A 283,978-nucleotide genomic window follows, 5' to 3' on the forward strand; every position below is an offset into this window, starting at 1 on the left:
GCTCCGTGACTCAGTTTCCCACTGCCCCAAGGACTTGATCATCTTGGGATCTTTGGGAGTTGGTTTGGAGTTTGTCAAGGCAACCATGTCCATTCCTCTTGTAATTATGTCACTGAAGGAGGCTGTGACAGGGTCTGGAACCGCTCCCTTAAATCCATTTAGAGCACAGCTCTGCCATGGGCAGCACTGGTGGTGCAGCAAAGCTTTGCTTAATTTTTTTTTTTTTTTTTTAGAGTTATATAAGTTTTCCTTTTTAATTTTTTTCCCCCAGGATTTTAGCGCTGTGAAGGTTAAAAAGAGGGAAGCAGCTGTTCCCACGCCTCAAACACCTCGAGCCTTCAGCCGCTCCTGGGAGGAATCAGTGGGACAGCAGCGAGGGAGCGCTTGGGCTGCTGCCAAAATTTCTGCACGGAGCCTCTTATCTGGGGAATCTCGGAGCCCTTCCGCAAGGCATGTGTCACAGACAGGTACCCTGGGACACGGAAAGGGGAAAAGCATTTGCCTGGGCAGGAAAGCGGCTGCGTCACCGCCAGGAATAGCACCCCGGCATCCCGTGACCCGGCTGTGCTGCTCCAAAAAATGAGATAACGCCGGCTGAGCAGCGCGGGGACAGCGCGACAGCCGCGCACGGAGCCCGCGGGCGATGCGGGCACACGGGCAAAGCTCTGCGCTCTGCCTCCATGCCCAAAACACCTCCTGGACATGGTGAATGGAATAATCCCGGAGCTCCAGGGGGGTTTGCCATCCATCCATCCATCCTGGGCTGTCCCCGTGCTGGCATCTGCCGCCCCACGCTCTTCTCTAAGTGCGTCTCGCACTTTTCCCCGCAGCGTTCTCGGCTTCTGGGGTGTAAGACTCGGAGCCTTGGACAACAGCAAAACCAGTCGATTGTGTTCTCACCCTGTGTGTCTCGAAAGCCCCGGAGTGTGCCTGGTGCGAGCACAGCCAGGGGAGCGCAGGAGCTCATGATAAATTCCAAACAAAAGCACCATTATCCATATGGGACCTCGTGAGTGCTTCACATACCCCAGCAATTCCGAGCACTCCGCGGATGGTTCTTACTCGGTTTTAACTCGATTTCTTTGAGATGCAAATCAGAGGGATTATATTCAGAGGCTGCATCAGAAAGTCTTTAATCCAAATGGGCTATAAGATTTATTTAGAAGAGCCAAATGTCTTGTCTGGGACAGAAGCAACTGAGCTGAACTGAAACAGATGGACATAAAGGAAATTAAGCAACTCTAATGGTCTTATCCAGAGTTTGAAAGTATTTGGTTTTCCTAAAGCTCGAGCTCCTGGAAGCACGTGATGAGACAGGAAGCTCAGGTTTCACTTAAAAACAGGCTTTGCAGTTCACTGAGAAAAACAATAACCATGTTTTTATTCCTCCAGTGGACAGAACGAGGGCTGCCTTCCAAATCCTGACTCCTTGGGCTCGTGTTGTCAGGGGAAAATATATTGGATGGGAGTTTTGGAGTCCTCACTTGTACAGCAGCGTCATCATTTCAGCAGCCTGGATTCGGGATTTTGGGAAAGCTGATGCTGGCAATAGGGATCCCAGGGAGTTTATTAACTTATAGAGGGAAAATCCATCTCTTGAGTCTGCTGAGGGTTTGTCCCTTGAAATGTTCTGCTGCTTCTGGTGGTGATTTTTAGGTGTCACCTAAGGCACAGGTGACACCAGCACAGCCAAGGTGACCTCCAGCAGTGCTGGAGGCAGCAAACCCAGAGTGCACATTTTGGATAAACCACTGGGCTGGAAACCTGGACAGCTCAGGCTGTCCCCCAGGATCGTGTGTGTCTCCACCTCTGCTGAGCTCAGGAGATTTTCAGCTGGCAGAAAAGCCTTCCCTGGAATGTTTGGATATATTTGGCTCTGGATAGACTGCACAGACAGCAGAGCAGATATGAGGACACGCTCCCTGCCACCCCACCAGGGCATTTCTGGTGGTAAAGATGATTTCTCTTGGGGAAAAAAGTTGAGATTTGAGTTGGTTCTACCACCTGCAGCTTTTAGGTGCTAAATAATGACAAGACAATTCTTTATACTTCTTGACCACTGGCCAGGAGATCCCACGGACAGTCTCAACCAGAGAAATGCTTTTGCAGCTGAAACTTCTGATAAAAACTGGGAGAAGTCTTTCTGTTCTCAACCCAAAGCCATCCCCTACTTGGCTTTCCCAGGAAGCATGCAAAGCAGGGACACTTCTTGTGTTTGTGCATTTTCTATCCTTCACCCCACTGCATTTGCTAGTGGGTTAAATAAAAGGTGAGAGAACTGGGGACAAGGAGAGGGAGAGAGTGTGAGAAGGAGCTCATCCATTACTATGCCGTGCACAATGCAGGAGGTCTTGGCCTCCTGGTTTGAGTGCTTATTCCCCATAAAATACATCTGAGAGAAATCAATACAAGAAGCATGCCAGAACTTAAATCAAAGCACAAGGAAGCAGCGCTTGGCGGATGGAATGACCTTGCAGAGAGCTGTCAAAACTGAGGCCTCAGCCCTGTTGAGCACAGAACATGCCAGGAAAAAACCCTGGAGTGAGGGCTTGAGGCTGGCATGTGCTGCCTTGGCATGGCTTTCACTGTGATCTCTGCACATGGGTGAGAGAGGCTGGTTGTGAGCTGGATAAAGGCACAAGGGCAAAGTGCCAGGAGGCTCCTGGGGCAGCCTGCAGAGCTGCTGAGCTCTGTGCCACCCCTTTGGGCTCCTCAGGTACCTCAGAGATAGCGAGGCAGGGATGGAAGCCAGATTGGAGGTACAGAAAATGCTCCCCACAACCTTGGCTGTGCATGACCTTGCCCCTGGGGTCCCTGAGCAGGCGTCCAGCTCCACCAGCTCCACGTCCTGCCGAGCTCAGCAGAGGATGGAGAGCTGTGCCCAGCATCCAGGTCCCCTCCTGCCTCCCAGTGGGATCAGGCAGGTGCCTGACCTTGGTGGCAGGTCACAGCGCCGTGCCACAGACATCATAAATCTACAGAGGTTTGCTGCAGCCAGGCTCCACCTCTGCAGACCGCGGGGCACATGTTCCCATGCTGGGAAATCTGACCCCTCGGTAGCCTGAGAGACAGGAGAAGCCTGGGTTTGGTGTTTTGAATAAGTGGCTTTTTATCTGAAATCCCTTTGGGAGCATGAGCTCAGTAACCAATGAAATTATATCTGTTGTTTCAAGCAGTGAAGAAAACTTGGCTTGATGTTTATTGAGATTTATGGCTTCCCTTGAGCTTAATTGTCTTTGGGAGCCCTGGATCTTTTTAACGGTTCAGCTAAGTGGTACTAAGAAGGATGGTAATGGTTTGAGCAGTCTGCCCCCTTAGCATATCTCTTTCTCTCACACGATTTGCTGATATTTGGGAAATATAGCTGATACCCTCCCTTCCTGAGGTCACAGCTCTTCGCTGGTGTGAAACTCCAAGAGGCTGAACCAGGTGTGAAAAGCTCCCAGTGAGTGTTGGCTCGGCGAGGTGCTGACTTCCATCAGCAGGGCTGTGCTCTGGGGAGCAGGGCAGGAGGAGGAGGATGGGTCTGTGCCCCACTGGGGAGGGTCACCTGCTCCCCCTGCTTTGTCACCCCTCCTGGATGCTGGGATTTATCTTCCTGGTCTCCATCAGCCTGGGGGTTTGGTGTAGATGCTTCTCTGCTCCTCAGCCATGGTGGCTTTTGCATTCTCTCTGCTGGGGGCTCTGGGCTGAATGCAGCTTAGGCTGCTCCTGCCTAAGCCCAGCATCAATTGCTGAGCCTCCAAGAGCTCCTCCAGTGGGGTTGGGTGTTGGGATCAACCTATGGAATTGCCACAGGGAGAACACCCCTCCTTTTTGTTCCTTGAACTGGTTAGTGCCCATCTGGGCTGCAGGGAAGGATTCTCCAGCCCGGTGCTCATCCCACAGAGACACAACTCGGTGCTGCCTGGCTGGGGCTGGTCCCTCAGTGGAGCATCCTCAGCTCTGCAGGGCCCTGATGAGGAGCTGGAAAACATCACCCTTCACACGTAATTATTCCTCACCTCTGGAGCGTTTTCATCCCTTATTGGAGCAACCCCAGGATTTGTCACCTCTCCCCAGGCACCCACCAGAGCCTGTCAGGGTGGGGAGTGACCTTCACCCGTTTCCTCAGCTCCCCAGGGTGCTGTGGTCACTCAGCTGGGCGCTGGTGGCCGTGCTGTCCAGCCAAGGTAATTACAACAGCTCGTTATGGTTCAGCAGGCACCTTCATTAATAACCCTCAGGTTTCAGAGGTGCCTAACTGAGCCATTGGAAACCACGTCTGGCTGAGCTCTGCAGCGTGTCTAAGCTTTCAGCTCATCTCCCCTGCCTGAGCGGTTTAGGATGGGCAGTAAACAAAGTCTGTTTTGTTGGGTTTCGTGTGCTTTAAGGCAAAGAAAGCAAACACAGGCTGATCTCTGTGCAGAGCTGGGGCTGACAGCCCCTTCCCAGCTCATGCCAGTGGGTTTTTATCTCTGCTGTGGTTCCAGAAGCAGTGTGGGGATGTTCTCCCTCCTGTGTGTGCAATGCTGGCTCCTGGCACTGTCAGGGTGTTGTTACTCTCCTGTGGCACCTCTAAATTCAATGGAGTTTAGATGATCATGCTGGATGTGGGGATATCTTGGACTGTGTTCCCTCTCCTAATAACTTTTGGAGCCGTTTAGGACAAAGCCCCTAAAAAGTTCCACTCTCAGGGAGAAGAGCCTCACCCTGGTGACATTATCAGTGTGGCCCTTGCAGAGCTGCAGGATTCTGCTCTGCCCACACATCTTTGAAGCTGGGATGGGCTCCCCGGGCTGGCTGTGGGCTTGGAGCTCCTTCCATGCACCTGGGTGACCAAACCAACCCAAAACCCACCACACCTTCAGGGTCTGATCCTTTTTCCACAGCCCAGCCTGGTGTGTGGGAGGATGAAGTGCCACAGTGGAGGGAAGGATGGGGCTGAACTCCATGGGGGTGTGAAGGGATGAGTTGGGGGATCAAAGGGAGCAGGGAGACAAATCTCCAAGCAGCCACACCCATCCATAAAACATCCCCTCCGCCAAGCCACGTCCTGCCACAGCTGGAGACAGCAGGGCATGGGGTGAGCAGGGACCACCTGAGCATTGCCCAGGTGCTGAGGGTTCTTCCCACCCTGAGGAGTTGAGGAGGAGGTGGCAGCTCTGGCTGGGGGCTGCTGGTGGAGTTTGTGAGAGCCCTGAACAAAGACCACACACGGGAGGCTCGGGAGAGCGAGGTGTCTCAGACCTTGAGGGTATGAGGCAAAAATGCCTCTGTGCCTGACTCACCTGCTGTGTGCTAACACTGACTCATAATTACTGATTTCGATTCAGACAAAAGATTTATCTGCACTGAAACATATGGAAAATGCGAGTGGAAGCTGGTAGTGGAAAGAGGAGGCTGGGCTGCTGCCTGGCCCCGTGTAAGGCTTGGGCAGTGCCCAATGGACTGGACCAGCTCCCCCACCCCAATTTACGTGTCCCCAAAGCTGGAGGGAGTCTGATCACCTTCATCCCTGCCCACTCTGGAGGGAACTCTGCTTGCAGAAGGTGACTTTAGCAGCAAGGACCTTTTTTCTGCAGGCTGGGTGGATCCCAGCTCAGTTTTCCTCAGCACTGGGGGTACCCTGCTGCCCCAGGAACTGAGCCTGACCCTTTTTCCTGCAGGAAGGCAGCTGTGGGGATGAAGATGTCTCTCAGGCAGCAGCACATTGGCCCTGGCAGTGTTTGCACAGAACCTGCACCCCAGCACAATGTGTGCAGCACAGCGAGCCCGTCACGGCCAGCACGCTCCAAAAACCTCCCACAGACAGGCACGAGCAGCAACAGCCCCCAAGAGAGGGGTGGATTAAACCAGAGCAGAGCTTTGTCCTACAAACCCCTCAGCTCCTGCCTGGTGCTGTCCCAGCAGGGCTGTGCCACCTCCTGCCCTGCCTGTGCCACCTTTCCCTCCCTGCTGCTCAGCGCTGCTGGATGCTAAGTGGAAATTTCCCCCTGTGCCAAGTGTTAAATACTTATCAAGCTAATGCAGCGTCTTTGGAGGTGTGTACAAGAGACAACATGTTCCCCTAATTAACGAGCAGCTGGGCTTGGCACCGGGCTCTGCTGCAGCTGCTCCCGGCGCCTTTCCCAGGCTCTGCCTCCTCCACACCACGGCAGGGGCACAACCTGGACCTGCAGGGTCCTCCCAAACCTTGGAGAGCAGGGCTGTAGTTACCAGCCCAAGAGCTGGGGACTGTTTCTGGGCTAGATTAGGTGACTGGGATCAGTGAGAAGTTTTGGGGTGCACTGACTGGGACAACTTTAGGGAAATGTGCTGCTGGAGGAAGATGAGCAGCCAGGAGTCCGTGGTTTGAGTGCTGGATTGTCCCTCTCTGTTGGTGTGGCAGCAGCAGCTCCCTTGGTTGGCTTTGCTGCAGGAATTGTGCTTGGGCAGAGGTGGCCAAGTGTCACTGGGGTTGGTGTGACAGCTCCAGGGAATGGGACACTTCTGGGGGTGTCAGTTCTGGAAGGAGAGAGGGGCTGGGATGGGTTTGCAAGGCCAGCCTTGGGCACAAGGCTGCAGAGCAGGATTGGGTGGTGGGAACCATGTGCAGAGTTTCTCATCTGGTTCACTGCACCTTCCCAGGGCCCAGCCCCTTTTATCTGGACCACTATGGATCAGATCAGCTCACTCCTCCATGTGCCCACTCAGCCCCAAGCACAGCTGCTGCACAAATCCTTTCACATCGCCTTGAGCTCCCTAACTCCAACCCCAGAGAAGTCATCTCAGCAGTAGATGTTTGTATCATGACCTACATTGCTATTGGGTTTTAAATATAATCTTTTTTCCCTGTGCCATATACCAGCTTCCCACATGCAAATTGCTCTGAGTGAACCATTTATCTAGAAAATAAAGGTTATGTTCTCAAAAGGCATTTAGTTCCCTTTCTGAATGATTGAGCGAGTTTTCTGCTGAGAAAACAAAGGTCTTTAGCACAGTCCAAGCCAATGACAGGGAAAAAGGTTCAGGTAAAACCCCTCCATTTATTTAACAGCTCCCCCTTCCTCATTCATATTTACAAGATAAAAGGGGCTCCATCAACCCATTAAAGTTAAAATATGTGTCCTGTCTTCAAGGAAAGCAAATCCCATCTGGCATCCCTGGAGGAATATAACCTTAACTTCAGCTTAATGCCACATTAGGGTATCTTACAGATTCTGCCTGAGATTTACCTGCCTTAAAGGGAGATTTATTTCTGGAGCAAACAGGCTCATGTGACAAATCTTCCCCCAGCAACTTTGAAAAGAAGGTGAATTTTAGACTCTCTGGTTCCCTGCTGTCTGCCCAGTGGTGAAGGGGTCGGTGACACTCAGGGATCTCTGGTTCTTGACAGGGGATCCACTGCCAGGCTCCATCCCCTGTCCTGGGAGCTGTGGGGTGGATCCCTGGGGGCTCCAGGTGCTTGCCCTTACCTGGGAAATCAATTTTCTGCACCCCCATGCCAATGCTGAACCTCATGCTGGATATACCCAGGTGACTTCCTCACAGATATTAACTAAAAATGGCTTGGGATGGAAATCTCAGCCTCCCCTGGTCTTTCAAAGGGTTTTCAAGGCTGTGGGGTCATGGGGATCAGAGAGCTGTGCTGCTTATCCGAGTGGAAATTATTCAGAGTTACCTGGAGGCACACTTTGGTAGCCATCAGTTCATTATTATTGCTAGTTTTACTGATATTCATAAAAATTATGAAGGCTTTTCTAAAGGCCAAATGGATCAGAAAGCCTTTTAAGTGTATAATATTCTTTTCAAAAGTCATGGGTCTAAAATAAGAGGAGTCTGTGCGGGGTTTCCCCTTTACCTACACCTTGGATTGCAGCTGCAACCCTTCCTCCAGACTTTGCTCCTCAACAAGCACAAAAATCCGAGGGGTACCCTGATAAAAGGGTGGATTTTGAACAGATGCTGCTCCTGGCTGGGGGTTTGGAGCAGAGAATGTCCCCTGTCCCCAGCCTCAGATCCTGGGGTGTTGATGTGCACCCTGCTCAGCCTGAGAACGTGAGGACAAGTCAGCTGCAGGTGGGTGAAACCTATCTCCTCTCTACTCAACTGGCCTGCCTGACTGGTTCCTTTATGATTATTTTTTATTCTGTCTCCAGTTAGGCAATACAGTTGCCTGTTAGAAATATCGCCCTGGGCTGCCAGCTCAGCTGAGGAGAAAATGGGGTGTGTGTTACTGAGGGAGGATGGGGATCACCCCCTCTGCCTCCCCGGGGTGGGCACCTCTCCCCTTCCCCTCTACCACTCACCAGGAGCATCTTCAGCAGGGAATTTTCTCAAGGGTCCCCTCCTGACCCCTCCCACAGCTCTCTGGAGGTTGTTTGACAGAGTGGGTGAATTTGAGCCCAGCCTGTAGTTTGGGATCATTAACCATCAAGGTGCCCCTGGGAAGAAGCAAAAAAGTATTTGGGAAAATTTGTTAACAGACTCTAATGACTTAATAATGCCTGTTGGAGGGAGCCTGGCAGGTTATGTGAATGTCAGGTTTCCCTGCTCTGCCCAGAGCTGGCTCCTGGTTATGTAATGGGGGGTGTGACCTCCAAAAAGGGGGAAAAGGGAAGACAAAGGATGGGATGAACACAGGGATAGGTATTAGCCCCGAGCCTCATCAGCCTGGGCACAGCTGGGCTTGGAGGGGCCAGGGCAGCTCCCACACTCAGCTCCTGGCATGGCCAGGGGTGGATCAGGGTCCTCCAGCATTCCCTGGATGTGCCAGCACAAGCACCCGAGACCCCAAATGACACGAGGGGGTGATGCTGGAGCTGTGCTGCAGAGGAACAGAGGGCACAGGGCAGACACAGCCCTGAGCAGGCTCTGGCACAGCACCAGGCTGATCCCTCTGTCAGATGAAGGCTCTGGTTGTCACCCCAGCTCTCCAGGTCAGTGTCCCTGCTGTGGTTCCTGATCTGGGGACACAGGACACACAGCTGCTCAGGGCTCTGCTCCGTGCCCCTCAGAGGTGGTGACTTGAGGTAGCTCTGAGCATCCACCTGAGCTCACAGCAAGAACTGGACAGGGGATGTGGTTCCTAGAAGCTTTGACTCCTCTGGCTGGCCAGAATGGGAGTGCTGTCCCGTTTTGGGCTGTTGGAAATGTCTCCATTTGCCTGGCTCAGCGTGCCCGGGTCTGAGCCAGGCTCATGCTTTGCTGGGTCTTGAAGAAGGGGAAAATCCAGAACTGTAGAGCTGTGCCACGGTTTCAAGCACGCTTTGCATCACCTGTGGCACCGGGATGGCCTGTCCTGGAGGTGACATCCTGCAAGCTGAAGCAAACCAGGAGGGTGCTGCGCTCCGCATCCCGCAGGGGCATCACCGCCTCCTTCCCCATGGCAGCCAACACTCCCGGGGCTCCCGCTGCTCAGGCTCGGGCTTGCCTGCCATCAATAGCGCTCCGACAAGCCCAGTCGCAGACGTAGCTCGGGGCCAAGTCTCGGGGCAGGCGGGAGGATCGGCCCGGCCCGGCTCGGCTCGGCTCGGCTCCAGCCGGGCTGCGGGAGCTGCGGGCACCGCTCCGTGCCAGCCCCGCTCTGTGCCAGCCCGGCTCTGCCAGCCCGGGGCTTTTCTTCCGCACCCGCGGCCACTTTGAACCCGGCCCTAGCCCAGAGATGCCGGAGATGCTGGAGAAAACGTGGGGGAGCCGTGCTGCCGCTGCCCAGCCCGTGTTTTTATTTTTGCGCATCCCACGGGAGATGCGCCTCCCGGCAGTGCGGGCATCCTGGGATCTTAACACAGCTGCACTTCCAAGCGGGATGTTCTACTCCCTTCTGCTTTTTTTTGGTCGAATTCCCCACAAGAAAAGTGGGGAGGATGCAGAGAGGGGTGGCCCTGGGTGCTCCCTGCAGAATTTTCCTGAGAGGGAGAATGGGGAATGCAGGCGGCTCCAGGAGAGCGTGAAACACACTCCTTCGGAAAAAAAAAAAAAAAAAAAAAAAAAAAAAAAGAATGGCGGCCACAAAAAAAAAAAAAAAAAGAAAAAAAAGCAAAAATGAAAAGGCTTCTGAAGCTTAAGGCTGGATATTTATACACTTGACATAAAGGATATTTCTGCATTGAAGTAATAAGCGTGACTCAGTAAACCAATGGGGAAAGGGTGTTCCCTTTGCAGCAAAACCTCAAAAGATCAAAGAACTCCATGAACAGTTTAACATTTCGAATGTTAAAGGAATTGGGTTCCCCTCCCTCTCCCCTTCACCCCTCCTTCAAGTTTTGAAAAATAAATGGTTTGATCTTAGGAAGGGAATGTCTCAGCAGCTCGGGGGGTGTGTGGTGCTGGCTGGGCTGGAGCACCAAGGTCATGGCACGTGTGTCCAGACCTGGCTCCCTGCTCAGGACGGGGACAGGCCTTGGGGTTTCCCATTCCACAGCTGAGCTCATGCTGGATGGAAACTGCCTTTTCCCAGATTTCACTGTGCTCTTCCCTCGGGCGAAGCAAATGCTGGTATTTTGTGGGTATGTCCAGCAGTGGGGAGATGTTATGGGCTGGTTCCAGCAGCCAGCAGCAGGAACTGCTGCTCCAGTGGTAATTCCACAGTGGAGGGATCCAGCCTTGGACACACGTGCTTCCCTGGGATCGATAGGCTGGAGTAATATATTGCACTGAGATAACAAATCACTTAGCTTATTGGGTCTTAATTAAGCCTCCTTTATCTCCATGACAGCCACACACACCTGGGCTGTGGCCCCAGCAAGCCGTGGCCGTGGGGACCCCGTGCTGGAGCCGGGGGATTGATGAGGCTCTGCTGGGTGGAATTACCTCATTGTGCTGGTGGCACTTGGGGCCATCCATCTCCTCCTGGCTCCCCCTGTCCCCATCCCACACCCAGAGCACCGAGCACTGCCCTGCTCCCCGGAGCCCCAGGGCTGGGACACGGCCAGGGGACACCCCCAGGGTGTGAGGAGCTGGGGGAATTGCCCTGTTTAGCCCTGTGGGTAATGGATACAGTTGTTGGAGTCCCTGACAGCCCCAAATGCAGACCTACATCACCATAATGCATTGTCAGGCTGCGAGCTCGGCGCGGCCCCCGAGATGAATGAATGCAATATCTGCGTGTGCGAGGGCAAGGAAGGAGGCAGGGAAGGGAAGGGGGCTCTGCTGCTGCCTCTGGGCTCCAGGCAGAGCTGCTCTGTGAGGCTGGGGAAGAAAAGGCATTTTTTATTCGTGAGGCAGAGGCTGAGGGTGTCTGGTCCCCGCCTGTGACACACGGAATGCTCCTGTGATGAGTTCATCTGGCACTGGAGCAATCTTGCCCCCACGTTGCTGCCAGCTGAGGCAACAGGGCAATTTACTGTGCTGGGGCCAGACACATCAACCCCAATTTCAGCTCATGTAACCCCAGGATGGAGGGGAACCATCCAGACCTGAGAGGCAGTGTGTGCTCACAGCAGGAACGAGGCACGGGCTGCATTCAGTCATTGGAAAGTAGGACAGCTCTTACTCTGAAGTCTGACTGCTGCTGCACTGACTTGGAGTGAAATAATGAGGGCTGGGAGTTGCAGGAGGATCACAGCTGAGCAGCAGGACCCTCTCTTTCTGCAGCATCACCCTTAGCTGGGTTCTTAAATCCTCTTCTGAACTGGGCTCGTCCTTCCTGGCAGGCACAGCACAGCTGGAAGCATCTCTGCTTTGCACCCTGGCACTGGGGCATGCTGGTAAAGGCATTTCCACACCAAAACCAGCTGGAAATGACACAGATATTCCCAATATTCAGGCCACACTGTGGTCACAGGTTGATTTTGTGACTATGGGAAAAATTGCTTCGGATTTCTCCCTTTCCCAGCTTAGGATGTGTCACTGGAATAGGAAACTGGTCACAGCACCCAGATGATGCTCTTGGTTGTGTGGATCAGTCCTGGAGCTGGACTTGATGATCCTCGGGGATCCCTTCCAGCCTGAGGTGCTCTGTGAAACAGCAGTGGCCATATCCACCCTCTCCCAATAATTTCTGACACTTCCAAGAGCAGTTGCAAGGTGCAGAGTGGGGACTGCTCTCTGACAAGGCAGACACCACGTTTGCAAATAGTCACTTAAGGCAAGAAAAGAATGTTCTGAGCTGAAGGACGAGGAGCCAATAATTCATTTGAGTGCTAAACAAAGTCCAAAGTACTCACATTACACCAAATCCAACCGAAGGACAACACCCTTCTCCTGTTCCTGAGTTTTCATGGCTATTTATTTACAGGTTTTTGGATGAAAGTTGATATAGGAATGGCCAAATCCTGTGAGCTGTGGGTAAAACCTTCCCTTGCAGACTGGTTCAGTGATGTTATTAAAGCCTTACCCATGATAGAAGGTTGTTCCTGATCTCTGGCATCAGGAAGGACAGAATTCCCCTCCATGCAGTGGGATGTTGGAGTCTGGGCTCTGCTCATGGATTTATCCAGAGACCAAAGAGCAGCTTTGGGGTGTGATGGGCAGGGCTCAGGAGGGATCAGCTCAAACAACAGGATTAGCACTGATGCCCAAAGTGATGCCATTTGGCCCAGCAAAAACCCCTCACACCGAGGCACAGGTGTCTCTTATCTCTGCACACATTTCCCAGCACCATGAATAACTGAGCAACACCTTCAGCTGTCACACCAGGCACGTGGCCACTGCGTCATTTTTGGCTCTCCCTCTCCTCCCCACCAAACTCCCCAGCTCTCCCTGAGCACAGGGTGCTGCCAGAGAGCTCCAGCTCTGCTTTTTCTCTTGGCTGGGGTTGTTGTTCTGAGTGTTTTCCCTCCAGCTCAGGCCAGAGCCCGTCTCCATGGCTGATATACGATGCCCTTGTAATCTCCAGTGACATAAATTTCACTCCTGTTTGTGTCCCCGTGTCACATCCTTCTTGTGCCGTGTCTGTTATTGTGTCAGGCCTTGCTCTGGTGTTTCAGCATTTTCCCTTGTTTGTCTTCTTCACCTGAGGAACTCCATTATGGGATGTAACAGCTTTAATAGCTTGTAAATGGGAGACTGGAGATTTTATGCTTCAGGGAGTACCAGTCATGGCAGTCACTGTTCAGGAGCAGCCTTTGCCAGTTTTTAGTACCTAAACTGGCATTTTCATCCAACTTTAATTTAAAAAAAGGGGGAAAATAGCTTTTTTAAAGTTGTCAGTCCTTACTAGAGGTGAGGTTTGTCCCTGCTGGGATTTGGAGACGGAAGCTGGGACAGACTGGCGTGACTGGGAGCGAATGGTGCCTCCTCTCCACGCCCAGCCCCAGTGCTGGGTTTGTCCCTGTCACCTGCACTGATCAGCCCTGAACCAGAGCTCCAGCTTTACCACTCTCTCCCCAAACCCTGCCCTGTGCTGGTGGAGCTGGAGCCCAGGCTTGGCCTCTGGCAGTGGCTGTTTGACTTTCCCTCATCAGCACCGAGCAGCGCGCGCTGCAACCAGGATCTAATTAAGCTGGCTAATCTGAAGGAGGTACTACATCTCCATGGAAAACTGCTTCAGTTTGGCTTCTCTGAATAATAAACAAAGCACTTGGGCAGATGATAGGGTATTTAAGTGTTTACTCTTCAGAGCATTAAGTGCTAAATTTGTTTTTAGCTCCCCTATGAAAAGCCCTGGCAGAGTGAAAGCACACAAGGGTCTCAGCCATCCCTCGCAGTTTTCCTGCACTCCTGCTGTGGCCAGGGGAGAGCTTGGCTTTCAGCAGCACCAACCTTGAGGATCACAGGTTTAATGTGCTGGCAAGGAGCAGGGATAAGGCAGAACCAAGCCCCAGCTCCATCCATGGGGATGCTGTGTGCAGAGCCAGCCCAGGCAGGGGGCTGTCTTCAGTTACTCCAAACTGCCACGGCCATCCTCTTCTTTATTTAATCCATTCCATCCATCACTTAGTGTAATAAATTCCCTAAATGGAAAAGATAGAGACAAAAACCTCACAGTGAGCCAGAGCACAGAGCTCATTTCTCCTGCTTCCTTCTCCTTACTGTGACAAGGCTCTTTTGGCAGCTGGGGCTTGGGATGAAGGACCTGGAGAAGGAAAGGGAAGGAAAAAGGGCACTGGGATGGCTCTGGGCAACCTCAGGAGAGGTTGTTCCAGCCCACGTGGGGCTGAGATGGGATGTGCTGGTCACATCTGGCCACTGCTGCCCAAAGACCACGGCAGGGAGGCCTTGGGGGCTGAACTCGCTATAGAAAGGGAGCACAAAACCAACAAAACAACTTTCCATTTCTAAAGCTTGAAGGGGTTTGCACCCTGCCATGCCAGGACAAAGGGAGAATTAGCAGCCAGCAAAGAGAAAAACAGCACAAAGCCACATCAGAGTGTCAAGAAGCCAAAAAGCCTTTTCCCTTTTTTCCTCCTCAATGCCCAGGTCCAGCTTTGAGGGCTCTCGTTGTGGATGCGGAGCCGATGCGGTTCAGCTCTGCAGCACTTTGCATTCATCTGCCTGTGCCTGGGCTCAGCTCTCCCCACTGCTGCTTCAGCTGTGAATTTTTAAACCAATTTTGACACATCAAAACCGATGCAGGATGACTCAGAATTTTTCAGACAGAACTTTCTCCTTGCAGCAGGGGAAGGAGGGGGCGCGTGCATATTTAGCAGCAGCCGCCTCCTTTTAAATCGACCTTTTTTCTGCTTTTTTTATTTTTTTTTTCCAGAAGAATATTATGGTTCAGGCAAATTTGGGATGTGTCTGAACATGCTTCCCGTCCACATCATGGATTCAATTACGGCGCAACACTTTGCAGATTTCTGTTAAATTTTAACTCGTTTCACATGGGTTGGGTGAACTTTGCCTGACATTTGGAAGCAGGCAACTTGTGTCATCAGGTTACACTCACACTTATCTCTGCAAACATATCCTTGTACCCAGCCCAACACCAGCACAGCCCTGGATGGCATTAATTGGAGCTGAAATGTGCTTTCCTGCGGGGTTTGGCTGCTGCCAGCTCAGGTGTCACCCTGTCCCCTCACTGCTGGCCGTGTGTGGACACAAATTGTGGGGATGTTGTCTTGCTGGGAGGTTTTGGTGAAGGGCAGAGGTGGAGCTATGAGAAGAGGAAGGTTTTGAGATAATCCTGCTCCTTGCCAGCCTCCAATTTGTGGGCAAAGACAAAGGGGTGCAGCTGGTGACCCCAAAACTTGGACAGTCCCATGGGTCCATGGCAGAGCAGTGCAGAAGAGATTCTCTCCTGTCCCCAAAACCAGGCAGGGCCAGTGTGCCTGGGTCAAGATCAACCTGTGATCAACAGTGGAGAAAAGCTTCCCTCCTGTCCCCAAAGCTTCTCTCCTGTCCCCAAAGCCTCTCTCCTGTCCCCAAAGCCAGGCAGGGCCAGCGTGCCTGGGTCAAGATCAACCTGGCCATTCCCTGCTCTCCTCCACTGCACCATGGAAACCCAGTGCTGACATCTCCTTTGAAAACCCAGGTCTGATCAAAGCCTGGCTGCTCTCCTGGTGCCAGGCATCCGCAGGGGGAAGAGGGAAATATTAAAACCCCAAGATCAGTCGGTGGCTGGTTCTTACTCCAGCTCCAAGTGACCGGCAGGGCTGATCAAAGGCCTCACCACTGTTGTTTTAAAGGTGACATTAACATTTAAGGAGCTTTTGAAAGCCCTGGCTTGCAATAAAAGGCCAGACACTCAGTCACAGAGCAACTCAAACGCAAGTTTAATGATAATGAAACAGCCTTTTGTTCTTAAGCTCAAAGAAGAACCACAAACCTATTTATAGTGTTTATAATAAGGGCTGTGAAGCCTTTTACACACAATCCAGCAAACCAATACCTGCAAGTTACCCAAGGATCCTGAGAGTGTGCAGAGAGATTTTGTGCATCCCCTTGGCTTCCAGGCACAACTGCCACTCTTCCTTCCAGGCAGTGCTGCCAGGCTTTGGCACTGGGTGTGATGCCAGCCTGGGATCCATGAGTGTCCCAGCCAGGGTGGCATGGCATGGCACTGTGCAGTGGGCACAGCATGGCTCGGCATGGCACATTTTGGCACAGCCCTGCTGCTCATCCCATTCAGGGCATGTTCCCACAGCTGCATTTTGGTCCCCTTTGGCACATCAGGCACCAAATCTGGGTTTTACACCAGCTGAAATCACCCCTCTCCCCTGTCTGCACCCACCCAATCTCCCCGTGGATGCTCCTGGTGCAGAGCAGACCCAGTGGCTGGGGCTGCAGATCCCCTCTGCTCTTGGAGCTGCATCTCCAGGCACATTTGGCAGCGTGGTGCAGGCAGCCACGGGGTGCTGGGGGCTCAGTGCTCACAGCCACCAGCCTTCTGCCACCACCTGGGTTATAAATAGCCTGGAAATGGGATCCGAGCAGATAGGAGCCACGGCTGGGTAAGAAAATCCTCCTCTCCCTGCACTGGTTCTGGCTGTTTTGTCTCTCACTCTGAAGCTCTTTGCTTTATGGCTCCCAGCCCTGTGCCAGCTCCTGTGCTTCACCTCGGAGCTCCAGCCTGGGCAGTGCTGGTCCTTCCTTGTCCCATGCCATTGGAAATATCCAGCAATTCCCTCATCCTGCAAAGTCCTGGAGAGCCTCTGCTCCACTGTACAGACATGTTTTTATGACAGTGTGTTACATCAAAGATCTTTTTTTACGCCTCCTCACCCTCCTAGATGTGGTAAATAGTGCTGGGTCCTGATCACATGCATTCCCTGAGCAGGGAAAGAGCTGGAGAGCCAAGCAGGAGAGAAAGGTTTGTTCCTTTAGTTCAGGGAAAGAGCTGGAGAGCCAAGCAGGAGCAGGAGAGAAAGGTTTGTTCCTTTGGTTCAGGGAAAGAGCTGGAGAGCCAAGCAGGAGCAGGAGAGAAAGGTTTGTTCATTTGGTTCCTCAAGGGCTCAGGCCTGGCAGGTCAGAGGTTTCAGAAAAAGGAAAAGTGGAGGATCAATATCCTGCCATGCTGCCCCAAACCCTTCCTGCCCACAGCATTGTCCGAGGTGAAATTCCCTCTCCTGCCTCTTGCAGTGGTGGCCCAGGATTATTATTTCTGTTTTCCAGAGGGAGGAGGAGGCATTGCAGACCATCCAAGACCTTGCTCTGTACTCTGTGTCCTGCACCTGGATGAAAGCTCCCTGAGCTGGGATGCTCTCAGGTCTGGGATGCTCTCAGGTCTGGGATGCTCTCAGGTCTGGGATACTCTTAGATCTGGGATGCTCTCAGGTCTGGGATACTCTCATTTCTGGGATGCTCTCAGGTCTGGGATATTTTCAGGTCTGGGATATTCTCAGGTCTGGGATACTCTCAGAGCTGGGATACTCTCAAATCTGGGATGCTCTCAGGTCTGGGATGCTCTCAGGTCTGGGATATTTTCAGGTCTGAGATACTCTCATTTCTGGGATGCTCTCAGCATGCTGGTCATTGTCTCAGAGCCCAAGCTGAGACCCAGGATCTCTCCTTTGATTTCTGAGGGCATGGATATCCAAATAAATTAGCAATGGGAATGTGAGGGGGTGGGGGAGGCAGGCAAGGCTGGAGAGCTGGAAGTGACCCGGACCCAGGGAACAGATGCAACTCATAACGTTAATGAGGGGTTTTCCCCTCCCCAAAGGCACTGCACTCTTGAGAACGGGGTTTTTTCTATCCCATGGCAACACCAAGCAGGGAAAAAATGGGCCTGGCTTTTATTTCATTTTTTTGTCCTTTACAGGAATCGCAGGCAAACAAAAGCCCTGAACAGATTTATCATTTTTCTTTCTCCCCCACCCCCTCCTTTTCTTTCCTTTTATATTTTTTTAAAATAGGGTTAGAACAAGATGGATGGTTCCCCAGGCCCAGGGAATGAGCAGATCGAGGCAACCCTGTCGTCTCTGGCATCCCATTAAGCCAGGCTCTGCGAGGAGGCCGCCCTAGGACTTATTAAATTTGCCCCAGCCCAGACCCCAAACCCCATCCCCAGCATGGGGCTGCCCCAGCTCAGCCACCTGAGTCCCACCTCACCTCCCACCTCCAGCACCTCTCCTGCATCCCCCCAGAGCATCCCCAGCCCTGCTCTCACCCCCCAGCAGCTCAGGAAACAGCTCCATCCATTCTTGTCAGCCGAGGCCGATTCGTCACCGCCGGGGTGACAAGTGCTTGTATGGCTCTGTCAGCCTGGCCTGGGCCCCCTGCAGCAAAGCCAAGGGTCCCCCCAGGGAGGGGGCTGGGGGCAGTGGAGGGGGGCACGGCCAGCCCCGACCTACCCCTGACCCAGGGGCTGCTGTGGCTGGAGAAACACAGCCATGGAGGGGCAGCACAAAGGGGAAAAAAGGGAAAATAAGGGGGTAGGGAGACAATCTGAGCCCTCCCAGGACTGCATGGGGCAGGCTGAGCCAGTGGGCAGGCAGGGAAGATTCTCTTCATCCCCATCCCCATCCCATCCTAATATTCATCCTCCTTCCATTCTCATCTTCATCCTCATCCCCATCCCATCCTAATACTCATCCTCCTCCCATTCTCATCTTCATCCCCATCCCCATCCCATCCTAATACTCATCCTCCTCCCATTCTCATCTTCATCCCCATCCCATCCTAATACTCATCCTCCTCCCATTCTCATCTTCGTCTTCATCCCACTCCCTTCCTCATCCCCATCCCCATCCCCATCCCCATCCCCATCCCCATCCCCATTCCCATCCCATTCCCATCCCATCCCATCCCATCCCATCCCATCCCATCCCACCCCACCCCATCCCATCCCCTTTAATACTTACCAAGGTTTTAAAACCCTTCCGCAGCCGGAGTTTGCTCTCGGTGATAAATTTGAATAGCTGATAAATTATGGACAGCCCAGGGTGTGTGTGTGTGTCTGGGAGCAAGGGCTGGCCCCACATTGCTGCTCGGTGCTGTAAAGCTGTGCTGGCATTCCTGGGAGCTGGATCTGGCATCAGCTCACATCCCAAAGCTGCCTCACACCTCCCAGAAATCAGGAATCACAGGGTGGAGTTACAGGGGAGCAGAGCAGTGCCCAGCACCTCTGTGCTCATGTATATGGCCAGAGATATATGGGTATATGGATATATATAGTCAGGGATATAAGGATATAGGGATATATGGATATATGTATATATGGGTATGTGGATATATGGATATATATAAACAGGGATATATAGATATATGGATTTAAATAAACAGGGATATATGGATATATGGATATATATATAAACAGGGATATATGGCTATGTGGATACATGGATACATGGATACATGGATATATGGACATATGGATATTTATAGCCAGGGATATATGGATATGTGGATACATGGATATATGGGTATATGGATATGTGGATATGTGGATATATGGATATATGGATATATATAGCCTGGGATATATGGGTATATGGATATATGGATATGTGGATATATGGATATATATAACCAGGGATATATGGATATATGGGTATGTGTATATATGGATATATATATAACCAGGGATATATGGATACATGGATATCTATAACTAGGGATATATGGATATATGGATATATATAAACAGGGATATATGGATATATGGATATCTATAACTAGGGATATATGGATATATGGATATATATAAACAGGGATATATAGATATATGGATTTAAATAAACAGGGATATATGGATATATGGATATATATAAACAGGGATATATGGCTATGTGGATACATGGATACATGGATATATGGATATATGGATATTTATAGCCAGGGATATATGGATATGTGGATACATGGATATATGGATATGTGGATATATGGATATATGGGTATATGGATATGTGGATATGTGGATATATGGATATATATAGCCTGGGATATATGGATATGTGGATATATAGCTATAAGGATATATGGATATGTGGATATATGGATACATGGATATATGGATATGTTGATATATGGATATGTGGATATGTGGATACATGGATATATGGATATATATAGCCAGGGATATATGGATATGTGGATATGTGGATATATGGATATATATAGCCAGGGATATATGGATACATGGATATATGGATATATGGGTATATGGATATATGGACATGTGGATATGGATATATGGATATATATAGCCAGGGATATGTGGATATATGGATATATGGATATATATAGCCAGGGATATATGGATATGTGGATATATGGATATGTGGATATATGGATATATATAACCAGGGATCTATGGATACATGGATACATGGATATATGGATATATGGACATGTGGATATGGATATATGGATATATATAGCCAGGGATATATGGATATATGGGTATATGGATATATGGACATGTGGATATGGATATATGGATATATATAGCCGCCAGCACACGCACAGGGTGCAGGGGTCAGGTTGCCCAGCTCCTTTTGGCAGCCATCCCCCAAATGCTCCAAACCAAACATGGCCTTGCCACAAGAGCCACAAACTCCAGCTGCAATCCCTGCAAACTGGAGGGCTTGGATCCCACAGAAACCCCTCAGCTCTGGGGCTGGAGGGGATCCACCAAAAAATCCTGGCTGGGAGAGGTGATTTCATTCCTACCAGCCCTGAAAGCCAGAGGGGGCTGGGCAATGGGCCTTTCCTTTTTCCCTGGCACAGTAATTGGGTTACAGCCTGGCTCCAGCTGTATTCCAAAGCTCTGATGCCCAATAAATGTGTACAGTGTTCATACATGTGCCTGCAGTATATAAAGGCTGGAGGAAAAGGGCCAGTTTTCACTACATTAATTCATAAAGCAGGTCAGGCTGGTCTGGCCCTTTACCTCACTTGTTATTTCTATTTATTAGTAATATTGATGTTTCAACCAGGGAGCAGGACCCCATCGAGCCAGCTTTAATATCAGAAAAGATTTAGCAGGAGAGCACTCTGGAATGAAGCAACAACCCCAACACTGAGCCCCTGCATTGTGCAGCTCACAAACACTGGTATTATTATTTGTGATCATGTTTTGTTTTGCATTTTGTTTCCGTGGCAGAGCCAGAATCTCTGATTACCCTGCTTTGGACGTGTCAAAATCTGGCTGCACCTTCCTCAGGTTATTAAAAATCCTTGTCAGGACTGAAAAGAAAAGGGGTTTAAATGTTGTGGAGCCATGGTGATAACAGGGCAGGTACCCACTGGTGTAATGAGGTGATCTGGGGACAGGGACAGGGACAGAGACAGGGACAGGGACATGACAGCCCCTTGTCCTCACAGACCTGAACACTTTTTTCCCTTTTTTCTCCTCAGTCTTTGCTGGTTTCTGCCACGTCCCTGCCGATGGAGAATCCTGACCACCAACAAAACCCTGGATAAAACTGAGCTGGGGTTGTTTGGGAGCAGCCTGGAGCAGCAGGGCTGTGCTTGCCTGGCATCAAAGGCAGCACAGGGATGGATCCACACAACACTCTGGGATGGCACCCACGGCACTGGCACCCTCCTGAGCCCTGCTTTCCACACAGGGAAGGTGTTCAGGCTGAACTAGGGAATGATCACACACTCAGAAGGCCAAAATGAAGTTTTTAAGTTTTCAAGAGGGATGCAAAGGGCAGAACCACATCTAACCCAGCTTCCAACTCAGTGCCTGCTGAGATGCTGAGTGAGAGCCAGTCCTCAGCCTTGAGTGAGCCTTTTAAAGCCAAGATACACTCACTTAACCAGGGTTCATCTGGCAAAAAACCCTGCAATCATTGATCCTTGAGAAAAAGCAGACATGGGAAATAAAACTGTCCTGGTTCTTGCCTTCCATGTTCCCCATCATTGCTGAAAAACTTTCAGTGGCAGAAGTGAGGACAGGCCAGTCATTCCTGCCTCGAGCACATCTCCTGTGGCTGATGCTGAATTGGGGTCTGGAAGTGGAGGATTCCTGTTCTGCCAGGCAGCAGGATCCTCTATGCACCTCTGGAATGTATTTTTGCAACTTTTTCAGGATGATAATATTTCCTAGAGCATGGTGGACCACAAACTGCGTTTCAGTGATGCACCCAACAGCAGGATTGAAAACTGCTTGGAGCTGCAGCAAACCCAGATGTCCCCAAAGAGCCACAGGAGCTGTTACCTGCCTTGCCCATCCGTGGCCAGGACGTTTCATTGTCAGGCTGTGCCAAATACTCTGAGGCTGACCTTGGATTTATTGTGTTTGTGGAGCAAAGTTGTGCCAGGGGTAAAAACCCCTGGGAGCTGAGGTCAGTGCTGGGTGCTGGGGGAGGAAACCAAGAGATGTCAAGAAATTTCAGGAAAAAAAACTCTTGGAATTCCAACCTTGCTCACTAAGCAAAACCTCAGGGGTCAACCCCAGCTCTCGGTGACGCTGCCACAAAATCTGAGTAAAACTGGGAGAACCAGCCAAGGTCACTCCAGGCTGGGAAGTGACGTCCGGCTTCCCATGGTGGAAATGGCAGCAGAATCTTCCCCCCCCACAAAGCTGCTCTCCATCCCTCCCTCCTAAAATCTCTTTCGAAATATTTATGTTGGATTGGGCTGTGGTTTACACTGGAAATCCCTGCGCTGCGTCTCCGTCCCCGAAACGTGCGGTGTCAGCAGCTGGCAGCCAGGATTCCAGGATGCATCCTGGAAATCACAGTGCTGGGACAGGGACAGCAGAGCTGCAGGGGGGAACCATCCACGCACTGCTTCTCCACTTTTGGAGGTGGGACAGGAGAATGGAGCAGGGATTGTGCCCCCAGATTCGCTCACAGCCCCCCAGGACTGCTCCTCTGGGTGTGTGACACAGCCAAGAGGGAATTTTTTTTCGGGTGGACTTTCGTTTTCGCAGGGAAATTCCAAAGGGCTGAAACAACAGAGCAGAGAAACCCTCCTGGGCTCTGGAGGAGGAGGAAATGGGGGATTGGGCAGTGCAGGGGTCAGGGCTTGGGGCAGTGGGACAGAGCCAAGTTCAAGACCTCCTACCATGGGGACCATCCTGGTTTGAGGGTGATTCTGGGCTTTCCCACATTTTCATGGCAAATCCTGGGGATTTTTTTACCAACTAAGAAGAGGAAAATAACCAGCATTTCCCCCAGCCTCTCCCTGCAGCTGGCCTGGGGGGTGGCTGTGCTGCAGTGCTGCCCCTGAGCTCAGACCAGCAGGGCTCCTCACCAGCATCAAGGGCAGAATTACCGTGGCAGTGCTGGTGATTTTCCTGGGATAACGAAGGAATATTTTGCAGAGGCAGCTCCTTTTTCACTTGTGGGAATACCCAAGCACACCTTGCCTGACTCAGCAGGAGTGAAGCAGGGATGGAGCAGAACATCCCTCAGTGGAGCCAGTGCCACACCAGCATATGGGACAGCAGGGAGGAGCTCTGGGGTGTCCCCAGGGCCATCCCCAGGTGCCCACACCGAGCCTGGCAGGAGCACAGAGCCCTTTTCCCCCTGCCCTGTGCTGTTTGCTGCTTGCTCTGCATCCTGGCCGCAGGGCACGGAGACTGCGAGGCCGTACGAGAGCGTGGCGATGAACATCTCAGCCTGACCTACTTACAGGGCCCTGGGACTTTCTGGAATTCATCCTCTCGGAAACACAACGTGGAATTTTAGGGCAGCAGGAATCCGCGCTGGATGGGGATGTGGGCGCCGTGTCCGTGACGCTGGGATTGCCTCAGAGCAGATATCAATGCACAGGCTCCATTAGCAGCTCTGATTGCCACTGATATGCTTCTCATTAGATCTCAGGCCTCACACATCATCATTTCATTTACAAGATGGTTTTTGGGTTTTTTTGTTTTTCCTACTCTTAATTCTTGTCTCCCTTCCCCACCAAAAAAAAAAAAAAAATCTCATTAAAACGTCTCAATTGAGAGCAAATTGTGCCTTAATCCAACCTGCCAGGGAAGCCAATCACCCTGGAAAAAATCTCCTTGAAGTCTCCATGCAGGGGCAGGCAGAGGGGGAGAATAATAAAAAGACATCGAATTAGGAGGTGCCGAGGCTTGTTTGAGCGGAGAGGAAGGGACTGTGGCTGCTGACAGGATAGAAATGTAAATCCCTTTTGGAGCACCCAGAGAATCAACCTAAATGGATTAATGTGAGGACAGAGAAGAAATTACTTTAGTTGTTTCCCTAATTCGATTCAATTTATTTTTATACGGCATTTCCATAGCGAGCATCTCGCAGCTGCGTCACCCAGAAGAGGAAGAATTCAGAAAGGCTCTTCTGGCAGAAGTGCTCACCAGAACAGGCAGCACAGTGGAGGAAGGAATATGAGTGCTGGCCTTGAGGATTTGATTTGCCAAATCATCAGGAAATCACATGCTTTTTTTTTTTTCTGTTTGTTCCCAATTTTACTAATTTCCCCAGGCTTTCCTCAAACCGTCTCCATAAATACCGAGGCTGATCCGAACCTCACACTGCTTTTATAGCACTGTAACTCTGAGCTCACACTGCTTTTACACTGGTGCAGCTCCACTTATTTCAACTGAGTAAATTCCTGATTTATGTTGGTGGAAACGACAGCAGAAATGGGCCCGAGGTTTTCCCTGGAGCGATGCCTGGCTCACACCGGGGTGGGGAAGAGGAAGATCAGGTCCCTTGCAATGTAAATGATGGAGAAAAATGACATTAAACTACAGCTGGGCTCTCACTTTCAAACACACTTTTGCTTTCTTTTATGAAATGTTCTGTATTGTCAAAGTTTAAAAGGCATGGGAAAAGATCTGGGAGGAAGGGCTGGACATGTGGTTGATGGAGGGTGGGTTGCTGTTCCCCTCTGTTTTTCGGGGGGAAATCATCACTCCTTCCTGCCCCAGTTTCACCTATTTGTGCACAAACTCTGCCTTGGTCCCAGCTCTGTCCAACAAGAGTGCTTTGGATTAAATTGAAATGTGTGCATGCTGTTAGATTGAGAATATTTCAGTGTAATTGTGGGGAATAAATCCCTTTGGAGGGGGTGGGAGAGGTCAGCCTGCAGCCCTGCACCCCTCGTTAGTGCCGAGCACACGGGGGTCTCTCTGCACAGCCCCACTAACACAGCTCTAATTAATTTATTTTTTAAGGCTACACACGAGGGAGCTGATCAATGCTTCGCCCTGAGGTCTGCTCTGTTTGGAGCACATATCCCTGCCTTGATTTATTTATTCCCTGTGATGTGGAAGGATGGAGCCAGCATCCCAAAACCTGCCCCTGGACAGGTGCAGCATCCTGAGTTAACTCCTTTCAGCAGCACCTTATCCCTGGTAGAGGTTCTCTTTAAAAGCAGCTCCCTGGGTGGACACCAGACATCATTTCTGGGTGTGATCTGGGCCCCTGCATCCCCCCCAAACCCTGCTGGGTCACACCAGGCTGTGGCATCCAAGGGACCCTGAGCTGGGCTGCCCACCCTGGCAAGTCTCACCCTCCCTTGGTTCTGCTCATGGGGAAAATGCAGGGGCTGGTGTAATTCATGGTGTAATTCATGCCTGTGGCAGCCACTGGTTTATCATGGATTTAAGGAGTTTTCCCTTCTATTTTTGCTCTAGGGACAGAGATGGGGAGTCAAGGCAGGCTGGCAACCAGCAGGGAAGTGACCTTTGCTGCTTTGGAAGCCATGGAAGGACATCTTCCCTCAGATGTGGGGCTGGTTTTGTGGCCAGGGGTCCCTCAGCTCCCACCAGCCCCTGTGCTGTGCCCTGAAGAGCATTTTGAGGAGGTGTGTGGTGGCCAAAGAGCAAATCCCCTGGGGTTGGAGGTGTCACCCCCAGTCCTCCCAGCTTTCCTGAGCTCCAGCCAGGTGAACCCTGGGGTACATGGAAGGTTCAAGGTGCCTTTACCCCCCTCCTGCTGCTGTTCCAGTCCTCCAGCAGACCCCTGGCTGGGCAGGCTTTGACTGTGAAAGGCCAGGAAAGGAAAGGAAGAGGATTCAGATGCCCCACTCCCTTTTCTGAGTGCCAGAACCTCCCTTGGGAAGCCCAGTGAGCATAAATCAGTGTGGCTGCACGGTTTTTGCAGGGCTGTGCTGATTTATTCTGGCTGAGGACCCTTTGCCACGGTCCAGACTTCACACCCAGAGTGGCACCACTCCCCTGAGCCCCTCTCCTGCTGCTTTTTGCCCTCCTCCTGCTCCTTCTCTCGGAGCAAGCACCAACACACACAGCCCTGACACAGCCCAGGGCTCTGCAGGGACCCTTTGCCCTCCCCAGACAGCCCCAGGGGGATGAGATGCCACAACCTGACATCAGCAGAGAAAAATATGGCCCTGGCAGTAATCTGAGAGAATGTGATGGTAATTTGGGGTGGGGGGAGGAGAGGAGGAGGCACTGAAAAAAGGAGGCATTGAAAGTACACTTCCTTTCAGTGCATTGCTGGGAAGACCATTAGGAAAACCACTAGATTATTTTTCACATTCTTCAGTGCAAAACTACTGCATTTTATGACCACTATCAATAACAGCTATCATATTACTAATGCTACAGTTGCCACATATATAATATTTAAATCACATTTGTGGCTGACAGAGACCTATGGATATTCTCAATCCCAACAGGCTATTACAGTTCATATCATGTCTGTCATATAAATATTATGAATCATTTCCCACTATCTTTATGGGGGCTACATTGACATCATCAAAAAGGCTCTGGGTACTGCCGGATACTGCATATTTATACACACCTTATGTATATGTATGTGAATGGAGGGAGATTTATACGACAATCACGGGTAATAAATGCCCATGATAAAGCATATTATCTTCACACTTCATTTGCAAAGTGTTTTGTATGCAGGGACCAGGGGAAGGCCAGCAGAGGAGCTGTCTGGGAGTGACTGAGTCACATCCTCACGCCCTGCTGTAAATCAGGTGCTGTCTGTGAGCAGTGTGGGGTGAGCTCCAGCTGCTGCCCAGGCACTGCCCTGAGCTCTTCCTGAGCTGCTGCTGGCTCCCAGCAGGTGAGGGTTTGGCTCCTGTCCCCCTGGCAGCACAGGGGATGCTCTGGGTGCTTTCACTGAGTGCTGTAAATCTCACAGCTCATGTGCTGCGTTTCATCTTCCATCCCTTAAAGCTTTCTTTGCTGCCTTCTCTGGCAGCCAGGCCCTGGTCTGGGTGATGAGCTGGAATAAAGAGGTCTCCAGGTGTTAAAACAGGCAGGAGTAGACTCTCAATTTGTAAATTTTGCAAAGTAGTTCATTAAAGCACTGTCCCTGCAAGCCAGGTGAGACATGCCAAACCCAATCCACCAGAAAAGCACGAGGAGAGGATGAAACCTCCCTTAGGATTATTCAAGCTGGATCCAGACCAGAGCCCAGGTACCCTGAGATCTTTTCCCCAAACCTGTTCTAAGAGCCTGAACACTCTATTAACACTTGTTCTGTATGCAGAGACAGACAAGAACAAATGCAGCTTCATGCCTTGGAGTTTGGAGGTCTCTAACAAGCGTTTAATGTCCAGTCCTGGAGCAGCTGAGAGTGCAGCTCTGCCTGTGCAAGAGAGGATTTGATGTGAGCAGTCCCCAAAAGGGGAGAATGCAGCATCTCTGCCTGTCCTTGGCGTGGGAATGCAGCTCTCCAGCACATCAAATAAATCATGTGCATCTCACTTCATAAACAAACATCAGCAGCCTGTTAAATGCTGCTGGGAAACAAAACAAGGCAGTTGGAATCTGCAGCAGGGACAGAAGTGGCTCGTCCTGGAGCTTTGCTGGGCTGTGCGTGCCGTGTCTCCCCGAGGAGCAGCAGCCCCCCCCAGCAGCTGGAGGGGTTTGGATGTGGCTCAGGGATGCTGAGAGTCTTGGCAAGGCTCTGCTCAGGGGTTAACTCCACTTCCAGGCTCTAGGATCTCTGACCTGTCCCCCAAAATCTTGTTGTGTCTCTCTTTCCTTCCTAGTGGGAAGACAAACAAGTTGTGAGCTCCTCTTACCCCTGAGAGCATGAGGTCCTGAAGACTTCAGAACCAGGCAGGGAGCTGCACAGTGCAGGGACTTTTCTCCTGAAATTCTGCTGGGAGTCACAGGGAATGCAGATCCTGCTCCTGGAACCTGCAGTGGCTTTGGGACAGCAGGTGACTGGAGGTGAGGACAAGCCTGGGGAAATCCCACAAACTGCACGAGTGGAAAGTGTCTCTCCTTGGATCGCTGGAGTCCCACACTGCCTGCTCAGGGAGGGACTGTGTGGCCACAAGCCCCAGGCCAGTGGCCACAGCCACCCTTGCTCCCACATCATGCCACCTCTGTCACAGGCTCCGTGTGCAGGTGGAGAAGGAACCCAGACACAACTTCTGCTCTCCTTTCTCACTCAGATTTTGCATTTATTCTTTCTTTAATTTGTAACAAAATGCAGCCAGGCAGGAAAATAGGTTTAATTTTTTTTTTCCTAACTGTGCAGATGGGCATAAAACAGTAGGGGAAGCACAGCAGGTTTTGCTTTTGTGTCCCGTCAGATAATTCAGGGTTATGGACAAGAAAAGCTGGAACCACTGAGAAAAAAATCAGAGGCTGTGATTTCCAAGCCAGTTCTGAATGTGGTCCCAGCTCCCAAAACATCTCAGTGCCTGTCTCCTGCTGAGGCCCACGTGCACCTGGATCCCTCTGCCCCAAAGGGATGGCAGCGGGTGGGAGTGTGGATGAAGGAGAAGCCTTTGCCTGACTGACTTTTTATCTGATGAGCACAGCATCTCTCTCTGCCAAATTCAGCCAGAATTGAGTGCTGGGACTGAGAGCTGCCCAGCAACCCCAAAATGATCCCATTTTATCAGCCAGCCTTCCTGAGCAGCCCAGGCTAAAGGGTGCAAGAGGAAAAGAGCTTGAGTTTCCCAAGCCAGCTCTCCCAGCCAGCACAGGACCTTTGAGCATCCCTGCACCAAGCAGATGTGCAAAGCAACAAGCTGCCAAAATTATCTGAATGTGCCCCCCATGACGGCTGAAACCCTTCCTGGGAAGTGTGAGGCTGAAGGGGAGCACAGCATTAGGCAGCTTATTAAATTAATAGTGCATTAAAGAACTCAGGGGAGGTGGAAGGGAGGGGAAAGGGAAAGAGAAGGTTTGTAACATCACAGAAATATCCTGGCTTACCTTCTGGCATCTTCAAGAGACTGGAAATGTGGGACTGCATCCAGCTGCCTTCTCTGGGGCAAAATTCCTTTGGCTTCTGTGGGAGGTTTTACTCAAATAAGGATTGCAGGATCAGACCTGTTATTGTCACTGCAATTAACATTTAGATCCACATCTAACATGAACTGTTACAGCCTGGTTAGGGAGAAATTTAATTTGCTCTAAACAGCTTGATGGGAGAGGAGCGTGAAATGTCCTGGTTATGGTAATTTCATGTGTTGGGAGTCTGCAAAGGTGGATTTGCAGCCCTGGCTCTCATAACCCTGGGGTCTGCTGCAGCCAGGGAGCTGAGCCTGCTTTGGGAGGGGGGTTTGGGGCCAGATCCCCACCCCAGGAGCTGGTGATGGACACACTCAAACTCTGAAGGCTTTGGGAACCAGCAGGGTGAGAGCCCAGCTCTGCCCCGAGCTGTGTTTGTCCTTATCAGACAGATTGAGCTTTAGTTTGTCTATCAGGAAACTGATTTCCACCTTTGAGCTGCCAGTCTGCACACACATATCTATGAAATCTGTGATTTGTGCACTCTTAGTGACTTTGAACCTGCTTTTTCTGACAACCCCCAACTTCCCTTTATATCCTCATGTATTTCCTTTTTTTCCCTTTTTCTCCCAGAAGTTGATGTAACTCACTCTTAAAAACTGACTTGGAGATGAAACTTGGCATTTAAGGTCCCAGCCCGGGAGCAAATGAAGTTACCAGTTATAAACACACACCAAAATCTGTTTGGACATGCTGAAATTACAGGAGCAGAGGATTAAAAGGATCCAAGACGCTTTATTTTGTTTTAACTTCTGCAGCTCCACCTGAGTGTCAGTTTGCAGCCGCTTGCCTGACACAAGATGGGTCCTTTTCGGTGTTTTTATTCTTCAGGTGGATTGCAGTGGATTTGGATTTTTCATTCTAAAGCAGATGGACTGTGATGTGGTGAAGAGGTCCCAAAGTGGGATTTTGGGGTGTTGCCAGCTGTGTACCCCTCATCCAACCATGCCCTGCAGGAAGGGCAGGGTCTGGTGTTCTACAACAGAAGAGCTGTAGGAGAAATCCAGGTGTTGGTGCCTTTCCAGAGCCTCTCGTGTGTGGTTTGAGATCCCAGAGTGACAGGCACGAGATGGGGCGATAAGGGCACGCAGGGATCCGGGATGGCAGATAAGAGGCCTCACTTCTGCAGGAGGAGCTGCTAATATTTATGGCACGAGACACTTTGCCAATTAAAGAATAAATCAGGGCAAGATAAGGCTGGGGAGTGTTCCACGCATCTGCCACACAGGGAGGCGATGGCACAGAGTCTGGGACAACCCTGATTATCCCAGCTCCTCTGATTTCTCCCACTGCAGGAAAGCTGGGAGCTACCTGTGCCAGCAGAACCCCCCAGCAGCTGTCCCTGGTGTCAGCCCAGCCTCGCTCCGTGTGTGTGAGCAGCTGCAGCGTGGCCCCAGCCTGTTTGTTATGCATGTTACAGCCGGGCAAAGCGAGGGTCGATACCGTGTTTAATATGCTTCATGCATAGTGGAGTCGCTCTGGTCCATCAAGCCACTAATACACATTCTTACAGGGCTGAGTATCATTTATTAAACCTGGAGGCCTGCCTGGGGAGGGGGAGCGGGGCTCTGGGTGCTGCTCAGCGGATGGGAGTGTGTGGAGGAGCTGCAAACACACGCAAACATATACATATACACATACATACACACACAGACACACACACAGACATATACATACATACAAACACACACATATACACATACACATAGATATACGCACAGACACATACACACATACATACACACACAGACACACACACAGACATATACATACATACAAACACACACATATACACATACACACAGATATACGCACACATACACACATACATACACACAGACACACACAGACACACACATACATACACACAGACACACACATACACACACATAGATACACATACACACACGTACACAGATATACACACAGACACATACACACATACATACATACACAGACACACACATATACACATACACACGGATACACACACACACACAGACAGACACACACAGATATATACACACATACATGCATACACAAATACACAGATGCACACACACATAGACACACACATACAGACATACACATACACACAGACACAGACACACAGATACACATACACAGATACACGCACACAGACGTATACACACATACATACATACACACACATAAACACACAGACACAGACATATACACACATACATACATACATACACACACATACACACACACACATACACAGCACACACACAGACGCATAGACAAACACAACTGACACACACACACACGGACACACACACCAACACACTCACACACATACAAACACACACAGATACACACACAGATACACACACAGACACACACACATACACACTCACACACAGACACACAGACACACATACACTCACACACTCACACTCACACACACACATACAAACACACACAGACACACAGACACACACACACACATACAAACACACACAGACGCACAGACACACACACACACATACAAACACACACACTCACACACACACACGCACACAGAGTTATTTGCCGTGCCTCACGGCTGGGCAGTGAATGCCCGGCGCTGTGAGCGCTGCCCGCCGTGTGCCACAGCCCGGGCCAGCCAGCGGGGCTCGGGGCACAGCTGCCATCGCTCAGCAGCACTGCGGAGCCCCTCCAAGGCTGCCCTGCAGCCACACGCACCTCTTCTTTATTTTTCCCTTTTTCTCTTTTCTTTTTCCTCATTTTTTCCCTCTCCTTTTCCTCCTGTTTTCCCTGGTCTCTTTCCCTTCTATTTCCACTCTTTTTCCCCTCTCTTTCCCTTCTCTCTCTCATCTCCCCCTTTCCTCCCCATCTCTAATTTCCCCTCCTCGCCCCCTTTCCCTCCTCCCTTTCGTTTTTTTTTTTTTTTTTTTGTTTTTTGTGTTTTTATTCCCCCCTCTCTCCCCACTCCACATCCCTCCCTTTCCCTCATCACTTTAAGAAAAAAAAAAAAATAAAAACACACAAAACCCAAAAAAACCCCCCCCAAACAAACACCACCCAACCACCAGCGCCGCGCTCTCCGCGGGCCGGCGGGGCGGGCGCGGGGCGGCGCTGCTCGGCTCGGCTCGGCTCGGCTCGGCACGGCTCGGATCGGCTCGGCACGGCTCGGCTGGGCTCGGGGCGGGCTCGGCGCTGCCGCTCCCCCTGCGCGGGCCCCGGCGCGGAGCCGGGCGCACCCGGCGGAGTTACATTGTTGGAGTTTGCCACAACTCCGCGGCGTCGGCTGCAGCCGCTGCGGGGCCGCTGCGGGGCTGCGGCTTCCCCGCTGCCTCCTCCTCCTCCTCCTCCTCCCTCCCTTCCTCCCTCCTCCTCCTCCTCCTCCTCCCCGTGGGTGTTTTTTTTTTTTTCCCTCCCCTCCTCCCCTCTCCCCCCGCGCTGATTTCCCTCCCCTCCGCCCGCCCTGCCTGTGTGTTTTCGCCGCCGCTCTCGCCGAGCCCCTTGGCATGAGTTAAGCACCAGCCATGGACACCAAACACTTCCTGCCGCTGGGTGAGTTCTGTTCCGAGAGATTCTCCGTTCCTGCCGCGGGGGGTGGGGGGTGCTTGGGGACGATAAAATCAGCGCCTGTCCTGCCGCCTTCCCCCCCGGCCGCGGCTCCGCTGCCCGTTCCCGGCAGCGCGCTCCGGGGGCGGCGGGCGGGGGATGCGCTCGCCCCTTCCCCGGGGAGCAGCGCGGCCCGGCCCGGCCCCTGCCCCCGGCCCCTGCCTCGGAGTTGGCTGGTTTTGTTTTGGTTTGTTTGATTTCGGTCGTGGCGCAGCGCTGGGATCGGCGGGCCCGCTGTTGGAGGAGCGGAGCCGGGCTGGGCCGGACCGAGCCGTGCCGGGCCGGTCGGGCAGCGAGCGGCGCTTTGGAACGGGGCAGCGGCAGCGGGCTGAGCCCCCTCCGCGCCCGGGCCCGCCAGCCTCTGCTTCCTTCCCCCTCCTGCCTTCCCCTTCGCTTTATTTATTTTTTTCTTTAATTTTTGACTTTTCTCCTTTTTTTAAATTTTTTTTTTCCTTCTTTCCCCGCGGCATCCGGGGCGCGCAGCCGGGCAGGGGGAGCAGCGCATCGCCGGCTCCCGGACCCGCCGCGCTTGGGACTCTCCTGCTTTTTGTTCTTATTTTTTTTTTTTCCACCACCCCCCCCTCCCTCTCCTCCTTTTAGCTACGTTTTAAACCCTATTTCCAGCCGGAGTTTGCCATCGTTTGGTGACTGAGTCAAGTCCTGGCTTGTAAGGGCGAATGCCTCCTGCGTCTCGCTTCCAGGAGAAGTGATATTGCAGAGCTCAGGGCTCGGGCTGGGGGGAAGAAAAGTTTGAGTGAAGTCGCCTGGCGCCAAGTCCTGGCGAGGGGGAAGAGGGGCGAGTGCTGCCATCCCTGTCCCTGCTCAGCCCGGGGCTCCAGCGAGCGAGCCATGGCCAGGAGACCATCCCAGACCATCCCTCTGCCTTCCCTGGGCTTTAAATCTGTGCCTCTCCAGCCTGTGCTGCTCTGTTTGGTTCATTTCTTTCCCTTATTTTTTATTTAATGCGTTTTTGTTGTGGTGTTGGTTTCTTTTTTTTTTTTTTTTGCTTGTTTTGTTTGTAAATTGCGATTTCGGTCGTTCCTTTCAAAGAGCAGAATAAATACAAAGGAGCAGCACAAGCCCAGCTCGCTGAGAGGGTTTCCAGGGCTGTGCTGGTCTGGGGGGTTTGGCAGGGAGACTCTGGGCTGGCACAGATGGAGGTGACATCTCCGTGCCCCCCAAAATCCCAGTGCCCCCCCATTGACTGGGCTGGGAGGTGGGAGATGCTGCTGGGACCAAAAACATCTCAGCTGCAGCGTGTCCTGGAGCAGGTCCTGGTCCCAAAATCAAACCCAAAATCAAAGCAGCTCCTTGTGTTGGGGTCCAGTGCAGCTGTGGGGGCTCATCCCAGCAGAAGGTGCCTCTCTTTCCTCGCTGGAGTGGTTTAAATTAGGGTGGCTGTTTGGGGGATTCACATTTCCATGGATGCTCTTGTGGAAGACAATCCAAATCTCTGTTGATCCGGGCAGGCTGAGGCCTCTGTACGTTAGCTGTGTTTTCTGTCAGTCCTGAACTCTGCTCTTGTGCTCTAAATGCTCAAAAATACGTTGTGTTATTAGTCAGGCTGGTTTGAGGGAGTAGGAGGGGGAGAGTCTGTGACTGCTGGCTCGGGGAAGGGTTTTCACACTGGTGCAAGTGGAAAACAACTGATTTATCTGCTCCTTTAGAGCTGTGTGCCACACACCAGGAGCATCCCCAGGGAAAACAGGGCAGCCCCCCAGGACAGCTTTACTGGGGGAGTTAAAACTTCCCATCCTCATCTCAAATCCATCTGTCTGTGGGAGCTGTTTGGGGTGTGTGGTCTGGGATTGTGCTGCAGCAGAGACTCCCAAACTTTGTGTGCTGGTCTTTGGTCACTGATCACTGACAGAAATCTCTGTGGCTGCTGCAAGTTTTGGAGGGGGAAATCTCAGTCCTGCTCTGGGCAGGGCAGGCAGGTTGTGTCTAAAAGCTTGTAGGATTGAGGGGAATGTGAGCTGAGAGCTCCCCAGTGAAACCAGAGCAGAGCTGGACGAGCCATGGGGCCTCTTTAGAGGTGGGATGGTCCTAACCCCACCAGCTCCCAGCTCTGCACAGTGCCAGGGTGTTTCACCAACCCTATCTCATGTCATTTTTGGCAGCTGCTGTTGGAAAAACCAAGGGGAGAAAAACAGCCCAGCTTTGTGGGGTTTGTTGCCCTGCACTCCAGTCCAGGCCTGAGCTGGGGAGCAGCAGCAAGGTGGCCACAATCCCACTCTGACCCTGCGTCCCCATCAAAATCCCAGCCCAAAATCCCAACAAGGCCAACCTGGTGGTGGTTCCTGGCCAAGTCCTGCCCGTGGTTACACTCAGATAACCCTGCTGATGTCATGGCTGGAAGTGTGGCCAGCACTGGGCACTTTTAATAGTAGTATCTCATTTTGCTGCTTCTCTGGAGAGCTCCCTGTGAGGACAGCACGTCCCTGGGCATCTCCCAGGCTGGCTGCTGTCACCACTGCCAGGACAACCTGCAGCCTGGCACGGGGGCTGTGGGCACAGGTGAGGCTTAAAACACCTCAGGGTCCAGCAGATGCTGCCTCAGAGCCATCTGGAGTTCCAGTCCTGCCTTTACTAGGCTTAGCTTGCTCAGGGCTGTCCAGCTTTTGTTCCTCTGCGTTGTGCTGGGTCTCCAGGAGGAGAAAATGTAGAAAAATCTGGGGTGCAAGTGTTTTTGGGGCTGTGGGCATCACCTCTGGTGGGGTGCATGGGTTGGGGTGAGCATCTGATGTGCAAGACAAGCACTTGGTTCTTCAGGTGCCTGCTTGTTCTCTGACTTTACAATGCTCTTAATGCTTTGTTTTCCCTTTGCCCATTCCCTGGGTATCTCTGGGGAGGAAAAGAGGGGTGGTGAGCTCGGGGAACTCTCCCTTAAGGCTCAGCTTTGTGGGGGAAGAAACAGTTAATGGGTGTCCGAGGCTGGTGCTTCCCTCCAGAGGTCACTCCAGCAGGTTGTCACCTCTGTGTGTCCCTCTTCCCAGCCCTGCAGCCGTGCCAGGGCTGCCTGCAGCTGCTCAGGATGTGGGGTGAGGACTGGCTGTGCTGTACTCAGTCCTGCTGGGGCTGGAGGAAAACAGCAAAACAACCCCCAGGTCCAGCTGGGACAGCCCAGGGCTGGGGGCTGCTCTGTGTGGGAGGGTGAGCATCCATCAGGCACCTTCATCCTGCATCTCCTGGGCTGGGATTCATCCTACATCTCCTGGGATCTGTGTGTGCCTGGGATCCATCCTGCATCCCCTGGGCTGGGATCCATCCTGCATCCCCTGGGATCTGTGTGTGCCTGGGATCCATCCTGCATCCCCTGGGCTGGGATCCATCCTGCATCCCCTGGGATCTGTGTGTGCCTGGGATCCATCCTGCATCCCCTGGGATTTGTGTGTGCCTGGATCCATCCTGCATCCCTTGGGCTGGGATCCATCCTGCATCCCTTGGGCTGGGATCCATCCTGCATCCCCTGGGATTTGTGTGTGCCTGGATCCATCCTGCATCCCCTGGGCTGGGATCCATCCTGCATCCCTTGGGCTGGGATCCATCCTGCATCCCCTGGGATCTGTGTGTGCCTGGGATCCATCCTGCATCCCCTGGGATTTGTGTGTGTGCCTGGATCCATCCTGCATCCCCTGGGCTGGGATCCATCCTGCATCCCCTGGGATTTGTGTGTGCCTGGATCCATCCTGCATCCCCTGGGCTGGGATCCATCCTGCATCCCTTGGGCTGGGATCCATCCTGCATCCCCTGGGATTTGTGTGTGTGCCTGGATCCATCCTGCATCCCCTGGGCTGAGCCTGGATGCTGCACAGAACATCCCTGGGTTTCCACCTCACCACAGTGCTCAGTCCTGCCCTTCATACCCTCAAAAACTGGCAGCTGCTGTGACAATCTGCAGGGAGCAGAACTTCTGGGAGGTGTGGGAAGTGTCTGAGCATCCCAGTGAGGAAGGAGGAATCTGCCCCACGTGTGTTTGGGGCTGTGGGAGCAGGAGGTGAAGTCTGGTTGTGTCCTGCTCCTTCTTGCCCTCCTCTCCTCCTTGATATGCAAAACAAGGCAGGAAGGAATTTTTGCTTTTTCCAGAATCTGGGCAGTGACAGTGAAATAAATCCTCAGCGTCCCTGAGTTTGTTCCACATCGTCCTGCAGTGTTGGAGGGAGCATTTGTGTTTCTCAAATTTAGGGCATTTTATTTATTTAAAAGAGAGTGGGGGAGAAAGCCACAGAATTTGAGTTATTCATTGCAAATATTATTATTGGCATTTTGCTCCTGTTGAGGGGAAAAAAAAAACCAACAAGGGGGGAATCAAAACATTTCACTGGAAAATACACCCTGGCTTTGTCCCACCCACATCTTCAAGGCGAAAATAAATATTTATTAAGAAATGGGTTAAAAACCTTCTTGTTTAGTATTGTTTTCTGGGAGCAGGAGTGGGTTGCCGTATGCCACAGCCCTGCCACTGGGCTGAAATTTGGATTTTTTAGGTTTTTTTTTTCAGGATGGTTAAGGAAAGAAGCAAACAGAGGAGCTGTGGGTGCTGCAGGACTTTGGGGTGTGCTTTGGTCCTGCCTTGTCCATGGCCTGTGTGCCTTTTCCTGGGGATTGTGTGTGCTCAGAGTATTCCCCAAGGCTCCCAGCTGCCTGAAATCCCCGAATCATTCCTGCTATAAATATCCCAGCAGTGAGACAGCAGGAGCTGGTGGCCCTTGGCAAGGGCTGTGGTGATGGTGTGGGGACACTGAGGGGTCCCTGTGCCTCCTCCTCTGAGCCAGAGCCTGGCATCCCTCAAACCCCTGCTGGCCAAGAGCTGCAGGGACCTTCCCTGCGAGCTGGGCAACTTAATTGGGCTCTAATTAATCCAGTGGCTCTGATTCCCCTGTCGGAGCCATCCTCCCTTTCCATGGCAGGGAAGGAGCTGGGGCTCTCCTCGCTGTGCCCTGGGGTGTGGAGGGACCTGGGGGGTGTGGAAGGATCTGGAGGGATGCTCAGAAGTGTGGGGGGATGCTCAGAGCTCTAAGGGATGCTCAGAGCTCTCAGGGATGCCCAGCTCTGTGTCCGGGATGCTCAGAGCTCTCAGGGATGCTCAGAGCTCTGTGTCAGGGATGCTCAGAGCTCTGTGTCAGGGATGCTCAGAACTCTCAGGGATGCTCAGAGCTCTGTGTCAGGGATGCTCAGAGCTCTGTGTCAGGGATGCTCAGAACTCTCAGGGATGCTCAGCACTGTGCCAGGATACTCAGAGCTCTCAGGGATGCTCAGAAGTGTGGAGGGATGCACAGAGCTCTCAGGGGTGCTCAGAGCTCTCAGGGATGCTCAGAGCTCTCAGGGATGCTCAGAGCTCTGTGTCAGGGATGCTCAGAGCTCTCAGGGATGGTCAGAACTCTCAGGGATGCCCAGCCCTGTACCAGGATGCTCAGAGCTCTGTGTCAGGGAGGCACAGAGCTCTCAGGGATGCTCAGAGCTCTCAGGGATGCTCAGAAGTGTGGAGGGATGCTCAGAGCTCTCAGGGAATCTCAGAGCTCTCAGGGATGCCCAGCCCTGTGCCAGGATGCTCAGAGCTCTGTGTCAGGGATACTCAGAGCTCTCAGGGAAGCTCAGAGCTCTCAGGGATGCTCAGAACTCTCAAGGATGCCCAGCCCTCTGCCAGGATGCTCAGAACTCTCAGGGATGCCCAGCTCTGTGTCAGGGATGCTCAGAGCTGTCAGGGATGCTCAGAGCTCTCAGGGATGCTCAGAACTCTCAGGGATGCCCAGCCCTGTGCCAGGATGCTCAGAGCTCTGTGTCAGGGATGCTCAGAGCTCTCAGGGATGCCCAGCACTGTGCCAGGATGCTCAGAGCTCTCAGGGAAGCTCAGAGCTCTGTGTCAGGGATGCTCAGAGCTCTCAGGGATGCTCAGAACTCTCAGGGATGCCCAACCCTGTGCTAGGATGCTCAGCACCAGAGGGATGCTCAGAGCAACTCGGGATCCATCCCAACTCTTCCCTAATTGCTTCCTAAAAGGCCCAGGTGGGCTCTCCCAAGTCAGTCGAGCTCCAAAGCAATAGGGGAGGCAGCCTGGGTGGTTTTATTTTAATTGATTTTGTCAGGAGTTGCTGTATTTTATTACATTTAAAGACTAGACTCTGGAATAACTTTGAACGTTTGACACGCACACAAAAAGCAGCTTTCTGACATTTTCCTCTTTGCTTGTCTTTTATTTTATTTCTTCCCCTCTCCTCCTCCTCAAAGGGAAGCGTGTGCCTGGAGGGAGGACAGAGGAGGAGGAGGGAGGAGCAGTTGTGTCTCTCCAAAGGCTCCTCAAACATCAAGGCAGCGCGGAGCAGATGAAATAATATTGCAAATAAGGATTTAAAAAACCCTACAGAAGGATCCCCACACATGCCAGCCAGCTCAAACTGCCAGAAGATTTTCAGACAGAAGCAATTTAGCCTGGGAAAATGCTCTATTGTTGAGATGGAAACTGGCTGTGAGACCTTGCCTTTTCTGACAAGGTTTGGCTTACAAAAAGCAAAGCAAAGTCAAGGAAACAACCTGAGTTTTTATTTAGAGGGGAGGGAGCTTTTCAAAATGGAGGGTGTTTTCTGAGATAAACAGGGAACAATTCCCTTGTGAGAAAGGGAAGAAAAGGCTCAAATTAAGCCCAAAAGCAGCTCCTCTCCTTTGAAATTTTGTTTAACGTGGAGTTAAAAAATAATCCTGTTCAAACAGACCATTTCTAAGCACAAAAAGCTCAGGCTTTTTTTTTTTTTTTCCCCTTTTTTCTTACTGTGATCCACAATAAAAGTTCCAAGGTTGCACCTTGGGGCTGTAATTCTGCTCAGAGCCATTCCTGTGCCAGCTCCTGCCTCTGCACCTCAGGAGGGGATGGATCTCACCCTCAGCTCCAGATGGGACTGATCCAGGTGGGAAACTGAGGCAGGCAGGAGAGCCTGAGCTGGGAACGGGTGTGGGGTGCTTGTGAAACCTCAGCAGCTCCACAGAGCTCCCCTGGCCTTTGCAGGGTCCAAAAAAACCCCCTCCCCAAACTGCTTTTTGGCCCAGGAGCAAAGAAAAGCTCCCAGGTGGGGTTTGTGGGCGAGCCAGGTGTTCCCTGGGAGAAACACCCCAAAGATTTTGGGTAATTAAGCAGCAGGATGGGGGCTGGCATCCCCTTCTCTAGCAGGAGATAATCCCTCACTCTGTGGTCATTGCTCCTTCTTCCAAACCCTGGGGGATTTTATTTTATTTTATTTTTTTATTTTTTTTTTGTTAAAGACTTGTTTATTTGGCTGGCCCAAGTGGAGGTTGGTGTTGTGTTTGGGTTGGGGTCTTGTCTGAGCCTTTCCCTGGATCCCATCAGCTGCAGAGCCCAGAGATAAAAGGGGCAATAGCAGTATTGGGGACCAATAAAATGGTAATGGCATTCCCAGCTGCTTGTTGCTTTTCATGGGCTCCTCTTTTGTGGAGTTTTGGCTTTCTTCAGCTTTACAGACTTGGGGAAAAAAAGAGGAAAAAAAAATGCAGGGAGGGGGAGCAGAGGGAGCCTCCTGAGATTTACAGCCCCGAGCTCTGGGGCAGATCCTTTGTGCTGCCCTGTGTCATTTCAGCTGGCAAGGCAGAAACATTTGATTATTGTTTTTCCATTTCTGGCTGACAAGTGAGTGCTGGAGGAGAGTTGTTTTCTTTCTTTCTTTCTTTTATTTTTTTTTTCCTTTGCTGTGAACTCTGTGGGCTGCTGCGAGACAATTTTGTTGTGGGCAGCGCGTCTCCTACGTGCCCGTCCTGCAGCACAGTGAGGCAACAGCAGGGCTGAGGCAAGAGGGGAAGGAGGATGGTGAGGGGATGAACTTCCAGCCAAAATCCAGCCTGAGGCATGGAGATGGTGGGAGAGGGGGGGATCTTCCAGCCAGAATCATCCCTGAGATGTGGAGGTGGCTCAGCCTGGGGATGGTGAGTGGTGGCAGGGAAGGATTGGATCAGAGGCAGGAGCAGAGCCTGGGGCTCACATGGAGCTGGGGGAGCTGTTTCTGGAGATGTGAGGGGTGGGTGAGAATGGTGTTTTTGGAGATGTGAGGGATGGGTGAGAATGGTGTTTCTGGAGATGTGAGGGATGGTGAGAATGGTTTGCAGTGCTGCAGCTTCCCAAAGACAGCGTGCAGGTGGGGGCTCTTGGAAAAGGGAAATCAATGAATGAGAAACACCCTTTGTGCACTGTTCATCCACACTAAACTGGGCTCCCCTTCTGCCTCCAACCCTTTTTTCAGCCCCATTAGTGTGAGCTGAGGGATTTTATCAGGCCTGGGGAGCCCTGGTCTCAGTGCAGGGCAGGCTCTGGGGATGCTCCAGCACATTGTGGTGAAGAAATCCCTGACCCCACACTGCATCCCATCAGTGTTGGGGCTGCTTCACACCCCACAGCAGCCCTGGGGGGGGATGTTGAGTGGGGTGAGCAGGAAATAGAGGCACCAAGGAGGGACCCTTGAGCGAGTTGAAAGGCGCTGTCTCGGAGCTCTGCACCTGCGTGACCAGCCCTCCCTGCTGACCTGCACTTGTTCAAGTGTGACTTTCAATTGATCATAAAAATCCAGCGTGATTCACAGCGTTCCTGCCCTGCAGCCTGCAGCCTCCCTGCGCTCACCTAGCGTGAGAGAGCAGATTGCCCTCCAGTTCATCCTGCTCAGCCTTAATGGGGAGCTGCTGCTTACTGGGGCTGCTCCCCCCCTGCACTCCTGGAATATATTAATACATACACTGCCTTAGCATTTCAATTTAATTTTTTTCCCCTCAAATTTATGAAGAAAACTCCTCTCCAGGCGAGCTCCCAAAGGTGGGGATGTGGGGAGAAGGGAGGGAGGCGCAGCTCCATCCCGGCGCAGCCCCCGCGTGCGTGCGTGTGGCTCACAGACAGTGAAATTGCACCCTAGAGTTATAAAGCAATTGTCTAGCTCAGCAGCAGAATGAGCATGAAATGGTGCAGAAAGCAACTAAATAAAATTGGGTAAGGCAGATGCATGAAAATAATGACATCTCTATCCTGTAGTCAGGCGCGCTCGCTCTTCCTCGCTGATAAACTTTTATAACAGACTTTGCATTTATTTTCCTGGGAAACTCTGCTGCTGGGGAGATGTGTGTTGGTGTGGGGTGCACCCCCTCTCCTGTTTTTTGGGGTGCCCCTCTCCTCCCTTGCTGTTCTGCCTGTCTCCCTCTTCCTTGGTTTTGTTTTCAGAGCGGGATTTTTCTGCTCAGCCGAACACCAAAGCGATAACCTTTGTGACTTCATTTCCTTTCTGGTGGCCGTGCCAGGCTGAGGGAGCCCTGGGAGCTGGTGGCTCTCAGGGTGGCCTCCCACATCCCATGCAAATGCTTTCCTGGGCTGCTCTCATTTGGAATTTTCTCCTTTTCCCTGCAGGGCTGGGGTTGGGCGGGCTGTTGAGTGGGGTTTAGGACACCAGCTTGGTGCTCTGTCATCCCTTCTCCCTGGTGATGGCTGGTGACACCAGGGCCACCTGCTCCCTGCTATTTATCCAGCTGGATGGATTAAAACGCTCCCAGTTTGGGGCTGGAGAATTGATTCCTCCCCAGCCTTTCCCCTGGGCTCTGTGCTTGGAGCTGTTGGCCTCAGCCTCCCCATCCACTCCCAGGAAACTTCCAATGTTTTGCTCGCTTTGTGCCAGGATCCCCGTGGAGACTGGGAACAAGCAGCTCCTCTTCCCACCCAAGAGGCCCTGTAGGTGACATTAGGTCTGTGTCCCCGCTGTCCTCATGTCCCTTTGCCTCTGATGGCCTCGCTGGGCACTGCTCCACGTGCTTGTGGTGCCAGGGATGCCCTTGGTGGACACGGTGCTGCCTGCCTGGATGCTCTGGACCGAGCTGCTCGAGGATTCTTTTCCTTGTCTGCAAGGAAAGATCAGCCCTGGGCTGTGCTGGAGCCTGGGGCTCACCACCCAGCAGCATTTCCATCCCTGATTTTGCTTTGCTGGGATGTGTCCCCGGGGTCCCAGATTAGCTGCTCCAGTGCCTGCCCGTCACACGCAGCCCAGCGTGGATCTGCTCAGCCCCGGAGCACAGCAGGACAGGACACGGCATTTCCCCCTCCTCCTGCACAATCCCAGCTCCTCTGGAGTGAGGCAGAGCAGGAGCTTTCCCTGCAGGGATTTTTCTGGCTCTGGGCAGCCGGATGCCAAAGCCCTGCCAGCTTTTTTTGCTGGTGTAGCACCGGAGCGGCGAGGAGGAGGAGGAGGGAAATGCACGCGTGCAAAAATCAGTGTGAAAGCATAAATCAGGCCAAGAGTGAAAGGTTAAAGAAATCCAGAGGAAGCAGAGTGATGTGCGTGATAGAAAGGGGTTTCCTGTACCTACAGAGGCCACCCAGGCTCCCTTCCTGCCGGGGCAAACCAAAACTTTCTGCACCCCTAAGCGAATTGTGGTTGGTGCTTGGGCACGCTGTGAGCCAAGCCTGGGTGTTAATGCCTTGTGCTTTACAGGCTGCTCTCCCAGCCCCTGCTGTGGGATTTATTTATAGGATGCCCAGCAGATCCAGTGCTGGAAGGGCAGGATGCAGTGACCTGTGCTGCCCTGAATCCACGTCCTCTCCGCTGCTGTCCTTGCTGGTTTTTTACACTGTGCTCCTCATCACGGCCCGGATATCAGAGGGGCTCCAGGAAGAGTTAAGGCTCCTGGGACAATTACCTGCAGGCCCTTATTTAAGCACTTAGGAAGGCTTAGCTGATCCCAGCTGGAGATAGGCTGGCCCCAGGCCAGCAGGTACCTGTTGTGTGCAAATGTGGGAGACTTTAAACAGCTCCAGAGCCAGGACTTGCTGGGAACAGGACCCCCAGAGGGCAATTTGGGGTGGCTGATGCTGGCACCCTGAATTACACCCTGCCAGCACATTTCTGCTGCTTCTAAGGTTGGGATTTTGTTGGCTGGGGGGTTTTGGCAGTGTTTTGGTAGCGGTGCTGTTCTGCTTTACTTTGGGGTGTCACCCTCCTCTCCAAGCAGTTCCCTTCTGGCAGGTTGCTCCCTCTTCATGCCTCACCTGTGGGGCAGGTTTGTTCTGTGGAAATCAGAGGCCATCAGGCTTTGTTGAGCTCAGGCTCTGGCTTTTCCCACCAGGTTTTTTTGGGATGGCTGAGTGGTGCTGGGTGCTGCTCCAGTTGTCCCAGTGTTGAGCCATGGGAGCTGAGGCTGGGCAGGCCAGGAGAACCCACGTCTGGCGAGGCTCCACGGCCTCTAGGTGTGTGCAGGAAATGTTGCAGGGCAGGGATTTCTTGCAGCAGGCCCTGGGAGGCAGGTCACAAACAGCAAGGTGCCCATCTGGAACCCCAACCCACGCACACAAGGGGAGGCTCCTCCTCTGCCAGCGCCTCCCCAAAACCCTGGGGACACTCAGGGGATGTGGGGCTGGTCCAGGAATCCTCCAGGGCTCTTTCTTGGAGCAGTTGGATTTGCCTTTGGATGCTGGGAGGTGCAGCACCACGCCCTGGGGGCACAGCTTGGTGGAGCACCCCAGGAATGGTTTTGGGAGAGCCCCAAAACTCTTAGACAAACCTTGGGATACAGCCTGGGAAGCAGTGCCATGAAAGGTAAAACTCATCCCTGAGAGCAGAGAGATGCTCCAGCCAGTCCTGCCCAAAATCTGGAGCCCCCAGACCAGCCCTTAGGAGGGAGGAGAGCTTTGGGATGGAAGAGTGCTGGGTAGGAAGGGGTGAGCCTGGAGCTGGGTGTAGGGATGTGCCTGCAGGGTGGGAGCAGCCGGTCCTGCCAGTTCTCCCAGCCTCTGGGAAATCCCTCGTGCTGCAGTCGAGGCCAGGATGAGGTCCCAGGTCCTGCTCTGCCACCACCTCCAAGCTGCTCAGTTTTAAGTCTTTGAGAGCCCAGGCTCTGGGAAAACACCCAGAGAGTAAAAGGCAGCTTTGCGTGGGAAGGCAGAGCCAGTGCACTCCTAATTCAAAGCACCTTTACAAATGAATAAGGTAGAAATGACTCTACCAAAAAAAAAAAAAAAAAAAAAAAAAGAAAAGAAGAATCCAACCCCATTGAGCTGCCTGTAATTGTCAGTGTGGAAATCACAGGCACATGAGGACTTGCAGTGAGGGATTAAATCCACAGCCTGGATTTTCCAAAGCTCCCAGTGCTGATTCTAAGGGTCCTGTGGACCTTTGGGCAGAGGAGCTTTTGTCAGGGTGGATTTTTGTGGCCCCCATGGCAGGATCTGGAGCTCAGCATTGATTTCATTGAGTGATTTCAAGATTGCATCGGCTTAACCAAGGGCTGGGATTGACCTGCAGTGATTTGCTGACTTTATTATTAAGACAATGATGGGGCTGAGCTGCAGGAGAGGGATTTCAGTGTTCTCTGCCTGGTGGGATGACTTGGAACTGCACTGGCAGCACTTCCCCAGTTTTTCAGCCCTTTTTGCTTTGAGGATGTAAAATCCTGAATGTACCTTGAGAGTTCATTGAGGAGAAGGATTTTCCATCCCAGCTCTTGGCCCTGTCAGTATGTGCAGAAGAAGAACATTATAAGGAGCTATTCATCATTGCAATTATTTTATTAAGAGAACACTGTGTGCTGGGGAGCTGGAAGAGATGGAGCTTTGGGATGTTTTCAGCATTATAAATACGGGTTGGTTACATCACCCAGCTTTTAAAAAATGGTGTGTGTCCTGTGAGAGAGGATTTGCAGACAACCTTGGAGAGGAGAGCCAGGTGGCTGCTCCCAGCAGGGACAGCAGTGCCACTTGTCTCTGCCTCTCCCTCAGGAATGAGGAGAGAAATCTCTGGGCTCTGCCAGGCAGGAATTTGAGCCTGGACATGCTGGGATGGGCTCCCTGGGGACACGCACATCATTCCCACACGAGGTGGCTCCTGCACAGCCAAACCCCAAAATGCTGCTCTGGGGGTTGGTTTGCAGATTTCTGTCCTGTGCAGGTTTTTCAGGGGTCACCCACCTCGGTGCCACCTCGCCCTGCTGTGCCAGGGCTGGTGGCTTGGCTGGTCCCTCTGGGGCTGGCACCTCCAGGTGCGTTATCACAGGGTAAAGTCCACCATGGGAAAATGCCTGGTGGACTTTTAACTGGAGTCCTCTGGAGAGCCCAGCTTGGAAAGCTTTAACTGTTTCCTGGCAGCCTCTGCTGGAAGGTGAAGAGAGAATGGGCTGGGGTCAGCTCCCTGCAGTGGCCATGGGGATGTGCCAGCTGTCCTGGGGTCACCACTGTGTGTCCCCACCCCTCCACTGGTTTTGTTGTCATAACCCCAGCTCCTGACCCAGCTGTGCTGTCCCAAAATGCTGCTTTGGGCATGTAGGGGCTGTTATGCTCCTCAGGACACAGCCAGTGTCCCTGCCCTGCTGTCCCTGCTGTCCCTGCTGCTGTGTGACCTCAAAGGATGACCCGTGGGTGGGGAGGGATGGGCATCACTCTGCACCATCCTCACCTGTGGGAAGGTGCATCTGCAGCTGAAAGGGGCTTTGGCACTGCCATTTTTGCTGTCCCACACTCCTGCTTTAGGCACCTCAGTGCCTGGTGGGATTTATTTCATCCTTCTTCCATTTGCCCTTTCCCTTTCTTTTGTTTTTCAGCTTTTTCCCCCCTCCGGGGTGTGAGTTTTGTTTGCTCTGGGTGGGTCTGTGAGCCCTGAGCAGGTCCCCACACCTCTCTGTCGTGGGGTGACCGACCCATTCTCAGTGGGGACAGGCCAGGATGTGCTCCCAAAGGGGAGATTGATGCAGGGTGGGATTTTGGGGATGGCATGGCTGGCTGTTCCTGCAGGGACAGGGGGGAGCTCCCCATGTGCCACCAGCTGTGCCCTCAGTGGAAGTGATTCCTGGGTGAGAGATTCCCACTGTGGAAGCCTTTATTACCGGGCAGAACTAGGTTTGTTTTGTTTATCATCCATTTACTTGGCTTTGGAGGCATGCCCAGAGTTCTCCAATTTTGTGTGTGTGTGGATGTGTGATTTATTAAGATTCAGGGCTGGGGTTTTTTTTTTTTTTTTTTTTTTTTTTTTTTCTGGTTGAATTTCACTTCCTCAAAGTGACAGGCCGTTTGAACAAACTTCTTTTGGATAATTTCCTCTATAGTTTTAGACAACCTCCTAAAAATAAAAGAGAAAACATCACAACGTGGTCGATAATTAAAAACCGCCCCATCTGTGACTGGCCTGAGCCTTGATTTCTGTAACGAGGAGAGCTCAGAGGGGAGGAAAAATTCACTTTTTGGGTGCTTGGAGCTTTTGACAGCCCTTCAGGGATGGCTGGCTTTGCTTGTTTGGCTGTGGGGCTGTGATCCCACATGTTCTCCTGTCCTCATGCGAGCGCTCCATTAAAAGCTCCGTGCGTGTCTCAACCCCTGCCAGCTCCAGCTTTGGTTTCCTCTCCTTGGCTCGGGCTCTTCCACAGCAGTCAGGAAGAGGGAGGGAGTTAAAAAAAAAAAAAATCCATTAAGAAAGGCTGGAAAATGTAATAGGAGCCTGCAGAGAGCAGGTAGGCAGACACCTGTAGCTGGGCTTGCTGGCGGGTTCTGCCCGGGGTTTTTATGAGGATTTCGTAAGTGTGGGTTTCGAAATGGCTCAGGGAGGGATTTTGCTGGGTGTTCTCCGGGGCTGTGGCGCCAGGAGATGCTGGAGAGCCCCAGCAGGGTCAGGGCAGGGCTGGGGGAGCGCAGGGTCCCGGGGGGCTGCGCTGTGCTGTCAGCACAGAGATTGAGATGAAGGAAAACTTCCTTTCCCACTGTCCCAGCTATAAAAGCATGAGAGAAAGAGAGAGAGAAAGATTTCCCCCAGGGATCAGCAGTGATAAAAAGGCTCTCTTTTGAAAAGCAGTGAGAGGAAAGAAGTGTGTCTAATCCTGACAGAGAAGAAAGGGAGAACATCCCTGTGCTGTGAGCTGGAGGGACCCTGGTGTGGAGGCAGCAGCCCAGCGCTCCTGCCTGCTGCAGGGGGTTCCTCTGGGCAGGACACACAGAGATTTTATTTCCTGGCACCCATTTGGGTGGGCTTGGGGAGCTCCTGGGAGCTGGCTGAGGGCTGGGGAGATGCTGCTGCCTCATCCCCACATTGCTCAATCCCTGCAGAGGAGCCCTGCGTGGGAGAGGCTTGCACAGATTTCCTCTCCCCTTTCCCCCTTGGCCCAGGGGCTGGAGGAGGATGGAAAGGGGAGCTGCAGCCCCGAGGCAGGAGGGATGTGTGTCCCCAGGGCAGGTGTCCCAGGGACTGCTGCATTCCTGGATCCCTTTTTCCTGTGATACGGGGCTGTGCAGCTGGCCTGACTGGCTCTAGCTGCCTTTTCCTCTTTCCTTTTTTCCCTTTCCCTTTTTCTTTCCCTTTTTCTTTCCCTTTTTCTTTCCCTTCCCTTTCCCTTCCCTTTCCCTTCCCTTTCCCTTCCCTTTCCTTTTTCCCCTTTCCTTTTTCCCCTTTCCTTTTTCCCCTTTCCTTTTTCCCCTTTCCTTTTTCCCCTTTCCTTTTTCCCCTTTCCTTTTTCCCCTTTCCTTTTTCCCCTTTCCTTTTTCCCCTTTCCTTTTTTCCCCTTTCCTTTTTCCTTTTTTTCCTTTTTTTTCCTTTTTTTCCTTTTTTTTCCTTTTTTTCCTTTTTTTTTCCCTTTTTTTCCTTTTTTTCCTTTTTTTCCTTTTTTTTCCTTTTTTTTCCTTTTTTTCCTTTTTTTTCCTTTTTTTCCTTTTTTTTCCTTTTTTTCCTTTTTTTCCTTTTTTTTCCTTTTTTTTCCTTTTTTTTCCTTTTTTTTCCTTTTTTTTCCTTTTTTTCCTTTTTTTCCTTTTTTCCTTTTTTTCCTTTTTTTCCTTTTTTTTCCTTTTTTTCCTTTTTTTTCCTTTTTTTCCTTTTTTTCCTTTTTTCCCTTTTCCCCTTTTTCCCTTTTTTCCTTTTTCCTTTCCTTTTTCACCATTTTTTCAGTGACAGCCTCAGTGTCCAGGCTCACTGCAGGAGCTGCTCTGTGCCCCCTCAGTGATGGGGCAGTGGAGCCCTGGCTGCTGCTCCTGAGCTCAGGGTGCTTTTATTGCTGTTGTGGTTGATGATTTATTTCCAGCAGCATCCGCCCCGTCTTGTGACTTGATTAAAAATTAAAGCAAACACAGTGGTGTGGGGTGGTGTGGCTGCTGTGAGCCCAGGGTCCCTTCCCTGAGCTGTGTGGGGTTCCCAGCCCGTGGAGTGGGACTGGAAATCTGGGAATGGGAGGGACAAGGTGGATGGCAGTGGGATGAGCTGTGTGGCCAGGAGGGGATGGAGAGGTGGGATCAGCAGGATCAGGATCCTTCCATGGACTGACAGCTTGTGAATGTTTATTTGTGTCTCCTTGAGCTGAAGAACAGTAATCCCCAGCCAATAAAGTCCTCATTAGGCTGAAATTAATGAGTTTATGTTTCAAAATACACCACCAACAACACTCAAACCCACAGCCCTGCAAAGGGAGCTCTGTCAGGAAGGGATGGGTGGATGGGGCAGTGGTGGAATGGAGCAGCTGGGCAGGAAAACCAGGCTGGCACTGGGGTGTAGCTGCTCCTGCAGAGCCTGGTGGGCAGTGGCACAGTCACAGCATGCTGCAGCCCCGGGATGTGCTGTTGGGAAGGGATTTTGGAGACACCCATCAGCATTTTGCTGGCTGGTGGGCGAGCACGGAGCATCCTTGTGTGCAGAGAGCTGAGCCTCATGGCTTTAGGGACAGCACCTCTCCTGTCTCAGTGTCACTGCTGCCCTGAGACTCTCCTTGGTGGCAGCAGGAGACCAGGGCTGGAATTCTGGAGATCATCCTGGGATGTCACAGCTGCCAGCTCCAGTGCTGGGAGTTTGTGCTGCAGCCCTTGCAGGGGGTTTGGGCAGAGCCCACCGCCCTCTGCTCGTGCAGGGAGGGACCCAGTGACTCAGGAACCCCTCACAGGGAAAGGGGAGCAGGAGGTTTGCTCACAGCTCTTGTGAAAGAACACACAAGCTGGCTTGAGACCTATAATTAAAGCGGGTGTCAAGGAATGAGGTGCAAATTCCTCAGGGGGCATCGCCTGACAGTGGCGGCTCCTCCCTGGTCAGGGGCTGGGGAGAGGCTGGTGCTGAGCCCCCCAAGGAACAAATGTGAGCCCCCAACTCCTCTCCTTGCCAGCAGTGAGGAATTGATGTGGGTGTGTGTGTCCTGTCCCCATCCTGCAGCTCCAGTCAGCACCAAGGGAACCATCCCTGTGAGCACAGGAGTGTTTCTGGTGCTCAGTGGGTCTGCCCTGGGCAAAAATTCCTCCTGGGAAACATGAGGGACCTTAGCAGGGACAGAGCTGGGCACAGAGGGGGTTTGGGGTGCAGTTTGGGAATTGCAGGGGAACAGGGGCTGAAGCAGGATGGGGGACTGGGGGCAGACCAGAGTCCTTGTTGGGGTTGGAGGGACCCTTGGGGACACGTCCTACTGGGTGCTGGCAGTGCTGGCAGTGCCACCTCGATGGTTTCATTCCCCTGCAGTGCCTGTGTTGCCCCCCAGCACGTCTGTGAGGGCAGGGAAACTGAGGCACAGGGATGATTTTGTGTGTTTGCTCTTGCACTGGTCCCTTCTGCAGCCACCCCTGCCTGCAGTCCCTGGTGCCAGCAGCAGCATCCCAGGGGTCCCTCCATCCCCCAGCTCCATCCCTGTGGCTGTGATGCCTTCCCAGCAAATGCCAAATCTGCTGAGCAGACGGAAAAACAGAAAAGAGGAAAAAAAAAACCCAAACCAACACCCTACCCAATAATATGAGGAAGAAATGCTGGTGTGTCCTGGGTGGATTAGTCGAGACTCCTTGCTGGATTCCTCCAAAGGGAGGTGCTCGTGCTGGAAGCTGGCCACCAGCTGGGCCTGCTGCATTTTTCCTGGGTTCTCTTACCATTTGGGGACTGAACTTTAGTCTGAAAAGATGTATTTTTAACTCAGCTGTGTCTGGAGCTTTGTCTCAGCTTCGGGCTGCTTGGTTTTCTCCTGGCTGTGCAGGGAGAGGGATGTGGTGGGAGGTGAGGGCTGGACCCTCCATCCCAGGCTGGACCAGGAGGAGGAAACAGAGAAGGAGAGGTTTGTTCTGACTCAAGTAAAACCATTACAGAAGGTGCTGCTGCTTGGCCAGGCAATGGGAATGGTGTGCCAGGACAATGGCAGCAGTGATGGAGCCATGGTGTTGAGAAAATTGTGGAAAACAAGGAAGGCACGAGTACCTTGGAAAGGCCTGAAGCCCCAACATGCAGGACTGATGGACCCAGCCATCATTACCTTGGAAACAGCCACTGGAGTGTGCAGAATTCCTGTCTCTGGGGGCTCCTTCCCCTCCCTCCCAGCTGTGGAGCTGTCACAGGGCTCTGGCACCGCTGTCCCCTGCGTGCCACCTGAGCTGAGCTCAGCCTGGCAGGGCGATAGGCTGAGCCCAGAGCTCTGCAGAGCCGTACTGGGCCCGTTGTTTATTGTAGCTTGCTGGCCACAGTGGCTCTGCAGGGTGTCACTCCTTCCCCTGCTGGGGTCAGAGCCTGCCCAAGCCAGCAGGACAATCCGGGCTGTGTTTTCATAATTAAAACAAATAAAACAAACCCGTGCGCGGCGTTATTTACAGTACGGGCTCGGGAAGAGTCGAGCTCAATATTGTTTCCTCGCAGAGTTTTTCCCTTTGTGGCTCACACACGAGTTTGTTGTTGTTGGCTGCTCCCGAGGCTGCGGTCTCGCGTGCCGGGGCTGCTGCCGGCCCGCAGCGGGCGGCCGGAGAGCTGGCATGGGGTGTCAGGGCTGGGCTGTGTCCATCGTGGGCATCCCTGAGAGCTGGCATGGGGTGGTCAGGCTGGGAGAGCTGGTGTGGGGTGGTCAGGCTGGGATGTGTCCATCATGGGCATCCCTGAGAGCTGGCATGGGGTGGTCAGGCTGGGATGTGTCCATCATGGGCATCCCTGAGAGCTGGCATGGGGTGGTCAGGGCTGGGAGAGCTGGCATGGGGTGGTCAGGCTGGGAGAGCTGGTGTGGGGTGGTCAGGCTGGGAGAGCTGGCATGGGGTGGTCAGGCTGGGAGAGATGGCATGGGGTGGTCAGGCTGGGAGAGCTGGCATGGGGTGGTCAGGCTGGGACAGCTGGCATGGGGTGGTCAGGGCTGGGAGAGCTGGTGTGGGGTGGTCAGGCTGGGCTCTGACCATCGTGGGCATCCCTGGGAGCTGCTGTGGGGTGGTCAAGGCTGGGCTCTATCCACTCTGGGTGTCTCAGGGAGTTGGTGTGGTGTGGCCAAGGCTGGGCTCTGACCATTGTGGGCATCCCTGGGAGCTGGGGTGGGGTGGCCAAAGCTGGGCTCTGTCCACTCTGGGTGTCTTGGGGAGCTGGTTTGGTGTGGCCAGGGCTGGGCTGTGTCCCCTGTGGGCACCCCTGGGAGCTGGGGTGGGGTGGTCAGGGCTGTACTCTGCCCATTGTGGGCATCCCTGGGAGCTGGGGTGGGGTGGCCAGGGCTGGACTCTACCCACTCTGAGTATCTCAGGGAGTTGGTGTGGAGTGGCCAAGAATGGGATCTGTCCACTCTGGGTGTCTTGGGGAGCTGATTTGGTGTGGCCAGGGCTGGGCTTTGTCCATCATGGGCATCCTTGGGACCTGCTGTGGGGTGGCCAAGACTGGGCTGTGTCCATCGTGGGCATCCCTGGGAGTTGGTGTGGGGTTGCCAAGGCTGTGCTCTGTCCACTCTGGGTGTCTCAGGGAGGTGGCATGGTGTGGCCAGGGCTGGGCTGTGTCCGTCATGGCCATCCCTGGGAACTGGTGTAAGGTGGTCAAGGCTGGGCTTTGCCCACTCTGGGTGTCTTGGGGAGCTGGTTTGGGGTGGCCAAGGCTGGACTCTACCCACTCTGGCTGTCTCAGGCATGTTGTGGCCAGGGCTGGGCTCTGCCCATCGTGGCCATCCCTGGGAGCTGCTGTGGGCTTTGCCCACCTTGCTGCTGTGGCTCTTGCTCCATGGCCCACCTGGGGTTATCCATGCAAAGCCAGCTGTGCACAGCAGTGATTGTGGTGCTTTTGTGAAGGAACGGGTTTGTTTTTGCTGCTTGTGGGATTTCCTGGTGGCACTGCAGGGATCTCTTTGGGGTGAAATCTTTGGGGTTTGCTGCAGAGGGGTGGCAGGTGATTTTCCAGCAGGGACCAGCACCGTGTGCTGTTGCTGCATCCCTGAGAGAGCTGCAGGGTGTGAGCCCTGGCAGTGCCCCAGGCAGGATGGACAGGGCTTGTGGGCTCTGGGGGGAGCAGCTCTGGCTCCAGACCCCCCCAGGGTTGTGCTGAGGGCGGAGAAGGGGACAGGGAAGGGATGCAGCTGCAGCCCTGGGGTGTTGCACACCCAGCAGTGTTGGTGCCCCCTCGGGTGATGCTGCAAGGCACACTTCTTACCAGGAAGGGGACATTGATATAAAACTGTCCCATTTTCCCCCTGCTGCTTTCAGGGAGGGCTGGGGTGCAGAGGAAGGTGAGCACCCCCTGTGCTGAGCTGCAGATGCATTCCCGTGGGAAGCATATGGCACTAATCCAGTCCAGATGGGAATTTGCTGCTGTTGCTCCAGCCCTGCACGCAGGGCCAGGCAGGGCTCAGCCTGGTGGCCACATCCCCCAGGGATGTCCCCAAAGCCACCCCTGGGAGGGTCAGCAGGGTGGCACAGCTGGATGGGCACAGAATCTGCACTCCCAGAGCTGGCTGAGCTCACCAGCACCTGCCTAGCAGGGCAGGGCTTAAAGCTGAGCTTAGGGGGCCAAAATCTGGCTAATGAGCTAATGGCAATTAATTAACTGCAGAGCACTGTGCAGATATTAACTGATGGTTTGCTGTGAGCGTGGTTACCCGCCTGGCAGGCTGAGGTGTGGAGCAGCACTGAGGTGTGCTAACAGCAGCACTAACTCCAGCCAGGGCTAATCCTGCTCCTGCTGATGTGCTGAGCGCTCCCAGGGGCTGCAGGCTCACATCCCACCTCTCTATTTTTCCATGCAAGCTCTCTGCACCCACAGACTTCAGAACCTGAGCATCTCCCCATCCCTGTGAGCGATTCAGGGGGAGGCAGTGAAGCCAGGATGGATGTTCCTGGTAACCACCACCCACACAGGCTCTGTGTCTGCTGCCTCTCCTGCTCTCCCAGGAGCTGCAGCAGTGTCTGTGGTGCCCACAGCACAGTGCAGGGTTTGCAGAGGGAGAGGAGCCAGCTCCTGGCTGGATGCAGGACATGCTTTGCTGCAGGTGCAGCTATTTTTAAATCCCTCTGGACAGAGTGGTTTGGCCCCCGTGCACTTTGTGTTTGTTTGTTTATTTACTTCTTTTGGCCGCTGAGGAGTTTGTAGAAATGACTCAAACATTAACTTATTTTGACAGCTTTTGGGGAAGGGATTAAATCTCAGAGCCCCATTGTGCAAGCAGATCTAATTTTAGGCCTGTGATCTTAAAATAGAAGAAAGGAGAGGCAAGAAAAAGCAATAATTAGGTGTTTTTCCCCGGGCCAAGGAAAAACAGGCTATGAGGTGGCCCCAAGGAAGAGATGTGGCTGCCCACAGCCAAAGTCAACACTTTGGGAGGTGGCTGGAGCTGCTCCTGGGAAATGGCACAGCAGAGAGATGTGGGCACAAAGTGAGGATTTACCCCCTGATCTGATGGCACCTGAAAGGGCACAGCACAGAGGTATGGGGACAGATTAACCCCCTGGTCTGATGGTACAGGGGTATTTGGTGCTTGGCCAGGCTGGGGACCCACAGCATGGTGAGCATGGTTGCTCATCCCACCCCGATGGCTCAGGGCTGCTCCTGGTGGAGTTGCTGGCCCCAAGGTGGGTCAGGACAGCCCCCATGGCTCTGTCACCCTGTGCAGGTGGCCCTGGCTGCTCTCAGCACCCTTCCCCATCAGCATGACAAAGGCAGAGAAGGGAATTGTCCCTTTGAGGGGGGACACAGAGTCCAGGTCCCATTTTGTAGCGGGGCTCATCATCCTGTGAGCAAATATTCTGGTGATATTAAAATGCTTGGGATTTTCTAGTGAATCAAAGCTCTCCCTAGCAGTGCCAAGAACAATTCAGCAGCCTCCAGAACCAGCTTTCCCTGAGGATTACCTGTCCCTCGTGCCAGAATGATTGATGAGGATGGGTAGGTTCAGGTGACTCAGTCCAGTGTGACCTGATGGGCTCATCCTGGGGGCTGTGCCATGGGATCCCTGCTCTCCATCATGGCCTGGCAGCTCGTGGGGCACCTCAAAAACATCCCATCAGCTTGTCAGCACTTTGCAATCTCCTTTCTCCCTCCTCCCCAGGGAATGTCCTGCAGAGGTGTTGACAAAGTCAGAGGATGCAGGAGCAGCTCGTGCTCAGCTCCGTCTCCCTGAGCACCCACCAAGCTCTGTCAGAGCCTCACCTCTGGCTTGGAGGGGATGGAAAGGATGGAAACCTGCTCCTAATGACAGAGCAGGAATAATTCTGGCTGTTCCTTGCTAACAAAACCAGCGAACGCCACCAGCTGCCTTTAAACTGCCAGCAGGAGCAAAAATGCAAGGCATGTGTTTAGGGAAAGCTTCATTCTCCTGCGTTTTTGGGAGGAAAAAAACATACACAAGACTGTTTGCTTTTGCTTGAAAGCTCTTTTGTGATGCCCCTGTCTTGGGTGGCTCTGTGGCTTGTGACAGCTCACGCTGTAGGTGGATGTTTGTGCTTGGAGATGTTTTTCCATATGCTCCTCATAGCTCCGCTCGTGGATTCTGCACATGGGCTGCAGGAGGGAGGTAGGCTGCTCTAATATCATATGATAATGTGAAATTAGCTCCACTTTACATAAATCCAGACATCTAGGCAGTTCTAGGCTGGGCTGAGGGTTCCTGGCCCCCTTCCTCCTTCCCCTGGATCTGCACACCCGGCTCTGCTCTCCCGTAATCCACTGCCAGCTCAGGGTGAATTCCACCCTGCCGTGGAAATTTAGGTCAAAGGTGCTTTTAGTTCAGAGGAATATGATCAAATTAGGGCCTTTTGTGTTTGCCTCTGTTGGTTTGCTGTTTTTTGTTGTTTTTTGTGGGTTTTTTTTGGAGGACTTGTGTAGGCAGGGCTGCAGGAAGAGCTTGGCACAAAGCTGGGCAGACCCTGAGCTCCCCTAAACCAGGACAGCGCTGCCTGTGCCTGTGGCAGGGCTGGAATTTCAGCTGGAAAGGTCACAATTGGTCCAGAGTTGGTTTTCAGCCAGGGATGTGTTTCTGGCACAGCTGGCAGAGCCCCTGAGCCTGGGGTGTTTCCCCAAGCCCACCCCCAGGGAGGGTTGACTCAGGGACTTCCCTGAGGCCTGGGAGGTGGAGGGATTAAAATTTTATCCCTTGGGGAAAGCAACGTCACTGTGCTGCTTGTGAGCTGGGAGATTTCCTCCAAAGGCTCTGCAGTCCTGGGGAATGGGGAAACTTTGTCATTGCCACCCCATTGCCCCAGCCCTGCTGGGATGTCACCCAGTGCCACCCAACTCCAGGTGACATCCCATGGGAGCTTCCTTTGGTCCTGCTTGTGCTGTGAGTGCCCTGCTCTGTGCTCCTCTGTGCCTGCCTCAGCAGGGCTCATTTCGTGTCACCCCCTCGTTTTTCCACTGATCCAATGAAGCAGCCATTGGTGTCATTTCCAGCTGTCCCCTGGGCAGATGTCACTGGAGGAGCATTGCTCTGGGCTGGCAGGAGCAGCCAGGAGAGCAGGCACAGGGAAATCCAGCCTTGCACTGGCAGCAGGGAGGAGGGCAGCAGTTAGGTTTGTCTTTGCCCAGAGGAGATTGCTGTGTTTGTGCCAGAAATCTGCTGTTGTGGGCTTGGGGTGTTAATCTGCAGAAAAAAGGGGTAGCCCCACAGCTGTGAGCCTTCCTGCATCCCACAGGGATCCTGCATCCCACAGGGATCCTGCACCTCGCTGCCATTCTTCATCTCTTTCCTCTCTTTATTCCCATTTCCCTTCTGGTTCCCATTTCCCTCCTTCATCCCATTTCCCTGCTTTATTCCCATTTCTCTGCTGGTTCCCATTTCACTGCTGTATCCCGTTTCCCTCCTGGTTCCCGTTTCCCTCCTTTATTCCCATTTCCCTGCCTGTATCCCATTTCCCTCCTCCATTCCCATTTCCCTCCTGGTTCCCATTTCCCTTCTTCATTCCCATTTCCCTGCTGTATCCCATTTCCCTCCCTTATTCCCATTTCCCTGCTGTATCCCATTTCCCTCCCTTATTCCCATTTTCCTCCTTTATTCCCATTTCCCTGCTGGTTCCCATTTCCCTCTTTCATTCCCATTTCCCTGCTGGTTCCCATTCCCTCCTGGTTCCCATTTCCCTGCTTTATTCCCATTTCCCTCCTGGTTCCCATTTCCCTGCTTTATTCCCATTTCCCTCTTTCATTCCCACTTCCCTGCCAGTATCCCATTTCCCTGCCTGTATCCCATTTCCCTTCTTCATTCCCATTTCCCTCCTGGTTCCCATTTCCCTCTTTCATTCCCATTTCCCTCCTTCATTCCCATTTCCCTCTTTCATTCCCATTTCCCTCCTTCATTCCCACTTCCCTGCTGTATCCCATTTCCCTCCTGGTTCCCATTTCCCTCCTTCATTCCTGTTTCCCTCCCTTATTCCCATTTCCCTGCTGGTTCCCATTTCCCTGCTGGTTCCCATTTCCCTGCCCTCCTGGTTGAGCAGTGCAGTTCTCACTTGTGGTCAGAGCAGGGGAAGAAGAGGCAGCTCCGTGGTGAGCTCTCACTGTAAACACCCTGAACCCCCAGTTTTTGTGGTTGGTTTTTTATGCTCGGTTCTTTTCTCAAGAAATCCATGAGCTGGCATTGCTGAGGCACCGCAGCCTCCTAAAACCTGTTTGTTTTCATTCTGACATTAACACAAGGTCTAAAATAAGCCCTGCAATTTCCAGGCCCGTTTGTGATTAGCGATAGGCAGGAGTGAACCATTCAGCCTCAAATTAATTCTGCTGGGGTGCGTTGTTTTTTTTATTTTTTTGTAGATTTTTTTTTCCTTCTTTTTTTTTTTTTCTTTATTATTGATGCATAATGTATGATGAGAAAAAGTGAAAAAATAATTAAAGTCTGAAGAGCGCTGCATGGATTCATTCATTATGAAATCTGGGTCAGCAGCCGGAGAAGGAAAACAAGGAAGGGGGGGGCTGCTGGAGTGGAAAAACAGGACTTCAGAAGCGCTGCAGGCACGGCAGGAATGCGAGAAAGGCTCTTTGCAGGCAGCCTGGGAAATCCGGATTGCATCGTGGCTGCCCCCCGAGGAGGAGCGGGGTGGGAGGGGGATGTGGAGAGGGGATTCCCCCTCCTGCCTCCCTCTGCTCCATCAGCGCTGGGGAGGGGGCAGAGCTGCTGTGCTGAGCCAGCAAATCCTGCCCAGGTGGTGGGGGAGAGGGGAAAGGGATTGGGGATTGCAGCAGTGGGATCTCAAAGGGCTGGAAATTGGGGATTGGGGATTGGGGTTTGCAGCAGTGTGATCCCAAAGGGCTGGGGATTGCAGCAGTGGGATCCCAAAGGGCTGGGGATTGATGTTTGGAGTTTGGGGATTGGGGATTGGGGTTTGCAGCAGTGGGATCCCAAAGGGCTGGGGATTTGCAGCAGTGGGATCCCAAAGGTCTGGAGATTGGGGATTTGGGGTTTTCAGCAGTGTGATCCCAAAGCACTGGGGATTGATGTTTGGGGTTTGGGGATTGGGTATTGGGATTTGCAGCAGTGGGATCCCAAAGGGCTGGAAATTGGGGATTGGGGATTGGGGTTTGCAGCAGTGGGATCCCAAAGGATTGAGGATTGGGGTTTGGGGATTGGGGTTTGCAGCAGTGGGATCCCAAAGGATTGAGGATTGGGGTTTGGGGATTGGGGTTTGGGGATTGGGGATTGCAGCAGTGTGATCCCAAAGGGCTGGGGGTTGGGTTTACAGCAGTGGGATCCCAAAGGATTAGGGATTGGGGTTACAGCAGTGGGATCCCAAAGGGCTGGGGATTGGGGATTTGGGTTGGCATCAGTGGGATCCCAAAGGATTGGGGATTGGGGTTTGCAGCAGTGTGGTCCCAGAGGGCTGGGCTGACTCAGCATCCCTGTGCCGTGAGATCTGTGTGCCATGACATCCCTGTGCCATGACATCCCTGTGCTGTGACATTTCTGTGCCATGACATCCCTGTGCCATCCTACCCCTGTGCCACGAGTGTCCCTGAGCCCATCTCTTGGATTTTGGGATTTCAGCCCTTGCCTGGGACTCAGCTCATTGAATTGCAAAGAGTGTGGTTGAAACTTGGAGCCTTCCCCGCTGGCAGGAAGCGCAGAGATTTCAAACCGTGCTTTTGTGCTGGTTTGGGAGAAAAAGACAGCATTTTTGGAATTTAATTGCAAGATGTGAATTCCCCTCCTTCCTCTTGCTCCTTCCACAGGAAATATGGCCCAAATTGATCAGGCTTTGCAAACAACCAGCGTTCATCCTTGGGAAATATTCCATCCTAGGAGCATTCATCCTTGGGAAATAATTTTCTGACCCAGTCACATTAAGTGCTCTTCTGAGCAAGCACTCTCCATCCCAGTCCCCAGCAGGACGGAGTCCTGATCCCAGTGGGAGCTTTTGGGCTTTCCCTTCAAGCAAATATTAATTCAGGCAGTGTCAGGAGACCCTTCCTCTTGTTTCAGCCCACTGAGCAGCCACAGGATTCATGTGCTGCTGTGGGGGAAGCCCTTTGGTGTGGCTTGTGCACACTCTGGGTTTTATCCCTTCCCTGCTCTCCTGCAGATCTGCTTGCATCATGTGGGAACCATAAATAAATGAATTCAGCTGCCTGTGATGCAGCAGGGAGGATGGTAAAATCCTGAGTGCAGCAGGATGGGATGGGATGGGATGGGATGGGATGGGATGGGATGGGATGGGATGGGATGGGATGGGATGGGATGGGATGGGATGGGATGGGATGGGATGGGATGATGGGATGGGATAATGGGATGGGATGGGTGTAAGGATGGACAGAAACATGCACTGATCCCCAGCTGCTGTGGTGCACATGGATCTGCCTTTCACTCCCTGAGCCAGACCCAGCTCTGTGCAGGGGCTGTGCTGGTGACACAAGTGGCACAAACAGAGCTGGTTGAACCCAGAGGGTCTCTCCAGGGTCTGGATCACTGAATGCACCAGGAATGCACCCAAATCCTCCTTCCCTGGGCAGCAGCATCTCTCCTCCTTCCCTCTGGTTTCCCTCCCATAAAGCCCATGCTGATTTAGTCCCAGGCTATGCAAAAAGGGCTGTTTTGGGATGAGGAGAGCCAGGAAGAAATGGTTAAACCGGAGATACCGGGGTGTTTTCCCACATGGTGAATGGTGGGGGAACACAGAACTGGTGTTGAATCGCACAGAAGTAATAACGCTCCTGATTTTCCTGTGTGATTTAATAAAAATGCAAATTGACTTCGGGTGGATGACTCACTCTGGAGGGTGGTGTCGATCAGGAGTCATTGGTGGCTCTGTGGGACCAGTTGGGCTTTGTTCCCTCTCCTCAAAGGGAGCTGGAGTGGTTCCATGGTGCTGCTGTGGTGGTGGTCTGGCCCCTCATCCTGTTTGGCCCCAGCATTTTGGGACAGGGAGCGATGGGCAGAGCCATGGTGGCTTTGTGCAGCGTTGGTGGATGTATCCCACTGGGAGCCCAAGCCCTGCAGAGTGTGCTGGTGCCAGCAGGGAGGCAGATCTCTGCCCAGGACTCATTGTGGGGCAGGATTTGGCCCCGTAGCAGCAGGGTCTTCCATCCTCCTGGGTGAAAGCGTGCCAGGACACTGCACTCTGACCCCAGTCCAGCTCTGGACACTAATGGATTACAAATAACAATAATAAATGACAGGAGATGGGATAATCTACCTACTGTAATGTTGTATTACCGTGGCTGTTAGTTATAGATTAATGTATAATTATATTACATTGGCTACATATGCATAAAGCTCGTGCTGCAGGGCTTGGCCAGCCTTTAACTCTCTGTGGTTCGCAAAGAAACTTCAGGGCTTTGCTCCCACACATCCCAGGAGCCCTCTGCCCTGGAATCTCCTGTGGTTTTGCCACCAGGAGCATCCCTGCTGCTGCTGGAGCTCCATCCCCACCTCCCCGGGATGCAGAGATGCAGGGAGTGCTGGCCACAAGGGATTTGCACATTTTGCAGCAGCAGGTGAGGGGATGGTGGGAGATGAAGCCCCCTGCATCCCCCAGCTCCTTTCCCTTCAGCCTCACACCTGAGCAGCACGAGGCAGGGCTCTGAGGGCTCCCCACAAGATCCTTGGCGTGACCAAGACCCAGTTCTGTCGAGAGGAATGAAGTGCCAGCCCTTCCCCTCAGTTATTTTTAATGTGGTTCTGCTCAGGCTTGGCTAAATCCAAAGGAGCTGCCTCTTGTTTGCAGAGGCTCCCCTGTGCTGCCAGATTGCTCAGGGTAAATCACTCGCTGCTGTGGGGCTGCAGGGACCTGCTCTGTTTGGGTTTGGGATTGTCTGGCTCTGATCAGCATGGGTCAAGATGATTTTCCTGATGTTGTCACCAGAGTTAAAGGTCTGGGGATGCTGGGGCAGGCAGGGAGAAGGGGGTTTCACACTTCCAGGAGGGTTTTGGAGCTGAGGGCTCACCCTGCCCTGGCTTTTAGCAGCTCCAGCCCCACTTTGCTCTGCTTTTCCAGGAGCAATGTGGGATGGGCAGTGTGGTTTTGGGAGGAATGGGAGTTGGGAATTCCATCCCTGCTCCCCTTCCCATCCCAGTCCTGCCTTGAATTTTTGCTCCCTCTCTCCCATCTCCTCCGGAGAGCGCGAGGAGCAGAGGCAGGAAACGTGGGCTGCTGCCAGATGGCTCGAAACGCAGCATCTGTAATACTTTATCAGAAGAAATTACGGCCGAATCACTCTCCCTGATTAAACAGCCTGGCCAGATCCTCCACGAGCCAGCTGGACAGCCTCAGCCTGGCCACTGCAGGGGAAGCCACGGGAGCTGGGGACACAGGGATGGGGATGGGGATGGACTGAACCCTGGGCTCATCCTGCACGGTGCCAGCTCCTGCTCTGTGCTTTCCGTGGGGTGTGGAGCTGAGCAGAGCTCCCTCAAAGGGAGAGGGAGAAGGAGGCACCAAGTTGATGTTTCCCCTCTTGTTGGTTTTCCAAATCTTGGAAAAACAGCACAGCCATGCCAAGGCAGCCTGTGGGCTGCTGATGTTTTGTTTTTGGGAGTTGTTGTGAGCAGGCAGAGGGTGAGGGATGCTCCAAACATCCCCCCAGTCCCTGCACCCCTCAGGGGATGCTGTAAACGCACCTGGAAAAAGGGAGCGGGCAAGGAGGGAAACTGAGGCAGGGCAGAGGGTGCCTCTGGGATGTGGAAGGTCATCTGGAATGCTAGTGAGAGTCAGATCCAGAGTTTAAGCCTGTGAGCAACCTGTCCTCTGGCTCACCCTGCCCTCGTGCTCGCTCCGAGCGCGGTGGCCAAGGCGCGGTGCTGCCGCTCTCAATGGGCCTGGCGTGCCATGAGCTCACCCTGGCTGGCTGGCCAAACGCAGGCGTGGACTAATGCCACTAATTTCCACTAATGCTGCTGGAAAAATCTGCTGCTGGCGTGAGCAGGGGCTGCTTTCCCAGCCTGCTGCGTGCGGGCTGCCTCGCGGAGGAATTCACGTCCAGCCGTTTCCTTCTCTGATTTGCTTGAAGTGGTGACCAGATTTTTTTTTTTTTTGCTCCTAAAAGGAAAACAGGAGGAATCTGTGCTCTTAAATGCATGGAATTAGCTGTTGGCTGTAGGGAGTTTGTGTATGAAAGACATTAAAAAAGGGGAGGAAGGTGTTGATGTGGGAGCTGTCCTGAATCCCCATCCCACATCCCAGCAAACCCACAGGGACCCAACCGGTTCTGGAACCCACCTCAGACCCAGATGTGCTCATCCCACTCATCCCTCTGCCCTTGGTGGGGTAAAAATGGCAAAAAAAAAATCACATTTTCCACTCAACTCCAGTGGGATTTAACTGCAGGGATGCAGGTGGAGCAGGGCTGGGGCTCTCCCAATCTCCTGGGGTTAGGGAAGGGATGCAGCCGTGGATGCAGAGTGAGGAGGATGAAGGAGCAGCTTTCCTGGATGCTGGAGCCTTCCTCCCTCTCCAGCCTCCCAGGGGCCTGGGCCAGAGGAGGGGAACTGTACACCTGGAGAAACATTATCCCTTCCCTTGCCCGTAAATATTTTACGAGCAGATTAAAAATTGAAGCCAAAATGAGCTCTGCCATCAGAGGAAACCGGCTCGGTTTCAAGTTCTGTTTAAGTATTTTTCTTTATAATGTAGCTGTGTCAATTAGAAAATGACATTGCTATTTAAAATGCTGTTCCGTAGCCCTCTTTAATTAAGGCAGCGATATAATACCAATCTGCTCTCATTAATGAATTTTTAACAATCAAAATGAGAGCTGAATGACGCACAGTTGGATTTGCAGCGCGGGTGTTTTCTCCCAGAGCCTGTGACAGTTAAAGGAGCAGCGGCTGGAGAGGGGGAGAGGCTGCTGGAGAAGCAGCTCAGCTGGGTTTGGAAGGGTTTCATCCCTCTGTTGGCCTGGAAGGATTGTCCTGGAGGGAGAAAAATCCTTCTGAGGCACCAAAATCCTGAGTGGAGACACAGCTGACAGCAGGGATGGGAGCCCAGGGGCCACCTCAGGGTCACTCCTGCTTGCTCAGAGTCGATGGGCATCCTTGGATCCCTTCCCCAGTTATCCCCAAAGATCCCAAAATGTCTTTGGCTGTGGCACCAGATTTACTGGGCATCCTTGGATCCCATCCCCAGTTATCCCCAAAGATCCAAAATGGCTTTGGCTGTGGCACCAGACTCGCTGGGCATCCTTGGATCCCATCCCCAGTTATCCCCAGAGATCCCAAATGTCTTTGGCTGTGGCACCACAGTGTGTGGTGCAGTGCTGGGCTGTGTGGCCTTCCCACCCTGAATAAATCCCCAATTTCAGCCCTGTTCCCCACAAAGTGTTTCTATTTTTGTTTTGCCAGGGCAGGGTGGGTTAAAGATGCTCCTGCACCTCAGCTCGTGCTAATTATCTGCCATTGCAGGGAGCTTTTTTTTCCCAGTGGTTATTTTCTGGGGTTGCTGGAGGAGCACTCTCCCCTCTGCTTCTTCCTTCAAGGAGGCAAAACAAAACCAGGAATTTGTTTGAATAATAAAAAAATTAACCAGGCGTGAAAAGCTTAAGCGTAATCATTTCCGTGGCCTGCTCTGATTTGAGCTGATATGATTTGTTTGCTCTCTCATCCTTCCTCCCTGTTTCCTCTTCAGCACCCACTCCTTGCTCTGGCCTGTCCCTGAGAAACAATTTGGGTATTTTAGGAGCAGTTTGTGCATGGAGCAGCATCCCTGGGATGCTGTTGGAGCTGGATCCACCCAGTGCTCCAGCATCTGACAGAATCTGGGCTGGGGTGGATGTGCAAATCCCATCCTTCTCCTGGTGTCCCCCTGCTTGCCTGGGGTTTGGTGACATTCCTGTAGTAAGATTGCTTTGTAACTGTCACCAAAACTTTGCTTTTTAATAGTTTTGTGTGGAGCTGGAGTGACCAACCCAGAGGTGCTGGAGCTTCCCCCACCTCCCTCCCCTGCCAGAGAGTTGAGAGAGTGGCTTGAGGTTTCCTGGCTGGGTTTTTGTTGCCATAGGGAAGAGAATTGAAGCCTGGAAACCGTCCTGTGGGTGCAGGGAGGAAGTGTCAATGTCTAGGAAAACAAGGAGAAAATAGCAGCAGCAGCACCACGCCGTCGCCCGAGCCCAGCAGGAGTCGGGACAAACCCTCCTGGCAGATGGGAAAGGCCAACAGGGTCGTGTCTGGGCTCCTGTTTGTCCTTCCTGGCACTGCTGGCACGAGGGATGGCAGCCAGCAAAGCCATGGCCTGGGAGTGGGACAGCCACCCCTCCACTCCCTTGCTGCAGGGCTGGCAGAAAACGTAAACCAAGGGAATATGGAATTATATTCTCTGCTCTGATTTCAGGAGGAGGAGAGAGATGCAAGGGCGGCTTTGAGCTCTTGCCCAGGAATAGCCAGGGATCTGCTTGGAGGCTTGCATCCCACTGCTGATAATTTTGGAGCTGAATCATCTGCATTTCTGCTGCTCCCCAGACAGCGTCAGGAATACGCATCCCCAGGGTGTCAGAGGCACATTTTTGTGGGTTGACAATGGATCTGATTAAGAAAAAACAGCCCAAATGACATCTAAAGCCGCCAGCCTTGAAGTCTGGACTCCTGTTGCTCCTTTCCCATTCAGACACTGGCAGGGACGAGCGTGGCCGTGGTTGTAGAGCAGAGCTGAGCCAGGCTTGGGGGATAAAACCCATCTGCAAACGCTGAGGAGAGGAGGTGCAGGGGTGGGAGGTGGCACTTTGGGGTGGTTTGGCTTCAGCCTGTGCCTGGGGGTGGCACTGATGGCACTGGAGCCATGGGGAGGTCAGGAGAGGCTCCAGTGGGTGCAGGGCAGGGAGCAGGTGGAGGGTCACAGCCAGAGCCCCTGGCCACCAGCTCAGCTCTGGGGTCACTGTCACTGCAGAGTCCCTGGCCACCAGCTCAGCTCTGGGGTCACTGTCACTGTCACTGCCAGGGCCCCTGGCCACCAGCTCAGCTCTGGGGTCACTGTGACACTGCCAGGGCCCCTGGCCACCAGCTCAGCTCTGGGGTCACTGTCACTGTCACTGCAGAGCCCCTGGCCACCAGCTCAGCTCTGGGGTCACTGTCACTGTCACTGCCAGGGCCCCTGGCCACCAGCTCAGCTCTGGGGTCACTGTGACACTGCCAGGGCCCCTGGCCACCAGCTCAGCTCTGGGGTCACTGTCACTGTCACTGCCAGGGCCCCTGGCCACCAGCTCAGCTCTGGGGTCATTGTCACTGCCAGGGCCCCTGGCCACCAGCTCAGCTCTGGGGTCACTGTCACTGTCACTGCCAGAGCCCCTGGCCACCAGCTCAGCTCTGGGGTCACTGTCACTGTCACAGCCAGAGCCCCTGGCCACCAGCTCAGCTCTGGGGTCACTGTCATTGTCACAGCCAGAGCCCCTGGCCACCAGCTCAGCTCTGGGGTCACTGTCACTGCCAGGGCCCTTGGCCACCAGCTCAGCTCTGGGGTCACTGTCACTGTCACTGCAGAGCCCCTGGCCACCAGCTCAGCTCTGGGGTCACTGTCATTGTCACTGCCAGGGCCCTTGGCCACCAGCTCAGCTCTGGGGTCACTGTCACTGTCACTGCCAGGGCCCCTGGCCACCAGCTCAGCTCTGGGGTCACTGTCACTGTCACTGCCAGGGCCCCTGGCCACCAGCTCAGCTCTGGGGTCACTGTCACAGTCAGAGCCCCTGGCCACCAGCTCAGCTCTGGGGTCACTGTCACAGTCAGAGCCCCTGGCCACCAGCTCAGCTCTGGGGTCACTGTCACTGTCATTGCCAGAGCCCCTGGCCACCAGCTCAGAGGGGTCAGCTGGCGGTCACAGGGTTTGTCCCCCTGTGGTCCCCCAGTGTCACAGCGAGGGCAGGTGTGCCCAGGCGTGGCATTCCCTGCTGTGGCTGTCCTGATCATCCTTCAGAGCTGTCCCAGCATCCATCAGAGCTGTTCCCATGAGCTGTGCACTGTGTGAGGGCACTGACCTGCCCCTGGCTCCTGTGGTCCCTGTGGCCAGGGCAGTGCAGGGACAGCTTAACCCATCCCTCCCCAGCAGCAGGAGGAGAGCAGAGGGTGGATGGAGCTGCTGCTGCACGCCTGGCTGGCCCTGCAGGAAGCAGAGAGCTCTCCAAGCAGAGAAATGTCTTTTGTCACCCAGCCTGGTGTCAGGCGTTGGCCACGGGGCGTCCTCTGTCACATCTGCCCGAGTGGCTCTGCTGTGTCACATCGCTCCTGACCTGCAGGGCTGGCAGCCTCTGAGCTCCTGGAGGGGGGAATGGGAGGGAGGATTAAACCAGAGGACCTGTGAGAGTGCAAATTGATTTTTAAGGGAGCCCTGGAGGGAAGCTGCAGGCTCTGCAGCACTCCCTGTCTGCTGGTGTCCCCAAAACGCCACTGCCAGCCCTCCTGGGTGGGCAGAGCTGGCTGTTTGTCACCTGTTGGTGAGCCAGGTGATTTCCTGTGCCCAGGACATGCCAGCTCATCGCTGGGATTGCCACCAAGTTTCACTGGGGCGTGGGAACTTCCTAGTACCAGGCTCTGGGTGGCTGTGGGATGGAGCTGGCACACTGGTGTGCCCCACACCGACCTGTTTGTCCTTTTGTCACTTTGAGAATCCCTTCATTCCTTGTCCCACTGCTCTGCTGTCCCTGCAGCTCCTGTGGCAGAGGCACTGGGGAGCTGGGACAGACCTGGACACTGCAGCTCCCCCTCCATCCTCTCACACCTGCTCTCTCCCATCCCAGCCAGCCAGTTTCATTAACGTACTAATTAGGGTTAAAGCACTAATTAGAGTGTCTGTGCCGTGTCCTTGGGAAGGCAGCTTGGCTGCTGGGTGCTAATGGAGCTGCTGTCACAACAAACACCAGGCACACGTGCTGCTGCTCACCCTGCCCTGCCAGGATCCCGGGGTTCTGCTGCCCACACCATGGCAGCATTCTCTGTCCCTGTGTCCCTTCTTGGGGACACAACAGGTCCTGCATGCTCCCTGCACTGGGACAGACACCACACTCCTGCCTTCACCCCTCAGCCATGGCTAAGGCTGAGTTTAAGGGGTGGTTTTGAGTCTATTTTCTATTATTTAATATATTTGAGTAGTAAATTTCCTGCTAAGTGGTGCTTTGGAGGTTCAGACATGGTTTGTGAAGTCTGGCTCGATTCAGTGAAGTTTGATCTCCCCACAGAGGGCTGCAGTATTTTTAATACCTCTTCTTCTCAACCTTCCCCTTCAAAATTCCATTTTCCCCTGTAAAAACAGACCTGCATGGCCAAACAGCCCCCAGACAACACTCAGAAGAAGCCTTGCAGCTGGACAACAAAAACTGCTTCTTTTTGAACTCTTGAGAAACCTGGAGAGGTCTGGGGCTTTGTTTTAACCCCATCCTTTCCAGGGGGCATCTCCAGGCAGGATTGCTGTTTGCATGGCACTTTCTGTGTCTGAGCAGCGTGTTCCTGTGTTGTCATGAAACAGAAGAACAGGATAATTAAATTGCCCTTTTCCCAGTAAAATGTTACTGTGGCTGTGGCTCTCTGCCAGCCTCACATGCCTGGCTGCTGATGGGAGGTGTGAAAAGCACCGGGGAAGGGATGGGGTGGTGATTTCTGGGGGGGTTTGTGGGGATTTGTCACCCCCTGACAGCAGAGGGGATGCCCAGGAGGGGTCCTGGGTGCCCCCACCGGTAATTCCCAGCCTTTAAGCTGGGGCTGCAGGCAGGGATAATCGAGATATTCTTGTCTTTAAGCCTCTCAAGGGTTGCAGGTCTTAAAAAAGGCTCCTGCTGTCGAGTGGGCTGGGAGCAGAGGGGCAGCCAGGGCTCAGCAGGTGATGCCTGTGCTTGGGGCTGGATCAGTGCAGCTTTGGGGGATGCTCCCAGCATTGGGAGCAGCCAGGCCTGGCCATCCCATCCTGCTCCCTCTCTGAGGTGCTGATGCTCCATCCCTGAGCTGTAACAAGGCAGAGTTTTGTGGTTTTGCTGTTTAGCCACCCTTCCTCACCTGCTTTCTTCTCTCCTCCTCCTCCTTCTGCCAGCCCGGGATCCATCAGTGTTACTGCTTTGCCTTCAGCTATGACCCTCTGAGAGCTGGCTGTCCCCTGCCCTTGTCACCCCTTGGTGCCCCTCCCCTGGAATATTAACGCCACAAATCACAAGTGACAACAGCCTGGGCTGGAGGAGGTGTGGGAGCAGGGATGGACTCGTGGTGGCTTTGTCCTTCTCCTCAGGGCTGTGTTCTGCTTCCAGAGGGATGGGAGCAGCTGAGCCCACCTTTAAAAGTGGGGAGATGGAAGGGTGGAGCAGGAATTTTCATCCCAGGATGAAATGCACCTCTGTGCCCATGGATATGTGGCTTTTCTGTCACCCAGCCCTGTCCAGCTTGGCCATTGTGGTTTCTCCTTGGGAATCCTGGAGCTGGGCTGGGAATTGTGTGCACAATTCCACCCACCCCGTGGGATTGTGTGCACCCCACATTTGCTGTGTGAGGCACTGAGGAGTTCCTGTGCTTGGTGGATGTGGGGAAGAGCAGATGTAAGGGGGATTACGGGTGGGATTTTTTTGCACGCGTGTGTGCACACGTGCAGCCAGGCAGGCAGGGATGGGGCACCCTGAGCCTGGCACCCTCTCTGCACTGACAGGAACACAGGGGACAGCCCTGGAGATGCTTGGGCACAGCCCTGGATGGCCACAGTGGCTGGGGACAGCACTGGGGACAGGGCTTTGCTCACTGGTGCAGCCACGCAGGGGTGGGTGATGGAACCCAGGTCACTGCAAATTTTAAACTCTTTATTTTTAAAAATAAACCTCAACAGGTGGGATTGCTGTGAGGGGAACAGGCAGTGTGGGTTGTTGTCCCTGTTGTCCCCTCTGTGCCTCAGTTTCTCCCAGTGGGGGAAATGTGGAATGGGCTGGCTGAGAGGTCACTGTCCCTGCTGGAAGCATCAGATCGTTCTGGATCACACCCTGCTGTGGCACACAGCACCCTGGATCACCCCACTGCTCCAAGAGCTTGCCAGAGACTCCAGCATTCCCTGGAGAGCAGTGGGAAGCAGCTGCCAGCCAGCCTGCTTGGCTTTGGCAGTGCTGGTGACAGCAGGACACCGAGTGAGCACAGCCCTGCCCTTGCTGTCCTCTCCCATTCCCCCACCCTGCATTTCCAAGGTTTTTATTGGAGCTGTGCCCTGCAGCCCCCCGGGATGGGTTTGGGAAGGGCTGGGGCAGCGTGGGCAGGGCAGGGAGGGGGCACTGCTGCCCCTGGGGCTGCCAGAGCTGACCTTCCCTCTCTGCTGACCTTCATGGCCATCAGCATCAGCTCTGCTGCCTGTCCACACGCAGGGATGCTGCCTGGGAGGCTGGGCAGCCCTTCCCAAGGGGCTCAGCAGGGCTGCAGGGAGCTGGGGGTGTGCTGGGCTGGATAATTCAAGGACTTTGGCTCTCTAGCAGAGGTTAAACCATGGGATCTGTTTGGAGTAGAATTGATGGGAACCTCTGCTGTGTGCTGCTCCTTGGCCTGCTGTCCTGGAGGAAATAAAAATGGAACTGGTGTGGAAAATCCATGTGGAATTGGCATCCCCAGGGAAGCTGGGGAGGTCTGAGTGCTGCTCAGCCTTGGGCTGCTGTGGGTGTCAGTGTAAAGATCCCTGGGAAGGCCAGGGGATGGTCCCTGTGCCCAGGATGCTCCTCAGGGTCTCCCCTCTCTCCAGAGGGCTCCTGGGTGGGTTCTGGTGTTGCTGAGTGAAGCCCCTTGCTGGTCACCAAGGAACTGTTTTTTGGGGGAATTACCTTTGTTAACCTATTCTGTCATGACTTTCTGCCACACTGGGGGACAGGCTGGGGGCAGCACTCAGAAATGTCTTCTTGGAGTCACAGGAGCCTCCTCAGCTGTCACCCAGGGTCACTGGAGGAGTTTTGGACCTGAGCTTTACCTGCTGCCTGTGTGGAGGATCCCAGAGCATCCCTTGAGCCTCTGCATAGTCCTGAGCCATCCCATTCCCACTGATGCCCAGGGAATGCTGTCAGGAAAATGGGTGACAAAACCACCATGCCAAGGTCTCCCCAGTGCTGCACCCACAGTTTTCTCAAGCAACATCCCCTTTTTTTGGAAACAAATCAACCAAGCTGGATTACAAATGAGAAGAACCATCACCCTGCTTGGGGTACCCTGATTTCCATGGGCTGCCAGTGTTGGGCTCATGGTTGGATTCACCAGTGCTTTGCTGCTGTGGTCCCTGCCCTGTGTCACCTGTGCCAGCCCTGTTCTGGGCTCTCCTGCCACTCAGAACCCCAGTGATGCTCCAAGAGACCCTCCTGCTCCCTGTGGTTGTTCTCCTCTTGAGCCTGCTCCAAACCCATCCATGTTCCTGGAAACCACTCTGAGATCACTCCCTCTGAGAAAAGACTGCTTTGAAAAAAGTGTTGAAATTCCACAGGAAATACTGTTTGCACCTCAGTCAGAAATGGCAAAACCTCTGATTTTGGATGGAAGTTGACTTGTCCTGGGCTTCAGCTCATCGAAGTTTCCTTCAGCCTGGATCTGGGCAGAGTTTGGGGATGAAATGGGTGCTCCTAAGGAGCTGCATAGTGTGGCTGTGCCAACACCCTGGCATGGAGTGCCTCCTGTGTACAGCAGTGGATGGGTGCCCATCTCTGCCCGGTGTGTGACAGGGACTGGTCCCTGTGGGTGTCTGGTGGCAGGGTTTGCTCACAGAATGGTGTCACCTTCATCACAAGGCGAGCCCAGCAGCACCCACTGCTCTCCTGCCTGGTGCTGGGCTGGCTACCTGGCCAGGGGGCTGAATCCTCCCGCTTGGAGAAGAGGAAAAAATAATAATCTGCAAGCCAAGAAGCTTGGGAGCTGCTTGGGAGCGTATTTATCACGGGGAAGAAAAAGGCTCTGTTCCCTCTCTGCGCAGCGGCTGTTTATCACACTCACAAGGGGATGCAGAAAATGTTCCATTTGTTGGGTACAGCCGGCAACCCACACAGCGTATAAATTAAGGGCTTTTACATGCAGAGTTCCCGAAATAAAACACACACACACACACAAAAGAGAGAGGAGTTTTGTGTCAGCCCCGGCACTCTGCCTCTCCCCGCCCGTCCCTGCGCCCCAGCCCCGGCCCGGCGCTGGCTCCTGTTCAGGAATTCCACATTATCTCTGAGCGTTTCCAGCTTCCTCAGCAGGGAACAGCTCTGCTTCTGTCTTCCTGCAGCCACATCTGGAAAGTGTTAGGCCGGGGTGTCAGCCCTGGGCTGGCTGGCTGGCATGTGCTCCCCCCGGTGTGCTGGCTCCAACACCCTGCCCGCCCTGTGCCTTCCTGCCTGCCTGTGCCCTGCCCTGGCACTGCACTCAGCCTTCAAACTGCTGTGGGCATGAGCTTCCTCTGCCTCCCCTGCTTAGAGGGTTTTGAGGGAGTTTTTGTAGCTGTTGCAGGGAGAGAGGGCTCCAGTAAACTCCAAGGATTAACCTCTGCGGGGATGGTGTCCTGTGGCAGGGATGCTCTGCTCTGGTCAGGGATGCTCTGCTCTGGTCAGGAATGCTGTCCTGTGGTCAGGGATGCTCTGCTCTGGTCAGGGATGCTGTCCTGTGGTCAGGGATGCTCTGCTCTGGTCAGGGATGCTCTGCTCTGGTCAGGAATGCTGTCCTGTGGTCAGGGATGCTCTACTCTGATCAAGGATGCTCTGCTGTGGTCAGGGATGCTGTCCTGTGGTCAGGGATGCTCTGCTCTGGTCAGGAATGCTGTCCTGTGATCCCCAGCTCTGTTCTGATCCTCCTGTGCTCCCTGTGCACATCCTCCTCTTGGCATCCTTTTGGAAAACTCGCTGCCTGCTCAGGGGAGTTTTTCATCTCCTGGATGTGTTTCTGGGCTGGCATCCCCGAGCTGTAGCTCAGCAGGGATGTGGTGCTGCATCTCTGGATGCTGCAGGGTGGAGTTTGTGGGAGGTGAAGCCTCTGTGATTCCCCAGTGCTCTGGGAGGTGTCTGGGGAGGTTCTCACTGCACTCTGCTTGCTTGTAATGCCTGTGGGCTCAACCCACTGGGATTTCTTCCTTTGTTAGGAAGTACCTGGGGCATAAAAACATTTGGCTGCCAGCACCTCAGACCCCCAGGAGAAATCCCCACGTGGTGTGAGCACGTGGAAGTGCCCTGCTGGATGATCTTCAGGTCCTTTCCCACCTCAGTGTCTGATTGCAGCAGGGCAGTTGAAAATGGAAGAGCTGCCTGCGACATCCTGGTGTTTCAGGGTTCCCTCTGTGGGGCACTTTGGTTCCTTGCTGCAGGTGTGGGTGACACTGGGGAGGGAAGGAGATTTGGAGGTTTGGGTGACACTGCAGAGGGAAAGGGCTTTGCAGGTGTGATGGGTGACACTGCAGAAGGAAAGGGCTTTGCAGGTTTGGGTGACACTGCAGAGGGAAAGGGCTTTGCAGATGTGATAGGTGACACTGCAGAGGGAAAGGGCTTTGCAGTGTGATGGGTGACACTACAGAAGGAAAGGGTTTTGCAGTTTGGGTGACACTGCAGAGGGAAAGGGCTTTGCAGGTGTGATGGGTGACACTGCAGAGGGAAAGGGCTTTGCAATTTGGGTGACACTGCAGAAGGAAAGGGCTTTGCAGGTTTGGGTGACAATGCAGAGAGGAGATTTGCAGGTTTGGGTGACACTGCAGGAGGAAAGGGCTTTGCAGGTGTGGTGGGTGACACTGCAGAAGGAAAGGGCTTTGCAGGTGTGGTGGGTGACACTGCAGAGAGGAGATTTGCAGGTGTGATGGGTGACACTGCAGAGGGAAAGGGCTTTGCAGGTGTGGGTGACACTGCAGAGGGAAAGGGCTTTGTAGGTGTGGTGGGTGACACTGCAGAGAGGAGATTTGCAGGTGTGATAGGTGACACTGCAGAGGGAAAGGGCTTTGCAGGTGTGGGTGACAATGCAGAGGGAAAGGGCTTTGCAGGTGTGGTGGGTGACACTGCAGAGGGAAAGGGCTTTGCAGAACGCAGGTGCTTCAGGGACTGATGTGCCCTGCAGAGCAGAGCACATGCAGAGCTGATGGCCTGTTTTCCAAATGGGATAATGACAGTGACCTGGAAGCAGTGCCTTAATGACCTAATGACCAGCGTGTGCAGACCACAGGAGGGTCTTTGGCAGGGAGGGATGTGGAAGTGCTTAGATGTGCCCTAACCCAGAGGGCTCCCTGATTTTTTTCCTTTTATTTTTTACTCCCTTTCTTTTAACCTGGCAGCCATACAATGATGAGATTTTAAAATTAAAGCTAAAAAAAAACCCAACAAAAAACAGCCAGAAAAAGAAAGCAGGCCTTGGTTTTATAGACCCTACAGATGCATCCGGCACCAAACTGATCCCAGATGCAGCTCCACTGTCAATAGTGTTACACCAGGGATCAATCCCCTTCATTGTTTTATGTGGCCTCTACAGCATCATCAGCTAATTAAAGCTAATGGGTCCCAGAGCAGCACTGACAGCATCTGATCCTATCAGCCTGCACTGCCTTTCTCCTGACGGGCCACTCCAGAGCCAGATCCTGCACTCCAGACCCTGGCAGGAGCCTGTATTGACTCGGAGGATCAGGCTGCAGATCAATGGGAACTGTTGTTAAACAAACATCGCCGGATTAATGTCAGCTCCGCAGGGGGAGGAGGTCGATGGCTGCTAATTCGAGAGGGGTGGGAGGGAGGGAGCGAGGGGACAGCGGTGACAGCGGTGACAGGGGCTGCAGGGGGAGAGGCCAGACTGGGAAAACGCTCCCCGTGTCTGTGGCAGCGTCTGAGCGTTTCCCAATCTCGGATTTATCATCGCCCAGAGCGCGAGGCTGTGCTGGACAGCAGCCCGGCGGTGTCCCCAAGGGCACTGGAGGTGCCCAAATCCCCTTGCTGTGTGCGTCAAGGGTGGCCTGCTGGCCTTGGACTGTCCCCAGAGGGGACAGGGACCCCTGTGTCCCTGCTGCACGCTGTCCTTGGCATCAGCGTCTCCCCCGTTGTGGTGGACCACAAAATCTCGGGTTCCTGCTTTCCCTTCTCGTGTGGCTGCCGCTGTCCCTTGGCTGGGGATCAGGGATGCCCAGGGATGTGGCTTGGGAAGGTTTCCATCCCCACAGCTGGGCCACCCTGTGCTGCAGGCAGTTTCCTTGGGACTCTCTCCTCTTTTTCCCTCGTTTTTCTCCCGTTCCTCTGTTGCTCAGAGAGTCTTTATCCCACATTTGCAGCAGCAGAGCTGGAGGAGGATTTTGGTGTTCCTTCACTCTGACCGTGATTCTGCCAGGAGGAAAAACCCAAAAAGCTCCTTCCCACCACCACCTTTTCATCCACCATCCCCTGGTGCTGCCACTCTGCTATCCAAAGCGTTCCTGCTGGGCTTGGTGGGAGGATTGGAGCAGCTCTCTGGCTGCTGGGCTCAGAGCAGGCAGCAGGAGCTGCTCCCAGCTGACATCTGGGAGCTCGGCACGGCTCCGGTGTCGGCGCAGCTGAGAGCAGAGGAGGTGGGAAGCCCCAGACACCTGCAGCTCGGTTAATAAATATTTATTTGGAGGTGACAAACGCTCTCCTGGATGAAGCCAAGTGAGCAGAAGGAGGATTGCGGGGGAGTGACGGGGTGTGCTTTTTTTGGGGGTTTACTGTGGGGATGTCGAAAGGAGCAGCTGATCAACCAAAGGATGTTGAAATCCTCACTCATTTCCCTGACGTCAGGGCAGGCAGGAAACGTCCCCCTTGGCAAGAGAGGGCTGGGCACAAGGAGCCCTGATCCTGTGGGGACCTTGGGAGCGTGCCTGGGGGCTGGTGAGATGTGACAGCAAGGATCAGGAGCCAGGAGGATGCCAGGTCAGGGTGTAAATAATGAAAGGGGTGAAGTTTAATTGTTCTTTTAAAAAGAGGAAATGAAGGGAAGGGAGGCACAGTGATGGGTGCTGTGCTTGGGGCTCTGGTGGGTGATTTCATGGTGCTGGGAGCTGGGACTGGGTGGATGCCTCGGGCACTAACGCTGGGGAAATGGGAAAAGCCGCTTCTGTTTCTGTCCTGGTCCATCTGTGTGTGGTCAGGGGAAGGCAAACTTCCTGTGCTGGGACTTTGGGGCATTCTCTCCGTATCAGACCAATGTTCTGCAATCCAGTTGAGCTCTCTGGGCATCAGGGCTGCCCTGTGCTGTCACCTGCAGGGACAAGCCCATCTCCCATGGCTGTGCCATCCATCCCTGCCCTGAGCCATCCCTGGGCACAGCTGAGAGGGGCCAGAGGAGCTGTGCAGCCCGTGCTGGTGACTCACCCTGCTCTGGCGGCGCAGGAAGCGGCTGTGCCACGCTGGTGTGCGTGGGCAGCAGGGCAGTGCCCTGCCACATCCTGCAGCAGCTCAGCTCCATGCCAGCCTGGAGAGGAGCTGGGATAGGGCAGGGTGTGGGTGTCAAACCCTTGGTGCCATGCAAGGCACGTGCTCGTGGCTCGTGATCCGCTCTGTGCCACTTTGGGACGCTGCTGTTTGTGCCAGGAGGTTTTCTTTGTGCAACTCCACACTTAGCAGGTGTGCAGGCACCAGCTGAAGGTTTGAGGAGAGCTCTGCTGGATGCTCTCGTGCATCCTTGCACACTGTGCTGACAGGGAGTGGGGAACCTCATCTCACCATGTGGAAATGGGTCCAACAAAGCCAAACCTCAGGAACCTCCAAGCCCTGGCACTGGAGGAGGCTGACCTCTCCCAGGAGCCAGAGTGTGAAGCTGCCAGGCCATGTGTGAGCAGAGAGGCTGCTGAGTGCTCCCCTGTCCTGTGGGGACGTGGTGTGGCAGAGCTGGCAGCAGAGGAGCAGCAGGGACCTGGAGATTAATAATGGAAGCGCTGGCATCCGTTTTAGATTAGCGAGAGAAAGCTCAGTGCCCATCTCGCCCAGCATGTAACTTTAATGCCCAGATAATGAGCAATGATATTTATTTGTAAGAGATCTGCAGATATCGCTGCCCAGGGAGCAGCCAGGAGCTGTCAGAGCCCTCTCCAGCCCTGCTGGCTGCTCCCAGCTGTAACTCAAGCGTTCCCCTCTGCCCAGCTCACTTTTCACACTCCAGCTCCATTCACCGAGCGGGACACGTGGGCTCATGGGGAGATCTGGCTAAGATTTGCTGAAGCTGCTCGTGATTTGGGCTCTTGTGGTGAGGAGATGTTGGTCTAGGAGCAGCTTCTGGCAGGTCAAGCTGCCAGGACAGGGTTAAACCCATGTCAATCTTCCTCATCAGAATGTGCCCAAGGGAGATGTGGGATGATGTCTCATCCCCCGGGCTGGAAGGGGGAGGGTGGTGTGGAGAACCTGTGAGCAGGTGCTTTCCTCCTGATTTTGGGGCTGTTTTGGGGAGTTTGGGAGCAGAGAGCCACTTGTCCCCTCCTGGCTGGGTGCACGGGGTGGTGATGTTGTGCTCTGGGGAAGCAGTTGTGTCTTGTGGGGTATTGGGGCTCCCTCAGACATCCCCCAGGTTGGGAACAGGGCTGTTCCTGCTTCCCTGTCCCAGCGTGGGCTGGTCTGCAAGGGCTGGAGGATGCCCAGCGTGCTGTTGTGTAACTGGCCAGCAGACAGGCTTAGGCTGCCTCTGGCAGGTGGGTGTCCCTTCCTTATTAAGCCATCCCCGGGGTAATTAGTGGGTTAAAGCCTGATGAGATAATGCTCCATTATTTTTGTGCTATTGGGGGATTAGGAGCAGCGGGATTTCTCAGCGGCTTTGTCTCCGCTGGGGCTCTGCTCTGTGCTGCACGTTTGCAGGTGGGTAAGAGCTCACCTGGGCATTCCCTGCACTGCTATCCCCATTCCTGGGGCTGCAGGGAGGGATCTGATCTCCTGCCAGTGCCAGGACAGCCCCATCCATCCATCACGGCACTCCCAGCCAGCGGAGCGAGGAGGTGACACTTCCAAATAAACAGGGAGAGGTGGGTGGTGCGCGCCGGGGCGGGGGCCCAGGGCATCCCAGGAGGCTTCTCCTGTGATTTATGGCTGGGACAACACGGAGCTGAGCCTCTGGAAGCTGTTTGCTGTCACACTGGCGTGGGGGCTGCGAGGACAAACATCCCCCAGCGCGGTGACACGAGCCCTTGCCGGGAGCCCGGCCAGGGACAGCCTCAGGATGCTGATGGAGCTGGCGTCCAGCCCTCCCACACACCCAGGGATGCTCTGGGTGGCTGAAAGCAGGAATGGAGTGAAATGTGCTGAATGAGACAGGGCCTGGCTCAGCAGGGCTCCCCTCCTTCTGGCACCCCGGCACAGGCAGTGCTGGAGCCGCAGGGATGGAGCTGGCACTGGAGCAGGGAAGCAGGCAGGCTGGACGCGGGCCAGGCTGCACACTTGATCCAAACACAGCTGGAGCTGATCTGATGAAGTGAGAGGTTAAGAAGAGAGCATCTGTTATCTAAAGGGGACACACAGAGGGAGACTGTAAGCTCTTTATTCCCCCCACCCTGCCCCCTCTGTTCAGTGCATCATCTCTGACTTTATTTCTTTGATTTATGAAGGAAGCCTGCGCTTCCGGGGCTGTAATTAAGTGCCACTGTGTGAGCTTTTGATAGTGCGTGAATGATATAATGGCTCGCACGGCTGCCGTCTGCTCAAGTGCTTTAGGAGCGAGATAACCGAGCAGGGATCCCTGTGCCCATCAGAGAGCAGGGCTGAGTCACTGGGAGGTGGAGAGGCAGCAGGGAAGGATGCTGGAACCACTTAGCACCGTGATGGGAACAGGGTTCAGGAGGGCATCCCTGCCCCATCCCCTTGTGAAAATCCATCAGAGCATCTTTATAGCTGCTGGAGTGTTGTCCCTTCCCCATGTCCTTGTGCTGGACCCTGAGGCAGCTCCTGGCTGCTCCTTGGTGCCATCCCAGGGCTGTTTTTAGGGCAGCACATCCCTAGGCTCCAGGAGAGGTTGGTGTCAGCATCCTCAGCACCCTGCAGGTTCCCTCTGCTGCCAGAGGAGTTTGCTGGCAGGGCCTTGGTGTAGAGCCAGGGGCTGGGCAGTTCTGGCTGGGAACAGCTCTGCCAGCCTCTGGAAAAGGGCCAGAGCTCACAGAGGAGGTGCCACGAGGGATTCACCAGGCTGTGTCACCCTGTCACCCTCTCCTCCCTGCCAGGTGTCCCCCTGCACGAGGTGAGGCTCCCAGACCCTGCCAGGGTGGCATTGCTGTAATGCCAAGGGAAGGCTCTGCTCACACTCCTGCCTGGCACAGTGGGCTCTGATCACAGTGTCCCTGTCCCTGTCGGTGTCCCAGGCCACGCTGGCACCTGCCAGTCCCTGCTGATGTCTCTGGTTTTCCCCAGGGCTCAGTTCTATTCCTCCCTCTGTGCCCAGCAGCACTGCCCTGGCACCCCTCTCATTCAGGCCTGGGATATAAATTTCTTTTTCCTGTAAGGAACATTTTTGATACATAAGCAGGATTATTCCCGTGGCTTGGCCAGCGGCCACAGGAGGAGCGAGAAGATTTCGGCTCCTGGCTGAGGAGGGGGAGGAAGAGGAGGAGGAGGAAAGGATAAAAAAGCCCAACCCTACGTGTAAATAAACTCAAAACTAAAAAAGTGGCAGAGATTATTTGCTGCTTAATGAACTGAAATGTCCAACCTCCCACCGAGCAGCGACATTGTTTATAAACTACAGAAAGGGCTTTGTTTTAATGGGCAGTAAATCCCATTCATCCCCAGCCCTGGCAGTGCGGAGCGTGCGGGATGAATAGGCTGGAGCTGGACGCAGCCTGGCTTCTCCAAAGGAGGTGTTTTATCCCCCTTTTCCCATATTTGCTGTTTTCCTCTCTCCTGATCCCCATCACCATGCTGATAGCGGGGTTATCTGGCCAGGAAGAGAGGAGGAATCAGTCCCTGTGCCTCGGCATGTCACATCCGCTGGCGTTTGTTTATTCATTTGAAAAACGCTCCCCCCCTCCCCGTTCTGTCCCTGGGTGGCAGCTGGAGAGTGGCCCGAGATAATCACAGCCTTATTTTTTATTTATTCCTCTTAAATAAAGCCTCCTGTAGCCTGCAGGCAGATTTTGTCCGGTTGCCCCCATCCTGTGCTCCTTACTCTGCAAAAAGGGAGTGATGCTCCTCGGAGCAGAACGCTGGTCCTGCAGCTGATCCCACTGAGGATCCCTCTTGCAAAGGGTGCAAATCGTGGTTTTGGTGTGGGGACAGCCCCACTGAGTGTGGCAGTGGGGCAGGAAGGACCTCAGGCAGCAGGCAGGAAATGCAGATCAATATTCTGTCCTGGGCAGAGGATTGTGGAAAATAAATACATGGTCAAAGCATCCATGGAAATGAGAACATCTGAGATGTGGGGAGAGTTTGGGTTAAAAAATGGTGGCAGTTATTTCTGCAGGTTTGGAGCTGGTCAGGCCTTGCAGGACACGGTGGGAAGCAGGTTTGTAAATGTGGACTGGAGGATCTTGAGCCACTGGGAAAGGTTGGGAGCTGGTACCCACTGTGGGAGAGTGAGCATGGTCAGGTCAGGTGGGAATTCAGACATGCCTGACTTCCCCAGCACCTCAGAAAACTGGCCATAACTCACAGGGTGATGTACTCCTAAGGCAAGAAAGAAAATAAGTTATCTATTCCTGCTTGAGTTTAATATGCATAATCTGTCATTAATCAAAGCAGGGCTGTAAGATCCTTACTGAGACCTAATCAGTGCATAATGGATTATCTACAGGAACTAATAAAAGGTAATTATCTATGCTTTGCAAGTTCCAATTACTGTACTTATATGATCAATTAATTCTTGTAACAGTTTCCCAGGTGCAATTTGTGTGACAACATTAGGCTGGCTGCAGGCAGAGGCTCAGTGCCTGCCTGGCTGCAGGGATGCCAGCAGGGATGGCTTGAAGCTGAAGGAGAAGAGGTTTAGGGGAGATGTTAGGAAGGAATTCTTCACTCAGAGTCTGGGCACTATCCCTGGAAGTGTCCAAATCCAGGCTGGACAAGGCTTTTGGAGCAGCATGGATTAGTGGAAGGAGGTGGGATTGGATGAACCCAAAGCAGCTCCTGTGACGTGGAGGGCACAGTGCTGGTGGCAGGGATGTCACAGCCACCCTGGCACATCCCTGGGAAAAGCCAGCTGCGTGCAGGGGCTGCCCTTGGTGGGTTTTCAGCCCTGCAGGGTGGTCCTGCCCCAGCCAAAGCCCCTCTGGGCTGGGCTGCTCCTCCCTGGAGCAGGAGCTGAGCGCGGGGTCAGCGGCCGCTCGGTCCTGGCGGTCACTGCACAGCCCAGGGGACATTGCCCCGAGCTCAGTGTCACCTCAGGGACCCCCAGTGCTCCCTTCCCATGCTCCCAGCACGGCCACAGAGGCAGCTGGCTCCACTCAGCTCCTGCCTGTCCCTTCTCTGCCTTGCAGAGTCATCAGAAGGGTCTTAAAGGAGGAGGAAATATTCCAGCAATGCCTGTGCAGTGTTAGGCTTAAAATGACAATAAATTTGAGACACTTCACGTGTCCACTCGGGGCCCAGCGTTGTTGTGGGTAATTTGAAGCAGATTTGAGGCTAATGGTAGATCTCAGGGTGCTTGCAGGGCCTGGGATGGAGGAGGAGAGGTGCTGGGGAATGAAGGAAAACATCATTCCTGCCATGCTGGGTGGAGCCCGGAGCCAAATCCTGCCAGGCTGACCCTGGGCACTCCTCACAGTGCTGCAGCTCTGACTCACAGCTCAGCCTCTGCTTCTTCCTTATTTTTGGGGGATTTTTTAATATTCTGGAGCTCAGCAATCCAGTGTCACCTTTTGGTGTCCTGCAGGGTCAGGGTGTGTTTTGGGCTCACTCAGATTTGGGGTTCTAGAGCCAGGTTCTGCCCCTGGGACATGGGAATGTGTCACCTCATCCCTGCCCAGTCCCTGTCCCATTGAACCAAACCCTTCTGGGAACCAGGCCTGAGGGTGTTTGGGAAGGTGTTGGATCAGTTTAATGAAGTTTTCTCAAGGTTTGTTCCAAATCTTTCTGTTTGGTTCGAGTTTTACATCACTGCAAAAGAGCAGAAACAAGAAATTGTTTCAATACAAAACTTGTTTTTTTTTAAAAAACAGCTGTCGACATGGGATCATTTGAGAATTTCCATTGTTATTTCCCCCAAACATGAAATTAATTCATCTGTGTAAGTTATTTTTCTGGGAACAGTCCTGATTTCATTGACATTTTCAGTTAACACGGAAAAAAACCAAATCCACAAAAAGAAAAAAAAGAAAAAAAGGCAAAAACAACCCCCTGAAGCCTTTCTACTTAAATAAGAACCTCCCCTCCCAGCTCTCCCAGTGCCCAGGATACAACCAGTGCTTTGTTCCCAGCATGGGTGATGTTCCCAGCTTGCTCTAAGCTGTTCTGGATGGGGCTGGAGGGGAAGGGATGTTCCCTCCTCTGCTCTGGGACAAGATGATTTTGGGGGAGATGTCTCCATGGTACCCAGAATTTCCTGTCTTGGTGTGAGTTTTGGGTGTTCCTGGAGCTTTGCCCAGTGATGGGATGGGGAGATGGATGCAGGCAGATGAGGCTTTGTGTGTGCATCACCTTGGGGAACCTGCTGGGCTCTGAAATCCCAGAGCTGAGGGCAGAGAGCAGCTCCCAGTGCAGCCCCCTCCAGTCCCCTTGTCCCAGCTCTGTGCTGGAGTTCTGCAGCCATCCTCCCCCTCTGCTGGCTCCTGGCACCATCCACTGCTTCCTTTGCTTTGGTTTTCCAAGCCTTGGCCATGTGGAGATGCTCCCACACACAGCCCTCAGCCCCAGCCTCTTCACAGCTGCTTTTCTCTCTTTTGTTTCATTCCTCTTTTATTTTCTTTTTTTTTTCCCTTTCCCCAAGCAAGCCACCACAGGCTCCTTCAGACATTCCCCTGCAAACTATTTATTCTCCCACTCCCATTGCCCCATCCCAACCTTCTGCTCCTGCTTTCTTGTGCTGTCTGGGCTGTAGGGACCAAGTCTGGGCACGCCAAACCCCATCAGTGCCATTTCATACCTCTGATTCCAGCTTTCCATCCTCCCCTGTGCAGACGTGCCTGCCTGCCCATGGATGTGTGCTGGGAGTGGGCTTTGGAGCTCAGCACCCACCCTCTGGCTGATTTACACCTTTCTGGGACAGCTCATCTTGCACTCAGCCCCAGAATGAGCTTGACAGCAAGGTCGGGCAGGTGATGCTGGCCAGGGGCTCCTGGGCTCATCTGTGGGTTCCTGCCAGCAGGAGGGCAGGGATGCCCTCAAACACCCCCAAATTCCCTGCTGAGTGGCTGGTCACGGTGAGGGCAGCTGGCTGCATTAATTCCATACTGCAGATTGCACTGATCACAGGTCCTGTTGGATAAAATCCCCAGAGCCCCTCTGACAGGGTTTGTGAAGTGTGGTTTCACAGGGTGGGGAGAGCTGCTGGCTCTGGCAGGTGTTGAGTGTGACCAGTGCAGATCACGCTGGGAAATGCCACCCTGGGTGACAGGGACACTGCTGAAGGGCTGCTTGGCAGTGGGAAAGGCTGACAAGTGTTTGTCAGGATTAGGGAGCGTGTGGCTTGGCAAAGCCTGGCTTAGCAAGGGCCGGTGCAGATAGACACGTGTTCCAGACCAAATTGCTGTTTGTTTGCTCCCTTTGTTTTAATTTGAAACTGAGCCCTCTTCCCTGTGGTTAGATCCTCCCAGTGAGCAAGTTTGAGCACAGGGAAGTTGCTCAAGGAAGGGAAAAGATGCTGGATGAGGCGTGAAGTGAGAGCAACCGCTGTTACCACAACACTTCCCAACCTCTGGGAGCAAAACTTCCCAGTTTCTGGGATCAAAACCATCACTTCCCAACCTCTGGGAACAAAACACTTCCCAACCTGGGAGCAAAACCATCACATCCCAACCTCTGGGAACAAAACACTTCCCAACCTCTGGGAGCAAAACCATCACTTCCCAACCTCTGGGAACAAAACACTTCCCAACCTCTGGAATCAAAACCATCACATCCCAACCTCTGGGATCAAAACACTTCCCAACCTCTGGGAGCAAAACTTCCCAGTTTCTGGGATCAAAACCATCACTTCCTAGCCTCTGGGATCAAAACCATCACTTCCCAACCTCTGGGAACAAAACCATCACTTCCCAAGCTCTGGGAACAAAACCATCAGGGTTTTTTTTTGCTCATTTCTCTCCATTCATCCCCTTTTCCAGTGCATTATTTCCTAAGCCAACATTGCTGCTTTTGTTATTCCTGCTCATTGTTTAAATAGCACCAGAGGTGTACACAGTGTTTTTCAAACACTGGGGAAGAAAAGGACCTTTCTCACAGGGGGGATTGTGCTAATTTAGGTGATGATGCTGGAAATAATTAAAGCTGAGAAGGGCAGGGAGCACCAGAGAGTGGTGTCAGAGGAGAGGGGTGGATGGAGCAAGGTCCTTGTGCCATCTTTCTCCTGGGAATAGGAATTCTGAGCTTTAGGAACGTGGGTGATGGGAGAGGCACAGACACAACTCAGCCACAGCTCTTGTGCCAAGGGCTTCCAAAAGGAGAGGCAAAAACAATCCCAGACTTGTGGCACCCGGTAATGCACTGACCCAATTGTGCACTGCTGTGTAAGGGGAGAGAAATTCCTTCCTGACCCTTGGGCTCATCAGCCCATGCCCTGAAGCATGAGATTTGATTTTCTTTATCTGGCTTTCCGTAATTGCAGATGTCGTGGTCGGTGCTCCCCGTGTCCCACCCCTCGGAAGCAGCATCTGCTGCCTTTAACTCAATGGATCTGCTCCTCTGGGAGTTCCATCCCGAGGCTTTGCTGGGAAGTGCCTGCAAGGAGGGAAGGATTGCTGGTTCCATCAGCCTTCCCAGCACTGGGGGTTTTCCCAGGCTGGTGGCTCAGCTGGGGAGGGCAGGTGTCCCCATTGCCATGGATAAAGTACTGAACATTTGGGATTTCTGTGGGTCCTCTGCCAGAGCCCATCCCTAAAGAGTTAAAGGTTCTCACCCCTTTCATCCTGGGGAAGTGGAATTAGTCACAGCCCTCAGGAGAAGTGCTGGCCAGGTTATAAAAATGACAAACGAGCAGAAATCAATAATGAAGTTAGTGTTTTCTGGGAATGCTGGGCACGAGCGGAAAAATCCATCAGGTGGGTGTGGGATGGGCTGCCCTGCCCCTTGTGCTGTCTCCTTCTCCTCCCCATCATCCCTGAGTGTCCCTGGCACCCCCCACACTGGGGTGGTTCTGCACACCAGCACCTCCCTGGGGTTTTTGGTTCCTTTGGGAGCAGAGCTCGTGTGATTCCAGCTCCCTCTGGGTGCTCCTTCGGCGTGAGGATTTCGGAAATTGGGGATTCCAAAGGGGGCCCCTGGGGAAGCTGAGTTTCTGGTTCGTCTTCAGGATCCAGGGTAACACTCCCAGAGCAGAGAGGGAGCACTGGAGGCCACGTTTCCTTTTCCAAAGGGACTTGGGCATGTCTGGAAAGGAAACGGCTGCCTAATTAGATGGCTTGAAAATCTTTACCACTGCTCGTTACAAATACATTCATCATCCCCTATTGAAAGAACCACGCTGCAAAAATGACATTATTATGATTATTATTATTTATAGTGTAGGTATGAATGAGCTTAATCCCTTCCTAGCCTGGGCTGGGTTCAGAAAATGACCCAACATCCTGGTGCTGTTCTTGGCCCTGGTGTCACCTGAGTTCTGTGCAGCCATGAACCTAATTTGGGATGTCCTGGGGGTTTGCAGCAGTGCTTTAAAATGTGTAAGAGAGGGGAAAGAAGTGGCCCAGGGGTGTAAATAAGAGGTGGGAGGGAGGGGATGATACCTGGCAGAGGAGGGAGTGGGGAAGGCTGGGGTGACAAGGGACTGAGCTGTTTCAGGAGAGCAGGAGGTGTCTGCACAGCATTCCAGGGTTGGTGGCTTTCCCAGAGCGTTAACACATTTCTGTAATTAATATAAACTTCCCTAATCAGCCCTGGATTCTGGTTGACCTGGCTGGGTGTGCTGCTCCCTCCTTTGGGATGTGGTTTCTCTCAGAGGCAATGCCTGGTGCCTGGAGCTCTGTCACAGCCATGAAGAGCCTCAGGGATGGGTGGCAAAATGCAAATTTTGCTCCTTTGTGGTTCTGGGTGGCATCCAGACCTTGGGGAGCTGTTGGGGAACAAGGGGTTAATAGAGGCTGAGGGGGATGGATACCTGGGGAGAACTCTTCTGATTTTCCTCCCAGGAAATCTGGGATACTCACACTGCTCATTTTCAAGGCGTTGTCTCCACCACCACTTTCCAGTTGGGAATTAGTGATGCCAGTTGAACAATGTGGTCTCAAAGCAGAATCTCCAACCCCAAACACCCCAAGAACTCCTCAAACTTAAAAAATCCCCGAGCAAACCAATCCCACCCCCTCTCTGCCTGGAGGGAGTGAAGCAGCCCTGAGGAATGAAAGGTTCCAACCCTCTCTTTGCCATCAGCTGGGCAGGGAAGAGGTGTGCAGTGTCGTGCTGGGCTGAGATGGCTCTCAGCAGCTGCCAGCACCTACCTGAGGCACAATTCCCCATTCCACGGCACGTCCAGGCTCTTCCACAACCACGGATCCGTCGGAGCCGCGCCGGTGCGAGGCAACTTCCCTGCTTTGGGTCCCTGCCAGTGCCCTGTGCTGGTGGCACTGCTCCAGCCCCCTGGCTAATGAGGTGGCTCCCAGTGCAGGTTAATCATTTGCCAGGGAATGCTCGGGGTGTCTCCGGATTCCCGGCTCCCATGGACACGCCGCGGTGCGCTCGGCTGTCGCGCTCTCGCCCGGAGCTGCCGCGCCGAGCGTTTTGCAACAGAAAACCCCAAACCACATGAAAGCAGCCGAGTTTCACATTTCATTGTAACCCCAAATTCAGGTTTGCCAGGAGTTTCAGTAGTTTCACGAACCTTTCCCACGAACCTGCAGTGAAAGCTGTCGTGGAGCCCGGTTTGGGTGCGAACCCAGGTGCGACTCGGGTTTGAGGTTTGTGCAAATGGGAAATGGTTGAGAGTTTTGAGAGGAAGGAAGGAGGGAACCCAAACACGTCAGGGCAGTGCTTGCAGGGATCCCTGCACACATTTGGGAAGCTGTCACTCCTTGGGGACCCATGGCACCCATGTTCTCTACACTGAGGGATGTTCTTGGGGATGCTTTGAGCCAGCCTGGCAGCATCACCCCCAAACCAGCTGCTAGAATTTGATAAATGCTGATGCCCTGAGCATCCTGGCTCTGGGGAGTGACCCAACAACCTTGTGGCAGCTTATCCTGCTGTCTGCCACCTCTGGGGCTGCTTTGGAGTGGCTGTGGCTTTGCTTTAAGAAAAAAAAACCCAGTGAAAGCCGGCAAAGATGCTCCAAAAAATAAACGTTGGGGTGGGGATGAGGCCTGGCACACACCCAGCCCTGCCTCTGGATTCTGTGTGTTATTGGATCCACCCGCGGATCGCTTTTTCGGCAGCGCCGGCTTTTCCTTTCTCCAGCAATTTCCTGAAATAACGTTAGGGAAATGTGAAAATCTTGAACTTTTGAACCTCCCCGGAGGACGGCAGGAGGAGGGGACGCCCGCCTCCTCCCTGACGTTTATTTTGGCTACAGGGCCTGGGGATGGGGAGGAGGGGGCCGTGCAGGCCGCAGAGGAGCCGGAGCAGCGCTGCCCTTTTATTAATTAATGACTTTCTCATCGGTGGGTCACGGAGGCGAGGAAGGCAGAGGAAGTTTTCTTTTGCTGGCAGATGCCGGGGAGAAGGGGAGTGCCTGGGCTGGGTGGCGAGGGCAGGGGGTGACACTCGGGGTGATGGATGGGGGATTGTCACCGCGCTCTGGACGCGGGCAGCTCGCACCGGAGAGCGGCGGAGGAGGGAAGGGGGATAGGCTGTGCTTGGGAAGTACTTCTCCCTCTGATCAACTTCAGAGGAGTATAAATCACTGCCAGGCTGCAGCTGCGGAGCATGTGACGCTGGCAAATTAATGGGCCTTTGGAAGAGCGGCCATTGCGTTCCCCTCAGGCCTCTTAAAGGCACCGCCGGCCTGTCCGGGGCTGGGAGTGGGGAACTAGGGGGTCAGGGCTGGGCTGGGGGAGCCTCCTGGTCCTGCTGGACCTGGGTGTGCCCAGGGAGATGATGCTGTGATGCTGTCTGTGGTGCACAGCTCCCCGTGGTGCGCTCAGTCTGTGCTGGAAGGCAGTCTGTGGTGGAACTCAGTCCATGGTAGAACTGACTCAGTCCATGGTGCTCTCAGTCCATGGTGGGAGCCAATTTGTGGTGGAACTCACTCAGTCCATGGTGGAAGGCAGTCTGTGGTGCTCTCAGACCATGGTGGAACTCAATCCATGGTGCTCTCAGTCCATGGTGGAGCTCAGTCCATGATGCTCTCAGTCCATGGTGGAGCTCAGTCCATGGTGGAACTCACTCAGTCCATGGTGGAGCTCAGTCCATGGTGCTCTCAATCCATGGTGCTCTCAGTCCATGGTGGAACTCAGTCCATGGTGCTCTCAGTCCATGGTGGAAGTCAATTTGTGGTGGAACTCAGTCCATGGTGGAACTCAAATCCATTGTGCTCTCAGTCCATGGTGCTCTCAGTCCATGATGGAACTCAGTCCTTTGTGCTCTCAGTCCATGGTGGAACTCAGTCCTTTGTGCTCTCAGTCCATGGTGGAACTCAGCCCATGGTGCTGTCAGTCCATGGTGGAACTCAGCCCATGGTGCTCTCAGTCCATGGTGGAACTCAAATCCATTGTGCTCTCAGTCCATGGTGCTCTCAGTCCATGGTGGAGCTCAGTCCTTTGTGCTCTCAGTCCATGGTGGAGCTCAGTCCTTTGTGCTCTCAGTCCATGGTGGAACTCAGCCCATGGTGCTCTCAGTCCATGGTGCTCTCAGTCCTTTGTGCTCTCAGTCCATGGTGGAACTCAGTCCATGGTGGAACTCAATCTGTGGACAAACAAGGCCAAGCTGCTGCTGGAATGTTATTTTTGGGTACCTGGTGAGGCTTGGTGTAGTGGTGCCTCTGGTCTCTCTCACCTGCTCAGTTTTGTGTACAAGAGTGGAGGATCCAGGACACCCAACACCTCGTGGCTGGAGTGTTGGAGCTGCAGCAGAGACGGCTGAGCCCTGCCCAGGTGCTGTGCCAGGGGGGACCTTGGGGCATCTTTCTCATGGTGGCATCAAGAGACCACCACATGCCATTCCCAGCCATCCCATACAGACCTCACAGGCAAACTGCTGGAGGCTCTCCAGCTCACCCAGGGCCACCAGGAATGCCCATCACATCACCTTGCTCCTCTTCCTCACCCTTTAAAGCAGTGCTGGGAGAGGGGGAGAATCCAGCACTGCAGCTCCTGCCCAGCGCTGCTGGAATGTGGGAGGGGGAGGGAGCCGAGCCACCAGCCCAACAGTTAAAAATTACTAAATACTTCCCTAATATAATTAGGTTTCCATGCAAGCAATTGCCTTAATTGCCAGAGGGATGTGGGGCAGTGCGGGGGGAGCCTGGCTGGGCTGGCCCTGTGCTGCTGCTTTGGTGTCTCCATCTGGAACAAGGGATTTGTGGGGGGAAGAGATTCCCAGGGATGCCCCAGGAAGGATTTGGCTGGGCCAAAAATAAATAAAAGTGCTTTGTGAACACAGTGGGGCTGGAAACAAGTGGTGGTGAGCAGGGCCAGTGTCACCCTCCTTGCATGGGTTTGCTGGAAGATGAGCTCAGATTGTACCAGGACTTGCTGCAGTTTAAATTCCTGTTTATTTTCTAAGTGCTGTTGGGGAAGTTAGGCAGCCAAAAAAAAAAAAACAAAACAAAAAACCCAACCAAACCAGAGCCCACTCTGTGATTTACGTGGTAAAGGAGATAAGTGGGGATTTAAGGAGCAGGGAATATATAATTGAGAGGAACGTGTAACATGAGCACGGATCCAAACAGAGAGATTGTAATCAGAAGTGTGAGGAGAAGCTGGGCTTTATTAATGAAATGTCTCATCCATTTGTCAGCTGAGGAGGAGCAGCCTTTCCCAGCAGCTGGAGGGGGTGGATGTGGGGATTCTCTGGGTGTTCCTGGTGCAGGGATCCAGGCTTGACATCCTCCTGCATGGAGCTCAGCCTGGAAGTCCAAAAAAAAGAACTCTGTGTTTTCTGGGAAGCTGGATGTTGTTGTTTTCTTGGCTGGAATCTGCTCTAGAACTCAGGAGCTGGGGGAGCTGCTCGGTGGGGCTGAGAACCACCTAAGGAAGGGCTTGTTGGAGCCTTCTTCAAAGTCCCTCATCTTCCTCATACTCTCCTTGATGCCAGGGAGAGCATGGAGCCCCCAGCTCAGTGTCCTCAGTGTGACATTTCCAGGAGCTGTGTGCAGAGCATGGAGACCCCAGCTCAGTGTCCTCAGTGTGACATTTCCAGGAGCTGTGTGCAGAGCATGGAGCCCCCAGCTCAGGGTCCTTAATTTTACATCTCCAGGAGCTGTGTGCAGAGCATGGAGACCCCAGCTCAGTGTCCTCAGTGTGACATTTCCAGGAGCTGTGTGCAGAGCATGGAGCCCCCAGCTCAGTGTCTTTACTGTCACATCTCCAGGAGTTGTGTGCAGAGCATGAAGCCCCCAGCTCAGGGTCCTTAGTGTGACATTTCCAGGAGCTGTGTGGCTGGAACTCACACGGTTTGCTGTGTGGTGTGAGGGTTCTGCTCTGTGGTCAGTGCTGTGGCTCACCAATCCTGTTGTTGGGGTGACCCCAAAGCTGCTGAGGTTCCCCTGTTCCATGCCCCAGTCCCTTTTATCCCTGCCCAGCCTTGCCTCTCCATCCATTGGGGTTGGAGGACGATGCTGGCGGTGCCCAAAGGGTTAACCCAGAGCTGTGCTCAGCTCTGGCTGCCTGTCCATGGAAGGAACATTTTTGTGAGGGGTGCTTCCCCTTCCCAGGCCCTGGCAGTTATCTGTGGGCTGCCAGAACACCAAGCCCTGCTGGACATTGACCCGTCCGTGCCGAGCTCAATTAGCTCAGGCTATCTGATTGGACTTGGCGCAGCCTAATTAGCTTTGGACTCGAACCAGCAACTTAAACCCAGCTTGCAGGCAGCCCATCCCTTGCTGCTGCCTGCCTGAGGAGGGAAAAGCTTTTCCCAAGCCTCCTGTCTGACCTGGGAAGGGGGAACAACCCACCCACCCAGCCTGCCTGCCCATCCCTGCGGCCACACAGCTGGAGCTGGGGGGGCTGGGAGCTCCCCTCCTGCCCAGAACGTGTTATTGATCCCCAGCAGCTCACAGAAAACCAAAGGCAGCTTCTTCCTCTTGGGAAAAGTGCATGGCATCTAGTTTCCAGAGGGAAGTTGGTTTTTTGGAAGGGGGTCTGACTGTGCCTCTGCTGTCTTGTCACAGGGTAGCAGCCAGTTCTCAGGCTCCTTCTTCCTCCTGGAGCTGCACAAAGTGGCTGGTTTGTGGTTTGTCCCTGAGGGGAGTGCCTCACTCCAGAGGGGTCTCCAGTCACTGGTGGAGATGTGGAGGAGGAGCTGGGCTGGGAAGGGATGGCTGGTTTGGGAGCATGGGTTCCTTTCCCCATCTCTGCTTCCAGTTCTGTGACCATTAAAGCACAAAAACGCTGCTGGGAAGGGACCCTGAGGGATCTGCTGACCAACTCTGCTGAGAAGTGGGCATTTCACCCAGGGGGCTTAAAGACAGCATTGCCATGGGCTGTCCTTGGAACCTCTGCAGGGGTGGCTCACCCAGCTGGAGTCAGTGAGACAAGGGCCTGCCTGAAAACAACAGCATGTTTTCAGCCTTCACTAGAACTTGCTCTTCTGCTCTGGTGTCTGGACCTTTTACTTACTAAAAGCACTTCAGCTCACACTGAAACTTACTGACTGACTGACTTATCCTAAAACTCAAACTTACATCTAAACTTAAACTTGTATTTATTCTTTTACCTAACTCCCATTCTCTGTGTGGGTGGCTTCACATGTTTCAGTCCATCCAAGGGCTCCAATTCAATTCCTGCCCTCTGGAGGATTCAGGCAGGCCCTGATCTCACTGATTCCCACATCTCCCCACGTGGATGCTCATGAGATGTCCCCTGACCAGATGACACCTCTGTGCCCATGCCAGCCTTGCTGGGTCTCAGCTGAGAGGTGGAAAACTCCACGTGGCCTTGCCATCCTCCAGCACCTCTTAGGGAAACCACCACCCTTGGTTTTCTGGAAAAGCAGTCCCCAGGATTGGTTTGACAGCAAACCACCACTGTTGGTTTTCTGGAAAAGCAGTCCCCAGGATTGGTTTCACAGCTTTGGTGTGTGGGGCTGCCAGCTGCAGGCTGCTGGTGAGCACCAGCCCAGGCCCCGCTGGATCAATTAAAGCCCATTATGCCAAGTGAATGACTGTAATTATCTCAAATCTGGATTAATGTGCACGCACAGCACCGTAATATAATCCTCCTGCCTGGTGCTCCCTGGGAGCCAGGGAGGAGGGATCTACAATTCCTGGCTGTGTCTTCCTCCTCTTCCTCCTCTTCTTCCTCCTCCTCTCACCTCATGCTCCGAGCATGGAGCTTGGCCCATCCTGTAGGATCTCTGGAAGGCATGTGGGCTGATGGTTTCCCTCCTTGCTGACCCCAGGTGCTGTCCCTTCTACCAGTCCCCAGAATCAGCAGATTTTGCACATCCTTCACCTCCTGGACTCATCAACAAATGAGCAACATGTTTTAGCCCATGGATCTCCAAGGCAGTGCCTGGGAGAGCTGCTGGGTGCTCTGCTCTTGCTCTTTAGGGTTTGGCTCATCCCAGATCTGCTGCAGGGAAGCTGAGGCTTGGGAGCTCCCATTTCTCAGAGCACTCAGTGCCCTTTTGGCTGCTCCTTGCCCTGCCTGCTTTGCAGAGGGAAATTCTGGGGCTCAGGGGAGCAGGTTCCTCAGTGCTCCAGCTCTGAGCCTCGTCTGCTCTGCACATCCCTCCTCCTGGAGCCCAGAGTGGGGATGTCCCCAAGGATTGGGGACAGTGGTTGGGCAGTGGGGCAGTGCCTGATCTGGGTTCTCTAGTGGCCCCAGCACATGCCACGTGTGTGGCTCCTTACTGGGATGTCCTGGAGTCTCCAGTGGGAGTGGAAACTTCTCCTCTTTCTGCTGGAATCACCCTAAAGCTTCCGAGCCCCCCACACCTCTCGCTGGATCCTACTTGGATTTTCATAACTCAGAGCCCAGCACCCCCTCAAGGGCAATTAGATCACTTCCAATTTGCCTGTAAGCCCATAAAACTGCAATTGAATGTAATTAAAAGGCCATAATGAGCTCCAGCAACCTGTGGGACCACTGTGCTTGAGCTCTCACCGTGCTGTTTTCGGGGACTGGGATGGAGCCAGCGAAGGTCAGCGGCTGCAGGGAGGATGAGGAGCTGTTCCCACTCTTTGGGAAGTGCCTGGGTGCCACCATCACCATGTCCCCACGCTGGTGATGCCCATCAGGAAAGAATCCTGAGGATTTGAGGAGCAGAGGGAGCATCTTCTCCTCCTCTGGCATGATTTCCTGCTAGTTTGGCTGCACTGGCGCAGTTTGGAAGCTGGAAGGGACCAGGAGCTCCAGCAGTCAGCTCTTGGTGTGGCTGCTCCAGGCTGTGCTGGGGGAAGGATGGCAGTGGGGTCCCCCAAATCTCCCTTTTAGGGTGTGTGAGAACACCATGAAGTTGGACAGATGCAACCCCAAGCAGGGTTTGCCTGGAAAATCCCAACTCTGGCAGATTTGGGGCAGAGAGCTGGGTTGGGCAGCATCACTCCCCCATCCCACACCCCAAAAACACCAGGAGGGGACAGCCCTGCTCTGAGCCACTCCTGCAAAGGGCTGTGAGGAGCTGCCACGTGGAGCCCTTCATCAGCACCCCTGGCAGCCCAGGAGCCCTGGCAGCAGCAGCACACTGCCCCTATTATGGGCTGGCCCTGCAGCGGGTTCCCAGCCAGTAAATTAGGGCCACTCTGACTGCAGAACAGAGAGCATTGTGAGAGCCTGGGCCGGCCCTTGAGGGATGAAATAGGAGCCTGTAATTTCTCAGCACTGTTGTGACATCTTTGCACAAGCGTGTGATTGAGTCACATTTGCTTTATCAGCAGAATCCTTGTTTGCCTGGCTGCACCCTCCCCCTCCACCCAGCGCTGCCAGGGTGGGGGAGAGCTGCCTGCTCCCCTCCCCTGGGCTTCCCTGCTCTGCTCACACTTCCCATATGTGCTTCCTGCTGTTCCCTCCTCTGGCTGCCCCTGCAGAGAGGGGTGGGGGTCCTTCATGTGGTGGGGAGGTGGTTTGGGATGGGGAGGTGGTTTGGGGAGATGGTTTGGGATGGGGGGAGATGGTTTGGGATGAGGAGATGGTTTGGGATGGGGAGATGGTTTGAGATGAGGAGGTATTTTGGGATCAGGAGGTGGTTTGGGATGAGGAGATGGTTTGGGATGGGGGGGTGATTTGGGATTGGGAGGTGATTTGGGATGAGGAGATGATTTGGGATGGGGAGGTGATTTGGAATGGGGAGATGATTTAGGATTGGGAGATGGTTTGGGATGGGGAGGTGGTTTGGGATGAGGAGATGATTTGGGATAAGGAGGTGATTTGGGATGGGGAGATGATTTAGGATTGGGAGATGGTTTGGAATGAGGAGATGATTTGGGATTGGGAGATGATTTGGGATTGGGAGATGGTTTGGGATGAGGAGATGGTTTGGGATGGGGTCCATGTGGGGCTTCCTCCAGTGATGTGGCAGCTTGTGGTGACAGCAGCTTCTGGAACATTCCCCTTTTCAATCCCTCCCCCATGGAGATGGGGCAGCCCCTGCAGGCTTCTCTGCCACTGCTGCAGGAGCAGGGTGTGATTTTAGCTCCTGAAAGGGTGGGATGGGGTTTTTAAGGGAAAGAATCCAAAATAAACCCCTGTGATGATGCTGAGCACTCTTGGTCAGCCCTGGCATGGGCTCTGTGTGCTGCCTCTGAACCATCAGGAGCAGCAATCCCATTTTTAGTGTGGGTCCTGTGGTGAGGGATCTCCAGACCCCTGGGCACCCAGGTTCAGCAGGTGATGGGGTCAGTTAGGGGTGAGTGTCCCCAAATTGCCAGATTGCCAAAAAGTGGGATTTTCTCCAGAGGAGAAAACAAAACAGGATGGAGAGGAAGAAGAGGTGTTGGAGCTGCAGGGACAGAGGTGACCCAGCTGTGGGACAGGGATGCTGCTGCAAGCTTTGGGCTTCCCCTTTGCTTTGTGGGAAGAGAGCAGAGCTTTCCTGAGTGAATTCTGCCTGGGGAGGGAGAGGCTGCCGTGGAGAAGCCACTCGTGGGTGCTGTAATCTCCCACCAGGGCACATCAACCATCAGTGGAATGCTGACAGCAGGCAGAGGGATGCTGTGGGATTCCTGCAGCCAAGGCAAAGCCCTGTTGCTGCTCTGAAACCCCAAAAAGCTCCTCTGCTGCTGCTCTGAAACCCCAAAAAGCTCCTCTCCTGCTGCTCTGAAACCCCAAAAAGCTCCTCTGCTGCTGCCTGGGCTCTGCTGCGGGAGGGTTTTGGGGAGAGCACGGAGCCAGAGGTGAGAAACTCTGTGGCTTTGAGGTTTTAGTTTGGTCAAAGTGAAACCTGCTGGGAGGAGGAACCCACCCTGTGCAGATTACAGCTGAAACTTGAGTTTCTCACTGTCCTTGAGCAGCCTGAAAGCACCACAGCATCACCTGGGGAAGATTCTGAGTGGGGCTGGAGAAACTCTGCCAAATCTCAGAGCAGATTCCAGAGGAGAAGCTGCTCGTGGTGGTTTTGAAATGCCTGCAAAAAGAGAGATTTCTGTGTGCTGCCCCATGGGCAGGGTTTGAGGGGATCTCAGAGAGATGTTCTCAGGTTTGTCTTTGTACTCAAGTCCAGAAATACAAAAAGAAAAATCAATTCCAGTTACTTTTTGGTGAAATCAAAGCTGCTCAATGCATTCCCATGCTCCTACATCCCTTTGCCTGTAGCTGTGGCAAAGATGCTCAGAGGGGATTTATGGATAAAGCTGCATCCTCTGACCCTTGGGATGCATTCCCAGGGATTCCCTGTGTGCTCAGAACCCAGGTGGTTTGAGAGCATCACTTACCTGTCCTCACTGGGCAAAGTGCTTTAAATTTGCAGCTTAGTTTGCTTGGATTTGCCACAGGATGCTGCTTGTTTTCTTGGCTCCAGGGGTGAGTTTTTGGGATAACAGGCACACTGCACACTCAGGTGCAGCAGAGCAACACTGGGAAGGGGAGCAGGCAGCTCTTGCTCCATCCTCCCTTCAGTTCTCAACTCTGCTGCTGTAAACTGAGAGCAAATTTACTCAGGATTGTAGGCCAGGGGCTGTTTAAATTCATCCCCGAGTTTGTGATCAGGACAAAAGTGAGGACCTGACCTCTTGTGGTCACAGCATTACCATGGCAATTTCCACATGGCAGTTTCCACTGTCCTGCCTGGATCCTGTTCTGCTGTTTGCCACTCACCCCCTGCTTTGCTGTGGGGAAGGTGACAGAAAAGGAAAGGGAAACCTGCAGCATTTGAGGTTCCTTGTCTGGAAAGCATGTGATATTCCCAAGCTGCTTTTGAGGAATGAAAATGAAAGGATGTGGGTTTTCACTGCAGAGTTCATTTTGGTGTGCAGTCCCTAAAGGAGGAGCTGCCTTTACCTGACCCACCTGGTTTGGGGGTGAGGATTTGGAGCCTGGGCACCCCCAGAGTGATGCTGAGGAGGAGGAGGAGGAGGATGGAGCAGCCTGATCCGTGCTGCTGCTCCTGCTCCCCTCCCAGCACAAAGCCCTAACACCAAGAGCTGACTTAAGGAAGGGAGTGGCAGCCCAAATTTAGGATTTCCTGCTGTTTAATACCCAGAGTTGATTTGCTTTCTGATTAAGGAGGAAGAGGTGCTGAGGGGGAAAAAAAAAAAAAAGCAAAGAGGAAGCAGAGGGTTGTGAGTGACTTCCCAAATCTCAGCTGGTGTCAGGGCCAGGCTCTGGGGTTGGTCCTACAAGACATGGGGGGCTCAAACCCCTCTGACCCCAATGGATTTGGTGTGGGTTGTACCCTAGGTGAGCAGCTCTCCTCAGCTGCAGAAAACACAGCTCAGGGACTCTGTTTGTGCCTTGAAATGTGGTTTGTTTTTTGGTTTTTTTTAACTTCCTCTCTCTCACATCTGAGTGCTGAGCCACTGAGCTGCTGAGTAAACCCCCAGGATATGCCAGAAAAGGTTTTCCAGCAGAGCTAGGTCACTGTAGTTTTACTGGCAAAGCCTCTTAGGCATAAATGAAGATTATTCTGGTGAAAGCTTATGCTGGTACACTTTATTCCAGTACAAATGAGCTATCCTGGGAAAAAAAAAAACGCCTCTGCATGCTGGAATTGTTTCTGCCCTGGGACATTTTGTGGTGTAGAAATGTTAAAATCACAGCCCTTGGTGATAGTGCTGGATCAGCAGAAGCTGCTCCAGCTGCTGCAGACGTGCCCTGGCCAGGCAGCAGCACTTGGGTGACAAAATGCCACAGGGCTGGTGGCATTCCTGGTGTCCTGGAGGGTCTGACCTGCCCACCTGGGCTGCATCCAGCTGTGGGTGTTGGCTGCTCCAAGCTGCAGCTTTGTGCTGAATGCCAAGGGGATGGAAAACAGCAAAATAACCAAATTAGCAGTGGAGCTGCCCACGGGTGTTGGGTGCAGATGTTTGTATGAAGATTTTTATTTTTTACCCTTATTGAAAATGATCATATTCTTGTTCTAATTTTTATTATTATGATGAAGAGGGAAAGGTGATTCAGGAGTTGAGGTACTGCCCTGGATTTTGGAACTGCCAGGACTTGGCTCCAGTTTGGTGTGTGACTTCAGTGAAGTGCCATCAGTCTGTGCCCTTCTTGTGCCATCAGTGTCTGGTTTGGGTGGCTGCTGCTGCTAAAAAACCTCTGTGAGGTGGAAATCCATCTGCAGAAACAAAAAAAGTCAGGCTCCCCTGGTGGGTCTGGTGTCCAGGGGATGTCCCTGGTGTGGGAGCACTCTCAGGGCTCCCTGCACCATCCCAGCACATGGATCATGTGGCCCTGCCCTAAATGTCATCTATTCCTTGGGAAAAAAATCCCCATCCGAGCCCTGTGGCTGGCAGGCTCGGAGTTTGGAGGAAGAAAAAGAGCTTCACTGCAAATTCTTCAGCTGCTGACGAGCTCTGGTTTCTGATCTCCCAACTGCCATGGGGCATCTTCGGGGATAGACAGAGGTCGTTGTGCTGAAACAAAGGACACACACAGAAAATAGCTGCACTTGATGGGTGTGACAGAAGGGAAATGCTTTCAGAACTTTTTTTTTTTTTCCCTATTTTTTTTTAAATTTAGAAACAGGCACAGAGTTTATTTTGGTCAAGAGATAGTCACACAGAGCAGCTTTAAATGGCAGAACTCCTCGAGGAGAAGGAACAGTCTCACACTGCTTGAGCTGAAAATGCCTTTGGGGAAATGCCTCCTCTGTTTGCTGCAGTCCAAGTGCTGCTCATCACTCTGGGAATTTATTTGTGCCTATTAAGGATATTTCCTCAGTCTAGGCTTTTTTCTTTTTTAGATTTATCTCTTGTTGTAGCATTTTTTTCTCAGTCAAGGTGCTTTAGGATAATTATGATGGAGAAGAGGGCAGAGTCCTCATATCCCACTCCTGATGCCCATCTCTCAAATTCTGTTTTCCCCAAACCCCAATTCCCTCCAGCAGGGACTGGCAGCATCTGGGCTGAGCTGCCTCAAGTGGACTCTTGACTTTGCTAGGTTTATAAAAACCATATTTGCCTGCTGGATGTAAATGTTTCCCATTGCTGCCGCTCTCCCAGCGGGGTTTTGGAGCAGGGAGTGTTTGGATGAGGAGTGGAAACCTCCCAGTGTCCAAGAAGTTGCTTGGAACTTTTGAGTCCTGCTCTGGTTCAGATTTCCCAGTGTGTGGCCGAGGGGTTTGGGTGTAAACACACCCAAATGTGGCTGTGCCTGCCCAAATCCCTTCCACACAGGATTATCCCTCTTTTTCTGTTTTTGGGGGTGGCATTATGTGGGAGCAGGGTGGCTGTGCCCACCTGGATGTGCAGTGCCCAGGAATTGGCATTTCAGGAGAGGTGCTGGTCCCACACGTGCTTTGCTCTCTGATGTGCTCCAGGAGGTGTGGGCTGGTGGCCAGTGACCCTCCTGTGACCTCTCCTGCCTTGAATATTCCGGATCTTTTCAGAGGAAGGACTGAGCTCTGCTTCCCTTAGCGCAGGTCAGGGGTTCCCTGGAGCTGCTGCATCCTTGGAAGGTTTCTCTCCATCACCCCATGGGTGATTTTGGGAGCTCCTGGATGACCCTGGGGGCTCTCCCAGCCCTTTAGAGACCCCAAAAGCAGAGAGAGCTGGGAAGTGCTGTGCTAAACCCCAGGAGCAGCCCTGGAATTCTCCAGGAATTTCCTGGGGTTCCTGTTGTGCCTCTCTCACGTCACTGAGCCACGGGTGACGTGGTGGCCGGAGCTGGGCTTGTGTCAACATCCTGTGAGAGCCTGGCTGGGACAGGGATGGGGATGGGACAGGGACAGGGATGCATTTGGGGTGCCTTTGGGGTCACAGCTGGGATCCTGGGGGTTCTGGGGGCAGCAGTGGGATGCTGGAGAAGTAACGGGACTCTGGATGCAGTGATGGGATTCTGGGGACATCAGTGGGATTCTGGGGGCAGTGATGGGGTTCTGGATGCAGTGATATGTCTCTGGATGCAGTGATGGGGTTCTGGGGGCAGTGATGGGATTCTGGGAGTAGCAGTGAGATTCTGGGGGAAACTGTGGGATTCTGGGGCTGCACTGGGGTGTTGGGGGCAGCAGTGGGATTCTGGAGACAGTGATGGAACTCTGGATGTAGTGATGGGATTCTGGGGGCAGCAGTGGGATTCTGGTTGTATAAATGAGGCTCTGGATGTAGTGATGGGATTTTGGGTGCAGTGATGTGTCTCTGGATGCAGTAATGAGGCACTGGGTGCAGTAATGGGGTTCTGGGTGCAATGATGGGATTCTGGGTGCAGTGATGGGGTTCTGGATGTAGTGATGGGATTCTGGATACAATAATGAGGTTCTGGGTGCATTGATGGGTCTCTGGATGCAGTGATGGGGTTCTGGGTGCAGTGATGAGGTTCTGAATGCAGTAATGAGGCTCTGGATGCAGTGATGGGGTTCTGGGTGCAGTGATGGGTCTCTGGATGCAGTGATGGGATTCTGGGTGCAGTAATGGGGTTCTGGGTGCAGTGATGGGATGCTGGGTGCAGTGATGGGGTTCTGGGTGCAGTGATGGGATGCTGGGTGCAGTGATGAGGTTCTGGATGCAGTGATGGGATTCTGGGTGCAGTGATGGGGTTCTGGATGTAGTGATGGGATTCTGGATGCAATAATGAGGTTCTGGGTGCATTGATGGGATTTTGGGTGCAGTAATGGGGTTCTGGGTGCAGCAATGAGGTTCTGAATGCAGTGATGGGATTTTGGGTGCAGTGATGGGGTTCTGGGTGCAGTGATGTGTCTCTGGGTGCAGTGATGAGGTTCTGGGTGCAGTGATGTGTCTCTGGGTGCAATGATGGGATTTTGGGTGCAGTAATGGGGTTCTGGATGTAGTGATGAGGTTCTGGATGCAGTAATGAGGTTCTGGGTGCAATGATGTGTCTCTGGATGCAGTGATGAGGTTCTGGGTCCAGTGATGTGTCTCTGGCTGCAGTGATGGGATTTTGGGTGCAGTGATGGGGTTCTGAGTGCAGTAATGGGATGCTGGTTCCACATTACTGCCTTGCTGAACCTTCTCTTTGTCCTGCTTGTGTTTCCCCACCAGGATCAGGGATCTCCAGGGAAGGTTTCTGGGGCTGTGGGCTTGTTTCCCACCGTGTGACATTCATGTGGGTTTTGGGGAGCCCTGCCTGTGCTGCCTCCCCCCATCCCCACTGCCTTCCTGCCACCCCTCCCTGGGGACCAGAGCCAGCCCCTTCCTCGCTGGGGATTGTTTAGCAGTGACAGGATGAGGAGGAAACGTGCCAGGAATGGCTCCATGGCTCCTCTTGGGAGAACTGGAGTTATTTATAAGCCCCCCCTTCCCACCCCCCTGCTCTGCTCCCCTGGGACAGGCACACACAGCAGGAGTGTTCCAGAACAATTCAGCTTGGAGAGGAACCCCAAACCCCTCCAATCCAACCTGTGAGCAGCAGCATTCCCTGTGCATGGACACACACCTCACATGGGTGCTGCTCCCCCTGCTCCCCAAGCACAGCCTGGCCCCAGATAAATCCAAATTATCCTGGATAAATCCAAATTATCCCCTTGTGGAGCACTGTATTTCAATAGTTTAATACTAAGTGCACCAGCCAGGCCATTTTTAGCTGTTTTTTCAGTCCTTTGAACTCTAAAATTCGTCAAGACTACTAAAACATAAATTTAAAAAACCAAAATTTTAAAAAAATATTAAATTAAAAGAAAAAAAAATAAAAACCAAAATAAAAATAAACAATAAACCACTAAACCAATATTTCCTGCAAAGTACCTACAAAACACGTGAACAAAACAAAACCACCAATCAAATAATACATAATTGCTTGAACAGTGGTTTTAAAATATAAAGTAAACAATAAATCAGCTTCTACATTAATTTGTTGTTCAAAAGTCCTTTGTTCCTACACCCTGGCAGAGCTCAGAACTGTGCCAGGGAGGTAGAGAAGGGCACTGATCTCTGGCTTGAGGTGGAAATGCTGATCAGGGGGTGGAAATGCTGTTCAGGAGGTGGAGATGTTCTTGAGGAGGTGGAAATGCTCTTGAGGAGGTGGAAATGCTCTTCAGGTGGTGGAAATGCTGTTCAGGAGCTGGAAATGCTGTTCAGGAGGTGGAAATGCTCTTGAGGAGCTGGGAATGCTGTTCAGGGGCTGGAAATGCTATTGAGAAGGTGGAAATGCTCTTGAGGAGCTGGAAATGCTCTTGAGAAGGTGGAAATGCTCTTGAGGAGCTGGAAATGCTGTTCAGGAGCTGGAAATGCTGTTCAGGAGGTGGAAATACTCTTCAGGTGGTGGAAATGCTCTTGAGGAGCTGGACATGCTGTTCAGGAGGTGGAAATGCTGTTCAGGAGCTGGAAATGCTCTTGAGAGGGTGGAAATGCTCTTGAGGAGCTGGAGATGCTGTTCAGGAGCTGGAAATGCTCTTGAGGAGCTGGAAATGCTGTTCAGGGGATAGAAATGCTGTTCAGGAGCTCGAGATGCTGTTCAGGAGCTGGCAATGCTGTTCAGGAGGTGGAAATGCTGTTCAGGGGATGGAAATGCTCTTCAGGAGTTGGAAATGCTCTTGAGGAGATGGAAATGCTGTTCAGGGGATGGAAATGCTGTTCAGGAGCTGGAGATGCTGTTCAGGAGCTGGAAATGCTGTTCAGGGGATGGAAATGCTGTTCAGGGGATGGAAATGCTCTCCCCATGTACCACAGACCCTCCAGAACGAGGTGCTTTGCAAAGATGGAGCTGCACCAGGAATTTTGTGGAGAACATGACTGACTCAACCCCTTTCCCTCTCCTCCTTCTCTTACAGATTTCTCCAACCAGGTGAATTCCACATCCCTGAACTCCCCCACCAGCCGGGGGCCCATGGCCACGCCGTCCTTGCACCCGTCCATCGGGCCGGGCATCGGCTCCTCGCTGGGCTCTCCTGGCCAGCTGCACTCGCCCATCAGCACCCTGAGCTCGCCCATCAATGGCATGGGACCCCCCTTCTCGGTCATCAGCTCCCCCATGGGGCCTCACTCGATGTCTGTCCCCTCCACGCCCAGCCTGGGGTTCGGCACCAGCAGCCCGCAGGTAAGGGGGGGATGCTGAGAGGAGATGGAGCAGGAGCCAGAGTGAATAAAGGATTTAAAGGAAATAAAATGGGTATTTATTGAAAGGCCTTCAAGCCACACCCTGACAGAATCAGTGCCACAGATGTAGCCTGGATGGCTCCAAGGTGGAAGCAAGGAGTTGGCCACAAGATCTCACACTTTTATAGATTTTAGTCCATTTGCATACAGGAGTCAGCCATCCAATTAATGGTTTCAAATTGTGAAGTTTCATCCTCCTGGCTTCCTGGCTCCTCTCTTCACGTTGTTTATGCTTAGAGCCTGAGATTTGGAGAAATTGTCCTTGAAGTCCACAGTTGAAATTGGATTATTTTGTCTTCATCACTCTGAGCACAAGGAAAAAGCAGAATGGAAATCTCAAACCTAAGGCATCAGGGGCAGTGCTTGGGGGGTCCCTCCTGCTCTTTGGGCAAGGCTGAGCCACAGCTGGGGGGTTCCTCATCCAGGGGAGGCAAAAAGCAGAAGCACAAGGGGGAAACTGAGCTGCTCCTGGATGGGCTGTGAGACCAGCACAGCTGGAACACAGCTGGCCATCGCTTGTTGTCCCCACGATGGGGGTGGAAGGGGGGTTGTGACCACACCTGGGGGAGCCAGAGCAGCCCTAGGATTGTCTGGGGATCTTCTCCTTCCTGGGAAGCAGCACATCCCCTCCAGGGCCAGCCCATGGTCCCCATAGAATTGTTTTGATTGGAAAAACCCTCTAGGATCATCCAAGTCTTTCACAAACCCGTGTCCCCAAGTGCCACACCCAAACACCTTTAACACTTCCAGGCATGGTGATTCCACCACTTCCCTGTACAGCCTGACAACTCTCCATGAAGGAATTACCCCAAATAATTCAGCCACTCTCAGCTGGCACAACTTGAGGCTGCTTCCCTTCATCCTGTCACTGTACAAACCCAAGGGTTCTCTGCCTGCTGCCCCTTTCTCCTCACAGCCTCCCAGCCTTCAGTGGCTGGAGATTATGTAAAAACCCCTCCAAGCAGGGCGAGATAAGCTCTTTTTAAAAATAGCCAGATCGGGGTGCTGGCCAGCCCCTGCCACCTGTTGCTGGCTGCTCGCAGGGGATATGTTTAGTAAAAGGGCAGATTAAGGAATTGGCCACCACCTGCTGAGGGTTTATTTATTCCAGGCCCTCTCTGGGACTCAAGCACCTGCCAGCACCTTTATTTTTAAATATTGACCTGGTTTATTCCCAGAGATAACAGGGCTTTTTACTACGTGGGGCTGTGCTGGCTGCTGTCCCTGGGGACCTGCAGACCTACCCTGTGCTGGTCACAGGGGAGTAAGATTTGCCTCTGGATGAGCTCCCATGCAGGATTCAGGCTGTGACCCCCTGAGATGTGCAGGGACCTGCACCCACTTCCCACGGCAGGACAGCAGAGGGTGGACACGTCGGGGGCTGAGGGAAGAGGAACTGCAACTGTGCCTGGGAAAGGGCAGCCAGGGCGAAATCAGCAGCCCCAGCACCAAAGTGGGAGTGGGAAGGGGGATGTGAGGCCAGCCTGGGGGGAGCCACAAGCCGGGGAGACGGCGGGGAAGGGGGGATTGGAAGGTGCAGGTTGGGAGCGGCGAGCGGGGGAACCGAAACGGAGCAGAGCTCTGGGGCAGAAGGGGAAGTGAGAGTGGTGGGATGGTGCTGGGAGCGAGCTGGCTCCAGCCCTGGTGGCTCCAGCCCTGGTGACACCAGCTCTTGGTGGGTCCAGCCCTGGGGGCTCCAGCCTTTGGTGTCTCCAACCCTGGTGACACCAACCTTGGTGGTTCCAACCCAAGTGACACCAGCTCTTGGTGGCTCCAGCACAGGTGTCTCCAGCTCTGGTGACACCAGCTCTTGGTGGCTCCAGCAATTAGTATTTCCAGCCCTGGTGACTTCAGCAGAGGTGGCTCCAGCCCTAGTGACACCAGCTCTTGGTATCTCCAACCTTGGTGACTCCAACCCTGGTGACACCAGCTCTTGGTGGCTGTAGCCCAAGTGGTTCCAGCTCTTGGTAGCTCCAGCTTTTGGTGTTTCCAGCTCTTGGTGGCTTCAATCCTGGTGGCTCCAGGACAGGTGTCTCCAGCTCTAATGACACCAGTTCTTGGTGGCTCCAACCCTGGTGTCACCAGCTCTTGGTGGCTCCAACCTTGGTGACTCCAGCCTTTGTGGCTCCAGCTCTTGGTGGCTCCAGCACAGGCGTCTGCAGCTCTTGGTGGCTCCACATCTTGGTGGATCCAGCCCTGGTGGCTTCAGCTTTGGTGACACCAGCTCTTGGTGGCTCCAGCTCTTAGTAGTTCCAGCCCTGGTGGCTTCAGCAGAGATGGCTCCAGCCCTGGTGACACCAGCTCTTGGTGGTTCCAACCCTGGTGACTCAGCTCTTGGTAACTCCAGTTTTTGGTGTTTCCAGCTCTTGGTGGCTCCAGTTTTTGGTGTTTCCAGTTTTTAGTGTTTCCAGCTCTTGGTGTTTCCAGTTTTTGGTGTTTCCAGCTCTTGGTGGCTCTAGTTTTTGGTGTTTCCAGTTTTTGATGTTTCCAGCTCTTGGTGGCTCCAGCCCTCGGAGCTCCCGTCCTTTGTTCAGGGCCTTGTCTTAAGTGTTTTTTCCTCGAGGTGACACTTGGGAGGGTTTCAGCCTAATGGCTCCTGCCATCTGTTCCCTGTCTGGCCACATTAGGTCCCTGTCCCTGTCCCTGCAGCGAGCAGAGGCGCCTACCTGGGCTGGCAGAGAGCGGGGGGAGGACGAAGGAGGAGGAAGGAGGAGGAAGAGGAGGAGGAGGAGGGGAGCACAGCACACCCCCTGCCCTGGCCGGCTGAGCTGGGGGGTAATGAGGCGTGAGGCCCCCGTGGCCGGGCAGGGCTGGCACTGATGGAAGGTGGTTTGCATCAGATGGCAGATGCCACTTGCCATCAGGCCACGCCTCGTCACCTCTGGAGAGGCAGCAGAGCAGAAGGGCAGGCGGTGTTGGAGGTCCCCAGGGTGGGAAGGAGCTGCCAGGCTCCCAAAAAACAGGGGGCTCACCCCACCCCTTCTAGTTCTGCCACCTCCCAGCACTGGGAGTTTCCCAGGATCTTGCTGGGTTTGGAAACACAGCCCCAAAATCAGGGCATGGGGCAGGGATCCTGCTGTAGGATCGCAGCATCCATGGGATGGGGATGCTGGTGTTGAGCCAGGAATGAGGGGAATTCTCAGGGCAGGGTCCCAGCCAGGCTGGGGGGCTACAGCAGCTCCAGGATTTAGCATGTTACTTAAACCCTCCTACCCAATATTGGGAAAACAGGGGAAAAAACCAGGATTTTGAGGGGTGTTTGCAGGGCTGTGTGGAGCAGGATTTTCAGCAGGGAAGGAAGGACTTGCCATGCAGTTTGCAGGGCTGTGTGGAGCAGCATTTTCAGACTTGCCATGCAGTTTGCAGGGCTGTGTGGAGCAGCATTTTCAGACTTGCCATGCAGTTTGCAGGGCTGTGTGGAGCAGCATTTTCAGACTTGCCATGCAGTTTGCAGGGCTGTGTGGAGCAGCATTTTCAGACTTGCCATGCAGTTTGCAGGGCTGTGTGGAGCAGCATTTTCAGGCTTGCCATGCAGTTTGCAGGGCTGTGTGGAGCAGCATTTTCAGGCTTGCCATGCAGTGTGCAGCTGCCCCAGGCATGGCTGGCAGCAGCTCGGGATGCCTGGGGGTGGCTGGGCAGAGATCAGACATGGGATTAGGCTGTTGCAGAGCCACGTCTGCCTCTGCACAATGCTCTTTGTAAGGGTGCCTGGGTCACAGGGGAAGGGCTGGGATGTTTTTTGGGATGGGAGGAGGAAGAGAATAAAGCCCTACTCGCCACAAGGGCCAGAATTGGGTCTGGGGTGTGATGAGCTGGAGAGGGACAGGAGGTGCTGGTGTCACTGGGGAAGCAGAGCCCTGTTCCTGCCCTGTCTGGGCTCACTGGCTGAGCTGGAGCCGTGCTGTCCCACAGCAGAAGTGCTGTGTCAAGGCTGCTGTCCCCTGCTCTGTCCCCTCCCTGCACGTGCTCCCCGAGGGCAGGCGCCAGGGTGGCTCTGCTGAGGTTTGGGGAGAGGAACTGATGACTTTCCCCTCCCCATCCCAGGGCTGACTCAGCTCTGAGCAGCTGATTTTCCAGGCTGAGGAGGTTGGTGGGATCCTCCACCCTCCTGGGTGGGTTTTGCTCTGCCCACTGTGCCCCCAGTGCTTTCAGGGTGGGCTCTGTGGGCTGCTGGGGCTGGGGGAAGTGGTGGTGAAGCTGTGCCAGGGATGCAGCCTGACACGAGCCATGGCCACCAGCTGCACCTGGGAATTGGCTCCACTTGCCAGAATGGGCTCTGGGAGGAATTCCTGGGGCAGGTCACCCTGACCTGGCACCCCCTGCTCCCAGGGGAGCACAGAGAATGTGTGGCACTCTAAAGATGCTCCTGCCTGGGGACCTGCTCCTCCCTCCCCTCTCTGCCCTGTCAAACAGCAGCTAAAGCCAGGAGTGCATCCCTGGGTGGCACCAGCTCCCTTTGATGCATCAGCTGGCACAGGCAGGGTGGCAGAGGGAGACAGATCCATCCCATTTCTCCAGGGTGGGTTTCCCTGGCTCTCTCGTGTGGCTGTCAGTCACCTGCCTGCCAAATATTCCCCACCAGCCTGCAGACTTGAAAGGCAGAGCAGCGGCTGTGCTGCTCTAATTGACAGATCACAAGGCCTGGGACTTCCCTGAATTAATTTGTGACAAGTGCAGTTGCTGAGGATCTCTGTTAGAGCAAGGCAGCAGACTGAGGCACAGCCTGTGTATCCATCCTGGGCTTGGAGCTGGCAGGGATGGGGGCTCTGTGACAACCCCTGGCAGGCTGATTGCCTTGGGGACACCCACAGTGCTCCCTGAGCTGGCCAAGTCCAGGTCCCCCATCACCCCCAGACCCTCCTGGACAGGATGAACTTATCCTCTTACAGGATGGGTCCATCCTCCAGCTCTGTGCCTCAGTTTCCCTTGGCACACAGGGGTGTCACAGCCCAGTGGGGGACTCAGCCTGGGAACCTTCACTCCACAGCAGTGCCATGGTGCCAGCACCAGTTCCACCCAAATCTCTGCCTGTGGGGGGCCAAGGGAAGGAAGGAGAGACATTTGGGAGTTGCAGGGACATGTCCCACCCACTCCAGCTCTGGAATCCAGGCCCTGTTGCATCTGGCATGTGTTTATTTGCCATGGAGCTTTCCTTTGGGGAGATAATGCTGAAGGGATGTCTATAAATTACAGAGCTAAACAAGAGTGTCCTGGCCTTCATCATCCATGCAGCCAGCAGCTGTCCCTGGAGCCAGCACTGCAGATCTTCCCTGTGCTGTGAAATGGGGTGGCTGCTGACCCCTGGCTGTGCTGGGCCAGTGCAGGAGGAACTTGCTTTCCAATTACAGTAATTTCACCATTATAAGCTGCACCATTTTGACTAAAATTTTGGTCCGAACCCAAAGTGCGGCTTATAATCAGGTGTGGCTGATATATGGACAAAGAAGGAAAAGTTGCTGTTTTAGTTTGGAGGACAGGTGTCTGCTGAGAAAGGCAGGAACTTCTCTTTGAAATGGAGAATGGAAACCCCCTCCCTCCAAATTATTATCATTTTGAAATCAAGGGGCTCTCAGGCAAAGATATGGGAATTAGGAATAACAGTTCTTTACTAGGGAAATTAAAATAGAAATACAGCACTACAAAGAACAAACCCCAAACCCTGACACAGTCAGAGTACAGCCTGACACCCGTCAGGCAGGGTGTTGGCAGCAGTCCCATCCCATGGTGGGTGCATCCTCCTGCAGTGACAGATGTGGCTCAGTTGGAGCAGTGCTCCTGTACAAGGTGCAGTTTCCCTCCGGAGCTCCAGTGGTGATGTGGAGAAATCCGGTTTTCCTCTGGAGTCCAGTGGAGAAAGGGGCTCCCTTAGTGCCCCAAAACCTCTGTTTTTATCTTGGTAAGAAATGTTGGGCTCTTCCCCCTGGCTGGAGCAACTCCCAATGGGATGCAGTAATTTTATCAGTGCCACAGTGGGACTCAATGGCCATGAGCAGAAAATGACTGGCTGGAGGAAGGATGGGTTGTGAAAAGATAAAGAACAATGCCCTGCCTGGTTTCAATGGATGCCCATTAGCAGAATATCTCCCACAGAGATCAGGATCACTGCCCCACCCTCAACAGATGGTGATAGAACAGATACCTTTGATCACACTCTGTATTGTATTGTGTGGCTTATAATAGTGAAATTACCATAAATCATGGAAAAACAACCTTCTTGGATGGTTGCATGGTGCTGGGGGAACTGGCCGTGTCCTGTCCCTTGTGTCACCCTGCTGCCAGCTCAGAGCCACCCCAGCTCCTGTGCCAGGACAGATGAGTGTGGTGCCTTTGGGCTGAGGGCTCCTGTGCCCAAATCCTCTTGGTTCAGCAGTGCTGGTCCCCACTGGAAGCTTGTCCCCTGCATGTCCCCTGCATGTCCCCATGTCCCCATGTGTGTCCCCAGCCCCAGCTGAGCCCTGTGCTTGTCCCTCCACAGCTCAACTCGCCCATGAACTCCGTCACCAGCACAGAAGACATCAAGCCACCCCTGGGGCTCAATGGAGTCCTCAAAGTGCCAGCACACCCCTCAGGAACGATGGCCTCCTTCACCAAGCACATATGTGCCATCTGCGGGGACAGATCTTCGGGTGAGGCTGGCACCTGCCCCGGCAGGGGCTCAGGGCACTGAGTTTGGGGTCTGGGTGTCCTGGCAGAGCTGGCACTGCTCTCCTTTGAATGCCAGCAGCTCTCCTTTGGGACAGCAGCTGCCTGTCCCTCAGAGCAGGGGATGGAGAGCCGAGCCAGGAGACCCCAGGTCCCTGTTTAGCAGGGGGGTCACATCCTCACCCTGTTGGCAAACAAGGGGTTTGTCCCCATCCTTTGATCTGCACTGATTCTGTCACTCAGTGCCACATGAAAAGATGCTCTTGACGTGGAGTTTCTCCACTTCTGGGTGATAAAGATGTGCTAATTCCCTTTGTTCTCCTGCTTCTCTTAAAGACTCCAGCAGAGCTCTGGTTGCCTGGATTGTGAGCCCTTGGGGACCCCTCCTGTGCTCCAGGCTGGAAGTGGAGGGTGGGGGCACGGTACACAGCAGGCTGGGTCTGCTGTGGGGTTCAGAGAGCTCCCAGGGGTCCAGGGGAGCTGCTGCACAGCCAGAAATGGCTTTTCCCTGGATGTAAGGCAGGATGTGACCCGGGGTGGCTTTGTGATTCCATGGAACCCAATCCCCAATTCTCCATCTCCAACAAACCTCTCGGAGTTTTTACAGCAGGAAGAAACCCTGCTGGCAAAGAAAGAAGCTTTAAACCCGAGTTTTACCCTTCCCACAGGTAAACATTACGGGGTTTACAGCTGTGAGGGCTGCAAAGGCTTCTTCAAGCGCACGGTGAGGAAGGACCTGACCTACACGTGCCGGGACAACAAGGACTGCCTGATCGACAAGCGCCAGCGCAACCGCTGCCAGTACTGCCGCTACCAGAAGTGTCTGGCCATGGGCATGAAGAGAGAAGGTAAAGCCTGGCCTGGCCAGGGCACCCACGGGTGCTGCAGGGAGCTTGGTGGGTGCCAAGAGTGTCAAAGTGACAAAAATCTTGGTGTTTTGGTTTCGCGCGCAGACAGAGAGTTTTGTGTTCTCTGGAGCAGCACGGAGTGCCAGAGCAGGGCTTAGGTGATGGGTAAGGACATTTCCACTCCAAACTGGCCTTGGGCACTTCAGCCACAGCTTCTCCTGTGCCAGGCCCTCACCAATGCTGCATTTTTTCTCTCATTGGGAAGAAGAAAGCAATTCGGTCTCTTTAAGATAGCTCTTCCCTTAGTGGAATTTAAATTTAGGATCTAAATGTCCCTGGCAGTGCCTCTTTTAAATGATCTTTTGAAATGCTGACTGTGTCTGTTCTAATCTGCTGGCAGAACAGGCTTTTAGCAGACATGACGTGAGGGTGAGCCCAGTTGTGTGCTGCTTTCTCCCCTTACATCTTCAGAGCCACACTTGCCTCCCTGACAGGCTGATAAAGCCAGCCCTGCTCTGGCCCTGGCCCACAGCTCCAGCCTGGCAGCCTTTGAAGAGCACTCAGGCCTGTCTGGAGCTTTGATTAAACAGGGCAGTGCTGGAGCTGCTCTGAGTGCTGGGCAAACCACGCTGGCTTTGTGGGGTTACCTGAGGACCAAAGTCACCAAGTGTCACAGCTGTCCGTGCTGGGGGGATTGCCAGGGCACCCAGGGGACCTGCTGAGCTTAACCCTTCAGTGCTCAGAACAAACATTCCTGCCCCAGCAGAGCATTAAATGAGATTGAGGCATTCAGGTAATGCAGGAGTGGGGCAGAGCAGTGGGGAATGTTGAATCCCATGGCAGATGTGCAAAGGGATGAAGAAAATCTGATCCCAAACCTGAGCCGTGGGAGACTCAGATCACCAAAAGCTGAGAATTCTCCTGTGAGAATCCCCTGGCACTGCATCCAGAACCTTCCACAGGCAGCTGCAGAGCCAGCTCCCCTCCAGCCCCCCAGAACAAGGTGTGTGGGGCTGGCAGGAGCAGCAGCAGTGCAGGAACTCTGCCACCCCATGAGCTCTGTGCCTGCTGTGATTGCATGGGCAGTGCTGCTAAAAATTACAGGTCCATTAATTAATTTCTAAATGGTGGTGGAAGTCCCCAGGGAGCACGTACAGTGTGAGGACTCTATTAATTCATCTTGATTAACATTATCACAATGAATAGCAAATGAATTCATAATGATCAGACAATTATTTAAAAGTGTGACAGATGGGATCCTGGTGGCTCCAGGAGTGTGCTCAGGCAGTGCTGATGGATCTGGTGAGGGCAGTGCTGGAGAAGGGCAGGAACTGGTGATTTGACAGGCAGATTAGATGATATAGGCATAATCTCCACACAGGGAAAGCTGCAATAACTCCCCTGTCTCTTGTTATAAACCTAAAAAATTCAGTGTCTCACAGAACTGTCTCAGTTGTCCTAAAGCTGAAAGTCAGAAGTTTGATCTTGCTGAGCTCTTTTTGAGCAGCTCTTGAGTTTCTCATGTGATATCCACTGATGGGTCTCTTCCCATTGCTCCCATCCCATCTGACTGGAATTATCCTTACACCACTCCTGCTCCCACCTCTAATTTGGAGAAGAGTTTTGGGCTAAATCCTGCACTGCTAATTCCTTTTGCCTAAATACTCATACCATACTGGCTTTTTATCCTCTACCATAAACTCCTGTATCTTCTAAGTAACAGAACTCAGTTTATGGGCCTCATTTCCCTAAAATCCATCCTGCTCTGGAGACCTGATTTATAGATTCCTGCTGGGAAGTGTCTCTCCTGTGGCCCAGAGGGACTGGGATGTGCTGGAAGCACAACAAAAACCTCAAAGTGAGAGGCAGGGCTGGGGAGCAGTGCTGAGAGCTGCAGGGTGATGCTGGGAGGAGCAGGAGAGCCAAGGTGGTGCTCAGCTTAAAGAGGGTGAAATAAAAGGGGTTATTGGGAGAGAAGTTGGGTTAGAGAAGCAAAATCAGCCTGATGGGGGTTTGGGAGGGTTGGATCCCAGCAGCTGAGGGTTCCCCAGGTGAACATGCCCAGAGGGATGGAACTTGTGCCCAGAAGCAGCAGGGGGGGACAGGGATCCTACAAACCTTGGCTTGGAGTGGGGAGAGGTTGCAGGAGCAGAGGATTCCTCCTGCTGGGTGCATCCCTTGTGGCTGTTCCCTGCTAGAAACACTCCAGGGAGATCCCAGTGCTCACACTGAATGAGCCTCACACTCTCTGAGATACTGCAGCCATAATAAATTAGCAACTGGGAACATTTTTTCCCCCTATGAATTTCTGCCAGCTGTGTAAGGCTTGGGTTTTTTGCACTCTGTCTCCTACTAAATACTGGATAGTCAACAAAATTAAGATTGCCATCAAGGATCCTGACTAATGCAGGGATTATTGTTGTGGGGGTGGCTGTTTGCATCCAGGAGCTGAACTCTGCCTGCTGGATCTGTTCCTCACTGGGGTCTGAGGTGTCTGTGCATCACAGCCTTGGGTTCCAAAGGGAAAAAGGGGAAATGGAATCAGGGAGGGAAGAGCTGGGAGTGAACACTGGGGGGCTTGGGATGGGGGGTCCTGTGTGGCAGGGGGTGACAGCAGAGGTGACAGGGTTGGAGGGGCGTGGTGCAGCTCAGGCTGTCCTGTGGGATGGGATGGCATGGGATGGGATGGGATGGGATGGGATAATGGAATGGGATGGGATCCATGGGATGGGATAGTGGGATGGGATAATAGGGTGGGATAGTGGGATGGGATGAGGTGCCTCCCCAGCAGTTCTGGCAGCCCTTGGGATCACACAGGGAGCAGGAAATACCAGCGAGGAGCCTTTCCCAGGCTCCCTTGGCTGCCTCTCAGGGAGCAGCCCTTGGGAAGCAGCTCCCAGAGCCCTTCCCCAGATGTGAGGGGCTCCTGGGCAGAGCCAGGCAGGAGCTGCTGGGCTGCCCAGCTGGGAGCAGGGCTTGCAGTGCCAGGCTGCAGGCTGGGATGTGGTGCCAGCTGGGTGCAGTGGATGCAGCCTGGAGCCCATCTGGAGAGCAGAGAGCTGCTCTCCTGCAGCACCTGCAGCTCAGGCTGAGCCCAAAGCTGCCTGGCTGAGCCCAAAGCTGTTCCTAAATCCAGGTGCAGGTCCAGTGTGCTGAGATTTAGAGCAGCCAGGACGTGTATCCAGCTGCACTCCTGCTCTCTGACTTCAGGACTTTGTTAAACTCCACAGCCTGAGTTACAGTAATTTCACCATTATAAGCTGCACCATTTTCACTAAAATTTTGGTCTGAACCCAAAGTGCGGCTTATAATCAGGTGTGGCTGATATATGGACAGAGAAGGAAAAGTTGCTGTTTTAGTTTGGAGGACAGGTGTGTGCTGAGAAAGGCAGGAGCTTCTCTTTGAAATGGAGAATGCAAACCCCCTCCCTCCAAATTATTATAATTTTGAAATCAAGGGGCTTTCAGGCAAAGATATGGGAATTAGGAATAACAGTTCTTTTCTAGGGAAATTAAAACAGAAATACAGCACTACAAAGAACAAACCCCAAACCCTGACACAGTCAGAGTACAACCTGACACCCGTCAGGCAGGGTGTTGGCAGCAGTCCCATTCCATGGTGGCTGCATCCTCCTGCAGTGACAGATGTGGCTCAGCTGGAGCAGTGCTCCTGTACAAGGTGCAGTTTCCCTCCGGAGCTCCAGTGGTGATGTGGAGAAATCCGGTTTTCCTCTGGAGTCCAGTGGAGAAAGGGGCTCCCTTAGTGTCCCAAAACCTCTGTTTTTATCTTGGTAAGAAATGTTGGGCTCTTCCCCCTGGCTGGAGCAACTCCCAATGGGATGCAGTAATTTTATCAGTCCCACAGTGGGACTCAATGGCCATGAGCAGAAAATGACTGGCTGGAGGAAGGATGGGCTGTGAAAAGATAAAGAACAATGCCCTGCCTGGTTTCAATGGATGGCCCATTAGCAGAATATCTCCCACAGAGATCAGGATCACTGCCCCACCCTCAACAGATGGTGATAGAACAGACACCTTTGATCACACTCTGTATTGTAACGTGCGGCTTATAATCGTGAAATTACTGTAATTCTCCCTCTTCCTGTGCTTGTGGGTTGGTTTTCCCCCTCTCCCTTGCCAAGCTGAGGGGTTCACCCTATGAAGGGTTAGATTTACAGCATCTCTACAGCCTGGAGACCTTCCCATGTCTCCAGGGAGCTGCTCCATCACTGACTCCAGCGGGACTGGAGTGACTTGTACCTGGTCCCCTGCCAAGGCTCTGCATCCCCTGGAGTTTGGGCCATCCCTCCTTGCCCATCCCTCAGAGGAGCACGAGGAATCTGGGGAGAAAAATCAGGAATTCTTATTTCCACCCCACTGTCAGAGTGAATGTGAAAGCAGGAGAGTGGCCACAGCCTAGTGAAGGGGCAGAGTTCAAGAGCACAGTTATTTTTAGGAGTAATTTTGGAATGGAAAATGTCTTCCAGCTTAATGAGCTTGTTTCTTATATCCTTTTAAAGTGCTGCTCTTTAAACCAGCTGGTTAAATGATGCTGGGTTTGTTTTTTTTGTTGTTTTTAAGGATGCTCTTAGGTTGAGAAAATGGGTTTGGCTTATGGTTTTCTCTCCTTTTGTTGCTGTTTGTTTATACTTCAGTGTCCAGAGAGTGAAGTGAGCTAGAGATTTTTTGCTGTTGTTTTCCAGAGCTAACTGCATGCAAAGGTTTCAATCCACTTTTTAACACTCTCAAGTTACACTTTCTAATTATCACAATGGTATTTTGCATCCCTTAAAAGAATTACAGCGTTCAGTTGAAAATGTTGGAGGGAAAAAAGAAACATTTACTTCATGTGTCACAGCTTTTGAGGTTGTTTACAGTAGCAGAAAGCTGCACCTCTGAAAAAAGGGAGAAAAAAAAGGTGACACAAAAGCAAAGCAGAAGAAACACTGTCTGAATTCGTTTTCTCAGCTGTCTTGGCATTTTGGATATAAACAGGTACCTGGGGCATAAATGCTTCAAGATGCTGATGATGCACAGCAAAGATGTGGCCTCATGAAAGGCAGCAGAGCCCAAAAAACTCCAGTGGGAGAGAAATGGAAATCCCCAGTGACCCCCACCCAGCACCTCATCAATAACAGGATGGGGGAAAAGTAAAAGTGAGCAGGTTTGGGGCTCTCTGGGCTGAGCTTTGCTGCCTCCCCCCTGTACTCTCAGGATGCTGGGTCTGTTTCCCTGAGAAAAAAACTATTTTTGGGGGCAGTGAATTATCCTTTCCTCATGGAAGGTACCAACTCCCACCCTGCTGCTCCTGCAGGGATGGGTTTTCATCCCAAAAAGTTCTGTATTGACACTGGGGGAGTGTCAGTGGAGCTGCTGTAGCCCCCAGGTGTCTCCCAGCAAACAAACCAACCTGTGGAAAATCCTTTGGGCTTCTCCCTCCCTGCCCTGACATTCCTTGGGCACAGAAGTGCAGTGCCCATGAGCATGGCCACCTTTGCAATGGGCTCAAACCTGCTTTTTTAGCCATCAGATGCTGCCCCATGAGCAAAGCCAGGGTGTGCAGCGTGGTGTGGACACCTGCAGAGGATGGATCTGGCATTTTGGCACGTCAGCCCTCGGGCTTGGAGAGCTGAGCCTCATCTGCAACCCACAGGAGGAGACATTTGGGATTTTAGAGACACGAGAGGTCACCAAGGAGTGGCTTGGACACATGGGGCTCCATGTCTTGCTGTACCATGGCCTGGGGAGGTGCAGATGGGCTGGAGAAGCTCAAGATGAAACATGACAGCAATTGGCCTGAGGCAAGTACAGACCAAATCAGGCAGAATAACAGGAGAGGCTCTTCATCAGGTGCCACAGAAAACACAGGCTTCTGTCCTTGGCTCGGCTCAGACATAGCTGGAGGAGGTGGGGCTGCCTCTCTGAGCTCTCAGACTGCATCTTTTTTCTCCTCAAGTGGATTGCAAGGTTCAAATGCTTCCCTTATGCTCAGAAAACCAGCCTGGAAAAGCTCTCAGCAATTCGAGGCTCCTTGAAGAAAAACAAAAGCATTGGCACAGCCATCAGCAGGGAGTGTGGGCTCAGCCCTGGGGACAGCCTTGCAGGAGAGGGATTTGTGGGATGGAGCAAGCCAAATTCCTGCCTCACTCCTGCACTTGAGGTGGACAGATCCATGCTGTTCATCAAAAGCTGTGCCAGCCTCAGCACCAGGAAAACCAGCATCAGTTGGGAAGCTGAGAAGAACGAGCTCATTCCCATTTTGGTGTCACCAGACAAGCTGCCATGCAGCTGCCACCTTGGTGTTTCTCTTCTTAAAAGCATAAATGACAACCAAACCCACAAAGAAACGCAGTTCCCAGATCAGATCTGTCCAAAAATGTGTTTTTGTCATTTCCACTGTGGTTTATTTGACTAATCCTCAGTGGGAGAGGGGAGTGCACTCCAGGGATGAAGTTCCAGGTCTGCAGGGTGAGGGGTCTGCTCAGTGCTGGGGATTTTCCCAGATTTCCTTGGTAAAAACCCGCTTGTCCTTCTCTCCTTCCCTCTGTTCTATGTGTTGTTTTTTTTCCTACACAGTCCCCATTTTTTTCCTGGGATGGTGATGTGTCCCTCAGCACCTCTGTTGAGGAGCAACAGCTTGTCAGGTGTTCAGCAGCTCCAGGGAAATGGTGGTGGCAGGAAATCCAGAGATTTTTCACTGGGTTGTGCCTGTAGGGATTGGGGATGCAGAGGACTCTCCTAAAAACGTGACTGTGAGTGACTGGCAGCTCTGGGACATTGTCCCTGCTCCTTGGATCTCTACCCAGCTCTGCTGAGTTTCTGAAACCAGGATGGCAGCACCTGCAGGGAATGCAAGTCTTGGAACCCAGAGAATCCATGAGTGTGGAGTTCCAGGTGCAAATCCCTGCACCTTTCAGGATGGATGGATGGATGATGGATGGATGGATGATGGATGATGGATGGATGGATGGATGGATGAGGGATGGATGATGGATGGATGGATGGATGATGGAGGGATGGATGGATGATGGATGGATGAGGGATGGATGGATGATGGATGGATGGATGGATGGATGGATGATGGATGGATGGATGATGGATGGATGATGGATGATGGATGGATGATGGATGGATGGATGATGGATGATGGATGGATGATGGATGGATGATGGATGATGGATGGATGATGGATGGATGGATGATGGATGATGGATGGATGGATGGATGGATGATGGATGATGGATGGATGGATGATGGATGGATGATGGATGGATGAGGGATGGATGATGGATGGATGGATGGATGATGGAGGGATGGATGGATGATGGATGGATGAGGGATGGATGGATGATGGATGGATGGATGGATGGATGGATGGATGATGGATGGATGGATGATGGATGATGGATGGATGATGGATGGATGGATGATGGATGATGGATGGATGGATGGATGATGGATGATGGATGGATGGATGATGGATGGATGATGGATGGATGAGGGATGGATGATGGATGGATGGATGGATGATGGAGGGATGGATGGATGATGGATGGATGGATGGATGGATGGATGATGGAGGGATGGATGATGGATGGATGGATGATGGATGGATGGATGATGGATGGATGATGGATGGATGAGGGATGGATGGATGGATGGATGATGGATGAATGGATGATGGATGATGGATGATGGATGGATGGATGATGGATGGATGGATGATGGATGGATGGATGATGATGGATGGATGGATGGATGAAGTGATCCCACCCTTGTCCTGCTGTTGGAGGCTGTCTGGACAGCAGGGTGTAGCAGAGCAGGTCCCTCCCTGGCAAGGGCTGGGTTTATCTGTGGCTGCTGGGTGGGGCTGTGCCCTCTGCTGTGCCCAGTGTCACTGCTGCCACAGCAGCTGTGCCAGGCTGTGCAGGGGGCTGAGCTGGCTGGGTCAGTGTCCCCTGCACCAATTCTGTGCTGCAGCAGCTCCCAGTCCAGATCAATACAAAGAACTCCTTAGGTGTCTGATCTGTGCCCATCTGTCTCTCCTATCAGCTGGGCTCAGCCTGATCACAAGTGCTGTGAGATCCTCTCCTAAACCCCTGAAGTGTGTCTGACTCTTCAGGCCAGGAGTGGGGCACTGATGAGGTTCAGATTTACAGACTGGAAGGCTCAATAGTCCCTGTCTGCCCAGACCTCTGCAGTGCTGTGCCACAAATCCCAGCCTGGGGATGTGGTTTTGGGGTTAACACCGTGGTGGAGTCACCCCAGTGATCCCAGCTTTGCTCCTTCATCCTTGAGAGCTGCTGCAAATCTCCTTCAGCACTTTGGCATTTAAGTCTTTTTATAAGATCCCATTTGTTGAGGGTTTGCTTTTCTCTCAGGCTCTTGTGTTATTTAGTAGGTGTTTCATCTCCTCTAATGTGCCCAGAGGAATCTTGGTGCATCTGTGCTGCTGAGGAAGGGTTGGCATTAAGCAAAAACTTCCCTCTTTCTGATAATTGCAGAAGCAGGAGTGGGGTTGGAGGGGTGAAATTAAAGCAGGGTTTTATGATGGCTTGAAAAAGCAGAAGAATCCACACCAGATGGACAAAAGCCACGACACAAATGTGAATTTACCTGGCTCTGGCAGCCCAGCAGACAATGTTGGTGGGCCTGGGGAGCCTCTGCAGCCCAGAGGAGTTTGTAGAAAAGAATCTTTTGCCTTTTTGCATAACAGCTTTCACATGGAAGAGTCTGAGCTCTGTCTGAGCAAACAGCAGTGCTGAGGGAAGGGAGTGAGAGGGCTGGGAATCAGCCCCAGGAGCTGAGTTAATGGGATCAACAAACAACCAGAGAGGGCTCCTTTAGCCTGTCTCAGTTTCCTGGATTTTATTTTATTTTATTTTATTTTATTTTATGTTATTTTATTTTATTTTATTTTATTTTATTTTATTTTATTTTTCCCCTAGAGTTTTGTATGTAGGGTTTGGTTTTGCACTTGGCATAGAGCTGATGGTCTGAGAAGCCTCACTGTGTTACAGACAGCTCTGGTTTCCCCCAGACATTATCTGAACATCCCATAAGCAGCTTCAAGTGCAGCAGGGAGGGAGTGCCGGGGTAATTGTCAATAAATAAATGGAAATGTGCTGTGGGAAACAATGGTGTGTGGAAAATTGTGGGATTTAGGGTCTGTGACAAGGAGATGGAGAGACTTCCCACTGCAACTGCACAGAGCTGCTTTCCAGGGGTAGGAAAAGCATGTGCAGGTTTCCAGGGGAGGTGATTAATAATAATAATAATGTTATTAGCATCTAATAAGTGTTTTTCATCTCAGAGCTGCTCAGATATAACTCATCAGCATGTGACAGGCTGCTGGAGGGATCATTCCCACCCCACAGGATTTGGGACAGGTCTCTCCTGTCTGTTTGGGGCTTGCCCCAAGCCAGAGGCAGGATGGAGATTTGCATGGAGCTCCTGTCCCACGGGAGCTGGGCCAGGGAGCAGGAGAGGGGCAGGGCATGGGTGGGAAATTCAGCCCTGCCAGCCTCAGAGGTGCCTGAGCTCTGCATTTCTGCATTTCTCTGTTTCTCTTCTCTTTAGGATTCCCTGATTCTACCTCTTCCCCCATGCAGAGACTCGAAGAGTTGCTTCCTTTGTGGTGCTTTCCTTCATTTCTCTTTAACCTTTTTATTTCCAGGGCCTGTCCCTCTGCAGAGAAGGCAGGGTCATCCCCTCTCCCTGCTCATTTTTGAGCTGATTTCCCAGGCTGGGGCTGTTCCCTAAACCTCACATTCCCTGGGATATCCCAGGTTAGGGGTGCTCCATAAACCTCACATTTCCTGGGGTATCCCAGGCTGAGTTTGCTCCCCAAACCTCACATTCCCAGGAATTTCCTGGGCTGGGATTCTTCTCCAAACCTCACATTCCCTGGGATATTCCAGGCTGGAGCTGCTCCCCAAACCTCACATTCCCAGGGATTTCCCAAACTGGGGCTGCTCCATAAATTTCACATTCCCTGAGATATTCCAGGCTGGGGCTGCTCCATAAACCTCACATTCCCTGGGGTATTCCAGGCTGGGTTTGCTCCCCAAACCTCACATTCCCTGTGGTATCCCAGGCTGGGTTTTGTCCCCAAACCTCACATTCCCTGGGATATTCCAGGCTGGGGTTCTTCCCCAAACCTCACATTCCCTGGGATTTCCCAGGCTAGGGGTGCTCCCCAAATCTCACATTCCCTGGGATATCTCAGGCTGAGTTTGCTCCCCAAACCTCACATTCCCAGGGATTTCCCAGGCTGGGGCTGCTCCATAAATTTCACATTCCCTGGGGTATCCCAGGCTGGGTTTGCTCCCCAAACCTCACATTCCCTGGGATATCTCAGGCTGGGGTTCTTCCCCAAACCTCACATTCCCAGGGATATCCCAGGCTAGGGGTGCTCCCCAAATCTCACATTCCCTGGGATATTCCAGGCTGGGATACTGAGAGCAGACATAGAGGGAGGTGCTGATCCTGCAGGATGCTTTGGTGTTTCATGGCCACCTGTGGGGACCTGGGGGTGCCACTGGCACTGACTTTGTCCCCTCTGTGTCACCTCCAGCCGTGCAGGAGGAGAGGCAGCGGGGCAAGGACCGCAACGAGAACGAGGTGGAGTCCACGAGCAGCGCCAACGAGGACATGCCCGTGGAGAAGATCCTGGAGGCTGAGCTTGCTGTGGAGCCAAAGACAGAGACCTACATCGAGGCAAACATGGGCCTGACACCCAGCTCGGTGAGGCACCTGCTCAGCCCCACGTTTGGGACATCAGGAGTGGCCAGGAGGGCACAGAGGGGTTGTGCTGTGTGGGGAAAGAATCAGCTCAGAAATTCAGTTCTTGACATAAGAGTGGGCTGTGGGACATCAGGAGTGGCCATGAGGACATTGTGCAAAAAGAACCAGCTCAGAAATTCAGTTCTTGACATGGGAGTGGGCTGTGGGACATCAGGAGTGGCTATGAGGGCACTGGGACATACAGGGGTTGTGCTATGTGGGGAAAGAATCAGCTCAGAAATTCAGTTCTTGACATAAGAACTGGCTGTGGGACATCAGGAGTGGCCATGGGGATACAGGGGTTGTGCTGTGTGGGGAAAGAACCAGCTCAGAAATTCAGTTCTTGACAGAAAGGCTGGCTGTGGGACATCAGGAGTCGCCATGGGGACATCAGGAGTGGCCACGAGGACATTGTGCAAAAAGAACCAGCTCAGAAATTCAATTCTTGATGTAAGAGCTGGCTGTGGGACATCAGGAGTGGCCATGAGGACATTGTACAAAAAGAACCAGCTCAGAAATTCAGTTCTAGACAGAATAGCTGGCTGTGGGACATCAGGAGTGCTCATGAGGACACTGGGACACAGAGGGGTTGTGCTGTGTGAGGAAAGAATCAGCTCAGAAATGCAATTCTTGGCATAAGAACTGGCTGTGGGACGTCAGGAGTGGCCATGAGGACATTGTGCAAAAAGAACCAGCTCAGAAATTCAGTTCTTGACATGGGAGTGGGCTGTGGGACATCAGGAGTGGCCATGAGGGCACTGGGACACAGAGGGGTTGTGCTGTGTGGGGAAAAAAACAGCTCAGAAATGCAATTCTTGACATAAGAACTGGCTGTGGGACATGAGGAGTAGCCATGAGGACATTGTGCAAAAAGAACCAGCTCAGAAATGCAATTCTTGACGTAAGAGCTGGCTGTGGGACATCAGGAGTGGCCATGGGGACATCAGGGGTGGCCATGAGGACACGGGGGTTGTGCTCTGTACAAAAAGAACCAGCTCAGAAATTCAGTTCTTGACATAGGAGCTGGCTGTGGGACATCAGGAGTGGCCATGAGGACACAGGGGTTGTGCTCTGTACAAAAAGAACCAGCTCAGAAATTCAGTTCTTGGCTCTGTGTCAGCTCAGCAGAGCCAGCAGAGTTTGGTGGCTTCTGTCCCACAGCCACAGGGGAGGAAGAGGTGCTGTAAGGAATAATTAAAAGGGCTCACAGGGAAGATTTTATTGTGAAGAACAGCCCTCAGTGCTGAAAGGCAGGAAGACAGCTCTGAAGAGCTTGGAGTCCAACTGAGGCAGACCTGTGTGGCTGAAGTGCCAAGAGATAAGAGCTGGAGAATGAGGGTGTGACTTCTCAGGTGCAGAATTATGCAACTGCTTGGCTCTGAGGAGAGAAAACCTGGAGAAATTTGCCTAGAACTTGGCTTTCAAGTTCTTCTCCCAGTTAGGAACTTTCATTAAAACTGGGCCTGCTTGGGGCATCTGCACCAGGGTGTTGAGTGCACGAAAGAGGGGTGGCAGGGGAGTGGGACAGGAGCAGCCTGGGCTGGTGCAAAGTGTCCCTGGCTGTGGCAGGGGGTTGGAGTGAGATGGTTTTGGGGTCCCTTCCAACCCAAACCACTCTGGGATTCTATGGAGAGTGAGGGAAAGTGTTCTGGGCCCTTTCCTGTGAGATTCCCTTATCAAAAGGGAGAAATCTCCCTGCAAAGCAGCAGCTCCTAACGTGAGAGCCAAACCCTCCTCTGGAATTCCATTTCTAGGACAGACCCTCTGCAGCCTAGGCAGGATTTGGGATGCAGTCCCCACCCCTCCATAGCCCCTTTTCCTGTGAAAACAGTGGGAATAGAGGAATTCCTCTGAAAAACAGCAGTGGAGGCTTGAATGGGGAGCATCTTCTGGTGCCACAGAGTCCTTTGAGGATTCTACCAAGAGAGCAGGCTCATGCACTGAAATATCCCTGTGCACTTCTGAGGCTGAGCTGATGAAATGCAGCTATCCCAAGCAAGTGCAAGGAGTCTGCAGTGTGTATTTTCTGTTCCAACAACACTTTTATCTGGCTCTTTATGTGAGGCTTGGAGGGTTTGGGTCAGAAATGCCTTCCCATGGCAGTGGGTTGGAAATGGAGCATTTTAGGGTCACTTCCAGCAGAATTCTGAGAGTCTGTGAGGGATCTGAGAGGCAGGAAAAAGTCAGACTGGCTTTTGGGGATGCTCTTTTTGCAAAGGCATGTTTTGCTGGCATTCCTTAGGTGGCTCTTGGGCATACAAAGCTTTGTGGTGTGGACAGAGGCAATCCCTGGGTGAAACTCTCCAGAATCAGGTACAGAATCATGTGCAGAATCATGTGCAGAATCAGGCATAGAGTCAGTCAGGTACAGAGTCAAAAATCAGGTACAGGTCCAAAATCAATCAGGTCCAGAATCAATCAGGTCCAGAATTATGTACAGAATCAGGTACAGAATCAATCAGGTACAGAGTCAGGTCCAGAATCAAGTCCAGAATCAATCAGGTTCAGAATTATCTACAGAATCAATCAGGTACAGAGTCAGGTCCAAAATCAGGTCCAGAATCAAGTCCAGAATCAATCTGGTCCAGAATCAATCAGGTCCAGAATCAATCAGCTACAAATCCTCACCCGTATTTAAGAGGAGGATCCCATCATCACGAGGCTGTAAAGTGCTTTTTTTTTTTTTTTTTTTTTTTGGAGGAGTTAGTGAGTGGCTCAGAGAGGCTCTGACTACTCTCAGGATTAAAAATCCTTCGGGGAGCTGGAGCCAGCGTTGTGCTGCCTTGAAAACAAACCCCAGAGAGGAGCTGAAATAAATGGCTTCGTCTGGCACCAAATTGAAAGCCGGTTCCTGCATAATTCAGCAGGCATTGCTGTGAACAAGGATGTGTGTTGCATCTAAATAGAAGCAGGAGCCTTGTTGAAGTGCCCTATTATTGTCAAGCCCACGAGGTGACATTTGTAGCAGGTTTAGCAGATGGATGAGATCAGCAGCTCTGGTGAGGAGGCCACCACAGGATGAGGAGAGGGGAGACAGAGGAGCTGCCTCCCTCCCCCAGAGCCCAGGTGATGGAAAGGCAGACAAATCCAGGCCCTGATAAACAGGGGAGAGAACACGAGCTGTTTTCTTGGCTGCTTTGATTTGTGTCTCTGCACCTCAGGCCAGCTGTTGGTGACCTGCAGGGACATTTCCAGCTGGCTGGAAATGATTTAGGTGTGATTTAGGGATTGGCACCTTTGTCTCCCTCATAGAATGGGTTAGAAGGGACCTTAAAGTGATCTTTCATGGGCAGGGACATTTCCACTGTCCCAGGCTGCTCCAAGCTCCATCCAGCCTGGCCTTGGGCACTTCCAGGGATCCAGGGGCAGCCACAGCTGCTCTAGGCAGGACTTCCCCACCCTCCCAGAGAAGGATTTTCCCTAATATCTCTTTCAGTTCAAACCCCATTCTCCTTGTCCATGCTCTTGTGGCTGTCACTGTGTCCCTGCCCCATGCCCTGGGGATTCAGGCTCCTGTAAGGCACAGCCTGGGGATGGGAAATGGGAAAGGCACAGCCTGTACTGAGAGCTGTCCTCCTCAAGGTCTTAACTGGCCTTTGGATGTGTGGTTTCAAGTCCCCACTTTCTGGGAGATGCCCCCAGTTTTCCAGCAGGATCAGGTGCCCTTTGGCTGTGTCACACCCCGGCACTGTGCCCTTGCTATTTACTGCAGGGGGGATTTGCTTTCCCTGCACAGGGAGGGTTTCCAGCACTGCCATTCCCCTCCCACAGCCAGGCAGGGCCCTCTGGACACTTTTAGCTGCTTCTCACCCTGCAGTGATCAGGTTCTGCCAGGAAGAGCTGTGGTGGTTCCAGGAATTGCCATCTGAGGTGGAACTGAAGCTGAGGATGAGGCTTTGGAGCACCAGGGGTTGGGGACAGCTTGTGCTGCCAGTGCAAGGACAGCCAGGAGCCAGCCCTGATGAAAGCTCTGCCAAAAAATCATCCAATTTACCTGAATTATGTGAATTGTGGAGCTCTGCTTGTTGCTGCAAGGGGTTGGGAGCAGGGGGTCTCCCACCAACCATGATCCCCATCCCACCTCACTGGCATGCCAGGATTCTCCTGGCTGAGCAAGCTGGGATAACCTGAGGTGGGGATGTTCATGGTGTCCCTTCTCTCCTCCCTGCATCTGAATATCAACACTCCCTGTGCTTCCAGTGGAGCACTGGACCCTGCAAAGCTCCTCAGGTGCAGAATCAGGTACAGAATCAGATACAGAATCAGTCAGGTACAGAAAAGGTGCAGAATCAGGTACAGAATCAATCTGGTACAGAATCAGGAGCAGAATCAGGTACAGAATGAGTCAGGTACAGAATGAGGTAGAGAATCAATCAGGTACAGAATCAGGTAAAAATCAGATACAGAATCAGGTACAAAATCAATCAGGTGCAGAATTAATCAGGTACTGAATCAGGTACAGAATCTGATACAGAATCAGTCAGGTGCCAAATCAATCAGGTACAGAATCAATCAGGTACAGAATTAATCAGGGACAGAATCAGGTACAGAATCAGGTACAGAATCTGATACAGAATCAGGTACCAAATCAATCAGGTAGAGAATCAATCAGGTACAGAAACAATCAGGTACAGAATCAGTCAGGTACAGAATCAGGTACAGAATCAGGTACAGAATCAGTCAGGTACAGAATCAGGTACAGAATTAATCAGGGACAGAATCAGGTACAGAATGAGGTACAGAATTAATCAGGTACAGAATCAGGTACAGAATCTGATACAGAATCAGGTACCAAATCAATCAGGTAGAGAATCAATCAGGTACAGAATTAATCAGGGACAGAATCAGGTACAAAATCAGGTACAGGATCAGTCAGGTACAGAATCTGGTACAGAATCAGTCAGGTACAGAATGAGTCAGGTACAGAATCAGGTACAGAACCAATCAAAACTTCAGGTTTTTCCCATTGTCCAGAGGAAATCCCTTCTGATCTCCTTCTCCCAGCCCTGCTCAGGTCTCTGTGCTCAGGGAGGAGCCCCAGCTCCCTGGCAGTGGGGCTGCCCTGCCCTTGCAGCCCTGGGGGAGCTGCTGGAGGGGGGCAGGACAAGGGGGGCACGTCCCTGCAGCGGTGCCAGCCTGTGCCCATCCATCTCTGCACACGACAGGTGGAAATACCCCCAAGGCAGGTGCCCTGAGCTTGCCAAATCCTGGCTATTTTAAGCCTGGAGAATGGGAGATGGAGGCACAGAGCTTTGGGTTTGCTGCCAGGGGTGTGGGGCACGGCTCAGAGGGGCTGGGGGTGGCTTGGCAGCCTGGGAGGGGGCTCTGCCATGGGTTCCACTGCCATTCCTGTCTGCTGTAAACTTCTCCAGGTTGGAAACTGCTCTTTTAAGGACATGGGGAGAAGGGAATTGTGCCATGCCAGCTGCTGGGTGTCAGCAGGGATTGCAGTGGGACATGGGAAGGGCTCAGACATCCCTGTCCATGGAGGCAAACCCTACAGACACACTCAGCCTTCCCCAGGGTTAAACAGGCTCCTCCAGCTCCTAATCACAAACCCACTTGAGCTGTGAGCAGTTCCTTTAAACAGGGATTTGGTGTGTTTAGGCTGACTGTCCTCCTAGAGAGCAGATGGTTCCTGTTACTGGATAATATTTCAAAGGAAAGGGGTTTTCTCTCTTTTTTTTTTTTCCTGTAATGCCCCCTCTGGTGCTGGTTTATGGAGCTGGGAGATGCTGGAGTCTGCCCTTCCCCAGGCTGGAGCTGCTTGCATTCATCAGTCAGGGTGATGGATATGGAGTCTCAGCACTCCCAATTCCCATTCTGGGGCTTGCTAAAAACTATTACAGCCCTTGTGGTGGAGCAGCCAGATCACTTCCTTTGCCTGTGAGTGATAACATCCACCTCAGGGGTGGCAGCAGGCTGCTCCTCCAGCCTCTCTTATTCTCACTCTGCCTTTTCCATCTTTTTTTTTCTTTTTTTTGCAGCCCAACGACCCTGTGACAAACATCTGCCAGGCAGCAGACAAACAGCTCTTCACCCTGGTGGAGTGGGCCAAGAGGATCCCCCACTTCTCTGAGCTGCCCCTGGATGACCAGGTCATCCTGCTCAGAGCAGGTGAGTGACATCTGTCCCCAGAGAGCTCAATCTGAGGCACAGATTGTCCCTGAACCTGAAAACAGGTTATGCCCTCAGATTTAGGTCCTGGCAGCTTGAAAATATTTTAATTGATTCTTGATAGACTCTGATAATTTGGTTTTTAAATGGGGTTTTGAAAGCCTTCCATGGGATGTGATGCTGAATTGGACCCAAAATGTGCCCAGCTTCATCTCTGACCCATGAGGAGCTCAGAGATGGGTGCTGGGTGCTTTAAACCAAAGGAGTTAAACTCTGCCTTCCTCCCAAACTAAGCTGGAAAGACCAAGCAGACTCAGGCCGCTGTGAAATCTCGTCAGACTGAAATGTTTGATCATAATTAAAACCAGAAAGGAGAGAAAAGTACATCTCACTTCTTCTCCCACCCACCCAGATGAAAATAGAACTCTCAGGGCTGATTTTAAATGTCCTTGTGCAGAAGGGAGGGCAGGGGAGGATGTATTTGAGGGATGAAACTCTTTGTAAGCAGAGACTTTGAAGTCCTTGGTGCTTCTAAAGTTCCTTTTGTTTCCCCCAAATTCACTTTTGTCCAGGTCCTGCACCCTTCCAGGGTGGATCCTGCAGCCCTTGGGTGAAGGTGCTCCGTGGGTTTTGCTTTGGAACATCCAAAGTGTGGATTTGAAGAGGATTTTTAGAGCCTCTTGTGAGAGTGGATGAGCAGGGAATCCTCTCTCCAGGGATCTTTGAGGGCTGAGTTCAGACAAAGCTCTGCCTTTTCCTTTTGGGAAGTGGAACCCAAACCCACCATGGCAGCTCCAGCATTTCCTCTCTGTTTAGCAGCTGATTAAAGATGGGAGTGGAGAATTCCTGGAGAATTCCTGGAGAATTCCCTGTCTGTGGCTCCCTCCCCACTCATGGGCAGCAGGAGAGGAGCTGCAAACCCCATCACAAATCCCAAATTTCGTGGTGGCTCCAGCCCTGAGCACCTGGAGCAGCTCTCTGCTCCAAGCCCCCCTGCCAGGACCTCAGATAACCTTCCCCAAGCCTTCTAACCATGTATTATTGAGTGGCCTGCTGAGAACAGCTGCCCATGAAATATTGAAGCACTAAAATCCAGCTAAGAGCCTCAGTCAGGCATCCTGGGAGGCAAAACAAGTGGAGCACACAGCTCAGGAGGAGCTGGATGGGCTGGCAGCAGCTTTCCTCAAACCCTGAATCATTTAAAAATCCTCTCTGAGCTGTTTGGGAGGGAAGGGAGCCTGACTTTGTGTGTTTTCCACTGGTTTTCTTGTTTCCAAGCTGAGACAGGAATAACCTGATGTTTTCTCAGCCTGGCAAAGGATGCTGAGTGTCACATCCCTGCAGCTGCAGCTGCTTTTGTGGGGCTGCTGGGGAAATTTGGCAGGATTGACACTGTGGCCACTGCTCTGCCAAAGTGCCTTCCCTATCCCAGAGCATCCCTGGAGGCTGCAGCCACCCTGCTGGGTGAGAAAGGAGTCACAGGAGTCACAGAATTCTGCTCTGCCACTCCAGAGCTGGGGCTAAAGTGCAGAACTCTCAGGGATTTGATTTTCCAGTTTGCTGCCTGTGGTTCTAGAGAATTTTTCCTGCTTGCCTCTGTCTTGGCAGCTCTTTGGAGATGTTCTGGTGAAAGCCAAGGTAGGAAAATCATCCCCATTTCAGCTGAAACATCCCAGCTCTAGAGGGAATAATGCAGATGAAGGATGCTGATGAACCCAGGGCTCCTGCACTGGGATAAGCCCAGCTTGGACTGGGTGTGCAGAGCAGCTCTGGTTTCTCTTGATTGACAAATTCCCATGGATCTGGCTCTGGGATTGCTCTCCCTCTCTGGAACAAGGTTTCTGCAGGCTCCTTCTCCTCCATCCTCCTTGGGTTTCACAGTGTTGCAATCCCTGTGGAAGTGCCAGGCCTCACCCAGTAAATAGCCAAAGAAATGTTCCCGTGCCTGGGGTGGAAACATCTTGTGGCCACTTAGGAAAGAGTGAACTTTATTCCTTGTCAACATTTCTGATGGCACAACCCAGGGCTGCAGCAGAAGGTAAATACAGCACACATGGGCCTTGTGTTTATTGCTGTGAGATGAGATCTTGTGGCAGGAGAGCTGCAGGGTATTGTTGTGTTGCTTTTCCAGCCTGGGGGAAAAAAAAAAACTAAATCCAAATATCCTGAGGTGTCTGGACCAGAACTGTAGAACATGTTCAGGCCACTGGGAAAAAAAAAAAAACCTAAATCCAAATATCTTGAGGTGTCTGGACCAGAACATGTTCAGGCCACTGGGAAAATAAAACCCTAAATCCAAATATCTGAGATTTCTGGACCAGAACATGTTCAGACCAGGGGTGTTGCAGAACCTCATCATGTTTTACTGAAGATGCTGCTCCTGGCTAAAAGTCACCCAAATTCCCACCCTTCAAGCTTGAGGATTGGTTTCAGGAATTCCTGAGCTCAGCCTGTGATGGATTTAGGAACTGAAGAGGTGTTGGGTTGGGAAGGGGAGCTGGAAAACATGGAGATCACATCTTCCCTTCCCTGTAGGTCTGGGCTCAGAGGATGTCTTTCCTATGTCCCATAACACTAAAATCTGTTTTCTAGTCAGCTGTGGAAGCAGAGAACAGCCCCAGTCCCTCCCAGCATTTTCATGGCAGAGGCAACAAACCCACAAACAAAGCCAGAGATTTCATGGTTGCTTTGGCAGGGCTCAGGGCTGAACTTTTGTGGCCTGAGGAGGAGCAGACAGGGCTGGAGCTGCTGGGAGGGCAGAGGGAGCTCAGGGCTCCACACCCACCAGGAGCTCCAGGCAGAGCTGTTTGCTCAGTGTCTGCACGGTTTATAGAGGAAACTGCTCCCCTTATGAGCTGTATTTTTAGTGCTTGGGTTCCTGATGGTTTTTTTCCTTCCCTGACATCCAAGAAAAAGCTGGCTCCCCTTCCTGGCATAGCAGCTTCCTCCTCCTTGTGGTTCCCAAACTTGTGAGCATGCCATGGCTCTAACCCGGTGGTTCTCTCCTCCCCAGGGTGGAACGAGCTGCTAATTGCCTCCTTCTCACACCGCTCCATAGCCGTGAAGGACGGGATCCTGCTGGCCACGGGGCTGCACGTGCACAGGAACAGCGCCCACAGCGCTGGTGTGGGGGCAATCTTCGACAGGTGGGCAGGAGAGGGGTGGGACTGCACCTGGGACAGCTCTGGAGGGATGGGATTGTACCTGTGACAGCTCTGGAGGGATGGGATTGCATCCTAAACCTCCTTGGAGGGATGGGATTGTACCTCTGACATCCTTGGAGAGGTGGGATTGTACCTCTGACATCCCTAGAGGGGTGGGATTGCATCCTAAACCTCTCTGTAGAGCTGGGGCTGCACCTCTGACAGCCCTGGAGAGATGAGATTGTACCTCTGACAGCCCTGGAGGGATGGGATTGTACTTCTGACATCCTTGGAAAGCTGGGACTGCACCTCTGACATCATTGGAGGGGTGGGATTGCATCCTTAACCTCCTTGGAGAGGTGGGACTGCACCTCTGACATCCTTGAAAAGGTTGGATTACATCCTAAACCTCCTTGGAGGGCTGGGATTGTACCTCTGACATTCCTGGAGGGCTGGGACTGCACCTCTGATCTTGCTGGAGGGGTGGGATTGCATCCTAAACCTCCTTGGAGTGATGGGATTGCATCCTCAACCTCTCTGGAGGGCTGGGACTGCACCTCTGACATCCCTGGAGGGATGGGATTGCACCTCTGACATTCTTGGAGAGGTGGGACTGAACCTGTGAGATCCCTGGAGGGCTGGGGCTGCACCTCTGACCTCCCTGGAAGGGATGGGATTGTAGCTCTGACAGCCCTGGAGGGGTCAGGCTGTACCTCTGACCTCCCTGGAGGTATGGGACTGCACCTCTGACATCCTTGGGAGGATGGGATTGCACCTCTGACATCCTTGGAGGGCTGTGGTTGCACCTCTGACATCCTTGAAAAGGTTGGATTGCATCCTAAACCTCCTTGGAAGCATGGGGCTGCACCTCCAGCCTTGTCACTGTTGGGGTGGATGTGACACACAGAAGGACACACCACATTTCAGAAGGCTAAATTCCATTGATCACAGCAGCATGCTGTCTGTTACACACTCTGCAAAGTTTGCACTTTGTTCACTGGTTACAATCAATCACCACAACGTTCATTGCTGTAAAACCATCTCCACCTCTGGTTTTCACAAAACTTTTCTAAAAATCCTTTTCTCAGCTGCAGGTTTCTTCTGGCTTATCTCCTCCTTCTGTTCTCAGTCTCCAGGCCAACAGCTTTGATAAGATTCCTTTCAGAATCCATTCCTCATTAACCCTTTCTGGCTCACAGGCCAGCTCTGAGCCTCACCTGGACACCCCATCCCTGTCTCACCCAGCCCATCCATGAAAACCCATCCTCTGAAAGCTGAAATCCCGAACAGGGAGGCTGCCAGTGCAAACCCAAGCCCCTTCCATGGGCTCCAGATGCCTTCTGAGGCCCCTCCTTTGTTCCTTTTCATCTTTAATTGGACCAAGCCGTGATTTTATTTGCACAATGGGAACTCCCCAGCCTTTCCCAGCAGCTTCCACGGGTGTGTCCCCAGGGCTCTTTAATCTCAGGCTTTGGGAAAGTGTTTTAAAGGCAGGCTTGCAGGGTGTTTGACCCACAGTGTGACTCCAGGCACTGCTGAAATGCTGATTCCTCTCCCTGAGACTCATCTTGAGCTGAGACCAAATCACCTTTGCTGCTCTGCTCTGCTCTGGGAGGAAATTGTTCTGGGGACCTGGGTGACATCATTTGTTCCTGTGAGGTCATAAGTGCAAGATCATGACTTTGCTGCAGGATCTAACATGAAAAACTGGGCAATCAGTGGAAAATATTTCAAGACCGACATCTGCAGTAAGAGCAAAGGGAGCAATAAAAATTACCGGCGGAGGAAATGACTTTTAGATACCTGTTGGGCTGGGTTTTATTGTTATTTTTTATTTTTAGGCAGCTTTCTCAGGTGCCAGAGCCTCTCAGTGAATGGATGGAGGAGGTTTTTATGGTCCCTGTTGTATCTCACAGGAACTATTGATGTTCCTAATGAGCTATTTTTGATGGAGGAGGAAAATGAGGCCACATCCTCGGCTGGTACAGGCCAGCACCATCCCCAGCTTTGTTAAACGTGACCAGAGCTTCTCACTCTGCCTCTGACACCTGGGGCTTGTCACTCCCTTTGTATTTTCGTGCTGACTCTGTGCTTTCTGTGTCCTTTTGCAGAGTACTGACAGAGCTGGTGTCCAAAATGAGGGACATGCTGATGGACAAGACAGAGCTGGGCTGCCTGCGAGCCATTGTCCTCTTCAACCCTGGTACGTGCCAACCTCTGCTCTGCTGGCCCCTCTTGGCTGCTCCTCTGTGCTTTTGGCTCCTTTTCTTCCCCAAAAAAGCCCCATTGGATGTAGCAGAGGGCAGCCAGATGCTGAGGATGGGGCAGGAAGGGTGAAAATTGATTTGGTTTGGAAAGGAGCTTAAAGCTCATCTTGTTCAGGGACACTTTCCACTAGCCCAGGGTGCTCCAAACTCTGTCCAGCCTATCCTGGAACACTCCCAGGGATCCCAGTCACACCTGAACCAGGGCCTGCCCACCCTCCCAGGGAAGGATTGCTTCCCAAAATCCAATCACAGCCTATTCTTTTTCAGTTTACAGCCATCCCCCCTTGTCCTGTCAGCTCTCTCCCTGTTGGAGTGGCTGTGAAAAGGAGGTTCAGGTGCTTGAGGGAGTTGTCTCTGAATTGGAACAAAGTGGAATCTTGATGTTGTTGAAGAGAAAAATGTGGATTAGAGCAACAGCAGAGCATGGAGATTATTGTCTTTGCTTCCCAACCTCATCCAAGGGCTTTTATTACCTGCATTTCTGGAAGAGCCCTTTGCAGACCTGGAGAGGCTGAAAGACCTGAAATGTGCTCATAAAATACACAAACCCCTCAGTTTTGGGCCATAGTCTCACAGACTCCAGGAGGGTCACGCTGCTCCCTTTGCCCCCAGCTGCCCAAGGGAAGAAGAAGAAGATTCAGTGCCAGGGTTTTCCTCCAGCATTCCAGGGAGCAAATCCCTGTGCAGCAGGAGCTCACATACCTGCACAGCTCCCTGGAGGGGGTCTCTGCATTTCTGCAAAACCAGAAGGCAGCCAGTACCCAGCTCCCATCCACCACCCTTCCCTCCCTGCCCTCACCCAGCACAGTTTGTGCCCAAGCACAGCTCCTTGCCTGGATTTTCCCACCACAGCCAGGCCAGGCTGTTCCAGCAGGGGTTATTACAGCTTCTTGGGTTTGTTTTTCTTCTTGACCAGTTTTTTTGGGTTTTTTTAAAGTCACCCCTCCTTGTAATCAGCAGTAATTTATTGTCTGCAATTTGGGATTAGCCATGTATGGTCAAAGAAGGGGAATCTGGAGAGGTTCCCGTGGCACATGTGCTTGGGGATATCGATTTCTGCACTGTCCCTTTCACCCTGCTAAAAACAGATCCTGCCTGGGTCCTGTCCTGGGGGCTGTGCCAGAGCAGGGGCTTCTCCTCTGGTGGGAGAAATCCCACCAGCCCAGGGCTGGAGGGGGAATCAAACCCTTTAAAATGAGGTCTGGGACCACTGGGATGAGCCAAAATTGGGGTTGGGGTGTGAGGTGATGAAAAATCTGTGGGAACAGGGCAAACCTTCTGTAGCTCAGAGGCTGCACCCACACTTGGGTGGGGCTGGAAGAGATGGAGGCAGTGCCCAGAGGGGTTCTGGGGAGCCTGGAGCTGTTTGCTGATGGGTTGTGCTGCCTTTCAGACTCCAAGGGGCTGTCGAACCCGGCGGAGGTGGAGGCGCTGCGGGAGAAGGTGTACGCGTCACTAGAGGCTTACTGCAAACACAAATACCCCGACCAGCCCGGCAGGTGAGCTCCCTCTGCCCCCCTCAAACATTGGGGAGGGTGAAACAGGAGAACTTTATCAATGTGATTGCCTAGAAAAAGATTCTGAGAATATGGAAACCGTGAGATTGAAATGAAAGCCATCTTTGAGATACCAAACCTTGGTTACTAAATAACTTGGAATGGAGTGGAAAAGAAATAGAATGGAATAGAATGGAATGGAATAGAAATAGAATAGAAATAGAATAGAAATAGAACAGAAATAGAATAGAATTACAATGGAATAGAATTTAGAATAGAATAGAGTAGAATAGAATAGAATTAGAATAGAATAGAAATAGAAATAGAATAGAAATAGAACAGAAATAGAATAGAATTACAATGGAATAGAATATAGAATAGAATAGAATAGAATAGAATAGAATAGAATAGAATAGAATAGAATAGAACAGCCAGATGAAAGCAATCCCCTCTTGATTGAACAATTCCCTCTGCTTCAGACAGTCCAAAGGTCAGAGAAGACCCTGCTAGCTTGGCAGAAGGGGTGCAAAGAGGAGTTTTTAGGGTTTAAAGTGTAGCACAGTATGGTAATGCAATGATTCTTATAGACTGTGTGTAAATGCTATAGGATTTGTATCTTATGTTAGATTAGTTAGTGGAAATTAGAATGTTCAACACAGAAGAAGATTTATTGTGTTGTAACAGGAACCTCGCTCTCTGAGCTCTTTCTCTCACCACTCTCTTACCTTTTTCTCTTACCCCTTCCTCTATTTCTTTTACTCTCTTTCTGCTCTGCTCTGAGCTGTGGCTGACAGTGACAGCTCCATGCAATAAACCACAAGTTCCCAGACCTGGCTGTAGAGATCTCTCCATCTGTCCCAACCATCCTGCCCACCAATGCTCCTACACTCAAACCCCTGCAGTGGCTGCTGCAGCTCCCAGCCTGTGCTGGGATAAAATTCTCATTTCTGCCCTCTCCAGCTGTGAGCATCCCTAAAAAACCCTCCCCTGTGCAGTGCACAGAGCTCTGACTGCCTTGCCAGGAAATCCAGCGAGGTGGGCAGAGCTGAGGAGCCCCAGCTGCCCCAGCCCCAGCAGTGGGATGGGCACATGTGGCACTGGGGGGGATCATTTCCCTTCTGGAAACCGCAGCAGAAACAGGACTCACATGGAGTTAATTTTCAGTGGCAGATGAGCATCATTGCTGGGAAGTGAAAGCCTCAATTGATGCTCTTTTTCTCCCCTCCCTGCCTCCCCCAATCCAGCTGGGAATGGGAGGGGGAATCAGGAATGTGTTCCTGGACAGCTCTGGAGCTGAGTGGGCGCATTTTCCCAGTTACAGCCTGGAGCTGGCAACTGCCACTTGAGTTCCTGACAGCTTCTTGAGAAACCAGGAAATGCACTGGAAGCTGCTACTGGTGCATGAGTGTTGGGGAAAAACAGCCCAGGCAAGTGGGATTTGCATCTCACCTGCATTGCTGGTCTGAGTGGATGGGTAAATAGAAAAGATGCTTTCACAGCAGAGAGTGCAGCGGGCAGAGCGTGCCCTCTGAGTGGTGCTGGGTTTGTTTTTCCCCCCACTTTGGGTCCCAGAGTGCTGGCAGATGAAGAAAGGTGTGCTGTGAAGGGATTTCTGGGGTGCTCCAGGTTGGTTTGGGGCAGGCAGTGAGGATGAGGGAGCAGGGGAGCTGAGGGATGAGTGCAAGGTTCTCACCTCTCCTGTCCCAGGGGGTTTGTGTGCACCCCAAGCTGCCTCCTCTTCCAGAAGCTTCATTAAATTGCATTTCTGGAGCAAACCCAGAGCCAGAGCCTGGACTTTGGCTGCTGTGGTGCTGCAGAGGAGCTGTTCTGGCACCAGCAGCTCTCCTGGATGATTCCCCTGCTGGGGTGAGCTCCTGCTCTGCACACTGAGCAGCACCTGCAGCCCTGGCACACACAGGGGTGGCACAGGGACAGCCCTGCTCCCCAAACCTCCCAAACCACCAAACCACACACCCAGACACCGAGCCAGCAGCCCCTAGCAGCTCCCCAGCTCTGCCCCAGTGTTGGAGGGAGTGTTTTGAATCCAGAAGCTGCTCTGAATCCCAGAGCAGTAATTTCACCATTATAAGCCGCACCATTTTCACTAAAATTTTGGTCTGAACCCGAAGTGCGGCTTATAATCAGGTGTGGCTTATATATGGACAGAGAATGAAAAGTTGCTGTTTTAGTTTGGAGGACAGGTGTCTGCTGAGAAGGGCAGGAGCTTCTCTTTGAAATGGAGAATGTAAACCCCCTCCCTCCAAATTATTATCATTTTGAAATCAAGGGGCTCTCAGGCAAAGATATGGGAATTAGGAATAACAGTTCTTTACTAGGGAAATTAAAATAGAAATACAGCACTACAAAGAAACAAACCCCAAACCCTGACACAGTCAGAGTACAACCTGACACCCGTCAGGCAGGGTGTTGGCAGCAGTCCCATTCCATGGTGGCTGCATCCTCCTGCAGTGACAGATGTGGCTCAGTTGGAGCAGTGCTCCTGTACAAGGTGCAGTTTCCCTCCGGAGCTCCAGTGGGGATGTGGAGAAATCCGGTTTTCCTCTGGAGTCCAGTGGAGAAAGGGGCTCCCTTAGTGTCCCCAAACCTCTGTTTTTATCTTGGTAAGAAATGTTGGGCTCTTCCCCCTGGCTGGAGCAACTCCCAATGGGATGCAGTAATTTTATCAGTGCCACAGTGGGACTCAATGGCCATGAGCAGAAAATGACTGGCTGGAGGAAGGATGGGCTGTGAAAAGATAAAGAACAATGCCCTGCCTGGTTTCAATGGATGCCCATTAGCAGAATATCTCCCACAGAGATCAGGATCACTGCCCCACCCTCAAATGATGGTGATAGAACAGATACCTTTGATCACACTCTGGATTGTAACCCAAGACAAGGGGGAGCCCCTGGGCTTGCACAAGACCCCCCCAAAGTTCCCCAAAGCTCTGGGCACCCTCCTGGCCCCATGAGCACCAGCTGGGGCTGCAAACAAGTCCTGCCTGTGGTTGAGCAAAGCCCTGCTGGAGTTTTGCACAGCTAAAGCCTTCCCCTGCCCTGTGCTGGGGGATTTCTGGAATTCTGGAATTCCCACCTTCTCAGGTGTGGGGCTTGCTCCAAATCCCCACCCAGCATCGATTTGTAAACACCAAAAGGGAATTTCTCTGCAGGGAGAGGCATTCCCATTGAAAAGGCAGCCCTGCATTCCCCAGGGAATCAGGAAGCAGGGCTCTTTCCTCCCCTCCAGCCCTGGCTCCTTGTGCTCAGGGCTGGTTATCTCACAGTTAAACACATCCCAGGGCTGGAGCCATCATCTGGTTTGGTTTAAAGTGAAACTTCCTGAATGGGATGGTAGGACTGATTTGTTTTTCCTGGCTCTGCTCCCACCGTTCTCGCCAGCTCAGCAGAAAAAAAAAAAAAAAAGAATTAAAAAAAAAAAACAGGGAGAGGGAATTGTGCATGCATGTAAAATATCTGTGTGCTTGTGCATGTCTCTGTGTGTGTTTTCTGCAAGGTCTCATACATTTTTTACATATTTTTTGATTGGTGCCTTTATTTTGTTTGTGTGTCTTGTGCCAGCTTGGGAGGTAAGATGATTGGTTGCAGTTTTGAGCATCACCACTTTATTTGTATTTTTTTTTTAATCTTGGTATTCTGGTTTTTAGGTTTTTTTTTTTCTTTTAATTTAGCACAATTTACATTTTAGTAGTTTTGAAAAGTTTGATAAAAAAACACTTTAAACACGGTTCATCTAGTGCACTTGCTATAAACAATGGTTTAAAGTGAGAAATATGTAGAAAAACAGCTAAGTATGTAGAAAAGCAGTTAAATATGTAGAAAAATAGCTTAATGTATAGAAAAATAGCTAAGTATGTAGAAAAAAGAGCTACATATGTAGAAAAACAGTTAAATGTGTAGAAAAAACAGTCAAATATGTAGAAAAACAGCTAAGTATGTAGGAAACAGCTAAATATGTAGAAAAACCAGTTAAATATGTAGAAAAACAATTAAATATATAGAAAAAACAGCTAAATATGTAGAAAAAACAGGTAAATATTTAGAAAATAATTACATATATAGAAAAAACAGGTAAATATTTAGAAAATAATTACATATATAGAAAAAAACAGGTAAATATGTGGAAAAAGAGCTGAATCCAGTTGGGCTGGTGCACTTGATGCAGATTAAGGCCTAGACTGAGATTGCTGCAGTGCAGCCCCACCGAAGAGGGGACTGACCCCAAACTTTGGGGCAGAAGCAGGGAGATGTTTAGGAGTGTCTGGGGGTGTTTGGGGATGTCTGGAAATATCTGGGGATGTTTGGGGGTGTGTGGGGATGTTTAGGGATATCTGAGGGTGTCTGGGGATGTCTGGGGATGGGGACTGACCCCAAACTTTGGAGCAGAAACAGAGGGATGTCTGGGCTGGTGACTGGCCCCAAACTTTGGGACAGAAGCAGGGGGATGTTTGGGGATGTTTAGGAGTGTCTGGGGGTGTTCAGGGGTATCTGGGGATGTCTGGGGATATCTGGGGATGTTTAGGGGTGTCTGGGGGTGTTTGGGGATGTCTGGAAATATCTGGGGATGTCTGGATGTGTCTGGGGATGTCTGGGGGTGTTTGGGGATGGTGACTGACCCCAAACTTTGGGGGCAGAAGCAGGGGGTGTCTGGGGGTGTCTGGATGTGTCTGGGATGTTTAGGGATATCTGAGGATGTCTGAGGATGTCTGGGGATGTTTGGGGTGTCTGGGGATGGTGACTGGCCCCAAACTTTAGGACAGAAGCAGGGGGATGTTTGGGGATGTTTAGGAGTGTCTGGGGGTGTTCAGGGGTGTCTGGGGATGTCTGGGGATATCTGGGGATGTTTAGGGGTGTCTGGGGGTGTTTGGGGATGTCTGGAAATATCTGGGGATGTGTGGAGATGTCTGGGGATGGGGACTGACCCCAAACTTTGGGGGCAGAAGCAGGGGGCTGTCTGGAGATGTCTGGGGATGTTTGGGGTGTCTGGGGATGTTTAGGGATATCTGGGGATAGCTGGATGTGTCTGGGGATGTCTGGGGGTGTCTGGGGATGTTTGGGATGTCTGGACGTGTCTGGATGTGTCTGGGGGTGTCTGGAAATATCTGGGGATGTTTGGGGGTGTCTGGTTGTGTCTGGGGGTGTCTGACCGTGCCCCTCTGTGCCCCCCCAGGTTCGCCAAGCTCCTGCTGCGCCTCCCAGCGCTGCGCTCCATCGGCCTCAAGTGCCTGGAGCATCTCTTCTTCTTCAAGCTAATAGGGGACACGCCCATCGACACCTTCCTGATGGAGATGCTGGAAGCGCCGCACCAAATGACTTAGAGAACTGTGCTGGGTCAGTCCCTCCGGGGGGGCCCTCCCTCTGCTTTCCTGGGCCCCAGCCCGTCCCTCCCTGCTGTCCCCAGGCTGGAGGCACCGTCTGCTCTGCTCCGCTCCGGGGGACCCCCGTCCATGCCAGCCTCCTGCCCCCCCTGTCCGCTGTCACTGCTGCATCTCCAGAGCTGCTCGCTGCTTCCCCGTGCTGCCTGTAGAGGAGTGGGAGCGGGCACAGCTTTGCCAAGCCCGTGCCATGAGGTTTGGGGTGAGCCAAGCCACCCCCCAGCCCTCCCCTGGGGACAAGGACGGTGCCAGCCCTCGGGGGTTTGGAGTGCTTGGACTCTGCTGGATTGCAGCTGGGCTATTTTCAGAGGATGGAGTTGGTTGGGTTTTTTTTTTTTGGAAAAAGAGAAGACAAAAAAAAAAAACAAAAAAAAAAGAGAGAGAAAAAAAAAAGGAAAAAATTCTATTTTTGGTTTCTAACTATTCTTAGTAGCCTCGGTAGTTACTTTGTGGAGGGAGAGGCCGTGCCCTGTGAGTCACAGGATGCACAGAGCCTCCTCCTCCCCCTGCAGAGCAGAGGATCTGGGATGGAGCTGAATCCCCCCAGAACAGGGCACAGGAAAAACCCTTTGGCCACCCTGGGGACATCCCTGCTCACCCCAAAGGTGTGCCCATGAGCCAGCTGCAGCTGCCAGGGACTCCCCATGGCCCTTCCCCAGCTCCTGGGGGCTTGCTGGGACCCCTGCCCTCAGCACAGCATCCCAGTTCATCCCAGTGCTGCCCCAGTCCATCCCAGTGCATCCCAGTCCCTCCCAGTGTGACCCCACTCCGGGGTTTGGCTCACCCTTTGTTTCAGCCCTGCAAAACACTGCAAGGCAGCAATTAGTGGGAGTGCTGGTTAATTGTAGCTGTTAATTAATGGTGAAGCAAGAGCAGGGCTGCCCCTGGGGTGGGGATGTGGGGGTGGCAGGGCCTGGCTGGCTGGGGGATGTGGCAGCTCCGTCCCTGTCCCCTCTGGGGTTCTCAGAGCACCAGCAGCACCTTGGCTTTTGCACAACCCCTCCCTCGAGTCTTGGTGTGCCAGCAGGGAGCTGGACAGGATTTTGGGATTGGGGACACAGTCCCTGCTGTGGCCATGCCCCATGGGATGGAGTGTGGGGCCAGAGGGCAGGGAGGGAGCGATCCCCCTTCACCTCCCCGTGCCACCCTCATCAGGTGTCTCCAAACACAAATTAGAGAAAATCCAAACAGAGGGAGTGGATTGGGAAGGGTTTTCCCTCTGAGCAGGATGGACAGGCTGTGCTGGGAGCTGAGTGCCTGGCCAAGGGCTCCCCCAGCACTCCATGGGCTCTGAGCTCTGAAAAGCAAAGGATGAGACCCCCAAGATCCTCTTGTTGCTCCCTGTGCTTTGCAGCTGGTTGAAAACTCCTCCTTTGCTCCTGGAGGGGATGGAGCAGCACCAGCACCTCCCACCCCTGGTTTGGAGCAGGGGACACCCTTGGCACCCTCCTGCTGTCACCCCAGCCCCATCCCCTGCAGCTCCAAAATCCAGAAGCACTCAGGATTTGGGGTGGAACTGCCCCTGGGGCTGGCCTGAAGTGGCGAGTCAGCAGAGGCAGGCACAGCCTTGGCTCTGTTTCCCCAGCAGCCTGCAAGCCGCTGAAAATATTATTAAACAGCTTCACCCTGCAAGAATTTGCCAAGAAAACGAGGCAGGAGAAATGAAATCTGGCAAGGGAAACACGAGCAGGCTGTTCCCTGGCAGCAGGAGGCTGGCACAGCCCCAGGGAGGTGACAGATCCCAAATCCCAGAGCCCAGAGCCCACCCAGCCCCCGGGGCCCAGCCCAGCTCTCCCTGCAGGAAGGAGCCTGGGACTTGCTTTGCCACAGAGGAAAAGCTTTGGGGAAGTTGGTTGGATGTTGCACTAGGAGAAACCTGCTGGTCTCTGGTGGGTGGAGACACATTTTCCTGCTGGATGGGTGGGAAGGGGCTCTTGGGTGCTGTGCTGGCTGCAGGGTGGCACAGGGAGATCTCATCCCATTATCCCATCCCATTATCCCATCCAATCCCATTTCCATCCCATCCTGTTCATTCCAGTCTTATCCCATCTCATTTCATCTCATCCCTTTCAGTTCTGCTATGTTCCATCATCTTCCATCCCCTTTTTCCCCATCCCATCCCATTATCCCATTATCTCATTATCCCATCCCAATCCCATCCCAAAGCCATGGGGGAGGCTCTGCAGACCCCAAGTTCCCTGCCAGGATCATCCCCTTGCCTCAGTTTCCCTGCTGGAGCAGCACAGCCTCAATCCATGCCCATGGGGGATTTTGGGAAAGGCTGAGCCTTGTACTGGGAAGGGATTTGGGATTCCCTGAGCCCCCAGAGCCCAGCCCAGCCCCTCCATCCTCATCAGCCCTTCCCTGGCAGGAGAAGCTTTTGTGTGTCCAGAGCAGCCTTAAAGCAACGAGCTGTGCATGAGCTGGAGTCTTTCCTTTGTATTTTTTTCACTTTGGGCTTTTTGTTGTTGTTGTTTTCCTCATGCTGAGTATGGAGAGGTGAGCTCAGGTGGCTGCAGGGAACAAAAGGCACATTATTGGTGTGGGTTTAACCAGGCTCAGTGCTCCTGCAGAAATCTGCTTTGGTTTGGTGATCTGTTTGCAATGCTTCCTTTAATTCCTTTTTGTTGGTGGGACAATCTTTAATTTTCTAAAGATAGCACAACCATCAGCCCTTCAGCACCCCCTCCCTGCGTGTTCCACCCGCCCTAACCCCGTCCAGCACATCCCAAACCCCTCCCTGGCCGTTCTGAGCTTCCCTTGGCACTGGGAATGCCAGGAGGGGCCCTGGGGGCTTTGGGGAACGCTGACCCCACAAACAGGGAGAGCTGATCCCAAACCATGGCTGGGCTGATCCCAAATCAAGGCTGGGCTGATCCCACACCAGGGCTGGGCTGGGCTGATCCCACACCAGGGCTGGGCTGGGCTGATCCCAAACCAGGGCTGGGCTGATCCCAAACCAGGGCTGAGCTGATCCCAGATTAAGGCTGGGCTGAGCTCAGATCAAGGCTGGGCTGATCCCAGATCAAGGCTGAGCTGATCCCAAACCAGGGCTGGGCTGGGCTGATCCCAAACTGAGGCTGAGCTGATCCCAAACCAGGGCTGGGCTGGGCAGATCCCAAATCAAGGCTGGGCTGAGCTCAGACCAAGGCTGGGCTGATCCCAAACCAAGGCTGGGCTGATCCCAGATCAAGGCTGGGCTGGGCTGATCCCATAAATCCCAGTTTGCAGATCAGGGTTGGGCTGATCCCATAAAGCCCAGTTTGCTGTGCTGGGCTGATCCCATAAATCCCAGTGTGCAGATCAGGGCTGGGCTGATCCCATAAATCCCAGTGTGCAGAGCTGTGCTGGGCTGGCTCAGAGGATGTGTGTGTGTGTGTCCATGTATGTACTGTAGATATGACACTGTATAATACCCCACTCACATATACACATAGAGAACTGTAGCAATTACAGACTTTTCCTGGCTTTTTTTGTGGCTTAAGTTGTTTTTTTTTTTTTGTTGGTTTGTTTGCTTTTTTCCCCCCTCTCCTCGCTTTTTATTTTGTTTTTTTTTTTCCTTGTTTTGCTCCCATTGTATCTGAATCCCTTTCCAAATTGGCAGATGCCAAATCTGGATTTTTATTCCTCGAGACAAAGGAACTGCATCTATTTTAAGATGCCTTTTTGTTTTGTTTTTCTTCTTTTTCTTTCATTTTTCTTCTTTGCTTTTCTTATTTTCTTTTGTTTTTCTTCTTTTATTTTGATTTTTTTTTTCTTTCTTTTAAGCAGGTGGTTTGGAGTAAAAGAATAGCTTTAGCAATTCCCAATACTTAGTGATGGATGCCTTGGCTATGGGATACATAGATTAAAAAAAAAAAAAAAAGACATTAAAATTTAGAATGACAAAAAAAAAAAAGAGAAAAGATAAGGAAAAAAAAATATCTAAAGCATCAATAAAGTTAAAATCTATTTTTGTACAAATGTAATTTTATCCCTTACCGTATCCTCGGATATTTTCTTTCCTGGATTGTTTTGTTTCTTCTACAGAGATTGTTATAAACTCTCTCGATTTTTTCTCTCTTTCTCTCTGTAAATGTTCAGCCACAGGGATCTGGAGAAGAGGGAGAAACTTCTGACCGTGTTTTAAAGGCTTTATATGAAATCTCTTTTGAAATAATTTTTTTGAATGAACTTTTTATTTTTTGGTTTTTTTTTTTCCCCCCACTTCCAAAATCTTTTTTGGGGATGGGAGGGGTGTGGGAGGGAGGGGAGGGCTGCTCTGGGGGTGTTTTTTTGTCACGTATCTCTGGCGTTCCTGCAGGTCTGTTTTACTGTGAAATCACTACCGTATATTATTATTCACTTCAAAAAACCGACAAAAATTAAAAAAAAAAAAAAGAAAATATTAAAAAAAAAAAAGAAAGAACTGCTGCTGGAAACGCCAGTATTTTGAGAACAATTGTATTAGAATTGTGGAAAAAAAAAAAAAGAAATGAGAAGAAAAAAAAGAGAAAAAGAAAAAAAAGGAGAAAAAAAAAAAAAAAGAAAATATATGAGCATTTTAAAATATAACCCAGTCCAAGCCCTCTTTTGTTCGTATTGGTGTGTCCTGAGTTATTCATGGGGGGCTGTCCCCGTGCCAGGGCTCAGCTTTGGGGACACTGTCCCCATCCCAGGGCTCAGCTTTGGGGACACTGTCCCCATCCTAGGGCTCAGCTTTGGGGACACTGTCCCCATCCCAGGGCTCAGATTTGGGGGCACAGAGTGATTTGAGGCCTGGCAGCATTTCCAGCGATGTTTTCCAGCCCAAATCCCTCCTGGAGTCACCCTGGGAGCAGAAACAGGTGGTGGGAGAACGGGACCCTTTGGGCTGAGTTTAACCTGGAGAACGGGACCCTTTAGGCCAAGTTTAACCTGGAGAACAGGAGCCTTTAGGCTGGGTTTAACCTGGAGAACGGGACCCTTTGGGCCAAGTTTAACCTGGAGAACGGGACCCTTTGGGCTGAGTTTAACCTGGAGAACAGGACCCTTTAGGCCAAGTTTAACCTGGAGAACAGGAGCCTTTAGGCCGGGTTTAACCTGGAGAACGGGACCCTTTGGGCCAAGTTTAACCTGGAGAACGGGACCCTTTAGGCTGAATTTAACGTGGATTTGTTGCTAGGTACAAACGCGATTGAGCTCGGGATTAATTCTCCCTGGACAGGATGAGCTGGAAAATCAGCGGCACAATTCCCATCCCTGCTTTCCCAGCCGGGAAAAATGAATGTTTTCCGTCGGGAAGCGGCGGCAGAGCCCGGTGCAGGGCAGGGGAGGGGACACCGAGGTTTTTATTTCCCGTGTGTGCTCCTCGCTAAGCTCGGTGTTTGCAGAGTTAATCCCGAGCTCCCTGCCAGCGTTTTGTGCCCTTTCTGCCGGGCTGGGATGCTCCAGGGGCTGCCCGGGTCACTGGCTGGAGATTTTCCCTTTGAAAATCGGGTTTGTGTCCATTTGTAATGATGCTGATAACGGGAAAGCAAAGCCGAGCTGACTGGGGTTTTTTAAATTTTAATTTTTTTTTTTTTTTTAAATCTTGTGTTTGGTTCCTGCTGGTTTTTTCTGCTTGGGGGGCACTCCCAGACCCCCAAACCTGAGGAGGAGGAAGATGAGGAGGAGGAGGATGAGAGGAGGAGGAGGAGGAGGAAGATGAGAAGGAGGATGAGGAGGAGGAGGATGAGAAGGAGAAAGATGAGAAGGAGGAGGAGGATGAGGAGGAGGAAGATGAAGAGGAAGATGAGAAGGAGGAGGAAAATGAGAAGGAGGAGGAGGATGAGGATGAGGAGGAAGATGAGGAGGAGGAAAATGAGAAGGAGGGAGGATGAGGAGGAAGGTGAGAAGGATGAGGAGGAGGAAGATGAAGAGGAAGATGAGGAGGAGGAGGAATATGAGAAGGAGGAGGATGAGGAGGAGGAAAATGAGGAGAATGAGGATGAGGAGGAGGAAGATGAGAAGGAGGAGGATGAGGAGGAGGAGGAGGAGGATGAGGAAAATGAGAAGGAGGAGGAAGATGAGAAGGAGGAAGATGAGGAGGATGAGGATGATGTTTGCACCTTGGCCAAGTCTTTGCTGGTTTCCCAGCTTCTGCAGGGATCGCAGCGCCTGTTTTGACTCTCCTCCCGATCCCTTGATGCCAGCAGATGATTGTGATGAATTAAAGCTCTCGGCCGGGCTTTTGTTGTGTCTGCGGGCTGCGATTCACCCTTGCCCTGGGAGCCATCGGCACACGGAGAGCTCCGGAGCTCTTTTTATCAGGAGCAGCACAAATCCTTAAACCTGAGCTGGGGATCAGGAGGGATCAGGAGGGACACTCCAGGGCTTTGCTTTATCGGGAACAGCACAATTCCTCAAACCTGAGCTCTGGAGGTGCGGGATCAGGAGGGACACTCCGGTTTTCCCAAATCCGTGCCCGGGGTGGGGGTGGGGATGGGGGATGCTGAGCTGGGGACTCAGGGCTGGCTCCTGGGAAGGCACCGCTGGATTTCTGAGCCCTGACACAGATGAAATGCGGTGTCAGAGAGTTTGGAAACCCTTCAGAGAAGGGCTGAGACCCCGACCTCATCTCTGCGGCCAGGAGGGGACTCCAAACAAACCCAGACAGATGAGCTCCTCGGCTGCCAATTTGTCACTGCATAATTGCCCGACAAAAGCAGGTTGGCTTTCTCCTCCTGACCCCTCCGGAGCAGCCTCTGCACCCCAGCTGGCCCCGGGGGTCACACAGGGCACAGGGCTTTGTGCAGAGCGCTTTCCCGGTGACATCTCCGTGGGTGTCACCGAGCCGGACAGACACACAGCCCGGACAGACACACAGCCCGGACAGACACACAGTCCGGACAGACACACAATCCGGACAGACAGACAGTCCGGACAGACACACAATCCGGACAGACAGACAGTCCGGACAGACACACAGCCCGGACAGACACACAGTCCGGACAGACACACAGCCCGGACAGACACACAGCCCGGACAGAGACACAGCCCGGACAGACACACAGCCCGGACAGACACACAGTCCGGACAGACAGACACACAGTCCGGACAGACAGACACACAGTCCGGACAGACACACAGTCCGGACAGACAGACACACAGCCCGGACAGACACACAGCCCGGACAGACAAACAGTCCGGACAGACACGCAGCCCGGACAGACACACAGCCCGGACAGACACACAGCCCGGACAGACACACAATCCGGACAGACAGACACACAATCCGGACAGACACACAGCCCGGACAGACACACAGTCCGGACAGACACACAGCCCGGACAGACAGACACACAGTCCGGACAGACACACACCCACCCCGGGGGGTGGAATGGGAGCGCCGGGACAGCTCCAGGACCTGCATTTCAGCTTCAGGCTGAAAATTCAGGAGTTCAGCTGATCCTCTGCCGTGCCCCAGCGCTCCCCGTCCATCCCCAGCTCCTCAGGGCTGGAATTGCGTTTCCAGCCGGGAATTTGGGCTGGGAAGGGCTGGGGCGCTTCTTATCCTGGGACCGAGCGGGGCTGAGCTCGGCTTAGCAGGGCCGGGCTTAGGGAGGCTCCAGGTGCGGGGCTGAGCTTGGCTCAGCAGGGCCGGGCTTAGGGAGGCTCCAGGAGCGGGGCTGATCCCAGCGGGGTTGGGGACAGCGCCTCGGGAGCCCCCGGGAGCAAAGAGCAAAAAGAGCAAAGTGCTGCTGCCATCTCCCGACAGCAGCGAGCCCTGCCCGGGGTGCCGAGCCCTGCCCGGGATCCCGCTCCCCTTCCTGGATGTCCTTCCCTTCCTGGAGGTCCTTCCCTGCCCGGGATGCTCTTCCCGTAACAGGGATCCCGCTCCCTAAACCAGGATCCCGCTGCCTTAACCAGGATCCTGCTCCCCTAACTGGGATCCCACTCCCCTAACTGGGATCCCACTCTCCTAACTGGGATCCCACTCTCCTAACTGGGATTCCACTCCCCTAACTGGGATCCCACTCTCCTAACTGGGATCCCACTCTCCTAACTGGGATCCCACTCCCCTAACTGGGATCCTGCTCCCCTAACTGGGATCCCACTCTCCTAACTGGGATCCCGCTCCCCTAACTGGGATCCCACTCCCCTAACTGGGATCCCACACCCCTTTCCTGAGATCCCACTCCTTTTCCTGTGATCCTGCTCCCTTTCTGATATCCCACTCCCTTTCCCAGGATCCCACTCCCTTTCCCAATTCCCTCTCCCCCTACCCAGCTCCCCTTCCCCTGCCCAGAGCAGCTGGGATGAAACAATCTATAGAAAAAAAAAAAAAAAAAAAAGAACGGTGGGGTTTGTTTTGGCGGTTTTCAAGTTCGGTTTTTTGTTTGTTTATTCTGTTTTGCCCTCACCCTGCGAGGCTGAGGAGGTGAGGAAGCAAAGCTCTGCCTCTCTCACTCCACAGTGCAGTTTTCTGCCCCTAAAAGATGCTTTGCTCTCAATCACTTCCATCTCCTTCCCTCCTCTTTGCCCCGGCTCTGGAATTCCTGTCCTGACCCTAAAATTCCTGCCCTGACTCTGAAATTTCCTGCTGGGGCGAGTTGCCCAGACCAAAAGCCCAAACACGGAATCCTGACACATCTGAACTCATTTTCCTGTGCCTGCTCTTCCCTCTCAGCCTGACCGAGGGTTAACAAATTCTCATTTACAGCATCGCCTAAACCGGGGCTCCTTCACTTCCAAACAGCCCCAGATCCCAAGGCAGGGGCGAGAAACATCAGCCACAAAAATTTTTGCATCTCCCTGCCTTACAACACTGGCAGTGAAACCTTGTTTGGCTTTGGAGGCAAAGATTTTCCATCCCGGGCTCCAGAACTGCTCAATTGCTCTGAGCCCACATCTTGTTTTTCTTCTGACAGAGTGAGGTATGATTCTTGGCTCGCTGAGCCTCTGCTAAATGAAAAGATGCTTTTAAAGCTCATTCACTCAACACTCACCCCAAAACCCAAGGGGAGGGTCAAATGGAAATTCGCTGGAGTTATCAGCCAGGCTTTCTGCTGGGTTCCTTTTGTGGTGGGCATGAGGCTGAGGAGCATTAAATGAAGGCACAAGTATTTGCTGGAGTGTTGGTAAAGGTAGAAAAACCTGATGATGAAAGCAGCCAGGGCATTGAATTTATTTTCCTGTGAAAAGCTCGTGTTTGAATCACTGGGACTCCTGAGCACTCAGCTCTCAGGATTCATTTTGTCTGGATCTTTTAATTTATAACATAAAATCCTCCTGCCTGTGGGAAGAGCAGCCCCATCCTCGTGTGAGCTCACTGGAGGCATGGAGGGGGAATTTCCTGGCTCAGAGCTGGCCCCCGAGTCAGGAGCAGACTGGGAAGGGTTGGACTCGATGATCTCAGAGTTCTGGGTGATTCTGGGACTCTCTGAGGCTGTTCCTGCTGAGTTTTGCAGGCTGGAGTCTCCTCCTGCCCACTCAGGGGCTGCTTGAGAGGGACTGGCATTCCTGCCCCGTCCCAACCCACTTTTCCCACCCTTATTCCTCCATCAGGGCATGTTCTGACAGCCAGAGGTTTCCAGAGGTGGAGGAGGATGAGGATTGCTGGGATGAGAAGGGAGTCAGCACTTCCTAGCCACAGTGTGGGCTGTATTTTCTTGATTAAAATGGGATTTTCACCCCTGTGAAATATTCTTCTGGACTATTCAAAATATTTTCCTGCTTGCCAGGGAGAGGGGAAGGGATAGAGCACCTCACTGGAGAGTGCTCTGTGCCAGCAGGAGGGGCTGGAGGAGCTGCAGCTTCTTCTCCATGGCAGGGAAGTGGTTCCAGAGTCCTGGAAGGGGCTGGAAGGGTTAAACCACACTGCAGACAGAGGAAACCTTTGTCCCTGCAATGGCCCAGCAGCCCAGAGCCAGGGGAACGCCTTTCCTGGGCACTGGGCTGGCACTGACATCAATTCTGATCCCAAAATGCCACAGGATGAGCAGAGAGGAATGGCACTGTCCTGTGTCCCAGCTGCCATGGTCCCATCAGCCACCAGCGAGTCCTTCATCCCTGAGCCAGCCCTGCCTCATCCTCACTACATCCCTGTCCCAAATCTTCATCCCAGTGCCAGCCCTGCCTCATCCTCACTCATCCCTGAGCCAGCCCTGCCTCATCCTCACTCATCCCTGTCCCAAACCTTCATCCCTGTGCCAGCCCTACCTAATCTTCACTCATCCCTGCTCCAATTCTTCATCCCTGAGCCAGCCCTGCCTCATCCTCACTCCATCCCTGTCCCAACCCTGCTTTGTCCCTGTCCCAGCCCTGTTCCACCCTTGTTCCATCCCTATTTCACTCTTGTCCCATCCCTGTCCTGTCCCTGTCCCATCCCTGCTTGGTCCTTGTCCCAATCTTGCTCCAGCACTGCCTGATTCCTGTCCTACCCTTGTCCCATCCCAGTCCCATCCCAGTCCCGTCCCAGCCCCATTCCCTGCTCCATCCCAGTCCCATCCCAGTCCCATCCCAGTCCCATCCCCGTTCCCTGCTCCATCCCACACCCTCCAGGTGACAGCGAGGTGGCAGGGCCAGGGTGGGATGTTGTTCCCGGGTGTCCATCCCCCTCTGCCTCCCCTCCCAGCGCTGCCCGAGCACCCCTCGGGTTCCTGGGACGTTTCCTAATCCTGAAACCGGATCCTCCCGTCGGGCTCCGGTCGGGTGGGAAAAGCCTGCTCTGACCTGTCTGCTCCTGCTCCAGGATTTCCCCTCCTTTTGGCAAAGAGCAGAATTCCTGTGTCTGCAGGGTGGGAGTGGGTCCCCAAAGCCCCCCTGGATTAACCCCTGCCTGGAAGCTCTGGTCTTTCTGTGCTGATACATTCCCTTCTTTCTTTTAGGGCACCTGTCTGTGCCACCTTCTCTGCTGGAAATTCCTCCTCTCTGCCTCCCCAGGCTCTCTCTTGGCCCCTTTGGATGAGGATCATTGACAGGAGACTCCTTCCAGCCCATGGAAGTGCTCCCCACCAGCTTCAAAGAGCTCAGCTCAGCCAGGTTTAACTCTGACCTGCCACAGCCCCACGTGCCCAGGCACAAACCAGGCAGAGACACTTGGGGGCCAATTGGTGGCAGAGAAAGGATCAACCCCAGGAAATATCCCCCAATTCCATGAGCCAGCTGTGGATTCACTGGCTCTGACATGGGATGCTCCCAGAGAAGAACAACTTGTAGTGGGATAAATTAATCAGGGCCAGCTGCCCAGGCCATCCTCACCCTGGCATTTAGGATTTAGGAATTCCTCCTGGGCTGCTCAGTGCCCACCCCATCCCCTGCAGGACCCTGCACACCAGGCTGCCAGCACACACAATTTGTGGCCGGCTATTTGCCGTTGTCACTCCAACCATTCCACCTGAGGAGGCAATAAAGATGAAAGCCAATAATAAGCAGGCAGCCATCACTTGAGGGGGGGAGGAAGGCTGTGATTTACTGTGCCAGGGCTGCAGGGAGTCCATCTGAGGCTGCCTTATTGACAGCAAGTCTATATGGGTTTGTTTCTGTCGGTACTTACGTGCGCTCCCAGCACTTGAGGGTGACATTTTTAAAATCTAAAAATATATAGCTGGTAGCAAACTTCCAGCAGCACGGAAGGGAGGGGGAGGATTTATGCCCAGAACATTGTGAACTTTAAGGGAAGTGTGTTTGTGGTGAAGGGGTTGAAGGAGAGGGGCAAGCTCCAGGCTCTGGGGCTGTCACTGGGGGTGTTGGGTTTTGCTGAGGGGGTTTAGCCAGGCAAAAATCTCGTGTGTTCACAGAGATGAAAATCAGGAATGCTGCTGGAGCCAGGGAAGTCACAGGCAGATCAGACAAACCCGGTGCTTTTGTGCTGCCCCAGGTTGTGGGGAGAGCCCTGGGTGGGGCTCAGAGCATTCCCAGGCAGGTGGGGGCTGCCCTGGGCTGATCCTGCTCTCTGGGTTTTATCCTGGAGCATTTCTGGACCAGGACAGCCCCAGGTGAGAGCTGTGTCCCCTCTGATGTGCTCCAGAGCTCAGGGCTGCCCCACAGCTCTGTGTAAATATATTTAACCTCAAAGCAGCAGGATTTGGGTTCTTATTTATTTTCTGCCCCATGCTGAAAGCATCACTTTCCCTGGCACCACAAGGACTTGATCCTGCAAACCTGGGCACCCCCATGATGAAGAGATGTCACCAACTCCTTCCTGAGGAGATTCAATCCATCCTTCTCTCCCAGCCCTCGTCCTGTGGGGGAGGGAGGAGGTGGATTCAGGAAACACAAAGAATGAATAATGTTTGTGCTGCCCCTGCCCAGGGAGCAGAACCAGCCCCAGGAGCATCCCTGCTGCTCAGGAGAGCTCTGGGCTGTCAGCAGGGTTATGATTTACGGCAATCAATCCTTCAACCTTATTTATAGCAGCAGCTCCATGTGGGATTTCACACGTGAAGATTGCCTTGCTCTGTGGCCTCCCTCCTGCCAAAATCATCCCTGGGCCTCCCAACCTTCCTGGAGGCTTTTGTTTTGTCTCTGCCCTGCCCATGTGGGGGGCTGGCATTCCTGCCCCATCCCAACCCACTTTTCCCATCCTTATTCCTCCATCTGGGCATGTTCTGACAGAGGTTTCCAGAGGTTTCCAGAGGTGGAGGGGGATGAGGATTGCTGAGATGAGAAGGGAGTCAGCACAGGGCTCTCCTTCCTAGCCACAGTGTGGGCTGGATTTTCTTGATTAAAAATGGGATTTTCATCCCTGTGAAATATTCTCCTGGACTATTCAAAATATTTTCCTGCTTGCCAACTGTTGTTGTCAGGGCCCTTTCCATCCTGCTGGGATTTTGCCTGCTTGTCCACCCAGGCTGTCCCTGGTTTCCAGGACCTTGGGACATCTGGGAAACTCTGTTTTCTTCTGGGAGCTTTGAAAACTCTGAGTCAGATCCAAGCCTAAAATTTCAGAAAGCACACAGCAAATAAAAGGAATGAGCAGATAGGAGTGAACCCCTGATCCCACGACAGGAGAAATGAGTGGGGGTCTCGGGGACTGTGATTAACTTTTGCCTCTGATTAAGTGGGAGTGGGAAACTCTTGGTGGCAGCGAGGGAAAGCCCTGCAGGCTGTGCTCAAAGCTGAACCTGGCCCGTGATGGATGGAGCCCTGGGACCCGCTGCCTGTAACAGCCAAATCACTTACCTTGCAAATGCAAACCTTATGGAAAGGGAATCAATAATTCCTGGAGCCCGGCTCGTGCTGACACACGGAGCCCTTTGTTAATCTTCCTCCAGAGGCGCTCGCAGCTCCCAGAAAAAGCTTCTGAAGTCAGGAACTAATTACAGGCTGCACGAGGCTCCAGTCTGTCACCCCCGACAGCTCTGGGGGAGCAGGGGCTGAGCTGCTGCAGGATGATGGACGAGCCTGCACGAGCTCCTGGCTTGGCTCTGAAAGAGGAAGAATTAATGGGCAAATAAATTACAAATCAATTATTAAACCTCAGCGGCGTGCGGGGCCCTGGTATCAAATATACATTTCTAATTAACTCAACAACTCTTGGCTAATGGGCACTGCATGCTGCCTGCTGCTAGGAATAGGGGTTTTTGGCACGTGCTCTAAATTGAGTATTTTATGTCTGTAAGGACCCTTCTGATGCACAGACAGCACTGAGGGACCCCAAAGCTTCGTGCTGGGGCTCAGGACAGCTGCAGGGTTGTGCAGAACAAATCCTGAGCACTCTGAGCTGAGGGACACTCTTGGTTCTCACTGAGCCCCAAATCCCAGTGAGGAGGAAATCCAGGGTGTGTTCTTCCCCTCCCTGCTCGTCTGTCAGCGCTGGGAGCTCCTGCCATGAGAATCCCCACAGCCTGGGACCTGCCTGCAGTGTCTAGACAGATCCCAGGCCAGAAGTTCTTCCTGGAGCAGGGAGAAAAATCAAAGCACTTGGCAGATGGACGGCTGCACTCACACCCAGCCCTGCTGGCCTGGGGTGTCCTGCAGCTCTGGGGGTGCTCCCACAATCACTGCAAGGTGGGGCAGGGCTGAGCAGCCCCTCAGGGAGTTTGGGGTGAGGATGGAGGGTGATTTTTGTGTTCAGGCCCCTGGGAGGAGTTGAACCTCGGGGGGATTCGGTGTCTGCACCACGGCAATATTTCTGCAGCTCACTAATCAATTATGATTCTTAGACAAGCTCCCATATGGTGCCTTTATAAATCACTCTCTCCACTTATCAAGGCTGTCTAGTTTGCCTGACATGAGCTATAAGGAGGGTGCTTTTTAGGCTAATGTTAACTCAAGCACGCAGAACAGGATTTATTTATAGAGTTTCAGAAAAGTGGTTTTTGGAGAGCTAAAATCCGGGTCCTAAGGAGATAACCAAGGGGCTGGGGACTCCTTCTGCCTGAGCACCAGCACAGCAAGGCCTGGGCTGGGGATAACGAGCTCAGAGATGTGGCAGGGCAGGTCTGTCCCACTGGAACAGCTCCCTGTGCTCGGGTCTGGGAGCCTGGGGACAGGCAGGACACCGGGGCAGGGGCTGAGCAGAGAGCTGGGACCGAGGGGAGCAGGGCAGAGAGAGGAGACTTCGAGCAGAAAACAGAACAAGGGGTTTGGAGCCGAGCACAGGGGACAGTCCTGGGGTGTGACAGGGCCATGTCCCAAGGTGTGACACTGCCACATGTCCCAGGGTGTGACACTGCCATGTCCCAGGGGTGTGACACTGCCATGTCCCGGGGTGTGACACTGCCATGTCCCGGGGGTGTGACAGGGCCATGTCCCAAGGTGTGACACTGCCATGTCCCAGGGGTGTGACACTGCCATGTCCCAAGGTGTGACACTGCCATGTCCCGGGGTGTGACACTGCCATGTCCCGGGATGTGACACTGCCATGTCCCAGGGTGTGACACTGCCATGTCCCGGGGTGTGACACTGCCATGTCCCGGGGGTGTGACACTGCCATGTCCCGGGGTGTGACAGGGCCATGTCCCAAGGTGTGACAAGGCCATGTCCCAGGGTGTGACACTGCCATGTCCCAAGGTGTGACACTGCCATGTCCCAGGATGTGACACTGCCATGTCCCAGGGTGTGACACTGCCATGTCCCGGGGTGTGACACTGCCATGTCCCAAGGTGTGACAGGGCCATGTCCCAGGGTGTGACACTGCCATGTCCCAGGGTGTGACACTGCCATGTCCCAAGGTGTGACAAGGCCATGTCCCAGGGTGTGACACTGCCATGTCCCAGGGGTGTGACACTGCCATGTCCCAGGGTGTGACACTGCCATGTCCCGGGGTGTGACACGGCCATGTCCCGGGGTTTGACAGGGCCATGTCCCAAGGTGTGACACTGCCATGTCCCGGGGTGTGACACTGCCATGTCCCGGGGTGTGACAGGGCCATGTCCCAAGGTGTGACACTGCCATGTCCCAAGGTGTGACACTGCCATGTCCCGGGATGTGACACTGCCATGTCCCGGGATGTGACACTGCCATGTCCCTGTCACCTGCCGGAGCTCTGTCACACACCTGAGCTGCTCCCGGCTCTTCCCTCGCTCTCTTGCTCCCCCCAGTGAGCTCTCCCGGCTCCCGGAGCATCCCCAGCTCCTCCTCTCGCTCCCGGACCTCACCGCCCCCCGCATGTTTGTCCAGCCATGAGGAAATTCCTCTTTCCCCAGACCCCGCTCCTACTCTCCTCACCCAAATCCTCACCTCTAAAATCGTTTTTTCTCATCTCATTCGTTCCCTTTTTCCAGCTCTGAACAATCCTCACAGTGTGTGAGCAGCCTCCTAACCCGTGCCTCTGTCTCTTGGCTCTTTTTATTTTCAGTTCCATCATTTGGGATATTCCACTTTGTTTTATCAAAATACACAACCCCCTGCTCTGTTTGCAGATTGGCTTCTGCTTGAGAGCTCCAAAATTTGCCATTCCTCTCCTATTGACATACACCCAGTTCTCTCCCCGTGGTGAGATTTCACAATTCCAGCTGTGGATTTTTGCCTACAGCAGCTCTGAACTGCCCAAATTCTCCACTCTGCTGAGAGATTTCATTTTGCTCCCTGATGCTGCAGACAAATCTTCTCCCACACTTTTGGTTCCAGCATCCTTAATGCCGGGTGTGTGTGTGTGTGGGGGGGTTCTATGTTGAATAAAGATAATTTTCCTTTTTCCCATGGGAAAAATCCAACCTGAAAGGAAAATCCAGCACATCAACTCGGGCACCTCCCTGGGCCTGCTGCGTTCAGGGGATTTGCATGATGTGGAAGGGATAAGCGTATGGAAAGCAGCGTTAGCAGCAGGATCAGAGGGCAGGGGAGGGCTGGACAGGTTTCTCGGGAAGTTCCCAATGACCACCCTCCTTTCCTGGGGCCACCAAGCCCCAGCTTGCCCCGTTAAATCAGTTTTGAGGCGGGTGGGGGGAAGGTTGTGCCTTGTTAAGCTGACATCAGGATCACGCGAGGAAGGAAAACTTAAACCGGCTCTGCGGATTCCTCCTGGCTTCAGGAAGGGCAAGAAGAGGAAAGAATTCCCAGTTCTGGCGCTGCTCTGGCACTGGGAGGGGAAACGGCTGCTGGGAAAGCCCAGCTCACAAACGCAGGGTCTGGGATCCTGTTGGGTCACTCGGGATTCTGTGGGGTCACTCGGGATTCGGTGGGGTCCCTCGGGATTCTGTGGGGGTCCCTCTGCCCGGGATTCCGCGGATCCATCCCGGGGGGTTCGGGATTTTGGGGACTGCGATGTCCCCGCGCTCCCACCGGATGGCGCCCGAACCCCGCGCATCCCTCGCGTCTCCATGGCAACGGCCGGGCTGGGTACCGCCCTCGCATCCTGCATCCCGCATCCCGCATCCTGCATCCCGCATCCTGCATCCTGCATCCCGCATCCCGTGGGGTCACAGAAGGTCCTGCCTGGCTCTGGAATTGCCCCAAATGCGGCTCTGGCAGTGCCCAGGGCATTGCAGGTGCTCAGCACACCTCACTCAGCTCCTTTCCTGAGCGTGGAGAGGCTGGGGCAGCTCTGTGGGGTTGGGATGGGGTCAGGGTGAGTGTGCAGGGAGATCCCCGTGTCCCAAAGCCAGGCTGCCCCAAAGCCAGGCTGCAGCTCCTGCATTCCCCAAAGCCAGGCTGCAGCTCCTGCATTGCCCCAAAGCCAGGCTGCAGCTCCCTGCATTCCCCAAAGCCAGGCTGCAGTTCCTGCACTCCCCAAAGCCAGGCTGCAGCTCCTGCATTCCCCAAAGCCAGGCTGCAGTTCCTGCATTCCCCAAAGCCAGGATGCAGCTCCTGCGCTCCCCAAAGCCAGGCTGCAGTTCCTGCTCTCCCCAAAGCCAGGCTGCAGTTCCCTGCATTCCCCAAAGCCAGGCTGCAGCTCCTGCATTCCCCAAAGCCAGGCTGCGGCTCCTGCACTCCCCAAAGCCAGGCTGCAGCTCCTGCATTCCCCAAAGCCAGGCTGCAGCTCCTGCACTGCCCCAAGCCAGGCTGCAGTTCCTGCACTCCCCAAAGCCAGGCTGCAGTTCCTGCATTACCCAAAGCCAGGCTGCAGTTCCTGCTCTCCCCAAAGCCAGGCTGCAGCTCCTGCACTCCCCTCCTTTAAGAAGTTCCCAGTGCCACGTGGCCTTTCCCACTCCAGATCCTGCTCTGGGCCTCGCTTTGCCTCTTGTTCTCCTTTTATTCCCTCAGGAAACATCTGGATGCTGAGTGAGAAAAGAAAAGAAGAGGAAAAAAGCAAAGGGGGAGGGATCTTGGGAGCACCATATGATTTCACTTTCCTAAGACAACTGCAATTATGCCTTTGAGGCTTTACCAGTCACTGTAGATTCAAACCATGCTGGATGATGTCAGTGGGAAAATATGAAGGCTCTACTGGCTGCTAAAAAAAAAAATAGAGAAAAAATTCCTTTTCTGGCATTTTATTTCCCATTCTGAATCAGAAGAAGGGTGTTGTCCAGATGGACTTTTTCTTTATTGCTTTCCTGGGCCTCGCTGATCCCTTGGGAGAGGGGAAATGCCTCCTGGATCCCTCCAAAGGAGCTCCTCCTCTGTCCTGCTGCTGTCTGCGCCTGCCACGAGTCCCAAAATCCTCCCAGGCATTGCTGGGAATGGATTTCTCCCAGCTCAGACACATCCCAGGCTCTTCTTGCTCACACTGAGCAGGGACCATTAATTTTTGGAAGCTGGTGAATGGGATGAGCAGGAGATGTTGGTCCCAGTTTAGCAATGAGAATTTCTGTGTTCAGGAGCCTCCAGCTCACCTGTCTGCCTGACACTGGAGAGTTTGGATGTTGAATCCATGGGGAACCTGAGCCAGCCCAGCTCCAGCACGGGAAGGGTTTGCCAAAAACTGATTTTTATACCCAAACACCAAAACACAACTGGTCCTGGAAGGCAGAAGCTGCAAATGTGGGCACAGGGACAGTTGTGGGCTCGAGCAGAGGCAAACACAAAAATCCCTCAGGGATGGAGGGAGGGATGTGAGGAGCACCCTTGGGATGGGGACAAGAACCCTGAGAGGAGAGAGAAGAGCTCAGCAGTGGGGTCTGCTCGTGGTGGGAGCCCAGACTGGGCTTGCAGAGCCCTCAGGAACAGGAGGAGAGCTCAGCTCAGCCCAGCTCAGCTCAGCTCAATTCAGCCCAGCTCAGCTCAGCTCAGCTCAGCCCAGATCAGCTCAGCTCAGCTCAGCTCAGCCCAGCTCAGCAGTGACCTGTCCCTGTCCCTGTCCCTGGAGCACCCCAATCCCCCCCTGAGCCTCAGAGCCCCCTGAACTGTGACAGCCTCTGTGCTGTGCCCATCCCCTGGGGATCCATGGAACTCAGAGGTGTTTAAATTTGTCCAAAATTTGCCAGAAGAGACCTGGTTCCAATGTCAGTGGGATGAAATTTCTCAGATCTCGTGGCTCTTGTCCCTGCTGTGTCCTGCTGAGGTGACAGTGCTCTGTGAGCTCCCACTTCTGCATTCAATCCGCACCATCACTCCCAGCCCAGCTGTGCTGGGAATGTGTGTTTTCCCTGCCCTGGCCTTTCCAAGCTGTTTACACTGCTCAGGAGTCATGTCCTGAACCCTCTACAGGATTTTTCAGTGGTGACAACAAAGAGCATCCCCTGCCATGTCTGTGGAGATGCAGGGCAGGCCTTTGGGAAATGCACCCCAAGCACCCCAGGCTGCTCCCAGCACCCTGAAAGGATTTCTGGTTCTGAGCACCCTGAAAGGCTTTGCTGGTTCTGAGCACCCTGAAAAGATTTCTGGTTCTGAGCACCCTGAAAGGATTTCTGGTTCTCAGCACCCTGAAAGGATTTCTGGTTCTGAGCACCCCGAAAGGCTTTGGTGGTTCTCAGCACCCTGAAAGGATTTCTGGTTCTGAGCACCCTGAAAGGTTTTGCTGGCTCTTTGCAGACCTCTCAAGTGGAGGCACGAGTGCAAATGAGAATTCAAATTTTCTCCAACCCCTCCTTGTAAAGGATTATCCCGTCCAAGCATCCTTTGTGTCACACAGACAGCACTGAGAAGTTATTTAAGGACCTGAGTGCCCGAGTTTCCATCAGTTGGGTGGTGAACAGGAGGCACCAACCCCTCCAACCCCCTCCAAAGCCCACCTTTGCTTTCTGAATCACCACATGAAGAAAAATGTTGAATTCTCCTGAATTCTCCTTTGAAACCCAATGGAAATGTTCTCCAGGACTTGGATCACAGCAATTAACTCATTTCCATGTCCCCAGGCACATCTTGCTCACCAGTTCAGGCAAATTTAGGAGAACATTTGGGTTTCTGTCTAACCCCCTGTCTCCAGCTCTGCCTTTGGTGGCTGGGAACTGAGCCTAGACATGAAATAATGAACTCAAACCCTTCCATGCATTGACCAAAGAAAACAAGCTGTCAACTAGAAATATTCCCTCTCTTCTTTTCCAGGCACACCAAATCTCCTTCCCATCTGTAGGTTCGGCTCTGGAGGGGAGGCAGCAGGAGAAACTCAGCATGAAATTGTCAGTGACAGCGTGTGATGCTGTTTGGAGAGCATAAATCAGTCCAGGAAATGAAAAGCACTATCTTCTCCCTCTTTCCCCCAGGTTTGCTCAGCGTTTTATCCCTCTGCAGGGATGTTAGGAAGGAGATTTTTTTTGGCAGCTTAAACCCAAGTCCAACATTTGTCGTTAGGGCCTTAATTATGTTCAGTCTTCTCAGTGCTGTTTGCATTAGGCCATAATATCTCCCTCTCCTGAGCTCCAGTGACTCCACTTGAGCATGAAAATGCTGCTGGAGAGGCTGAACCTCCCCAGGTTTTTCAGCTCTCAATTCCTGGCTCAGCCTGGGGAGCGACAGAAACTGGGAAATTTCCCCCCCTTTCCCCAGAATGAGGGGCAGGGGATAATGTCCCAAACTGGGCAGAGGTTTCTGGGTGTTGGGAGCTGAGTGAAGGTTTGGGGAGGGCAGGTTTGGGCAGAGGCTCCTGCAGGAGGAGCAGAGCTCAGGCTGTGCTGCAGCATTTGCAGACTGATGGGATTGATAGAGAGAAAAACTCTGGAAATGCCTTTTAATCCTTTTTAAAGGTGATCTGGGATATGAAACCATGTGCTGAGGGCTCCTCTAGGCTAAATCAGAGAGTCAGAGCATCAAGGAATGTCCTGAGCTGGGAGGGACACCCCAACATTCCCACCCTGAGCCTCAGAGCTCCCTGAATTGTGACAGCTTTTGTGCTGTGCCCATTCCCTGGGGATCAGGGAATTCAGAGAGGAATTCCAGCTGGGCCAAGGCTTGAGAGGAAAGGTTTGAATTTTTCCAATTTTTTGAATTATCTGCCAGAAAAGATGTGGTTCCAAGTGTCACTGGGCTCAAACTGGTCAGATCTCCCCCCCAAGAGACACCTGGGTGGTGATTGGGTCACCACAGGCTCTTCGACCTCCCTGTGCCTTAGCATTATCACTTTTAGGGTTCAACTTATCCCCCTCAGCCTCTTTTCCTCCCCCAAAGCCAATCCAGAGCTGATCCCCTCGTTCCCTGGAGCTGTCCCTGCTCCAGGAGCTGCTGGGAGCCGAGGCTGTGAATTCTCCAGCACAACAATTAGCACCAATTTTCCCAGACAGCTGCTCCCATCTGCTCCGGGGGTTGTTTGTGTTTGTGTTGTGCAGGGAGCAGAATTTTTTTTTTTTGCTGAACTCACATGGTTCTTGCAGTTGAGTTTGTCAGAGTGAGATGAGCTGTTTAATTTAAGCTAGTCCCTTCTTTTTTTTTTTTTTTTGTTTTTTTTGGGGTTTTTTTGGTTTTTTTTGTTTGTGCAAAGAGCCTCCTTCAGAGTTTGGGCTTTGTCAGTGGCTTCCCCATCCCTGGAAGTGTTCAAGCCCAGGTTGAACTGGAGTTTGGAACAACCTGGTTTAGTGGAAGGTGAATGAGGAACATCCTCATCCTGAGGAGCAGGATGAGCCAAAAAATCAGTGGAGAGACTTCAAAGAGAAATATCCCTCAAATCCAAACTTTTCTGCCCAGTGAAAGAGAATTCCATCAGACCTGCTGGCTCCTGTAGGGAATTCTTCTGAGACCACGGGAAGTTGAAGTGTGAACTGGAAGTGATCAGTAAATAATCTGATTTTCATATAACATTGATGCTCTTCAGGAGCAGGCTGCTCCAAGCCCATCCCAGCCCTGGTGCACCTTTATTTTGTGACATTTCTGTCCCCACATCAATCCAGGGTGGACAGCACAGGTAAAACATCCCATCCCAAAATATCTGTGCCAGCCTCACCTGGGAGCCTCTCAGCAAGCTCAGTCTGGAAGGGGTTGAGCTGACAGGGAATGAGTAGGGAATGAGCAGGGAATGGGCAGGGAATGGGCAGGGAATGGGCAGGGAATGGGCAGGGAATGGGCAGGGAATGAGTATGGAATGAGCAGAGAATGAGCAGGGAATGAGCAGGGAATGAGCAGGGAATGGACAGGGAATGGACAGGGAATGAGTAGGGAATGAGCAGGGAGTGAGCAGGGAATGAGCAGGGAATGGGAATTGAATGGACAGGGAATGGGCAGGGAATGAGCAGGGAATGAGCAGGGAATGAGCAGGGAATGAGCAGGGAATGAGCAGGGAATGGACAGGGAATGGACAGGGAATGAGTAGGGAATGAGCAGGGAGTGAGCAGGGAATGGGAAGGAAATGGGAAGGGAATGGGCAGGGAAGGAACAGGGAATGGGCAGGGAATGGACAGGGAATGGGCAGGGAATGGACAGGGAATGGGAAGGGAATGGACAGGGAATGAGCAGGGAATGGACAGGGAATGAGCAGGGAGTGAGCAGGGAATGAGCAGGGAATGGACAGGGAATGAGTAGGGAATGAGCAGGGAATGAGCAGGGAATGGACAGGGAATGAGCAGGGAGTGAGCAGGGAATGAGCAGGGAATGGACAGGGAATGAGTAGGGAATGAGCAGGGAGTGAGCAGGGAATGAGCAGGGAATGGACAGGGAATGAGTAGGGAATGAGCAGGGAATGGACAGGGAATGAGCAGGGAATGGGCAGGGAATGGGCAGGGAGTGAGCAGGGAATGAGCAGGGAATGGGCAGGGAAAGGACAGGGAATGGGGAGGGAATGGACAGGGAATGAGCAGGGAATGAGCAGGGAATGAGCAGGGAATGAGTAGGGAATGGGCAGGGAATGAGTAGGAAATGGGCAGGGAATGGACAGGGAATGAGCAGGGAATGAGTAGGGAATGAGCAGGGAATGGACAGGGAATGAGCACACAGAATGAACAGGGCATGAGCAGGGAATGGGCAGGGAATGAGCAGGGAAGAACAGGGCATGAATGGAGCTTCTGTTCGGTGGGAAGGGCTTGGATTTCAGCAGGGGCAGGGAGGGAGCCCTGGAGCAGCGCCGGGAGGGGCCCTGCTTTACAAAACAAACAAACCTCTGTGGCTTCTGGGCAGTCTGGAGCTCGGGAGGGGCCGGGGTAACTCACCCTCACCTCCTCATGTCCGACTCGTGTGCCTCTCCACAGGGAACTGAACAAATGGACGCTCCAAGGCTGCTTGCCCAGAGCTGTTCTGTGGCTGCTGAAGCCCAGAAGGGGCTGAAGGTGGCCAGAGCTTGTCCATGAGACCAGGCAGAACATTTGGTGCCACCCCAGCTCTGTGCACCCCATTCCATGTGCTGGGGGTGCTGCTGACCCCTCTGCCCAGTGCCTCCAGCAGGACTTGGGGGATGCATCCCCAGATGTCACCTGTATCTGCTTTGGGGCCAAACCCCCATTTCTCAGAGGGATAAATGACATTATTGGTTTTGGCAGCTCCCAACAAGACAACAACAAGCTCCCAACAACATCTGACTCCCAACAAGCACTGGAGTGGCCATCCCTTCCCTGTCTGTGTGACCATGGCCACCCCATCCCTCTTTGTGTGACCATGGCCATCCCTGCTGTCTGTGTGACCATGGCCATCCCTTCCCTGTTTGTGTGACCATGGCCATCCCTTCCCTGTCTGTGTGACCATGGCCATCGCTGCCCTGTTTGTGTGACCATGGCCATCCCTTTTCTCTTTGTGTGACCATGGCCATCCCATCCCTGTTTGTGTGACCATGGCCATCCCTTCCCTGTCTGTGTGACCATGGCCATCCCTTCCCTGTCTGTGTGACCATGGCCACCCCTGCTGTCTGTGTGACCATGGCCATCCCTGCTGTTTGTGTGACCATGGCCATCCCTGCTGTTTGTGTGACCATGGCCATCCCTTCCCTGTTTGTGTGACCATGGCCATCCCTTCCCTGTCTGTGTGACCATGGCCACCCCTGCTGTCTGTGTGACCATGGCCATCCCTTTTCTCTTTGTGTGACCATGGCCATCCCTTCCCTGTCTGTGTGACCATGGCCATCCCTGCCCTGTTTGTGTGACCATGGCCACCCCTTCCCTGTCTGTGTGACCATGGCCATCCCTTCCTTCTTTGTGTGACCATGGCCATCCCTTCCCTGTCTGTGTGACCATGGCCATCCCTGCTGTCTGTGTGACCATGGCCATCCCTTCCCTGTTTGTGTGACACCATCCCAGCTCAGACTGCCGTGCTTAGAGCAAGCCTTTATTGTTTGGACTGATTTAATCTTGCCAGTTTTTCAATTGCTGATTTTTATAAACACTTCTAAGCTCTGGATGCTCTGCTTCCTCAGAATATGGCACTAACCCAGCAGAGCTAAAATCCAGTCTGGACAATCCCATAACCTCGATGGCTGAAATTCCTGGTGCTGGGAGCCAGCATCCCCCTCCTGCCCTGCTGCTTTCAGGGTCCTGTTGGATCTGCAGCCCAACCCAGCTCTGAGCTGCTTTTCCCTGGCTCTGGCAGCAGGATCCATGTGGAAAACACTAGATGGCAGCTTGAGGCCATGTGTGAGCATCCCTGAGCCCAGCCCCAGAGCAGGGCTGTGTGTGTGGCAGGGCTGGTGGCTCCCTTGGCACTGCCAGGGCGCTCTCAGGATGCTCCCAGCTTTCTGGACTGGAACTTCTTCCAAACTCTTCCCCTGGGTCTCAGCCAGCTGTGGAAGGAGTTGGCAAAGAGGTTTGGGAGGAGGTTTGGCAGCTTGAGGGGCAGCCTTCACACTGGGGTTGTAGAAATTCAGGGATGGCCTGAACAGGGCAGATTTTGGGAATTAGGGAGAGGATGTTTGTACCCCTGTGCCCTTTGTCACTTCTGAGCTGCTCAACACGACCCCCAGGGACCAGAGCAGGTCCCACACCCCCAGAGCAGAGGGAACTGCATCCCAAAATGCCGTGTCAGAGCACCCTCAAACCAGGACAAACCAGGATTTCTGTCCCACAAAGGGCGGCTTTTGAGGAACAGTCCCTCCTTCCTCCTTTTATGACATCTGTGCGAGCTGCAATGCCAGATTTGTGACTCTCCAGGGATCCAGCAGGCACATGAGGGGCTGATTAGGGCCACTCCAGGGCTTTTTAAGGACAGGGACAAGAGGTAAGGCAGAGAGTGCCCAGCGTTTTGTGCACCTACAGCACGCTTTGGAGATGCTCTGGGGAGCAAAGCAGGGAATTGGGATGCTTCAGTAAATATCCATGCTTTTTAATTTTTTTAAAAATTATTTTTAATTTTTAAAAATTATTTTTGGAGTAAAACATCACTAAAACAGAGGAGGTGGGAGCTGTGGGGTGCTGGGTGTCAGCTCGGAGCTGAGCTCAGTGCAAACCCTCCTGGAGAGGGGCTGGATCTGAGGTTTTTATCTGCTCCTGGGATTTTGACTTGCACGAGCAGCCAGGGGTTGGGACGTGGCTTTTCCAGGCTGATTGTGCAGCTTGGAGATGTTTCACAGCCATGCAGCCGTGGCTGAACTCCTGAACTCCTCCAGGCTCCCAGAGCTGCAGCCCAGCCCTGGGCTGGCCCTGGCTCCTGGCCTTGGGGACATTGGGGACGTGGCTCCTCAGGGGTGGCTTTTTCACCCCTGCAAGGGCTTGCACCTCACAATTTTGGGTGCCAAGAGCTGGGGGAAGCCACCAACAATGGGACATTATCCAAATAACCAACAGAGATGGCAAATCCTGTGTTCAGAGCAGCTGATCCAGGGATGTCCAGGCAATATTTGGTGCAAGATCTCCAGGGAAAAAGGGAAATCCACTGGTGTTGCAAAGGATTTTTGAGCTCTGGATTGGGGGCTGTGATGAGATCTTGCAGCTGTGGGGGATTTAGGGTGGAAGGGACCTTAAAGATCTTGTTCTAATGGGCAGGGACACCTCCCAGTTGCTCAGAATCCCATCCAACGTGGCTTTGCACACTCTCAGGGATGGGACAGTCCCTGCAGGATCCGGGAGCCCTGCAGGTGCTCAGGCCGCCCTGGGGCTCTGGGCTGTCTGTCAGGAGCTGCCATGGCCCTGTGTCAGCAGAAGGGAATGTTCTTCTCCAGCATTTTCAGGCAGCCTGGAAGTCAGGCTGCAGATCTCATGAGTCACCTCCCCTGCACATGTGGGCTCGGACAGAGCCAGTGTCCATCCCCAGTGCCAACAGCAACACGGTCTCCTAGCAATGGAGCAGCCCCACCACAATAAACCAGTGGGAGCAGTGCCCCGACAGCAAACCTGCATCCACTCAGCCTGCCTGATGAGGATTTTCCAGCTCTGTCCTGCAGGGAAAGCAGAGGGAAATCATTTGTGTGAGGCAGACTGGAGGTCAGGGTTGTGTCTGCCCGTGGCTCTCACACCTCCTCCATCCTAATTGTCTTTCCCTGTTTTCCCCTCGTTTATTTTTGACATTAAAGATTTTTTTTTTTCTTAATGGTCAGGGTGGGTGCATCCCACAAGCAAGCTCCTCCTTGAATAATTGGGATAAATGGATATCCCTGATCTCCTCCTTCAGCACAGGATGGATCCTCTGCCACAGCCAGGGCAGCCACTCTGTCCCCAGGAAAATATTTCACCTGCACTGAGGTGACTGTCCCAACTCTGGTCATTTCTGCTGTCCTTCAGCTTAAAAAACACTTGCAATTTCCAAGGATTTAATGTCTCCCCTTGCCTTTAATGGGACGATTCTCACAGCTATTGCTGTAGGTAAAGACTTAAAGTCAGCCAATAATTACTCCCACGGAAGAAACGCTGTTTTCTTGTCATGTTCCATTAAACTGCTCACAGCAGGAGCCAAAGAATTAACAGCCTTATTATCTGGCCTGCAAAATAAATCATATTAGAGAGCAGAGGAACACAGAAGACACCAGGGGTGCCAGTGCTTAACGTGTTTTGAGGGATGAGGGTGGCTTTGGGAAGGGAAAGGATCAGGGGAAGAGGCTGGGCAGGGATGTCCCCTCCCCACTGGGGTTGATTTTCCATCCTGGGTGAGTTCCCCTGGCTCCCTGCAGGCCTGGGTGTGCTGTGGGAGGTGTTTTTGCTGTGGGAGGTGTTCCTGGGCTGCAATCCACCCGTTTTTCCCCCAGCAGATGCCAGCTGGGGAAGTGGATGTGTGGCAGCCACGTGCTGGCAGCAGGAACCCGAGGCTGGTTTGATTAATGAGATTTGTTGTTGTTGCTTCCCCTCGAGCTGGAGAACCTGGCAGCCTGAGGATGGCTTGGAAGAACATCAAATCCCCCAAGGAAGAGAGACAGAGCTCCAGCCTCCTCCCAGGGCTGGTGCTGGAGAGGCTTTGGAGCAGTTCCTGCTCCAGACACCTGCACACACTCAGGCACGAGCACAGCGCTGGGGCTGAGCTGCTCCTGAGCACAGGGCTGGAGTTCCACTGGGCTGGAGTTCAAACAAACTGGGGCTGGAGTTCCACCAAACTGGGGCTGGAGTTCCACCAAACTGGGGCTGGTGTTCAAACAAACTGGGGCTGGTGTTCAAACAAACTGGGGCTGATGTTCCACCTGAACACAGGGCTGGTGTTCAAACAAACTGGGGCTGATGTTCCACCTGAACACAGGGCTGGTGTTCCACCAAACTGGGGCTGGAGTTCCACCAAACTGGGGCTGGTGTTCAAACAAACTGGGGCTGGTGTTCAAACAAACTGGGGCTGGAGTTCAAACAAACTGGGGCTGGAGTTCCACCAAACTGGGCTGATTTTCCAACAAACTGGGGCTGAACTGCTCCTGAATGCAGGGCTGGAGTTCCACCTAAACTGGGCTGATTTTCCACCCTCCTGGGATGATGTTCCACCAAACTGGGCTGATTTTCCAACAAACTGGGGCTGATGTTCCACCAAACTGGGCTGATTTTCCAACAAACTGGGGCTGATGTTCCACCAAACTGGGCTGATTTTCCAACAAACTGGGGCTGATGTTCCACCAAACTGGGCTGATTTTCCAACAAACTGGGGCTAAGGATGAAGAGATTTGCTCCCCAGTTTCCCCAGCCCAGGAGGGATTTGGCTCACATGGGACACCAGGGCAGGGCCACCAGGCACTGGGAGGCCACCAGAGCCAAAGCCAGGCCAGCCCTGTGTTGGGTTTGGTGCCACACTTCCCCAGGACACACTCTGAGCTGGGAAAGCAAAGCCAGGGCTGGCTCCATCTGCATTTCCCTCCTGCCCTGGGAAATTTCTCTCTGGCCCACTCCCAAATGTGTCAGGGAGTCCAGGAGAGCACAGAACAAAAAGGGAATAAATCTTCCTTAAATTACTTCAAGTTTGAATTTTTTTTTTAAATTTTTTATTTTTTTTTTAGTTCCTTGCAGACCAAATGTTCTCCCCTCCTCTGTGGATGTCACAGAGCAGCTGTGACATTTTGAACAGCACATTCCTCTTCTAACCACCAGCCTGGCAGGTTCATGTTTACACACCTTGATTTCTGCATTGATTTCTTTACCTTTCAGGGCTGATATTGCTGAAAAACTTCAGCTTTGAGAAGCAAGGGCCTCTGCTGATGGCTTGCAGCTGCTTGGAGTGATTTTTTAATTAAGAGGTCGAGGTCTAATGGCACTTTAGGGTTGAAAAATCTCCCTTCACACTTTCAGGGTACTCCCAGGACATGGTCCTGGTCCCATAAATGTCATTTCAGTGGAGGAATGACCTCAGCTAAGGACAGGGGACACTTTGGGGTGACACCAGACAGGCCTGAGCACAGCTGCTGTCAGGAAATATCTCCATGAAATCCAGGCTCCCTGCATTTCAAACCCCCTGAACCTGCTTCCTTTACCATTTTCAAAAGTTTATTTAACATTCATTCAATTTATTTCATGGTCATTCAATTCCTGCAGGCACTGGAAATGTTGTGGCTTGGGTTTGTTTGTGTTTTGTTTTTTTTGTTCTGCTTTTCCCACTCCCTGCCTTTCCTCTTATTCCACAGAGGCAACAAAAACCAAATTGCAGGAATGGAAAGGAAGCCAAGCTGCCTTATTCAGGCTTTAGGATTCACTAAATATTCCCACAGTCCTACTTGGGTACTGGAAATGGAGCAGGATTGAGGAAATGTCTTGGATAAGGAAAAAATACAAATCTAATGCCCTCTGGTGGCTCCTGACAGAGTGTGGCAGGGCTGGCTCATTATTGGGTTGTTTTGGGGGCAAAAAAAAGTAATTTTAGGGTTAAAAATTGCAATTTTATGAATTTAAGGCTTGTAAAATTGCTGAGAAAATCTGAAATCAACACAGTGGTCCCCATTACTCAACATCCCACCCCAGCAGTGACTTCCCACAGCCTGGGGGAAATCCTCATCTCTCAGAGAAAGTGTCCTAAAATTAGAGAGCCACAGCTCCTCCCTGCTTTTGTTTCAGTCCTTCTTCTTGGAAGGGGAAAATCTCTCATTCCAGAGAAATCCTGAGCTGATCAAGCCCTCGTGGTGCTCCAGGCTCAGCATCACTGCTGGGATGGCTCTTCAAGATTGATTTTTTTTCCACGAGAAATTTCAGCAGCGCCAGCTTTTCAGTCAAAATAACGAGCTCAGGATTTCTGCAGGGATATTTTTAATTTGAAGTTTTCCTCTGAATGCCAAAAATAGGTGAAAAATTAAACTTTGAAAGATGAATTTTTTTTTAATTTTCAATTTTTCCTGCTCCTTTCATGCTCCTTTCCTTCCCATTTCCTTCCCCATTCTTTCCCATTTCCTTCCCCTTTCCTGCTCCTTTCCTTCCCCTTTTCTTCTCCTTCTCCTTCTCCTTCTCCTTCTCCTTCTCCTTCTCCTTCTCCTTCTCCTTCTCCTTCTCCTTCTCCTTCTCCTTCTCCTTCTCCTTCTCCTTCTCCTTCTCCTTCTCCTTCTCCTTCTCCTTCTCCTTCTCCTTCTCCTTCTCCTTCTCCTTCTCCTTCTCCTTCTCCTTCTCCTTCTCCTTCTCCTTCTCCTTCTCCTTCTCCTTCTCCTTTCCTTTCCTTTCCTTTCCTTTCCTTTCCTTTCCTTTCCTTTCCTTTCCTTTCCTTTCCTTTCCTTTCCTTTCCTTTCCTTTCCTTTCCTTTCCTTTCCTTTCCTTTCCTTTCCTTTCCTTTCCTTTCCTTTCCTTTCCTTTCCTTTCCTTTCCTTTCCTTTCCTTTCCTTTCCTTTCCTTTCCTTTCCTTTCCTTTCCTTTCCTTTCCTTTCCTTTCCTTTCCTTTCCTTTCCCTTTCTTTCTCCTTTCTTTCCCCTTTCCTCCCCCTTTCCTGCTCCTTCTGTGCTCCTGGCCACCAGAAATGGGATTTTTATGGACCCAGCACAGAACCCCAGACAGATTTTGGGGAATATCTCAAATCTCATCCCATTCCAGGCCACCTTCCATCATCCCAGCTTGTCCCAAGCCCTGTCCAACCTGCCCTTGGCCACTTCCCCATTTGCAGCAGCAAAAGCAGAAACTGTGACCTCACACCCTGAGCAGCCCCTGGAGTTTTCCTCAGGCTGGGATGCAGGGAAGGAGAGCAGGGATTTTGGCAGGGAGCCCCCCCCACATCTGCAGGCCCAGCTCTCTGTGCTCATTCCTCACTTTTTCCTTTCTCAGTGTCCACTCCAGGCAGAGAAATGGCTGAGACAAGAAGGAGCAGCAGCTTTTGTGGCTGCAGGCCTGGAGAGGATCTGCCTGGTGGCTCTGGGTGCTGGGGGAGCTTCCCAAGATTTTTTTCTCCTGGGTTTTTGTGGGAGTGGGGGTGGGATGGAGGCAGGCATGGACAGCAGGGCTGGGATGCCGTGACAAGGGAAGGGGATCTGGCAGCTCCTCTCATTTTTGGGAGAATTTCCCTCCTTATTCCAGGCTCTGCTCAAAGCAGGGTGCTGCTTTCTGCCTTGAGAGCAGAGGCTCCTTAGAGGGGCTTTTCCAAGCACAGCTCTGCTCCGTGCCAGGAGCTGCATTTCCTCCAGGGTTCCAGTAACTCCATTTCCTGGGAATCTCTTTGTGCTGACCCTTTCTGCCTTTGCTGTTTGGGGTGAGCACTGAGCTCACACATCTCCACACGCTGCTTCCTCCAGGCCCTGCCACTTTTCCTGAGGTAAAACAAAGCCTGGAGAGGGCTGGGAGCATTTTCCCCTGGGTGTTTCCCACTGGGATGGGCACATCCAGCTCCAGTTTCCATACCCAGGGCACAGTGGGAGCATCCCCTGGTCCAACACCCAGCCTGAGACAGCTCTGGGAGGTGTCACCACACTTTGCACCAGTCAGGGCTCCTGGGGAGAGGGACAGGAAGGTGCTGCAGGCAGGGAATGGGAATTTGTGCTTGTTGCTGCTGCTCAGACAAAAAAAAAAAAAAAAAAATCCTCACTCTTTTTTTGTGAGCTGTGCTGAGCGCCTGGAGGTGCTGCCTGCTGTCCCCACTGCTTCTTTGTCCCTCTCAACATGCTCCTGCCTTCACTGCAGGTGGGAATGCAGGATTGGATGGAAGGACAGGGAAATGCAGGGATGAGGAGCCCCAAAAAGCTCGGAGCAGAGCTGGCGTGTGGCACAGGGCTCCAGCAGCAGCGTTCCCAAGCCCTGGGATCAGCAGTGGGACAGAGGAGTAAATTCAACACATATTTTCCATCTTCAGCTCTCCACTCTGCCCCTAACCTGATCCCAGTTAGAGACACACAGGCAGCTGCCAAGGAACTTTTATGAGTCACTGGAAAGGGAGCCTGCAGCAGGACGGGCGCGTTCGCATCCAGCTGTCTCCTCTCTGCTCTTGTTTAGGGAGGACATTTGTGCTTGCTGAGCTCACCTAGGAAAGGGCCAGAGGGCCTCTGGATACAGGGAAAACTGGTGCTCAGCCCAGGCTGTGTGTTCCTTCAGAAAAGGGAGAGATGGAGCTGGGCTGATGAGGAGCACAGCTGGGATTTGGGGTGTGGGCAGTGCCCTGCTCCTCCCTGGCACACTGCACATTCCCTCCACCTTCACAGGATGGACAGAGCCATTCCTCACCCCTCACTGTCCCCAAACCACCTGGGAAGTGGAAACCCCTGGAGCTGGCAGTTGTCCTTTCACAGAGGGAGAAGCTGAGGCCACCAGATGTGCCCCAAAATCAGGCTGGTGCTGAGGGACACAGCCAAACCTTGCCCAGGAAATCCAGCTTAAATGAGACCTTAAACCCATCTGGGTCTCTGGCAGCTCCCAGGTTCTGCTGCTGTGTGTTCCTGCCCCTAGTGAGTCTCATCCCTGTCTTTAGGAACAACAGATCCATCTAAACCTTGAAGAGTGAGACTGAAAATCCCTTCTCAAATGCTTCCTGTTATTTTAACTCCAGTGATCTGTGCTAGAGCCACGATCCACAAACTGCCTGCCTGTCCCCTGGTGTGCTTCAGGTATGTGGGACAAGGTGTGTGCCATGTCCTCAGCTGGAATTGGGGAAAAAAAAAACCCAAACAGGAATGTGGTGAATATTTTGTGTTAAGAGTTCAGAGCCTGTCAAACGAGGCTTTGTTAGCAAAATGCATCATTTCTGATTCCAGGCTGGCAGCTGAAGGTTTATCTTTAAAGCCATGACTTTAAAACAAAATAAACCAACAACCCTGCTCCTCATGAGGGAGAAAAGCAGGGTTTTGGTGTCTCTGCATTGCTCAAAATGTGGTTCTACAAAACTGGACCTGGAGAAGCCCCAGGATCAGAAATCCCTGTCCCAGCAGGGCTGATTATTTAGGCAAACCCCTGACTTGTAAACATTTTATTTTCAATGTGTAACAGGCCACATTTTCCCTCAGTACCCTGAAAATTTTCAGAGTAGAATTGTGCTTTCCCCACTCATCCCTAAGATTCAGGATCTGCAGCACAACTTGCACTTGGCTTTTCCAGTTTCTAAACCCTGCTGCTCTCTTAGCTCATACTTTCACAAGATTCAAATGAATACTGTTAAAAAAAAAAAAAAAAAAAAAAAAAAGCTGAGATTTCTGTACATTTAAAAAATGCTGGAAAACGGACACCACAACTCTTCCTAGGAAGTGCCATCGTGTCCCCTGAGCCCAGGCAGGATCCTGCTGCCTCCTGCCTCCTTTGCACTTGCAGGGCAGGGATTTCCAGCATCCTGCAGAGCTCCCCATCCTCTGCTGCCAAAAGGGTGCTGGGTGAGCTCTGGGGAAGGGCTGTGCCAGATGGGTAGATGAAGAGCTGCAGAGCTTGAGCTGATCTGGAGGGCTGGAACCACCCAGGATGTACCCAGGGACAGGATTCCCTCATTTCCCTGATGCTGGCACTCCTCTCACCCCTCCCTGGGTTTGAAATTCCCAGTGCTGAGCAGGGTGGTCCCCAGCCCATTGCAGGACCCAGCCCATGGCATTTCCCTGGTGCTGGCACTGCTCTCATCCCTCCCTGGGGTTGGAAATCCCAGTGCTCAGCAGAGTGGTCCCCAACCCATGGCAGCCCATGGCATTTCCTTGGTGCTGGCACTCCTCTCATCCCTCACTGGGTTTGGAATTCCCAGTGCTCAGCAGAGTGGTCCCCAACCCATGGCAGCCCATGGCATTTCCTTGGTGCTGGCACTGCTCTCATCCCTCACTGGGTTTGGAAATCCCAGTGCTGAGCAGGGTGGTCCCCAGCCCATGGCAGGACCCAGCCCATGGCAGCCCATGGCATTTCCCTGATGCTGGCACTGCTCTCATCCCTCCCTGGGGTTGGAATTCCCAGTGTCCAGCAGAGTGGTCCCCAACCCATGGCATTTCCCTGGTGCTGGCACTCCTCTCATCCCTCCCTGGGTTTGAAATTCCCAGTGCTCAGCAGAATGATCCCCAACCCATGTCAGGACCCAGCTCAGCGGTACCGAACCGAGCCCAGCCGTGCCTGGCCCTGCTCAGCCCGGTTCGTGCGGGGCTTTTGGGGTCCCCACGGAGGGGACAGCAGCCAGCATCACTAGATGGTGCTCACGGCTGCCTTTTCCCGAGCTCCCGGAGCAGCGGAGCCGCGCCCGGGGATGCTCAGGGGGCTCCTGGGAGTCGCTGCCATCTATGATAAGGATGGGAAGATGTTTCCCATCTCTCCAGGCTGTCGGGGGAAGGTGATGCAGGAGGTCTCCAAGGACCAGGCTCAGCCCCTCTCCCCAGATCCTGCACTCTGCAGTGAGTCAGAGCAGCCACATCCTGCGGGACAAACCCACCCAGGAGCAGGACACGCTCAGGGCGCTCTCACAAGGAATCGCTTCCTCATGACTAAACATCCACATGAAAAAATGAGCCATGACCATAAATTTAACTCAAAGCCATCAGCTCCTTTCTGAGAGCTCCCCGTGTCCAGCTGGTGACCTGGGTGGCAGGGAGCTCGCTGGGGTGGCCTCTGCTGGGACAGCTTCTTGGCTTTATTTTTATAAATATTGAGCTGTTCCTCAGCAGCTCGTGGGGGCACGAGCGAGAGGAGCAGCTGGGGTTGCACTGACACGAAAAACTGGTGGGGAAGCTCCAAACCCACCCAAGTCCCCAAGTCCCCTTCCCTGGGCTCAGCAGAGCCAGCCCACAGGCTGCAACTAATTAAAAATCCTCTGCAGCCTGCAACTGGGATGTTCATTTTGCTTTATCATCCCCTTCCTCCTTGGCTTTGAGGTTAGAAAAGCACCAGAGCCACACAAGATCCACAGTTCTGGTGGGCAAGGCTCAGTGTCAGCCACCCTTGGAATTTTTTTTTAAAGTTGTCACTGCACAGTCCTGTCATGATCTGGAAAAAATTCAGCCTACATCACCAACAAATTTCCTGCTGTGGGATCTGATCTGCCCTTGGTTATGCCAGGAGTGGGCTGGTGTTGGGAGCGTTTTCAATCCCTCAATAAAAATGTCTGGGCAAAGCAATCCGTGTGTGCAGAGCAGAAAGGGGAGGAGTGGGAAGGGCAGAGAGTGCTGGCCATGGGGACACGCTGGCTCGGGGACAGCTGGGAGAGGAAGGAGCAGCTCCAGGAGAAATCTGAGGGAAAACCTAAGAAAGGATGAGGCAACATGAGCTAAAAACCCCGACTTTTCACTCTGTCACCCAGCACTGCAGCACATCTGGAGCAACAGGAGGATTTGGGGTGGTTTGGGGGAGGTTTGGGGGATCCCAAAGGGTCCCTGTGGGCACTGAGAGCTGCCTGACTCCTGCTCTGCCCTGGCAATCGGGGGCAGAGGGAAAAGGAGCAACACGAGAGAACCCAAATGTGTTTTCACTTAGCTGCTCCTCCGAGGCCAAATGATGTAACTCCCGTGAAGCCCTGCAAGATGTTGGCAGGAGGAGCCCAGTGACAACTCCAACTGTAAGTTCCTGAGCTAATGAGCACAAAAGTTGAATAAAAATAATAATAAAAAAGGGCTTTTTTTTTTTTTTTTTGGCGTAACACAGCGATCCTCCTCAGGACTTTTTTTCTGAGCAGAGAACAGCGCAGTGAAGGAAAAATTCCAGCCCCAAGGACTCCTCTCCTCTGGATCTAACGGGGCAAAGCCAAGGGGTCGCCACCCATCAGGACAAGAATGCAGTTGGGTTTTCCTCGTGCTGAGGAGATGCTGAGGCACATCCCTGCTGCAGAGGAACCTCCCTGCCATCCCCTTCTCCTGGAGTTAACCCAATCCCTTCTCCCGAGGCTGGGATCCTCTGTCTGTGTGTGTGTTACCAGTGAGGAATGTTTTACTACAGCTCTCCACACAGCCACCAGCCTCCAAATGGACCATGTTACAGGAGAGCTAAATATTGTGTCAGGGACCATGTGTTTCTTGTAAGACGGGCTTGAGCCACAACTGTGTAGGAAATTGTTTATCTCTCCCCCCTCCTGCCTTCCCTGCCTTTATCCTCCCACGGATTGCGTGGATGGCCGGGGCGCTGCCGATGGGAACTTTCCTGGGGATGCTGGCAGTGTTTTTTACAGCTGGGGCTGTGGGGAGGGCGACTGCAGGCCATGAAATGTCCCTTTCTGATGGTGGCATGTCCCTCTGTGCTGGTGACATGTCCCTCTGTGCTGGTGACCTCCCTTTCTGCAGTGACTTGTCCCTCTCCTGGTGGCATGTCCCTTTCTGCTGGTGACTTCTCCCTTTCTGCTGTGACACGTCCCTCTTGCTCTGACATGTCCCTTTCTGCTGGTGGCATGTCCCTCTATGTGGGTGACACGTCCCTCTGTGCTGGTGACCTTCCTTTCTACTGTGACTTGTCCCTTTCTGCTGTGACTTGTCCCTCTCTTCTGTGACTTGTCCCTCTCTGCTGTGACTTGTCCCTTTCTGCTGGTGGCATGCCCCTTTCTGCTGGTGACTTCTCCCTTTCTGTTCTGACATGTCCCTTTCTGCTGTAACTTGTGCCTTTTTGCTGTGACTTGTCCCTCTCTGCTATGACTTCTCCCTTTCTGCTCAGACATGTCCCTCTCTCCTGTGACTTGTCCCTCTCTGCTCTGACTTGTCCCCCTCTGCTTGACTTGTCCCTTCCTTCCCAACCACACACCAGTCCTGCTCCCAATGGCCACAAGTGGCTCTGTCCCTAAATTTGGGTGCCACGAGGGACACTGGGACACTCAGCACCCTGCTGGGATCTGGCTCAGCACCACAACTGCCTGGGGAACCTGGGGAAGCCTGACCTGAACCATGAGCTGGACCAGATTCCTGCTTTACCACCAAATTGATTGGGTTGGGAATCCTCCCCTTTGATCCACCTTTGCCATTGAACAGCTCCAGATAAAACCACACTGCTCATTTCTAGGAGAGGAAAAGGAACAACCTGAGAGGGGTTGGCTGGAGCTGCTCCAGGTGTGCACAGGGAAACGTTGAAGGTGGAGGTGAAACTTCTGTGCTTTGCTGGAGATCTCTCCATGGCTGCAGGGTGGGTTAGAGAGCCAGAGGGTTGGTGCAGAAGTGGAGCAGAGTGTCTGAGAATTGATTTATTGCTGCTGCAGGCGGCAGGGAGCAGAGCAGGAGCTGCTGCCCCTGCCATGGGTGGCACACTGATGTCACCATGGGCAGTGTGAGGGCTGGGCTTGCACTTCCACTCCTGACAAAACCCAGCAGGGCCACCACAGCAAAACCCCTCTTGCCCTCCCTGAGGCAGAGTCAGCAGGTTTGGGATTTGTTTGTTCCTGCCCTGCTCTGCCAGAGGGATGGGAGGGAAACCTGACCCCTGGTGCCTTCTCCCCCTGTCCTTATCCATCCATCTCCACGCCGTCCCCAAATGGAAAAAGCACTTTTCCTTTTTACTGCCTCTGCTCTCCCCTGGCCACAGCTCTGTACAAAAGCATAATTGTACATAAACATCTGATTTCTTTTACTTTGCCTCAGTAATAGCTTGTAGCAACCCTTTCCAACATCTATTAATGCTGTGCTGTGTATTGGATCCAGACTGCAGAGCCCCAAATGTGACTGTCTTCCAATGAAGTGGGGGAAGGCTGAACCCAGATCAGACATTGGCTCCCTGGTCAGTTTTAGATACAGTAAAATCTGTACCTCTATAAATTTAGTGAAGAATCTTGCTTTTAAACACCTTGAACTTTTCTCTTGGTGAGATGTTGGAGATGAGGCCCAGCTGGAGGAGAATGATGATTCTTGAATTTCAGTATTCTGAGTTTCAGGCAGCTGAACCAAACTCAGAACTCAGAAAAGGGGCAGCACTTCCATTGGGAAATCATCTTTCTGTGCCCAAACCCAAAAATCCACCCAGCCTCTGATGACATAAAGGCCTGGTAACCCTGACTGCATCTCTGGGAACGAGCAAAACAGCCAGGGTTCAAATTTCCAGCTGGTTATAAACCCTGGGAAGTGCCCTCTGCCCTTCCTTGCTAGGACACATCAGGGCACTGCCCCAGATTTTTAAACTATCAGGTTTTTTATTGCATAAATAAACCATAAATCTGCGTTCCCTTGGAGCATGACAGCATCACTGGCAGTGGCTGGTGTGAGATAAGAGTGACAGCTCTGGACATCCCACTGCTCCCTCAGAGTGATCCAACAGATGATCCTTAATGAGAAAAGGACACTGAAGAGTTTGGCTTGGAGAGAAAAACAGTCTGGGAAGATCTGCTGGGCCTGTCTCGAGGTGTTCAGGTTTCGTGGGGCTGCTAAAAGCCATCAGATTGTTTTTCCTCTCCAGCAGAAGCAGCAATTTGGGGATTTCCCTGGCTCTGCTTTGCTTCTTGCTGCTGTCACTGCTCTAATTTGGGCTGGGTGAAGCAAAGTGACTCCTGATGCTTGGGACTATTAGAAAGCCTGACCTGAACCATGAGCTGGACCAGCCTTGCAGATTCCAACCTGCTTTACCACCAAATTGATTGGGCTGGGAATCCTCCCCTTTGATCCACCTTTGCCATTGAACAGCTCCAAATAAAACCACAGCGCTCATTTCTAGGAGAGGAAAAGGAACAGCCCAAACCTTGGAGCTGAGCAGCAGCAGGGAGCCCATCTTCAAACTGCATTTCCTCAGCAGCCTCAGGAGCAGAGCAGTTCATTTTTAACCCCCTGCATGGCTCTTCAGCAATGATTAAAGCCCCTTGAACGTGCACCTTTGTCACCAGGCCCCACTGCTGACATGGTGCCAAGTACAACAAACCCCATCCAAAGCGTCCCTGTGATGGATTTAATCGTCCTTCTCTTGTTTTCTGAGCAAGGAGGAATAAAACCTGGTGAAAAATGTCCATCCTCGTGCAGAAATAACTCCCCAGAAAGCCATGGAGGAGCCAATCTGCAGCCACAGGCACGAAAAGGAGCGTGGGGAAATAATGCCCTGAAATCCTTCTGAGCCCATTCATGGCTGCAGAGATCATCCCAGCAATAAATTCCCAATCATCTGCTTGGAATCTGACATGAATGCCCTGCCTGTTATTTCAGAGGGACATGGGCTGGAACTGCTGGGTAATTGGTAGGAAAAATTGCTGGTTCTAGCAAAGATCTGATACCATCGGAGGAGTTACACCACGAGAGAGGGGGATTAGAGAAATCTGCTTACCACAAGGGGTTTATTCATCCTGAATAAACGTGTTCACTTCCCCTCACACCCTGATTCCCCTTCAGTGGCATCTTAACATCAGAACTAACACAGTTTTTTTTCCCAGTCAGGAGAAGGAGCTGCTGTCTGTGCACAGCTCTCTGTAAAAATGATTAAAACCTTCTCATCAAACTCCCATTAATTTATGCATTTATTTCTAAGTTGTCTCAGCAAAGACAACTCTAATTTCTTAATCACTCACATTACTCCCAGTGCTTCTGCAAACACCTCTGCTCTGCAAAATTTTTCTGCAGCCAAATTTCAGGGCCTGATTCAGGTTTTGTTCCTGTTTCTCTGCTGCAGAGACACGATTGGTTTATTAACATTTTTTCTTTGCACCTGCAGGTCAACTTCCAGCCTGCTGTACCCAAATAATTGAGCCCAGGTTTGCAGCCTAAACCAAAAATAGGACAAGTGGAGTTCTCTGGAGAGTGCTGGGGCAGAGCCAGCAGCAAATCCAGAGGTAAGATCCTGGCTTTGCTGCAGCAAACAATCCCTGTGCCCTGACTCCATGGGTCTCTGCCTTCCTCAAAGATTTCTCCTCCTTTTCCCTTCCACTTCCCAGCTCACAGGAGACAGAATTTTTGGTTTTGAGCATTCCTGCTTTTTAAATGAGCTCCCCAGAGGATTCTCAAGAACAAAGCTGCGAGGCAGGGCTGCAGGAGGGCTGAGGCTGCTGCAGGAGCAGATTCCTGATGAACCATCTGCATTCCTTGCACGGCTCTGGCTGCAGCTCCCCAGCGCGTCCTTCACCTTTCTGGGAAGGCACAACTGGGGAGGGAGGTGGGAAAATTGCTTCACTCCAGCCAAAGGGGGTTTTGCAATCAGTTTTAGTGGAGCCAGGGCTGCTTTTAACCCCGTGTGTTCTCATCCCTCTGGACCACCCTGTGGGCTGCCAGCACTTTAAGAGGGATGGAAGAAGAAGAAATTATTCATTTGCCATACGGATTCTCCTTGGGTGGTATGATGGCCCCAGAGCCTCCCTCTTCAGGAGCCTGGCTTTCTCTGCAAGGATCCTGACAAAATTCACCTTCCAGGCTGGGTGTGAGTGCAGGATGATCATCCCTGCAGCCTCTCTCCTTGGCTGGGAACAATCTGCTTCCTGCCCATGGCATCACCACGGGATGCCAGGATTTGGTGGCAAAGCACACAGCAGCAAAATCCTTCCCAACCAAGAAAATTACCCAGGCAGAAAATCTGAATGGAGATTTCCTCAGTATTCTGTAAAACAGAGGTTTGACATCGAGCTCAGAGCAGGGACAGATCCCAAAACAGGGAGCAGAGCTTGGAGGGATGGATGGAAAATCTGAGCTCTGCATGAGGAGCATCTGAGACAGGAGGCTGGAACAGCTGCCCCGGTGCTGAACCGTCCCCTCTGATGGCTTTACCAGGGGCTGGGACACAATTCCAGCATCCCTGTGCCAATTCCTGCATCCCTGTGCTGATTCCAGCATCCCTGTGCCTGTTTCCACATCCCTGGTGCTGATTCCTGCATCCCTGGTGCAAATTCTGCATCTCTGCTGCTGATGCCCGCATCCCTGTCCCAATTCCTGCATCCCTGGTGCTGATTCCCACATCCCTGTGCCAATCCCTGCATCCCTGGTGCCAATTCCTGCATCTCTGTACTGATTCTTGCATCCCTGGTGCCAATTCCAGCATCCCTGGTGCTGATTCCAGCATCCCTGTGCCTGTTTCCACATCCCTTGTGCCAATTCCAGAATCCCTGGTGCTGATTCCCACATCCCTGTGCAATCCCTGTGTCCCTGGAGATGATTCCTGCATCCCTGGTGCCAATTCCTGAATCCCTGGTGCCAATTCCTGCATCCCTGGTGCTGATTCCATAATTCCTGTGCCAGTTCCTGCATCCCTGGTGCTGATTCCCACATCTCTGCTGCTGATTCCCACATCTCTGGTGCCCACAGAGGGAGGGGAAGGGCAGGTAAAGATTTTTGGCCTCCCCTGCAGCTGGCAGGGCTGGAACTGGAGCTTGGATTCCTTCCCTCCAGCCATGGAAAAGCTGTTCCCTGCCCCAGCAGGGATGGAGCCTGCACATCCCAGCACTGCTCTGCTTTTTATGGAAGGCTTTCCATGCAAAAAATGAATGAGATGCTGTCGTGGTGGCCACGTGCTCCTGGTGCTCTTCACTTGACTCACCAACGAGGAAGCCAAGATATTTTATGGAGGGTGTTATGAAAACACTTTAATTGATTTAATTCATAGCCAGAGCCCTTGCTGGACTTGTCCCAGGATGGTTTTTAGTCCCTGGTTGCCTTGGGCCCATGGAGATTGTGTCTTGTCCCCTCTTGGCTATTTTCTGCTGCTCTTTGAGGCCATCACAAGAATGAAAACATTTGTGACAGCCTGACCCAAGCTTCAGTTTCTCCTGTTGAAAGGCTCGTTGTTCAGCACAGAAAAACCCGAGATGAGCACACCACAAAAGGCCAGAGAGTTCATAAATTAAACCTGGAATAATTGCAATATCCCTGCTACAAGGGTTTTCTTATCTTGATTTTCCCCTTTTATTTTCTCTCTCTCTCTCCCCTCCTCCACCTTGGATTAATCACTCCCAGACCAGGAACCTTCAAACAGATTTGTTTGGAGATTTGGCTGGAGCTCCTGGTGGCTGAAGCCTTTTACTTTTCCTACAAAAAGCAGAGCCCGTTTGGAGAGGAGGAAGAGGTCCAGCACTAAAATCAGAACCCAAACAAGATGAGAAGCAGAAAGTTCCTTCAACCATCTCTGGCTCCTGCACATCTCCACCAGATCCTCTTCCCAGAGACAAGAAATTGAGGATTTAATGTCTTTCCCAACTGGAAATTTTAATGGAAAATGACCCCAAAAAAAGACCAGAGTTCCATTCCATAAGCAAGAGCAGGGATGACACCTGGGCAGGAAATATCTCAGTTTTTTTGATGTTTGAGTCATCCAGGTTGTAAACATCACACAAACATTGGCTCACATGTACATCAGGACACAGAGAAAAGTTCTCCTCCTGAACCCTTCTCTCCAGCTCTCTGTCCCAGCTGCAAACACTCTGAGGGGGATGACACAGCAAAAGAAACGTTTTACCAAAAAAAAACCCACCACAGAAATGAGATTTACATATGTTTCCTGGGAAAAATATCAAGTTTTCCCTGTTAAAAAGTGAAGGTGTTGGAAACCAGGGATTTGCCATGGGACTGTCACCTGTACTGGCTGTTCAGGAGAACTCCTGAACCTTCTGTCCCAAAGGGAGGGACACTGTGGATGTTTGACTGAGGGATTTGTGCAGGAGCAAATCCTGGTCAGGGCAGCAACTGGAGCCTCCCCTGAATGCAGCAGTGGGAGAGGAAAGTTTGTGGAATGCAGAATTCCCCTCAGCTTGTTCCCAAGGAGATTGGGAGTGATAAATGAATTTCAGGAAGCCTGGGGGTTCAGCCTGGCTGGGGGAAAAGCTGCTGGTGTCCATCCCAACAGTGCAAAGCCGATTTTCCACTCGCACACCCGACCATAAATCAGCTCTAAATGCACTTGTGCTGACATGCCAAGCTTTCCCTTGGATGTCATTTCGCAGGCACACGCTCCTTGGACCCCAGGTGATTGGGTTTGATGAAGGAACCTCCAAGAGGGGAGTTTTGGTGGATATCAGTGGGAGATCTGTTGGATTAGACACCTCCGACCCAGCCAGCTCCTTGAGTCTGGAAAAACCGTGTTGGAAATCTCTCAAGAGGTTTTTGATTAATGCAAATTGATTTTTATTTTTTTTTTCTTTGTGCAGCAAAGTAAAGCTTTGGTTTCTATTCCCTTCCCCTTGAGGCTTGTTGAGTCTGAGGTTTCTTTGCACAACTTTTCTTTTAGATAGGATCCCATCCCTGTACTCCCAAAGAATTCCAGGCACCAGAACACAACCAAAGACGTGAGAACAAGTCAGGCACTCCAGGCTCCTGTGGGCGGCAGGAAAGGAGAAACTGGGGCAAAAGTTGAACCAGGATTTAATTTTATCTGGATTGATTCATCTGTCCCTAATTAGTGACAGCTTCCCAGGGCATGACGTAAGAATATGCAGAGGTTTTTAAGGAATAACTCTGGGCTAAGATAAAGTGTAGCTGTTCTCACAGAGTTCTTTTTTACGCCAGCAGAGATTTGGGCAGTCAAAGATGAAAAATAGATGAGATTCCACAATCACACATGTTGGAGACTAAAATCTCTTCAAGTACGGATCCTGCCTTCTTGCCAATTTATTGTGGAAAAAACAGTAATTTTTCCATATCCTCTGGTTTAATGTCTATATTTATTTCTACTCCTAAAACTGCACAATTCACGGTGCTGTGCTGAGGGCTGTACAAAAAAAAAAAAAACTGTGTATGATTGTTCTGGAAGTTCCAAAATCAGCTGGAAAAAAGTGGTGATGTTTAATGGCACTTCAACAAAATAAACGAAGCAGTTTGCTAAATTAAAAATCTCTATTTTCTGGCTTTTCATGGCAACAATATGAGACTGAGCCAGAGGCTGATCTTGCTCAGTTTGTGCTGCACTTTCCCAACGTTTCCTGTGCTCCCAGTCACACCTGCAAGTCCAATTCCAAATCTTCCCCCTGTGCTCACACCCTTGGGATCCTTCCAGGTTGATTTTCTGCCCCAGCCAAGCTGGAGATCCAAGCCCTAATTCCCCCCATAAACTGATCCCTGTGGTGCCCTGACCATGTTGTTATAAATGAGAAACAAAAGTCTCAATTTTTTAGCAAAATTTAGATTGCTTTATTTTGTATAGACAGAGCAAAGCAGCACTGGGGAGACACTGCCCACTCCATGCTCCAATCTTAGTTTGCATCTTTTTCTTATAGTGTGGTTTCTTGTGGTTATTAATAATTTTCTTGCTGTCATAATTTTGCCAGGCAAGCAGTGGTGGCTGAAATAAATATTCATGTGAAAGTCTTTAGGAGTTAGTTCCATAGATAGGCATCTGGTCTTGGTAGATAAAACTGCCAGAAATCGGGAAATTCTGGTCTTTGTACATAGGCAGTCATTGATAAAACAAAGGCAGGAATTCTGATTTTGCAAAATCAATCAGACTATTGGAAAGTCTGATTTTACAAACTTGTAGTAGATACAAATTATTTAGAAACATCATATTCATAACAGGGGATTTAAAACAGAATGATTTTCCTCCATCAAGAGTCTATGCTTCACTTCAGACCTTTGTATTTTGGTTATAGAAACCCCAATACTTTCATAATTAACACAAATATTTTATCAATTATCACAATTTCCCTGATCTGAGCAACATGGGAGCTCCTTCCCCTCTTCCTGACGCCCATAAAAGCCCAGAATGTTCCCCAGAGTGGGGAAAATGAGGATTTTGGGTTTCTTTGGGGCGCTGGGGGATGCCGTGCGCGGCCCTCACCCAGGAGCAGGCCACGTTGAGCAGATGGTGCCGGCCTGCAGCTGAGGCCCCAATTACTGCGCTCAAATCCCATCTTTGATTCCTTTCCAGCGTTTATCAGATGGTTCCACTCAAGCTTTGGCAGGGCTGACGTGAGGGGAAGGCCAGGAGAGCACTCCAACAGCAAAAGAGCCCGGCGCAGGACAAGGCCCTGTCCCCAAGGTGTCACCACACTCGAGTGGGGCTGCTCCAGCACTTCAATATTTACTCCTCTGTGTAAAAAAAAAAAAACAAAACCAAGCCCAAAACTCCAGCAGTGCAGCCTGTGCTCCCCCTGCCACATCACGCTGCGAGCAGCCTGCCCAGGCCGTGTAAATCAAAGTTTCTGGGAGGATTGAGAGCATGGGAGTGTTCTCTGCGAGTTCAAAGCCTTCCTTGCCTGGCTTTTGGCTTTGGATGACCCCTGCTCCTAATGCACTCCTCACTTCATTCACCCCTGCCAGTGCCAATGCTCTTATTTATGACTTCAGTAATGGCTTTCTATCAACAGGCCCTGCAAAGCTGCTCCTTGCACAGAACATTCCTCCAAGTAAATCCTGCCCCAGGAATATTCCCAGTCTGAGCTCAGCCCGGGGCCTGCTCGGGGCAGAGGAGAGGACTTTCAAAGGACTCCCACTGAGTTCAGCTGGCTCAGACCCCGAAAGAACACACATCCACACCCTCCAAGCTCTAATAAAGGGCCTCATGGAAGCTCAAAGGAGGAATCCAAACCTCTCCCAAAGACTTGTGCTTGTTTTGCCATCCTTTTGCTGCTGCACATGGACCACAGGGTTTTACCTCTCAGGAGAGATCTCAGAGAATCTGACTGAAAATCCTTCCACAACACTGAGCCTGGGCTCTTTTTTCCTCCCTTAACTTAAAAGCCAGAAAACCATCGAGAAATGCCTGAGCAGGAGAATCAATCACACACAGAGGAACCTTCTGGGTCCCGTGAAACAGCCTGTGCTTTCAGCCTTGGCAGTTTGTTCTTCCTCCTTTTGGGAGGCAGCACAGACATGTTTTCCATTTGGAATATCCCAGGGGTCTTGCAGCTCATGCTGAGCCCTCAGATGTAAACGAGTCACTTTTCCCAGCAGCAATCCCAGCTACAATTGAGAAATGTTGTCTTTTTCTCACCATACCCAGACAGACACTGGGTTCAAGCCACAGGAAAGCAGAGACAGAGGGTCCACCCCAGAGCCAGCCCCACAAATACATCAATCAGAGCATCTTTAGCTCAGTTCTGCTCCATCTCCCTCAGCTGTTCCACAGGCCAGGCACAGCCCTTTATTGGTGTCATTTACTCAGCTGTCCAGTGGAGTTTTTATCCTAAAGCTCAGCAGTGGGGAAATAGGAACCTGCAAATGAACTTGCCTCGGATTGAAACAGGAGAATAAACCAGGGGCTGGGCTGAACAAACACAGCAGGCGCTGGAGGAATGTGCAGTTGATATAAGATCTGGTGGGTGAGCTCAGGGTGCTGGAGTCATAAATCTTGTGGGCTGGAAAGGGGACAGAGCTGAGCTCTGCACCTTGCAGGGAGGGACCGGAGGAGGTTTGGTGTCCCCATGGACAGGGAGGCTTTTCCCCACCCCAGCTCCTGGGGACTGTGGGTTTCCTCCACCTTCTGCAGCTCAGGAAAGCGTCTGGCAGAGGGTCCTGTGAGATCCTGCATGTTCCTGAGGAGCTGCTGAGCCCTGATGCACAAAAAATCCTGCAGAACAAGCCCCAAGGTCTTTGGGCCAGCAATATTTGTCCCAGCTGGGAGAGCCCCAGCTGCTGCTGAGGGCCAAGGCAGGGATGAGACCCAGAGAAGCTGCCTCAGCTCTCGGTGTGTTTGCAAACCACAGTGTCCTCATCTGACCCTGACTCTGCTCTCCTTTCCCTTTACAGGCAAGGAAGGGTGGATCCAGCTCTTGGCTCCTGATCTCCTCCAGCAGCCTGGATGATCTGAGGGACAAGTCAGAGCGTGCTGGCTCTGGGTGCCAGCTGCTGGAGGTGTGAATTCCCCGTGGCTGCGCTGGGCATGGGGCACCCAACAATTTCCTGTCCCCTCCCAGGGCATGGTGGAGGTGCTGACAGCCCCAGGGAACCTCCAGCTCCATGCTGAGCACAGCCAAACCTTCCCCAGCACCAAAATCCCATCTAATTCCAGCAGGCAGGACAGGCTGCACTAACAGGGGGGGTTGTTGCTGCACAACAACAAAAAATCGGTTTGGTTTGGTTATTTTTTAAATATTTTTTATAGAAGATCACACTGATTAAAGCCAGGATTTCAAAAAAAGTGGGTCTTGACACCATCCAGCCTGGGATGGAAGGAGCTTCTTATGGAAGTGTCTCTGCTCCTGGTGGGGATCTGGAACAAGAGGAGCTTTAAGGTCCCTTCCAACCCAAACCAATCCAGAATCTGTGACCTGTGGGCTTTGTTCAGCCACCCCTGGCAGCTGAGAGCCTTGGGAGGGTTTGGACATCAGCTCCTCAGCTCAGGAAGGCAGATCCCATTCCCTGAGGAGCCCCAGGGAGCTGCAGGGTGGACAGAGCAGTGGCCACGGGGTGAGAGCTGGGCCCAGCCCGTCAGGCTGTGCTAAAACATCCCAGATGTTTCATATCCCTGCTCCAAGGAAGGGGACAGAGGAGCTGCACGCAGCACAGCAATATTTTTTTCAATCCATTCCATATGTTTCCTCCATAAGTCAAGATTAAGCAGAAGTGCTGGTTGGAATAAGAATCAGCCAGAGCTGCTCTGGAGGCAGAACAGCCCCAGCACAGGTCCTGACCTGGCTCCAGAATCCTTTTTTTGGGGGGACAAGTGGAATTGTCACCTCTCCTGCTGCTGCTGCTCCTCTGCAGGAAAGATTGGTCAGTCCTGCAGGGTGGGAAATCCTGAATTTTGGCACAGTTGCTGGGAGGATTCGTGTTGTACTCATGACTGAGGTGGCATTCCCAGGAAAAATGAGATGTCCTTCAGATGCCTCAGCCCCAGCCAGGTGTGTGAACATGAAGGTGGCAAAAAACCTCCCAGCTCTGCTGCCTTGAGCTTCCAATTACCACCACTCCCACCAGCACACACAAAATGGGTTTCATTTAAATGAAAAATTAAAAACATGATTTTTTTCTGATTTTTTTATGTTGGTTTTTTTTTTTTCTTCTGATTTTTTTCACTCATTCCCCACTCAGGTTGCTCAGCTCCAGCCACTGCAAAAGCCATCAGTGAGGATGGAAGTCCCTGAGTGGGGAGGAAAACCCAGCATCCAGGAGGGGAAGGAATCTGCTCCCTCCTGAAGGACACACTCAGAAGAATTGTGCCAGCCAAGTGTGCCCAGAAGTCCCCATGGAAATCATTCCACATGTGGGGGATTTTTTAGGCTAAAGTCTAATTTAGTTGCTCTTTGATTTTGGTCCTGTCTCTGTAGCCATTATAGGAATTGTTGAAATGGCTCTGCTAAAAGCCTTTCTTCTTTTCTTTTCCTCTTTTTCTTAAATCATCCTGGAGAAAAAATAAAAATTAAAAAAAAAAAGAAAAAGGGATCGTGTTGCAACACTGGGAGTTCATGAATGGCCATTAGCTCTCCAAAGATCCTGCAACAAAGAGCCATGGGAAGCCTGATGCTTTCCCAGTGCTGGGAACTGACAGCTCTTGAATTTTGCAGAACTGAGGAGAATTCTGCTGTTTGTTAATGAAACCCTTCTGGGCAAGAAGCTCAATTCCTGGGGGGAGATGGGAGCACTGAGGTGGGGTTTGATCATGGAATCATGGAAGAGTTGGAGCTGGGAGCTGGAAGCTTTTTAAGATGGGACAACACTGGTATTAAATGGGATATTTTGAGGCTTTTGAAGGCTGGGGGGTGGCTGCTCCCGCAGAGAAGACCCTGCTAACCTTTTATGTAGCTTAAAACTCCCTGAGCCCAGAACTTCCAGCTGCTGTGGAATCTCTTGCCCAGCATCCAGCAAACCCTGTGAAGGGAAAGGCTGGGACACAGGACTGGTATCTCAGGGCAGCTCCACTTGGAGCTCAGCTTATCCCAGTCCCAGCCATCCTCAGGATAAACCCAGTCTGCAGCCTGGCCTTGAACTGCTGTTGGCAGGACACATTTTTTAGGCTCAGCCTAAGAGCAATTTACTCTGCTTGTGGAAAAGCATCAGGATCCCAATCAGCTGTGCTCCAGGTGGCTGTGACAGCACAAAAAACCTGATTTGGGGACACCTGGAGGCCACATCTCCAGTGCAATTCTCGCTGCTACTCACTGGGATTGGGAAATCAAATCATTTAATTGCCCCATTATTTAAAGTGGTTGAGCAGAGCCCGAGTTGAGGCTGCATTTTCCATCCCCTGACAATCCTGGTGAGTGCTTCTGCAGCTCTCAGCTCTTGGTTTGGTCACAAACTCCACAATTATTGGCCTCTCAACCACACTGTCGATCTCCAGGGTTAATCTGGCTGAAAATCTTCGGGCTCCACGAAGAACAAACAGTGGCATGTAGAGAAAAGCAGGGTCTGGAGTGTTTGGGTATAAAATTGCTTCTGCCACAATTGATTCTCCTGCAGAGGAGGCTGATTCAGCCAGGCAGGAGCTGCTGGGGGATGCTCAGCACTGCAAAAAGCAGTTTTTTTGAATGGTGGCTCTCTGATCAGGTGAACTAAACAAAAGGAAATAAAGTAAGACACTAATTGAGATGTAATTAAATTGATATTAATTCCTAAAAGAGTCAGAAGGAGAAAATCAGAGTTTTTTGGTCCTGGTAGAAGAGCTGATTTCCAATTGCTCTCCTGACCAGAGGAAAAATGAGGAATTCTGTGTCTTTTCAACTCCTCTGTTCAGCTGGCCTTGGTGCCTCTTTCTCTTTGAGAAATGCTCCATCCCATGAACATGGAAGCAGCAGCAGGAAGAGGCTGGCACTGCACATCTGGAATAAAACTCCCTGAGCTCTGTGGAGGTGGTGGGACTGCAAAGCCTTAATGAGAATCCCAAGCTTTCCAAAAGTGCCTGGGAAAGAGGGGCAGAGTGGTTTTCCTGCAGAGCTCAGAGCGTGGCATGACTCAGTGTGTGCTGGATTTTGTGCTGAGATGTCTTTGTGCCCTTAATGATTCCTCCATCCACAGAGAAGGGCTGAGTGTGCTTTAGGTGTGAGTCACAATTCCAGCCCTTCCAAGGATGGGAAAAAGAAGGAAAAAGAAGGAAAAAGAAGCAAAGGGTCTTTGTTGTGCCTGGGGATGAGCAACCCTCTAACTTTCATCTCAAGGCTATCATCAAAGGCAGCTGGGACCCTCCCAGTGCCACACCACGCTCTGCCACAAGGCCAGGCTTATTTTGGGAGCTGTGTCTGGCTTTGCAAGGCCATGATTCCCTCTCCCTTTCCCTGTCAGCATCCCAGGCTTCTCCTAGCCCGGGACCATCCCAGTCCCTTGGATGACAACTCATTTCAAAGGCAGACAAGGCTTCCCACAGCTATTGTCCTGTGGCTGTCTGCATATTTGAGCCCTTCCCTGTTCCTGCTCCCACTGGAAGCTCTGAACTTCAGCTGAAGGCACACAAATTCAACTTTGAACTAAATAAAAGACACCCCACTCCCCTCTCCCCGTCCAACCTTTACTGAAATGCTCTTTAAAAACAAATCTTGATATATTCTAAACTCAAAACCATCTGGGTTTCCAAGCCTCAGGAAATTACAACTCCCATTCTGGAAATAAAATACATGTTTGTCCATAGATTGTATTAATTAAACCCTATAATATGGAGAGAGGCCAAGGAAATGCTTTCCTGCTGGCTGGCAGATTTGCATAGCAATTTATTAACTTACCAATTGTTTTTAATATTATTATTATTGTCATTATCATCATCATCTTGTCTTTCATGTTCACTGTGACAGACAGAGTGTTCTGTGCTGATCAAGAGACAGAAGTAACTGGTTTCAAAGTGATCTAATTATTATTTATCTGCCCTGTTTCCCACTGGGGAATCTCAAATCCTTGTAGGTGTGCTGATTTATTGATTGTAGGATGTGAGTTTAACAAGGGAAAGGTTTAGGATTGAGTGATTAGCCTGGTAATTTATAAAAAAATTATTAAAAATGTATAAAAACAAGCATTGGCTGCCTGAAGGTGACAGCTCTGCCCTCCAGGGCTCTGGTTGTTTCCCCCTACTCCTGTCCCATGGATAATTTCCCATCTGTGAAGCAGGACTGGGGAATTCCCTCATGGATAAAACCTGCCCAGTGCCACCAGCCCTGCTCCTGAGCCGTGCTCCTGCAGCTCCCAGCCCAGCAGCATGGTAGGAAATGCCACATCAGAGACATTCCAGCCACTGGGCAAAAATGCTCTGGGGTTGGGAAAAGTGCAGAGCTCAGTTGTTCTTGGTGGGGTTTGCATTTTTTCCTGCTGAGGTGAAGGGCACGGAAAAACCACGGTGCTCTCTGTGGTCGGAGTTATTCCCAAAAACTGGAGCAGTTTCTGGATTTAACAGAAAATCTGAGCTCAGGGAAGGTGGGCTCAGCTCCCCCAGCCATAAACCCCACAGCAGAGGGTGCAGGAGCTCCTGGGGCTGCCCTGCCCATCTCTGACCCTTCCTCAGAGCAGAGGAGCCCGAGCAGCCTCGGCAGCAGGAATTATTTGCAAAGACAAGGCTTGAACTTGTGGATTCTGAGCAGAGGCCAAGTTGTCTCAGACTTCAATCCTTGCCTTCATTCCCCACTGGTGTCAGCCCATCCTAAGTTGGAGAAGTCGCTGCCAAAGGAAATCTGGACACAGATTTTGAATTTCAAACCCTGGAGCTGGCCACAGTTGTATCAAGAATGATGAAAAAAAATCTAGGGAAGATTTTCACGGCCAATTTTTTTCTGCCTGGATGCAGCTGATGGCATTCAGGTGCTCCAACACCAACACTGATTTTGTGAGGTATTTTTATTTATTTTGCTGTGCCTACTCCATGGAGAAAAGGACAATAATTACCCAGGTAGAGCACGTAGCAAATCCAACTTCTCATCCTCATCCAAGGGGCATCAAAACAAGGATTGGAGCAGAAGCAGCTGCGAGCTGGACGTGCAGTGCCCATGCTGGTGTTTTTAGGGAAGGAGGATTTCAGGAGGCTGCCAGGAAACGTGGCAGTGTGCAGCTGTCCCCACCCTGCCACGGGAGCAGCCCCAGCTGGCCACAGCGTGCTCAGTGCCCGGCACTGGGGATGGGAACGTGGCTGGCATCCCTCCCCACAGCTCAGCCTGCCCTCAGCCAGCCCTCCCCTCCCTCAGCACCATCCCTTCCCTGCAATCCCCAGCCTGTTCCATGCTGGGATCTCCCTCCTCTCCCCGAGCACGAGACAAAACATCGCCTCTCGTCCCTTGTTCCAATAAATGTCAGCTCCTCTGATCAGCCTCTGTGTACAAGCATGCAGCCAGCAGGAGAAAATCAAACATCAAAAGGAAGGAAAAGGCCTGAACAGGATATTGCCATCAATAGGAGTTCTGGGGATGGAGATGAAATGGAAAATTGAGGCTCAATCCGGCTGAGAGACGTTAAAGACTCCCTTAACCCTTGAGCTGACGTGAAAGGGAGGAGAGCTGGGGAAAGCTCAGGGTTGCTTCTTGTTCTACAGGCACCTGGGCTGTGATTTTTTCAGGAATTGGAGGGAATTTGGCACTTAAATTCCTTGGAAATTCCCAAGGATCCTTGAGTTGCTGCCACAGATCCAACATGGCACTGGGGAGAAAACAAATTTCCTTCACTTTTCTCTCCCCATGATTTTTCCATTGTTCTTTTCCTGGTGGAAAGAGCTCTTTGTTGCAGTGATGAGGGGGGAAAAAAATAAAGGATAATAAAGGAGAAAGGCAGCAAAGGCAGAGGATGAAATTTTCTGCCAGAATTTCTACTTTGAAATAAAGAAGTCGCTGATGAAGAATTCCTGGCAGCTTTAATGTCACAACCTCTGACCCCTGGCCACGTCAGCCAAAAGGCTCCTGCAGACAGCCCGGCCTATTCCCAGCTCTGTGCTCTAGGTCAGGATTAATCCACCCTTGGCTGGGCAATCAGAGCCCAAACCCAGTCCTGGGGATCAGCAATCCCACCCCATTCCCACTGAAGTGGCCTCCCCACAACCCCCAGCTGCCACCTGAAATGCACATGAGGCTCAGATTTATCCTTAGAAAACTCCATTGATTTTCCCAACATCTCTTTTTTGTTTATTTTAAGGAATAATCAGCCGTCGAGTTTGCATTAAGGACTGTCTCTTCTGGCACATTTTTATCTGACAGAACAAAGGGATTTATTTCTGCACTGAAGAAACAGAAAAAGAACTCGTAAAGGCGACTGTAATTCCATCTATTTGAAGTTGTTTCGAGCTCTGCAGCAGCCCCAGATAACTCCAGGAGTTGTGAGTGTGGAAGGGACTTTTATCTCGCTGCCTGGAAAAGCATCTCCTTGACTTTATCCGGGATTTCTCAACATGAGGCTCTTGTTTAATACAGGAAGCAACATCACAGAATTATCAATGTTGGAAAAGACATCTGAGACCACAGAGTCCAAACCCCCAGGTCCAAATTCTCCCCAGGATTTGGGATGAAAACGTGGCTGGCTGGTGAGGGACCCAGAACAGATCCATCCATGGGACAGATTTGGGACAGACACAAACCCGGTTGTTTTGCTGGCTCTGGACATTCCCAGCCCTCCTGGCAACCTCAGCATGGAGAAAGGGGAATAAAAGAAGAGAAGAAAGAGGAATAAGTCTGTGCTGGAGCAGGGCAGGGTGAGCAGGTCCTGTCCTGACCCAGACACACATTCCCACCAGGAGCTGGCTCTGGCTGTCCCTCGCTCCGGCCGCTCGGACCGTGCCAGTTTTTAACCAGCACCACTTGCTTGGCCTGAGCTGACCCCACCAGTACCTGGAAGCAATGAAACAGAGAAGCCACAGAGGCCAAGGGGTTTTTATTTAACAGGTTTGAGCAGCAGGGAAAAGGAAATGTGGATCCTCACCCCGAGATTCCTAAGGGAGTGCAGGAACCCAACCCTGTCCCTTGCTGCACCCCCAGCTCCCTTCAGGCTTTGTGCTCCTTCTTTTCAGGTGTTCCCCTGCCATTGCTTCCCCTCTTTGTTGAGTTATTCCCTGCTGCAGCAGGATTAGGACAGAGTTGATGAGCTGCAGGTTTTCCTCAAGCACAAAATCCCATCCGTGCCTTGCTGCGGTGCTGGGCGTTAACAGGCACTGGGATTGCACTGGGATTGCACTGGGATTGCACTGGGAATTTGGTAGGAGGGGGCTGGGGGAGCATTCCCAGTCCTCCTCTGCCTTTTAGGATGGCAGCCACACGTCCCAAAGGCAGTGACACGGGACATATGGAGCTTTAGGTTCCACCAGACATTTCCCAAAAGCTCTGGAAGGCATTCCTGTGCTGCGAGTAATGTGCTGGAACGGAGCCAGGCTCGGGGATGTTTCTCTAAACACGTCATCCCTCTGCTCTCCCACCTCTGAAGGATGTGGTGTTTCCCTCTCCTGCTGTGGAGAGCTTGGATGTCACTTCAGATTTCACTGAGCCATTAAAGGCCAATTTTTCATTTTTATCCAACCTTCAGGTTCAGCACAGTTCCATGTCAGAAAAGCTCTGCAGCTTTTTTGTATCGTTGGTGCCTTGAGGAGATGATTTCCTAGAAAAAGCCTTGGATTTCTCCAGCTATGCAAACATTCCCAGGACATCCTGTGTGTGGATGTGATTAAACAGAGCACACACACACCCATTGCACTGGAGCAATTCTGCTTTTGTTTGTTGGAATTGTCACTCGAGAGAGGTGACATTTCCTCCTTGCAACCGAAATAGCTGAGTGCTTAAAAATGGGCATTGAACTCCTAATGGCATTCAGAGCAGGCTGGAGTTACATCTAGGGCTGGATCCAGATACCTCCAATTTTATTCTGTATGCTAATTCGAGTCTGGGGCTTATTAATTGAGGGAACAAGGGGAAAAAAATAGGTGCAGTTTCCACAGACAAGGAGAATTGTCCTTCAAGTTGAATTTGTTGTGAGAATCCCTCTCTGCATAATTTCCAGCTCTTCTCAACAGAGCTGGGGCGTCCTTCCCTGTGTCCTGGTGGGAAGCAGCTGTAAATCCACCCTGCTCCTGGGATGATTGCAAAACTTCCATGAAACCTGACTCACAGTCTAAAAATGTGCCTGTGGAATGGTGCTTGCATCACGTAGGTGCTGCAAAGCCACCAGAAATGCAGGAATCTGCCCATCCACACTCCTTCCTGCCACGCATCTCCTCCTCCAAGGGATTGGGAAACGCTGGAAGGGATCTCCAGGAATCTGCAGGCTCTGCTTCCTCCCTGGCTCAGCAGGATTTGGGATCCAAGGGCTCAGTTCCAGCTCTTGAGCTCCTTCCTGCAGTGGAGGAGAATGAGGGAGAAGGGAAGGAGAGGAGAAACATGGTTTGTGGCAGCTCAGCCCTCACTTCCAGGGAGCAGGGAGAGGAAAGCTGGTGGATAACTGATAGGAGAGTAAAGGGGAATTCCTGGATGCCAAGGAAAATACAGGGGGGAAAAAAAGTGGATTCTGCAAGAAATAATACCCAGTGGAATGATGTCTTGGGTTTTAGCTTTTATGTTTTTGAGAAGCTCTGCTGCTTGGTGTGTAACTCTGAAACATTGTTAGGTGTTAGCAAGGTGTCAGTTAGCTGTTAGTGAGTTCTCTTCACAGGGCTGGACAAAACAATTCCTTTCTAGTTAGAGAATCAAGGACAACTGATGCCCAAAAATCAGAAACCACAGTGAGGGAAAAGGGGCTGAGATTTCATAGCCTGGGGCTGTGGTTGGATAATTGACCCCAAGATGAACCAAAATCTATAAAAATATAAAGATTTGTGACCAGAATCCACCTTGGATTTTGATTTGGATAATTGAGCCCTAGATGAACCAAAACTGATAAAAGTGTAAAGATTTGTGACCAGAATCCACCTTGGATTTGATTTGGATAATTGACCCCAAGACGAACCAAAATTGATAAAAGTGATTTGAGTGTAGCCCCAGCCAGGCTCTTGCACTGCCCAAGGTGAATCCTTTCAATAAATCCCAGTTTTATTCCTTTTGCTCTGTCTGCTCTCTGTTTCAGCTCAGCCTTTCCAGGCAGCAGAAATGCAGCCAGCTGCTTTCCAGGGATGGGCACCCTGCATGGGGATGTCCTGGTGTTCCTGCATTCCATCCCTGGGCACCACACTGCCCGTGGCAATGTGAGCATGGCACAGCCAGCTCCAGTTTCTCCCATTTTATCCAGTCTTGGAGCCATCCTGCAGTATTTCCCAGCTCCTTCTTGATGTGCAACCAATAGTGAGGGAAAATAAAGGAAAAGTGAGGAAGGAGGGGGGAAAAAAAAAAGTAAAACACCATTTTCTGTGACCCTGTGGCTTCTGCCTTCAAAAAATCCATCCATAAGGATCAGGTCTTTGAGTGAGTGACACTTTAATTTGGGTTGTATTAAACCAGCATGTTTTCCATGGACAGCACAGAAAGGGAAGGAGAGGCTCCCAAAAACCTCTTCAGCTCCCAACATGTGCCCCAGATGCCATCACACCTGTGACAGGCAGGCCAGGGGACTGAAAAGGGGGCAGGAGGGCTCAGCTAATTGGAACCATGGTTTTATGATAACCAAATGTCCCACGTCTTGTGCACGTCCTCGAGATGGCAACGCAGGCTGAAAAAAAAAAAAAATAAAAAAGAGAAATAATAATAAAGCTCTGTCCGAGATCAAAGGAGCTCCTGGAAAGAAGAGCCCAGTTGTCCCTTGAGTGCATCTGGGCTGCAGACAGCCTCTGGAAAAGCCTTTTCCTCCATCCAGGAGGCTGAGGAATGCTGTCTGGGGGCTTGGAGGAGCTCTGTGTGGAGGGAGCTGAGGCACCTCAGCGTGGCTTTTGTCACCCTCACCTGTCCTGCTGTGGCAGTGGGGTCCTGTCCTCTGGGATTTTCAGCAGCTGACAGAGCTGGTGATGTGGTACTTGGGATGCTGATGGGTCTGGAGTGGGATAAAATGGACATTTGGGGAGTGGGATAAAATGGAAATTGGAGAGTGGGATAGTGGAAAGATTAGGGAGTGGGATCAAATGGATAAAATGGACAGTTGGATAAAAGTGACAACTGGGATATAGTGAAAAATGAGGGAATGGGATATAATGGACAATTGGACAGTTGAGAAGTGTGATATAATGGATAATTGGGCAGTGGGAAAAATTGACAATTGGGCAGTGGGATAAAAGGGATAATTGGGCAGTAGGATAAATAGATAATTGGGAAATGGGATAAAACAGACAATTGGGAATGGGGTAAAACAGACAATTGGGAATAGGATAAATGGATAATTGGGCAGTGGGATAAAAGTGATCACTGGGGGGAGGGACAGCCAGGGTGGCCCTGGTGTTGGAAACCACAGCTCCCTGTCCCTGCTGGGATCCTCTGAGGGGAGCAGCCTGCTCCAAACTAATCCCTGTCAGGAACAACGTGCTCCTTGAAAGCTCCTTGGCAGGAACATTCCTTCATGGAAGTCCTGGGAGGCAGCTCTGCCCACACCTGCTCCCAGCCTGGATCCTCTCCAGCAGAGCTGGGGGCAGCCAAGCTTTCCTTGAAGAGAAGGAGGTGCTGTCCACACGAATCAGGATCATCCCAGCCCTGCTCAAGGCAGATGTTCCTCCTGGGATGGCCCTGACATGTTCCAGTGCAGAACATCTGCTCCTCCTGCAGCTGCTGCCGGGGCCACCCTCACCCTGCTGCTCACAGCAGCTCCAAGGGTCCAGGAGCCACCCAAAAATGGCTTTACCTCTTAAAAAAGGAGATATTTCCCTTTGTTTTTAAGCTATCAGTGCTCTGCAGGAAGGGAGATGGCAGTGCCTGAGGATCAGGTGGTCTGAAGGAACCCTTAAAGGATTTTAACTGACAGGGATTTGGGCAGGATGGGATGTTGGGGAGCAATCCTCTCTGTAAAGGTGCCCAGAGCAGCTGTGGCTGCCCCTGGATCCCTGGAAGTGTCCAAGGCCAGGCTGGGGTTTGGAGCAGTTTGGGACAGGGAAAGGGGTCCCTGCCCAGGGGTCAGGTTGGAGCTGGATGATCTTTAAGGTCCCTCCCAACCCAAACCATTCTGGGCTCCCACGAACTTTGCTGTGCCCAAAAGGGATCGAGCTGATTTCTCCCCAAAAAAAGCAAAAGGTCACCAGTGTGCCCTAAACCACAGCCCAGACTGAGCCCTCATCCCCTGAGGAAAAGGAGCAGCCCTTTTCCTCATCACAGGCTGAATCCTGACACGAGAGAAATTAAAAATAACATGTACATGATTACTGGAAATTAAAAACAGAAAATTGAGGGGAAAGGAGAGGCTTGTTCCTCCAAATTTGTCCTGGATTTGGCCCTGCTCTGGCAGCCTCCAAGGATGCCTCTGTCCCTTGCTCATGAAGATCTTTCTGAGGAAAATGGGAAAGTTTGGATGGCTTTGGAATGCATCTGATTGCACCAGATGGTAAATATATATATTTCCAGTCTCCTGGGAGGCTGCCCTGTGAATCACCTATCAGGGTTTTATTGCTTTTCTCCTGCATCCCCTGGCAAATTTCTGAGTGCAAAAACTCAGTTTTGTTTGCATTTATAATGAGGCTTTTGGAAACATCTGCCAGCAGCTCGGCTTCCCAGGCAGACAGAAACCCCATGTTCCTTTCTGTGAAATTCAAATGACAGACCATCCTCTCCTCCTTCCACGAGCACAAACTGGGGAATGGCCTCTAGAAATCCAGAGTAACTGGAAGCAGAGCCTGCTCCTATGCAAGCATTGCTGTGAATACAGAACATGGCCAAAAAAAAATCCTTTATTAAACGCACAGCACCGAGCGCAGAGTTCAGCGAAACTTTTATGAGATATTGGAAAATTCAAGTCCAGCCCTCGCGTTTCATCAGCTGCAGCTCAGCACAGATGGACAGGACCCAGATGGCAACCTCAGCTCTGGAATTTGCTCCAGAGGGAAGGGCAGGGGGTGCAGGGCTGGCTTTGAAGCCGTGGGAGGACGGTGCCACATGGACACATCTGCACGTGGCCGAGCCACGACCCCAGCCCCGGTGCCACGGCAGGGACAGGGCAGGGCAGTGCCATGGAACAGCTGAGCCAGCAGCAGGGAGTGCCCAGGGCTGGGGAAGGGCTGCTCTGGGAGCCAGAGAGACTTAATTGATAAGGTTTGCCTCCAAAAGGAATTTTACCATTGGTGTGAGACTGAGAAGAGAAGGAGGAGATAAGCAAGAAAAAACCTGCAGCTGGGAAAAGGATTTTTGGAAAAGGATTTTTAGAAAAGTTTTGTGAAAACCAGAGGTGGAGATGGTTTTTCACCAATGAACGTTGTGGTGATTTATTGTAACCAATGAACAAAGTGCAAACTTTGCAGAGTGTGTAAAAGACAGCATGCTGTTGTGGTAAATGGAATTTAGCTTTCTGAAATGTGGTGTGTCCTTTTGCACCCCAATAGAAATACAGGAACACCCTCTGGGATTTGTGATGCCACTGTGGGATGGGGAATGGCACCAATGGAGGTGTCACCAGACCCAGAAGTGCTTTGAGGATGGAGTTTGAAGCGGGAGAAAGCTCTGGGAGAGTGGGCTGAGCCCTTCCCTAAAATCAGGCAGTGTTTCTTTCAGCAGGTGTTAAAGGTGATGAAGCAGCTTCAGCAAGAGCCCTTGTGGGTCTGAGGCTGAGTTTTGCCTCCTTCCCAATGTGCTGCTGCTCTGAATGAGGGAATCAAGGCCTCCCTGGTGCCTTCCACATTCCCTTGGGAGATTCCCTTCCAGGTGCCAGGTTTGGGATGAGGAACATTCTCTGAGTGTGCCTCACCTTCATCACATCCTGGAGAGCCAGGGGAACCAGCATGTGAGGAGGGGGAGGAAGAGGAGAGCTCTGAACTCCTAATTCCTCACTCCTCATCCCCTGCTGGGTCTGGCTTGGTAAATTTGGGACAAGGCTGCACAGAGGGACACCTGAAATGAGCCCTCACAGAGCCCCAGAGCAGAGGGTTTGGGGATGGCAAGGTGCAGTGTCAAAGGCTGTTGGAGAAACCACAAGAGGGGGAACAAACAGATTCCACCAGGCAGTGTTTGCTCACTGCTGTTCAACCTTTAACCCTGGGTGCAGCTCATGTAATCTCTGGAGGCTTTTCCATCCCTTTTCCAGGGAAAGTGAGTGCAGCACAGCTGGGTGGGCTCCATCCCACCCTGCCCTGGATTCCCAGCTCCCTTCCCTGAGCAGGGACCCTCAGAGAGCCCCGTGCTTGTGTTTCACAGACATATGTTTTTAAAGGGAGCAGATGTTGAGAATGCTGTCTGCCAATTCTCTCTGGTTTAACCACTGCTCTGGGAGCTTTCCCCTTATTTATTAGCTTGGAAAAGCAGGAGCATGGTATCAGCCTTCATGGAGATGCATTTTATTGATCCCACTTTTTCCTCCTCCTCCTCCTCCACTACACAAGAGTTTCTCCTTTCCCTGGCATCACCATGGGCACTCAGATCTGGGCACTGAGGGAAAATCTGCACCCTCCCATCTCCCCCCTCTGCTCCCCATCTCACATTTTGGCAGGGCTCTAACAGAGAAGGAGAGAGGCATTTTTATTGCACACACAGCTCTGTGTATCCTTTCCCCAGCATTTGTTTTTCCTAGATATACATGTGTTTATCCCCAGCCATTTCTGCAGGCAGAGATGTTAATTTGGCATCCAGCGTGGAAAGTCTGAGGCATCTGATCAGAATCAGCACAAGCTTCTGGGAGCTGCTTGCCAGCTGAGAGAAAGAAAAGGCCAATATTAAAAAGAAGCCTTTCCTTAATCAACATAAGCACTGCAAACATAAACATTTAAAAACTCTATTAACTGCATTCAGAAAGTCCTGGTGAATCAGTAAAGTGTGGGGGTGAAGGAGTCAAGCAGAGGCAATGAAACACCAACTTTGTGCTGTTTTCTTCGAGTGCCCTGACAGATCCAAGCTTTAAAAATCCACATCCCACCCTCCATGGCTGATTTTCTTAGGTGCAAATTCCAGTTTTTGCTTTGGGGATGACCCACAGTCCCTCAGAGTGCTGGGGCTGGGGCTGCAGATGCTGCAGGAGCTGCAGTTCTGTGCCCTGAGGCAAAGGATGTCCCCAGCACTCTTCAACAATTCCTGTCCAGGACAGAGGTGGAATCCCCTGAGCCAGCCCTTCCTGCACTTCTCCTTCAGGTTCATCCTAAACCAGTTGGGCCAGATGGGGAATCTCACATCTGGTCTGGTTTAAATTGGATATTGGGAAGAAATTTAATAAATTGGAAATTCTTCCCAATATCCAATACCCCTGGAGCAGCCAGGGACTGTGGAAGGTGTCCCTGCCCATGGCAAGGGGTGAAATGGGGTAAATTTTAAGGTCCTTTCCATCCCAAACCAGTCTGGGATCTCATGATCCCAGTCCACCCTCACTCCCACTGGTTTTAGGAGCAAATGAGGCAGAAACTCTGGATTCAAAAACTCTGGAGTCAGAAACTCTGGAGTCAGGAATTCTGGAGTCAGGAACTCTGGATTCAGGCACTCCCCCTCCTGCTGAGGAGAGGTTGGTGACCCTGTGAGCTCTTCCTTTGTTTAATCCTCTGGATTTTTTTCCCCTCCCAAACTCAGGTTTGGCACCTCCAGAGAGCTGCAGGTGCAAAGTGCAGAGGAAGCCAGGCTGGGAAAAGACCATGATCTTTATTTACAGAGGGGATTGGGGTGTCTCAGGGAGGACTGTCCTGATCATGCAAAAAGCAAATCCTCCCCAAATCCCCCTCCAACGCTCCAGGGACATCCAGAACCCTCCTGGAGCAAGCCCTGCCTGTCCCCAGTCCCCCCCCAGCACGGTGCCCTCCCTGCAGGGCTGTGTCAAAAAAGCCACCTTCATTTTCCTGACGTGCTTTTCCTGCTCCCAGGGCTGAATTAACACCAAAGGGGGCCCGGATTCCTCTGTAATTAAGAGCCTCTGTTCCACATCAGGTTGTCCCTGAAGATCCTCCTGTCCCAGGAGAACTTGCCTGGGGTTTCTCCTTCTCCTCCTCCAACCCCACCATCCCAAACTTTCTTTTTTTCTTTTTCTCCTTGGCCAGTTCCCCTGGGGTGCAGCCTCCCCTCCCTGCTGTGCTGATGGATTTTCATGCCACAGAGCTGATGGATTTTCTCCCACCACTTCCCCTGCTCCCTGAAGCGAGGAGGGTGCACATGGTTTTCATGAATGAGAAAGCAATTGGAAGCCATGCAAACAAAAATAGCAGCACCAACCGAATCTAACAGGACAAATCATGCCTGGGAAGGGTCAGAAAATCCTTGTTTTCTCTGTTCCCATGCAAGCTTTATTTCTTTCATGTCCTTCCATTTTCCAGCTACCAAACTTTGAGGAATTTCAAGGAAGCGTCGCCCCGAGAAGGGAACAACGTCTGCACAGAGCTCATTTGGGAGGATGTGCTTTTACATCCGTGTGATTCTGCAGGTTGTGCTGGGATTAGGGCTTGTCTGCTCCACTTAAGCTCCAGCCCATGTTCCTGGCTCCCTTGGAGGCACCAGCCCATGGCAGAGCCAGCTCCAGGAGCTTGACCTCCTCCTGAACCTCGGGGCTGTTCTCTCCTCTGCCCAGCTGCGTGCAGAGCATCCTGGCCAGAGCATCCTGGCCCTTCAGGGTGGAAAATGTGTCAGCCTGCAGGGGACTGTGCCAGCTGTGTCCCCACAGCCCTTCCAGCCTCCTCCTGCTGCTGCCTGGCTCCACCAGCTCCCCTTTGGGATCATCCTTTGGGATTTGGGAGCAGCTTCCCCACAACGCAGCAGAACTTTTCTTTTTTTCCTTTTCTTCCCGTCTCCAGAACTGCTGGATGTTTTAGTGGTATTTTCACCCCTCTCCCCTGGTTTGGGGTGGTTCTTGTCCCTCCCCTGAGGATTGCTGGCTGGGGTCCAGCTTGGGCTGGAGATCGACCCAGCAAGTCCCAGCTCAAACCAGTGAGAGCAACCCCAGCCTAAGGCACTTCATGCTGATATTTCAAACTCCAGCACTGAGGGTCTGCACGAAGCTGTAACTGAATTTCACAGCGACCTCAGCTTTGTCCCTGGGGTCACCAGCACTCTCAGGGCATCCCAAACCTCAGCAGGCAAACCCCAGCATGGAACTCCCTCCTGGAAGGTCAGGGACAGCCTCAGCACTCCCAGGCCACTTCCCTGTTTGTTCTGTGCTTGCTGCTCAAAGGGAGATCTCTGCCTGAAGTGCTTCTTGCACTAACCCCATTAACGAGCCTTTTAATTAGTGTCCTCTTTCTTTGCTAAGTAATTGCTGCAGCGTGAGATCCACTTGGGAGATGCAAATGAGCTGGAAGGAGGAGGATGCTGGAGGAGCTGAGTGCTGCTGTTAATTCCTTCTGACAGCCTTGGGAGGAGCAGGACAGGCAGGAACCTGCTGGGTTTGGAGACTTTTCCTTCCCCACACCTGCCCCCAGTGCCAGCAGGACCTGGGCAGATGCCACCCACCACCAGTGGCCACTGGTGCTGCAAATTCATCCCAGTCAGAGTGCAGAAAGGGTTTGGGTTTAAAATTAATTCTGCAGAGAATCCAGGGGCTGGGACAGGGAGAGGTCTCCAAGTTGGAATCACTGGGTTGAGCATCCTGGTGTTGTTAAATCCTGATGAAATTCCCAGGGAAAAGAAGGAAGAAGGGTCTGGAACCCCACAGGTAGAAAAGGCTTTGTGATATTGCAGCTTGGCTGAGCTCTGTGATGCACAGTGATGCACAGTGATGCACAGTGCTGCTCCCAGCACCACCAGCAGCGTCTTCCCTGCCAATCCAGCAGGTTTTCCATGAATTCACCTCTCACTCCTCTCCTGGAGCTGCACCCACGTGTGCCTCAGCTCTGCTGCTGCTGCCTCTCATCTCTGCAGCCTGAGCAGAGCTCACAAGCGATGCTTTGTGCCAGAGCTGGAAAAATATGAAAGCCCCTTGCTCTGCCACACAAAAGGAAAAAGCCTCACCTCACCTCCCGTGTTTTTCCTGGAAGTGGCAGTGCCTTTAGTGCAGCCAATAATTGGAATCACTTCTCCCCCCTGTTTGCCTTGGCCCTGGCAGCTCACATGCAGCAGGCCAACACAAACCTGTGTGCATCACAGAAATTCCAGGCACAGCCTCCCCCACGGGCTCAGGGTGGGGAATGACTCCCAAAACCCCAAAATCCCAAAATCCCAAAATCCCAAATCCCAAATCCACAGCCTGGCTCTGCTCCGTGGTTCTGAGGATCCAGGACACCCCCAGCCAATCCTGCTCCATCCAAAAGCTGGGATATTCCTGCCAGGGACTCACCTCCAGGAAACCCCTCAGCTGTGACATCAGGGGTTGGAAAATCAGGATTGGGGTTTGGGTTTGGGGGATTTTCTGCTGGGAAGCAGCCAAGGCTGGGGAGCTCTGTCAGGGATGATCCAGCCCCCAGAAAATCCAGCTCCTGCTCCCTGCCTGGTACTGCTGCTGCTAATTCATTTATTTTATTGTCTCTTCCCCTTTGTGTGGAGTTTGGGATGCCCAGAGCCAGGAATTCCCTCAGGATTGCACTTGGGAGTGAAGGAGCCATGGGAACTCTCTGGTGCTGGTGCTGGGGAGGAGGAGCAGCAGCCAGAGCCCAGTTTGGCACCAGAACTGAACTGGGATCCAAAGGGAAGGGCTGAGAGGGATGCTCGTGGTCCAGAGGGGTGTCCCTGAATTCCTGCTGGGATATGGAACAAGGAACTTCATTTCTGAAACTGGGATGGAGGCAGATCCTTTCTCCCCTCTGACATGGCAGAAATCTTTGCCAAGCACTGGAAAACATCCTGTCCTGGGCAAGGTGGGTGCTGGACCACAAATCCAGGTGATTAAATAGATATTTATTTTTATATTCCATGAAATTCATAAATCAGCATTTATTGAGGATTTGCTGGGCTGTAGGTACAGCCCCCTTTACAGATTTCTGCATTTCAGCAGGTATGGTTTCAATAATTGGCTAATATTTTTAAGAAATCTATAAAACCTCTGCTATTAAATGCAGTCCTTGGTTTATTTGAAGGCATTCATAAAGCAGATGTCTTTAATGCCTGAAGAAAAAATAATCTATGAGGCATCTCTTCTTAAACTTGAACCCAAGATGTATAAAATCATAATGACAATTATTGTCTGTCATCAAGCACATGCTAATGAAACAGAGAAATGTCATTTGTAACTTTATAAAAACATTGTTGAAGACAAATGAGGGAATTTCCAGTTTGAGATTTCACCAGACAAACGTGTTTAGGTGTTTGTGAGCAGATTTACAGACAAACTGGTGGATTTTTCAAGAAACTGTGCAGCTGTGGGCTCAGCCCCACTCCTGATCCCTGATTATACTCCTAAAATTGGGAAAGCTCCTGTCACAGCCTGGATTTGTGCAGAAATTCACAATTCATCCCTGGCTGATTTCTTTACAGAGACACCAACATCACCTTTCTGCCAGCCAGGAAATTATTGTCCAAATTCTTGCTGGAGAAGAACCACGTGTTTTTCAGATGATTTTTTTGTCTGAGAATGCAATCAGCTGAGGTCAGTCCTGCTCTGAGAGACCTGAGCAAAGCTCCTAAATATTCCTCAGAGAGTTCTTTTCCTATCAAAGGGAAGAACTCAGCCCTGGCTGTGTGCACATCCCTAATGATCTCCCCAGCACCTGATCCTCCTGCAAAACACATCCACAGGAAATAAAAAAGGGAAAATAAACCATGCAGGGAGTGCAATCAAACTTTGGGAATGATTCCCTAGGGATAAAGCACCCAGAAATTTTGGAGAATTGAAATCCAGACTGGAGGAGATGCTTTGCTCAGAGCAGGGATCCCAGTGGGGTTTTGGACAAGAAACTCAGTTTGTCCCAGTTCAGCTTCCAGTGATCCCAGTTTGGCTCCCAGTGATCCCAGTTCAGCTTCCAGTGATCCCAGTTTGGCTCCCAGTGATCCCAGTTTGGCTCCCAGCGATCCCAGTTCAGCTCCCAGTGTGACAATTTTTGTTACAGGGCCAAACCAGTGAGATTTGCCCACGAGTGCAGTGACCAAAGCCTCCTGCAGCTTTTCCTGGCGTGTTCAATCCCATCTGTGTTGGACTGGGGATCACCTGGAGGCAGCTCCAGCAGCACAGGGAGTGTGGAGGGCACTGCTGTGGATTTTTTAAAAATAAAATAATTTCAAATCCCCATAGAACAGCACGAGGAGATTTTCCCCACCTCCAATTCCACCAGAATTCAGAATTCCCAAGCCCACGGATGCCACAGGTCACAGCATTGCTATCACCAGCTCTGTCCACAGCAATTTTGCTTTCTTGTTTTGCTCCTAGGCTGGTGCTGGAGTTTTTTTGGCTGGCAGGCAGCTTTTCCTTTCCAACATTTCCATGTCAGAGGACTGTTTCCCTAATCCCCAATAGTTGCAGATTATCTCCAGCCAACTATTAATCAAAATCAGAATCCGGCACTGCCTGCTTGCGCTGGTGCACTTGAGCACATAAAAAAAGAATTCTTTTTCCTCTGAAGGAGCACAGTTGTCATTTTTTCATCTGTCCCTGACTCCTTCAGCAGCTCCTCAGCCCCAGAGCAGCCACATTTCTGAATGTTGTACCAAGATGCCACCTGGACCAAGGGGGGCTTTAAAACAAGCAAACACCAATTCAGGGAAAGCTTCAAATAAGCCAGAAAACAACAAAGAAACTTTCTTATATTTTCTCCTTGCACAGCCTGCTCCTTGGAGGGCAGGGGAAGGAATTGCCCTATAAAACCCTGGCATGTTGATGGGCAATTAACTGGTGCAGTGACAGGGGTTATGGAGCAGGAGATGGATTTTTACAGCCCCTTCCATATGCCAGGCTTCCAAAAGCCTTCCCAGAGAAGTGAATTAGATGCCACTGATTTTTTAGGGTCTCCCCTTCTGCTTCAATCGTGTTTCAAGGCTGGTTGGCACAGAAATCAGAAATCCACTTAAAGGAGAGTCTGGCTCCTCCACCCACCTGGGAGCAAATTCCACACTCAGGGTTTGTCCTGGGGTAGGGATTTCTCAGGTTCCCCTTCCTCTGCTTGGTCATCAAATCCCTTCTGATTTAACATTAAATCCTTTCTGATTTAACATCAGATCCATTCTTTTAACACTCATGGCCACAGACTGGCACTCAGGGACCTGGCATTGGGGAGTTCCCCATAAAAATTTATTTTTGGGTGCAAAATTGCCAGGAGGAGCTCTGTGTGTGCTGCACCCTGGAGGAACATTAAAATTCAATCCCAATTGCTAAAGGAAATGAGAATCTGTGCTCCCATGGCAGCATCTCACTGGGACTGAGTGACACATGGAAATGCTCCCTGACCCCAGTTTGGACCCCACCAATCCCAAATCCTGCTTCAGGAATTCCTGCTCTGGGTGATCCAGCTCATCCAACCCTTCCCTGCCACTGCAGACCCTGTGCAGGGTTCATTTCCCAATCCCACAATTTTCTGATGGCATTCCCACCAGCCCAAACTGCCTCTCCATTTCCATCTCCCCAGCACCCCAAACTGGGGGAATTTGTGCTGCTTTCTCAGATTTAATCCCAGATCTCTTCCTGTGAGGTTAAAGCAGCACAAAACTCATTTCCAAAATTATTCTCCCATGCTGAGCCCTGATGCAGCCCTGCCTGGGATGGGATTTGATTTGATTTGTCCTGCTCATCCAGGGAAGATGCTCTGAGGCTGGATCTGGGAGAATTCCACATTCTCACCCCCCAGGCTGGGTTCTGTGCAGAGCTGCTCACCCCAAAAACCCAGCAGGGACAAAACCCAAAGCTGAGCCCAAATCTGAGCCCAAAGCTGAGCCCAAAGCTGGGCCCAAAGCTGAGCCCAAAGCTGAGCCCAAAGCTGAGCCCAAAGCTGAACCCAAAGCTGAGCCCAAAGCTGGGCCCAAAGCTGAACCCAAATCTGAGCCCAAAGCTGAGCCCAAAGCTGAGCCCAAAGCTGGGCCCAAATCTGAGCCCAAAGCTGAGCCCAAAGCTGAGCCCAAAGCTGGGCCCAAAGCTGAACCCAAATCTGAGCCCAAAGCTGAGCCCAAAGCTGAGCCCAAAGCTGGGCTTTGTGTTTTATTCCTTGAGGATTGGATGCTGCTCTCCCTGTGCCAGCCTGGATGGGGTCAGGGACTGATTCAGAGCTCAGCAAAGCCAGAGGAGCTCTGAGGGTGCTGCTCAGCTCTGTCCCCCTGTCCCTGCAGCTCCTGGCAGGAATTTCACCCCCTCCCAGCCCTGCTTTGAGGCCAAGGTGTGCTTGGATCCTCTCCTGGGGAGGTTTTTGCACAAAACCCAGCTGAAAATGGGAATTTCACATAAAATCATCACACAATGAGCATGAAGGGCTCGATTTGTGAAGGCTGGAATAGTTCTGCCTCCTCTATTTACCAGCCAGCAATTATCCTCACTCCAGTTCCTTCTTATTTAGCTGCTCCCAAACTGGAATGAGCAGGAATGGCATTTCCTTGCTAGAGCAGGGGATGGAAATCCTGTCCTTGCTGGGGAAGCACCAGACAAGCTCTGGCTGTGACCTGAGCTGGGCACAGGCTGCAGAGCTGGGGATGATTTCAGGGAATGTTGTTGCTTTTTGTCACACAAAACACAAAATCCTGCTGGGCTGGGCTGCTCCAGAAAGGGCAAACCTTCACCTGCAGCTGATCCAGCTGCTCACATCCTTTTTTTAGGGGTTTCTGGGGATTCTTTGTGGACTCCCAGCATGGTCAGAAGGATGGGTAAAACTCCAGGGGAGTTACCCAGATGAGGGAAGGGGTGGTAGAAAAGAGAAAAAAGTTCGTTTTTTTTCATTAGCTCGGTTTTAAACCAGCCCAAGCACGGAGCAATGAGTCTGCCAGAGGTCATGTGAAGAACACAGAGCAGAGCTGAGATGAAATCCAGACCTAAAGCCTTGACCCAAAGGCTGCTGTCCCACGAGTCACCACCCAGGGAAAAGGATCTGTGTGTCCTGTGCAGCAGGGCTGAGCCTCCTCTCCCTCTCCCTCTCCCTCTCCCTCTCCCTCTCCCTCTCCCTCTCCCTCTCCCTCTCCCTCTCCCTCTCCCTCTCCCTCTCCCTCTCCCTCTCCCTCTCCCTCTCCCTCTCCCTCTCCTCTCCCTCTCCTCTCCCTGCAGAGTTATTTCCCCTTCTTTATCTTTTTTCGATTTTTAAATTAATAAATTATTAATGAATCACTGATAATGCATTGTGCCATGGAGATGTGGTGGGTTTGGCTCTGAGCTAAAGAAGCACAAACATCAGCCCAGGAGCACATCTGGCTGCAGGGGCTGGGTACCAAAATGCAATTCCTGCCCTCAGCACTTGCCAGAGCGACTGGAAGGGCTGAGGGATGTTTTTACAGGACAGAATCCTCCTTTTGTCTGCCCACAGCTGGTCCAGCCAGGCCCTGCTCCATGGTAGGATGGTGGCTGCTCCCTTCTTCTCCTAAAACTGGGATTTCCTCAGGAAACCCCCCTGGGGGTGAATCCCCCTGGGGTGAATCCCCCTGGGGGAAATTCTGGGATCAGAATTCTGGGATCAGCTCCTCATCCAGGGGTGCTGCAGCAGCTGGGCAGGGCCCCCAGCCTGGCAGTGAAGGCAAAAGGAGAATTTTCATTCTTAGAGCTCCCCTAAATCATTTCCTGCCTGGCACAAACCCTGAGCCACCCTGAGCAGGGCAGGAGCACACAGAGCTCCCACTGCAGAACACAGGACACCAGCAGCCTTTGAAATCCCATTTCTGTAAACATCACCTTGCAGAGTTTAACCAAGAGAGGCACATCCTGCACCTCTGCTCCCTCCCTGGCAGCTCTTCCCACCCTGGCAGAGGGGGTTTGGGGATGTGTCTGCTCCCCTGGCAGCTCCTGAGGAATGGATCCATCTGTGCTGCCCTGCTGATGCTCTCAGACACTGACTTACACTTTCCAGCTCGCTGGGACAGTGGTTTGGCCTCCAGGCTGTCCAGAAGAATGGAAAGGACTATTTACAGTAGCTGTTCCCTCCTGGGATGGATTTCCTGCCCTGGCATTTCTGAGCAGGCTGCTTTCTGTCTCACAGTCTGGGTCCTGGCAGCTCCTCCCTAACACAGCAATTCCATTTCTGCACCACTCCCGTGGGATTTATTCCTCCCAGGTTTGTGGGACCTGCTCATCCCCCTTTCCCTGCTGTGCTGCTTTTCCTCTTGTAGGAGAAATTCTGCCTGTGGATTTACAACCTCTGAGCTGAAATTGGGCTGGGAGCTGCAGCTCTGACCCCCAGAAGTGCAGGCTGGTGTTGCTGCAGGCAGTTAGGGGAGCTCAGAGCCCAGAAAAAATGCAAATATCCCAGCTGTGGGATATTCCAGGTCACAAATGGGATGTCCCTTCGTGGTACCACTTGTGGGACACCAACCCCTGCAGGTTCAGGGTTTGCTCCCTGCACCTTACAGCTCCTGGAAAAGACAAATTTTCCATCACTGAGATCCCTGTGGATCCCAGAATCCCTGAACCTCTCAGTTCCCCAGGCTGAGCAGCTCATAAATCCCCCATTTCACTAAAAGGATTTTTGTTAAAAACCCAAACAACATCCCAGCTGTTCCCTGTGTCCACCCCAGCCCGAACAAGGGGAAAAAGGAAACTTTGTCCAAGAGCCTGGAGGGAGGGAGCTTTTTCCATAGGATATCTCAGAGGGCTGCTGGATTCATTATCCAGAGCTGCAGGATGTGCTTGGCAAGGCACAAATTCCCTTTTTCTCTCCTTGGGAGATGGTTTTGGGATGGGGTGAATTCCCCAGGCTGGGGTTGAGCCTGGCCCTGGCTCTTCCTGCTGTTTGCTGTCAAACCTCTGGAAGAGTCAGTGATGGAAATGGCAAAGCCAGGAGTAATTCAGCTCTTGGAGGAGGTTGATGTGCTGTGCTGTTTTTTCCTTGGAAAAAAAAATTTAATTAAACCTTCCTAAATATCCTGAAAATGCTCATGTTTGGCTGTTCCACAGATGTAAAACAGAAATATTTGTATTTTATTTTTTTTTTTTTAAATCTGTATTCGTGCTGCCTGCTCTCCAGAAGTTCCAAATTTTTCATGCAGGATTTTAACAAGCTCCAGAGAAAAACATTTTTTATGGCACTGGCCTCGTCTTTCCACCTTTCCCTGAAGTGTGGCAGGAGTCTTGTCTGTCACCTCTGAATATGGGGATTTTTCCAGACTAAATCCAGGGAAGAGACACTTCCAAAACACTGGGAAGAGACAGTGGCAGTGCCATGAGAGGGTGACAAATGTGATTTATTTCAGGAGCTGTGGCAGCAAGGGCTGGCTTGCTGCAGCTCCCCTGGCACAGATCTGAATTTCTGCTTGGCCCCAAGAGCTGCTGCAGCCACTGGGACAGCTGGGAAAAAATAAAATTACAAAATAATGGAATAAAATAAATTTTTAAAAATATACATATATAGAAATATAAATTTATATATGAAATATAAAATATAAAATATATAAATATATAATATATATAAAAATATGAAAATATGAAAATAAATAAATAAATATATATATAAATATATAGAGACATAAATACATAAATATGTGCATATACATAAATAAATAAATTGGGTGAAATGAATCACAGGGGAAAAAAATGAGGAAACTGAGTCACTGCTGGGATTTTGGGGGAATTGTTTCGGGATTTCTGAGGTTTCCTTGGAATTCCTGCAGTGTCAGGATTTGGGACAGTGCAGAGCAGCCCTGGGCTGATTTTATTCCCACCAATAATGATTTTCCAGGGCTGAGTTTTTGGTGGATTTGTTTCCAGCTTGGGTGAGGAATTTGCTCAGGCTGTGCTTGAGGAACACCAAGATTTTTTTTTTGTTATGCAAAAATGTTATTTTTGTTATTTTGGGGGATGCAAAAATGCAGGTTGGGGAGGGGATGTTCCTCACACTAAAACACAAAATGTGCCAAAAATCCCTCAATTTTCTAGGATATCACTGAACAATTTCAAATCAACACTGCCCAGGCACCCAAAACCAGCACAGAAAAAACCCAAAAACACTTCTGGAGTTTTTCCCTCCATCCTGCCTTGGTTTGGATCCAGTGGCAAGCACAGGGGGAAGCTTTGCAGGATGTTTTTCAGAGCTGCCTGAGGATGGTTTGGACATGTTTGCTCCCCTTGGGGTTGGCAGCTCTGCTCTCTGGGACTGAACCTGCTGGAAATTTCTCATTTCTCTGCTCTGGCTGGGGAGGGAGGGGGAGGCCAGGTGGAAATCTGCATCAATTCTGCAGCTCAAAATACCCCAAAAATCCCCAAACTCGGGGCTTTTCTCAACAGAAATTTTGCTGCTCAGCTTCAGGGATTGATTCAGTGAGTCAAAGCTGCACCCCTTGGTAGTGGCACCACATTTTAGTGGCTCTCTTCTTTTTTTTCTCTGCCTTTATTCAGATTTATTCTGGATTTATTCAGGATTAAAACTCAAGAGATATTTTTTTTTCATGTTTGGATTGGTTGTTTATTAAATCTTATCTATATGTGCTGCCTTGTTTTTGCTCCTAAATCCTACCTCAAAGAGAAAATTGAGTTTATTAAAATTGGCAAACCTAAACCAAGACACTCTAGTGCAGAGAGTTTTTTAGTACTTTTAGCTAGCAAGTCTTTTAAAATTAACTTTTAAAATGGACTTTTAAAATTAACTTTTAAAATGAACTTTTAAAATGAACTTTTAAAATTAACTTTTGAAATTAACTTTTAAAATTAACTTTTAAAATGAACTTTTAAAATTAACTTCTCAATTAAAAGCTAACATTTATATTATTTATACTTTTGACCCAATGACTGCAGTATTTTCTACCCAACCAAAAATTCCCTGAAATCATGAAACAGAAGAAAAAACAAGAAGGAAAAAGAGACAACACCCAAAAACTTCTATTTTGTGCCATATCTATTTCTATATCCTAAAACCCCAAATTCCAAACCCTTCACCATGGGAAATTACACACTAATTCTGTTTAACAGATTTTAATTCTGTTTTTTCCCTGGGTTTTCATGGCCACTCCAGGCAGGGATTTTTGGAGTGCCTGCCCCTGCTCCAGAGGTTTTTTTTGGGGTGAAAACATCTGGATCCAGCTGCACAGATGCTGTTTCCTTTCCTTGTCTGCTGCAAACCCCATTTCCCCTCCTCTCCCATCTGCTCCCCACATTCCTGCTCCACCCTGGGGTATTTCAGAGGAAAATTCAATTTTTTGGGGGTGTTTAAAGGGTTTGGTTTAGACTCACTCTGCTTTGGAATCAATTTCTCCTCAGCTGTATCAGACTGAGCTGGTCCTGGAGGGCTCAAAGGGGAAAAAAACCAAATTCCCCATTCCCATGGGATTTACAATTCCAAGGATGTACAAAAAAACCCAAAAATTAGAAAAATAATGAGGTTTTTGGGTGCTTAACCCAGCAGCAACCCCCAGGTTACAGAGGCAGCAGAAAGAGCCCTGGTGAAAAGTGAAGTGAATTGGAATTTGAGGGGCCCTTGCAATGGGAGCAGCTGAGAAAATGGTTTGTTTAAATCACTTTTTCCTCAGGAATTGAGCACAATTTCTAAGCATAAAGAGGCTGTTGATGTGTGACCGTGAGGAATTTGGAGAAAAAGCTGTTTTACTGCAGTGATGCAGCACTGGGTGTGACAAACACAGGGATGGGCACAGCCCAGAGCCTTTCCTGAATTATTGGTGGGGGAAACACGGCCAGGAAAAAAAGGGAAAATGTGGCATCTGAACCTCTGTGCCAGAGAATCAATCCCTGCTTGTGGAATTTGTTCAAAGCTGGAATCACCTGCAGGAATTCCAAGGAGTTTTGCCACCCTAAAATCAGTGGGACACACAAGAATTTAAAGACAAATTCACTTTTGTGTTTTCAATACCTGGACTGAACAAGGATTCATCTCCTCCCAATATCTTTAAATGTCAAAGGAGTGGGAAATGCCATCCCAGAGGTGTGAGGAGGGAAATGCTGCCTCTGTGCCAGAGAATCAATCCCTGCTTGTGGAATTAATTCAAAGCTGGAATCACCTGTACGAATTCCAAGGACTTTTGCCACCCTAAAATCAGTGGGACACAGAAGGATTTAAAGATAAATTCATTTTTGTGTTTCCAATACCTGGCCTGAACCAGGATTTGTCTCCTCCCAACATTTTGAAATGTCAAAGGAGGAGAAAATGCCATCCCAGAGGTGCCAGAGAATCAATCTCTGTGCCAGAGAATCAATCCCTGCTTGTGGAATTTGTTCAAAGCTGGAATCACCTGCAGGAATTCCAAGGAGTCTGTATGGGACACACAAAGATTTAAAGATAAATTCATTTTTGTGTTTTCAATACCTGGCCTGAACCAGGATCCATCTCTCCCCAACATCTTTAAATCATCTTTTCCTTTAAACATCTTGAAAGGAAAGCTTCCAGCTTGGGGAGCAATCCAGCACTCTGAATTATTTTATATTTATTTTATTTTATTTTATTTTATTTTATTTTATTTTATTTTATTTTATTTTATTTTATTTTATTTTTAAATTTTATTTTGTTTTTTTAGATTTTTTTTAAGCTGGCAGGATGCCACCAAACCTTCCCCTAATCCCTGGCCTTGCAAGGATGGGAATAACATCTGGCCAGGCTGCCAGCAGTCAGGTTTAGGAGGAGCTGGGAGCCCTGAAAGCTGAGCCTGGTGTGCATTTATCTTCCTTTGCAGGACATTAGCAGGCAGAGTTTGTTTTCAGTCAGTTATTTAGCAGAAAGAGGGATTAGACCTTGGGCTAGCATTGATTAACCCCTGCATGTTGAGTTGTTTAACAGCATAATGGATTAGTCATGTTTGCTGCTGACCTTTGTCAATTGAATCCTTCAGCTGGAGCTCCTTGGCTGCCTTTTAAAAATACACAGCTCCTTAAAAAAAAAAAAAAAGAAAAAAAAAAGTGGGATATGAGCTAAAATATCCCTGGAGTGAAGAGCTGAGCACAGAACTGGGGCAAAGAGTCCCAGAATTTGTGTCCTGGGTTGGATGTGGAGTTGAGTCCCATTTCTGGAACTGCCAGGGCCCTGCAGGAGCTGGGAATGAACCAAATGGAAAAGAATTCCTGGGAAAGGAATGGATGGAAAAGCATTCCTGGGAAAGGATTGGGTGGAAAAGAATTCCTGGGGAGGGATTGGGTGGAAAAGAATTCCTGGGAAAGGATTGGATGGAAAAGAATTCCTGGGGAGGGATTGGATGGAAAAGAATTCCTGGGGAGGGATTAGGTGGAAAAGAATTCCTGGGGAGGGATTGGATGGAAAAGAATTCCTGGGAATGGATTGGATGGAAAAGAATTCCTGGGAAGGGATCAAATGGAAAAGAATTCCTGGGAAGGGATTGGATTGAATTTTCTGTGGGTCCTGGAGTGCAAGGCCAGTTAGCAATGGGATTTATTCTGTCATGTTTGGGGATTAAGAGTTGACATTTTAAAGGCAAGGATGGGGCAGAAATGGCTGAAGCCTCCTGGCCTTTGATGGAACCAAATAAAATCAGTTGAGCATCTCAGCTGGCTGAAACACAACCAAAAACACCCACACAATTCTGCACCCAAAGGAGAGGAAAAACTGCTCAGTGGCACCAAGCACCACACCAAGAAAAGCATCTTAAAAGTGCAGAATGGCAATTTAGGAACTGCCAGGACTGCACAAAGAGCCCTCACAGAGATGAGAATTGTCTCCTCAGACCTTCCATTCCCTCAGCACTGCCACAAGAAGCTGCTTCATTGCCTTTTTATTTTTTTTTTTTTGAACAAAAATACCTTCCTGCTGCAGCACAAGCCAGGTGAAGGAGTTTGTTTGGTTTGTTAAAACCATCCTCCAGCTCAAACAAAACTGAATTGGTGAAACCCCGTGGGCTCTGTGAAACCCAAACCCCTCTGGATTTCTGATTTATGGACACTGAGCCACGGGGAAGGAGCTGGGGACAGGACAAGGACAGGAACAGGGGCAGGAAAAGGGGGAAAACACCCAGAAATGGGGCTGGGAGGTGGAACGAGCTGGCAAAAGCTCTGCTGGCTTTGCTTCTGTGGAAAGAAATAATCTGGAGTTCAGCAGGGGGCTTAGGACAGGTCTAAGGTGAGCCCAGGCTGTGGATTTGGGGGTAGGCTTGGAAGGAGAAATCCCCAGAAGCACTCTGAGGGGTTTTGGGGTGTGTTGAGGTGGAAGGGACTCAGCAGAAACTCCTTTGCTCTGATTTAGGAAGGAATTCCCCCAGTTTGGGTGTCCCAGCCCATCCCATCCCTCCTGGGGCAGCTCCAGAGCCAAATTCATGGAGCTGGGATCAGCAGTGAAAACCTTTCTCCTCATTTCTCCTTTTTTCTCTTCTCTTCTCTTCTCTTCTCTTCTCTTCTCTTCTCTTCTCTTCTCTTCTCTTCTCTTCTCTTCTCTTCTCTTCTCTTCTCTTCTCTTCTCTTCTCTTCTCTTCTCTTCTCTTCTCTTCTCTTCTCTTCTCTTCTCTTCTCTTCTCTTCTCTTCTCTTCTCTTCTCTTCTCTTCTCTTCTCTTCTCTCCATTTCTCCTCTTTTCTCCTCTCGGGGCTGTGCTGTGGTTGATTGGCAGGAATCAGAGATGGGAAAACAAAGATGGAAATTGTCTGCTCGAGGAAAATCTGTAGGCATTAAGTTGATTTGTTTTTATTTCTTTTTTTTTTAAAGGGCAACTAGAAGATGATGCAACCAAAATGTCTCAGGATGTTTTAATCCATTCCTAGAACAGGGAACAATCCTGAATTTGTGATTTTGGGTGTGCTTGGAGGAACATTTTCCTTCATTTTTTTTTTTTTTGGGAAGTTTTAATCCATTCCTAGGCTAGGAATAATTCTGAATTTATGATTTTGGGTGTGCTTGGAGCAACATTTTCCTTGGTTTTAATTTGGGATGTTTTCATCCATTCCCAGGCTGGGAACAATCCTGACTTTATGATTTTGGGTGTGCTTGGAGGAACATTTTCCTTGTTTTTTCTTTGGGATGTTTTAATCCATTACTAGAACTGGGAATAATCCTGAATTTATGATTTTGGGTGTGCTTGGAGCAACATTTTCCTTGGTTTTAATTTAGGATGTTTAATCCATTCCTAGGCTGGGAACAATCCTGACTTTATGATTTTGGGTGTGCTTGGATGAACATTTTCCTTGGTTTTTCTTTGGTTATTGATGCATATTTTGCTGTTCTTGACCAGATCTAATTCCAGGTTGGCCTTGCCCTTCTTTATCTCATTTTTATTATTCTGCTAACACCTCTTAGCAATCATATTGAGCACCCCAGGGGTGTGGAGGAAAATTTTGGGAGCAGGCACCCCAGCTGAAGCTCTGGGTGATTTGGCTCCATAAATTTGGGATTTCACTCTTCAGCCCCGATGATGATGATGATGATTGATGATGATGATGATGATGATGATGATGATGATGATGATGATGATGATGATGGATGAACTGGAGCTGGAAAATGAAATTTGTGGAGTTCAGTGAAGTTTTTGTGGGGTCAGGGGGAATTTAGGAACTTTGTCAGGGTCTGGGAGAACTTAGGAACAAATTCAGGACTTGAGGGAAATGTAGAAATTTTTTCAAGGCTTGGGAGGAATTTAGGGACTTATTCAGAGTTGGGGAAAATTTAGGAACTTCTTCAGGGTTTGGGGGAAATTCAGGAACTTCTTCAAGGCTTGGGGGGAATTTAGGGACTTATTCAGAGCTGGGGAAATTCCAGGAACTTCTTCAAGGTTTGGGGAAAATTCAGGAACTTCTTCAGGGTTTGGGGAGAGTTTAGGAAGTTCTTCATGACTTGAGGAAAATTCAGGAACTTCTTCAAGGCTTGGGGGGAACTCAGGGAGTCCTTCATGGTTTGGGGAAAATTTAGGGACTTATTCAGAGTTGGGGAAAATTTAGGAACTTCTTCAGGGCTTGGGGGAAATTTAGGAACTTCTTCATGGCTTGGAGATAATTTGGGAACTTCTTCATGGTTTGGGGGAGTTAAGGAACAACTTCAGGACTTGGGGGAAATTCAGGAATTTCTTCAAGGCTTGGGGGGAGTTCAAGAGCAACTTCAGGGTTTGGGGGAGTTTAGGAATTTCTTCATAGCTTGGGGGAAATTTAGGAACTTCTTCAAGGCCTGGGGAAGATTCAGGAACTTCTTCAGGATCTAGGGAAGATTCAGGAACTTCTTCAGGGTTTGGGGGGAATTTAGGAACTTCTACAGGACTTGGGGAACTTCTTCAGGGTTTGGGGAAAATTTGGGAACTTCTTCAAGGTCTGGGGAAGATTCAGGAATTTCTTCAAGGTCTGGGGAAGATTCAGGAATTTCTTCAAGGTCTGGGGAAGATTCAGGAATTTCTTCAAGGTCTAGGGAAGATTCAGGAATTTCTTCAGGGTCTGGGGAAGATTCAGGAACTTCTTCAGGGTCTGGGGAAGATTCAGGAACTCCTCCTGGCTGGCTGGGGTCAGAGGGAGGTGGCAGCTCGCTGCTGCTGCAGCTCCAGGTCCCTCTCTGGGTTTGCCCAGGATTATCTCCTGCACTCCAGACAGATTAGCTGGGTTTAGGCTGGGTTTAGGCTGAGCCCCTGCAGAGCACAGGGGGAGCTCAGGGCTGGGATGGCAGCAGGGATTGGCAGCTCCTGCTGCCTCCAGGCTGGCACAGACAAAGAAATTCATCCTCAATTCCACGCCTTGGCATGGCTCAAACACATCCAAGGCTTGGCCTGGTTACCCTGGAGCTGGAAAAAGAGGAGGAGTGGAAAGTCTGCTCCCTTTATAAAGTTATTTCCTCTCTTCAACAGAGCTGTGAAACACCCAAACATGCACAAAAAACAAACCCCACCTTGTGCTGCCCGCTCTGGCCACGTTTGGGGCTGCTCCTGGTGCCACCTCACGGCAAAAAATCAGATTTGAGCTCCCACTGGAGCGCTGGGCTTTGGGAGAATTTTGGCTTTCAAAGCCCAGACAGGTTCTGAGCCTCAGTGGGGTGGGAATTTGTGTTTTTGTATTTCTGAGTGTTGGGGTTTGTCCTTCTGGGGGGGAAAACTGAACTCTTAAAAGAGTTTTATTCTTTTTTTTTGCTGTTTGGGAGGTACCTGTTAAATATTTTAATCATTCTAATTAGAGCATTAATCACTATTCTACCTGGAAACTTCTCTCTCAGTGATGATGGGCTGCCCATCACCTAAAAATGTGGATTTGGGGTTCAAAGCAGCGTTTTCAGGAAAGTTTTGGGGGAAATGCTCCACTCTGCAGGGTGGGAATGGGTGTGAACAGCCCTGGATAATTGACAGAACTCCTTGTTCAAATTAAAGACCACCCAGAGCTCTGAGTTTGGGGCAGTGTTGAGCTCTGGGATTCCAGATGTGAAGTTTCCTCTGTGGATAAATGGAGAGTTTCCTTTGCCAAGCTTCTCCATCCAAAACCTCTCTTCAGGGCTAAATCCTCCATTTTTTTAGAGCTGAATTTGGGAGCAATCCTTTCCAGGCCAGCAGGTGTGGGGTTATAAATCAGGGTTGTGATTTGGGATGCAGAACAATCGATAAAAGTGGAGCTAATGGCAGAAATGCAATTGTGTTTATAAATTTGCAAGGAGCAAAGGCTGGCACTGAGATTGTGGAGGGAAAATGTGTATTTTATAAATGTGCAATGGTATTGGAAATCATTCCTGAGAGCAGCTGCCTGTCCTAATTATTTATACAACAGCTCAGGTCATTTTAATTCCTCATTTTAGCCTCTTCCCCTCAGCTGGCCATGGGGTGTAACTGCTTATCAATAATTCTTCCAACTTATCCCAATCCTTTCAAACCACACAACAACTTTGGGCTGAATGCTGCTGTTGATTTCATAGCAAATAAATTAATTTTTTTTTTTAACATTACCTACATCCCTTCAGCCTTTTTCTTTCTATAAACAACAGCCAGCTGGGCTCAAGATGCATTTAGGCAGGAAAACACTTCCATCCACTGCTGCTCTCTATAGAAATGTGACCCCCATTTCAAACCTGGAGGGGTTTGGGGTTGGAATCAGCCCCCCTAGATGCTCCTGGAGCCCCCCCAGATCCTCCTGGAGCTCCCCCCACCCCTCTGCTTCCTCTCCTTGGCTCCCCAAACTTGGCAGGTGCCTGCTGGAATTTTCCAGTTTGCCACCAGGAGCTGATCCCTGCTGTTGAGGAGGGGCAAACAGGTCTGTGCAAGCTCCCAAATCACCTGGGAGCTCAGACTTCCTGCTCAGCCCTCCTCCCTGGGCCAGGATTTTCTCTTTGCATCTGATCCAGCTCCAGCTTGGGATGAGCTGGTGTCAGAATGGAGCACAGCAAAGGGAGTTCAGTGCTCTGAGCTGCTCCCATTTCATTGTCTGCCCTGGTTTAGGGGATTTAGGTGCTTTAGGTGCCCCTGGAAGGGCAGGGAATGCCTGGGGATGGTGTCCAGGGGTTGGGATGTGCCAGGATCCCAAAATGGGATCACAGCAGGCAGGGAAACCCTGGACTGAGTGAACACTTTGGTGCCATAACCAGGGATTGTTTGGAACCCCAGCACCATGGAATGATTTTGACCTTAAAGATCATCAAATTCCAACCCCAAGGGACAAGGGGGGGGATTTGCAACCCACAGGCTCTGCTGGTGCTTTCACCACCCTGGTTCCAAGTCCAAATTCTTGGGATACTTCACGGTCTGAACGCATGGAGGGCAGAGAGAAAGGATCTCATGGTGCTGTGGGACAGCTGCAGAGGCACTGGGAGCTCTGGGAAGGCCCAGCTGGGAATACTGGGATGTTTGGGGGCAGGGGGGAGGATGGATGGTATCTATCTCAGGATATTTGGATATTTTGGAGCAGGAGAGAGGATGGTTGTTGTTAATCCTGGGATATTCTGGAGTAGGAGGCAAGATGGACAGTGTCTGTCCTGGGATGTTTGGATATTTTGGAGCAGAGAGAGGATGAACAGTGTCTATCCCTGGATATTTTGGATATTTTGGATATTTTGGAGCAGGAGGGAGGATGGACAGTGTCTATCCCAGGATATTTGGATATTTTGGAGGAGGAGACAGGATGAATGGTGTTAATCCTGGGATATTCTGGAGTAGGAGGGAGGATGGACAGTGTCTGTCCTGGGATATTTTGGAGCAGAGAGAGGATGGACAGTGCCAATCCTGGGATATTCTGGAGTAGGAGGGAGAATGGATAGTGTCTATCCCAGGATATTTTGAATATTGTGGATATTTTGGAGCAGGAGGCAGGATGGACAGTGCCAATCCTGGGATATTTTGGAGCAGGAGGCAGGATGGACAGTGCCAATCCCAGGATATTTTGGAGCAGGAGAGAGGATGGATGTTGTTTATCTTGGGATATTCTGGAGCAGGAGGCAGGATGGACAGTGCAAATCTGGGATATGTGGATATTTTGGAGCAGGAGGGAGGATGGGTGGTGTTAATCCTGGGATATTCTGGAGTAGAAGGGAGGATGAACAGTGTCTATCCCAGGACATTTTGAATATTTTGGAGCAGAGAGAGGATGGACAGTGCCAATCCTGGGATATTTTGGAGCAGAGAGGATGGATGTTGTTAATCCTGGGGTATTTTGGAGCATGAGGGAGGATGAACAGTGTCTATCCCTGGATATTTTGGATATTTTGGAACAGGAGAGGGGATGGACAGTGCCTATCTCAGGATATTTTGAATATTTTGGATATTTTGGAGCAGGAGGCAGGATGAACAGTGCCAATCCCAGGATATTTTGGAGCAGGAGGCATGATGGGTGGTTTCCATCCCAGGATATTTTGGAGCAGGAGAGAGGATGGATGTTGTTAATCCTGGGATATTCTGGAGCAGGATGGAGGATGAACAATGTCTATCCCAGGATATTTTGGAGCAGAGAAAGGATGGACAGTGCCAATCCGGGATATTTGGATATTCTGGAGCAGGAGGCAGATGCATGGTGCCTGTCTCAGGATATTTTGGGTATTCTGGAGCAGGAGGCAGATGGATGGTGTCTGTCCCGGGATATTTTGGATATTTTGGAGCAGGAGGCAGGATGGGCAGTGTCTATCCCGAGATATTTGGATATTTTGGAGCAGGAGGCAGATGGATGGTGTCTATCCCAGGATATTTTGGAGCAGGAGGCAGGATGGATGGTGTCTATCCCGGGCTCCATCCTGAGGATGCTCCTCACCGGTCCCTGCCGGGCTGTCGGGCGCTGCCCTGGCATTTTTCTCCTCCAGGCTGCTCCTGGAGCTGCAGCACGCTGTGATTTTCCTGCCAGCCTCCCGTGACCCGGTTCCTGGTGAACAGGCAGAGCTGGAAGGGTTTTCAGGGCAGGATTCAGAGCTGGGAGGGTTTTCAGGGCAGGATTCAGAGCTGGGAGGGTTTTCAGGGCAGGATTCAGAGCTGGAAGGGTTTTCAGGGCAGGATTCAGAGCTGGGAGGGTTTTCAGGGCAGGATTTGCCCAGGTCCCGCTGGCACCGTCCCCACCGCCCCTGCAGCTCTCACCTGCCCTCCTGGACGGCTCTTCCAGCCGAGAATCTCCTCCTGGATCCAGATTTCCCAGTCCAGAGAGGCTGGAGCTGGGGGAAAGGATCCCAGCAGGTTCCCAAGGATTTCCTGCAGTTCTTCCCCGCTGGATCCTTAGGAAATCCTGAGTGGAATTGGAGCATCCCCTTCCCACTGCTTGATCTGGGGGTTTGGCCTCCTGTCCCTTTGGGTTTTGATGTTGATTGTCCAGCCAAGTAATTATCATTCCACCAGCTCAGAGGGTTATGGTAAAACTCACCGTGGTGCCAGGTTCTTCCATCCAACAGCAAATTCAGAATGAGCCACCCCAAACTCCTTCCCTGTCCTGGCTGCCCAAACCACACAGGAATCGCAGCACAGGGTGGGAACTCAGCTCGTGGAAGGGGTTTTGTCTTCCTGCTGAGGATGATGAAGGCCTTGAGGCTGTTCAGGGAGAGGAGAGGGCTGGGACACCCTGGGGTGGCTCAGGGTGTGGGGCTGGGGGTGACATCGCTGCTCTGGGGACATGAGAGCCAAAGGAGCCGGGATTGTCACCTGGGTGTGACAGCAGCGCTGCCAGCAGGGATGCTCAGGTGATGGCACTGGCACAGAAGGTGTTGATGCCAGCGTCTTCAAAGCATTTATTTGAGGGAAAAGGCTGGATTTTGTTGTTTTTCCTTCTCTGCCCTCCATTTAATCTGATTTTGGTTTTGTAGAGGGGTGTGCAGCACTGTGGGCTCTGCAGTGTGCTCTGTCCTCTCCTGGGACCTCAGGGATGGGGACAGTGCAGGAAAAAAACTGAGTTTTGAATTTTTTCTGGAGAATCAGAGAAAGGCTTGGTTGGGAAGGGGTTGAACCAGTTCCAACCAGAGCATTGCTCTGGTATTGCTGCCCCACAGAGCCAGAACATTTCAAGGTGGTGTTTTAGCAGTGGGATTGATCAGCTGTCACTGGGGTGGGAAAGAGGGAGTGAGGAGAGAGGAGCTGGAGCTGTCTCAGGAGCACTCAGGTGTGCAGAGCAGGATCAGCAGCTCTCCTTCCCCTCCATCCCATCCCATCCCATCCCATCCCATCCCATCCCATCCCATCCCATCCCATCCCATCCCATCCCATCCCATCCCATCCCATCCCATCCCATCCCATCCCTTCCATCTCCTCTATCCCATTCCCTCCATCCCCTCCATCTCTTCCATCCCCTCCCTCCCAGATTTTGCCACCCCAGCTCCCCCCCATCCCACCTTCCCTTTCCACCCCTGGTTTGCACTTTCACCCTTTCCATCTGCTTATTTTTGCATTTTCCCCTCCTCCACGAGCCCCATCTGATGGAATCTCAGAATATCCTGAGCTGGAAGGGACCCACAAGGATCGAGCCCAATCCTGACCCACAAATCCCACCCTGTGCAGGAGTTATTGAGGTTTGGGGTGGGATCATTCCCTGGGGACCCTGCTCATCCAGCAGAGGGGACATCAACCCCTCCCAAAAAACACCAGGAAAAGCGAGGAGACGGGAGCGAGGAGAGGCGGAAAAACTCCTTCTGCTGCTATCCCAGAGTGGGGAAAAAAGAAGGAAAAAGTGTTTTGGGGGCCGGGACATCCCGCTGGAAGCGGAGCGGGGGCGGGGGCTGCAGGGGCTGGGGGGGATCTGATTTGCTGCTCCGCTCCGAGATTGACAAACTCCTGCCCGGCGTTTAAAAGAAGGGGGGAAAAAGGGCGGTGTGGGGAAGAGAGAGAAGGGAAAAACTTCTCGGCAGCCCCGGAGCGAGGCAGGGCCGGAGCAGAGCGCGGCGGAGCCCCCGCACCCTCCGCCCGCCCCATGGCTTTATAAAGGGCTGCTCCCCGGGGGGGGTGCCGGGGGGGCTGAGCCTGCTCTGCGCTCTGCACTGCTTGGATTCCTGCATTTTCTATTTTTAAAATTTTAATTATTATTTTAAAAATTTTTTTAAATTTTTTAAAAATTTTTTTTTAAATTTTTTTTTATCTTTTTCCCGAGCTGGTGCCCCGTTGTTTCGGGGAGCATGGATACGCACACGCGGTGGAAAAGGCGCAGTTGGATACGGAGCTGCTCGGTGCCCGCTGCGCTGCTGATTTTGGGTGCCCTGTCCCTCGGCCGGGCAGGTAAGGGGGGTCTCCCCCGAGCCCCCCAAAAAAAAAACGCGTGGGAGATGCTGCGGGGTCGTGGGGGGAGTGGGTGAGAATTGGGGCTTTGGTGCGGGGTAAAAAAAAAAAACCAAACTCTTGGCTTTCCTTCCTTGCGTGCATTCCAGAAAAATGAAAAAGAAAAAAAAAATAGAAAAAAGAAAGGAAAAAAAAAGAAGGAAAAACCACCCAACAAAACCCACCCAACCTCCTTTAGCTGCCCGAGTCTCTGAATGCCATTTGTCAGGGGGCCCGTAAAAGGGGAAAAAACTTAAAACAATTCTTTATTCGCCTTTCTTGGAGCAAGAGCTGCCTCTTGCCCGGCTGCTTTTTCCGGAGGAAAAGTCGGGGATGAGTTTCTGGAGGCTCTGGTTCTTTCTATCTGCCTGTGGATATATATGTGAATGTATATTTAGTCCCCTGGAAACCTCCGGGCTTGCGTAGTTCCTCCTCCTTGAGGAGCAGAAAGTTTTTTTTTATGTCCCGCAGGAATCTGCTCTCCCTGCTCACATCAAAGCTCGGGACACAAAAACTCTGGAGCTGCTCGGGGACCCCAAAACTCGCTGCCCCAACCCCAAACCCCGCAGGGTTTCTCCCTAAAACTGGGGCTGAGTGCAGCAGGAGGGAGCTCAGAACTTCCAGATGTGCAGCAGCACAGAAAACCACTGGAATGTCTTTTTTTTTTTTTTTTTTTTTTTTCCCCTCTAATCGTGCAGAAGAAGGACTAAACACATTTCTGCTTCCCTTTGCAGTTTGTTCCCAGAGCTCTGCTTCCCAAATTTCTGTGGGTTGGGAAATGCCAGGGCAGAGGGAGATTTTGGGGGGATTTTGGGGATGTTTGCAGAGCCTTGTCCCGGTTTGTGGTGAGCACTCAGAGCTCTGTTCGTGCTGCATTTCGGGGTTTGCTGGCAGGGCTGAGCTTTGGAAATCTGAACAGTTAAACTCGAGTTTAAACTGGGCTGTCTGGGGTTCAGCTCCCCTGCCCGAATTTTGTGTTCCCGGGGTTGTTTCTGCTGGGTGAGCAGGGTTTGTTCCAGTGCTCCCAGCACAAACACCAGCGGGATTCTCTGGGAGAATTATTTTCATTTCTGGGCTCTTCCAATGACCTTAAGGAAGAAGAGGTGGGCGGTGGAGGAATGCTTCCATTAAGGCTTTGCTTCTGGAGGCTGAGCTGGGTGCAAAACTCAATGAATAAAAAGTCCTGAAGATCCCTGCAGGGAGAGCTGGGCCAGTGGGAGATCCCAGAGTTTGTCCTGCCCAGGAATTGGGAATTTGTATCAGCAGAAAATTCAATTATCACCAGAGATAATTTGTTTCAAACAAAAAACAACTTTATTTTTCCATTTCCCTGTTTAACACTTTAGAGCATCCTGTCTGTGTTCACCTCCAGACAGCTCCCAAAGAGTTTTTAAAGTTGCCAGGTGACTTTGGGGACGGATTTTGGGGCAGCTGCCGGAGCAGAGGACGGCTGGGAGCTCTGGAATGACTCTTGTGGTGAAAGGCTTTGAGTTTTCCTAATGAGCCGCCTAATAGGACATCAAATCATTTGGCTGAGGGAGGAGCCAGACTGGGGCTGCTGATGGCATTGACTAATGGTCTTGGTGGCTTTTTTTTTTTTTTTTTTTTTAAATTTTCCACGTTGTCTTTGGTTTTAGTGCAGCTCAGAGCGTGTTTGAGTTGCAGGATTTCTCTGTGTGGAGAGGTGAAACATCCCTGTGGGGAAGGCACAGAGGAAATCCAGCAAATAACAGGGAAATAACAATGTCAGATTTTCCCATATGTGCACAGATGATGTCACAGCAAAATCAGAACCCACAGACAAAGCTGGAGCCCGGCTCTGCTTTTACCAACCCCTGTAAAAACCCAATCGGGTTTCTGGGTGAAACTTTTTGGATGCAGCAGTTTCCTTTAGTGGCAAAGAGTAATGAGGATCCAAACTAAAATAAAAATGTTGGAAATTATGCAGTATCCTGTTACCAGCTGCTGCTTCTCCCCTTGGCTCTCCCCCAGTCACCAAAACGAGCTAAAAAAAATCTTTATCCAGCCAGTTAAAAGCGAGGTTGGTTTTTTTTTTTTTTTAAATACTTTGCCAATCAAAAGTGTTGATATTGTTTTACAAGGAGAAATCTGACTTTATAAGTCTGGAATGATGGCAGCTCCGATTTCCCCTGTAAAAGCTGGGCTGTGCTGTCAGTGCACTGCCAGGCTGCAGTGGGAAATTGGAATTAAAATGGGAATTTGGAATTAAAATGGGAATTTGGAATTAAAAGCACCCAGCTGTGGGACATGGCCTGGCCTGGGCACAGCAGAGCTCTTGTCTTCTCCTTCCAGGGAGCAGCAGGAAAACTCTGCTGAGCATTCCCTGATCCTCTCCAATTTTGGGATGGGAGGAATCCCACTTCAAATCCCATTTCATCTCTTTGGGGTAACTCTGAGGCAGAGCTGCTGGGGAGTCGCTGATTTTTGGTGTGCACACAAGGACTCACCTGGCTCTGCCCAAAAAATGTTTTTAATGGCAAGTTTAAATGAAAAAGCTGCTGTTTCTAGTGCTTGTTGTGTGCCCTAGGAGAAATCAGGAGGGGCTGGAGAAGGGTTGTGAATCCTTATTTTAAATGGGTGCTGTCCCTGCCCTTTAGGATTTGGAACTGGAGGTGGATTTTTCAGGTTGATTCCTATTAAAACAGAGATTTAATCCAGCTGGTGGGTGCCTGTCTGTGGTGGCAGCACTGCAGGGGTGAAAACAGAACCCCCAGGATCACTGAGCCCAACCCTGCCAATCAAATCCAGCAAATCCCAGCTTTAATTCAGGATTTTTTCACATTTCTCTCCTTTTGTCACTGTCCCAGAGGCTCTGAGTGGCACAGGGATGTCCCCAGCAGCTCTTCCCTGCCCTGTGGTCAGCTCCTGGTGCTGTCTGTCCATCTGACCCCTCTCTGTCCATCTGACATCCCTCTGTCCCTCTGACACCCCTCTGTCCATCTGACCCCTCTCTGTCCCTCTGTCCCCAGGGCAGGAGCTCAGGATCTGCCCCCTCACCCTGCTTTGAGTTAGATTTGATTTCCAGGATGAGGCAGAGGAGCAGGAGGAATTGCTGTGCTCAGTGTGAAATGCTATTTAGAAATGTTTTGAGTTTTGTCTGGGATTCAGAAAAAAAAAATCTGGGAGTGCTTTCCAGGAAACTCTTCACTCCAAAGGGTTTTTCTGCTGGGGAGTTAAAATTGGTCTTGAATTCTCTCACTAATCAATTTTTATCTCTGATTCCTGGACCTGCAGGATCTGGGTGCTGCCCTTCCCAATAATGCTGGAAATCCAATAATTGATGGAAATGTGGAAATCTGCACTTGGGAAAACTGCAGGCAGCAAAGAGCTGGGAATGCTTTTGTAGGAATTTCAGGGTTTTCTGGCTCTGTCCAGCCTGTTCTTGGACACTTCCAGAGATGCAGGGGCTGCTCTGGGTACCCTGTGCCAGCCAGAAATTCCCTCCCAATGTCCACCCCAAGCTATTTTCTGTCCTTTTAAAGCCATTCCCCCTCACCAATGCTGTTGTGACACTTGGAGGGGCTCTGAGCTCTTTGGGAAGGGCAGTTCATGCAGAGCTGTGCTCTGCTGTCTTGGGAATCCTCCTGGAATTGAGCACAGGATAAATCTGGAATTTCATCCCCTCTGTCCACACTCACCCACCTCTGGGGTTTGATCCTCCATTCTTCTATAAAATGGATTATTTGGCAGAGAAAGGTGTAAAAAATTAATTGTTTGGCTCCTGTGGTAAATGTGGTTGTCAGTTTGTAATGCCCAGATTTTGGTAAATGGGAAGTGCTGCTTAAATTGAGAAAATAAACCGGGAACAAATCCCAAAACACACCTGAAGGTTTTTTTATGTGGGGGAAGAATTCTTCCCCTCTGTTCCATTATTTTATCCAGCACACACTTCCCAGCACAATTTAGGGCTTTGCTGATGTTGCTGCTGCCCAGGATATTTTTGGGAATGCTTGAACTGGTGGGATTGGGTCAGGTTTGAGCTGCAGGATTGGTCCCACAGAAAAATCAGCGCCAGGGGGATGTGCACACCTGAGCTGGAGCTCAGGGGGATGTGGGACTGGAAATTCTGGGATATCAGGGGGATCTGCATGTGGAAATTCTGGGATATCAGGATGATGTGGCTGTGGAAATTCTGGGATTTTAGGGTGATGTTTCTGTGGAAATTCTGGGATTTCAGGGTGATCTGGGCCTGGAAATTCTGGGATTTCAGGGGGATCTGGCTGTGGAAATTCTGGGATTTTAGGGGGATCTGGCTGTGGAAATTCTGGGATTTCAGGAGGATCTGTTACTGTAAATTCTGGGAGTTCAGGGGGGATCTGGCTGTGTGAATTTTGGGATTTCAGGGAGATCTGTTCCTCGAAATTCTGGGATTTCAGGGTGATCTGCCTGTGGAAATTCTGGGATTTCAGGGTGATGTTTCTGTGGAAATTCTGGGATTTCGGGAGGATCTTCCTGGAAATTCTGGAATTTCAGGGGGATCTGACTGGAAAATCTGGGATTTCAGGGGGATCTGGCTGTGGAAATTCTGGGATTTCAGGGGGATCTGGCTGTGGAAATTCTGGGATTTCAGGGGGATCTATTACTGTAAATTCTGGGATTTCAGGGTGATGTTTCTGTGTGAATTCTGGGATTTCAGGGGGATCTGGCTGTGGAATTCAGGGATTTCAGCCTCTCTTTGGGGTGGAATGTGTCCATTCTCGTGGATATAAGGCAAGGCTGGTTGGTACAAGCAGCACTGGTGTGGTGTGGGAGATGCTGTTCCCAAAAAAAAAGAGGATTCCCTTTGGATCAGCAGCCCAAGGGGTGCTGATGCCATCAAAGGCATTTCTTTCCCCCTTTTTGCCCCCTTTTTTCCCCTTTTCTTTTCCCCATCCCTTTCATTTCCCCTCTTCTCTTCCTTGGGAGAAGCTTCTTCACCTCTTGGCCCAGCTTTATATCAAATATTTCACTCTTCCTACAAAATCTGACGTGATAAGGACTGAATTTTCAACCCTTTAAAACACAATAAAACCCTTGTGTGAAACAACACCGAGGATGGGAAGAATGAGCAAAACCAGGGGAGCAAAAAAAAAAAAGGAAAAAAAGAATTTTAAAAAGGTTGAAACATGAAAGAATGGAAACATTTTGTTGAAATCTAATGTTATATGGAAAAAATTGGGTTGGCAACGGGGTATAATTAACCACTGGTTACTGCTGGCAAGTCCCAAGGCTCTGGAAATTCAGCCTAGCACTGACTGAAGCATCCAAATGATGTCGTGGTTTCTCTGTGGACGTGTCTGGAAAATCTGTGGGACTAAAATAAATAAATGAAGGAACTACACAAAAGGCATTTTTGAGGTCGGTTGCTCCAAGTCTGGGCTCTGTTTTTTTTTTTTTTTTTTTTTTTCTTTCCAGAAGCCAAAAGGATTCTTAACATCATCTGGAAGCTCTCACAATGATGAGATGTCATTTTTTTTTAAAGGAGGAAAGTTGTATTAATGTATTTACAACAGAGTTTTTCTTCCAGTTTGTGTCATAAGGCTGAGAGAAAAAGGAGAGTTTGAGGATTGAGGGAGTGGAAAAGCTGCAGCAGGGCTCATTCCTAAATTCTGTGGATTTTGTCCCAGCCTCAGGAAAATCCCTGAGTTTTCCATGTCCTGGGGGCTGCTCCTGCATCCCTGTGTGGAGCCCTGGGGGTGCTGAACACGATTTTATTGCCAATAAAATCTGTGATTTCAGCAGCTCCAGAGTCTCCTTCCATCCCTGTGCCTCAGCTTGTGTTGGTGGTTGGTTCTTTCTACTTTAAAAATGCTTTTTCTCCTCGGGATATTTTTTTTTTCCCTTTGGGCAGTGCTCCCCACACAGCAAATCCAGGAGGTTATTTGGATTTTTTTAGATTTAGACAGGTTTTTTACAGATTCTACCAAGAGCACTGTGCTGTTCTATTTGCTGAATTAGAAACTTTTGAATCAGATCTGGAAAAGGAATTTGGAGCAGAGGATCCCTTGGGCAGCCACAAAAATCCTTCAGTTTTTTGGGAAAAAAAACCAAACCCTGTTTGGGGTGCAGATGGGAGTGGGATGTGCTGGGTGGTGATGAACTGCAGTCCATCTTTAATAATTTTTATACTTTAAAAATGTTTTTTTTTCTTTGTGCAACACCAGTGCCTCTCTCACAGGAAATCTAGGAGGTTATTTGGATTTTTTTTAGATTTACACAGGTTTTTTACAGATTCTACCAAGAGCACTGTGCTGTTCTATTGGCTGAATCAGAGATCTGGAAAGGGAATTTGGAGCTGTTTTCCTAAAGAGGGATGGGATGGATGTTTGAGGCCCTCTTGTTCTCCTTCAGCTCCATGAACACTGGAATTAACTTTATATTTTATGCATTGAATATTACATTTATTTCTTATAGAAACCATTATTACAGATTTTCCCCCCTGTGACCCTGTGTGCCATCCCTGCTGTGAATCTGCAGCCAGGCCCACAGGAATTCTTTCAGAATAAATAAATAAATCAAAAAGCGATTCCAGGGCTCAGCTTTTCAGCAAACTTTTCAAAAAATTTTCTTTCTGCCCCAGCTTGCAGAGTTGGCAGCTCTCAGGAGGGAGGGAAGGGAGAGGTCACTGAGGGCTCTGTCACATTTTGGGAGCAGATTTTGTTTCCATCAGCTGGAGCTGCTGGTTCTGGGTAGGAAATTCAGGAAGGAGCCACGCTCTGCCTGAGCTCATGAGCCTGGCTGGCCTCTCCTCCTCTGCTTTTCCTCCCTCCACCCCCTTTTTTTTTGTTTCCAAGACAATACTGGAGTAAGAATTCGCTGCAGCCGAATTCCTGGAGATGACACTGCCAGTTTCCCAGGATCTCTCATCCTCCCGCAGCGTTTCACTCTGGGATTTTTCATTTTTTAATTTTTTTTTGTGCAGCTCATTCAGCTCTCAGATATGAATTAAGTGAGTCTGTGGGATTTTATTTTATTTTTTTTTTAGTGCTGGAATGAGATACCTACTCTGTGTGCTGCAGGGGAGAGCTCTGCTCCGAGGGCTGTGGTTCACCAGCTGAATAATGCAAGCATTGTCTGGGTGCCCTTATTTCCAGCTTGCACCATTAAAAGTGAATGGAAAGGTCAAGGAGATGAGTCACAGTGAACACAAGTGTCATTCTGCTCAGGAGAAACGGGAAAAAGGAGCTTCCAGGCGAGGTGTTTCAGCTGGAGCCAGCTCTGCTGTGCTGGGCTGGCTGGGAGTCACCAGAGGAAACCTTGGCTGGGAGCTCTGGGGTGTTCAAACACCCAAAAACAACAGCAGGGAGGGGCTGGGGTGTTCAAACACCCAAAAACAACAGCAGAGAGAGGCTGGGGTGTTCAAGGACCTAAAAACACAAAACCAGAGAGAGGTTGGGGTGTTCAAACACCCAAAAACTACAGCAGAGAGGGTTTGGGTGTTCAAACACCCAAAAACAACAGCAGAGAGAGACTGGGGTATTCAAACTCCTAAAAACACAAAACCAGAGAGGGGCTGGGGTGTTCAAGATGTTTTAGCATCACCTAAAAACAGCACCAGAGAGGGGCTGGAGCTGGGTTCTGCTCAGAAAATTCAGGTGATGCTCTGGAGAATTTGGGCTCTGCTCAGGAAATCCAGACGATGTTCTGGAGAATTTGGGCTCTGCTCAGGGAATCCAGGTGATGCTCTGGAGGATTTGGGTTCTGCTCAGGAAATCCAGATGATGCTCTGGAGGATTTGGGTTCTGCTCAGGGAATCCAGGTGATGCTCTGGAGGATTTGGGCTGGTGCTGCTGCCCTGGAGAGCAAACAGGAGCAGGGACAGGGCAGGGCTGGCAGCTCCTGCTCTCCTGTGCAGCCACTGGTGCCCAGAAGGAGCCAATTCCTGCACATCCAGGTGGGAATTGCTGCTGCTCAGCCAGAATCAGCTGAGGACAGAGCCAGGGTGGGGTGGAGGTGCTCTTGGACAGGGACTGGGGACAAGGGCAGGGAAAGGGAACTGCCAGAGGGCAGGGTTGGATGGATAATGGGGGGGAATTCTTCCCTCTGAGGATGCTGAGGCCTGGCACAGGGTGTCCAGAGCAGCTGTGGCTGCCCCTGGATCCCTGGCAGTGCCCAAGGCCAGGGATAGTGCAAGGTGTCCCTGGATGAGCTTTAAGGTCCCTCCCAACCCAAACCATCGTGGAACATGATTATCCCTGAAATCCTGCCGGGATTTTGAGTGCTGGGGGTCCCCACCTCTCCCTGGAGCATCCCAGGGAAGGACTGGCAGTGATTCCCTGGATCCCTGAGCAGGAAAAATGGGCCAGGAGAGCTGTTCCTTTGTAAGGCCTTTAATGGAATCAGCTTTGGGTGGGGAACCCGAGGGGCTGCAGGATGATGTGAAGGAGGAGGAGTGCAGCTTTGTCCTCAGGCAGAGCTGGGCCTTCTGTCCTCATGGGGTCTGTAAAAAAATGATTTCACCTCGTAGTCCAGGGGGTGATGTTGGCAGGGTGCTGTTGGGTCATGGTGATGGAACACAGCAGCTCCAGATGGTAAATTTGCTTCCCTCACTGTTTCCCTGACTTGGCAACACTATTTTCAGTTCTAGATGACATTTGGGCTCGTTGTTTTAGGGGTCTTTAGCTCTGAACAGTGTCCCATGAGCACTTGAGGTTGCATCTCATTAAAAATGCGCCATGGGGAGGTGGGCGTGGCTACAAAGCAGAGGTACGGGTACCGGGAGGGGACAAACAACCAGGAGTGTTGTGGCTGACAGGGATACAAAGTACCAGGGAAGGGAAAAGACAAACATTTACAGTTTACAAAGACATGAGCAACAATTTTGCAGAGACAAACTCGCATTTGGGGAATTTATTCCTCACACTGAGGGCACCTGGAGCACTGTGCCCTGCCTGGCCCTTTGCAAATCCCCGTTTTAAATGAATCTTTTTTTGAATTTCCTGCCCAAATCCTGCTGGCAGAGCCCTGGGAAGGGAATGTGGAAGGGCTGATGTGGAAAACACGTTTTATGTCTTGGTAAAATTTAAAAGGTTTAATTAAAAGACAATAGGAGACAAACATAAAGTAAAGGGTTAAAATGGCTGGGTGCTTGGCAAGTTGTTAAGAGCACAGGCTTGTTTAGGGAATGTTTTTTAAAATAAAAATTTTTAAAAAATTAAATTTTTAAATTTTTTTTTTTTTTTAATTTTAGTGTGGGTTTTTTTTTTTTAATTTTACAATGCATTAGTTTGTTGCATATTTATAGTTTTTTTAATGTATAGTTAAATTTTGGGAGAATTGTTTAGCGTGGCTACTTTTTGGGTTTGTTTTTTTAGAATATATGTGGTTTTTGGTTTGTGGTTTTAATTTACTTTTTTTATTACTTTTAAATTTGTGTAGTAGTCCCAGCCTTTTGTAATTAGTGAGAGTTAGTAATTGTTGTGTTAGTTGTAAGTTACAAGTTGTTATTTTGGTTAAGTAGGTAGTTTAAGCACACTATTTTTAAAAATCGTATATTTAACTTTTGTTATTAAAAAAAAGCTTATATTGATACAAAAAAGCTATTTTAACATTATACATATAACATCTATTTTAATATTTGCAAAAAGCCAACAATATATAATATACTTCTAACACTTTTTTACCCCCTCCTCTGGGTTTATTAATTTGTTTTTTTGCTTTGCCCCGGTGCATTTGGGGTCGTGCACATTGCCCAACACTTCTTTGGAGTTTTGGCAGCATTGGAGCCCTGAAAATACAGAGGAATATTGAAATTTTTGATTCCTAGCCATTGCATTTTTCAATTCTGAAGTCACCCTGCTGGAGTAAAATAGATATTGCTCTGAAAAAGAGTGACAGCTTCAGAATTCTGATTTATCCTGCACGTCCAAAACTCACCTTCAGCAGGGAGCCAAAGCCCAGCCTTCCCCTTGGCCTCTAATCGGGGCTAATTTCCACAAACAACCTTGTAAATGAATTTGCCAGCTCGGCTTTGATCCGAGGTGGCCAAAAATTCCAGAGGATCTCAAATGTCTGGGAGCTGGGAGGGGTCTGCTGGTGATGCAATCCAGGGGTGGAATGGTTTGGGCTGGAGGTCAGGGGGTGCTGGAGCTGATTTTGGGGGCTGAGCCTGGTTTGGGGTGAAATATTGGGATTGTGACCTTTGTGCTGGTATTCCATGGAAATTTAGGATTTCTGCATGGTATTCCACAGAAATTTAGGATTTCTGCATGGTATTCCACGGAAATTTAGGATTTCTGCATGGTATTCCATGGAAATTTAGGATTTCTGCGCAGGGATGAAGGGGTGGGAGATGATTGGAGCAGAGCTGACCAAGGGCTGATTTTGGAGGGGCTGAAATATTGGGATTATAAACTTTGTGCTGGAAAGGAAATTATATTCCATGGAACTCCAGGATTTCTGCATGACATTTCATTGAAATTTGGGATTTCTGCATCACATTCCATGGAAATTTAGGATTTCTGCAGGGGGCTAGGAGGAGTTTTCCTGCTGATGGGAAGGAAGAGGTGTGGCACAGCAAGAGCTGATTTTGGGGGGCTGAAATATTGGGATTATAAACTTTGTGCTGGAAAGGAAATTTTATTCTGTGGAACTTTAGGATTTCTGCATGTTATTCTATGGAATTTTAGGATTTCTGCACAGGGATGAGGAGCTGGGAGATGATGGGAGCAGAGCTGACCAAGGGCTGATTTTGGGGGGCTGAGCCTGATTTGGGGTGAAATATTGGGATTATAAACTTTGTGCTGGAAAGGAAATTACATTATATGAAAATGTAGGATTTCTGCATGGTATTCCATGGAAATTTTGGATTTCTGCAGGGGTGGGAGGTGGTGGGAGCACTGGGGATCCCGTGGAATAGTGTGAGGAATGTTCTCTCAGCAGGGCTTGCCTCCTCGGGACAGGCACATTATCACGTCCTGGGCACTTGAGGGGAGAAAGTCTCTGCTCTGCCTCTCTGAAATGTTGAAATTAAAACAATCTGGCTTTTCTGCAACTCTTGGATGCTTTCCCTGCTGACCTCAGGAGCTGGGATGGGAGGAGGAGCCAACACACCCGAACTGGCTCTGGGTTTTTAATTTTTTTTTTGTTTTTTTCACTTCAAATGCTGAATCCCTGCAGGATGCAGAAGAGCAGAACAACGAGGGCTGTATCTGCTCTGGAAATATCCATTTTTTCCCAGTGCTCTGCAATTCAGGAGGGAGCAGGCACACACTTTTCCAGCCAGACTCATTCCCTGAGCAGGGAAAATCTGGGATCAGCCTCACCCCTACACCAGGACAGCAAAGCCAAGACGCTCCCAAACCTTTGAGAGCCATCCCTGAGGATGCTGCATGTGCCCCTCCATCCCCAAATCCCAAACACAGCTCTCTCTGTGCTGCCAATCCTGCTGGGGCTCGCTGATCCTTACAGTTTATTCCAATTTCAGTGACTCTGAGAATCATCCCAGGGCTCTGCTCTGACCCTCTGACGCTGAGTTTTCTCCTGGCTCAGAGCCCCTGGCTGGGCAGAAATTGGGATATTTTTTGGCTCCCTGGCTGTGCCTCAAGCTCTTGCAGCACTGCTCTGGTCTACGTGGAGCTGGGGGTGGATCCAGGGCTGGGAGCAGCCTCTGGTGATTTTGGGAATTTGGGCACGGAAGGAGCACGGCAGCATCGCTCCCGAATTACAAAACTTCCCTTCTGCTCCTCCTCATGCTGCTCTTTGCTGCACACGGGAGATTTTGGGAATTTTCTGAGCGTTTTGCAGTCCTGGGTGGGATCCAGGGCAGGAAAACACAGAGGGATTTCTTATGGCAGTGGGGATAACACCAAACTGATCCACAAATAGGATCCAGAAATAGGAACCAGAGCCAAACCCAGAGCTTGGTTTGGGTGTGGAAAACCCATAAAGTTCCTCAGCTGAAGGGATTCAAAATCCACCCCAATAAAGCCTGGGGTGCTCTGAAACAGAGCCTGAGTTAAAGATGTTCTGCAGGACATCATCACTCCCAAATTACAAAACTTCCCCTCTTTTCTTCCTCATGCTGCTCTTGATGTGCTGCCTTTGCTGCCCACGGGATTTTTGGGAATTTTCCAAGCATTTTGCAGTTCAGGTGGGATTCAGGGCAGGAAAACACAGTGGAATTTCTTATGGCAATGGGGATAACAACAAACTGATCCAGATTTTTGGTGTGGAAAACCCATAAAGAGTTTTGGGTTCCTCAGCTGAAGGGATTCAAAATCCACCCCAATAAAGCCTGGGATGCTCTGAGACAGAGCCTGAGTTAAAGGTGTTCTGCACAGCATCATCACTCTCAAATTACAAAACTTTTCTTCTTCTCTTCCCCATGCTGCTCTTTGCTGCCCACGGGAGTTTTGGGGAGTTTTCCCAGGATTTTACTGTTCTGGGTGGGATTCAGAGTGGGAAAACACAGTGGGATTTCTTATGGCAATGGGGATAACACCAAACTGATCCAGATTTTTCCTATGAAATAGGATCCAGAACTTGGTTTGGGTGTGGAAAACCCATAAAGAGTTTTGGGTTCCTCAGCTGAAGGGATTTAAAATCCACCCCAATAAATCCTGGGGTGCTCTGAGACAGAGCCTGAGTTAAAGATGTTCTGCAGGGCACCATCACTGGGTTAGGGCACAGAAAAATGGACTCAGCTCACTTTTAAGCTCAATCCCAAGTTTTTTATACAGTGCTTATTTAGTGATGAGGAGAACATCAAAACGCTCTATGCAGGAATCAATCTTCCTAAAATACAGATAAAATATTCTGATAACTCAGCATCTGCCTTGTCTCCAGCTTCCTAAATATTTCCTTCCCTCATTTCTCTCACAGTTCTTTAACTCCTGAGTGTGCTGGGCTGCAGGGATTGGGGTAAAAACACCAAACCCACAAATTGTCCCCGTTCACAAATGGTTGGAAATGTCATCCTGTGCTTCTGCAATGCTGGAATCGTGTTCCTCCCCTCATGTACCCCAAATGTCAAACCCAGAGCTGAAGGGACAGAGCAATTCTGGTCTCAGTCCCACCACAGCCAGGGCAGGAGCTGAAAGTGTCCCCCCCTAAAGTGAGACCCCAAAGTTTGGGATTTGCAGCAGGATGGGGAAAAATGGGATTGGGATTGGTGGGGAGGGGAGGGATGGGGATCAAAGATGGATTTTAGCTCAGATTTCTTCCCAGCAGGGATGAGCAGGGCCTGGCACTTTTCCTGCTGCTTCCCACTGCTCTCTGGGAGTTCTGTACCCACCCCAAACCCTCTGCCCTTCCTTATCTCTAAGGAAATTATGTAGTGGGTTTTTTTATTTATATGATATCCTGATAAACCCTCAGGCTCTTTGGGGATAGGAATCACCCATGCATGTGCTGATCTTTGAACCTGACATTCCATCATTTCTGTGATGATAATTCCAGAAGTTGGGCAGTTTGTAGGGATTCTGCCAAAACTCCAGGGATAAAAGCTTGGGGTCCAGGTTGTCTCTCCAGCTCTTTGTATGGCTCCCCCAAATTTGTGCCTCCCTGGATTTGTGTCCCCACACTGAAAATAAAATATTCATAAATATACCCCCCTCCTGGCTGGCTGCTTTTCCAAACCCAGGACCTGACATCTCCTCGTGCAGCCTCTGCCACGTCTGAGCCCTTTCTGCAGCTCAGGGATCTCTGAGCCCTGTGCTGATTTCTGACATTCCAAGGATGGAATTCTGAAGATTCCTGATGATTTCCCCGTTCAGGATCTGCTCTGTGGTGCAGATTTGGGTGGGAAGCATCCCCAGCTCTGTTTCCAGCACCCCTCAGCCCCCTCTGCCATCCATTCCACTCCGTGCTTGTCCTGTCACATTTTTTGGGATATCTCAGCTTCAACCCCTGCCTCAGTTAAAGCCTCTCCTCCCTGTACCTGTGACACACCTGAGGTGTTTCTGGGCTGGCTGCATTTCCAAAATCATCTTGGAACGAGCTGCTGTGCAACAGAGCTATTTGGGCTGGGAAACTCCTCCTAATCCCAGCACTAAACCTTGTCCCAAGGTGTTCTGTCCTTCCAGAACATTCTGTCAGCAGTCCCAGCATTAAACCTCATCCCAAGGTGTTCTGTCCTTCCAGCAATCCCAATCCCAGCCCTAAACCTCATCCCAAGGTGTTCTGTCCTTCCAGAACATTCTGTCAGTAATCCTAATCCCAGCATTAAACCTCATCCCAAAGTGTTCTGTCCTTCCAGAACATTCTGCCAGCCCTGGGAAGGGATTTGTGCTCCTGGTTGCTGTCCCTCCCTGGGTGATGTTTTGTTTGTTTGGGTGCTGTCTGTGTCCTGTTTACCCTTTGTTTCCCAAAGCCAAGCCCAGAGTGAGGAGCTGCAGGAGAAATCCTGGAGGAGATTTTGGCACAGCCAGGGAGGGATGGAGGTGACAGGAGCTCTGTGTGGATTTTTGGGGCAGATTCCTCCCCTGGGGCCAGGGTCAAACCCATCCCAGAACATGGGGAAGGACAGAGCCAGCCCAGGGCTCTGCTGGAAACTGAGGCAGGTTCTGGGGTGAGAAAATCCCAGTCTGGGGTTTATAAAGCACAGGTTGAGTTTATAAAGCACAGGTTGAATTAAGACTTTAATTAAAGTGATATCCAAAGCTTTTTTGGGTGCTCAGTTCAGAGATGCTCTCTCCACTCCCCTCCCTCCACTGCTCGAGGCTTTAAATAAATAAAATAAAAATTAAAGATAATAATAAATAAATCTAGCAGGAAATTTTGGGAGCCTTGGGAGCAGTGAAGGGGGGGATGCTGAGGTTAATGCCCTGTGCTGTAAGGAGGGGTTGATGTCTCAGGAATTGATTCCCTTTGTGCTTTTTATTCTGCTTCCACCCACCCTGCTGCTTTGGGTACCCTTGGGCAGGCTGTGTTCTTAGAGAAAAGTGATTTATTTTTTCTTTTTTTTTTAAATTTTTAAATTTTTTTTTTAATTGCCCATCTCTTAGGGCCAGGTCCTGCCAGCCTCATTAAGGAAATTACAAATTGGGATTGCTGGAAAGCAAAGCCACGTTGTTCTTCCTCAGTGGGATTTAGTTCTGTGGGGAGCAGCATCTGGCTGGGCTGGGCTTTGCACAAAACCTCCTTTAAAATCAGATTTATTTCCAGGGCTGGGCTTTGTGTGCTTCCCTGTTGAGAATTCAGTTCTGATGGCAAAGTGGCTCTTCAGTGTGATCAAAAAGCAAAATAAAATCAAAATGTGGTCACAGGTCCTTCCCTGCAGGGGAATATTGAGTTCTATCTCTTTTTTAATAGATTCTAAAAAATTGGGAAGGGATTTAGGAACCAGAACCTGAAGCAGTGATGGGAATATTGAATTTTATCTTTTTTTTTTAATAGATTTGATAAAATTGGAGGGGGTTTAGGAACCAGAACTTGAAACAGTGATGAGAATATTCAGTTTTATTTCTTTTTTAATAGATTCTGAAAAATTGGGAGGGGTTTAGGAATTAGCACCTGAAGCACTGATGGGAATGTTGAGTTTTATCTTTTTTAAAACAGATTTGATAAAATTGGAGGGGATTTAGGAGCCAGCACCTGAAGCAGTGATGGGGTTTGGAGCTGGATTTGCAGGGACTCACTGGAACAAGTCAGGAAGGGAAATTCCTCTCTGGAGACTCATCAGGAAGGGATTTCATCTTGAAGATTTGCTCAGAATTTTGTCACATTTTGTGTGGGACTCCAGAGTCGAGCTCTGCTCTGGGTGCAGGAATCCCAGGAAAGGCTCATCCCAAAATCTGCCTAAAAAACCCAAATTTACAGCCTGGAGCAGCCATGAGGGAGCACTTGGGACCCTTTGCCCATCAATTTTCAATTTTCCATTTCCCATTTCCATTTCCCACCCCAACCCTTGGGATTTCCCAGGGGAGCAGCAGCCCAAGGATTTTTAGCTCAGTGATTTTTATCACTGCCATTGGCCCCTAATTAGAAGTTTGATGCCAAAGTCATGATCATAAAAGGCTCTTTATTTCAAACAAACCCATGTGAATAATTCTGTAAATATTTGTCTGGGCCAGCCGTGGGTTGAGTCCTGGGAAAGCTTTTTGGATGAGGATCTTGGATGTTTCTTTGGCTTTCAGAGGAGCATATTTCCATTTTTTTGAGATGCTATCTTTGGGTTGGAGTCCTCCTGTGTGGGGAATGGAAGTCCTGAAATGACATCTCAGCTCTTAAACGTTTCCAGTGGCACCTTGTAAGGGGTTTAATAGGGAAAATCTGAAAGGAGGGCAGGGAAAACACACCCAGCTGTGACCCAGATTCCCCAAAACCGCCCCAGCTGTGGGGTCCAGATGGGATTTTATTGGGGTGTGGGTGAGGAGAGATCCATCAGCTCCTGGGATGGGGTTTGGGGTGGCCTGGCAGGGGTGGGGATCACTGGTTTTGGGATTTGGATCCCTGGTTTGGGGTTTGGATCCTATAGAAGGTTTGGATCCCTGGTTTTGGGGTTTGGATCCCTGGTTTTGGGGTTGGGATCCTGGATTTGGATCCCAGGTTTGGGGTTTGGATCCCTGGTTTTGGGGTTTTTCTCTCTGTTTTTGGTGTTTGGATTCTATGCAGAGGTTTCTATCCCTGTTTTGGGGTTTGGATCCTTGTTTTGGCAGTTTCTATTCCCATGGAGAGGTTTCCACCCCTGGTTTGGGTTTAGGATCCCATGCAGAGGTCTCTATCCCTGGTTTGGGGTTTCTGTTCCCATGCAGAGGTTTGAATCCCCAATTTTGGGGTTTCTATCCCTGTTTTGAGGTTAGATCCCCATGCAGAGTTTTCTATCCCTGTTTTGGGGTTTGGATCCCTGTTTTGGATCCCATACAGAGGTTTGGATCCTTGTTTTGGGGTTTTGGATCCTATGGAGAGGTTTGGATCCCTGTTTTGGTGTTAGGATCCCATGCAGACGTCTCAATCCCTGCTTTGGGATTTGGATCCTTGTTTTGGCAGTTTCTATTCCCATGGAGAGGTCTCTATCCCTGTTTTGGGGTTTCTGTCCCATGCAGAGGTCTCTATCTCTGCCTCAGCAATGGGGGGAAAAAGCCCAAATTTTGTTCAGTCTGTTCCCAAAGTGCCCTGACACCTGCATAAAATTCCCACACAAATTCCCACACAAATCCCATATAAAAAGCCCCACAGGCATGGGCTGGGATTCCCTGGTTGACACCACCTGTGAGTGTGGGATGGCTCCAGCCTGCTGCAATAATTCCCATTCCAGTGACACCCTTGGGACAAAGGGACACCACCAACCCCAAAACACAACCCAGAGGGACTGATTTTCCAGGGAAAATCCCAATTTATCTGTGGGATTTTGCTCCTTTTTGGGAGTTTTGAGAGAGGAGCTGCTCCTAGGCCAGGTCTCTTTTATTCCTTCCCCTTTTCCAGATGATCCTGCCAGCTTTGGATGTTCCTTGCAGGAAGAACTGCTCTGCCCCCCATTCAAATCTTGTTGGTTTGAATGTGCTGCAAGCTCAGGCCCTAATTAAGCTTTGCAGGGCTTTAAGTGGTTGATTATTACAAATTGCTTTGAAAATGGAGCTGCTGTCCCAGTGCCAGATTGTCTGGGAGCACTGGGACTCTTCAGAGCAGAGAGAAAAATTTGAAATTTCATTTTCCACCTCCAAATTCACCTGGGTGAGAGGTTCTGTGCTTGGGAATGAATCCCATGGCAGAGGGGAGAAAATGGGAAAGGCATCCCAGTGAAGAATTAATTCCTAAAATCCCATCTAAACCTGCCCTCTGTGGGGTCTAAACCTGGCCAAAATCTTGGAAAACCTCAGTGCTCCACCTGCAGAGGTTTTTTTTTTTGGGAAGAATGGCATCCAATCATTCCTTGAGTGGGATTTCCAACTCCAGGGGACTTGCAGTGATTTAAAAACGGGATTTTGTGTAAAAAAATAAAAAAACAGAGCCTGGGGGTGAGTGGGAAAAAACTGCATCCCTTTAGGGCTGGTTTTAAGGAGCTGCTCCTGTGAGAGCTCTCCCAAAGGTTTTTTTTTTTTTTGTTTATTTTTAGTTTTTTTCATAAAAATTCTGGAATTCCTCCCCTGGGTTCAAGGAGAGGATTTGTTCCCATTATACGAGCAATTCCAGAGGGATTATTTGTTTATGTTTTTTTGTTTGGTTGTTTTTTTATGGTTTTCTTTGGTTTTTTTTTTTTGTTTTGTTTTGTTTTTTTTTTTTTTGGTTGGGTTTTTTTGGGTTTTTGTGTGTGAGTGTTTTTTGGGTTTTTTGTTTTGGGTTTTTTGTCCTGCCCCCTCAGTTTTTCCATCTGTGGATCCGAGTCTGGAGCTTTCACAGCTCCCAAAATTCCGACCTCCAACTCAGCCTCAGTGGTTCAAAGGGCAAAGCTCCTGCCAGGAACGAAACTGGGGCTGGAGCTCTTCCCAAAATGTCACAGTGACCCAGAAACTCCTACATTATTTTATTATATTTATATTTCTATTATATTTCTATTATATTTCTATTATATTTCTATTATATTTCTATTATATTTCTATTATATTTCTATTATATTTCTATTATATATTATATTTCTATTATATTTCTATATTATATTTCTATTATATTTAAATTATATTTATATTATATTTATTTTATATATAAATTATATTCCATCAAGGATAACCTTACTCTTTAGCTGCTAACACCATGGCTTTGTTCCAAACCCAAGTGTTCGATTATTTAATTGAAAAACAAAAAGGATTTCTGCTCAAAGGAACAGGGATTATTTGATTCTTTGAATTTCCCTGAGTGTCTGAGCTGCTCCAGTGTCAGCTCTGGGTTTCTTTCTTTTCCTTTTGGGATTAGATGTAGGACCTGACTCTGCATAATGGTTTCCTTTGTTCCCACTTGGGACTCTTTGGGCTTTTTTTAAAAAGAAAAAATAAATAAATAAGGGGATGTCATGAGTCATGGGTGAAATATTCTGCAGTCTGGAGCAGTGTGAATTGACACAGCTCTTGGGAGGAGCAGATGAGTTATTCCATAGCTGGTTTTTTTTGGTTTTTTTTTTTTTTAATTCTCTCTATTCTACCCCTTCCTAAGGAAAAACCTTTAATATCTTCCATCCTGCAGCTCACACTCCTCCATTCTCCTCCTTCAAATGCCTTTTCTCTCTGCCCAGACAAATAATTGTGTTTTACTGGGCTGCTGGCACGCTGAAGAATTTAAGAGGCTCTGTCAAACCCATCCAGAGGATGCTGGAGCAGCAGCAGCTGGGCCTTGACATCCTTATTTTAGCCCCTGTTTTATTTTAGCCTCTGCCACCCTGGTTTAGTCACTTATCCCGGGGTCAGCTGTGGTGAAAAGTGTTTAGATAAGGAGGCAAAATTGTTGAAATCCCAGGAGCCTGACAAGGAGACTCCCAGCTTCACAAAAAAAGCATCGCTAAGGGGAAGCAACTTCCAGCCCTCACTTGCTTTTATTTCTTCTGGATCTGGCACAGGAACTCTAGGAATAATCTAACAGCCCTGAGTTAAAATATAATACATAAATATAAATACCTCTTGGTTTGAATTCCAAATCTGAGCCCAGATGTTCAAGGCAACCTCTGGGGAGTGAGAACCCAGAGCTCTGCCCTGCCCAGGCTGGGCCCTCCAAAGGCAATAATTGAGTGTTTATTTAGGGCTAAGAATATCTTGGAAAAGGATTTAAAGGCTGCTGAAGCTGGGAGGGGAAGGGTTTCAGTGCAGCCAAGTGGAGCAGCAGTCCCTCTGCCATGGAGATGGGTTTTGAGGTTGGGATTGAAGCTTTGGGGTCACCAGAGGCTCCTCCTGTCCCTCCTCAGCTGCTCTGACCCCTCCTGGTTTGGGATTCTGCTGGAAAATAAAAATTCCCTTAAAAATATGGAGCAGCTTCTGTCATTCCCCATCCCTGGAAGTGTCCAAGGCCAGGCTGGACAGGGCTTGGAGAACCTGGGCTGGTGGAAGGTGGCCTGAAATCATCTTCAGTGAGATCTTCTTTTCAGTGAAATGATCCTTACTGGCTTTATTTGCTGTCACTGGAGATAAATGACAATTTTTTCTGTTGTTGCTCATAAAGGAAAACTTTACTTCCAACAAATCTGCATCCCCCAAATGATAAAAGCTGCATCACCAGTTCCTGAAGCTCTTTGGGATGCAGCTCCCCAGGTGTCTCAGCTGTGGGGTTAGAACACCACAGGGCAGCTGTGCACTGCAGATTTGTGTCTCCAGAGGAATTTTTTCCACTTTGAAGGGTGGTGGAGGGCAAAAAGTTGGAGAAAGGTTCCAGGAAACCCTCTGAATTTTGTCACAGAATCCAGCAAATCTGCATCCCACCAAATCTGCTGCTGGGATGCAAATCCCCAGCCTGGTGGGAGCTGCAGAGGGCACCAGAATGAGCTGGGAAATTTTCATTCTTCCCCTTCTGCCCTCAAATCACTGCACACAGACCCCAGCATGACAAAAGCTGATCACAAACTCCTGAAGCTCTTTGGGATGTGCCCTTCCCAATTTTGAAGAAAATTCTGTTCCAGGGTGTCCCTGCAGCCCCCCAGGTGTCTCAGCTGTGGGGTTAGAACACCAGGGCAGCTGTGCACTGCAGATTTGTGTCTCCAGAGGAAATTTTTCCACTTTGAAGTGTAGTGGAGGGCAAAATGTTCCAGGAAACCCCCTGAATTTTGTCACAGAATCCCAGACTGGCTGCCTGGAGCAGGCTGGGCAAAGCTCAGCTTTAGAATTCCCTGCAATCCAGACTCTTCCTAAAAGCCTGGCTTTTCCAGTGCTGCCCAGTTGCCTGCACTGGGAGCACTGGGAGAGCACAGGGAATGTCTGTCCCCACTCCTGGGGATCCTCAGCAGCTCCAGCCCCCAGCTCAGGGACAAATTTAAACTTTGTGGTTGTGCTCAGGAGTCGGGATTTAATTAAAGACCTTGAAAAATGAGATTTGTTTGGAGGTCTGCTGCTTGCAATTTGTAATTTTTCAGGCACTGGGATATGCACAAGGAGCACATAAGTGACTTGTGGGAGTGCTTTGGGGGTTGTTCAAGGTGCTAAAAATTATTATTACAGGCATAAATATGGTTTAGATGAATGACTTCTGGCTGAGGCTGGGATTTGCAGTGTGCTCTGCAGGAGCTGCAGCTCCCACCTGGAATTTCCAGAGTAACATTTCCATTCTTGGGATTTTCTGTAGGTTTGGTTTGGGTTTTTTTGTGGTGTTTTGGTTTGTAGGGGCTTGATTTGGTTTGGTGTTGTTTTGTTCTTTGTTTTTTGGTTGTTGTTGGTGGTTTTTTGGTTTTTTTGTTTGGTTTTTTGGTTTGGTTTGGAGTTGGGTTTTGGTTTTTTTTGGTGGTTTTTCTGTTTGTTTGTTTCTTTTTTTGAGGGGACAATAATATTGAATAATTTTCCTCCTTTTCCCTTGGCCAGGGAAGATGGATTTAGGATGAGAAACCAAAAAATGAGGATGGGGAAACGAAACTTTGGGCAGTGATTGAGTGCAGAGAGGATTTCCCTGAGCTGCAGTGGCTAAAGCAGGGCTGAGCTCTGTGACTGACAGCTGCAATGGATTGAAATCAAATCCTTGTTTGTTATTGCACACAGCCTGCAGGATCAGCAGGGTTTAAGGAACCTTTTCCTCTAAAATTTAAGAATCCTGCTTGGTTTGCTCTAATATGGAAATGGGAGAAAGAAAAAAAAAATTTCTGCTGGCCACTGCTGGGTCAGAGTTACAGAGTTCACACCAGCCTCTGATCCAGGTTTTAATGAGAGTTTAAGCAATTAGGAGCCAGGAAAAATTGTGATTAATTGTGGTGCTGGAGGAATTGGGGATTTCATTCCTCTTTTTACCACTGTGGGTGCATCATCAGAATGATTGAATCATGGAGAGGTGAAAATCCCTGGGCAGGGACACCTTACCCTGCCCCAGGTTTCTCCAAACCCTGCCCAGCCTGGCCTTGGACACTCCCAGGATGGGACAAGCACTTTGTTCCACATTTCTATGGAAATTAGAAGAAAAATAAATAAAAAACAACAAAAAAGCCAAACTCTGACACTAATTTTTATCCCTCTGTGCCTTCCTCTGATGCTCTGCAGTGTCATAATATATAATATATAATATATAATATATAATATATAATATAGTATATATAATATATAATATAGTATATAGTATATAGTATATAGTATATAATATATAATATATAGTATATAGTATATATTAATTACATAGTATATATTACATTATCTATTACATAATATATAATTAATATATTATATATTAATTTTATTTTATAGATTACATAATATATTATGTAGTATATAGTATATATTATATATCACATAACATATATTATATTTTATATTTTACATATTATATATATTATATATTATATAGTATATATTGTACTATGTATTACATGTTATATATTAACATAATTAATACATTAATTTTATTATAATTTTAATTATATATTAATATATAGTGTATATTAATTATATAGTATATACTATATATTATGTACTATATATTACATAATATATATTCTATATTCTATATTAATTATATACTATATATTACATACTATGTATTACATAATATATATTCTATATTCAATATTCTATATTCTGTGTTCTATATTCTAGATATATTCTCTCTTTATATATTATATATTATATATTATATATTATATATTATATATTATATATTATATATTATATATTATATATTATATATTATATATTATATATTATATATTATATATTATTTATTTATTATATATTTATTATATATTACATTTTTATTTATTTTATTTATTGTATATTCTCTGAGCATTGCAGAGTGAGTTTAGACCCTGCTGAGTTAAAAAGGGAAGCCAAGCTCCGTTTTGGTTTCCTTGCAGGGCTCTGCAGGTTGTTGCTGTGGTTTGGGTGTGGTTTGGGTGTGGTTTGGGGTGTTTGGGGTTTGTGTCTGTGCCCCAGAGCAGAGAACGCTGCCGTGTGCAGCTGCACAGGGCTGTGATTTACACACCCAGGGACAAGGGAGCATTCATCAAACTGCCCTGGAGTTCCGTCAGCCAGCTCTGTCCTCCTGTGCTGCTCTACAGGGCACTGCTCAGCTTGGATTTGGCTGGAAAAACCTGAGGAATTAACTGAGCTGGGCAGGGTGAGAGCTGCTGCTGTGTGCAGCTCAGCTGTGTGAGCTGAGCAGGGAAATCTCTGAGTTCCAGATGTGGGGCACAGCTGGCTCCCTCTCCTGCCTGCTTCCAGCTGGATTGAGCAGCACCAGACTGGTTTTTATTGAATGTCTGGTTGTGACTTCATTCATCATCGTTTTGGAGGCAAGCAGTGAGGATGAGATGCAGTGCTGGAGGCTCTGCAGGTGCCTGGATCATCCTTTAGGGGTGGGAAATGCCCCAGCAGGGCACTGGGCATGGCTTGGGGCTGCTCCAGGGAGGAGCTGGAGCTTCAAATCTGTGCCTGGAGGAGGAGATGGAGCTCTAAACCTGTGTCTGGTGGTTCCTGGAGAGGCTCCAGCCCCACTGAAGCTGGAGCTGGAGCTCCAAATCTGTGCTTGGAGGCTTCTGGAGATGCTCCAGTGAGTACCTGGAGCACCAAAACTGTGTCTGGTGGCTCCTGGAGAGGCTCCAGTGAGTACCTGGAGCTCCAAACCTGTGCCTGGTGGCTCCTGGAGAGGCTCCAGTGAATACCTGGAGCTCCAAACCTGTGTCTGGAGGCTCCTGGGGAGGCTCCAGCCCCTCCTGAAGCTCCCTCAGCTCCCTGTGAGCCCTGCAGAGCCATTTCTGTCCCCACACACCATCCCTGCAGGGATGGGGCTCCTCTGCAGATGTTCCTGCTCCTGCAAGCACCTCTGGCTTCCTGCTGTGCACACAATGCTCCAAGCCCCCAAAGCTGAGCTCAGGAGCCTGGAATTCTCAGTGCCTGAAGCTTTTCCCCCTCCCTGAAAGCTGGAGCAGCTCAGGAGCTGGCTGCTCTGCCCTGGGAGCACAGGGATGGAGTTTTGCTGCATTTTGGGTGTCTAACACAAGCTGGGCTGTAAAAGTGCAGATATTTGTGTGGCTGAAGGCAGGGGAAGATCCAAGCAGAGCTCAGACAAATGTGAGATCCTGGTGAGGGTGAGGGATGAGGAAATGTTCCAGCTGTTTGCTGCTCAGGCCAGGCTCCCTCTGCTCCTTCATCATCTGCTCTGTTCCCTTGGCTGGGCCAGATGTTTGTAATCCTCACTGAGAGCCCAAGTTTTTAGGATTGTGGAAACTTTTAAGAGCTGCCTAACAATGGACATGGATTTTTTCTGTACAAACATTGGGCTGAGCTTCTTGGTAACCAAAATTCCTGATTTTGTAAAAGGTCTGTCCATTCCTGATAATATAAAAATTCTGTCCATTCCTGATATTTTAAAAATTCTGTCCATTCCTGATATTTTAAAAATTCTGTCCATTCCTGATATTGTAAAAGGTTTGTCCATTCCTGATATTATAAAAAATCTGTCCAAGGTTTCTTCCCACTGCTCTTTGTGCTGTTGGGTGCAGCCAGGTGGGATGGGGTAGAGGATCAGAATAAGGCTTAAAAGTAATAATTATGGGTTGAGATGAAGACAATTTAATAGATAAAGCAAGAGAATCAGAAGAAGTGTTTAAAAAATAATTGTGGGTTGAGATGAAGGTGGTTTAATAGGTAAAGCAAGGAAAATAAAGGAAGGAATTGTTCCCCCCGTGGGCATGCCAAGCAGGGCTTCATCACAGATAATGATTTTTTTAAATGTTTTTTTTGGGCCCTGCTGGGCTTTGGGTTCATATTTCTGACACCATCTGGCTCCAACTCCGAGTCAAAACCCAGAATAATTTCATTTAAGAGTTTAAAGCCAGGTCTGGCTCTTCCCTTTCTGGAGGCTCCACTTCTGCTGATGTGAGAAAAAGCAGATTAGGAAATTAAGGAGATGCAGTTTGGGAAATCAATGAGATGTAGATTAGGGAATTAATGAGATGCAGATTAGGGAATCAATGAGATGCAGATTAGGGAATTAAGGAGATGCAGATTGGGAAATTAAGGAGATGCAGATTAGGGAATTAATGAGCTGCATGACTTAGTCGCTGTCCCAGAGCCCTGACCATCTGGGGGTGAAGCTGCCCTGCCTGTGCTGGGGTCTCAGGTGAGGTCTCCTCATGAGTTAGATTTTCAGGGAAGGAGCCCTTTGCTCTGTGCCATCAGCCAAAATTCAGATTTCCCCCCTTTTCTGGATTTTTTGCCATCTTGAGCAGCATCTTTGCCTCCTCACCTCACTTCATATCCCAAAATTTTCCTTGTGGGTTTTCTGTCATCCCAGCCACCCTGTGTGTGATTATTCTGCACACTCTCTGTCCCTCTGTTGGCTTCCAAATATATATTTTTTTTTTTTGCCTCAACCAAAGAATGGGAAGGTTTGTGTTGGTGTGGTGGGAAAATCTAAAACCTTTCCCTCAGATCAGGAATTTCCTGCCTAGTGCTTAATCTCCAGGATGTACTTGAGTGATGGATGCTGGGTGAAGGCATCCAGGAAAATCCAGCTCCTGGGATGACAGAGAGAGCATTCTGCCCTGAGCTGCTCCTCCCTGCCCCGAGTCTGTGCCTCTGAGCCTGTCCCAGCCTGAACTGGCATTAACCCTGCACTGAAAGCACATTTCAGCTGGCTTTAAGGTTGTGATGATTGATTTGAGACTGATTTGGAGGCCAGGACTGCCCCTCCTGCTGTCTCCTAATTCCTCTTTCTCCTTTTCCCTTTGCAGCTGAACCTGCAGACCTCTTGAAGGTGTTAGATTTTCATAATTTACCTGATGGTATCACAAAAACCACGGGCTTTTGCACAAGCAGAAGATCTTCAAAAGAAGCAGATGTTGCTTACAGAGTAACAAAAGATGCTCAGCTCAGTGCCCCAACAAAGCAGCTGTATCCTGGTGAGTCCAGCTTTTATTTTTATTTTGTATTTTTATTTTGTATTTTTATTTTTATTTGTATTTTCCCATGGAAATATCTCATTCCTTCATTTCCCCAGTGTGTTTGCAGTGGTTCTGCTGCTTCAGGGGGCTGCAGATTTCCAGCCATTAATTAAATAATATCTTTTTATTTTATTTTATTTGCACAAGGTGGTGGCTGCCACTGCAGAAGGGGTGGCCAGTGCCACATCTGCTCCCTCCCAGGCTGGAATATCCCTGCTCTGTCACTGTCCCAGCTGGGGACAGAGGAGCCCAGGCTGTGTTTTGTTCTGTGCCTGGGCACACTGGGGTCTGGTTCTGGGGCTGTGCTGTCTCTCCTAACACAAATAATCACCAGATAAAAATAACAGGCTGTCCCAAGAAAAGCTTTTTGAAGGGATGGGAGGCTCATGAGAGGAAGGCACAAAGCCCTTGGAGAGCACTGAGCATTTTGTTGCTGCCTGAGTTGAATTTTTCAGGTTAAGGCATAATCAGCACAGAAATGTGATTGTAAGAAAAAATTCTGGACCCAAACTCCTCTCATGGCTGGAAAATTCTGGCTGATTATTTAATGAATATATCAAATTATTTAACAAGAGGATTGGATCACAGCAGTTCTGACCTAGGGAACACAAACATGGAGAGCAGAATCCTGGTCCCAGGGGAGAACTGAGTCCTGGATCCTGGAGAAAATGGAATCCTGTTCTAAGGATAGAACTGAATCCTGATCCTTGGGTAGAACTAAGTCCTAGTCCTTGGAAAGAACTGAGTCCTGGATCCTGGAGAAAATGGAATCCTGGTCTAAGGATAGAACTGAGTCCTGGTCTAAGGATAGAACTTAGTCCTGGTCCCAGGGGACAACTGAGTCCTGGATCCTGGATAGAACTGAGTCCTGGTCTAAGGATAGAACTGAGTCCTGGTCCTTGGAAAGAACTGAATCCCAGATCCTGGAGAAAATTGAATCCTGGTCCTTGGATAGAACTGAATCCTGGAGAAAAATGAATCCTGGTCCTTGGAAGAAACTGAGTCCTGGATCCTGGAGAAAATGGAATCCTGGTCTAAGGGTAGAACTGAATCTTGATCCTTGGGTAGAACTAAGTCCTAGTCCTTGGAAGGAACTGAGTCCTGGATCCTGGAGAAAACTGAATTCTGGTCTAAGGATAGAACTGAGTCCTGGTCTAAGGGTAGAACTTAGTCCTGGTCCCAGGGGAGAACTGAATCCTGGAGAAAATTGAATCCTGGTCCTTGGAAAGAACTGAATCCTGGTCCCTGGAGAGAACTCAGTGTTGCAGAAGATTTTCTTGGCTGTCTCTTTTATACCTTATTCCTTTAACATCCTCACCCTCACTGAGTTCTTGGTTTGCATCTTCCTGGAGTGAGAAGATCAGGATGGAGCCCTGGAGCAGCTTTTCCATCATTTCATCACCTGGACAACCATGGGGGGGTTTGAAGCAGCTCAGTCCCACTTTGAAAACTTCCCAAGCCTTGAGATTTCTCTGCTGCTTGCCCAGGAAACAGCAGAGAGCCAAATGAAGAAGTCCCAGTGTTCTCCAGCTGATTTCCTCATCTCTTTAGCAAGATGTGACTTCCCATCCCCAAATGAGAGAGGGGCTAAAGATAACAAAGTAATTGCAGGGCAGTGTCCCAGGGGAATGTGGTTTTAGGGCTTTTGTGTCACCAGGAGGGTGGGTTGGAGCAGAGCTTCCCCTCTCTGCTCCACAGCACCCTTGGCAAACCTGCTCTGCACAGAATATTTTGTGCTAATTAGAAGTTGGTGCTTCCCTAAGATGTAATTTCATGGGCTTTGCATTCTGCTGCCACGGCCAGCAAAGCAAGATGTATGTGTGTATATCTATATATATAAAACTTGGTTTTTCATGCTCAAAAGAGTGAAAAAAACCCCAAAACTGATGAGATGCTTTTTGTCCTGGCTCCCTGAAGAAGTCCTGCTTCCCAACAACATCTGTGCTTTTCCAGAAAGAAAAGCAAGAGAAAAAGAAGCAAGAAAGGCAAGTGGCAGCCAGCAAAATGTCATTTGTGTGCTTCCATCAGACTTGCAATTGTCATTGCCTTCTCAGAAATCTGTTAGAGCTTGAACAGTCACCCCTGAGAAGAGCAAGTCATTGCAGAGCTGAGAGTGTCCTCAGATGAAGGAAAAGGCCAGAAATTGGTGACACCACTGGAAAAGAGCTTTGCTTTGAGGAGCAGGAGTGTCAAGGCTCAGGAAACACCACCCTGGTGTTTGTGACAGCACAGGACCAGCTCACTGCTCTTCTGATTTGGGCTCAAACTTTCCTGCCCTTCCCAGTTCAGCTCTCAGGCCGTGTCTGGGAGCACCTGGATTAGGAAGAAGCTCAAACTTGCCTTGTTTTGAAAACTGTGAGATACAACAGCTTTTAATCCAGCAAGAGGATGCTCAGCCTGACCCTGGCTCATCCACTGGGGCATCCCATGGGTTCAGCTGTGCCCACCCTGCAGCTCTGGGGGTTCAGCTGTGCCCACCCTGCAGCTCCTGTGGGTTCAGCTGTGCCCACCCTGCAGTGCTGTGGGTTCAGCTGTGCCCACCCTGCAGCTCTGGGGGTTCAGCTGTGCCCACCCTGCAGCTCTGTGGGTTCAGCTGTGCCCACCCTGCAGCTCTGTGGGTTCAGCTGTGCCCACCCTGCAGCTCTGGGGGTTCAGCTGTGCCCACCCTGCAGCTCTGTGAGTTCAGCTGTGCCCACCCTGCAGCACTGTGGGTTCAGCTGTGCCCACCCTGCACTGCTGGGGGTTCAGCTGTGCCCACCCTGCAGCACTGGGGGTTCAGCTGTGCCCACCCTGCAGCTCCGGGGGCTCAGCTGTGCCCACCCTGCACTGCTGTGAGTTCAGCTGTGCCCACCCTGCAGTGCTATGGGTTCAGCTGTGCCCACCCTGCAGCTCTGGGGGTTCAGCTGTGCCCACCCTGCAGCTCTGGGGGCTCAGCTGTGCCCACCCTGCAGCTCTGTGGGTTCAGCTGTGCCCACCCTGCAGTGCTGTGGGTTCAGCTGTGCCCACCCTGCAGCTCTGGGGGTTCAGCTGTGCCCACCCTGCAGCTCTGGGGGTTCAGCTGTGCCCACCCTGCAGCTCTGGGGGTTCAGCTGTGCCCACCCTGCAGCTCTGGGGGTTCAGCTGTGCCCACCCTGCAGCTCCCATGAGTTCAGCTGTGCCCACCCTGCAGCTCTGGGGGTTCAGCTGTGCCCACCCTGCAGCTCTGGGGGTTCAGCTGTGCCCACCCTGCAGCTCCCATGAGTTCAGCTGTGCCCACCCTGCAGCTCTGTGGGTTCAGCTGTGCCCACCCTGCAGCTCTGTGGGTTCAGCTGTGCCCACCCTGCAGCTCTGGGGGTTGAGCCGTGCCCACCCTGCAGCTCTGTGGGTTCAGCTGTGCCCACCCTGCAGTGCTGTGAGTTCAGCTGTGCCCACCCTGCAGCACTGGGGGTTCAGCTGTGCCCACCCTGCAGCTCTGGGGGTTCAGCTGTGCCCACCCTGCAGCTCTGTGGGTTCAGCTGTGCCCACCCTGCAGCTCTGTGAGTTCAGCTGTGCCCACCCTGCAGCACTGGGGGTTCAGCTGTGCCCACCCTGCAGCTCCCATGGGTTCAGCTGTGCCCACCCTGCAGCTCTGTGAGTTCAGCTGTGCCCACCCTGCAGCTCCTGCAGCACTGGGGGCTCCCCTTTGTGCTGTGGGAGGTCGCACAGGGCGAGCTGGAGAGGTTTTGGAGCAGGGATGTCGAGCCAGAGCCGGCGATGGATGCGCAGCATCTCGCAGCGTGAGCTCGTTTGAGGAGTCACAGCCTCAGCCTCCATCCCCAGGCCTTTGCTGGAGGGGTGATCCCATTGTTTGGGAGGGATTTGGGTCATTTTCTCCGTGCTTGGGGTATTTATGGCCATTTATTTATCAGTATTGGTGTGTGTGGGGCTGTGCTTTCATCCCCCGCTCTGCAGCCCGGGTCATTTCTGCCTCTGACAGTGCAGGCATTGTTATTTTGCCAGGACAGCAGAGCAGTAACAGAGTAATGTCAGCTATAATTCATCCATTATGATTATTTGGGTTGAGAAACTCGCATCACCATGGAGACATTTTGATAATCGTGAAAAAAAAAATTAAAAGCAGCTTTTTAATGAGTTGGCAGCTTGTCCAAGCTGAAAGGTACTGTATTGTGGGTTCATAATGAAATTTTGGACATGAACTATTTTACATAAAAGGCCCAAATCTGTAGGCTGTAATTGGAGCCAGGAAGGCGTACGGTCCTGGCTCAGTCCTCCAGGAGGGTTTGTGCACAGGGGAGGGAGACAAAGCTCAGGGCATCCTGTGGGAGGCACCAAAATCGGCTCCTGCTTTTGCCAAATCCCCAGGGCTGAGTGCTGGGGGTAAATCAGGCTGGGATGGGATTTAATTCCTGACTGGGAAGCCCCTCTGCTGCTTCCCAAATGTTATTTACCCAAGGTGAGGGGGATAACTTGGCACAAGGTGGTTCTGCATTGGCACCCTCTGGAATTCTCCCTGTGCTCTGTAGGAATTCTGATTTTTGATGCAGCTCCTGCCTCACCCCCTTCCCTGCTGTAGGCAGCAAAATATGTGAAAACCACTTTGTTCCTAAAAATGAAAGCACCTCCCAGTCAGAAGGGGAAGAGGATGAGCTCAAGGTTTCTGTGTTTGGTGCCAAGAACTCCCCACTGCCACGTTCCTCATCCCCTCCCTGGGTCAAAACCCCTGGGACACCATCTAGAGAAAAACTCACATAGTGAAGAAAATCTGTTTGAAGCTTCTGGGCACGGAGCTTGCTGGTTTTTGTGGTTTATTTGGCTGCACATCTGCAGTTTAAACAGGATCCTTGTGTTCCCTGGGTGCCACCAGTGTCCCACACGTGTCCCAAACCCCACTTTGCTCTGCTGTGCTTGGAGATTTCTCTCGAAGCAATCCTTGGTTTGGAAAGCCTGGAGCTCCAAAGGGAGATTCCATGCTCTGAAATGCAGCATCTGAGGGGGCTGTGTGCATAATTTGATCAAGAAATCTTCTTTATGAATGCTCCTGGTGGTTTCCAAGCTGCCCTGTTTGGGATGTGCATCCAGGATTTTCAGTTTGGGTTCATTTCTGTCAGTCTGAGGAGGCCAAAGAGGGGGAGGAATTTGGGTTTCTGCACGAGGGTGATGCCCAGATTGAAACTTTAAATGTGTTTGCCTGGCCTTGCAGATTGACCCTGCACTGACAGACTTTAATGGCTTTGATCCTCCAAACCTTGCAGAAATAAAGACAGAAATCACCTGTGATCACACACAGATCTTTCCTGGAAGGAGAAAAGGACAGGAAATGAGATGCTGTTTACCAAGCAGACAAATTAGCATTTTCTATTGATTGCCAGATTTATTTCCTTTTTCAGATTTTTTTTTTGTGTGTGTGTGTCTGCAGCAGCCCCAAAAGCCAAAACCACGAATTCCTCTGTTCTCATCTGGAGTGAACAAATCCTGATGCAATTCTCTGCTCCCTTAAACAAAACCCTTCGATTTCCTCTGTCCCTTCAACAACTTAAATTCATTTGGAGCACCCCATGAAAGTTTTTGCCTTGTGTTCTTAAAAGCTTCTTCTGGAAAGGTTGGGTGCAAAAAATACAAATTTAAGCCAACAACTCTGGGGAAAAGCCACATTGTCACCTGGCCCTGTATGAACTTTTAGGGCTGCAGAGACAAACCAGCCACAGGTTCTCAGACAACAGGACTGTTTTTGTAGGGCTTATTTCTGAGGAAACCTCACTAACCTCTTTGCTTTTCCACTCCAGCTTCCCCCTTCCCAGAGGACTTCTCCATTCTAACCACTGTAAAAGCGAAGAAAGGAGGTCAGTCCTTCTTGATCTCAATTTACAATGAGCAAGGGATCCAGCAAATTGGTGTGGAGTTGGGTAGATCTCCTGTATTCCTGTATGAAGACCATACAGGAAAGCCAGGCCCAGAAGACTATCCTCTCTTTAGAGGCATTAACCTAGCAGATGGCAAGTAAGTGACATTTTGTGCACCCAGGAAAAAAAAAAATAAATTGTTTGTACCCATGCCAGCATGTTGAACGTTGTATACAATAGGAAATGAAAATAGAAATGTATTTGCGCACCCCTGGCAGCTGACAGGTGCCCCAGCCTGTCATTTTGGCCTTTGGTGAATTAATTTGACATCTGTAAGAATTGTAACTGAGCAGCCAGTGCTGCTCTCTGGTACCTCTGGGGATAGAAACGTTGATTTTGCTGTGAAGGGCCTTAAAAAAAAATCAGTTTGTCTTGCAAAGTCTACACTTGTGCAGGGCTGGAAAAGAGGGTGGAAAGGGAGTCAACAGTGGGGATTTATCCCTGCTTCTTGCTGAAGGCAGAGCTGGCCCTTTCCTGCCTGGTCTGGGGGGAGGAAAGCTGTCAGTCAGAATTTCTTTTGCCCACCAAACCCTTTAGGCTCTGCCCAGGGAGGATTTCCATGAAATCACAGAACATGGATTGCTGAAAGTTCATTTTTTATACAATCATTGCCTTGTCCTGCAAAGCCCAGGGCTGTGCCTGACACATCTGTGGGCTGTGTTCTCACAGGTGGCACCGAGTGGCTCTGAGTGTGCAGAAGAAAAATGTCACCTTGGTTCTGGACTGTAAAAAGAAAATCACCAAGTTCCTGGACCGGAGCGAGCATCCCATCATCGACGTCAACGGCATCATCGTGTTCGGCACCAGGATTTTGGATGAGGAGGTTTTTGAGGTGAGCCACGGCAGGGAGCAGCTCTGGAGGTGTTTCACGGGGGTGATGAGAAACTTCCAGCTGGTTTTTGACATTTTTGTTGGGTTTTTTTAATATAGTAGAGTGTTGTTGTTTGTGATTTTTAAGTTTGTCCTGGTTTGGAGGACAGGTGTGTGCTGAGAAAGGCAGGAGCTTCTCTTTGAAATGGAGAATGTAAACCCCCTCCCTCCAAATTATTATAATTTTGAAATCAAGGGGCTCTCAGGCAAAGATATGGGAATAGGAATAACAGTTCTTTACTAGGGAAATTAAAATAGAAATACAGCACTACAAAGAACAAACCCCAAACCCTGACACAGTCAGAGTACAACCTGACACCCATCAGGCAGGGTGTTGGCAGCAGTCCCATTCCATGGTGGCTGCATCCTCCTGCAGTGACAGATGTGGCTCAGCTGGAGCAGTGCTCCTGTACAAGGTGCAGTTTCCTCCCAAGCTCCAGGGATGATGTGGAAGGGTCTGGTTTTCCTCTGGGATCCAGTGGGAAAGGCTGCTCTGATGTTCCAAATCTCAGATTTTATCAGGGTGGGAAATGTTTGGCTCCTCCCCCTGGCTGGAGCATCTCCCCATGGGATGATGGAATTTTATCAGCCATGCACTGGGACTCAATGGCCATGAACAGGAGAGATCTCCTGGAGGGAGGATGGGCTGTGGAAAGATAAAGAACACTGCCCCAGCTGGTTTAACAGATAATCCATTAACAGGAGATATCCCACAGAGATCAGGATCACTGCTCCACCTGGTTTAACAGATGGTGACAGAACACAAACCTTTGGTCACATCCTGTATTGCAACCTGAGACAGTTTTTATTTTGACTTTTTGTAATAATGATGAAAACTGGGTGACCTTGGTGGAGTGAGCTCCTCTGGTCTCTGGTTTCAAGCCCCTGCTGGGGTTCTAGGCCATCTCCACACTGGGATTTTGTAGCTCTTGGCACATTTAAACTGGGAAGGGCTCCCAAGGTTTTCATTCATCCCCGTGCTGGGATTGAGAGCTGCAGGGGCAGTGAATGAGGCTGCTCACCCTGGGGCTGTAGGAATTTGCTCTTTTCCCACTCACTGGCCATGGGTTCTTGGTTCTTTTGCTCCATGGCACGAGGGGACTCTCCTTGACAGCTTGCTTGGCTTGCTTGTCACCTCCCACACTCAGGCAAAGCAAATTCCTGAGGGCTGGGATGTTCCCCTGGGCTGCTGGGATGGGAGCAGAGAGGCAGAGCATTATTTATAGACAAGGCACAGATGGGAGAAGCTTTTCCCCACAGTTCAGCAGCCTTGTTTCATATCTGCACTTCCCTGGCAAAACCAACTTCTGCTCTCTGCTGTGCCTGTGAGGCTTTCTTGGGGATGAGAATCCCATTCCTGATTTTTCTTGTGAGCTGGAATTGCTTCCTAAAATCAGCACTGAGTGTAAACCAAACCCTATTGATCTCTAGCTCCTTATTTTTATTTTTATTTTTATTTTTATTTTTATTTTTATTTTTATTTTTATTTTTATTTTTATTTTTATTTTTATTTTTATTTTTATTTTTATTTTTAGGAAGAGCTGGATGTCCTGGGCCCCCCCAGCCCAGCCTAGGGATGGGGAATATCTCCTGTCCCAGGCTAACTAAAGCCACAGCAATGCCAGCTCCTGCTGCATTTTGCTGTCACTCAGAGGGAAGGTTCCACCCTGTTTAATATTACCAACATCTGGGAGCTGGCCTGCTGTAAACAGAGCAGGAATTCCTGGACTGGATATCCATATTTTGGAATGTCAAAATCCCAGTTAAGGAGTGAGGCCTGGGTATTGAAATTGTATTAAATTAAGAGAAGTTGAACAATTAAAATGGGAAGTAAAGGCTGGGTTTAAGGGGCACCTTTTTGCAAAGGTGGGATATTCTGCCAAATATTTCAGCTCTGGATGCTGTGCTTGGAAGTGATAAATAAAAGTGCTGAGTTCTTCTCCAGCTCAGGTCCTGTAGATCCACTGGAAGGATTTGATGTCACAGCCATGCTGGATGAAAATCCTGCATTTTCATTCTGTACAATAACAGGATTTCCATTACTGATTGGGGATCCCCAGGTGGATTTTAGGGCTCCCCTGACTTTGGGACAGCTGATTGCTCTGCCAGGGAGGGAATTGAATCCAGATGTTCGTGGGTTCTCCCTGCTCCTCTTTTTGCCCTTTCTTAGCCCTTGCTGAAAAGATTTGAACCCCAAGGGGCTGCTGGCTTTAAACCTGCTCAGTTTTGGGGTAGAAAGGAGCCTTTGCCTGGTCTGGCTGGGAGCTGCAGCTGTGAGACCTTGGTGGCATTTAGGAGAGCTGGATAATTAGAAAATCTTCTTTTTCTTTCTCTTAAATGTACTGATATTATACAAGATAGATATAACCCCCCTCTTGTGTCCTAGTTTTGGGTCACCCTCACCACCAGCAGCTTTAACTGGGGTGGAAGAAGTTTTTCTGAAGGCAGTGGACTAGAACCTAATTTCCTTCATATCTCAGCAACTCCATTTCCTTTGGCCCCTCCTTTCTCCTTTCTGCAAGGCTAAGCAGAAACTGCAGGCTCAGAACAATGGGCAGAGGGTGCAAACTGTTCCATTCCTGGATTCCTGGAAAGATGAGCATTTCTGAGATTTTTCTGAGATTCATGGAGGTTTTCTGATGTGTTTGTCACATTTGCTGGAAATTAAAATAACCCAGAGAGGTGGGGGTGGGATTGGAGGCAGGGCTGGGATTGGCTCTGTCTCAGCACAAGAGCTGTGAAGCAATTCATAAATTCATAAATTAATTCATAAATTCATATTCTCCATGTGAGGGCTGAAATCAAACCAACTCCAAACACTTTTTGATTTGGAAGTTGGAATTATTGAAAGGCTGGGCCTGCCTGGGGTTGTGATGGGAACTTCCTCACTCCTGTTCTGCTGCAAAAAAAAAAAAACCTTTAAAAAAGCCTTGCAGGAAAGGTTAGAGGAGTTTCAAAATATTTCTCTAGCAAAACATTCTTCCAGTGGAAAAATGACTTCCTCTCATTAAAATTCAATTAGCTGGGAGGCTGTGAGGGTCTCTGTACAGCACTGCTTGAAAAGGGGCCAAGCCCTGAGCCCAGGTTGTACAAGTTGAGTTTTGTGTGAGTTTTTGCTGCTCAGAACAGGAGTTTACAAATGGCAGGATGGGCTCTTGCAGGGCTGGGAGGTTTCCAGCTGTGCCTGGGGGGGTGAGACTGCACAGGGATTTTTTTTAATTTTTTTTTTTTTTGCAGGGAGAGAGGGAAGGACAAAAATGCAGCCTGTGGTGGGGATAAACTTTGAGTGCTGCAGTCAGAGGTGTTCCTGTGGTGCAGCAGCACTGGGGGAAGTCAGGACTTGTGAATGTGTCTCAGTTTTAGGGGGATGAACTGCTCCTTTTAATGTATTTCTTTAAATATAAATTATAAATTAGAAACCAAGTCCTGGTGGTTGAGGGTGGGAATAGAGCGAGGGGAAAGGCTCTTCTGCAGAAAATAAAAACAAAAAAAACCAAACATCTTCAGCCTGAAAGCCAGGAAAGCTTCCCAAACCATCCTGTGATGCCCCTTTGTGCCCATGGAGGGTCCTGCTGCCCAAAGTCTCTGCAGGGAAATGTTTCCACCTTGTGCTTCCTTTTCCCATTTTTGTCTCCTGATTTTCGACTCAGGGACTGTTGTGTGCTGACAAAATCATGTACAGCCCCTGGCTCCAGAGCTGCATCATTAAATTGTGCTGTGGACACGGGCACAAAACCGAGCAGGTTTTGGGAAATTTGCTGAGGGCAGCCTAGGAACGAATCTCTGCTTTCACTGCCAATTTTTTTGGGCTCATCTGGGTCAGATTTTGCAGCCTTGTCCCACAAGTTAAGTGAGGTTTTGACCCTCTTGGTTTGCAGCAGTGCCTGGAGTGGCTGAGCTGACTTTTCCCATGTGTGGAAAAGCTCAGGGCATGAATATATTGCTTTTTAAGGTCACTTTTGGCTCCTTTAGAAGACAAGAGGAGTTAATTTTGTGCAGCTGAGTGCCATAACTGTGTCTCAGTGGTGTAGCTGCTGCTGTAAAACCCCAAAAAAAGTGGATTCCTCTGATCTCAGCACCTGTGGCTAGGAGGGGCTGACAAAAATTGGGCCAAAGCCTGTCCTGGGATAGGACACAGCACCCTGGAGGGTGCTGAAAGATGCTGCTTTTGATTTCCTCTCCTCCTTTGTGATTTTTTTTTGTTTTTCTGAAGACCACGAGTGAAATCAAACCATCAGAAATGGAGGGAGAGCAATTTGGGATGAGCCAGAGAGGCTGGGCAGGGAGCCAGAGGTGCTCTTAGGGCTGCTGAGAGCTCCAAGGCAGCCCAGGACAAAGCAGGACAGACACATCAGCGCTCCCAGCCCAGACACTGGGGCCCTGCAGGTGCTCCTGGGCTCCAAATGCCTCCTCTCTTTTCATCTTGGGCCTTGTTTACACTTAAAAAACCAATTATCCCTGTGCTTGATAATCCAGATTTCATTTCACTCTCATCAGGGCTCTCTCCTTCCCTCCCCATGCTCCTGGCTCTGCTCTTTTCATCTCTGGGAAATTCAAAGTTTTGCAGGTTACTCTGAGCTTGCAAGGCTGGATCAAAAGATTTTTGCTTTAGTGGAAGGGGTAGAACTGAAAATGCATTTTTGTACCTGTGGGTGCATTTTATGGTGTTTTTTGCTGGTTTGGGGAGTGGAGAAGTTTCAGAGCCTCCTCCTGCAGGCAGATCTGCTGGTAACACATCAAACCCTGTCTCACACTCACATCAAACAGCTCTGTCTGCTCCAGCAGGAGATTCACTCCATCTCTCCTCCCAGGACTGATGTGCTGGGTGCACTCAACTTGGAGAAATTGGTGATAATTTAAATTAGACTTTCTCACACCCAGGGACAAATCATGGCAGCCTCAGGTGTAAATCCACATCTAATTCACATTTAGACCCAGTTTTGGCTCAGTGCCTCTGTCCTGGCTGCTCCTGTGCAAACATCACCAGCAGGGCCAGGGTGTGGGGACACTTCTGATAGAGGGGGAGTGAGAAATTCCCCAATTCTGGAGGGATTTCTGCATGGAAAGGAGGCTCAGGCGTTGGGGATGGGCTGACCAGGGAGGTTTGGAGTCCCCATCCCTGGAGATGTGCAAGGGCCACCCCAAACGTGGCACTGGTTTGTTGATTTGTGACAAGGTGGGGCTCAGGCACAGGTTGGGCTCGGTCTTGGAGACTTTTCCCACCTAGATAATCCTGGGATCTTCAAACCAGGAACATCCCCACAGCTCCCCTGAGCTCAGCTTTGCACCAGCAGGATCTGAGCTCAGGAAGGAGCAGGGAAAAGCCCAGATTGACGAAGTTTTTGTCAAACTCCAAAAAAAAAAACCTTTTAAAAAATGAGCATTTTTTCCTAACCTGGATTCGTGTGTCAGGATGCACCAGGGGTCCATGTTCCCATTTTTCCTCCCTGCCTTGGCAGGCTGGGAGAGCAGGTCATGTTCAGAGCTGGCTGCCTGCTCTGCTGGCCCTGCCAAATCTGATTTCACCTCCTTTGCTGCCTCTTTCAGGGAGTGCAAAGAGGGGATGTTTTACACCACCACCATACAGCACAGTGTGAGAGGATGGAAAATAAAACCTCCTGAGCCAGCATTTAGGGATCTTTATTGAAGATGTCTGTAGCTTTCCCCAGTCTCCTCATAATTCTCCGTTTTCTTGCTGGTTTTCTCGTCATTTCTTCTGCTTTGCTTTTTTTTTAATTTTTTTTTTTCCAAAGGATCCTCTTTAAAATGGTGCATGTGAGACATATGGATTAAATCACAGCTCTTCCAGGAGAGCAGAGCTGCCTAGAAAATGTCTGCAATTATTGAGGATTATTCTGGCTGGGTTTGCAGTGGACGGGGAGGGTTTTGGTGCCAGAGCGATGCAGTCGATCTGATCAAAAATGTGAAATTTGGCCCCATTTGGCAACACCTCAGCCCCAGCATCACCTTACACAGGTGCCCAGGGACGTCATCTGCTTTTATCAGGGAGGCAGAGGCAGCACCCGGGCCAGGACAAGAATTGCAAAGCAATAAAAGTGACTCTGTGCTTTCATTTCCAGCCCAGAGTGGCTCCTGTGACCCCTGGGTGCCAGGTGCCAGCGAGGAAAGCGAGAGCCTGGCTGCAAACATCAGCCAGATTGTTTGCACACACTCTGCTCAAACTCTTGTTTTCCATTTCCATTGGCTGGGTAATTGCAGCCTCAGCCATCTGGCCTGAGCTCAGCTTGGTGACTGGGTCAGCAATGATGGAGCCTCGTTAGCCATGATTACAAAATGCTCTTTTTTAAAATTATTTTTAATTTTTTTAAAATTTTTTTTGGTTGTTTTTTCTGTAGATATGTTTGATTTTTTTTTATTTTTTTTTTGTTTGGTCAGTGATAAATTCCATTTCATCCCCTGTCAAAGCAACTGTGCTGGCATGTGTGGGTAATTAGTGCAGTTTGCAGCCTGCAGGCCTCTGATAGCTTACAAAGCACTTTATTGTTCAAACAGATCATAAAGATGCTTTTATTGATGTCTCAGACACTCCTGCACTCTATCATTTATCTTTTCAGACAGCCAAGGGGAACATCAGCCTTAGGAAGCTGCAGGGTTTAAGGGTTTATTCAGATTTAAGGCCCAGTTTTAGGAGGTGCTGCCCCCACCACTGGGGGTGGAAAAGATGAATTTTTAATGTTCCTCCCAAGCCAAACCAGGCTGGAATTCTGGGATTTGGGCAGCTTTTGGCACTGCTGAGGGTTCTGTTGGCTGAGGGTGGGAAATGCTGAGGAAATGGGACACTCAGAGCTGAAAATCCAGAATTTATTCCCTGTGGTGGAGGAGCCATTGCTGCTCCTGGTCACTGTAGCTGGGATGTGCCAGTGGAAAATCAATTTTTTTTTAAAGTTTTATTCCTCAAAGAAGCAGTTTGAAGCTGGTTGTGTACCAGGCACTCCCACAGGGGCCTTGGCTTGGAGGAGCATTTTCCAAAGGGGATGGACAGGGATGCTGAGGGGAAATGAAATTGGGATTTGCCATGGGCAAGGATGCTGAGGGGAATTGGGATTTGCCCATTCTGCAGGGATACTGAAGGGAAATCAAATTTGGATTTCTCACAGCTAGGGATACTGAGGGAAAATTGGGATTTGCCGTGGGCAAGGATGCTGAGGAGAAATTTGGATTTGCCAGGGGCAGGGATACTGAAGGAAAATTGGGATTTGCCAGGGGCAGGGATGGTGAGGGAAAATTTGGATTGGACAATCTGCAGGGATGCTGAGAGGAAATGAAATTTGGATTTCCCCAATCTGCAGGGATGTTTCAGGACTCTCCATCCCTGCAGGCCTGGAGGGGACAGACAACTTGTGCCCCCTTTCCCTGTCCCAATTTTCCTCCTGCAAAACAGGACAAAAAAAAAAAAAAAACCAAAACCCTGAGGGAGATCTCTGTGAATCAAAACTCCTCCTTTGGAGTGACTGGCACCCCCAGGGGCTGGGTGGGGTTTGGGGAGCTGTCCCTGGCTGTCCCTGGCACAGTTCTGTGTTTGGGGTGATGGATGCTCAGCCCTGGGTCCATTTGGGGTTTGTTCCCCCCCTTTCCTGGATGGGAGGAGGGAGGAGGGGGATGAATTTCTTCCATGGAAAGTGTGAGGAGCAGCAGGCTGATGCTGAGCCCAGACAGGCTGAGGTAATGCTGGAAAGCTGCTCCTCTCTGCAGTGACATCACTGCAGGGCTGCTGGGGCTGGGGGAGCTGGGGGCAGGAGAGGGGACAGGGACAGGGAAAGGAACAGCAAATGGATGGGTTGGGAAAGGTGATTTTCCTCAGCTTGGTTTCCCCATGGATCCTTGGCTTTGGAAAAAAACAAATCCTTGTGGATCAAAACCCAAATCCTTGTGGGTCCTTGACTTTGGAAAATCCAAATCCTTGTGGATCAGAAGCCAAATCCTTGTGGATCTTGGCTTTGAAAAAAACAAATCCTTGTAGATCCTTGGCTGTGGAAAAGCCAAATCCTCGTGGATCAAAAGCCAGATCCTTGTGGATCCTTAGCTTTGGAAAAGCCAAATCCTTGTGGATCTTGACTTTGGAAAAAAACAAATCCTTATGGATCCCTGGCTTTGGAAAACCCAAATCCTTGTGGATCCTTGGCTCTGGAAAAGCCAAATCCTTGTGGATCCTTGGATTTGGAAAAAACAAATCCTTGTGGATCAAAATCCAAATCCTTGTGGATCTTGACTTTGGAAAAAAAAAATCCTTGTGGATCAAAACCCAAATCCTCGTGGATGCTTGGCTCTGGAAAAGCCAAATCCTTGTGGATCCCTGGTTCTGGAAAATCCAAATCCTTGTGGATCAGAAGCCAAATCCTTGTGGATCTTGGCTTTGGAAAAAAACAAATCCTTGTGGATCCTTGGCTTTGGAAAAGCCAAATCCTTGTGGATCTTGACTTTGGAAAAAACAAATCCTTGGGGATCTTGGCTCTGGAAAAGCCAAATCCTTGTGGATCCTTGGCTTTAGAAAAAAAAAAAATCCTTGTGGATCAAAATCCAAATCCTCGTGGATCCCTGGTTCTGGAAAATCCAGATCCTTGTGGATCAGAAGCCAAATCCTTGTGGATCTTGGCTTTGGAAAAAACAAATCCTTGTGGATCCTTGGCTCTGGAAAAAAACAAATCCTTGTGCATCAATACCCAAATCCTTGTGGATTCTTAGCTTTGGAAAAGCCAAACCCTTGTGGATCTTGACTTTGGAAAAAACAAATCCTTGTGGATCCTTGGCTCTGGAAAAGTCAAATCCTTATGAATCAAAACCCAAATCCTTGTGGGTCTTGACTTTGGAAAATCCAAATTCTTGTGGATCAAAACCCAAATCCTTGTGGGTCCTTGGCTTTGGAAAATCCAAATCCTTGTGGATCAAAAGCCAGATCCTTGTGGGTCCTTGGCTCTGGAAAAGCCAAATCCTTGTGGGTCCCTAGCTCTGGAAAAGCCAAATCTTTGTGCTGTGGGGGAGAAGTTTCCAGCTGAATGTTTTTGGCAGCATCCCTGAGCAAGATGGAAAAGGGATTTTTGGGAAAAGAGCCCAAGCCAGGCCATGTTCCCCTGCCCTGCTCACTTGGGAGCCTTGTTCTGCATGGGAGGTTATTCACCAATTAGCCCTATTTGCATAAAAGTTAATTTTTTGGAGCAGAAGCCTGTAAATAAGAAAAAAAATCATTTTTTATTTACAAAAGAGTGGGTGGGTTTGGATTGCTGCAGGATTTGAAGGAGGTAAAAGCTCATCTGAGCCAAACCCAGGAGCTGGAGGAAGAGGATGATGAGGCTGGTCAGGGTTTGTGTCCTTGGTGGTGCTCAAGCTGCTGCTTCTCTGCAATTTCCATCTTTTTTTCTCTTTTCTTTCCTTTTGCCACATCTCTGAGGGAGGTTTTCCTTCACCAGGACAGAGTAAAATCCCTTCCCAACCTCCAGACTCTGTGTTCACCCCCTCCCCTCATCACCCAGGCCTGAACAAATGAAACACATGTTCCTCATGGTGAGGTCTTTCTATTCCTTTTTTTATTTTTTTTTTTTTCTTTTTGGAGGCAGTCTGGGCTGCCTGCCAAAACCCAGAGGAAAATCCAAGCCCACTCCAGACATCCCCAGCGTGCAGGTGTAGTCCTCACTCTGACAGAGCTGGAATGGAAATGATCCCAATAAACACATTCCCCCGGGATGGGAGCTGGAAGAGGGGATTCCTAATGATTTCTGCAGAAGATTGGATGGGGATTGGGGTGTCTGGGAGTTTTTTATCCCCTGCAAGAACATGGAAAAAAGAAAAAAAAAAAAATCCCTGACTGTGGGCTCGTTCTGCACACACAGGCAGCCCTGGCTGGAGTTCAGCAGGTCAGAGCTGCTTGAACAAACAGAGCTTTGGGAAAATGGGGGGAAAATCAGTGCTGGAAGTGACTTTGGGGTGCTCTGGATTGGTTGCAAACACTGCAAGGTTCTCCTGAGGCTTTGATGCCTCGCAGGAGCAAATTGATCTGCAGGGTTTGTTTGTCCTGCTCCCAGCTTGCTGCTCAGAGCAGTGAGATCTGGGCTGGGGATGCTCAGAATAGTAAAATCCAAGTTCTGGGGATGCTAAGAGCAGTGAGATCTGGGCTGGGGATGCTCAGAAATGTGAAATCCAAGTTCTGGGGATGCTCAGAATGGTGGAATCCAGGTTGGGGATGCTCAGAATGGTGGAATCTGAGCTCTGGGGATGCTCAGAAATGTGAAATCTGGGCTGGGGATGCTTTGAACAGTGAATTCCAAGCTCTGGGGATGCTAAGAAATGTGGAATCCAGGCCTGGGGATGCTCAGAACAGGGAGATCCAAGGGTGAAATCTGGGCTGGGGATGCTCAGAATGGTGAAATCCATGTTGAGGATGCTCAGAACAGTGAAATCCAAGCTGTAGGGATGCTCAGAATTATGAAATCTGGGCTGGGGATGCTCAGAAAGCTGGAATCTGAGCTCTGGGGATGCTCAGAACAGTGAAATCCCAGCTCTGGGGCTGCTCAGAATGATGAAATCTGAACTCTGGGGATGCTCAGCCTCCACTGCATCCAGCCCTGTTCCTCCATTTGGGTTTGCTTTGGAGAACCTCATTTCTGGGATGAATTTCAGGCCCCAGGGTGCACAAACCCAGCTCCCTTCCTTGAGATGAAAATTTGGGGCACTATTTCATGGAACTGTGCAGGTTTTTTACTTTAAAAATCATGGAATACCCTGAGCTGGAAAGATCAACTTTCTCCAAAGATCATCCAACTCCAAAGCAAGATTTTTTTTTTTTTTTTTTTTTTTAGTATTGAATTTGAGGTGGCAGAAATGTGGAAATGAATGAAACCCAAATCATTTTTTTCATGGCCAAATAATAAAAAAAAAACCCAATTGAAGAAATACTTTGGGGTGTGAACATCAGCAAAGGGCACATTTGAGTTTCCTGGAAAAAGAGGCAGGAAGGTGTGTGGACAGGAGGTGTCACAGCTCTGTTTGCACACCAGCTCAGCTTTCCATCCCCAGCTCTTTCCTGAGCAGCCAAATTTCCAGCAGGGCTGGGAATTAGCAGCAGGAACCTGCACAAAGCCTCCTCCTGGGGTGGTCCCAGCAGCTCCATGCTCCATGCTTGGGTGAGTGCTGCCAGCCAGATGCAGGAAAATCCTTTTCCAGCCCAAATTTGGTGCTCAGATCAATTTTCTGAGTGTGTCAGCAGATCTCCCCAAGCTGAGGGGTGTAATCCCACTTCCAGCCCCAGATAACTTTGGCAGCCAGCTCTCATTTTCCCCCCATTGCCTTTAATCCATAAAACCTGGATTGTGTGCTCACCTCCTGGGACAGAAAAGGTTCCAAGTGCTGATTAAAAACCTCTGTGCACACAAAACCCCTCGGTGTGGGTGGAAATCCTGTCTGTGGGGCTGGGCAAACAGCAGCTCCACTTGCAGGTTCATTTGGGAGGAGAAATGGGGTCCAAGCAAGTTTTGGGGTCTCAGGAGGCTGCAGCTGCTGTGGGGTGGGAAGGGGAGCCCAGATGTGCTCTGGAATTCCAGAGCCACCCCTCATCCCAAATCTCCCACCCCAATCCACTCAGGGGTTCAGGATTCCTTTCCTGTCACCCCCTTCCCCAAACCCTCTCTTTCCCTTTGCTGTGGCCAGAGCTGGGAATGAAACCCTCTGGATCTTTGGGATCAACACCTCGAGGCAGACCCTGCACCCCTTTTTTTACCCCAAAACCTGAGCAAGTGCCTCCCCTTTGGCTCAGCGAGCTCTCAGATGAGTAACCCAATCCAAAAGCTTTGCTTTACTCTGTATTTTCCACTGTGAGAGACCCCCTCACAACCCATCCTCCTGTGGGCTGCAGAATTGCTCATTTTGCAGAGATGAAAGGGAAATAAATCAAGGTGAAAGCAGAGCCAGGGAGTGGGGCAGAAAGGGGAAGACACAAAGGAGCAGCTTTGTGCTGTGCTTGTAATGAGGGGGAATCTGTTTTTAAACCATCCCTGATGGTTCACACATATGTCATGGAAAAAAAGAAAATTAAAAAAAAATCTCCTCCAGGAAAAGGCAGCCCTGGAGCTCTGGGTTATGGGCTGATGATTTGATTTGGAGGGAGAGGGGAAATTTGGAATGGGGTGAGCAGGGCCTGGGTGAGGTGGTGACTTCAGGGGGATGGAGAGAATGGGATGGGGCCAGAAATTGGGAATTTGGTCAGGAATGAGGAGCAGAGTGAAGGCTGGGCAGGCTCGAATTCGGGAGGTTTTGGAGTTTTTGGAGAATGTGCCTCCTGTGCAGGGAAAACTGAGGAGATTGACAGCAGGACTGCAGGGTGACAGCAGGACCTGCAGGGTGGGGATGTGACCTCTGTACAGTGACAGCAGGACCTGCAGGGTGGGGATGTCACCTCTGTCAGGTACAACAGGATCTGAAGGGTGGGGATGTGACCTCTTGAAGGTGACAGCAGGGTGACAGCAGGACCTGCAGGGTAGGAATGTCACCTCTTCAAGGTGACTGCAGGGTGGGGATGTCACCTCTGCAAGTGACAGCAGGACTGCAGGGTGGGGATGTGACCTCTCCCAGGTGGCAGCAGGACCTGCAGGGTGGAGATGTCACCTCTGCAGGGTGACAGCAGGACCTGCAGGGTGGGGATGTCACCTCTGCAAGGTGACACCAGGGTGACAGCAGGACTTGCAGGGTGGGAATGTCACCTCTGTAAGTAACAACAGAACCTGCAGGGTGGAGATGTGACCTCTGCAAGGTGACAGCAGGACCTGGAGTGTGGGGATGTCACCTCTGCAAGTGACAGCAGGAGCTGCAGGGTGGGGATGTCACCTTTGCAGGGTGACAGCAGGAGCTGCAGGGTGGGAATGTCACCTCTTGAAGGTGACACCAGGGTGACAGCAGGACCTGCAGGACCTGCAGGGTGGGGATGTGACCTCTGTAAGTGACAGCAGGACCTGGTGGGTGGGGATGTGACCTCTGCCAGGTGACACCAGGGTGACAGCAGGACCTGCAGGACCTTCAGGGTGGGGATGTCACCTCTGTCAGGTACAACAGGACCTGCAGGGTGGGGATGTGACCTCAGCAGGGTGACAGCAGGACCTGCAGGGTGGAGATGTCACCTCTGCAAGTGACAGCAGGAGCTGCAGGGTGGGGATGTCACCTCTGCAAGTGACAGCAGGAGCTGCAGGGTGGGGATGTGACCTCTGCAAGGTGACACCAGGGTGACAGCAGGACTTGCAGGGTGGGAATATCACCTCTGTAAGTAACATCAGAACCTGCAGGGTGGGGATGTGACCTCTTGAAGGTGACAGCAGGAGCTGCAGGGTGGGGATGTCACCCTTGCAAGATGACAACAGGACCTGCAGGGTGGGGATGTGACCTCTGACAGGTGACAGCAGGACTGCAGGGTGGTGATGCCACCTCTGCAGGGTGACAGCAGAACCTGGAGTGTGGGGATGTCACCTCTGCCAGGTACAACAGGAGCTGCAGGGTGGGGATGTGACCTCTCCCAGGTAACAGCAGGACCTGGAGTGTGGGGATGTCACCTCTGTAAGTGACAGCAGGAGCTGCAGGGTGGTGGCCCAGCCCTACCTGGTGCTCAGAGAGCAGGGGAGGACGAGGGGAAATGGGGCCTTGGGTGTGTTCCAGGGATCCCTAATGAGTGGGGGGAGGAAAATGGAGAATTTCTCTTTTTTTGTGGAGCAGGGCACGGAGCGTGAGCGTTACTGGGGTACCCCTCACACAAAACCAGGGGATTCTTTCAGAACTGCTCCTGGCCCCATCCTGTCCCCATCCCTGCATTATTCAGTGCCAGTTCCAGGCTGGCATGGCAGGGCACACAATGCCACCCATTCATTTGGCCCCATTCAGCCTGGCCTGGGCTTTTGTGGGATTTTTCTTTTCCTTTTCTTTTTGTTTTTTCTAAAATTTCCATGCTGGACCTTCCACGAAGGTCAGGCTGACCCTCTCCTCTTTTATATAAATGCCTCCAACAATGTGCAGGCCATGATTTAATGCAGCTTTCCAGAGGGTCTAAATGAGATTTTTGGGATGCTGTCCATGGGATTGAGCCTTGGGGACAATGGGACACTCGGGGTGGCTCTTGGGGACAGCCACCACCGTGTCACCCTGCCCCACTGCTTTGTCCCTGCATGGAAATTTCTTTTCCTGACTGTCCAGATGAGGTTAAATTGCAAAAATCCCATTTTTAGGTGCTCCCTGAGTTATCCTGCATAAGCATATCCAGGCAAGCCGAGGTTTTGAGCACGGATAAAGAGATTTTTTTTGGTGAATAGTCTCATTTGCTGCTTCAGAAGCATAATCTGACTTGATGCTTCAATTAGGGAACAAAACCACTCCATGTGAATGTACCTGAGCCAAATCAGCTCCTGTTGGAAAATAATGGGAAGGAACTGCTGGAAAAACTGCTGCTGAGGGGGTTTTTCACACTGGTGGCTTTGTGAAAGCTCTGGAATAGAGAATAACTTAAACAAAGGGTAAAAAAAAAACCCCATGTTTGAATTCTGGAGAGGTATCTGAGGAGAGATTTGGGGGTTTTGAGGGATCTCTTGCCATGAAATCCCTCTCAGGGAGTGGGATTAATATCATAAACAGATGGAGGGTGCCTTGATTAAAAAAATACCTGAAAACTCACATTTTGAGCAGCTTTTCAAGGATTCCCTTCAAAGTTTTCTCTGGATTTGCAGTAGGAATTCATCCTCTGGAGGGGGAGAAGGAAAAACCAGCTGCTGCTGAAGGTCTGGGTGTGCAAGCAGTGCCAGCACAGCACATGGTGATGGAGGGGCCTCTATTCCTAGGGCTGTAATTTGTGTGTGGAATGGCATAAATGTTGATTTGGAGGCACCAAATGAGGAGTTTGAAGGCAGAAATCACAGAGTGCCAGGCTGCTGGGCGGTCACAGAGGGGAAAAAATAACAGCAGGGAGTGTTTGGAGGGGCAGGAGGGGTTCAAGGGTGCTCAGCTGAGGTGGCAGTGCTGGATCTGCTGATCCACAAACCCCTGGGATCTGCTGGAATCCCTCTGGGATCTGCTGGAATCCCTCTGGGATCTGCCTCTGCACACTCTCCTTGTCCTCCTCCATCTGTCCTGGGGCTGGAAAATTGAGGAGAATGGGATTTAATTTTAATTTTTTTTTTTTTTTTGCACAAAAGGGAAGGAAAACTGCTCATTTTGTGGTGCCTCAGCTGATCTTTTTGCAGCTGCTGTGGGGATTGGAAGCTCAGAGATGCTCTGGGATTAGTCAGAACCGAGATTCCTTCTAATTTGTGTCTCGTGGTTGCCTCAGCTCCTGGGAGGGACAGGGAAGAGATGTTTGGATGTGATCAGATCAGAGCTCAGCACAGCCAATGCTCTGGGATGATTTCTTTTTCCTGAGCTGTCTGTTTCCATGACATTTATAGCAGTTTAATTATCCTGAGCCTCTTCTCCCTGTCAGAAGTGATTGAGATCAGCCATCAGATGGGAGAATTATTGGGGCAGACACACACACACCTGCAGCTGCATGGAGGGATCACCCAGGGCTTCATTCTGGGGGGAAAGCAGCCAGAAAAATTCAGTGTTATCCAAATGAATCCATGAGAGCAGAGAGCTTCCAGATAAAATCACTCCACGAGGTTTCTGCTGCCCACAAGGTGAATATTCTGGGATAAACTCTTTCAAACAGTGAGTTGTTCCTTTGGTGAAGTGTTTCCCTCTAGGAAATTCCTACAACAGCTCTACTCAAGCCTTTCCTCTGAGTAGGATCCTTGTAGGGAGAGATGCAGACCTGAGCTCCCTGTGGGGGATAAAAATGAGCAGGGTGGGACTGGAACCCCAATTAAATTATAAAAATGAGCAGGGTAGGACTGGAGCCCCCATGAAATCTCCACAAAGGATAAAAATGAGCAGGGTGGGACTGGAGCCCCCATGAAAGCTCCACAAATTATAAATATTAGCAGGGTGGGATTGGAGCCCCCATCAAAGCTCCACAAATAATAAAAATGAGCAGGATGGGATTGGAGCCCCCATGAAAGCTCCACAAATTATAAATATTAACAGGGTGGGACTGGAGCCCCCATGAAAACCTCCAAAGGATAAAAATGAGCAGGGTGGGATTGGAGCCCCTCAAATTATAAAAATTAACAGGGTAGAACTGGAGCCCCCATGAAAGCCCCCAAAGGATAAAAATGAACAGGGTGGGACTGGAGCCCCCATTAGAGCTCCCCAAATGAAGGATTTGTGAGGACCTGCCCCAGCTCTGCCCCCAGCATCCCTGGGGTGGGGCTGTGCCAAGCACACTCCACAGCTGCTTTCCTCTCCTCCCAGCTCTTCTCAGAATCCACTTTTCAGTCACAACTGGGCAGGTCAGGCTCCTTGCTGTGTTCATGGCAGTTTGAGGGTTTTCTACAGGCAGGTTTTTGCTTTTTTACCTTTTTTTTGTTTTCTCCCCCTGAAATCAAAGGCACACCTTGCCCAGCAGCCCCAAACTAAACCAACAGATGAGTTCTTCCTTCCAGTCAAGCCTGGTTTGGGGCATGGTTAATTATACCCAAATGAGCTCCAGGGCAAGGTTTCCATCCCAGGGCAGGGAGATTTCTGGGACAGAAATCCAGAATGACCCAGAGCTGGGTGGTTTTGCCTCTCTGGGTGGAGGAGCTGGTTGAACATCACCTGAAGGTGTCACAAGGTGAAAATTTCCAGGTTCAGAGAGCTCAGATCAGCCTCAGATGTGCCAAGGTTACCAGCCCCAGGAATGTGTGGATATCCCTAAAGCAGCTCTGGGGGCTCACCCACCCTGCAGCTGCTGCTTTGGAGAGGAAATATTCACTGCAGCAGGGTGAAATCTGAACTGCAGCCCAATAAAAACCTGTGCTGCAGGTTCCTGCCTCCTCACACGTGGTTCTGATCTGCAGGGGGGGCTCAGAGCATCTGCTCAGAGCACACCGTTTAAAAAGAAAAGTTTAAAAACGTTTTGCAATTATGAAGAGTGACTTTGCTCTCCAGTTTCATTTTCCTGTTGTGATGTTCTCTCTTTATTGGGGTGTCAGGGGTTTCTTCTTTCCTTTCTTTCTATTCTTTGCTTTTTAAAAACCTGAACTGTGCTATTCTTTTTTCCCCACTTTGCAAGAGAGCTGCAGAAACCTCTCCTATTATTTTTGCTCTGATATAATTTTTGCCTGTGCTGGCTCAGTGCTTGGCCAGGATGGAGAGAAGAAGGGAAAATAAAGCAGCTTTTTGTCCCAACAGCCCCTGTCCCAGTCCACCCACCCTCCCAGACTGGGGCTGCAGAAACCATCCAGCCCCATCCTGCTTTTTGTGGCCAGAACTGATTGTTTTGCACCCAAAAACCCCGGGAGATAAATTGTGGTTTGCTCAACAGACATAAATATATAAAAATAGCCGAGCAGAGTGGCTGAGCAGGTTGTTGATTTAAGGATATCTCTCTCTCTGGGTGTTTTTAGCAGCTTTGTTGTTTTTTTAAGGCACCTTGGCTGCCTTTCCTGCAGTCCCCACTGCTTGGCTGCTTTTCTCTGGCTGTGCCTCCCCATCCCACACAGGAGCTGTGGGTCTGTGAGGAGAAATGCAGACAAATCCAGTTTTAGGAAGGGCCTGGCTGAGCAGGGAAAGTGAAGTGAAAGCCCAAATGTTGCCAAGATTTGTCCCCACAGGGCTGCAGTGGTGATGCCACCAGGGCTGATGTCAGGCAGGAGCAAAACCAGAAGCCACAGAATCGTTTTTGCTCAGGGTGGGTCCTGCTCTCTGCTGGAATTCCCTGCAGCAAACACTTAAAAAACACTAAAAAAAAAAAAAATTTGTGCTCTGAAGGGGAGCACACAGCCCAGACTGGTGGTTTGGAGCCCCAGCCATGAGACAGCAGGATGGGAGGGATGCAGGGACAGGGCACTCAAACCTCACCCCACCCTCCCCTGCTTGTCTTCCCTACCCCAAACCTCCCCATTTCCCCCAGGAAATCCCAGCTGGGGCTCCTTGTCCCACCTGCCTCTGTCCCACCCACATTGGGATGCTCTGCCCTTCCCACAGTGCCTTTTCCAGCTTGGAAAACCCAAAAAAAAAAAAAAAAAATCCCTGCAGAAATGCACAGCCAGCATGACCTTGCAGTAAATTCTTTGTAGTTTTGCAGCTTTCTGTGCTCCTGTTTTCTGAGCTGCCTCAAGTTTTGCTCTCTGTCCCCAAATTCCTGGATTTTAATTAAATTATACATTGCTAAATTGACTGAGCTGGGCTTTTTTCCCCGCTCTTTTGGTGAATTTTTCCACCAAGGTTGATCCTGCAAGAGCTGGGGGAGATGGATTTGCTGTGGGAGCAATGCAGCAGTGTGCAGGGAATGCATCCCCAGCCCTGCAGCAGTGTGCAGGGAATGCATCCCCAGCCCTGCAGCCCCTCAGGGTGAGGCTGAGGAAGGTGAAACACAGAGCCTGGAGCAGCCCCAGAGCTTTGGGGGATCCCAGGGGGTGATTTGGGGTCTCTCTGAAGGCTCAGGTGGAGTGGCTGGGGTTGGAGCAGGGAGGGAAGGGCAGTCTGGAGCTTTGGCCCCATCATTAAATCATCAAATGAACATTATTAATTGTCCATTATTAAATGTCCATTATTAAATGTCCATTTGAGCCTGGTCAGGCTTGTGATTATTATTTTTTTTTTTAATCTTTTCTGTTCTCTCCAGGGCATCTCTGGTCCCAAAAGCTGTGGGGCAGGAGGTGACACTGAGAGGAGCAGGGGACAGAGGGCTGAGGAGAGGGGGAGCTCAGGGCAGAGGATTTGGTGAGGGTTTGGTGAGGAATTGGTGAGGGTTTGGTGAAGGTTTGGTGAGGATTTGGTGAGGATTTGATGAGAATTTGGTGATGATTTGATGAGAATTTGGTGAGGAATTGGTGAGGGTTTGGTGAAGGTTTGGTGAGGATTTGGTGAGAATTTGGTGAGGATTCCAGGAAAAGTGGCAGGAAACAGCCAGCTTTGATTGATGGCTCTGACAAACTTGGGAAGGCAAGGAAATCTTTCCCCCATTGAGGGTGGGAAGCAGTGCCATGTAAATAATCCAGACTGTGGTGAATCCTGGGGCTGTTAACTTTGGGAATGAGCTCTGAGTTCACAAAAAAAGCAATTTTGGCATCAGCTCTGGCTCCAGAGCTGCTCAGAGGTTGTGCCTGCTGGGGAGTGTTTGCTTTAGGGCAGGGTTTATTGACTCTGGGGGTTATCTGGGACTGGGGTGGGAAGTGCCCACCTAGAAATGAGCCTTGTGTGGAGCCTCCTGCGCTGCCATGGAGCCTTGACTGGTATTTGGGTGTTGGCAGCTTCTTCAGGAGAGCTTTCCAGAATTAGCAAAGCCATCTGGCTTTTGTTCCCCTCTGAGGGAATGGCTTGTCCTTCCCCTCCTGTGAGGAGTCCTTGCTAAACTGCTGCAAGTTGGGTTTGGGATGGCTCACACACAGACCTAAAGTGCTCTGTGGGCTCTGCAGGCAGCCCTGTGCTCCAAAAAACCTCTTAGCTTTGAGGCATGAGTTAATTCAGTTTTAAACAGCAGCCACGAGGGTGCTGAGCCACGGACCCAGCAGTGATGGGTGGAGGAAATGGGGTTTGGGTTTGTGTTGGGGACAGCACAGAGAGGTGCCAGGGCTCAGGGGAGGGGACAGGAGGGGACAGCACTTCCCTGCCCCATTCCTTCACATCCAGCAGGAGCAGGAGCAGTGCATCCTCAGCTGGCTTCTCCCCTGGGGCTGGAACACAGACAGGTTGAGCAATGAGCAGAAGTTAATTAGCACCGAGCTGTGCTAATTGCTGTGTTTGTGTTCAGCCCCATCTCAGGGATGCTCCTGCACTGATCAGGACTGGGCTGAGGGGTTCCACGCAGAGGTGCAGTGAAAAAAGAGAAATTTTCCCAGCCCTGGAGAGGGTTTGGAGCCACGTTTCATTCTGGTGACACTTCCCTCCTTGCTCTGTTTAATTAAACCTGGTTTTTATCAAGGAGGGCTGGGCAGAGGCTCCTCTGTGAGCACCCAGAGCAGCAGGAGCTGTTCTTGGGTAACTCCAGAGCAGCCCCATCCATCCCTCTGAGCAGGATGGGGACACATCAGCACCCAGCTGGATTTGGCCAAACCACCAGAACTTGTTGCTGTGTGCCAGTCAAACATTTTTTCTTTTTAATTTATTACTATTTAGCCAAACTTTCAGGAATTGCCTCCCCATTTTGTGGTGCAGCAGCTCTGGGAGCCCAAGCTTTGTCTGGTGGGGTCACTCTGTCCCCTGAGGGCTCAGGACATGGGGACAGGGACTGGGGGTTGGTTTGACCCTTTGTGTGACCCCTCTAAAGAAAGGACTCTGGGGTGCTCTGAGCACCTCTGATTTTTGGGGTTTCCATGCAGCAGGGCTGTGGTGATTCCTGGGCTGATGTTTCCATGGAATTTATCAAGTGGAACATTGAGAGCTGCCAGGCTGGCTCCAGCACAGGGATTTGGGGTTTTGGAGGCTGAGCCTCCCCTTCATCCTGAGCCCTGCCCCTCTCCAGCCCCTCACTGCCTTTGGGGTTGTGCAGCCAGCTTTGTCACGCCAACCTCAGCAATTCCCAATAATTGTGAAGGTTTTATGTCCCCATTGTTCACCCTGGCTTTGCCCAGTTCCAGTGCAGGAGTTTCCAAAAGCACATCCAGCAGGATTTACTGAATCCCAGACTTTGGGGTGATGCCCTAACCCAAGTCCAGTGAGATCCCTGAAAAATCCCAGGATTTAGGGAGCTGCTGCCAGTGCCAGATGAAGTCACTCTGATCCTCCTCTCCAGCTGTTTTTTTAAATTTTTTTTTCACTGAACCACAACGAGTTCCTGAAGCTGATGTCATTGGAAGCGATGTGACATTTTTTACACACATATAGAATAAGTGCTAAAAAATGCTCCAGAAAGAGCTTTTCCAGCCTTGTCTGGGAGCTGGCTGGGGAGTTGAGCTAAACTGGCTTTGATGGAACTTAATCCATAAAGCAAATGAGTCATCAGGCAGAAATGGCTTTACCATAAATGTCAGGCAGAGCCTGACTGGTCCTGACAGTTCGCACTTCCATCTGTCTGCTGGAGCAGATGAAACCCCCACAGCTCACAGATCTGCTCAGAAATGTGTCCTGCCTCCTCCTCCTCACCAGCACTTCTAGGAATAAAGGCCAGAATGGGATTTATTCCCTTTTTTGAGCGCTGCCTTTCCTAATGTATGAAATCATGGTTGTTTGTAGGTTTAAAAAAATCAATATTTTTATTCTCTGCTTCATTTTTTTTTTGGTTAAACCAGCAGTACACAGCTGAGCTCAGCCTCTGGATGCCACCAAGGGCTCCAGTCACTGCAGAATTTACTTGAAGCTTGTGCCCAACTCGGTGCCAGGCCAAAAAAGAACTTTACCCATTGTGTGGGTGGCTGGAGGACGCTGCTGGTGACTCCCACAAAACCCCAGAGCGTTTCTGTCTGAAATAACTCATTACTTGAAAATAAATCTTTGATTTGGCTGCTCATGTTTTTAAACCACCTCACTGGTGCATTTTGAAGTTGTCTCTCTTGGAAAACGCCGTCCCACACAGATTAATGGGATCTTTGTCAGCGCTGCAAAAATCCATCTGGGAAGGGAATTTTGGGCTGGTTTGTGAGCAAAGCAGGGAAACAAACGGGGGCTTGAGGGAGGAAGAGGAGCAGGGCTGGCTCCCCTTTGCCAGCAGCATCCCTGGCTATGATTTATTAGCAGCAGCACACTGGAGAGGACACAAAAGGCTCCCGAACCTCCCAGCGTGGGTTGCTCTATTTAAAGTGGGTTTTTAAATCCAGCAATGGGGCTCCTGACAGCAGAGCTTTGTGCAGCTTTTGTGAGGTGCAGATAGTGGGGCTTTTTATTGCAGCCTAAATTAGCCCATTTTATTGTTTGGCGCTGAGGGATGAGGTCAATTGACTGGGAATCTTGCTAACAAGGTTTTTACTCCTGTCTGCTTTTTACAAGTGTTAGCACGGGGTATCCCCAGCGCTGGGGGCTTGCTGGGAGTGAAACAAAGATGAATGGGCTGAGCTTTTCTCCTTCCCCCTCTGCTGAGCTGCTCAGCTCCTGGATCTGTGCTGGGGCTTGGGCTCTCACTCGTCCCAAATTCAAATTTTATTTTATTTTATTTTATTTTATTTTATTTTATTTTATTTTATTTTATTTTATTTTATTTTTTATTTTATTTTATTTATTTTATTTATTTTATTTATTTTATTTATTTTATTTTTTATTATTTTATTTATTTTATTTTATTTTATTATTTATTTTATTTTATTATTTTATTATTTTTATTTTATTTTATTAATTTTATTTTATTATTTTATTTTATTTTTTATTATTTTATTTTATTTCTTTTATTTTATTTTTTATTTAATTTATTTATTTAATTTTTTATTTTATTTTATTTTATTATTTTATTTTATTTATTTAATTTCATTTCATTTCATTTTATTTCATTTCATTTTATTATTTTTTTCAAACTGTGTTTTGCTGGAAGGATGAGCTTTGGGCAGGGTGATTGATTGGGGTGGAAAAGGAGAAGGGGAATTTGTGGAGCGCTGCTGGTGGAGCTCTCTGATGCTGCCTGGTGCTTTTTCAGTTTGTTCAGTTCCTCACTGATTTTCCCAAGTTCTTGACCCAGAATGAGCAGGAGCTTCCCCTGCTCAGCCTCCCCCTCTCCCCCAGCAGAAACTGTGGGGCCCAGGCTGTCCCTTGGTGTGTTCAGGTTCAGTTTTCTGCTCTGGCTCCAGGGATTTGCAGATTTTTCCCCCCATATTCTCCAGTTCAGGATGCCCAAGCTCCTGCAAGGTGGGATCAAGGTTTTCTCCCCATGAATAGCTCAGGAGCTGCCATCAGCTGAGACTAAAAACAAACCCAGCTTTAGCAAATTCTCTTCTGCTTAACCTTTGGCTCTGTGTTTAGCCGAGATTCCTTTCCTTGCTTTATCTGCTCCTTGAGGAAACGCAGCCCCAGCCCTGCTCACTGCTGGGACTCAGCCTGTCAGCCCTCCCCGAGGTGTAAATCCAACCTTATCAGGGAGAAAAAGCTTTTTCAGCCTCCCCTGCCTCGTGGAGACAAGTCCCAGCTCTGCTTTGGGGCTGCTTTCCTTCTGCTTATCCCAACAATTCCAGGAGAACGGGGGGAGAAGGGCACAGAGGGCTTGGAGGGGTGGCAGGGAGGGGTGGCTGAGCTGCTGTGGGCACAAATAGCAGCTGGAGGGGTTTTCACCCCAAACCTGGGTCAGGGTGGGCATTCCCTGCTGGAGGGAGTTCCAAAGGAAAGGGTTTGGAGCTCTGGAGTGCCTTTGGAGACAGGGATGGTGTGGGAGCCCAGCACATCCCTCTGGGTACCCTGAACAGTTCCAGACCCAGGCAGGGGCTCAGGAGCCTGGGCACAGAGCCCAGAACCCCTGTGCCTTGAATTTCAACCCCTGGGAAAAATTATCACCCTTACAAGAAGAATTAAAAGTCACAAAAAATAAGTAGAGTGTAAGTTAGATTATTGTAAGGTGAAAAAGTGGATTTTTAAGATTGTTTATGATAAGGGTTTGGGGTCAGGATGGAGGAATCTGGGCATGTTCTGTCCTTTCTCCTCCTTCCTGCATCCATCTTTTGGGTGATGTTGGCACTTTTAGATTGGTTTAGAGCAGAACCAGACTGTACAATATAAGTGACAGGTATTGGAAGATAACTGTAAATAATGTTTATGTAGTTTATGGTATAAAAAGATAATCTCACCCCAGGGTGGGCACTGTGCCTGGGGCTGAGCTGCTGAACAAACCTCAGGGAAAGAACTTTTAGATTAAATAGAATAAATAACTCTGGAAACAACAGAAGAGTCTCCTGACTCTCTCCAGTGCTCAGGCTGGAACACAGAGACTCTAAAACACACACAGGTGTCAGCTCAGGCTGCAGAGACAGCACTGACCACAGGATGGTTCTGATTTATGGCCTGAGTAACCCCACAACACCCCCAGAGCCCCTCAGGGCTGGGGGCTGTCCTGGAGGTCCCACCATGGTCCAGTTTCCCCGTGGTCCCATGGGCAGGTGGTGCCCAGAGCTGCTTGGAAAAGGGAAATGTTCTACACAGCAAAATACTCGAATTTTGATTATTTTCCCAATACTCTAAGCCCAGCTTTGGTGGTTACATTACAAAAGAAAAAGCTGGAATGGTAATAGCAGGAGTGTTTTAAAAAAAAAAAAAAAAAAAAAAAAAAGGGAAAGGAAAGGAAAGGGAAGATGTTTCTTGTTTTAAAAATGGAAAATAATTGAAACCCACTTTGCAGACGTTCCTGTTAATTTTGTAAAGGTTATTCACTGGAAACAACGACTAATGAGCTGCAGGGAACGCTCCTTCAGGGGTGGCAGGTCTGAGGTGCCCAGATGTTCCTGAGCTGCTGCAGGGAGGGAGGCACCAACCTGGGGATGGAGGAGGGAGCTGGGGGCAGCTCTGAGCCCTCCTTCCCCCAGGGCTCCTGGCACTCCTTTCCCAAAATGCCAGCAGCATTCCCTTTTTTGGGGGAAACTCAGTGGGACACATCCATGATCCAGCGACACCAAGGCAGATTTGGCCCATAATTTCAAAAATATCCTTTTCCACAGGGCTGCTTGCCAGGCTGGCCAGGCTCCCTTTGGAGCTTCTGGTTCCTATTACTGCCCAAATCATCCTCCCAGCTCTGCTGTAACACTCCTGCTTTTCCCCTGATGCTTTAGCCATGTTTGTCTGGTATTAAATAAGAATATTTTCCCTCTCCTAATTAAAGTATCAGCTCTAAGCATGCAAGTAGTAAAGGCTTATGTAACTGTCTGCTGAATGAACTGGATTTTGGCATCGTGGTCGAGCGGCGTGGTGGCTCTTTAGGAAACTCAAGAGCAATTTCTGCTCTGACCTTCGGGCTCCAGGGAGCAGCTGCTCCATTAGCCAGCCCTGGTGCCTAATGAGCTTCCTCTGCACCTGGTTTTTAGTCCCCAGAGCTTCCCTTTGGCTCTTTTCTGGGTTTATCAGATGCATTTCCAGTCTCTCGCTGGGTCTGTTGCGGGTGGAATGTTGAGGTGAGGCAAGATGTAAAAAAGGGGGAGTGATGTGATTCCAGCTGGGGTCTCACCCACCCAGCTGGGGTGGGAGAAGCTCAAAACTTCCCTAAGTTTGGAGGGCAATAAGCAGCTTTTGGGGCTGGACAGGGTGACTCTGCAGCCCTGCACAGGACCAAAGGAAAGGATTTGTTTTATTGCTGATTTGGAGGGTACAAAGCTCTTTCCTCTCCTTTTTCCCACACCTGCCTTGCTTGGGGCTGCCAGTGCTGTTGTGCTGGTTGATTTGTGTTTTGGGGAGGTGGATTTGGGGCTGGGGATGAAGCACAGTGGGGTCACACCCAAGAGAAGCAGCTGCTCCCTGGACATGGAGTTTTTCCCTTGGCTCATCTCAGGGGATGCACCCATGTCAGGAAGGTTGCTCTGGCGTTTTGCTTTTCATTTCTTTGTGTTTCTGCCTTTGATCAAAGCCTCGGGCTGGCGTCTCCAGGAGCACCAGCCCCCCTGACCCTGTGTGCTCCCCTCCCTGCAGGGTGACATCCAGCAGCTCCTGATCGTGGCGGACCCGCGGGCAGCCCTGGAGTACTGTGAGCACTACAGCCCCGACTGTGACACCGCCATCCCCGACTCCCCCCAGTCCCAGGACCCCAACCAGGATGAATACGTGAGTCTCTCAGCGTGGTTTGGGGCATAATCACCAATATTTGGGTTTGTGGCACCCTTGAAACCGCGTGGTTCCTTCCTCCCACTCAGCTTCCCCATGATTCGTATCCAACATCCAAAACAGAGCTTGTTTTTAGGATTTTCACATTCTGGGTTTGGCTCTTGGGATTTCTCTTCTTTCTGAGCTCCTCCCATTTCCAAAGACTGAAGGAACATCCTCGTGGTGCTCAGAAACACAGGAGAGACAGCGTGAGCCAAGCGTGGATTACTGACCTTCCCTGGCAGCTCCAGCACCTGTTTCTAAATTTCGAGTTCTACTGTTGGACTTGTAAAAGGATTGAACAGTTCTTTCCCAATATTCTATGAAACAACAGGTGTTAAAGGAGAGAGAATAGTTAGTTTTTCCCCTGGATTTGCTTTGAATTTCATTTTGGCAGAAATGCTCCCGAGTCATCCCTCGAATAATTTTTATATGTAGGGTTCACCCCAGGCCTTTTCTTTAAAACAAGGAAACACAACAAAAAAGGCTGGTGCAGGATGCATTTATATGTTTGGTGCCCAGTCAGAAATGTCTGGGTGTGGCTGATTTTTAACGATCATCACCCAAATTTTGCTCTTTTTAAGAGCTCTCAGCTCGCTGCAGTTGCTGTCTGGCATCCTGAGCCACTCTCTTGGGCTGATCTGCTTTCAGCTGAGCCCAAACCTGCAAGGTCAGGGAATCCCCATGAACCAGTAATGCCATCAGCCCTCCCAGTTTATCTTTGGGATTAAATTAATCCAGCACCTAAGCGGGGCTTTGCGATGCTCACGGTTAGGCGCAGCCCCAGGGAAGCACCGCCAGCGCTTCTGGAGGAACAATAAATAAGACAAATAAAACAGCACTTGCGTGGAAATCTGTGGCAGCAGGAAAATAAAACTCCTCTATTTTGGAGCCAGCAGTCCAACAAGAGCTGGCTTGTCCCGAGGCTGTGCTGCTCCATGTAGGAATAGCTCCTGCTGGAGCCAGCGCCTCTCTTTGGGTTTCTTGCTGAGCAGTCACTGACTCCTTGTGGAAAAAGCTGTGAGGATCTGCTTTTCCAAGCCCTCCAGCCTGCAGTGGATGGGATGCTGTTAGTGCAGGAATGGCTCAAGGGATTTCTGCTGCTCTCTCAGGTGTGGCACATCTGGGAGGATTCAGCAATGCAAGGTTAAAAAAACATCGTAGAGTTTCTGATTTGGGATGGAAGGATCTTAAAGTTTATCAAATTCTGACTCCTTGCCATCTCAGGTTGCTCCACATCCAAGCTTTGGACACTTCCAGGGCAGCCCCAGCAGATTTTTGACCATCCCAAGGGCTCCCCACTTCCCAGGCAGGAATTCCTCCCAGATGTCCCATCTAAACTTGCAGAGGGAAGCTGTGATGCCCAAAAGAGCTGGCAGGGACACACCTCATTCCCCACTTCTCTATTATGATTTTTTTTTCTTTAGTTAGAGTCAGGATTGAAAGCACAAGAGATGGGATTTCGTGTTTGGATTTAGTTGTTTATTAATTTTTATTTATGTTACAGTGAGTGCTGCAGCACTGCTAGCTAACAAGGTAAAAATGAAGAAATAAGGATGCATTTTGCTCGTGACAAGGTCTTTCAAGGCTTAATTGCCCAATTAAAACAAACAACTCAATTATTTTTACTTTTGACCTGATGATCAAACACCTGTGACCTGCAGTGGGGCATTTTCTCTCCAATTATACAAGTACCACCTAGACCTGAGAAGGACAAGAAGAAAGGAAGAAACTTCCACCCTAAAACTTTCATCTTGTCCCATACCTATTACTATATTCCAAACCCCCAAACCTTTCACCATGTGAAATCACACACTTCTACTCAAACTACACCCCAGTGATTTTAATTCTGTCACTCAATTCTGGAAGCCTTCTCCAAGCCTCAGGTCACAAGCAGTGTTCTCCTGGAGGTCGGTGTTAGAAAGTTCAGAAAGTTCCAAACTCCCTTTTTCCGGGGTTCCAACATTTCTCCTCCTCTCCTTGCAGTACACAGATGGGGAGGGAGAAGGTGACACTTACTACTACGAGTACCCCTACTACGAGGACGTGGATGAAGCTGCCAAACCAGAAACCCCCACCACCAAACCCAGCCCTCCTGAGGTGGCTGCTGGAGAGAGACCTGAACCCAAGCAGGTACAGAGGCGGGTCCTGGCAGGGGTGAAGGTGGCTGTCCTGGTTTGGGGGACAGGTGTCTGCTGAGAAAGGCAGGAGCCTCTCTTTGAAATGGAGAATGGAAACCCCCTCCCTCCAAATTATTGCAATTTTGAAATTAAGGGGCTCTCAGGCAAAGATATGGGAAATGGGAATAACAGTTCTTTACTAGGGAAATTAAAATAGAAATACAGCACTACAAAGAACAAACCCCAAACCCTGACACAGTCAGAGTACAACCTGACACCCGTCAGGCAGGGTGTTGGCAGCAGTCCCATTCCATGGTGGCTGCATCCTCCTGCAGTGACAGATGTGGCTCAGCTGGAGCAGTGCTCCTGTACAAGGTGCAGTTTTCTCTGAAGCTCCAATGGTGATGTGGAAGGGTCTGGTTTTCCTCTGGAGTCCAGTGGGAAAGGCTGCTCTGATGTTCCAAATCTCAGATTTTATCTGGGTAGGAAATGTTTGGCTCCTGCCCTGGGTGGAGCATCTCCCCATGGGATGATGGAATTTTATCAGCCATGCCCTGGGACTCAGTGGCCATGGACAGGAGAGATCTCCTGGAGGGAGGATGGGCTGTGGAAAGATAAAGAACACTGCCCCAGCTGGTTTAATAAATGATCCATTAACAGGAGATATCCCACAGAGATCAGGATCACTGCCCCACCTGGTTTAACAGCTGGTGACAGAACACAAACCTTTGGTCACATTTTGCACCCCAAGACAGTGATGAACCTTTATCAAAGGGGAGGGTGATGCAGAATGTTTTTGTTTCTCTGATGGTGGTGTTTAATTTCCCACAGGATTATCCCGCTCCCACAGCACCCCCTGAGAGGGGGAACCCCGGGAAGCAGCCCAAGGAGGATGGAGCAGTGGATGATCCCCTGGTTGATGAGTACAACTACGAGACCATCAACGAGGAGTATTTCACCCCAATGCCCTACGAGGATCTCAACTACAACGAGGAAATCGATCCCCAGGGTGGCCTCACTGAAAATGCAGTGGAAGCTGAACTCCCCACGAGCACTGTCGTCGCCTACAATGAGACTGATGTAATTTTAATTCATTAATTTTAATTTATTCTTTTTTTTTTTTTTTTTTTTAATTAATTCTGCTGTTTCATAGCCCTGGAAGCAAAGGAGACGGGAGCAGCCAGATGGTAAATCCATAAGTGGTTCAGGCAGCTGCAGGGAGAGTTTCTTGTAAAATGTTTTCACTCCAGATTTTTCAGGGTGG

At 50.8% G+C, this 283,978-nt stretch overlaps 2 protein-coding genes across 2 annotated transcripts in view; both read left to right on the forward strand.

Annotated features, from left to right (window-relative positions):
- Positions 1-32,372: 32,372 nt before the first annotated feature.
- RXRA (retinoid X receptor alpha) lies at positions 32,373-139,183 on the forward strand. The gene is made up of 10 exons (XM_033077867.1): positions 32,373-32,491; positions 101,524-101,789; positions 108,324-108,474; positions 109,159-109,338; positions 119,914-120,083; positions 126,110-126,239; positions 129,253-129,385; positions 131,494-131,585; positions 133,043-133,148; positions 138,333-139,183. Exons 1-10 carry the CDS (start codon positions 32,464-32,466, stop codon positions 138,478-138,480), a joined length of 1,404 nt encoding a protein of 467 aa, XP_032933758.1. The 5' UTR covers positions 32,373-32,463; the 3' UTR covers positions 138,481-139,183.
- Positions 139,184-221,718: 82,535 nt separating this feature from the next.
- COL5A1 (collagen type V alpha 1 chain) overlaps positions 221,719-283,978 on the forward strand; it is a 173,692-nt gene continuing 111,432 nt past the window's right edge. Inside the window, exons 1-5 of the mRNA XM_033077450.2 lie at positions 221,719-222,124; positions 247,884-248,051; positions 253,856-254,069; positions 254,642-254,804; positions 280,424-280,555. Coding sequence (XP_032933341.1) covers positions 222,025-222,124; positions 247,884-248,051; positions 253,856-254,069; positions 254,642-254,804; positions 280,424-280,555 — 777 coding nt within the window. The 5' untranslated portion in view covers positions 221,719-222,024. The remainder of the gene's footprint in view (positions 222,125-247,883; positions 248,052-253,855; positions 254,070-254,641; positions 254,805-280,423; positions 280,556-283,978) is intronic.

The sequence above is a fragment of the Catharus ustulatus genome, chromosome 21 (genome assembly GCF_009819885.2).
Source record: "Catharus ustulatus isolate bCatUst1 chromosome 21, bCatUst1.pri.v2, whole genome shotgun sequence".
NCBI lineage: Eukaryota > Metazoa > Chordata > Aves > Passeriformes > Turdidae > Catharus > Catharus ustulatus.

Bases quoted from the DNA above. Each gene is read 5' to 3' on its own strand.
- RXRA (XM_033077867.1), top strand. From the start codon at position 32,464: ATGGACACCAAACACTTCCTGCCGCTGG. The intron at 126,240-129,252 runs GTGAGTGACATC...TCTCCTCCCCAG, and splicing joins GGTCATCCTGCTCAGAGCAG to GGTGGAACGAGCTGCTAATT. The intron at 133,149-138,332 runs GTGAGCTCCCTC...GTGCCCCCCCAG, and splicing joins TACCCCGACCAGCCCGGCAG to GTTCGCCAAGCTCCTGCTGC.